The sequence below is a fragment of the Tachysurus vachellii genome, chromosome 7, assembly GCF_030014155.1.
Source record: "Tachysurus vachellii isolate PV-2020 chromosome 7, HZAU_Pvac_v1, whole genome shotgun sequence".
Classification (NCBI taxonomy): Eukaryota; Metazoa; Chordata; class Actinopteri; order Siluriformes; family Bagridae; genus Tachysurus; species Tachysurus vachellii.
This window is the reverse complement of record NC_083466.1, coordinates 17,919,840-18,172,556: the sequence shown is the minus strand read 5'-3', so window position 1 is coordinate 18,172,556 and position 252,717 is coordinate 17,919,840. Positions and strand designations below refer to the sequence as shown.

Genomic DNA, 252,717 nt, shown 5'->3' with positions numbered 1-252,717 from the left:
ACTGCTAAATTTTTTAGATATTCTGAAAGCCACACTGGCTAATACAAGATTCTTGTTCTTTGATCCGGGTCCTGCCCTCAGACTCGAAAAATCCTGTGCAGAATTGCTGCCAGGTCAGCGGGTGAAACAAGATTACACCCTACTCACACCGCTGACACAAGCTGTCGGCTGTATCAGTCTAGCTTCCTGTGATTTTGTGAGTTTGTATGTGTGCTTTATGGCCCTTGTTATGGGCATAGTGAGGAAGGAAATAGGAGAGTGAAAAAAAATGATACGGGGTAATACCCTTCTCTCACAACTGAAAAACAACACCCAGAGAAATGCAGCACACAGATGTACAGGAACCATGGAACACCCTCTCCGCCCCCTACAACCTCCACATCTCCTCAATGCTTCCTGTGAGCAACACACACACACTCCCATTGAGGCAGGCATGAAATGCCTGCACAGGACATCCGTCAATAAGGTTCAGCAGAGAATGAGAATGGACATATGGGGCCCACATAGGTCTCCAATAGGTTGAGAACAAATGGGAAGTTAACTCATCTTGAGTATACTACATAGTTCATGGGGAGGTTCTGGAACACAGACACCGCTGGCACAGTTTCAGTTACCCATAACATTATGAGACAGATATGGTCATATATCCTTTATTGCAGATCTTACGATTGATAGGACTGCATGTTTTATTCGATAATTTTCCCTAGATTAGTTCTGCACAAATACAAAATCGTTTTTGCTCAATTTGCAAAAACTATTGTAATAACCTCAGTATGGCTGATCAAACTCATTGAAATACACTACGCCACAGAATTTCTGTATATTCTTTGTCTTTATGTCCTTACCACTGAAACCCCAGTCATTTGCCTTGTGATCTCAATACCAAAATATATGTTCTTTATATGGCCAAATGGCAGAAATATGCTAAGATATGCTAAATATGCTAAGCACTTTATTAGGAACACTATAATAATACTTATATTATTAGGGAGTAGATTATCCCTTTGCTTTCAAAACAGCCTCAATTCTTCATAGCATGGATTCCCCAAGGTGCAAGTCTTCATTAAACAATTTCTATAGATTTGTTAATCCAAAAGGTGTGTGGATTTAGATCTGGTGACTGGGAAGGCAACTTTCATGTTCATGAAACCAGTTTGAGTTGACATTTGTGTTGTTACATGGTGCATTACCATACAGGTAATTACCTTTTGAAGATGATTTGTAACTTGGGGCCATGAAGGGATGCACATGGTTAACAACAATAATCTAATAGACTGTGGCTTTCAAATGATGATTGCAATGTGCCAAGAAAACATTCCCCTCACTATTACACCAGCCTGGACTGTTGACACAAGGTAGGTTGGGTCCATGGATTCATATTGCTGGTGCAGAATTGCGAACCTACTACCAGTTGAAATCGAGATTCATCAGACCAGACTACATTTGGTCTTTACATCACATTACATTTACAGAATTTGGCAGATGCCCTTATCCAGAGTGGATAATCCATTGTTCTTTTTTATCTCACTGAACAATTGATGGTTAAGGGCCTTCCTCAGAGGCCCCGCAGTGGCAGTTTGGTGGACCTGGGATTTGAATTCACAGCCTTCCAAGCTGTACTCCAAAACCTTACTAGACTACCACATCACATCTGTCTTGGTTGACAGAAGTGGAACCCGACATTGTATTCTGCTCTTGTATCTTACCTGCCTAAAGGTTTGACATGTTGAGCATTCTGATATTCTTTTCTGCTCACCGCAATATTACAAAGTGTTTATTTAAGTTACTATAGACTTTTTCGAATTTAAACCAGTCAGTCTATTCTTTGTTGACCCTTCCCATCAACATTTTTTCCTCTATTGTACAATTCTAAGCAAACTCCAGACTGATGCATTTAAAAAAAAATCCCAGATCAGCAATTATAGAAGTACTCAGATCAGCCCGTCTGAAACCAACAATCGTGTCACAGTCACTGAGGTAACATTTTTATCCATTCTCATGGTTAATGTTACCGTTACCTGAGGTGGTCATTGCAAAGTGTTCAGTAAGTGGAGGGGGTTTGTTCACTACTGTGGGCCTATTACTCACATTGTTGATGCTGAAGTATAAAATTATGTATGATCTTCTAGAGCAGAATCTGCTAATTTCTCTGAACTCTTAATCTGCATTATTTACAGCAGATCTTGTTTTATAACCCATAGAACTTACTTGAAATATGCATAACATAATTTCCTAAACAAAAAAATTAACAACATTAAAAATTAAAAACTTTAACAAAACAAATTTATGATTTTTAAACTTATGGTTTAACTAAACATACAGCCAGTACATTAACATGAATCAGAAGTATCTTTTGGACTGGGGTGTAAAGTGTATGTGTGTCTTTGTTTTCATGTTTGTTTTGATGGAGACCAGAATCAATTGTGTAGTTTGTGTGAGAGGGAGACTGAAAAATAGAGAAAAAGAAAACAACAGAAGAAGAAAAAAAATAAGGAGATGTGGGTCTAGGCTACTTCCAGGCATTGTGCGAATAACGGAAGAGAGGGGGTGGCCGAGGAAAAGTGAGAACATTACTGAAGGAGGTTCACCAATTAGCGGAAACCGCACCGTCTGTCTGACTGGCAGCAAGCAGCACTTTTATTCAGAGCTCTGTATCATACCTAGTGTCTCACAGCACTCTCTTAATGTCTGGATGGGGTAAATCTAAATCTAATGTCTGCAATTCTGCTGCAGATCTACAACTGTTTATGAACCTTAATCACAACAAAGGACTAGATGTCTTGGCCATTTAATCCAATATGATGTGCACTTTTAAATACAAAATTAATGCATATTTTGGCTGATTAATGAACCGCTGCAAAACTGATTATTAAATACATTTACAAATGTCTTGTCTAAAGCATCAATACCTGCACCAGTCCAATGAACCTAGCAACCTGATATGCAAATAATAAAGACATATAAAATACAAATTTGCATGAAATATTTAATTTATTTTATATCATAGCAAAATAACTCACTCTATTGCAGCTGTTAAAACAATAACTGCAACCACGGTAAACTGCTTCTTCCTGTTCAAGCTGTTGTGAACATATAAGGACATATACGAGGGCTATCCGGTGGGGCTGAAGTGGACGGGGGGGTTGTTTGTCCTCTTTAGGAAGGTGACAGAAGGCAGAAACATGAAAAAAAAACTTGAGCAGAAAAACAAAGAGAAAATACTGAAATGAGCTTCCTTTGAAGTGGAGATAAAGTGGAATGTAGGAAGTTTGAAGAAGTTCTGTGTGTGTATTTTATTTGGACCACGTGTCCACACAAGAAAAACTGCTTTTAACTGTAGCTTTTATTTTAAACATGAAAAAAGAAAGAAAGGAAATCTACAAGAAAGAAAGAAAACTACAAGAGCCAAAAAAAAATATTGTTTTGTTTTCTGAGGTAAACGTTATGGTTTATTATACTATTTATTATCTGTAGTAATAATTATTTCAATGGAAGACAAGTGTTTGTGTGTGACATACGTGTGAATAATGCACAATTCGTTGCTTTTCTAGTCTCTCAAAATGATGGAAAATGATGGAAAATTATTTGAAAAAGTGAAAAATGCATTGTGAAAGTCTGTAAATGGACCAAGACCCAGAAACCTTTCACTGATAGGGAAAAGAAAGGGGGTGTTGATGTGGTTATTATTCACTCACTCTCACTCATTTTCTACCGCTTATCCGAACTACCTCGGGTCACAGGGAGCCTGTGCCTATCTCAGGCGTCATCAGGCATCAAGGCAGGATACACCCTGGACGGAGTGCCAACCCATCGCAGGGCGCACACACACACACTCATATTCACTCACGCAATCACACGCTACAATTTTCCAGAGATGCCAATCAACCTACCATGCATGTCTTTGGACCGGGGGAGGAAACCGGATTACCCGGAGGAAACCCCCGAGGAACAGGGAGAACATGCAAACTCCACACACACAAGGCGGAGGTGGGAATCGAACCCCCAACCCTGGAGGTGTGAGGCGAATGTGCTAACCACTAAGCCACCGTGCCCCCTGTGGTTATTATTGAAAGCTGTAAACTCCAGAATAAACACACTAATCAGTATAAGATATAATTTGTTTTTCTTGCTAATAATGATATTTCATATATGATATGTATCATTCATTCATTCAGGATTGGCTCTGGATCCACCACAACTAAAATGAACATGTAACTGACATGTTCATATCAACTGTAAGTTGTGTACCTAATTAGAGAGATCCAAATATATCTCGATTTTTCTACCTTAATTAATATTTTAGTCTTTAAATACATTAAGAACTGCAATATATCCTATTAGCTAAATGCATTACTTTATAATCTTATAAAGTATTTATACTATATTCATATTTATATTATTCATGAATAAAAATGTATAGCCTTGAGACTCCACTATGGTCTAGGAATTATTCTAGGAATTACGGTATATCCATGCCATTTCCTCTTTATGTCAACAGGTTATCTTTTCTTCTACAAATCCTTGAAGAGCCTATTCTAAATGTAGTACAGCTGTTTGTGTGAAATTACCTGCTTTTCTCTACCTCTAAGCCTTTTACCATAATTAGAAGATTTAGTGAACAATCACTAGTAAGCTTGACCCACATCAATTCAATGAAATTTATTTGTTTGTGCTTTTACCATTGGACAATGTTTCAAAGCAGAATTTCAGAAATATAGAAACATATAATAAAAATTATAAAGTTTAAAATTAGATGTACATTTCTCCCTCTCTCTGTGTGTGTGTGTGTGTGTGTGTGTGTGTGTGTGTGTGTGTGTGTGTGTGTGTGTGTGTGTGTCATGTCATCCAGTTGCAAGCCATACTCTACAGAGATAATGTTTCATCCTAATCAACATCAGAATCTCTGCACTGCAGTGACTTGTGTTAACTGACATCTAACACTCCTTGGATGTGCAGTTTCTAAGCACAGGGATGCAGTTGGAGGGATATTTTTGGGTGTTGGACTATTTTCAAACCCCTTACAGAAGAAACACTGAGTTGAGGTGCAGCCAGTGATTTTATATGTGAACAATGCATGTCGCATGTCTGAGGTATATTTACCTGGAAAAAAAAAAACAAAAAACAAAAGGGCCTAGGCCTGGTGCTGTATATTCACTCTGATAAAATTATTCTAGGTAAATATTAAGTGTCTAGTGGACGAAAGCAGAAAAACAGATGCATCTGAACGCGATGCTTGAGATTAATTGCAGTATTAATTTATATAGATGTGTATAAATCAGACGACCCTTGTGCCAAGCAAGGATTTAGTTCGCATTCGGTGGCCCGTTAAAATTTCTGTGAGTGAGGATATGTGCCATCTGTCATTCCATTATGGGATCCTGACTGCACGGTGCAGCACGCGCGCCCCTCAGCGAACTGACGTCACGGGTTTAGAATGTCGACACGGGCCCCGAATTCACGGGAAAGCGTCTCACCGGGATGAAGTCGGTGCTAAAACCGAAAAACTCCTAAACTTTACGAACGCAACACGTCGAATGCATGGCGAAGTAACGTAGGCCATTTTCCTGTTGTTTCTGCCTGAATGAGGATGTTGAGTGTAATCAGTGTTCGGTGTGTATCATGGTGGGTTTAGGCTACAGTTAGCATGCTTTAAACTGTGTTCGTTTCCCAGATGAGAGTCGACTCAGTCCGGCTGTAGACGTGGTGGAATAGAGCCAGCACTTTGAGGAGGAGGTACGGACACTGATAATAACAATAATTCAGCACTGTTCCGGTTTTATACGCTATATACACACATGAAAGCCGGGATGCTGTGATGATTTTAGTCGCCGATTGAGAATTGTTTTATTCGACCCACTACCGGCGAGTGCAACATGTCGTTTCCGAGCGTGTTTACAGGTAATTCACCGTCTGTTTTTAAAGCATTATGCGAAAACCTCAGTGTGGGTGTTAGCTAGCAGTCCTCGGAATTTATTTAGCGCCTGAACGGCTATAGATACAAACTGAGTCGATACGGAGTCAGTACACAGCTCGGTTCTATGGTCGTTGGTTTGGACGCAGGCCTGTATAGCGAGAGTACAGGTTAACAGAGCAATCGTGTTGTGTAAAGACCCTCAAAATACTTTATAATCCCGTTGAGACAACACACACTGAATGAAGCTATCGCCTGTTGCATGTAGTCCTTTTATAAGCTGAAACGTGATACAGAGATGTTACAAGTTTAGGCCCTGTTTGCTCAGGAACCCTCACCAATCTCACTGCAGTCAGCTTTGTACATTAGGAAGCTACCAGTATTCCAGGTTTTGTTCACCATTGTGAAGTGGATGTTATTCTTCTAGTCCAGATGGATTGACAAAAAAAAAATGCACAAGATTTCCGATCTTATTTTGATGTAAAAGTTTGTACACAAAGTTTCACATCCAAAAGTCAAGACAATAGCTATTGTACCAATGGGGGACCAAGAGGAACTGTGCACCTGTGGGAGTTTTGTGTGTAGTTTGCTGGAGCACCCCTGGAATTCCCCTCTTGCTTGAGAATAGTTCCTTTTTCCTGCTTGGTTTGTTGTAGCAACTACAGTTTGCCAAACTGAGGCTGGTAACTGTTTATATGCATATACAAAACCTGTAACCTCATATGGTTTGCATTTGTGAGCATGTATAGTTTGACTGATTGATCTTTGGATTGTAGTTAATTGCTCATATATTCTGAAAGTGGCTGATCAATGGTAGTTGTTTGCTCAACCATAAATACATTGATGGCTGAGCAAACAACTATCCTTTTTCAGTCACTTTTTATGCACTGTACTGTTTGTTCAAATCTTTAACATGCGTACATACGCCGGATATGATTTTTTTTTATGCTGATGATTTAATATATCTTTATTTTTAATAAACATATATGCATGGTCATTCTCATGCTTCTTAAAAAAATAATAAATACTTTTGCTGTGCCAGTGGAAGCCTGTTATGTCCAGTCCTACCTGGCTGCCTCCGAGAACTCTGAGTAGCCCTGAGAGACCTACAGCACAGATGGCACACTCTGGACCTACTTTCTACAGACCACCCAAAAAAGGTCCACCTGACCAGAGAGCTAAATACGGTGTGTATGATCAAAATGGAGCAGCAGGAGGAAACGGTGTACCCTCGAGGTACATTGCCACTGGACCCTCAGGTGAGAGAGTCTCAATCTTTTGTCTTACACCAAGATGTTCAACCATTTTAGCTCTACAAGATAGACCAAAATGAAAATGTCTGGTATTAAATGGATTAGATCTCAGGATCGATGTCATACATTAAAAGGTTTAAATCTCAAAATAAGAAGAGAATATACTGCATCTGCCAACGTGATTGGGTCCCTGGCTAGTTCAGTGCTAATTGACCAGTCATAATGTATTTTACAGAATTAATGACTTGAAAATCTATAACCAATTCCATAACTCTGTGCAGTATTTTGATTTATGAATTTCTGTTTTACTAGACCCACATCGAAGTAGCTGTGTAAAGACTGTCAATCTGTTTTGTAAATCTCAGTCCCTTTGCTCTTAATATGGACCTGTTATCTCTCTGTGTGACTTTGGAAATCAAGGCCAGCTAAAAGACCTTTTTTCCAGTGAGGTATCTAATCAATCGGATTTCCTGGCGACCATAACACTTTTTAAATATATTCATACATAGAAAACAGAAGAACAGACATGTTCACTGGAAATGCTCTAGAACTGACACGGGCAAGTTCAAACTGACACTTGGTGGTGAAATAGTGATGAATAAAACCTGTTTGGCTTCCACACCTTGTTGGTTTCTCTGCCAAGAGCACAATTGGGATTGTTTAGCAATCAAGAGTATATTAATACAAACCCAGATATTAATATAGACAGAAAAATGCATAGTGTATTTATTCATTCATGGGCCAGAAGAGAAGGCTTTGGTTTTGATTTTGTGTTTTTTGACCTACTGGTGGATGTGTACATTCATTTGTCCTTTTTGCAATTGCATACATCTCTGAGGGTGACCGGATTGCTTGTTAAAGTCAATGTAGATAAGGCTAATGTTACTAGTTTTATTTTTAGTTTGCTGAAAGTTAAAACAATGATTTGGATAGAGGGAGTTTTCAATAAGTGATGAGGGGACAAAATGGATTTTATTGTCTTGTCTGAAAGAATTGTTTGCTCTCTTTTGTTTATAGTGTTGTGTTTGTGTGGTTATTTAGGTGGAAGCATGCATCATCAGCTCCAAGATGGTTATTCAGGGCCATCATCCTATCCAGAGCACTATTATCCTTCAGGGCATGGACCAAAAGACGACCATCTCTTCTGGAGCGCTCACATGACTAGCTATGATCACCATGTATGATCTCTATAATATAGTATTAAAGTCATGTTCTGAAAGCACACTCTGGAAATACATTTGAAAGTATTCATTGCTTGACACCTGAATTGTAGTAAATTGGCACATTATGAATAGATGTTTTGTCAATTCTTCTCATTTTCAGACACGTGGGCCTGATAAACACCTCACTAATATTGATGCAGAGATAGATTCTCTCACATGCATGCTGGCTGACATGGACAGCCATCCTCAGAACACAAGCACACAGGTGCGCTATCTTCTCGCTCTTATCTTTCCTAACATTGCTTTAGAAAAGAATGTTTTGCTGTAGTCATTTTTTTTAAATAAGCCGAACTGTCTCCAGACCATTAGTATTAGTGTTTAACAAAACAGAGTTTGAAACATTTCTTAAGATGTAGATATGATTCAGCAGTGTGGTAAGTCATATTCTGTACTGCTACTCTCGAAGTAATAGAATTACATCTCCATCTTAAGAATTATTTACAGTTTTTTTTTTGGTTGCAGTTGCATTGTATTTTGCAGAATAAATAAATAAAGTGTATGAATTTATACTCAAAAATACAGCATGTTCTATTTTAGAGTGCGTGAAAGATTAACACTTTTGATCCACACAGATATACGACAATGTGCCTTACAACAAGCATCTCCACAGCGAGCGCTACAAACCATCCAACCAGACAAGTGCTCTGTCCCAGACTAGACCATCCATAGGTTACCCCCCTCATCCCTCAAGCCAGCACCATCCTTCTCCACCTTATGCATCCACTCCAAAGCCTGAATACGCTTATCCGTCTCCATCATCCTCCACCCACAAACCATACCCCCAGCCAGTGCCAGCCTCCTACACCACTGCTTCTACGCCGAGTGGGCCTCGCTTTACCGTGCAGGTCAAAACTGCCCAGCCTGTCACTTATTCTCAAAGTGGGAGACAGGCAGAGCAGGCCTACACACCGCCGCCTCCTCGACAACACGCTACTTGCCCCACCCCACAGGATCGTCCACATTACTCAGAGGTCCCAGGGCAAGCACAGGGCTGGTACCCACCACCGCCTCCTCCAGCCCAGCAGGCCTATGGTGACCCGGCAGCATATAAGGCAGGCTCCAGTGGTGTTCAGCTGCCAAGCAGAGGACAAGGATCATCAGGAAAGAAGGGACAAGAGCAAAGCTATCAGGTTAGTAAGGTGAGAATTTTAGTAAATGTGAAAGTCTTTACAAGAGTTCTTAAATCTTTTAAGACCCATAAACTCAACTTTACACTTGTATGTACTTGTTATTCTAGATTATGCTCCCACCCTTCAATTAGTGAGGTCAGAAACTGATGTTGGGTGAAGAGGTCTGGGGTTCAGTTAGCTTAGCAATTCATTCCAGAAGATTCTGGTTTTCAAATGATGAACTAATGTACTATATGACATTTCCACTTTTGTATATAAAAATATCAAATATGGTTACAATTGAGTCTACCGTGCCACATAAGCCAATCACTGAGGAATCAGAGGAGTACGTCTAGAGAAAGTTCTACATTAATCCCTACTACAATTTAATAAATAGATAGATAAATTGAAGAACATTTTTGATGATACTTAAGCACATGATTACTGATTTTTGTGAATAAGATCCCAAATTAATTTTTCTTACATGTGAAAACTCAGCTGTCCATGTCCTACTACCAGGGAACTGCGCCAAGGCCAGAAGAGGAGTTGGATCGTCTGACTAAGAAGTTGGTGTATGACATGAATCATCCTCCCACAGAGGAATACTTCGGTATGCTAGTTCATACATGCCCTTATGAACAATATCACGCGTTCATTTGATCAATCTAGTGTGATCCAGTTTGAAATAGATGGTTTTTATGCCATTATTCCGCATTGTATCTCTCTCAGGCCGATGTGCCAGGTGTGGAGACAACGTGCTTGGTGATGGGAGTGGCTGTATTGCTATGGAGCAGGTGTTCCATGTGGAGTGTTTCACATGCATCACTTGCCATGCCCAACTCAGAGGCAAGCCTTTCTATGCACTGGACAAAAAGAGCTACTGTGAGAGCTGTTACATTGTGAGTTGTATCTTTTTAATCCGCACCTTTATTTGCTTTTTTGTTACTATTTTCCTTTTTCACATATTACCCCAAAAATTCTTGTTCTGTTATGTCTTCACATTTTATCTTGCGTTCTTGTACACCTCCCCTCCACCACTGCTCCTTCAATTATTCTCCTAGGCATCTTAATGCCTTGTTTGGTAGTGGAACTGGTGTTATTATTTCAACCTTATTTACTGTTCTTTTATTTTCAATCGCTTATTGCATTGGAATTTTCCCATGGCCTGTTGTCTCATTAACTGTCTCAATTTTGCGCTTGCTACTCCGGTTTTTCTCCGGTTTACAGAGCACATTGGAGCGCTGCTCGAAGTGTTCAAAACCGATCCTAGACCGGATCTTGCGAGCAATGGGGAAGGCGTATCACCCACGCTGCTTCACCTGCGTAGTCTGCGGCTGCTGCCTCGATGGCGTCCCCTTTACTGTGGACGCCACTTCACAGATTCACTGCATTGAAGACTTCCACCGGTAACCACAGATTTTAGAAATATTCTACATACTATACTTGATTCAGTCTTGAAAATGTGCTGGGGTTGCTGTGAAACGTATACATGTTGGGTCAGTTGTGTTTCTGTGTTTCTAACCTTTCACTTTAAACATCTTGTATAAGACAGAATCAGCCATAATCTAGATATAATTGAAAATGATGTTATATGTAGGTCTGTCTGAGTTATAGTGGACTTTTTTTCAACACTTCGTGTATTAATTGTGTAAACAGGAAGTTTGCCCCAAGATGCTCTGTGTGTGGGGAACCCATAATGCCTGAGCCGGGTCAGGAGGAGACGGTGAGAATTGTGGCTTTGGATCGCAGTTTCCATGTCAACTGCTACATTTGTGAGGTAAAAACTTTGTCTTGAAGTTAATGTGTTCACTTGCTTTCTAAATTGTGCAAATGAAGCGATTAAATAATTATGAGAAGGTGGTCAGTGGTTGAGTCTTTGACTGTGTTGCAGGAGTGTGGTTTGCTGCTCTCTTCTGAAGGAGAGGGTCGAGGGTGCTACCCTCTGGACGGTCACATTTTGTGCAAGAGCTGCAGTGCCAGAAGAATCCAGGATCTCTCTGCCAAAATCTCCACTGACTGCTAACAACAACCTTTTGTTCTCTTTCTCTGCTTTTGGCTTTATGCTTTTTTATTTTGGACCTTTTAAGGGATATTCAGAAAAATGCTCCTAGTGGGGCTAAACTATTTAGCCCCTTCTTTTTGTTTCCCCCATTATATTAGCAGGCAATTAGACAATGAAATACATTCACATACACTATAGCTCATTCTACATACTCAGGGTTTATAGTTAAACAGAGCCGTGAAATATGAATGAAGTCTTTTTTGCATAGGCCACTTTAAGAGGGCAAGAAATATTCTTCACTTTAATGAACACGATGTTGCGTTTTCCTGCAGTGATGACTATTAATTGTGAGTAGCCTCTGTGTGCATGTGTACAAGTTTGCTGATTTCTCTAAACAGGTGAAAGGGCATGATCAGGGTTTTTTTTCTTTCAACTTTACTTTATAGTTGTGGCACTGAGATTCTGTACTGTAGGCAACATAATTGTATTTGATTATGCTAACTAATCAAAATTAAAATAACCCACCAAAAATCATAAGGGTAATGAGTAGAACTTCACTAAAATTCACTTATTCACGTCCTCTAGTCCCTAGATCTCTTTTTGTTGATCATCTTTCCTACAAACAGGAAGATGCTTAACTTAACTACACATTTAAAATGAATTCCACACCTTCTGCTGGTCTCTGTAGGAAATGTTGGACATCACTAGTAGATCAACATAAATAGATCAATTAACATTAGAACTGTTTACTGTTATTGAAGAACATCAACATGCTGGTTTGTTCCTGAGAATGAAGACCAATGTGTGTTTAATGTAGATCTATACCACAATAGGCTCTTTGTCGAGAGACTTTTTTTTCCTCCCTCTGCCTACCCCTCTGCTCCTCCCTAACCACATCAGTTTAGCATGATGTCACAGTGTTTAAGCCTGAATAAATGAAGGATCTGTAATGGGATATTTTTGTAAGATTCAGATGTTGAGCTTTATGAATGGATAACCTTACTGTATGCAGTATCCCATGCAGTGTGATGTGAATATGAAATTGGTACATTAGTAGTAAAGTTGCTGTAAAGGGATTGAGATTTGTAGGTAAAGTGTGTAGTGAGACGAAAGATATAAAATGAAACAAATGAGATGTGGTCTGTAGCTTAGTGCCTCTTTAAAAAAGTTGCCACATGCAGCCCTTAGGGAAGATAGTGTTATCATTCTAGATCAAAATCATTTTGGATTTAAAGAAAACTTACTTCTAATGGGTGTGTTCATTTTTAGAAGCACCTAAATCAACAAAGAGCACCTTGCTACCTTCAGGTAAATGAGCTTTAGGCCTTTTTTTGTCTACTTTGAATGCTGCAGTTTTTTTTCTCTTTTTTTCTTTTTAATTTTGTTATTGACAAGCTTTTATCTTTTGCCAACAGTTGTTAGTAAAATGCCCACTTTATTGTTTGAGTTGTCATTTTTCCCTTTCTACTGGTTAAAATAAATTGATGGACTTTTGTATTCTTACAGTGAAACTGTGTAATGATTTGAATTTCTTGAATATTGAATATAGACACTTAGTATTTCTGGTCATGAACTTGCAATATAAGTAACGTGATTAGTCACCTTCTAAATATATCAGTTGATCTTTTCTTTATTTATTGGATTTCAAATTGCAAAATTATGGTATCCTGGACTGAATTCCATTGTAAAATTTTAAATCTGTTTTAAGCCATACAAGATATTCAATATTTGTAGTGGTTTTTTTTTCTTCTCATTTCTCTCTTTAAGTATTCTTGTACCTTTAACTTTGTGGTTCCGCTCATCCAGTAACGTGCCCATGTGAAGTGAACATTCTCATCCCTCTAAATATGTTATTCATTTTTCCTGCTGCACAATATAACAATATCAGTGACATCTAAATTTTACAATTTTAAATGTTTTATCAATACCAACTGTTCTTAATGTACAAGTGCTCTTCATGCAGTAGAATATCATGCAGTAGTTTGTAACTCAATGATTAAAAAACATCAGTTCATCAGCCATCCATCAGCACATTAAATGATATTTATCATTCTATAGAAGCCATGGGTGTAACTATCAATTTGTTGTGTTAGTAAATGCTAGTTTTGAATTTTGCAGATATATAAAACTGTTTCATTCACTTGTGTCAGAGTCTGAATAGAACTAATATTTGTTTATTAATTATTTTCTATCCATATTTAGGATTATGGTGTTGTTTTACATCATACCCTAAGCTAATCTTTTCACTACAATATAACTCTAATTACATAGAGCCACTCTATAGCCACTATTTGGCTATCAGTATTTTAATATTTTGAATAAAAAAAATCAAACTTATAACTACACACACCCTTCATAACTGGCTACTCCATGTCCAGCTCTACACAAATTGGATTTTGCCAAGTATGAAGGTTGAATTAACAACATAAGCTAAAGCATATACATCCTTTTAAAAATAAAATCACCAACGCAGCCATTTCATACAATGGTGTGCCTAACAGGAGGTGAACGTCTTCCAGAAGAAGTTCCTGCAGCCGGCTTTCCGTCCACGCTGGGTTAAGGGAAGATGGCGTAGGATGCGGTTCAGCTCCACATCATCATCAGAAACGCTGTCATTCTCATTTGGGATCTCCAGCTCGGAAAGGAGCTTCAGCAGAAGTATGTGAGAAAGATCCTAGGTATAGGACAACACAAATTTTCAGGATGAGTGCAAGTAAACAAATAGCAAAACTAGTAGAACATACTTGAAATTTGAGGAAAATACAGTTATTTGTAGAAATTGTTTACTCATTAATATTTGCATAGGACACAAAATGGTTCTAGATATATATGAAACAATTTCTGCATTACAAATAAAGATATAATGCTGCCTCCTAAAATAAATGAAAGTTAGTGAAATTCTGGTTTCAAGAAAATTACAATTTCTAATTACCTCCTTGTCGTCTGCATCATTTTGGAGATGATGAGCCAGTAAGTCAGTTCTGGGAGCTGTTCTGACCCTGCTCACTAATGCAAGAAGGGACACCGCTAACACCACTACCTGCATTTGAGAACACATCCTAGTGTTCATCCCAGGAAACCAGGCCGATTATCTCACCTTGTCCACTGAGAGCTGATCACAGTCCAACAGCAGTTTGATGTGGGTTATATACATGTCAGAGTGAAGTGGGTGTCTGGAATCTTGTTATTGGTCTAGAGAGCGAAAGGTGTAAAAGGACTGCGGTTATGCGGCTGTAGACTTGTGTGTATTATGGGGGTTGTAGGTTCTGTGTTTGTTTGTGGGAGGGGTTGGTGTAAGTGTGTGTGGTTGTCTGTCGGGATAAAAGTCAGGGCGTATGAGAGAGATCTCAGTAGGGAAAAACTGTGATAAGGTCACCGGGAGGTGTTACCTTACTGAGGTCTCCATAAAAGCCAAAGAACAGCTTTCAAAAACATCTACATTGGGCCAGTTTCTGAAGTGATCCTATAATGTTCCTGATAAAGAGAAGTATACTGACCCCCCTTCAAAAAGCCTGTGATAGTGGCTGCCAAGTAAACAAGTCGACTGACATAAAATTCTATTAAAGCCAGAAGTGTCATTTGTGATTAAGTGCAAAGCACATTCACGTGTCTTGGTCTCTGCATGAGGTCCTTTTTACAAAGACTTACTAATGACTAGAAGTGACTCAAATGTTAATTGGTCTGCATGCCCACTCCTCTCTCAATAAAAGGCATCCTGTGCGTTAGCTTATACAAGACACACACATGCTGACCTATCACGACCTGGTATTTAACGAAGCCCATAATGTTCACTGCAAAAAATTACATCTTAGCAAGTAAAAATATATTTAATATAGTCAAATGTTTCTAGTATTTTCTATTACTGTATAAGATAACTATAAATGTGATTGTTATACCTATGTCTAAATATTTTATTCATCTCAAGCTTGAATTACAGGAGCCTGATTTTACTGGTAAATATTGACTTTGAAATGAATAACATCATCTAAAACAGACTGGTAACACTGCATTTTATTCACAATATATTTATCATAACTTATATATATAAACACCAATTAGTCATAACATTAATACCATTGACAGATTATCTCAGTACACTGTCATGGGATGGAATATGTTAGGCAGCAATTGAACAGTCAGTTCTTAAAGTTGATGTGTTGGAAGCAGGAAAAATGGGCAAACGTAAAGGTTTGAGCAACTTTGACAAGGTTATGAACAAGGTGTGTGTGTGTGTGTGTGTGTGTGTGTGTGTGTGTGTGTGTGTGTGTGTGTGTGTGCGAGCTGGGGAAGAGATGACATCAGGATGCACTATGGGAAGAAAGCAAGCCAAAACAGGCAGTGTGATGCTGTGGACAAAATGTTCTACTTAAAAACCTTGAGTCCTACATTCATGTGGATGTAACTTTAACACGTATCTAAGCATTGCTGCATTACAGATACACCCCCTTCATGACATCGGAATTCCAAAATTATAGTCATCTATTTAGCAGTATAATTCTCCCTGCCAACCTTTAAAAATTGCCCACCACTGGTTTGAGGAACATGACAGTTCTAGGTGTTAGCTCCAGATCTCCATCTGATTGAGCACCTGTGGGATGTCACGTCAAGAAGCTTTTTATGTGCTAGACAAGCAAATCCATGGAGGCCCCACCTAAAAGCTTAAAGGAGATAAATGATCTGCTGCTAATGTATTGGTATCAGATACCAGGCTGTAACTGTCTTGATTAACCCGAAGGCCTCTCCTGTCTGTCCACCACCATTCACAAACATCGCCAGGTCAAACCATAATATACTGGGCTACCTGACTGTTCAATTCTGCTCACACTGGATACAGTGTTGGCTTTGATTAGTTAACTTTGCTGTTGGATCTAAACATGATTAATTTCAAATAAAAAATATAAAAGTACCCTTGGTATAATATTAATTAGCAGAATGGTTTCAATGGTGTCAAAGAATCCTGGGCTTCCATACCACCTCAGCAGTGCCACAGACTGATCACCTCCATGCCACGCCGAATTGAAGCAGTAATTAAAGCAAAAGGAGCCCCAACCAAGTATTGAGTACATATACAGTAAATGAACATACTTTACAGAAGGCCAACAATTCACTAAAACAATTTTTTTATTGGTATTACGAGGTATTCTAATTTTCTGAGATGGTGAATTGGTGGATTTTTGTTCAATGTGAGACAAAACCATCACAATTAGAAGAACCAAATACTTAAACTACTTCATTCTTTCAGTTGAATTACTGAAATAAATGAACTTTTCCACGACGTTCCAATTTATTGTGATGCACCTGTACTGAATCCTACCCATAACATTTAATTACCTTGTTGTAGATATATGGGAAACCTAGTGACACCAAACGTTATAACTGGTTTATTCTTAGAAGAGTAAAACTAGACTGAGTTCCTAGACTGTCTCTCTGGAGAAACCCTGTAACAGAATGTTCAGCCATGTGTTAAATAAACAAAACATGCAGTCAACCACTAGGTGGCACAACAGTTTCCTCGTAGAGCTCATCACCATTAACGACTATATACTGTATATTCAGTCACTGATAATCATGACCAGCTTCATAACCGTGCCGAATATCTAGCACATAAATATTGGTCTGCTTTTAACCCACCGTCCCCCACCTTCCTGGTTGTATTCAGTTTAAAAACTCAATATTTCTTTCATTTATTTGGTAAAACAAACAAACAAACAGACAAACAAACAAACAAACAAATAAATAAATAAATAAACAGACAGACAAGCAAGCAAACAAGCAAACAAACAAACAAAAAAACAAACAAACAAACAAATAAATAAATAAATGTTTTTAATCCCATTTTCCCACTCATACTACAGATGAGTAGTCTCCCACCAGCACTTTTATGCTAGCAGTGAAGACTTTTATGCTAGAGACCGCCGGCTTTCAGTTTCCGGTACATGGCGGAAGTTTAGTCCCTGTGTTTGAGGCAGGAGATTGTTAAGTGTTTGTTGGCGCCACAGAAGCGAGTATTTGCATTATTAGGTCATTAAATGTTCTTGAGTTTGTGTTTAAAATGTCAGATACATGGAGCGACATCCAGGCACATAAAAAGAAGCTGGATTCTCTGAGAGAGAGACTGCAGAGGAGGAGGAAAGACCCAACACAGCTGGGCATCGGTAGGGTCCTGTGTTAGCGACCCATCTTCCCATGAATTTAAATTAACTGCTTATTTATCCATGTTCATAGATCACTTAAGGGGGAAAACACACGTCTGAATGCATATATTAGCTGCACATGCTGTGTGATACAAATGGCAGCAGTGAACAGATGTACGACTGTAGAGCGAATATTTATGAGGCACCGAAAGTGTCCTGTGTTCTAGTCTCTAGTCTCTTCTAACTTTATAGTGCGTTATGGGATGTTTTGACCCTCTAAGAAAGCAGCATCCTAGCTCCAGGTCCTGAAGGTCCACAGCTTTACACAGATTTGTGTTGACCCTCTTCAAACACAACACATTTACTCAATGGAAGCTTTAGGGAGATGTGTTTAATAGCAGGGAAGTGCTAAAAATGTGCAGGACCAGGAAAAAGGGACCTGTGTAATCACAGCGTTATCGTTATTACACTGGATAGTCCCCAGAGCAACACAATGAGATGCAATCTTTGAAATAATAATTTGTACATTGAGTGTGGTGGTTTCAGCTATGTCTTTTTCCATTGAACTATACCGAGGATGATCGCCTTGATGATCTTTTCCCTTCATTATTTCTACACTCCTTTTTTATTCTTTTATTCTCAGAGGTTGGTGGTGGTGATGGCGCACCCACACGCAGTGACAGTCCAGGGCCAACTCTACAAACCCCCACAGAGGTTGTGGAGGAGCGTCCCCCAGACCCAGAATTAGAGAGAAGACTTCTGGAATACTTGTCTGAACTGAGCCTCACACTCCCCATTGACTCTCTGTCCATCACCAACCAGCTCAACTCTGTATGTAGAAACATGTGAGAATTGGTGTCAAGAGTAAATATTTGTCATTCTCGCTGTCTCACTTATCCTTTTGTCCAACTTTCTTAGTCTGAATTACCAGCATCACACACCTGCATCCAGAGCCTTCTACTTAAATTTTCAGCTCAGGAATTGATTGAAGTACGACAGCCAACTACCAGCACCTCGACTTCGACCTTAGTTATCTCTGTTGATCATACCAAACTGTGGGCAATGATTAGTAGTTCCACACCACAACCTCAGAAAGCTGGTGTGAAAAGAAAAGCAGATGAAATTATTCACCAAAAGAGGGCTCCTGGTTCCTCCCCTTTGCTTCAGTCATCTTCTTTGCCGGCCAAGACGTCGTCTATTTCTTCTGCTTCCAGCTCACAGATGGCTGGGTCTACTGATTGGAAGTCGGGATCTGGAGGAGCTGGGGCTGAGAAAAAAGGCCGGACCAATAAGGGAAAGACGTCTCACTTAGATATGGAGATAGAGAGCTTATTGAGCCAGCAGTCAACCAAGGAACAACAAAGCAAAAAGGTACAAAGCATACTTTATGCAATTTTTAAGCATTGTATTCTAAGAAATGCTTGTCATTATTGCTGCATGTGTATGTAGGTGAGCAGGGAAATCCTTGAGTTACTGAACACCAGCTCAGCCAGGGAGCAGTCCATTGTAGAGAAGTTTCGTTCACGTGGTCGAGCACAAGTGCAGGAATTCTGTGATCATGGGACTAAGGAGGAGTGCATGCGATATGGAGACACACCACAACCCTGCAACAAGCTGCACTTCAGGCTGGTCTAATTTTTGAATCTTTTGTATTCTCAGTTTGTCATTTTTTTGTAAAGATTTTTAATCCCAGCTAATAATTCTGACTTTATAATTAAACATATAATCTAATAAATAAACTTGTGACCTCACTAGGCGGATAATCAACAAGCACACAGACGAGAGCCTTGGAGATTGCTCCTTCCTGAACACCTGCTTCCACATGGACACCTGTAAATATGTACACTATGAGATTGACAGTCCACCTGAAGCTGAGTGCGGCTCTACGGGACCTCTGCCCGGGGCCACTGAGCTCACTCTGCATGCTAGAGATGGGGACAGCAATGTGGGGACACTGTTTCCATCACAGGTAACGAAGAAGAAGATGGCTGGTTTTAAATAGTGGCTACAGACATAATTTATCTGGGCATGAATAGAAGCACTGGATAATCTGCCTTCAGAGATTGCTGTGTTTGGTAAATTGTTGTCCTAACAGCTGAAACACTTTTTAACGGTCTCTTGTGGCTTTCTCAGTGGATCTGTTGTGATATCCGCTACCTGGATGTTTCCATTCTGGGGAAGTTTGCGGTGGTGATGGCGGACCCTCCATGGGACATTCACATGGAGCTTCCATATGGAACTCTGACAGATGATGAGATGAGGAAACTTAACATACCTATTCTGCAGGATGATGGCTTCCTCTTCCTCTGGGTGACTGGAAGGTACAAATGACAACTATTTCTGATTCTTGAAACCATCTCATGGTGTCAGAACGAGTGGTGATTGATAGAACTGATTAATCTTACCCTCTACTATTTTGGAATTTCAGTAGAATAGTGTAAGACATTTATTGAACTAAAAAGAATAAAACCCTACCTTACCTTATAAAATTTATAAATTTCCTTATATAAATCTACATCTGATCATTTTGATTCACATTTAAAAGTCAGCTCCATATCCTTACATACAGTATCTCACACAAGTGATTACACCCCTCACATTTTGGTTGATATTTTATATCTTTTCATGTGACAACACTGAAGAAATGACACTTTGCTACAATGTAAAGTAGCGAGTGTACAGCTTGTATAATAGTGTAAATTTGTACTGCTCGGTCGGCTATGCAGAAGAGATGGCGGAGGGGAAACGAAACATCATGGAGCTGGCGGATGTTAGAGACCTTGCACTCCTCCACCTTCTGTTTGAGGATGCCCTGCAGATGCTCGATAGGGTTTAGGTCTGGAGACATGCTTGGCCTTTACCCTCAGCTTCTTTAGCAAGTCAGTGTTCATCTTGGAGTTGTGTTTGAGTTCGTTATCGTGTTGGAATACTGCCCTGCGGCCCAGTTTCAGAAGGGAGGGGTTCCTGCTCTGCTTCAGTATGTCATAGTGCATTCCCTCAATAAACAGGGTTCCCGTGGGGTCTTAAAAAGTCTTAAAAGCATTGAATTTATTAATTTGGAAAAATGCCTTAAAAAGTCTTGGATTTTGATGTCTGGGTCTTAAAAATTGTGCTGTATGTAACTTCTCCCTATTGTAATTTTCCTCAAAAGTTTCATTTGTCAACCACGATTATTTTGATTAAATGACGTAGTATAAAAGAGTGGCGGAACCAATAATTGAGAACGCAAAGCAGCCCCGGGTCACCGTACAAAATACTGCGAACACGCGATGCCTTCAGTAAAGGAAGATCACGCGCTACGACACCACAGCCGTAGAATACAACACAACAACACAACAAGCAAAGGAGAAGCACGAGAAATCAATGAAAATCTCAGCATTCCACAGGAAAGGTTGACTGACGCACGTAGTTATATTTTTAAAGTTTGTTTTTACGTTAGCTAGCTACCAATTTCATTCTGAGGTTATGGGGAAATGTAAATTTAATGAAGCGTGGCTGGATAAAAACTCTTTTCGTCATTGGTTAAAACCAGTGGACAACAACGTTTTTGAGGCGTTTTGCACCATATGCAAAAAAAGGATTCAGCTAGGTACAATGGGAATGAAGGCAATAGAGTCTCATGCCAAGTCATCCAAGCACATAAACGCTCTCAATGGACAAAAACAAACTCCTTCCATCAGGGTCTGGCTAGGGATGCAGACAGGCTGGATGAGGAGGCTGAAAGGAAGGCAGGAAGCAAGATGGCTGACCTGATCTCCAGGTCCAACCTCTTGCAGAGAGGCCATAAGGAGAACTTTGACGGAACTGCCTGTCCTTGATAAAGACATTGCTGCCCTGAGTGAAGAGCTAAGGAGTTGACTGTTTCTTAATTTAATTTAATTTATTGTTGAGTTCTCATTTTCGATGTTTATTCTTCAGGGGTTTCTCAGTTCCCCATATTCCCAGTATGGAATAAGTAGCTAGCTCATGTTAAAAAACAACTTAACATTGTTCAGCAAACTTTCTTGTGGCCTACTGAAATGTTTTTATTTTTCACACTGCTTGGCTTATCTTTTACCCATTCCACATTTGAAAAATAAATGAACACAAGTTCAAGGATTTTCTTTTTCTTTGCTGGTAGGGACGTGAAATAGGTATTAATTTTTTTATAAATGGTCTGGGGGCATGGTGGCTTAGTGGTTAGCACGTTCGCCTCACACCTCCAGGGTCGGGGTTCGATTCCTGCCTCCACCTTGTGTGTGTGGAGTTTGCATGTTCTCCCCGTGCCTCGGGGGTTTCCTCTGGGTACTCCGGTTTCCTCCCCCGGTCCAAAGACATGCATGGTAGTTTGATTGGCATCTCTGGAAAATTGTCCCTAGTGTGTGATTGCGTGATTGCGTGAGTGAATGAGAGTGTGTGTGTGTGCCCTGCGATGGGCTGGCACTCCGTCCAGGGTGTATCCTGCCTTGATGCCCAATGACGCCTGAGATAGGCACAGGCTCCCCGTGAAGATGAATGAATGAATGAATGAATGAATGAATGAATGAATGGTCTTAAAAAGACTTGAATTTAACTTGAAGAAACCTGTAGGAACCCTGAATGAACTGTATCTCCCCAGTGCCAGCAGCGCTCATGCAGCCCCAGACAATGACACTCCCACTACCATGCTTGACTGTAGGCAAGACACACTTGTCTTTATACTCCTCCCCTGGTTGCTGCCACACAACGTTTTACACCATCTGAGGTCACACCATCTGTGTGTTGAATTATTTTAAGGGGACAGCAAATTTACTCTGCTACAATGTAATGTAGTGAGTGTACAGTTTGGAGAACAAAGTGTCATTTCTTCAGTGTTGTCACATGAAAATTTATAATAAAATTATTTAACTCCTAGTTTTAAAATGTATTTTTTGTTTTATTTGAGTATTATCCTCCAGTTTACATGTTCTACAGTGTATATATAGATATTCAAAAGCTTATATTGGTAAATAAACAATGTGTCAGGGGAATTTGCGTGAGCTTGTTTTACGATCAAATTTAACCGGACAACTTTATAAATGTATAAATTTAAGCTTTATAAATGACCTTTTTTATTCTCATTTAAACAGTTTATCTTGGTTTCTGACCACAGTGACCAATTCTAAAATTTAACAATAGCCTACTGTGTTTACAACGAAAACTTAGAATTCCGTAACCTACAGAGTTTCCTGTTTCAAATCAATATTTTCATCAAAAAATGAATATTTTTTGCAACTGTGCGTGTGCGTGCGTGTGTACTGTGTGTATCTACACCTAACCTTGCTTTGTAAATATTGACAGTTGCTGAAAGTGCAGCTCTTAGTTTTAATGGCCTGTAAGGATTGTGTTATAACAGTGTGTGAATGTGAAAGTCATTCCCAAGATGAAATATCCAACTGTTCATTTGTTTGTAGAATTGTTCTATGCTTCATGATGTAGCCATGTTTAAACTGTGCTGTCATTCACAGAGCAATGGAGCTCGGCAGAGAGTGTCTAAGCCTCTGGGGGTAGGAACATCTGTCTTTCAAAGGAAGTGTTATATCTATTCAAATACTAGAGAAGATTTGTTTTTTATTTTCCTTTAATTCCCTCAGGTATGAGCGTGTTGATGAGATCATTTGGGTGAAGACCAATCAGCTCCAGCGTATTATTCGAACAGGAAGGACTGGACACTGGCTGAACCATGGCAAAGAGCACTGCTTGGTGTGTTTGTGTGCTTATGCTTGAAGGTGTCTTTTTTTTTTATTTTTATCTTTTCCTTGTTCAAACACATCTCCGTCTCTTAATAGGTAGGGGTGAAAGGAAACCCACAAGGTTTCAACAGAGGTTTGGACTGTGATGTGATTGTTGCAGAGGTAATAACAAGAATTCTGTCATCAAAAAACCTCATGCTGATTTTATACTTTTTACATGAATACATTTGATATTTATTCTAAACATACTGTGTTTTAGGTGCGCTCTACCAGTCACAAACCAGATGAGATCTATGGAATGATCGAGCGTTTGTCTCCAGGCACTAGGAAGATTGAGCTGTTTGGGAGACCCCATAATGTCCAACCAAACTGGTAAATAGTTTAAATAGGACGTGTTCTTGTACAGTTTAGTTTCTTGTTTTTGCTTCTTCTTTTTTTTAGCTTACCCATTGTTTTTCTATCTCTCTTTGATTTTTTTAGGGTAACTTTGGGCAATCAGTTGGATGGAATTCACTTGTTAGACCCTGACGTTGTAGCCCGCTTTAAAAAGCGCTATCCCGATGGAGTCATTTCCAAACCCAAAAACATGTGATGCTACATGTGCAGCCTTCACAGAGACTTTCAGGGTTATATTTCATTAAAGGCAGGAAACCTTTTGTATTGTCAATACTTTTTTAATAAAAGAACGAGGTGAATTATTTCTTTTTTTTTTTTTTTTAGTCATTTCTTACAAATGTGTTGGTGTATATTTCTTAATGTTGAACACAGTTAATGCACAAAGAACATTTTCTCATCCTAACTGGAAGACATTATTTAGAATTTTTTTTATATTTTCACATTTGTTGAATAGATCACACAACTAAAAGAGAAAACATGTTTGCATTAGTGTTTTGTTCCATTTTATGAATGTAAATGTGCTTCATTTTGAAAAAATTACATGAAGAATTTTAATGGAATATTGAATCATATTTTAAAAAAGGTACAAACTCTGTCCAAACATTTTAATACAACAGAAAAACAGAGTATTTTTTTGATCATAAGACAAAGTAGTGTTATAATGATCGACTGTGTCAGTTTGCTCAGATATCATCATTAAAAGCAAAGAAAGTTCTACAGCATATAGAGTTTGAATTCTAAAAACACCTGTGTAGAGTTTAACATGTCTACCTGTTTTGTTTGTGTTAGTGGAGGAAAATGGATAGAAAAGGACACTTTTTCATTTAAAATCGGAATAAAAAGAAATAACCATTATTCTTAAAAACTTTTGCGGGTACAAATTTCAGATCTTTTCTCAGAAAGAAATAAGAAAAGATTAAGAAATGTGTAATATAAAGGTTATCTGTTATCAACAAACTGCTTTCACAGAATTACAGCAGTCATCTGTGGCCCTCTGAGTATCAGACAGTTGAGCCGTACCAGCAAATACGGGATATAAACCGAACATAGAAAGCACTTTTTGTATCTTGTAAACATTCTCCTCTTGCTTCTTCAGTGTAATATTTCCATTCATACGAGCATAAGATGACCACTGAACAGAATTCAGGACATCCTGAGTGGCATGAAGAAACCCTCTGCCAAGTCTAGTTTCTGCAATCTATATCACTTAGCTCTCTCTCAACAGAGTTTAGAGTTCATTTTCCATACCTCGTTGACTGACAGGAGTTAATATGTGGCATCTATTGCGTTGAAGTTGCTGTCCATTTGGTGCCTAAAGGACAGCCGAGCCTTCTGGGAAAAATATACCTGAGGACTACCCAGGTTGCTTCCACTTTCGCAATCACTGGCTGTTGATGCTGTTGAGGAGAGACGAGGCTTAGGTTCATCTTTCGGTACCGCAGGCTCTTTAAAAAAGAACAATGCAATGATTAGTACTGGGGTAGGAAAAAATACCACCATATCACCATATATTTAATATCAGCTTGAGGTTTACTTATGTTTTAAGGTGAAATCTGATTAATCTTAATGTTGAATATGTAACCAGTAAAAAATGGATTATGGATCATGTATTATGGTCACTAATTATTGTGCTTAAATTAGATTTTTAAAAAGGAATGTTATAGGAGCTAAGCTCCCTGAATGGGTTAAAGCTAGTTTTGCTTTTGCCAAATTTACTGTTAAATCTAACATTTTTGGAAACTTATGTTTAACTCATTGTTAATATATACATATCTATTCAAAGCAAACAGGGGGCACGGTGGCTTAGTGGTTAGCACGTTCGCCTCACACCTCCAGGGTTGGGGGTTTGATTCCCTCCTCCACCTTGTGTGTGTGGAGTTTGCATGTTCTCCCCGTGCCTCGGGGTTGCCTCCGGGTACTCCGGTTTCCTCCCCATGGTCCAAAGACATGCATGGTAGGTTGATTGGCATCTCTGGAAAATTGTCCGTAGTGTGTGAGTGCGTGAGTGAATGAGAGTGTGTGTGTGTGTGCCCTGAGATGGGTTGGCACTCCGTCCAGGGTGTATACTGCCTTGATGCCCGATGACGCCTGAGATAGGCACAGGCTCCCCGTGACCCGAGGTAGTTCGGATAAGCGGTAGAAAATGAGTGAGTGAGTGAGTGAGTGAGTGAGTGAGTGAGTGATTCATAGCAAATCCATGCTGAGGTAATAAAACCTTAGATAATAATCATACAACATGATTGGCATGATGGCAAAAGAAAATTACACATTCATCATGCTAAAACATGTCATAAAATTTAATTAGGATTATTATTTATAGTAAATTTAAGCCAGAGGCAAAACTCTAGTGCATTAGCTGTGCTAAATTAGACAGTAATAAAATACCCCTAATAAACTTTAAATTAATAAATTATTTCTTTTTATTCTATATTATATATGAGCTCAACATGGTTTACTTTTTTGTAACAAATAATTAGAATACATGGGCTGAGACTAAGAGGCAAATCAAATGAAATCATGGTTATATGATGTTTTTGGCTCTCCTACCTGTTTTAGGCAGACACTCTCTGTCCTTACATCGCTCTTTGCAGCGTCTGTAGAAGGGGAAGCACAGGAGTACCTTCACACCCATTGCTCCACGGGGCACTATGTGGGAAATAAGCAACTGGGTAAGAAATTTCAGAGAACAGTGTGAAAAGAGACTAATTCTGTGTGAGCTTTATAAAATTTAAATTAATTTCATTTATGGTCATTTAATTTTTGGTGAATAAAACAAACCGAACCACAACCCTTGGCTATTTAGTCAATCAGTCTGAAGTACAGCAGCAGTTTTTCACCATTTTGGAAGAGTGAGACAATATCAATAATTACATAACCTCAAACTAATTTAAGGCAAGAATATAGTCAATTAGACATTTTAGACAACATACAGTCACCCAACATTTGTGCTAGCAACTTGCATTAAGTAGTTATAGACATGTCATTCTAACCTTACATACTTTTTGTTTGTTTGCGTTATACAGCAATTTTGATTAGCAGGTAAACCTTTCAGCCAACCGAATCTCAAAAACCACATAAAACTGAAACTAACCCTTAAACTAAACTAAGTCTTCACCTTCACAAACTTTTTACACATACACTTTTCAAGCTACAATGTTTTAGATTAATATTCTGATTATATGCTATAAAAAAAGATCATCTTAGTGTCAGAATATTGTACATTTTTATTGTCAGAAAAAGAGTAAATATGGCAACAGTGGTATTAATCATCCTGCTCCTCCTAAGCTGAAAGTGTAAATAGAGTTTGTATAGGGCAGTTTGAGTCCTGCCACAATGGGTCTTTATTAGTGATTCTTGTAGATACCTTTTTTGACCCGTATGTGCAATAACAACTCTATGGATATCTGTCAATCAGTTTTTTTAAATCATTGCTCACTTAAAACATTTCATTAGTTTTTGAATGGAATTTAAAATGCATGATATACTACCAAATGGCTAATATTCTAGATGAGCTGCCACTGGGTAAGAGCGATAATCAAATCTAATCTTTCCTCTCCGTGACTACCAGGCAGCCTATACTTTGCTATGTAAGCCTGTGAATCGACGTCAACATTCTGCTAAACCTTTGATTGGCATTAGTCTACAGAGCATGTTTCCATAGTGGGCCTGCTAATCTTAGTATGATAGTCTTGCAATGCTGAGGGCCATAATGTCAAATAGCTTGTGATATACACTAATACAGTAAATGTGTTTAACCATGAACCACAAACCAGTATTACTGGCTTACACTAAATACATGCACTATTAGATTACATAAGTCATGCAAAATGAACTCAACCTATTTGTATCTTTATCAAATTTACAAAAATGACTGCAAACTTTGACAGCACCAATCATGCTACAAGAAAAGTCTCTTATTTTCTCTAAAGCTGGGTAAAGTTATCTTGAGTTATTTAAAAATATACTCTTTCTCCTTCCCCGCTCTACCCCATAGCTATTTGGTAAACACCCATATGCCTGGCGGTTTTCTCACACTGCTGATAATCTGGCACATTTTTAGCCCAAAAAAATCCATTTGGAGCAATGTCAATTTCTTTTAACGACAAAGTGGCAATTGTGAATTTACATTTGATGATGTTCTATGTAAAACTAAAGGGCAAAAAAACTTCTTTGAAGCATGTGAGATTACTGGGAAGTTCAGAAAGGTTTCTGAAGATTCAGCATTTATGGAAGGGACCAATATGCAAACAATAAAAGCATGGGCTTGTGACTTTACATGATTCTTGGAAACTGCTGAACAACGCCCATTTGCAGTATGCGCTTTCATGCTGACATGCATCTACCTCTTCCTTTAGTGTTTAAGTAGATACAGGATTGCATTGTTATCAAGATTTCTCTCACTGACTCTCCTCTATGTTTTGGAAATCATCAAGGGTTTTACTATGTGCAGCAATTAAATATTAAAGTATTATGTATGTATAGTATGTTTTGTTACAAGTACTATACATCATTAAAACAGCAATGTGTATATACAAGAATGTAACCTCTTGCACTGTCTGTGCTTAGTTAAGACTTTTACTGCAACCCTGGGGTTTGTCATGGGATCAAGCCTGGCTCATGGGGTCACTGGAAGTACAGAATATTTTTTCCAGCAGCTTCTTTTACTTCTACAGATACAAAACACAATGTATTTAATTTTAATTGAATGTTTATCAATCCTGCAGTGCCTTGCAAAAGTATTTACCCCAAATGTATTTGTGTACCATTTGATGTACTAATCATGCCTTAAAATTTAAAGGTACTTTATGACCAAGATTTTGATCAAGATTTATGACATTAATCCTTTACTTAAGCTCCTTCTAAAGTTTAAACTGAAAAGCTGCTATTCTCTTCCTATTAGCATAAATCTAACCAAGTGCACTTTTATGTTCTCTCTCTCTTTCTCTAATATCACACCCATTATTCAACATAGACATGTTGTGTACAGTGCCTGTTCAGTGGTGAGGAATTGTAAGGCTTTGTTCATTCCCTGGCTGTACACAAGTGGGATATAGTCCAGAACACTCAGAGGGAGGAAAATAAATCACAAGTAAGTACATAAAGGCCAGACTGAGCCAACTTTTAGTTAAAGTTCTGTAACTTGAGCCTCAGGATGACGTGGAAAAGCCATTTTCCTGGGTTAAGCTGTTTTGCTGCTCAAGTGGTCATTTACCTAAATCCAGCTACACATCCAAATCATTTACAAACAAAAGGTCTACTTGCCTAGACAACTCCCGTGTTATAAATGGTGGATTGCGCTACATATCTTGATCAACTCAGAACAACAGAACCTGACATTTTCCAAGCAGTGATCAAAAGTTTTTACTGTCAAAAAATCACCACGCCTACTCTCTAACCAGACAGTTTATACTACAAAGTTTCCTACTAACATTCTGCTTTCTGTTTTTGTTTAATAGATCATCATTTTAATTCTCACAAATTCAAAATTTATTTATCATACAATCAGAATTTTAAAATACAAAATGCTGTTTGGACCACTGGATGAAAATGAAATTAGAATGAACACTAAATTTGGAGCTATAATTACTGTGTGCATATTGATTCCATTTATGGCATTACAGTGAGTTACAGTAGAATTTTAAGAGCTACTCCAATCAGACCATGTGGATTTGTATCTCATTTTTCCTTTTGAAGTCTGGCCATGAGCCCAAAACAACAATGGTGCTGCTGCCATTTAAATTCTGTATACTTATTTGGTATGTTAGAAAGACTTGGTGGCAACGTTAGCTTTAGTGTGTAGCTTTGCTGCCTCACAGTTCCAGGATCCCTGGTTCAACCTTAGCTAAGGCTACTGTCTGTGTGGAGCTTCATATGTTTTCCCTGTGTCTACATGGGTTTCTACCAACTCTCAAAACCATGCTAGCTGCATGCAAGTGTTTGTTATTGTAATGTACGTACATCCCACCCAGCACCCATTATTGCCTCTTGCAGGGTATTCTAAGAAAAGGCTCTGAATCCACCACAACCATAATACAGTTGCTTAAGATAAATATATGAAAGAAGATAACATCTCTGGACCTCTAACTTACAAACCTAATCTAAAACTTTAGCATAAATACCTTTAAACTGTCAAAACTATGATCACCTAATCTCATAAACACTTACTATTCAAAAGACTTTTCACAAGGATGTGTAATAACTCTCCAAAAACTGTGGAGTGGATTGCTATGCATAACAAGTCAGAAGATGAACTGCGCTGTAAAATTGTCTGTACTTTTGTGTTCTTTACAGTCTACGCTTGAATATTTGAAAACTTAAGTGGAGCTAATAATAACAAGTGAGAGAAATTGTTAATTGGAGATACTCGAACCACTTGGGTATGTGCACAAACTGAATTGCACCACCTTTTGGTGCCAGCAAGACATGATGCTCAATATTACTTAATATCATTATTTATGCAAAAAGGACACTATGTCCAGTTTAAAATAAAGACAGTAAGACGATGCTCGTAGTAGAAGGGAAAACGTGCACGCGGGTCCCACTCCGTGCACGCCAGCACGCGCCCCGCTGCTCTCGTGCAGTACGTGACGCACAGCGAGCACAAGTAATGAATATATACATGGCGTTGACATGCACTTAATGACCAGGGGGTGCGTCTTGTTTTGCACTACCGACGTGACCAACGTCAGCAATTAAAAAACTGAAATAATCATTCACGGAATTTACAATCAAACCTATTAATATTTGCAGCAACACCTTTTTTGTTGCATGAACAAAACTAGAGTTTATATGAAAGTGTTTAGAAATAATCCAGAAATACCAGAATAATCAGCTTATCTCATGCATTTATAGACAGCAACAACAACAAAAAAGACGTCACACCGTCACCTAAGCAGCCTACTGAACCACAGCAGCCCAACAAACCATCTTCATTTGGCGTTGGCTTTGATTTCTAAGGTTCTAGAAGGTAGAAAACGTGGTTTAATTTTTTTTTTCCCCCTAAAGAAAAGTACAGTACAGTAAGGTAAAGTTGAGCTTTCTGGGCTGACAGACACTCCCAGCAGGACACACCTCCAACAACAGACAGGTAAAGGAATTCACAAAACACGCGTTTTGCTTGAGCACAAGGCATTTTATGAGCGATTTAGCAGATTGGGGATATGCACATAAAATTATTCACTTACCAATTTCTAAGAGCAATCACAGGGAAGAGAGATTTGAAGTTTAGAAATGTGCGTCACACCAACACTGGCTCCAGGTCTTCAGGCTGTCAACGTCGCGCAGATCTCTGAGACGCAGCTGTGTTTTATCTTTCAGATTACTGTCGTTAATCAGTACAACGAGTGAAGGATTGAGTGGTGTGTGTGTGGGTGTGTGGGTGTGTGTGTGATCACAGCACATTGAGCTCTGGCGCTTTTTAAAGGGATTTAGAGCGACCTCAGGCTCCAGCCCTCCTCCTCCTCCTCCTCCTCCTTCTCTCAATGGTGCTCCGAGACCTTGGCAAGCTTCCAAAGTTGAGTGATAAACATTCCTACTTCTGTGAATTTTCACCTGTAATTGTGTTGCTACTGTTTTTTCCGATCTATTATTTCTAGTTATATTGTTGCATGTTTTACCTGAAAAAAAAAAAAAAAAAAAATAATATATATATATATATATATATATATATATATATATATATATATATATATATATATATATATATAATATATATATTTTCTTTTCTCCAAGCAAATGAAACAACAGAGCAGTGAATGAAGTCCCTTGAATTGACTGGAAGTGCAGGCAAAGAAATTGAATGCTAGAATTACAGGCTTATCAAGTAAACACTGGCTTTTTTATTTATTTATTTATTTATTTATTATTTATTTATTTTTGCATTTTTAAAAAATCTATAGTGCACAAAATTTTTAGTGTTTACCTTCCACCCTATTTGCTATACATTTCATAATTTGATGCCAGTCTATCACAGAGCACCATGGACACACACACATAAACACAGAGAGAGAGAGAGAGAGAGAGAGAGAGAGATCTATGGTCAGTTTGCTTTCCTTATCCTTTAAGACGAAATCAAAGAACCCTGATGTGAAATCAAGAATGAGATGCAAAACTCCACACAGACAGCGAGCAAAGTTTAGAACCCTGAGATGTGAAGTGGCTACACTACCACGCTGCACCACCATGCCTCCTCGTTTAAGTCAGTTAACACCAATGTATTAATGATTCACAATGACTTTATAATAATCTGTTTAAAGAAGTGATTCTGAAATGGTACATTCAGCTTTATTATACCGAGCTAGTATAAACCTGAATTTCTGAACTGGTTTTGTAACTTTTGCACAGTTGAGCTAAATTTCATAATGTAAGTGACTGTTAAGCACCTCTTCTCCACCTTTCAGAAAAGCCATGGGGTACTTTGGAAAAAAAAAGCATGCATGTTTGCAGTAAATTTGCATGACCTTAATATAGGTTAAAGGGAATACTGTTAATCTGGAAGTGTCCACTTCAGTGTGAAGCATAAACAGAGCCAGGGAATTTCATCGAGTTCCTTAGTGTATGAGTAAGAGTTTATTTACAAACTTTGCTCATGCACATTAAAATTTTACTGATTATTTCAGCAATTTAATTAGCAAATTACATCATTCACTTATACAAACTGACCCTGTATTCTCATTGACATTGTTATCTTTCCCAGTCTGTCAGGAGCATTGCCAATGTATTTAGTCCAGTGGAAATTTTATGGAGTTGATTTCTAAAGGAGAAACAGATTAGAATGCAGACCAGCATGCCTTCTACACAATCTGGGGCCCAGTCCAGGTTCCCTTGTGATGACTTTCATGATACACTCATTTTCCTTATACTCAATATTTCTTATACTCTTATATGATCTCTCCTGTCTGTTTAATTTAAACCTCAATGTTGTGGTTTAGACAGTTCTGAAAACATGAAGTGGGACGCTATCTCCTAGTGATATGCAAGTGAGTTGTCAATCAGTAACAAAGAACTGTGGGCTCTTGATAAGGTGCAGGCGAGTCTAGTAGCTCCCCTTTAGGGGCTCAGTCCTGAAAAATAACTGGCCTCAGATCAGAGTAATTTATTTCCTTTCATAAATGTTTTTTAATGTCATGTTTGTTCAGAGCTCAACATGGCTGTTTGTTTGAATACTGAATAGGGATTATGTAACTATCATACAAATACTTGTTTGACACTATAAAGGCTGTGCTGTCTCAAGACAATTCATTATCAATGTATCATGACGAAATAATGACATTCAAATATGCAATAAACTGTGCTGTATGATTTATTGTCCTCTCCCAATAAAAACCTCAAGGCCACAATACAATTCTTATATAGAACAGAGGCTATTAATGACATATTATGATACATGCTTACATAATGTACATTACCTACAAGAGAAAATTGTTCCAAATCCCTGTTTTAAAAAGCTGTATCCATGCCTTTTAGAAGAAGGATTTTTATAATATGGTATAGTACTACAGAATATGTCATATGTAAGAGCCACCTTCACTGAGTGATGACAATGTCTGAATATGGAAACTGATTTCTGAATGTTTATTGGTTAGCTGTCACTGTAACATAATTCACAGTCCAAAAAGGACCAATCAGTCTGTCCATACTCACTCTGGGTGAATCTTTGGCCAGTCTGTTTTTCAGCGACTGGCAACCACTGGAGTCAGATAACAACAGATAAGAATAGTAACTGTATAAACATAAGCAGTAATTTCGGCAGTGAAAAGTGTTAGTGTAGTGGCAGTCATAATTAGAAAATGGTACAAAGTCATGTGGAAATTTACACATCCCCTACCTGTAGTTAATTTTAGAATAAGACACACACACATGCATGCACACACGTACGCACACATACAGTATATGTGTCAAGAAAGCACAGTACCGACGTCAGTAGAAAAACAATGATCTGACTGTCAACTGCGTCTGACAGAAAAAATGGCATGTTTGTTCCTGCACCTATTAGTGTTGTAAGAAGGGTTTATGCCACCATACATTCCTAACCCTTAAAGCTGTATTCATACTGAAGCTCAGAATCATACAGTTATTACTGGCATGCTCCAGCTCAAGTTGCCTCAGACCAGTTTTTCAGTCCTGTTACCCCATATTCCCCCTCCTCCCTGTGTCTTGCATTTCCACCCCACTTCCTCTATCCCACTTCCACTATCCTTCTTTATTCTTATAAACACATCTTTCTCCTGATTACAGGTTCTGGTTATATATTAGTTTACAACACACAGATAATTAATTTTTATTCAGAAGCTGCTTCATTGTTAAAATTGACATTTTAAGTGTCCATTGTTAAAAGTGCTATACAAATAAATTATAATTTATTATTTTTATTCTGGATTTTTATATTCCTGTAAAACTTCTTTGAGATAATGTCCACTGTTAAAAGTGCTATGCAAATGAAATTGAATTGAATATAGCTTCCCTCTTGGTCGTCTCAGCGAGTTTCTTATAGGACCGGTTCTGGCTTGTTTTGCATTTCACTTCCTGCAAGTCTGTGTCGAATTTTTACCCTGTCAGATCTTAGCTAACACCAATGATGTGATGTCTCCTCTGAGGTATTGAGTCACACCTCAAGAAGCTGTGGTTACTGTGTGGTTGGTTTATTTGTGCACTACCTGTCATGAATGGACAGTTTATGCCAGTGTGTACAAAAATGTATGATCCAAATATATGTCTATCAAAACAGAATTGTCTAAATAACAGTGTATTTTTTTGGATTTGATAAAAATTAAACACCACAGACGTTGCTGTACGCACAACATCAGGGATCATTGTTAGAAATTTCTATTTAGATTCATTCATGTGTTCTAACTGTTCTGCTCCAGTTCTGTTCTGTTCTTTTCTTTTCATTCCGTTCTTGGATTCCTTTCAGACGTTTGTGTATGTTTTGTGCTCACTGTGGGTTGAAAGACTTGTGTGTGTGAGTGTGTGTGTGTTATTGGCAGCATAGTGAGTTTGCATTAGTTCCTTTGAGTGAACACCACTGAATCTTTTTTCCCCTCAACCCGACCCAATGTTTCTAAGCTCCCATTCCCTCTGCCTGTCAACCTTTACATTCTCTGCATGGATGTGTGTGATCTGCATGGCAAAACACAAACGCCTTGATTCTCCTCCTGTTTTGCCCTTGTTTTTTTTCTAGCTATAAAAAGGAACCTCAGGAATAATTTGTGGGAATTTAAACCTAAGCCAGTGTGGTATCATTTTATATTAATGAAATTGTACAAAAACATACGTATGCAAAGCGAAAACCTAGCCCAAACCCTAAATCATTTTAATTTAAAATGTGACATATAGCCATATAGTCCACAACAGTCCAGCCTTCGGATTTAAAGCTCCATAAAGGCTCCTTGAGCCGATAATGCAGAACAAGTGCACTCACAGTCCTTCTTACCAGATATGGCTAAAAAATGCAGGGTATGTTTATGTTTATCAGTTGATGGAGCCTACTCATAGTAGATCGTAGCTATAGACTATTTCATGAGTCACCATTAGGATTCCTGTCTGTATTGAAACCTTTGAATAATAAAAAGCATTACTGATTCAGATATAGTCAGTTAGTACACTAAGTAGATGTTACTTCAAAGAAATAAATTCCAAACAAAACATAATATTTTTTTGGAAGATTCTATCCATAGCAATAATGAGGTGAATATCCATCAAAGCCTCTCTTCTGAGTTGTTCATACAGCTGTAGATGTCGCTTCTGCCACAAGGGTGCTCCTGATCCTGATTTCTAGCTCAAACATGTAAAACATGACCAAGCTGCAGAAGTGTCCCAATGAAGATAGAACAAGATGTTCTGATAGTGTTCTGAATATTTTCAGTGATAAATGTTTTTGCAAAAAACATATAAACATCACTGTTGTATTAAAAAGGATTCATTTTTAGAAGAACATCCACACATTGTATATGTTTACGGAACAGAGTCAAAGGTAAAAACCAATTTTATTGTCCAGTCTGAGAGCTTCACGCTCTATTTAAAGATGTTACTCAATTTTTAGTTGATAATTAATACATAACCATGTCATATCAAGGTTAATAATTGATTGGAATAACAATATAAATAGCACAGTGTACAAAGTTGATACCATGCACAGTAGATACACAAACAATGTTTGCTTTCAGAAGACTTACAATAAATGCACTAAAGAACATAGATCCTGTTTTAAAGACAAAAGAGTAAGACTCTTACTGTTAAAAATGTGTTCTTATCCAGGTTTCATACAACCTTGAAAGGGCATGTTAATAAATAGATATGATTGTGGCTGCTATCTATCAGTGAACAAAATATGTATTATGGAATTTGATCCGTTGATTATGTCTTGATAATATCTTGCATTCACAATCCTCCATCATCCTGCAAAAGAAAAATTAACATGTTCCATTTCATGTATAAAAGAAGATAATGTGGGCTCCTGTCATTTGACTGCTTTCTGTGTCCTAAATAAAAACTACTTGATTTTTTAACTTGAAGATTTAAAAATTAAATATTTCAAAGAATTTTTTTAAAATAAATGTATACATTTATAAATTTATACAGTTTAACCAAATGGCCTGTACACCTACATATTCATGCACCTATACAGTACAACAACCATCAGAATGGGGAAAAATCTCAATTTCTATAACTGCTGATCTTCTGGGAATTTCACACAGCACTTTCTAGAGTTTATTCTTATTGTGAAATAAAGAAAAAAGATCCAGTGAGTAACAGATCTGTGGTGGAAACACCTTGTTGAGAAAATCCAAGGAGAATGGCCAAACTAGTTTGAGCTGACAGAAAGTTTTCGGTAACTCAGATGATCAATCTGTACAACGGTGGTGAGCAATAAAGCATCTCAAAATGCAGAACACATCCATCATTGAGGTGGATTGGAAACAACAGAAAAAGATAATGTTGGGTTCCACTTTTGTTAGCCAAAGCCAAAGCTCAGGCTGCAGTGTGCACTGGCTCGCAAACCTGGAAAAACCTACTGTAGCCTGGACTGAAGAATCTGGATTTTTGCTAAGGTGTGAATTTTGCACACATGAGACTTCTCGCTTAAATGCCAGAGCCTATTTGAGAAATGTTGCTGACCCTGTGCTTCCAATGGCTACTTCTATTATGATCATGCACCATGTCACAAAACAAAAGAGTTTGTGAAAATGACAATGAGTTCAGTTTTCTTCAGTGGTCTTCCCAGTCTGAATCCAAATAAACATCTTTGGGATGTAGTAGAAAACGAAATTCACATAGTGAAAAGTGCATCTGAAAAATCTGCAGGAATTGTGTGATACAATGATGTCAACATGAAGCATAATCTCAAAGGAATGTTTCCAACATTTTGTGGAATCCATGCTATGAAGAATTGAAGTATATCAGTATTTAAATATTGTTTCTAATAAAGTGCTCAATGAGGGTGTTTGCCAAATTTAAATCTTTGACTGGTAACATATCCTCTCATAAAATGTTAGGTATAATTAACCTTGTCATGACTTAATAACAGCTTTTATTGTTTCATTTCTCCAAACTGACAATGTACTTAACTAGCTTTAGTCCTATGATTATATGCCCTGCCTGTCACTAAATATATATTAACTATTAAACATCTATTGATAACACATTTTTTTTAACGCACATATTAATTCCTGTTAAATATGTTACTTATAATTAAGCCAACTGATCCATCTACTTCACTCCAACTCCATGCCAAACCAATACAGAACTTTGAAACACTAAAACACTGCTGTAACATTTACTGTACCTCTGGGCTTTTTCGACAATCCCCGCATATACAACCAATGCAGCCATTAATGACCTGGATCCCAAGTAGCACAACCTGCAGGGCACCCAGACCTAGTATGATGGAGAAGAGCACAATGTGCCAAAGGACTACATTTTCTGGGTATAAGCAGAGAGACCACTCAGATTTATCCACCAAGTAGCTGGAATTACTGTAGATGGAAAGAGAAAGAGAAAAGGATCATATAAGTGGTGACTTTTTTGTGTTCAGAAACTTACAAAATATCAATCAGGATGATACAGACATAAAGTGTGTGTGTGTGTGTGTTTGTAATAAAACAAAAAAAATCTATATTTTTTATATGTATTTGGAATCAATACCACATTCAAACAATCTAACCATTCAATCATAAGCACTTAACCAAAAATATAAAATATATATATATATATATATATTTGTTTTATGTGACTAGGGATTAGTTACTCTTGGGGCTTGTTCTGAAAGGGATATTCCCATAACCCCGTGGCCAGAAGGCATTTTGGTCCAATAGCCAGTGCTGCAGATGCCACACTGGTGCTGTATATTGCCCCAATTAGACCAAATGCAGAAGAAAACACAGAGCTCAGCATCTACAGACACAAAGATAGTCAGTCACAAACACACATTTTGATTAATAATATTTTTGATTATAGAGGTGTTCTAAAAAAGGCCTATACATTAGTGTAATATATAGTAGTATAGTATATAATACATTAGTGTAATATATAGTAGTATAGTATAAATAAAGCTTTGAATAATACTACACCTAAGTAACTTATTTTGTCTGTATTAGTTCTAAAATATAGTTAATTACTGGTTAGTCTTTATAGGCTACTTACTATTCAAATATCAGTTCATTTTGTTTCTGCTTTTACAGCGTACAATTCTGACTTTTTTTTTTTTTTTACAGATCTACAAGAGTTAATCTTTAATCCTCAAATGGAGTATTTTACTCACACGGCAACGATTTCCACAGCAACCCTTCCCACAGCAGCCCTTTCCACCAGCTCTGATAGCCGAACAGCTTGGACACAGCATCTGATGGACAATGAATATCATTATAAAAAATGCTTTAAGGACTTCTACAATGACAGCTATTATATTTCTTGTAAAAAAAAAAACGCTCACATAGTGCCTATGTTCCATGAATAAATTTTACAATGTTTATATTAGATATTACTTATCAGTTCTCTTATGACTTTGTGATGATGGCATATTTAAAAACCTAAATTATAACCTTGATAATCCACAATGACTACATGCAAGAGAACAATCGTCTAACTCCATATTAAAAGAAATATAAAAAATAATTGTTTCTTTAAAGAATAGAAACTTGGGGATTATAAATGAGAGTAACACAACTCGTAGCAGAGTAGAATTTTTTTAACACTCAGTCATACAGTACAGTCACGACACTCATACAGTTAAAATACATGGCGGTAAATGAGCAGTGGTTTATATATCCATTTAAGATTGACAGCTTATTCATAGCATTTTCAAATACAATCAATGAAAAAAACTGCTCTGTACTTACAAACAAACCTCCACCCAAGAATCCTCCCATCAGCCAGACCTGTAAGGAGATCTGATCATTTTCCAAAACAGTGCCATTGGGGAAGAACAACAACAGGTTAGAGATCATACACAGAAACGCAGAGGGCAACAGAATCAAGCCCACTAAGCGTGCACACTTTCCTGTACAACACATCTTTTTAACATTTAATGTTTTTTGTTATCCTTGACTCTTAGCTCTCCTAATTTAAGACTATAAAGTCAGAAACAAGAAGGATTGCGTAAAAACTCCAGATAACAGCCGTGTTTCTGTGCCCAAATGGTGGACAAAGTCAAAGTAAGAAGAGCTGTGTAAAAAGAGCAAATGAAGATTGGTGCCCCAGCTAATGAAGGACACATGGTGGTGATCTAAATGTGCTGCACGACCTTTGATATTTGTTCATATTTAATGATCTACTATCAGTGCCATTTATGGTTTGAAAATATAAATGTGTGTAATAAAAATGATACAGTTGCAGGAAGTGATAGCACAATAGACAATATGATGTATTGATAACCTTAAGGTGTGTGGGAACATGGCTTTCCCCAGTGATTACTTAGGATATTTTCCTTTAAAAGCTGCACTGAAGTATTTTCTCCCATATGGAGACAAATTACAATCTACCATATATAAACAATGCAAATAATTCTCAATAATCTATGAGAATTTACTTATACACTGTATATTATAATACATTGATGTTAGTTACATCGATAGTAAAATTGCATTGCAAGTAAATAATTAATACATTTTATATCAGCTTCGGGGGTCACGGTGGCTTAGTGGTTAGCACGTTCGCCTCACACCTCCAGGATCGGGGTTCGATTCCCGCCTCCTCCTTGTGTGTGTGGAGTTTGCATGTTCTCCCCGTGCCTCGGGGGTTTCCTCCGGGTACTCCGGTTTCCTCCCCCGGTCCAAAGACATGCATGGTAGGTTGATTGGCATCTCTGGAAAATTGTCCCTAGTGTGTGATTGCGTGAGTGAATGAGAGTGTGTGTGTGCGCCCTGTGATGGGTTGGCACTCCGTCCAGGGTGTATCCTGCCTTGATGCCCGATGATGCCTGAGATAGGCACAGGCTCCCTGTGACCCGAGGTAGTTCGGATAAGCGGTAGAAAATGAATGAATGAATGAATTATATCAGCTTCTACATAGATTGTTGTTGAAAATGTTAAGGGTGGCTGAAATATTTTCCTAATTTTTTTATAGACTATTATATAACGTGTATATATATAATAAATAACATTTGACTCCATTAGCTTTTACATGTTTGTTTCCTGTGACACAAATGGTATATAGATTAGCATGATTATGTAAATATTAGTCTTTGCCAAATAATTAGCCAAATCATTGCCTTTTTATGCCTGGCATACAAAAAATCTAGTTAAGTTTTCTTGTTAATTTAATGAAAATAATGAGAAATTATTTAAACATGAGGACTCATAGTGAGCTTCATGGGTCTTTAACACAATCAAGCCTCCCTGTGGCTAAAGATATCAGAGTCCAAGCAACGGTCCAGAAAAAAAATGTAGATGGAATTGTTTATTTACTTAAACTTTGAACACGTCTCCCACTCCCTAAAACTCTTCCCGAATAATTTACAGCCAGAGAAGTTTGTGTATGTGTGTGTGTGTGTGTGTGTGTGTGTGTGTGTGTGTGTGTGTGTGTTGTTTTTTTAATGATTACTGCTGTTCAGGTAATTCATCTTGTTGAGGTAAGTGGTTTTCCTTTGTAAAATATTCACATTAAATGTGCTTCATTTGCACAGCATAATGTAAAACATCATTGGTCTGACTGTCCAGGGAAATATGCAAAATATCGTATTTTTGGTTTGTGCAATTTTAGTTTGATTTACTTGATGCATAAGCATAAACTAATTAGCAGATGATGGTGGAGTAAGCTTACTGGGCCCTATGCAGTTATTGCTCAAGTTGGGACCTCAAACAAGGTTAATGTAGACATAATAAACATGAAACCACTGTTTAACTAATATTTGAAAGAATTTCTATATTAAATGTTGGTGCAAAAATAGATGTTAAAAGTTGGCCCTGTCCACACAATGGCAATGGTTTGTGAGTTAATCTGGACTTGACTCATTATGTTCACTATGCAAGTATATATGCACATTTTTCTCACACAGACCTAGTCTGGAGAAATGGTGGTAGCATTAGTGGTACTGTAACTCAGTGGTTAAGACATTGAACTTGGAAGGTACTACTGAGTTGTATAAATGAGATAAATGTAGGTTGAATAAGGGCGTACTGTATTCCAAGTGCCAGAAATGAAGTCAACTGAGTGGCTTAATTAAAAAAAAAAAAAAAGTCACATTTATGCTATAGAATTATATTAGTTATTTGTCATAAGTTAGGGAACGTTTACTAGGTTTGTTTTACAGTGTTCACATAATGCAAATTAAAGAAAAAGTATAAATAATCTTGATGTTACAGGGCATAAAACGGTTGTACATTTTCAGTTGTCTGAAATCTAAAAGCATAAAAAGCACAGAGACTTTTCATATTAGAGAAGCTCTTCTGTATGTCTCAAGTTACTCGCTTATTGGGACTTTATTGTGATCAATTCTATTCAAAGGTTTTATGTATTGTGGGTTTATAGACCTGAAAATTGGAATGTGTATTTCTGACTGGTCATAATGTGAGTCCATTATTATTATTATTATTATTATTATTATTATTATTATTATCCTCATCATCGTTTATCGCAGTGACATCATTACAGATATCTGCAACATAATTTTGTCAAGTCAAAACTCTATTTTAAGATATCTGTAATTACATTTTGACTAAGAAGAATGAAAGATATCTATGGCAAGCAGTTTTAACATTTAATGGCTAGTCTGGATATGTATTATAGATATCCGTAACTCAGTTCTGCCTAGTCAAAATGAAAATTTCAGATATCCACAATGTCATTCCTCCTAGGACGAATGACGTCACTTTTCCCATTCATGTCTATGGAGTTTCCCTTTACAGATATATTTAATTCAGTTGTAGATATCCGCGATGTGTAATGTGGATATCTACAACTAAATTATGACTATCCATAATTCCGGTTAGAGATATCTACAATTTAATTCGGACTAGTCACAATTTCGTGTGTTTTACAGTGAAGGAAGGATTGACGCCGACCGGAAGTTTCGTCACAGGGATTCGTGGATAGTTTACGGATGACAGCGACACCTGCAGGACGGTCAAAGCTCGTTATTAATCATAGATATATACACTAGATGTCGCCTTGTATAGGGCAGTACATTGGAGCAAATGCGTCAACTGAGCCGCCATCTTGGTACAGGGGACCCCCTCATCTTAATGCATTAGCGTCAATGTAGGCAAAGAAATAAAATCACCATAAATCGTCATGAATGCGATTTCTAGTTTTTTTGGTTCGTTCCAAAGGTCAGACATGTATTTATCATTAAGTCCAGAGAAAATTTAAGGTTTTGATATTAAGATAATCTACTTTATCACAATATAATGCATAGTGCTAGTAGGTGTAAGTTTATTAGTTACATTCTTCCACTTGAGTAAACTTCAAATGAACAATCACATACTTACCTTATAGCCTACTGCATACAACACTGCTACAATGGTGTGACTATACATGTTCATTTAAACATTTAAATTACACAAAGCAATTTGCAGGTGGAAGCAAATCACAAATTTGAGAGGAACATTATGTGAAAGTTAGTTAGTTGAGATGCCAAAGACTGTTGAATCTTTTATTTATTCTTTTCCCGCAATACTTTTGCCACATTAAATAAGTATGTACTAAAGTCACATAAACCAAAAAAAACACAAAGTTTGACTTTGAGGCTGAACTGCCAAACTAACTGGTGACATCTTTCCAGGACTGTTAGCTGAATTAACCATTAAAAAAAAAAGTGTTTAGTGCTGCAACTGCAACTGTCTCTGTTTATCACTTGGGAATCTACAACTTAATTACAAAAACACAAATATCATATAAATGCAATAAAAACAAAACAAATATAAACAGCAAGTCATATTATACATTTTTTTTAATTTTAATTAACATACGATAAAAAATAATCCAAACCCTTTTCAGGCATAACGTCATTAAATATGTCTTTGAGTGAAGTAACTGTATAAAAGAGCATTCTGTTTGTGTTAAGTCCAGGACAATCTAATAAAATACGTTTGACAGATAAGGGAATCTTACAAAACATACATAAAGTTGGGTTTTCACCTTTAAGCAAAAAAGCATGGGTCAATTTTTAACTTCCTTATTAAGAGCTTCTGAATCTACAAACATTGTCTGTTTTCCTAACTGTCAAAAACTAATGAGTAACTAGCCTGGATTAGCTGTGGTCGTTAACCAAGGACTGAAACAAACTAACGGAACAAGAAATATAATTTCCTAACATTCAATATCATAAAACACATTTTCACTTGTGAAATGTAATCCCTTGCTGTCTGGTTTTTAGATTTCTTTCGTTTGAACAACCATATGCAGCACAGAAGTCCGGCATCGTCCATGCATTTGATGTAAAGGAGCACCGTACAAAGATGGCGGCGGTTTTGACGCATTTTTAGGACCCCAAGGCGACATCTAGGTTAAAGATATCTATGGTTATTAATTATGTCTCATTTGCTTAAGTCAGGGACGTCATATAAGCATCATAATGGGATTTATTGGGCGTGTACATTAACACGCTCAAGACATTTCAATATTCAAACTTTGCCATATTTTGCACTGTGATATTTGCCAGTTGTTTTCTCATATTTTGCATAAATCAATGAAGTGTATGGCTTTTATTCAGGATTTCTTCAATAAACCTAACATATAGTTATATGTTTGATGTATATAGTCTGATGTATTTTGCACTGTGACATTTTCAACACTGTAATTGCATGGAATTCTTAAAGTTTGTTTCATCAAAAGTATACTTGTGTGAGAATGCTTTGTCTTTTATTACATTTATTACATATCTTATGCCTAAACCTCAAAATTTCTGAGGTTGATGAAAAGCATCTTTTATATTTCTGCAGCTATAAATTCAACATTCTTTGCTATCATAGTTGTACTGTAGTCATTTCCTTATTGATAGTGATCTGACAGTTATTAATACCCACCTAAATGTGGCAAGAACTGAATGAGCATTATTGTGAAAGGCTAGTGTTCATGATAAATGATGTTCTGCCTTTTACTTGGCCGAGCAGAGGGGCATCAGGCATCACCTTCTGTCTATACAGTAGAGTTCACGTTATTTCCGAGATCACAATCAAGCCAATTGTATCCAAGATAACAAGATTTGCACAGATCTGGGTACATGAGAACGCAATAAAGATAATAACTTATGCATGCTGTGTATAATAATTTTATATGCTATAGCTGGGGTTAGAAGTATAACAAACTTTAACTCAAAAAGTCAATTTACAGGTAAATTAATAAAGATAATTAATAAATTTATTAGGGGGCACGGTGTCTTAGTGGTTAGCACGTTTGCCTCACACCTCCAGGATCGGGGTTCGATTCCCGCCTCCTCCTTGTGTGTGTGGAGTTTGCATGTTCTCCCCGTGCCTCGGGGGTTTCCTCCGGGTACTCCGGTTTCCTCCCCCGGTCCAAAGACATGCATGGTAGGTTGATTGGCATCTCTGGAAAATTGTCCCTAGTGTGTGATTGCGTGAGTGAATGAGAGTGTGTGTGTGTGCCCTGTGATGGGTTGGCACTCCGTCCAGGGTGTATCCTGCCTTGATGCCCGATGATGCCTGAGATAGGCACAGGCTCCCCGTGACCCGAGGTAGTTCGGATGAGCAGTAGAAAATGAATGAATGAATAAATTTATTAATAAATTAATAAAGATAAGCCAGTCATTGATTTTGTAAATAGTTACACTGCCCACAACAAGCTTACTTTTGAAATACAACCAACACAGAGCATGCATTAGACATATATAGTCAAATGTTGCAGACCTCAGAATCAGAATCAGAATCAGAAAGATCTTTATGGCCAAGTATGTTTTCACATACAAGGAATTTGTTCTAGTACAGAAGCTCCACAGTGTAAACAGAATGGCATTGACAAGACATGAACACATATATAATATAGACAGTTGTATGTACAGGGGAAAAATGTGCAAATTGAAATATAAATGTGCAAATTGAAATATAAATAAGTATGTGTTTTAAGTAAATAATGTAAGAATAGTGTTGTGTGTTCTGTGTATGTCAAGTGTTCATCAGATGGATTGCCTGAGGGAAGAAACTGGTCCTATGTCTGGTCGTTCTGTTGCTCTGTGGCAACAGTTCGAAGAGTGAGTGTGCTGGGTGTGAGGGGTCCAGAGTGATTGTCTTTGCCCTTTTGCTCACTCTGGAGAAATACAGATCTTGGAGAGTGGGGAGAGTTGTGCCAGATTATTTTATTTAATGCCATGTCAGCAATCAAAAGCTATTTTCATGGCAAAATTCAAATTACAAAAACACAAATATCATATAAATGCAATAAAAACAAAACAAATATAAACAGCAAGTCATATTATACAATTTTTTATTTTAATTAACATACGATAAAAAATAATCCAAACCCTTTTCAGGCATAACGTCATTAAATATGTCTTTAAGTGAATTAACTGTATAAAAGAGCATTCTGCTTGTGTTAAGTCCAGGACAATCTAATAAAATACGTTTGACAGATAAGGGAATCTTACAAAACATACATAAAGTTGGGTTTTCACCTTTAAGCAAAAAAGCATGAGTCAATTTTTAACTTCCTTATTAAGAGCTTCGGAATCTACAAACATTGTCTGTTTTCCTAACTGTCAAAAACTAATGAGTAACTAGCATGGATTAGCTGTGGTCGTTAACCAAGGACTGAAACAAACTAACGGAACAAGAAATATAATTTCCTAACATTCAATATCATAAAACACATTCTCACTTGTGAAATGTAATCCCTTGCCCCAATGATTCGCTCAGCAGTCCGGACTACCCTCTGTAGTCTTCTGAGGTCAGATTGGGTGGCTGAGCTGAACCAAACAGTCACTGAAGTGCAGAGGATGGATTTGATGATGGCAGTGTAGAACTGTTTCAGCAGATCCTGTGGCAGGTTGAACTTCCTCAGTTGGCAAAGGAAGTACAACCGCTGCTAAGCTTTTTCACAATGGAGTCAATGTGAATGTCCCACTTCAGGTCCTGGGAGATTGTGGTTCCCAGGAATCTGAATATCTCCACTGCTGTAACAATGCTGTCCATGATGTTGAGTGGGGGGAGAGCAGGGGGGTTTCTCCTGAAGTCCATGATCATCTCCACTGTCTTGAGCGTGTTCAGCTCCAGGTTGTTAAGACAGCCAGCTGTTCAACCTCCAGTCTGTATGCAGACTCGTCACCTTCCTGGATGAGGCCTATCAGTGTGGTGTTGTTTGCAAACTTGATTTGACTGATTTTTCTATGACAGAAAAGAATGCATTGAGCATAAAGAAGATGTTTGATTCTATATCAACTCAACACATACTCTCTCTCACTCTCATTTTCTACCGCTTATCCGAACTACCTCGGGTTACGGGGAGCCTGTGCCTATCTCAGGCGTCATGGGGCATCAAGGCAGGATACACCCTGGACGGAGTGCCAACCCATCGCAGGGCACACACACACACACACACACACTCTCATTCACTCACTCACGCACTCACACACTAGGGACAATTTTCCAGAGATGCCAATCAACCTACCATGCATGTCTTTGGACCGGGGGAGGAAACCGGAGTACCCTCAACACATACTGTGAATTATAAAATAACTGATCAATAATTTGAAACTTCATTTGTAAACTCTAAGAGTAAATTGAAAGATGTTCTGCTCGTAGTACTTCAAAATGATGCTGAAAGGACTACTATATACAATCACTGTCCACTTTAATAGGAACAACTATAGATCTGCTCATTTATGCAGTTGACTAAACAGCCAATCCTGTGGCAGAAGCACAATGCATGAAATCATGTGATCTCTGTAACGGTGTCAGGGACGTTGGTGTCAGATAGGGTTGGTTCAGGTATTTTAGAAAATCTAGGATTTCACACACAATGGTCTATAGATTTTATTGAGTTCTAATGCAATGAGAGTATATGCACCTGTCTTAACATCTACCGTCTAGTAGATCAAGTAATGTGGTGTCAAGGACAGAATTGGTTCTAAAGACCACACTGAGATGCTTGGAGATAAGAGCATGATTTCTTAACCGCACTTTGTTCTAGTGTCTCACATGTACCAATTTCACATTTCCATAGCCAGTTATATTTCTGCATTCAGACTGAGTTCTTTTCAGGAAGCTAACAAAGTGCAATAGCAGCCAGTAACTTCCATATGCACAACCACTAATATTATAATGCATTGTATGCATTACTGTTGGATATTTTAAAGCCTATGTTGGCGTGCATTTACACGCTACCCTCACCACTATTGACTCATGCTTCTGAGATAAGGCTAATAAATTTAGTCAACATTGACACCTGAGATGCAGCATTTTAAATTACCTCTGAGGTTGCTACTTACCAACATTTTTGAGATTTCAGATGAAGTAAATCTACATATGTCAGTGTGTGGCCACTTTTAGTTCCATGGCTGCATATATAATCAAGGCAAAAAGGCTTGCATAGCATGCGGGTCAAATTTCATGCAAAGAAACTGCACAGTCTGTGCCGAAGTCAAATGGTTCTTCTTGTAATTGACTTTCCTTGCATACAATAATTCTGTCTGCCGAGGTCAGTGTTTATCAAATTTGGATCTGTGATCGTTTTTTCTTTCAGTTTGAAGGTGTTGGAAATTGCAACCCACTCTTTTCAAGTTTTATATTTATTACTGAGTTTGTTATAGTTATTAAGCAGTTTGTATTGATGTAATATAGTGAAATCCAAAGATGAATAACTCAAAAGTAAGTATGACTTTAAACACTGTCAAATTTGATGTTTTCTGTCAGAAGCAATTTAAAAAATATAAATATCTATGGTTGGGGGGAAAAAAGGCAAATTATGATTGCACTAATTTAAATAGCGTGTTATGAGCCTAATATTTAAATGGTTGGTGTGTGATCAGGAAGGTTCTGTTAAACATGTATAACATGGAAGGGGATTCTGTAAGATGCAAAAGATAGACAAAGACGTCTTTAACCAAAAGTCCTCGAGCTCTCACGCCCCATGTGGTCTGACTGCCTTAGTTCTTCCCCATACACTTACACATACTCATACACACCATCTTTACCGTCTCTGTTTTAAGTTACAACAAATCTTCACCCTACTCGCTTATTAACAAGGCGGTTTACACACTGTTTTCACCTGCTCCTCTACACATTTCAACACACTCACAGTGATAGCTCAGACACCCCCCACCCACGTGACAGAACTCTACAGATATGCACGAGGCGGCTTCGCGATGGCAGTTCAGATGTGCTCCAGACTGACACCTGTGTGTTCATGAAGACAAAAGCACAGGTGTTTAATAATTAAAAAAAAAATGGTAATAACGGCTTTACAAGAATGACTGCGATGCTACACTGAATGTTGTCGGCTTTGTTGTGCTCTTATCTTAAGATTTCTACAATTTAATCGGGTGAGTAGTCGGAAGTCCGCTAATTTTGTTTTAATATGAAAGATTTAATCAGTTTTTTCAGGTGTTTAGTCTGCCAAAGTATAAGACAAGAATCTATTGTACAGATTTCGTGTAATAATAAGTAGCTACATGCTAGCCTTCCTCTAAATTTAGCGTCTTGTTTACTGTAACTGCTCAAATCCGGAACTTCTTGTTTCTTTTTGACTAGAACGCAGCAGCAGGTCAGAAACCACAACAGTCTGTTAAAACAGTTCTAAGATCCACTTAATGCCACAGTATAAAAGTCCAAATACCGGTGCTGTTGAATGTCACAGACCGGTTTAATTGTGTGCACATCCTCAGTGTCAAAATAAGAGTCCTCCTGTTGTGGACATGGTCGTTTTTGTGCTTTTTATTATCTAGCTAATAAATGTAAAATAATATGCCCGTGAACAAATTTTGCATTTTTATGCTGATTTTAAAGCCTATTGTCGTATTTGATGGTAAATTATTAGCCGAAAATGCTGTTACAATTCAATTATCATAAATTCTCAGTGTACAGTGAGCAAAACCATCACTTCAGTCTCTCACATTTTCTTCTATCTGTATCTGTATTTAGCCTAAACTACCGGTCATTGACTGTCTGAATACGGACTGAATAAAATAAACAAACCCTTTATAGTGAAATATCTTTTCCAACTTGGGCAAATACTGAGCACAAAGACAGTAAAAACTACCTGGCATTCAAGCAGTGAAATGTTGTATTAAAGGTGCAATAGCCCATATTGTTCGGTTCTTACTAGTAAAAACAATATGATATAATATACAATTTCAGAGCAGTTGTATAATGTAGATAGTGAAAACATTGTTTGTGTTTGGATTATTTTATGGACACAACCAATAACCTGTCACATCCTCAAGAATCACTTTGAGAAATTACATATTTAATAGAAATTAATATCCACTTGAACTGATGTAATGACCGTTCTAATGGTAACTTTATCTTGCCCCAGCATATGTTTTTATGGGGGGAAAAAAATAATTCAGCTCCACCTATTTAGCCATTAGAGAATTTTTGTTTTTCAAATTCACATTTAATTTATTCCTTTGTTCACTATGCCTTTGGGAATGTTGCGGATGAATTGAGGGGGTCAGTACGTAGCACTGGTTAGTTAATTCTACAATTGGGACTTTTTTCTTCTGAATTAAAAAGCTATTCACCACCTACAAGTGATTTGATCAGTTTTGCGCTTTTAGTGACAGACTGGTCAACCTGATGTTTGTGACTGACGTTTTTCAGGTAAGCCTCTGACAGAGATTGCTCACCATGATTTTTAAAACTGCAAGGTTTTTCAAAGTTTAAGCCTGATATTCACACGTGCTTGTTTAACAATTGTAAAATTTCCCATTAAACTTAAGACTGTGTTTGTCTTGAAATTAACTGCTTGGACTTAAGACTCAGGAGAGATTCATCCAAAATTTGTACCATATCTGATTTAGTCCGGTGAATTAACCTAATCTCATCGGCGCCGATGATTAATCGAAAAATCCTTGCTAGTTACTCAAAGTTACTTCCATCAGACTTTGACAGATTTTGGAAGTAACACATCACCCTGATAGCATATGATAGAAGCACATTTGCCACCTCATGTAGCCACTTAATGACAGTGACATTTATGAACATACCCAAATCCAGCTGCATAAAACAACCATGGATCACTTTTGACCACATAAGACAACACCTCAGGAATATTTAGAGCAGTCTGCTGGACTGGCCTGGCATTTCTGGCCTTGCACTCATTGAAAGGACTTGTCTCAGCCGTGTCTAACCAAAGGCATATACTGATTGATTATTTAAAGAGGTTATGAGTGAGGTTAGTGGAACAAAGATTATGTGAAGAACTTTGGTTAATTTGTTAAAGCTTCTTTCCCCATGTGCACAAAGAACACAAATATGCAAAAACAAAAGAATTTGCATGTAGCTTTTTTGAACATGATTTTACTATATGCTCATAAGCTGTGGAATTTCCCAGGCCTAGTGAGCAATAAACAATTAGACCTTTGCAGCTGGTGTTTTTTTATTTTGAGGAGTTTCAGGTATGATTTTTATGAAGTGGCCTTCTCTTAATCTGTAATTAGTTTTTTAACGATGACTTTTATATGGTTATAACACACTTTTCCATATGAAAGAATGAATAATATACAAATGTAAAGTATTTCAATCTAGATTTGTAATCATGTGAGTAAATACTTTAAGAATTTCCTTCTTCCTCTTTTTTTTCACCATTCCACAGAAGTGATGGCTATGCAGCAGGACAAAAAACACCAGCCAGATGGGCATGAGGAAGCCCCAGATGGAGGTTGGGGCTGGGTGGTGGTTTTTGTACTCTTCATGGTTTCAGCCTTAGTTTTTGGGCTCATTCGCAGTCTGGGGGTTTTCTTTGTGGAGTTTGTGCAGTACTTTGAGGAAAGCGCTCAGGCTGTTTCCTGGATAACTTCCATAGGAGTGGCCATGCAGCAGTTACTGAGTGAGTGAAACTACATGTATATGTAGATATGAATAGATTTATCTGTAAATAATTCATATATGTTTTTACACAGGATATGTGTCCTTCATGAGTATTGTGTCAAAGTTAGAACATGTTCATACCATGCTCATGCTCCTCGGTGTGTAGATTTATGTATAAGTAAATGAACTATCTAATTGCACTAACTAACTAAACCTTGACTTTAAACCATACTGAATTTAAATTATGTAGTATATAACTGATTATGCAGTTTTAGAGTATATAGAACATACTGTCAAGATTAAAAAGTTTATCTTTTATGTTTACAGCTTTGATCAAATGCCTTTATCCATAACAACTTATAGTATCTCAATCGAAAACATCCTCCTGCTAGTTCTCTAAGTCAGGGACTAAGAACACTAATTTTAGAAAATTTTTGAAAATGAGTCCTTGTATATTATTGGCATCAATTAAAGAGCCTGAAATCTAAATAAAGGGAGCCGACACAAACCCATACATTAAAAGAAATAAAACTAATCATTATAAATTGAGGATGGGTCTGTCTGTCTGTCTGTGCATAGCCAAGCCATAAACAAATTCCTCAGCTGATGGATTATTTTAGCATTCACTTATAATTATTAGTATTACACTATCTTATTAGATATTGAATTTGTTTATCAATGAGTTATTTTCACTCCTGCCTTTCAGCTTGTAGCTATGCTTTTCATTTTGAGTCAAAATAACGTCCACTTCTGCTTTTGAGTCTTTACAATCATTGTTTGTTTCAAGTCTAAAGAAAGTTCTCATTTGCATTTCAGTGTTTACACTCATTGTTTATTTGGTGCTTCAAACTGTCTGTTTATTTGAACTTTTATGAAAAAATGAGGCCTATTGTTTGTCAGGGAGAAAAGGATCAGTACAACTATAGAGTTATACAGTTAGTGATCTTTGGTAAATAAGCTTAATTAAACATGTGTTTGTATAGGTCCCGTAGGCACTGCTGCTTGTAATGCATATGGGGCTCGTCCTGTTGTTATGATGGGAGGCTTTCTTTCTGGACTAGGATTCATTCTGGCTTCTCAGGCTACAACGCTCACACACCTCTACCTGACCATGGGACTCATTTCAGGTAACCAGTTGCATGCATGCACGCATATATATATATATATATATATATATGTGTGTGTGTGTGTGTGTGTGTGTGTGTGTATATGTATATGTGTGTGTGTGTGTGTGTGTGTATATGTATATGTAATTATCTTCCTCATACTCTTGTCACCCTCTCTCTTTAGGGTCAGGCTGGGCTCTAGTCTTCACCCCTACAATAGCCTCTGTGATGCAGTATTTCAGCACACGCCGTTCTCTAGCTATGGGTCTTGGCTTCACAGGTGTTGGTTTATCCTCCTTTGCATTTTCTCCATTTTTTCAATACCTGGTACAGGTGTATGGGTGGCGTGGAGCACTCCTGATTCTCGGCGGTCTCAGCCTAAACATTGTGGCCAGCGGTGCCCTTATTCGACCACTCAGACCCAGTAAAGTTTTAGAAAAGGTAATTATTTTTTAATATAAATATTCATTGCTAAAATGATCACCAGGTGGAAGAGATTTTTTTTTAAAAGTTAAGGTGATTCGTTTTGGAATCTGGGACCCGGTTAGGGCTCTTAGCACAATTTATGTGACTCAAGACTCATTTTTTAATGGACACATGGAAATATGAATTAAATAGAGTCTTTTATCATGATACTTAATCCTGTACAAGCATAATCTGTTCAAATATAATCTCTGTATCTCTTTACATTAGATAACCTTACGCACCTGAGCTAGGCAGAGCATCTGTCCTATTTTAGCAACATAGTTGGCAGATGTTTAAATGAATAAAAATGTTGTAGGCTTTGCCATTCTGTTGTTGATGAACACCATCATTTCCTTCTTTTCTTCTAATTCCCAGAGTAAAAGTGACGGCTGTATGCCTTTCATTTCCCGTACCTCAGAGTATTTTGAGCTGTCGCTGCTCATGCACAGAGGCTTCCTCACCTACAGCTTGGCCGTCACATGCTTCAATGCTGGGTACTTTATTCCATATGTCCACCTTGTGGCACACAGCCGCCTTGTGGGCTTCAGCGAATTCCAGGCTGCATTTGTCATTTCCAGCACGGGTGTGACAGACATTTTGGGGCGTGTAGTGTCTGGCTGGGTCTCAGATTTGCCCTGTGTGCGCTCGCTCCACCTACTGACAATATGGACGGCCTTAGTGGGGCTGTTCCTCCTGCTGCTGCCCCTCTGCTCAATGCAAGGGAACTATGGTGGTCTGCTGGCAGTCAGCCTGGCATATGGCTTCTCTGCCGGTGCTATGACCCCACTGGTGTTTTCGGTGGTGCCAGAGATTGTGGGTATGGAACGCATGGTTGGTGCACTTGGACTCCTTCAGCTTATTGAGAGCATCGGAGGCCTCCTTGGAGCGCCACTGTCAGGTGAGCAGCCTTATTTTTAAAATCTAGAATGGTTACTGTACCAGCTAGTTATTGAAGAAAGTTTGTACTGCTTTAGTTCATGATATATGTCCCTTGCTATTACCATTAGCACTGGTGTAACCGTAGCATTTTAACTGAATTAAGGTTCAGGATGATTTACTCGAATGTTATGATATTTTTTGTAATTATTTCTCTCTGTGTCTCTCTGCTTCCATCTCAGGCTGGTTAAGGGACATCACAGGTTCTTACATATGGTCCTTTGTGCTAGCCAGTGGATTTCTCCTTGCAGGTACCATAATAACAGTGCTTCTTCCCAATTTCTGCTCCTGTACTGACCCCCCACCCCTATCACCAAAGAGGAAGACCAAAAATGAGTTCACAGAAGATGAGTTACTCAAGAAGGTTTTATCCTCAGACTCTACAGAGAATATTCAAAACACTGGCAGTATAGAAACACTCCCATCTCAGTACCACATAGAACCTGGTTTGGACGTGGAAGGCACACCTGTAAGAGTAGACTGGACAAAAGATGGGGCTACTTGCTGATTGGAGCAGCAGTATGAGCTTGCCACGGGAATTATATTGACCAAGGATACTGATTTTATGCTGCTTATTCTTTTGCTGTCAAAACAAAAACTAATTGTGACACATTTATAGTCAAAAACAGTCAGTAGCAGGTAAATGTGCACTAGTCAGCAAGAACGTCATCAAAAATGTATACCACCTTAGTTACATAGGAATAATAATCAAGCAAGAAAACTGCTCCAGTTTTAAGGGCAGACAGACTTGTCTTGGTGGAAACTTTATAATTCTTATTTTTTGAATTTATTAATTCTTATTTTTTTCACAATGATCATAGAATCCACAATAAACATGGACCAAATCACATTTCCCCCAAATTATTGATTTGCTGGCAGATTATTGGACATATCGCTGAACATTTCTCACTAAACTGATTTGTCCAGCCAGAGTCAGTCTGTAACACACATGCCATTGTTCTGTACAGCAAAAGAGTAGATCATGTGCCAACATTTGTTCTGCATTTGGAAATGTTCTGCATTTAATGCACAGTAGACTCTGTTACAAAGAGAAAGACTGAAATGCTACAGTACACCGGTGGTTCCACGAAGCAGGCCAGAGATCAGCTGCATGGGGCCTGTTCTTGTGTAGTAATTGTGGTCACTGAGCTCCATTATGCACTTCAGCCTTTGAAGTTATCTACTCACACAGATAGATGTGTTTTTTATGTTAGTATCTATTTTGAAGAAGAATTTGCAGCACTGCATGTTTCAGTAGCTTGCTACCAGAGTAGACTGGACCAGCATCAGGAAGACATATTTTTTCACAGCATAAAAGACAAATATTTTTACACAGTGTAATTGTTTAATTCTGAATGTCCTGTTCAGTACTCGCAGAAATCACATCTGAATGTATCAGCATACATTTGCACTATATTTTCAAACTGAAACCTTTTTATTTGCTGTCAACTTGAAAAAAGAAATGCTGCATTTTTGGTCAGAACTTGAGGCATGTAGACATGCTGTGAAGATGACCTTTACCCTGGCATTAGCAGAGGCACGTTCAGGGGAGAGTCTATAGCTGTGCAACTACAGAATTTATTTCTTCTTTCTAATAAGACTTTGCAAATTCCTATTCTATAATAACATGCATTTTATTACATACACATTATGCTGATTTACTTTAGGTTTTGTTTTGTAAAATGAAATATTTCTATCCTTTGGTCAGATGGTGGAGTATATTTACTTTGCCTAAGAAGTACATCATGGTGTGTTGGATTATTGTTTGAGCTTTTTTACATTACCCAGTTGGCTTGATAAGAAAGACATTTAACATAGAAGTTTCATGGCATGATGGTCTTTTAAGGACACTTAAATTGTGGCATTATAGAAATGTTCAAAGCTTTTTTTTCCAGTTAGGAGTATTCTACAAAAACAGGAAAAATACAAAATATATGCTGATGGTTTGGGTTATAAATAAGGTTTAAATGTGCATTTGGTTTAACCTGAACAATTACAATTACTTAATCATTAAACACTTCAAGAGTATTAATCATTTTGACCACCTTAACATCCCTTTGGACCACTGATATTGCTTAAAGATGAACAGATGAAGCTTTTTCTAGTTGGGCGTCTTATTCAACCTTATAAAAAACTTTGGTTAGATACATGAGTACACTTGTACATATTTAGCCAGACACACTTGTTACTGGTATTTTACGTTAGTGGATGAGAAAAGTCTGTAACTCATTGAACATTACTCCAGCTTCTCTGAAGTCACTGTGACAAATCTGCTCATCAAATTAATCATTAAGTGTGCTGAATGACCAAGCGAAGCTAAGCTGATTATATTTCAGCAGTTAGTCTCAGAGTCCATGCACATTATATTTTACTATCCTATGTCTTACTATTTATTGTCTTACTATTTATTGTCCATGATTTAAAAAAGACAAGGTTATTTATATAGTATAAAGGGACTGGATTCTATCAGATCAGAGTCCACTTCTGGTGTGCATCCTAAGAACATTTTAACGGTGTCATTTCTTTTGCTTTGAGTATTTAATAATGAACATATGAGCAATAATCCACTCCATTGATTAGCACATACTGCAAATCAGCACATATAGAAGCTGAGTAAAATAAACATGGCTGTATCACGAACACATACCGAAACCTCTGGCTTAAAAAAATAAATCATAAACTTCTTCGATGATCACTGTTGCAATGTGCATGCTTGCTGCTATTGTTATAGCAGGAGTATATTTAATTTGTTGTAAATCCTTACTTTTTAGTATTATTCAGTATATTATCATTTGGATTTGAAAGTTTTTCTGTGCATTACTAGCTAATGAATTAGGATTCATTTGTTGTCTTTTTTTTTTTAAGAGTTTCATTAAACAAACTTCAGAGAGCATGGAATTCAGTTGATGTTTAAAATAGCCGAGTGGTTTCATCCCTGGCTGATGATGATGTCATGTGCTGCTGCTTTGGATTAATTTGTGTTTATTTCTAAGATCATGACTACACTTGATTACTGTTTTAAAAGTTTCATAAAAGTTTCATAATTTAAATAAAATTGATCAAAAAAAAATCTTTTGTTAAATTTCATTCTAGTAAATTTTACACTAAAAAAAAGCTTGACTCATTAGGGAGGTTGTTGTCTGCAACAATATATCTGTATAATGACCACTTCTGGTACATCTCTGGCTAAAAGGAGGCACATGAGCAAAATTTTATTTTTGTTCCGTTTCTCTGGAAATATCATGTATAAATCTTTAGTTTCTCTTAAAAAGACATGCATACATATCACAATGTTCACATAAAGAATTTGGAAGATTTTTTTCAGTTCCTTATCATGACCGAAATTACAAAACACTTGCGGGGCATTACCAGTTTTTTTATATGACTAATGCATGGTTTGAAAAAGAAGCTGATTTCCCAGAATGTGGAATTAAAACAGAAACCATTCAAAAACTGAGGGATATCAGATATCTCTCAAAACATACAACACAAACATGCTGTATTGCTTTAATAAAAAAAAATCAGAATGATCAGAATAATTTGATGAGACAGTCAAGTGTTACTGTTACACAGTCCAGTGAACGCCGATGATCACAGCGCAAAGCTAGAACTACAGCAGTGCAGCTGAATAACTAAACTGAAACAAGCTGCACATTATGGCCTATTGACCTAATGGGGCTTAGGCTCAAAGATCAAGGATGATACAATCCCTTACTGATTTCTTTGTGTGTGTCACTGCCAGGTGATGACAAAGCAGAAAACTAAACACACTTATGAAATATGAAGGTTATGAAATACGAAAACCAGCCAAATGTCTGTATATTAAATATAGTGAGAGAAACAGGTACAGTCTTCCACCTGGGGGGTTATGGAATTTTAATGTCAGTACTGCGCCGTTTCAGCTTCTCAGGGTTGTTGGAAGCCATTTGGGAGAAATCCCTAAAGATATCATGATAGGTCTCATCACCTGGGGAGAGAGAGAGAGAGAGAGAGAAACAGAAAGGGTTGAATTAATGCTCATACTGATTCCTGCAATTTTATACATCATATTTGTCCTAAACATTTTTCTAACATCAGGTTATATGGCTGTTGAATACTCTACTCCAGTTCTACCAATACACTGATCTTCATGGATTTAATTTCCTCAACTTTCGCACAAAGTCAAAGTGCTTGGTTGATTAGATTGATGAGATTATTCAAGAATAATGGTTTCAAAATTTTAAGGCAGCATGTCCCCAGGACTGAAGTTAATTCTGTCTTTAGAAGAATACACTGGTGTACACTGCATCCAGTTCACTGTGCTATGCATATACTAGAGACTTGATACTCTCCACCTTCTTGTATAACTATCCCTTCTTTATAAAGTATTCCGTTACCGATGTAGTAAATATGTCAACGGCATGAAAAGGAACATGATTGTAAAAACATGCACAGAAAACGCAGACACGGATTGACACACACACACACACACACATTTAACGGCACCTTTAATACAAGAGATGTTGTATTAAATGTTAGTGTTAAAGAAAATCCAGGCATCACTGCAACATAAGCACCTTTGATTTCCTTTTCCTGCTCGCCTAAAATTGTGGAAAACTGGAAAGACGAAAGACTAAAAGCAGCATGCAACATTTAGTGAGTGGGGGAAAAGTTCTGCTTAGGGATGCACTGATCTGACATTAAATATTACTATTGGAACAATACTAAAATGTAAAATCCGACAGGTCGACAGTTGATCAAATTTGTCATTGCACTGACAGGTTTCTTAAAGCATGATTATGACTATGTCAGCATCAGGTATTAGCCAATATACAGAGGTCTCATATCAGTTATATTATAATATCAGTGTATTATTAGTTCAGATTTCAGAGATGAGCAGGAAAGGAGGAAAAGGAAGTAAAGGCACAACAGTCGATTACCTGTGACGCGCAGCGCAGACGACACACTGCAAGCAGTGGAAACTTGGACGTCCATCTCAGGACAAACATAAACACGCACAGAGACAGCGAGACACACGTTTACACAGAGAGACACCGACATACAGACAAGCTGGCATTATGAAGCTTCTCAGCAAAAAAAAAAAAAAAAAAAAAAAAAAAGGTCAGCAAAACTGAAGATATTTACCACAGTGAGTGCTTAACAAGCATCCGCTCAGAGGACAGCCCTAAACAGTTCAGCATTTTTTATTGCTTTCCACCAAAAGTGCATTAGAAGCATGAAACCACAAAGCTTATGGCTATGTGACATCCCTTTCCTGACAGTGTTCCACTGTTTCAAACATCATGTAAACATTTATATAAAATTTACTGAAATATACATAATGTACATAACTACAAACACTGGCTATGTACAATTATACAGGTTGCTAAATTATACATATACACTTTACATTATATTACAAAATAAATGGTTGCTGTAGCTTTCTATGCTGGTGGAAGGACAATAATCCACAATAAAATAATACTTTCCCGCACTCTCTTATGTCCTTTGTTATAAAGTTTCGGTTTGCCCATACAGTATTAGGAGATACGGCAACATTTTTACATTACTAAGATTTACTAAGACCCCAAAAAAGAAATGTGAAGGTTTCAACCATATATTAAAATGACTGCATCCTCGAACAAATTTCAGTAACCTCTAACGTCCCTTGCTGGCTGTAAAGGGAATGGCAATAAAGCCACCTTTAGGATGTTTCACTCAGCCCACCCTCACTGCACTATTCTGCTGAAATGAGGTATGGCTTTTTTGGGACACCAGGAAGAGCTTAGAAGCTCACGTTTGGGTGTGGGGCCCAAGAACTTAAAAGACAAAAGAATTCCATCACATGGAACAGTGGTGTCTAATCGTCTCCAGCAAGGACTGGTGTAGGTGCAGGTTTTCATTCCAACCAAGCAGTAAGTCTACTGAAAGCCAAGATCAGCTAATTAAAGAGGTGGAATCAGGGGTGGCTCCTGCCTGACTGAAATAGGAAACCTGTACCCACACTGGACCTTTGTGTTCTACAGCCTTGCTACAGAATCAACCAGGTAGATTAGGTCAGATTTCTAAACTTCCTGAAGACACCTTTTAGAAAAGTGTACTGTAACATAATTTATCACAGAGTTAACACACAACATTGTCATATCACACAACCCTTGGCACATTTCTGCTGAAAAACCACAGAACTTCATTCAGCAAGACACATTATTGTGATGACAAACTGTGCCATCTATTCATTCTGCCCTCCCAGACCCCACCCACTAAGATGGTTTTTAAAGGCCTGAAAGCCTTTCTTGGTTTGACCAATTAGATCCCCAGACCCGCCTCGCCCAGCACCACCCAGTCCCTCAGAGTGACCTGATTGGGCGAAGCCATCCATCTCCCGCATCTCCTTGTTCATCTTGGCTATTCGGAGGCTGTGAGGAAAAGGAAAGAGAAATTCAGGCATCGTTTATGTCTGTTAACTCTCCGAACTCAAGACCGTAATGTCATGTCTTGATTGTATTTATGTTCTAAAGATTTGCATGGTCATTATTAAGTGAGAGCTCTCATTAGCAAAAGTGTAAGACAGGAAATTCAACAGAAGCAGTGGGTTTTTAAAAGCCACAAGACGTTTTGACAAGTTGAATATTTAAACTTAGCTGAAATGTTTTTTGTCTCATAATCCTCTCAAACTTTGACTTACAGTGTAACAATATCAGCATTGGCACTCTCTACAGCTATGCTGATCGGGTCTTTTTGGCTGATGTCCTTTTTGTTGTAGTCGGCTCCTCTTTTTAGAAACAAACACACCAGCCTGGCACAACACGCGCACACGCGCACACACACACACACACACACACACACACACACACACACACACACACATCAAATACTAGGAACTGCATTTTGGCTCTTAAACTAAAATCTATTAAAGTAAGATAACCCATATGTTTTATAGTGTGTGTATGTGAGTGTGTACCCTGTATGTCCCAGTATAGTAGCGTGGTGTAAGGGTCCTCTTCCATTCGAGTCAGCCTGGTTTACATTAGCGCCATTCTGCAGCAAAAACTCACACGCTGCCAAAGAATTCTGCACAGACAAGGACACATCAGTGTCCCCTATACCTTATAAGCTAACGTGCACATACAAATGTGTGTATGTTAGATAATAACAAACAGTCGACACCACACCGTGCACTTTCACACTGGTCAAATGTCAGTGATATTTCCTGCTACACCACAGTCGCACAGCCCACACTGTGTTCTTTCTGCTCTGCTCATAATGCAGATACCACAAACTGCACAAATACATACATGCACATTTTTATAAACACTTGCTCCCACGTTCATGCACACTCACTCACCACGGTCGCGGCCTGGATAAGAGGCGTTTTGCTTTCCTCTGGCACGTTAACCCAGTTAACATCAGCTCCGTGAGCCAGAGCATCAGCCATAACGGGGAAATGCTGAAGTGCTGCTGAACGGTAGAGCAGAGCACCAGGGTGAAGACCACTCAAGTCCTCCACTTCTTCCTCATCTGTATACACACACACACACACACACACACACACACACACACACACACACACACACACACACACACACACGAGTTAAATACTTCTGCATGAACGTATTTTGAACATCATTATTTATTTAAATATTGTTAAATGTGTGAACAAATCAGTATACTGTATATAATGAAATGATCCATTTCTTGAAATGCTACTAGATTTTAAAACAGCGATGCATAAAGCAAACATCCCGGGAATCCATATTTCTAGATTGTTTTAAAAACTACCAAAACTCTTCCTGAAATACTCCATCATGCTCCAAATCAAATGATTTGATCACTCCACTGATGCTGCAACCCCAAACCATGATACTGGCTTGTACACTCATTACACGATGGATTATATTTATTGAATGTTGTCTCCAGTACAAATGGCTGAGAGACAAAATCTACCTTGTTTAATACTAACACCACATTTATCCCATCATCTGCCAGTGCAATGCAAATGTTTGAAGTCATTTAAATTAGTTGCAATTTTTCTGCTTGTGTGTTTAGTTCCATAGCAAAACATACTGTATATGAAAACACAAATAATATTAAGTCTTCTTAATCACCTGATTCAGCTAAAATCTACAGGAAAATTTGTGAAAATAAATAAATAAATACATAAAATAAAATAGACTTTTCTTTCTGTTGCATTTTGGTTGAAATTTGCACATTTTTCTTCAGTGAACTCTGATGATTCCATCCTACCTTGTCTGAAAAAATGGGATAATCCATTTTACCTCAGTCACGTGAGTATGAAATTTAAACGGTGAATATGTGAACAGTGTTTCTCATAGTACACACATTTTTCAGGAACTCACTATTCCTGTATATTTTCAAGCTTGCAAATAGTGAATAGTTTGCATGAAGCTGCATAAGCTCTTATGAGAGCCCAAAATAGAGAATTACTTGTTTTTAAAACGGGAAGATTCCCATAACCATAAATTCATTTACATTCAATTTCAATCCAGTTTATTTCTACAGCACTTTTCACAATTCCCATTGTCTCACAGAAGTATGGAGACAGAATAAAAGGTTTGAAGTATAAAATTAAGTTTCTATTTATATCTAACAATTTGCCCTAATGAGCAAGAGAGGTGATGGTGGCAAGGAAAAACTCCCTGACAGGAAGAAACCTTAAGAGAAACCAGACTCAGAAGCGAACCTCATCTTCATTTGAGTGACACTGGACAGTAAATAATATAAATTATTTCACTGTATTCCATTAGAATCAGACGACATATGAGATGTATTTGTACATCCTGCTTTTGTGTCTAATAAACGTTAAATGTTCAAATATTTTAATTCTTTAGAAATCTATTTATTAGAAAAAAGTCATCTTGGTCGTGACTTCAGCTTTTGGACTGTAATGGTCATGACATAAGCATGAAACATACAAAAGCAAATGATTCACTTTACATACAGAGCAATAAAAACAAAGCAGTTTGTGTGGGTGTGTGTGTGTGTGTGTGTGGTGAGAGTGAGTGTGAAAGACCTTTATGAGAGCCAGTACTGTTCATTATTTCAGTTGGACTCAGACCTGCAGAGAACATCAGATGAAATGTTAGTTTAGCTTGACTATTTGTCTCGAGGCAAAACAAGCAGATTTACAGATGACAAATTTTCCCTTCCAGCCCTCAGGAGGATTATATTTTAATTTAACCAGTTTTTGTTTGTGTTGGACACAAGCTGGGATGCAGACAACAAACAACCAACTGTAGTCTCTTTATCTCTCTTCATTATTTTACATAAAACACAGTGTATTTATATACACATTTTAAGTATATGTGTGTGTGTGTGTGTGTGTGTGTGTGTGTGTGTGTGTCTAACCTGTGTTCCGTGCCAGGGTGGCTCTGTTGGGTTTGGGTTTGAGAGGAGGACGTTGGATTACTTTGTCTTGTGTTGCTGCTCGATGACGGCGTGCACTGGAGCGGCGCAGTGGTGTCCCACGGCCTGTTTCTGGAAGCTTATGGATGAATTTTTTCTCCACATATTTCGAACGTATCCACGACTCTTTATCCTGCCTGAGGAAATGATAGAAAGCTCTGTTTTATATTCTGTATCACAACACACAATCAGTCCTTTTTCGGCATAACCGACATTCATTCTCGATGTCTTGACAATTTATGCTTATTTGCGTGGCTCACAACACAATTATAACACAAACTCACATTCATGCAACTGATTTATTCTTATGTGCGCCAGAAACAGCCTGCATCACTGTTACCTGTCATTCCTCTCTGATGTGCATGCAGGGAAGAAAAGCATAAAGACATTCAGGGTTTGATTTTTGTGTTGTTTTTTTTAGCAGCCTAATGTACATCTTGTAATGTGTGTGAGGAGACAGCAGAGGGCAGTGGAACAATTCATACAAAACATCTTATCCGAGTCTTAAATTTGTCTTAATTAAACTTGCTGATGCTTTTATCCACAGTGACTAATTACTTAGTTGAGCAGATAAAGGTTCAGGTCCTCACTCAGTGACAGCTTGGTAATGCTGGAATTAGTGAGGACCTCTCCTGGGCACTTAACACCACCCAAATGGTTAAGAAGCGACAACGGTAGTTCCTGAGGATAAGGAAGTTTGGCATGTCATCCAACTGTTTAGCTGCATTATCATGTGGTGTGGCACCACTACTGGTACGGTCTGCATGAAGACTGATGAGAAGATTATCAGAACTCCACTGCCTTTTTGCAGACTATTTACCATCACAATGTTCACAGGAGAGCTACATCCTACCCTCAGGACAGAGGTATAGCAGTGTGAAATGCAGGACTTCCAGATTAAGCAACTACTTCTTCCCCTCAGCTATTAGACTCTTAAATATGCAACCAGCACTGCGGTCACAGACAAGTCTCATCTATTTCATAGAATAGTTGGACAGAATTGTTTCATCTGCCTGCACATTTGTTAATATTATTGTTACTATTTATTCTCATTGCACTGTGTAAATGTTACTGCTGCTACTGTAATCATTGCTTATTTGTAATCATACTGTTGAAGATACTACTATTGTTATGTAGTTGCACTCAATTTGCATGTTACTGTACTACTATGCACATAAGTCAATATTCTATATTTGCGCACATAGATATATGCATCGTGCATATTTCTAGTAGTCTTTACCTCTATTCCTTCAGCTTAGTTTTATTTATGTCTGTGTGTGTGTATGTATGTGTTGCATGTGTCTTGGCATTCACTGTGGATAGCAAAGAAAGAATTTCATTGTACAGGGAAAATTGTTTTCCTCACTGGGCACATGACAATAAACGCTTTGAACTTTGAGTTACAACATTCTCTTTAGTAGCCCAAAGCTTTAACCACAGAGCCACAAGTATAGCTTGACCTGTGACCCAGTCCACAATTTGTTGTCAGTTCAAATGCCAAGTCACCCATGCCATAACCTGAATTTGGTTACAAAATGAGACACACAGCTTCTCAGCTGGTAAACTATGCAATATATCAGCATAATTCCTCACACGTGTGTCTTCTGATATATAAATGATCTACATTTCTAACACACTTTAAGGCGTAGGAGCAACCAGCAACATTCCCATGAGAGTTTTGTTTGAACTGCCTAATGTCTCTTCAAAGCAATGCTTACCCAAAACCAAAAAAAAAAAGTGTTACCTCTACAGTACATTGGAACTGATGTTCCCACCCCACTCTAAAGAACGGCCTGTGATTTTCACAGATACGATTCCATAATGAAATGGGAATATACCTTTTATTTAGCAAATGTTTGTGTGTGGCTGGTGATGTGGAGTGTAAAACAGGATGCGCTTCATACCTTGGACTGGAAGGGTGTGGTTTCTTTATTGTGATCTCATCAATGCGTGCCTCGTAGATCCGGTTAATGGCAGTGTTTCCCAATTCACACATTAGCTATGCAGGGAAAGAAAGAGAAATGAGACAAGGATGAGTGTGGGAAAGTGTGTGAAGGTGGAAATAATCATGCTCACACCTCATAAACTGACATGAAACTGTGAAAGACACAGTGGGGTGTGTGTGTGTGTGTGTTTTACTTTTATGAGTTCCGGTTCCCATGAGTCCAGAGTTAGAGAGCGTACTTTAGAGAAATGGACACCCAGACTCCTACAGAGCAAGAAAAGATAGGTGATGGGATTTGTATCAGTATAAAAAGATAAAGATTTTATTGCATTTTTATGTTTCTACTGTAGTTGAGCAAAACCACAAGTATAGCCGAAGTATTTGCTTTAAAACTTGTTTCTGGGTTGTGCAGGTGTTTAGCTGCATAAAGAATATAGACAGGGAGTGTAGTGAAGTCAATAAAGCTAGCTGTTTTGAAACCCATCAAAAACAGACACGCTATTCAATGTCTGACTAGAAATCTCAATGCTACTGCAAGATGCAGAGCTTTCTGGGCTGACAGACCTCTCGATTGACAGGCAAGTACAGAAACCTCCTTCTCCTGGATATCTGTGCTCCAAGAATCATCTTTAGCCCATTTATAGCATCTGGGGCATCAGGGAGGAATTGATTTTGTCCTCTAAACAGGTTATTGACAGCTGACAGCATAATCAAATGAACTATTCTTAAAAAAAAAAAAAAATTGTATCTTTAAAATAGTCTTGAATCTGTAGGATGGCTTATATGAAAAATACTACATCAGTGTTTCATTTCAGTTTAATAGAAACGTGTGTTCTGTTTGTCATATTTACTGCTATTCCTCTAGCTATTCTGTAAAAATCTGTCCTTCTATTTTTTTGTGGTGCTTATGCTACACAGGGTTGCTGGGAACCTGGAGTCTATCCCAGGGGACTTGGGGCTTCAAGGCATGGGACACCCTGGAAGGTGTTACTGAAAATTTTGAGATGCCAACACAGGTTTTTAGGCTGTGGGAGGAAACTGGAGTATGCAGAGAAAACCCATGAAGCATAAGGGAGAACAAGGAAACTGGGGGAGTCAAACCCCAGACCAATAAGCCACTGTTATTAATATTTGGCTATATATTTTCCACACATATAAGAGTAGTATCTTGCCCTTTAGATATGTATGATCTGTGTGTGTGTTACCTGTGTATTCCAGAGCATGTGATACAGAGTGTTATGCCCAGATTAATGGAGGCCCAGTCTGGTCCTGGTTCTCCACAATCACAGCACTGGTTGTTCCCTGGTATAGCCTGCACCTCCTCTAGGGCTTTACAGTCCTTCTGCTCTCCAAATCCCAAATTCACACTGCCTGCTGACACGGAGCTGCAGCGTTCCCTCTGTCACAAACACAAATATACTTGTACAAAGGCCCTTGTTCATCAATGTCACACAGAAACCAGAACAGATCTGACTACACATAACGATGAATCTTGTTACTAAAGATTGTTTGGCACAAATTACGAATCAGCTTCAGCTGCATTTACAAGGTATTTTCAAAGCATGCAACAAGCTATTCAGCTCAGGGGAAAATACATTTCAGTGAAGAGGAGTTAGAGGTGATTTTAGAGGTGACTTTGATTTTGTATAAAGCTGTTAATTGCCAAACTCAGCAAACAACTGCACCTAAGGAACATTAAGGAAACTGGACGTCTATTTACAAGTTTTTATTTATTTGTAAACAGGACAAATTTAACCACATTTATATTTAATTAACCCTTTATTTATAAACTCAGAGGTGAGCCAAAAATTCCATCTAAGAGAGATTGTAAACAAATAAACTGATCATGAGAGCATGAGCCCACTACTAAAAAATAAAACGTGGTTGATTTATTCAAGACATTACTTTTGTACACAACTGAGCCTATTTTTGTAATAATTAAAACATGTTGACCAAAAAAATACAAATCAGAAGTGAAAATAATGCTCACATATTGTTCATACTCTGACCAGAAGTAAGCCAGTTCATACATATAAGCCAGAGGTGAAAAAGAGGAATAAGGAAGCTATCATGGGATTTTGCAAAAGCTCACCATGTGATATGCTTTGACCATGCATATTAATAAGTATTAAGTATTAAACTTATTAAATTAATAAGTTTAATAAAATTAAAGCATAACACCTTTATCATCATCATCATCAGGAGTGTGTGTAGTTTCTTCTCTATAATTTAAGTGGCAGAAAACAACACACACACACAGACAGACAGACAGATAGATAGAGAGAGAGTGAGAGAGTTATTGAAGGAGAGAGAGAGAAGTTTGTAAATTTAATGAACCAGTAGGATACTATTTCATGTTCTATTTTCATTTTCTTCAACAGCAATACTGCATTTCATTTTATACTCCTCGCTGCTGGAACTTCATTTACAAGTTAAAGATTAAAAAATTATCTGTCACCATAAATCACCATGACAAATTGTATGCAAATACTAACTGAAATGATTATTTTGTTAAGAAGCCTAGTAACTGTAACCTAGTAAAATCACATATTTTAACATTCATATTTTCACAAAATTTAGCTGCTTGTTAGAAGTTTAGTATAACAAATGTTAATCCTCTATTAGTTTAATCAAGGTTGACTGTAACCAAGGTCACATATTGGGAAATGGTGCAACAGAAACGTGTTCACCCTATTGTCCAGAAATCACAAGCTGGAACCTGGATGATGCTACAGCTAGCCGTGGCTGAAAGTTAAGGGAAGGAAACTTTTCTGTGCTCTCTGGTTTAGTGATTAGAGTTTTCTCCCTGTCAATCAATGTGACCAATTGCATGTGGAATATGGCAGACAGAACTTTCATTTGAGTGTTACACGTCCCCAGTTAAAGTTGGAAAAAGGGCCAGAAATTGCCAGTTGGAAAGTGTGTGTGTGTGTGTCTTACAGGGCTACATGTGTCCTCTCTCCTCTCCTGAAATGCTGAAGCAATGCTGTTCTGCACAGCGCTCATCCAGCCTTGCTGCTGTCGCTCTGAATCTGCCTGCAATAGACAGCTCCTACTCACACGCACACACGAGACATAAATTTTGGCTCAGTAAATATACACAAACACTTAAGGGCGGCAACATGCAGTTACAGGCACTGTATACATGTACAGATACACATTTTACAAATTCAGCAACCCTTGAACATCTCATTATAATCCGACACCACTGAACACACACTTACTTGGTGGGTGAGACGACTTCAAAGCAGAACCTTCTCTCCTGTTCAGCACACGGTTTCACTGTGCACAGGCGCAAGTCTTCCACCACTACAGTGGGCTGCTCCTAAAAATAGAAACAGATAAAACCACATTTGTGGGTTTAGAAGACAAGTCAAATAGATCTTTGCTGTTCTTCCATACTTGTACATACAGACACAGGGTGTAGGAAGAATTTAAAAAGGGATTTTCTATATAAATGTTTTTGTGTGGTATGTTTTGTGAAAACATGTGCTACATACTTTGAATTTCTTTTGGTACACCAGTTGGTTTTTTTGAATGGAAAACCAGCGCCTACAAAAATCAGGAAGTGAGAAAGCAAGCAATGAAATATGTTCCAGTACGACCATATTTGGGAATATAATAAGAATTTGGTGCCAGCTTAAGACAGAAATATTGAGAATCACAGAACATTCATTACATCAAGTTACAGATTAGAAGTAATTAACACCATAACGAGTTTACATATGTTAATATGAGGCATGTAGGTGATAGCAAGCGAATGCAGGGGGATAGTGAGAAGCTTGAACTTGTGCTGCACCTGCTCCAGGTTTTAAAGGCATTGCTGGCTCTCTTGTACAGGTAGCCCTCCATGGCAATTCCACTGGACGCATCTGGACTGAAATCCAAGACTGACTCATCATAGGATTCATCCTGATAAAAAAAAATATATATATATATCACAAATATTTGTTAGTTTAATATTTGCTACACATTACTTGAATAAAGGACAGTTTGTTTGGTGTGTTTGTGTGACTACCTTTTTCTTAATGTCACCATGTCTCTGCTCCATGTCCCTCTTATCTCTTGCAGAGTTTAGAACTAGTTGTGTGTACTGAGAGAGAGAGAGAGAGAGACGCACACATGCACACACATGCATGAAAGAGAGAATAAAGTGTTATTGATTTAAAATCTGTTTTGCTTAAGATACATCAATGGTGCTACATTACAACAAATTATATTCAACTGAAATTTTGCATTCAATACTTCCAAAAACAGGAAGGAGGAAGTGTTGACATTTGACTTCCTGTCCGGGTCAACAGGTTTGAGAAGAATATATTTTCATTAACTCTCTATTAGCAGAAGGACCTTCTTTTAAAATTCTACAATTTCATAAAATCCAGCTCTCTGAAGAAACTCAGTGATAACTGAAATTCTGATTTTTTTTTAACTAATTCTTCCTTATTCCCAGTGAGCAAGAGAAATCATTTCTATTAAAACATGTAGTATCTCACTTGCTGTGTCTCAATTCGCCTTATTGTACTATGCACTAAAAGTATTTACTTTTCTTTGTGAAGGAAACAAACATACATTTGAGTGTGTAGCAAAAGAGTGTGCAGGTACTGAGACACACTAACATGTCATGTAATGGAAGAACACGTTGCCTAGTTACACACACAGTCACCGTAAAAACAAACTCCTCTTCACTGCATTTTATCTTCTCTTCAATTACTATTATCCTTATAATATATCAGTTAATTTCACCCTTGCAAAAGGAGTTGTGTAATATGTGTAATGTTAGCTGAAAATGTGTGCATGGATACAGACACTGAACGTCTCTCGGAAAAAATAGACTGGGTAACAGACAAGGGTAATGTTTTATAAAATTCACCACTTCCATTAGAAATTACAGCCTTATTCTCTACCTTTTATAGACTGTTAATGTTCTTTTTAAAGTCATCCATGTCTAAAAGTTGATGCACACACATACATATATATACATACACACACACACATATATATACATATATATATATATATGTGTGTGTGTGTGCGTGCGTGCATATATATGATGCATAATATAATCCTCACAGTCAGACTGTCACCATTTCCTGTGAAGGCAGGAAGTTTTGTAGCAGGTTTTTGTGGCTTTTATAGGCCAGTACAAGGTGACTGTGCTTCCTGTCTCAAACGGCTCACTTGTTAGATAACCAAGTCTTTAGAAAACACTTCAGTATAGAAGAATGTTGTGGAGTTGCGAGGGATCTAATGCTTTTGATTTAGAGCTTCAGAGTAATGGCTAATATGGACTTAACACATGGCCTGCTTAATATTACATTTCAAAATATTCTCTAAGATATTTATTTTAATAAAAAAATAGACAAACTTAAGCAACATCCATGAATGGGAGGCACATGACAATATAATGTAATTTACTGTAATGTAACAGTACAGTTTTATATGGGAGATACCCAAGTGGAATGAAGTTTGAAGTTTTCTGCTGTGCTGTGGCTTTAAGCCTTCTGTCATAACTGTTTCTAACCATCTTTATGCCAAATCAGATAAAGATCCTCTCTCAAAAAAATGTTTATACAATTATTAGAGTGATATATAATCTGTATTTAGGTTGAGCATCTTTTGGCGATCCCTGATCTCACCTCATTGCTGAGCTGCTTACGATACTCCTCCAGTTCTGTGAGGGACTGATGACCCTGCTGGAAAAACACAGCCTGGGTTTCCATTAGTGAGAGCATCTGTTTCATAAACACAAACACACACACACAAACACACACACACACACATACACACAGAGATAGATAAAGTTCTAATTAGGTTATTTTTCTAGGCGGATTTGGTTCCTTCTATAATTAGGAAACATTAAATAATTTCTAGATAAAGAAACATACCGCCATCAGTATATCAGTCTTCTTCTTGGACTCAATAACATTAATCTAATTTGGGGAGAGAGAGGAAGAGAAAGAGGGAGAGAGAGAGAGAATACAGAAGGAAAGAGGGACAGGAAAAAATAAGTGATACAGAGTCGATATACCAGGATTATTTTTTTACACATGTCAGCTGTGATTTTAGCATTTATCTATCATGTAGCAAGTGTGATTTCATCTCAGTTCTTTGACAGACATGTAATTTATCTAATATTTTCTTACTTAACTGCATACAGTTGGAAGTCTGCATAATTTTATTATTTGGAGATCCATACATGTTAATGTGTGGTTATTTACTTAGCTACTAGGAGAGGGGAAATGTGGCATCATCAAGGATCATTTTAATTTGCAGTTCAACATGGTTTTGTGTTTGTCAAAGAAAATACTACACACAGCGATATGTCAATATTGCAGCCTACTGCTGTAGTAGTGCATGCTGTCATGCATTGGTTACAATTTAAAGATGGTGAAAGTGCGATACATCAGAGTTTACAAGCCAACAACCACTCTGTGACAACAGGACTAAAAATAACACTGGATTAACAAACTGCATAGTTCCATGTTATTCTGTATTTACTAAATGAGTAAATGAAAACACAACATTCCATGCAGGTAATAAAAAGTGATGCTGAGCGGTTAAAACATGCAGCATGGAGAGCTGTGTCTAGTATAAAATGTTAATCTGCCAACACGAGGTACCTCATTTGTGTCAACTGTTATGTAAGTTGTACAGAATGTTATTGTAATAGTATCATTGAGCTGTATCTATATATTTATCTATATATCTATATATACTACCTCTTCAGGAAATACATGAACTAGCACTTTTTCCCTGTTTTTTATTAAATAAAAACAAACAAAAAAACACCCTGAACAGAGTTTTAGGTTGATGATATCCCAAGTCTGTAACCTATTGAACCAGTGTTAATGTATTCAGTTGAAAGAGACTTAAAAGCATTTTTTATGTCGCTCTGGATAATGAGGTCTGAAACTGAGGTTTAAACAAACAAAAAAAAATTTTTTGAAGATGTGTTGAAGATGGAACAATTTCATATGGCTCCTGTGCTGCTTGGGAAATCTAAAACATGGTGTTTTGAGTAAATAAATAATAAGCAACCTTAAACACTGAAGTGTAACAAAGAAATTATATTCCTTTTTAAAATCATCAAAAGGCAACACAATTTTTACCTTTCTTGTATTGTAAATATCTGGATAAGTGTGTACCTGCAGTACATAGTCCAGAGTCCCTGATCTGAAGGCTTTACGGGCATGAATTAAGGCCTGACTGGCCTCCTCAACCTCATGTGGCTTTCCCCGTGGGGCTTGAGCATTCTTCCCCAATGCCGTCTCCAGAGACTCGCTGCTCCGTTCAAACTCCTTACGTGTATCTTTAAAGCGTTTCACATCGCTGAAACAGACAGAAGTTTTCATGTACTCGTGTAATGTAGAGTTCAAGAGATAGTGTTATTTGCTGACAATAACCTGAGGTCACTGAGCATGACGGAATCAAATGAGAGCAGGAGATTAAAATGAGATCATATGAAAAGACTCATGCCTAGATATATGTGCATAGTGTTCAGTTTTCCATCGCATCATCATACACCATGTGGCTTCATTAAACAGGGCATGGTACAACAAACTTTATGAATACAGTTAAATTGAGACTGATGCATATGGTCATTCTGACATATTTGTTATTTGATTGAATCAAAATGATCGAGCATTTGAGCAAGATCAGCAGCGTGGTAATCGTCATAATCTCTCAGTGGGGGTTCTGCAAAATCAGCATGACTCTGGAACACCCTTCAGTAGGCAATATCTGTACATCACATGTACTATAATTGAACAAATTTTTGAACTACATTTTTCAGACCCACTCTACTGTCTACAATTCTGTATTAATGCCATTAAACTTCCAGACTGTTACTCACTCTTTCACAAAACTCTGCAGCTTCAGTTTCACTGACTTGTGTGTATTATCAATGAGTTCCTGGCAGGACAGAGAGGATGAGACAGAGAAACAGAAAAGGGTGATTATTGTGACACACTGGGACACATCCTGAGAAAGAGTGAACATATTTGTTCGTTACCATCAGCAACGGTGAAAAGGAATAATGAGTGTGTGTGTCTGGCTTTACCTCCTGAGACATAAGGATGGTGGACAGCGTCTTGGAGAACTTTTCCAAGCAGTTCTGCAGGGTTTACCACAAGCAGACAACAAGCCCATTAAAGAGACCTAAACATTCTTTACAACATTACAAAATACTCCATAAATAATCACATACAAAAAGGATAGAGAGCATCCCGTTTTCATAGTTATTTCCTCTGTAATACGTTTGTTGCAAGCTATGTGCAAAACCATACTGACCACACATTTGGTCATAGTCACATTGCTTAAGTTCCTTTTCTTCCTAATAACGATGAGTGATCATATCCTTATATGCTATAGTGGGCTAAACTATGTGGTTAAATTTAAACCAGAATTTCTATGATGTCCAGGTTGCTTTGGAATGCGTGAGGCCAAACACTAATTGGTTGCGTATGTTGTGAAAAAAAAATGCAGCAGTTCAGACTGATGTGATAGAGGGTAGTAAACACTAGCTAAAAGAAGGGCTCATTTTTCTGCCATGGTGTTTTTCTCTGCAGCAGCATTCTTACCCGCTTTCCAGAGTAAGCCTGGACATATCACTTACCCCCATGGTTGAGTCTTCAGCGAGATGATATCCAAGTTCCCTGAGTCCATGTACAAAGCTCTTACTGCTCTGACAATATGCTCGGCCTGCTTCCAGCATGGCGTTACACTGCTTCACCAACTGTACACACCCAAACACAAACCCGGTTATGTTTTCTGTTACATATCTGTTTTCAGTTAACCCACAGTGAAATCTAACTGTGGTATCTGTATTTAGAAAAATCCCCTCATGGTTACTTCTCTTTTTTTTTTTTTACTGTTCTGCAACATGAAATTAAAGCATATTGAAATCATATTTTTTATGTTATTATTTATTTTACTATATTATCCTCTATAGAAATAAAATTCATTAAAGTATTTAGACGTCATCAGATATTATTTGAAAAGTATTTGTTTTACTGTTTGCATTGTGTCTTGTCTTGTCTCTACATGAAATTCTAATAACCATTATTACACGTGTATTGGGTATGGCTTCTGGGAGAATTATTGTCAATGTCTGAACAAAAATAATCAAAATATTTGACCACATCAAGTCTTAAAACTCTTCAACAACTCGCCTGCAGGTGATTATAACTGTCTGTGTTCCTCCTGCTGAAAAGCAACCCTAGAGAATGAGGTCATCACCATATGATTCGTTTGAACTCAGGAATGGTTACCTGGCTGTTATTTATTTCTGCCAAACATTATCATTTTAGACCAAATGTCTCAACTTTACTCTCATCAGACCACAAAACTTGCAGCCTTTCCCAGCTCTTTAACCCCATTACTGTTGTAACTGGACCCTTGGACACTCATTTTGGCTTGCACTTGGTTGTGATGGATTTTGCTTCTTGCATCCTCAACTTCAACTTGAAGCTTCAAAGACAATTCCTTAGTCTTCATGACAGTAGGACTAATCTGATCTGCCATTTTAGCTGCGAGACCTTTATTGTGCAAGCATACACAAGATCACCCTGCTCAACATATTTTGTGAAGCTCTTGGAAAACTAGTCCTAATTTCATTAATCACTCATCTGATAAGCATCACATGATATCCCATTCTAATAGGCTTACATTTGATACTTCAACTAAGCAAAGAGTGAAACAATCACTTCAGAGGTTGGTTGAATACTATCTGGAGGCATTATATGTAAATTAATATAAAAGGAAATCTCATTAAACTCGCCTGCTAATTCCATGTGCTGTTCCACGTTATTAGTTGATCAAACATAAAACTGTTCTTAATTATTAATGTAATTATAGTATCCAGCTCAGCAGTCATGGACCATATCCATTAGGCTGTGATGTCTCAGGAGGGGTTTTCTTTGCTGAATGTGGTTTAAGGAGACAGATGACTTTACAGTTGCATTAAAATGGACTAAAACTGTAATTTAATCACCCCTTCCGAGGTTTAGAGCTCTTTGTCATCTATGTAAATAATCACCTTTCCTATATAATCTTGATATTAAAATGCTTGAAAACAATTAGTTTTAAACAGGGTCATTAAAACATAAGTTCAAATAGACACATACACAATATTAAACAAACACACACTTTTAGATTCCAAAAATTGAAGTCCACAAAGTCTGTGTATCCTTCCTGAGAACTTTCACTATAATCTTGATGAGGAATTGAATGAGTGTTGGTTAAAAGCCAATGAATTAGTAATTCCTCTTTCAGTTCATGTAAACATTGTTTGAATACTATCTCTCTTCACTAAACTCAGCCAATGGGAACTGTAGGAAAGGAACGAGGGGAAGAATGATAGTTCTCTTAAAAAGAGCTATTAGACAATAGGAACACTATAATTCATTAAATGACATAGGAATGGTAATGAAATGGAATAGGAATGATGCCAATCATTTCTATTTCATAGAGTCACTCAGACTTGCTCTGTGTCTCCACCTCACCTTTTCGAGACGTGTCTCCAGTTCATTCACATCCCCCTCCACAACCTCAATGGCTGCCCTGATGACAGAAAACCACAGTCAGCATATCGCTACAGTTCTTTATTCTCTCCCTCTCCCATGCACACCCAACACACGCACGCACAAATTGTTTGGGCAATTCAGCACCTTTCCAGAACACTTCCAAGCACAATGGTAAATCATGGATGACTGCTTTGTGTATGTGTGTGTGTGTGTGTGTGTGTAAGAGAAAGTCAGTATCTCCTGTCATCTAACTTGCACCTGAGTTTTTGAGCTAACAAGCAGTGTTCAGACCCTGTGGCTTCCGTTAGCACTTTCACTTAGACGCACAAGCCAAGAGCAGCACAAGCGAGAAGAATCAGCACGTTATTTTCTTTGCAATGTACAAACCCAGAGATTTTAGACAAAAAAACAGAAAAGAAAGTGAGACAAGATAATATCAAGCTAAAATAAATATTATACATTTGTGATGATGGGCCTGATTGCACAATACCAAAAGCATATTTACTATGCTGTGTTTAACTGCGTTTCATACACCAGTGAGCTCAAGAGGGACTTGATGTTTCCGCAGAGATCCACCCCTGAAAACACACTTCCTGTCTCATGTTTATCATGTTGGTATCGCTTCACTTCCTGTCTCTCCCATCCCCCACACTGGCATCACCTAGCAACGGGAAGCAGCACTTTATAGTGAAGTGGGCTTGGATTTGGTTTATGTCTGAGGCTTTTCTTAATCACTAGCCCAGTCATTTCATTTTTTTTTTTTTTTTTTTAAAGAGGCTATGACAGTTGTGCATGTACAGTGTGTTTGGTGTAAATCTCTAGTTGATTTTTTGGCACAGAACAAAAAATGCAAGACACTCATATCTGAAGAGATAACAATACAGTACAATGCAGAGAAAGATATGGAGAGAGCACGAGAGAGAGCGAGAGAGAGAGATCTGTATTTCTGCCTGGCTGTGGCCTAGTTCTCTAACCTACTCCACACCCTTCTCATTGCTACATGCATCCCGGGGACTGTACACTCACACTTTCCACTGTGTAAGTCCTCCAGCCAAAAAGGAAAAACTGAGGCGACGGTGGGGGGCAAGTGAAGAAAACAATTTGCTTAAACAAGGTCTTTTGTCCTGGATGTACTTCAGATAATGATCGATGCAAGCAAGACAGAATTAGATGGTGGTAGTAATGTCACCATCACTTGTGTGCAATACAGCCCAGCCCAGCACATCAACAACAACCTAATGTTAGATCTTTCCAGTTATTCTCTCTTTGGCTCAGATGACCCTATAATTTGACTAAGAAGGGTTGAGAAAGTTTAGCCTTAGTTTTGCTCCCTCCACTTAAGAGAATATGCTTTCAGAAGGCAATGCTTGGCCTAAACTAGTTAACAAAGTGCTTTGCATCCTTCTCCTAGAAATAGAAAAAGGGCATTTAAATGGTTTAGTAAGGAGCAGAGACAAGATACTCTCTTATCATCAGTGAAGACTCAATTCATGTCCATATAATCCTCTACATCCCATTCATTCCTCAAACCAAACCCACTGTTTCCAGCGCCGGGACGTCTGGACAACTTAATGTTTTAGTTTTACTCCACTGTAATATCAATTTAAGACTAACAGCCTGCAACTTTCCACAGTTAAAATGTTTTCACGGTAAGGCCTAACAAGTTTGTCTACATGCACTAAAGATTAACCAAGAACATGAAGCACAGGAAGTTTGGTAAACTAGATTAAACATGATTTAATGGCTTACCTGAACCTGGGGGAGTCCTTTAAGCACTCTTCAAAATCCATCTTGACAGTCATTTTGTCAGTTGAATCATGTAATTTACAAAACCTGATATTATTACTCCTTGTTTTGTCATGAGCCGTACAAGCCTGAGCTGTCCCGATTTGTTTGTCGTGAAGTGTCGCTCCAGCAGTCCTACTAAACTGTGTATAAAAATGTCGCTCTCATTATGAGCTCTCCGAATTAATCACACAGCGGCATTTCACCACGAAACACACCACAATCCACGACGACGCTGATGTGCAAAGTTCATATTTATAAAACAATACTTTCTGAAGTTGTCCTTGCTATCCATACATCCGAAATAAAAAAGCGCATAAACATATACATAAAATACCACTTAACATATATCTATATATACATGCACTTAATATATATACACATGCATATATAATATATATAGAGAGAGAGAAATAAATAAACGTTAACTCTGGAAACTTTTCCTATCCAGAGCGCGTGATCTTTCTCTCCATTTAACGCAAAAGTTCCGACTATTTAAATAGAGATTAATTACACTCAAACTCTTTAACGCTAATATTTTAAGAATCTCGAGTAGTTAAAACACGAAGTAAAAAAAAAACGGTTGATAGTGATGTCTCCTGAGGGAATAATTATAGTCTCCAGAGCAGACAGTGTTCTCTCGTTCCTATCTCTTTCTCTTGCGCCTTCGGTCGTCGGTCCGCCCACTACCACGCGCTCCTCTTCCGGGTTTGTGCTTCGTGCTCCCGCAGCCAGCTGACTGTGAAACGGACATCATGACATTAAACGTCAAACGCTGGAAGAAAACAACTCTCCAAAGCGACTGCGAGCTTTTTTAAATGTAAATAGCATCATTTAAACCTCTTGATGATTGCTACCTGAACCATACATCTTTTATAAATGATCATCTTGATAATTATTATTATTATTCCTATTGTGTTATGTCAGCTGTGACAAGAAGAAAAACCCAATAGCTGAATCTGATGCTCATAACAAATATGTGGTGCTGTGCTGGTTTCTGTCCCTGTATGGATGTAGGAGACTGGCCTGACTACTGCATATAGCAACAAATGGGCTACAGTAATTACAGTAATGACCAAATTTTTAAACAATTAAGTAAAGTTCACATATAAAGCTTTACCAAGTGAAAGATCCAGTGACTAAGGTGTACATAATATTCTGTTAAGCAGGATCTGTATACTGCCTGAAAGCATCCCTACACAGAAGCAAAAATCCATCCATTATAATTACTTTGGCATTGACTGTAGTTGGCTTTAATCTCTTGAACTGTTGGGACAGGTTGGCTATCTCTGTGTGCAGTGTGTAGGCCTACTGGTTAAACCTGTTGTGCTCCACCTGACACCAAACACACAATCCCTTGAGATTACAGAGAGTTGCAGTAACACAGAGAGTACACAGCTATTTGGTGCATGTAAAAACGTGTACATATGTGAAATACAGAATACACAAGAACACAAACAATTATCACATTCTATTTGATTCCTCTTTTATGATTTGATGTAAATTATATTTAGGCATGTGTCTCTAAAAGTGTATATATTAAATATATACATACAGTAGACACACACACACACACACACACACACACACACACACACACACACACATCTATACACCTGCACATCAGGTGGTAAAAATCTGCCAAGAGCTTCAGGTAATATTTACATCAAACATCAGAATGAAGGGAAAAAATATTTTACTGTGGAAGATTCATCTTCTAACGCTTATCCGAACTACCTCGGGTCACGGGGAGCCTGTGCCTATCTCAGGCGCCATTGGGCATCAAGGCAGGACACACCCTGGACGGAGCACCAACCCATCACAGGGCACACACACACTCTCATTCACTCACGCAATCACACACTAGGGACAATTTTCCAGAGATGCCAATCAACCTACCATGCATGTCTTTGGACCGGGGGAGGAAACCGGAGTACCCGGAGGAAACCCCCGAGGCACGGGGAGAACATGCAAACTCCACACACACAAGGTGGAGGCGGGAATCGAACCCCAACCCTGGAGGTGTGAGGCGAACGTGCTAACCACTAAGCCACCGTGCCCTCTACTGTGGAAGATTGGCAGTTTTTAATATTTTAGAAACTGCTGAGATCTTCTAAGGTTTTCACTTAGAACAGTCTCTGTAGATAACACAGCAAAGGGTCTTCAGGCCAAAACACAGGGTTGATGAGTGAGATCAGAGGAGAATGACCAAAGTGGCTTGAGTTGACAGAAAGTCTCATACAAGGAGCTCAAATAAGCACTTTTTACAAAGCAGAAAAACATCTCAGCCTGCACATCAAACCTGGAGGTGATACAACAACAGAAGACTACATCGAGTCCCACATCTATCATTCAAAAACAAGAAAATGAGGCTTGACCGAGATCACTTTTTTCTTCATTCATGAAGCATAACTGAAGCTCTTGACATATTTGATATATACATGAATGTACAGGTGCTCCTTAAAAGTATATGATGGGTACATCATTAGACTATAATATATACTGTATATAATCTGAAATCTTGTAATAATCAAATCGCGTCATCTGGTGGCCATTGGACGGTTGTACAGTTTCAGTAGCTACACGACAAGCAGGAAAGATTTATTATATTTATGCAAACATATTTATCATCGTGTCCGAGATGTAGTGATTAAACGTATTCGAATCTGTTTGTTTTTTTTACTGCGTACATTACGTTTATATATCTGCACCAACATTGTGAAAAGCAAGGGCTTTTATTTTCAAAACGATTTGGCCTTCCAAACAACAGCTCTGATAAACATCACGTTTATCTCTAAGCAGTAACACTGATTCTTTCTTTCTACATTTCTTGATAATACTAGATATATGCGCGTCAAAATAAACCAAATTATATTCACGCCCTGTTTTATTCTGTTGCTCAATTTTTTTGGGCAGCTATTGCATCCTGTTGCTGTTGGGTTTCTTTTCCTGAGAATCTGTGCGCTTCACACGTCGCTGGATTCTGTACTCAAAGCCCAGATTTCTGTCAGCGCTCCAGGAAAGCGACGTGTCTTCGTGGAAGGACGGGCGGGTTCTCATAAGCTTAAACCATGTAACACGGTGGTCATGACATGAATGAATGCCTGGCAAACGCAAGAAAACACGTCCCAGGGAAGGTTTTACAGTAAGTGCAAAGCGAACATGGGTTTTAAGGCGCGCTCTAGAAATTGAGTATGGGGTAGGAGTGGAGATAAATATGCAGTAGTTAAAAAAGAAGAAGGAAAACTCCAGCGGACAGCTCGTTGACTACGCATTTGAAATATGCATGTGAGAACCCTGAGATAAATCGCTTGAAGATTATGCAGTCGCGGAGTAGCTTTCACAAGGCGGACGTGAGAAACGCAGCGGAGTAAAACGCAGGAGGAACTGAGTGCAGTCTAACGGAGCGCCAGTTCACGTCTCCGTGTTGCAGACTCGACATCCCTGAAAGGCGGTGTGTATGTGTGTGTGAGAGTGTGTGTGCAACCGACGCACGAGCATGTCAAACCGAAAGCACCGGGACAACCAGGAGATTTGCGCCCGAAAGGTCCGGGAGCTCGCGCAAACAGGCCCCAACAAGCACTGCTTCGAGTGCGGGCAGCCTGGTGTAACTTACACCGATATCACGGTGGGCTGCTTCATTTGCACATCATGTTCCGGAATGCTGTAAGTACCCTAACACGCTTCTGGTGTTATGTCATGTACTAGATTAGTGTTATAGTCGCACGAAGTCTTGTAAGGGCATTATGCGTAATGCTGAGTTCAGTCCTGTAGGCAACAGATCTGCGCTTAAGCCTGATCGTGTAGAAGGCGACGTGCTGTAGAGACTATAGATAGATAGGGCAAGCCCCTTCTCACCCTGCCCTCAAGGATGATTTTCAGTGTTCACGTCTTCACTCAAGCGGTAATTAATACTTTGTCATTTTTTTTCAGGCGTGACTCTCCTGTGCAACGTTTCATTTCGTCACGGTTTCAGGTTTTGCATCATTAAGCTTTTTTCCCCTCTGCATGTCAGCCAGCTCGCTTAATGCAGCACAAGATTAGACACGCAGATTTCACGTTTCCCTTTCTTATGATGTCATGTAAGCTATTTCACCACCAATAATGGCATCACGGCCTATTTTTGTACCAGATTTTTATGCCAATATTTTTATTCCTTCATTTCCACGTCTGCATTTCAAAAATCATACACTATCCTACACGTCCCACACGTTCCCAAACTGTGGACGAATGCGACATCACTTCTTACGTGTCCAGCTAGACAACGATTCAATCCAATCCAGTTTTTATCTCTGATTTCTTTCAGGAGGGGGCTCAACCCGCCCCACAGGGTCAAGTCCATTTCCATGACAACCTTTTCCCAACAGGAAGTAGAGTTTTTGCAAAACCATGGCAACGAGGTGAGTGGACGGCACTCCAGTGCACAGATGATGCGTTGTAAATTGGGTGGGCGTGGCCATACAGCAGACACGCCCCCTATGCTTTAGTTAAGGCTGCTTAAGATATTATGCTAAATGTAAGGGCTGTATGAGAAAAGCTGCTGACTTAGGCCTACTTCAACCCAGTGTTGTTTCTAAATTAGGGCATGTGGTAGATTAGTGGTTAAGGTGTTGGGCTACCAATTGGAAGGTTGTGAGTTCGATCCCAGGTCCCCCAAGCTGCCACTGCTGGGCCCCTGAGCAAGGCCCTTAGCCCTCAATTGCTCAGTTTTATATAAAAATGAGATACCATAAGTCGCTCTGGATAAGGGCATCTGCCAAATGCTATAAATGTAATGGTTTAGAAGTGAGGTGACACCTCATATGTTCTTTGGTGCAAAAGTAAAATACCAGTAGACCACTCAAAAGCCAAGAATACTTTAATTTGGTGACTGTAATTAAATGTTGTATGATAAAAATATTTTGTCCAGGTTGTTTTAAATGCATTCATAATTTGAATATAGAGAATATTATTTATTTATTTATTTATTTATTTATTTATTTATTTATTAGGCTTCGCCTAACAGATGATATAACACTGATACAATTTTCATTCATTTATTTCTAGAAAAGAAATTGTTCTATGATATGGTGATGTTGGCAAATATAAAATGCTTTATACACAAAGCTACCATTATAATTATATGCCCCTTTAATAGGCATGCACTGTCCCACCCTTGTGGATAATTGATTCAGGAAGTGTTTACAGACAGTGAGTAGCGGTCAAAAACTATTTTCTGACGCAAGCAACAGCAACTTTCTGCAAAATTAGAGAGGTGTCTATCAGGATATGACTGTAATGGGACAGTATTTGTTTTGGCTAATAACAGTAAGTAATTTGAAATTGTTTTCAGGTGAAGATAGAGAAAAACCTTTGACATTGTTGATCTGGATGAAAATAAAAATCAAATCAAAATGAAAATAAAAATGCCTGAAAATTCTAGAAATTCTTTTTAGTAGTCTTGCAAATTTAATAAAAATAGGTCAAAATATGTTCTTGTGCACAATAAAAACAGTAGATTTAAATGAATAATTGCAGTGGTCTTTGATTTGATTCAATGTGCTTTGGTCCGTTGCATAAATTTGCACTTTGTGCTCTGCTCTAATGGTGCAAAGCATTCTCTGTTCTCACTATGAAACCTGCTGTTCATACATTATGCATGAGAAAGAATTGACACTAATCGAATATGTTGTGTAATTTACATGCATGGTGGACGTGGTTTGTGAGTAGTCTGTAGTGGTGAATATAAAAAGAGTTCCTTTCATCACAATGAGGAGTTAGACTGGACTAATCTGTGGAATGACATAAAGTGTGTATGAGGAATGTAGCAGTTACTTGTGTGTGGTCTGGTGGGTGTGAGCTCTAGGTCATGTGAAGTCATACCCATATGTACTGTATGTAAGTTGGTCTGTTTAGTCCAAAAATATTATGTAGGGATACAGGGTAGGGGCATGCAGTGTATTTATTGAAGGCCCTCATATTCTTCAGAACACTCACACTACATGCACTTGCTCTCATTTGCTGATACACACATATACACACACCGCACGTAACCACACTAAAAGCCTCTCACTTATTACTGCACTAGTCCCTTGTAAATATGGGAATGATTTATTAGTGGGAGCTCTTTTTGTTTTAATATTTCTGAAATGCAGGTTTCAAATCTCTGAGTCATTCCATCTCCTCCTTCTGCATAAGGAGCTGGTGATTGTAGCAGGTATATATACGGTAGACATGATTAAAAATGATTACAAATGACAAGATGATTGCACCGCTATGATGTTACTGATGGATAAATCATAGTGGTGTCATGTGTGCATGTATGAAACTTAATACTTACAAGGAACTGTATTATTTATTGTGCCTTTACTATACTTCCTGCTTATATGAGCTGCATGGCAATCTAAAGACACACTATTCTGGTTTGTGGGAATGCAGGTTGGGAAGAGGATGTGGCTCTGTACGTTCGATCCAAAGACTGATGGCTCTTTTGACACACGCGACTCGCAGAAGTTTAAAGAATTTCTTCAGGATAAATACGAGAGGAAGAAATGGTGAGTCAGATTATGTTGCATTTCAATGTATTATTTCTCTAATTCAACTATGATTCAAGTCCTTATGGATCATATCTTAATTTTCTAGGCATTTCTCCAAGAGTAAAGGCAGGAGGGATATAGAGCCTCCCTGGAATACAGGGGTTCAAGCTCCTGCTCAGAATCAGCCTCCTTCTGGACACCCGCTGAATCCAGCAGCCCGGCCATCACGTGCTTTGGTGAGAGAGGATGGAGATAAAACTAGAGAGGGGGGAAAAAAAAGACTGATATAAGAAAATAGGTTACCATGCAAAGTAATAGGAACATGTAAAGAAATTTGTCAAGACATTTAAAAATGACAAAATGAAACATGCTTCTATACCTAAAAGCAGCCATATACAATAAAGTAACTTAAACCATATCAATATTTAATGTGACCCACTTTTTCCTTTATTAAACACATGCAGTTTTAGAATAAATATACCTGGAAATGTTTTGCTGCAACTTTGAAAACTTGCCCCAGTTCTTCTGTTGCACTTTCTTTCTGTGTCTGGATCAAACAACCCCCTGTCATGTTTATATTTGAAAAGTGATCTGGTACTAAAATGGACGCTCTGCCCAAAATAAAAAAGGTAACAGGTTGATGTAGCTGGCTTTTTCTCTAAGTAGGGGTCGGTGCTCTATCCTGCAACAACCAGTCATATAGTATATGACAAAAGTTATGTGAACACCTGAACAATCACATCCATATTTAATTATTTAAATCCCATTTAGCTTTAATCCTCCTTTGCTGCTGTGATAATCTACTCTTCTCAGAAGGCCTGCCGCTAGATGTTGAAGCATGGCTGTATACCTCTAAAGTAGAAAAAAATTGTTTGTATGAAATTGAAGGTAGGCGCTCAAGTCTCTTGATGCTTACGGCGCTGTTATTTGTGGGCATTAATATTTGTGTTTCTTTTTAAAATTACATCAGGGACCGTGATAAGAAAAATCTTCTGTTGGCTTGGAAATATGTTCTGTAGTATGCACGACACAGTGTAGACAACAAATTCTTATGTTAAAATTAAATTCTTTGAATGTAAATTCTTTAATTTAAAAATCACTAAAATCTCACTATGTATACAGTACAGTGCTGCTGGGTTTTGGGTCAGCGTTAAGTATATTCAGACTGGTTGATCACTGTAAAGAATCTCAGTGCTTGAATTATTTTCTGTCTTATTGAATGTTGGATATTGTAGCGTTTGGATAAAACAGGAAAATGGAAAAAATATGGAATCCTGATACATTATGGATGATAAGTGTTACAGTTCTATGCAGCAGAAAACATCTTAGCGAATAAATGATACATTACGTTATAGTTGTAGGCAGAAATTTCATGTTAAATGTGTTACATTCTTAAAAAAAAATTCACTTATCATTTATGGAACAGTTGGAAATGTACTCTTTACAAAATGATGATAAAGCCAATAATATTTGATATAATTGTATGCGAGAGGTTAAGATCTTTGCGCAGTACTGTATCTATTTGATCTAAGATGGGGGAAAGTAAATAATATGTAAAATGGGCAAAGAATAATAAAATATATTTCTATTAATGTACAAATTTGAAAGTGAACTGTGTGTGTGTGTGTGTGTGTGTGCGCAGTCCCAGGCTCAGTTGCCGTCATGGGATAGAGTTCCATCTGTGTGTCCAGCTGATGTACGTACAGAGGTTTTCACAGCTCGACCCACTCGATCCCAGAGTTTCAGAGACCACACTATTAAAGGCACTGTTTTATGCACTCTCATCTCCTCTCCTTTCATCTCTTCTCATATGTTCTTCACTCCTATCTACTCCCCTTATCACATCTTCCCATGTCTTCTCACCTAGCAATCTTTTACTCCTCTTGTCTATTCTTCGCCCATTTTTTCCTCTTACCTCGCTTTCTTCTCATCCCACTTCTCCCTAACTCCTTCTGTCTTGTTTTTTCACAAACACTATTCTCTTTGGTGATTCATTTTATATCATTCACCAGCTGACATCTCCCCTTTCTCTCTCTCAGATTCTTTGTTAAGTGGGATGGAGAGGCAGAGACCAGGAACAATTTCACCAGGAATGGGACCCCAGAGTCGCCTTCCCTCGTTCCCTGCGCTTCCACGGCCTTCAGGTGCACACAGATACAAATATTCATATCCATGCACAAAAATCTCGAATTTTGTATATACTATTTCTAAGTTTGGTCTATTTCAACCTTTCAGCAAGTAGCACTTTCAAAAACAGCTTCACACTAGGTAAGCTACTGAGTGTTGCTAGCATGTGTGCATGTGCATGCACTACTATGTCAGTTATCTGTCTATTGACCACTAATGTGGAGCTAATAGGGCTGGTAGAGTAACAACAGGAAGAACTAAGTGTGTGCATATTATTTATATGTTGTGCTGCTTGCATGGTTTATTTTAAAAAGTTTTTACTAACCCTTAGTCAGAGGTTCTTCTAGACTGTCAGACTGAGTTATGCCCTGCTCTGTCGATCTGTATGTGTTGAAATGTACCACGTTGATCTCAGACAGATAGAAACGGTGTGTGAAGTGTTAGTGATATGTGAATCAAGATCTAAATGCCAACGGTGGCCTAGTCAGCTATGGAATGCTGTTGAGTCTGGCTTTACACAGCTTCCACCCTCACACTTCAAAGTACTGCCTCCCAGCTCCAACAGGTCAAGGACAGACACTCGGTTCTCTGAAAAAAAAGAAAAAAGAAAAAAACCCTTTAAAGCTTAGATATATTTAGGATGTTGCCCATACTGGCACATTCTGTAGGTCACGGATGCGTTCACGGCGCATCTGTTGAAGGAGGAAAACGATGCTGGTCTGAACTGTATAGATTTGAAGGAATTTTATGATTAATAACTATAACGCTGGCACACTGTTATAGTGCTATTACACACAAATGTGAGAACTGTGGCTGTAAAGATGCTACTACATTATATACAATAAGTCTGACTTTTATTAATAAGCTTTAGGGCACTATTTGTATGCAGGTGCAGGTGTAACCCATTGCTTTAATACTAATGTATGGCTTATTTAGTTGGCTGTCAGCCAATTTTTCTCCAGTTCTTGCAAAGATGCTATTTTTGTGGCCAGCAATGAATCACAGTTGACATTGTAATATGCATAAAAACTCATATAATTTAACAGAATCAATAGAACCTCTATCAGAATGAATAAATACCAGATTCACCAAATTTACTGCATAACCGAGAAGAGCAATTGTCAGATATAAATGTTATAACCTCGAGTGCTAGCACACACATTTATTTTGATATCACAGGAGTCTGCCTGACTATAATAATTCTAACTTGTAATTGTTTTTCCATTTAAAAAAATGGCTATACCATGAAAATATGTACCAGTGAGGCAATGTTATTTCCTGCTGCATTATTATGATGGAAGTAGGGTCTTTACAAAATAATCTGCTTAATTTAAATAAATAAGGAGTTAGCCTTAGTGTACTTAGTTCATTGGGACTTAATAGGAAATCCGCTGCTGTGATTATTATAGGTCGCACGGTATCCTCAGGAGCCGGAGCCCCATTTAGGACTGTCCCTAAATCTCTTAGTTTGGATTTTGGAGGTCTTGGATCTACCCCTAGTGCACTCAGCCCTCAGGCTCCACCTCTTGTCTCTCAGGACAAGTATGCTGCCGTGTCTCAACTAGACAAGGTCTTATCTGACATACCCACCACAGGTAAAGCTTTCTTGTGTGTATTCTTATGAGATAAATAAATTCTACGATAGTTTTTTTTCCATTGTAGACTTTGTTGCTTACAGATATAATGCTTAAGAAATAAGCCACGCTCTGCATTTTAGCACCCAGTTCACCATCAATTCTTTAAATGCTGTTGTTTATGCCATATTAATAAAGCAAGAGCGTAAGAAGGAAATGATTTGTAATACTATATTGATATGCTTAAATTACGTACATATTTAGGATCATATTACAGAAACCTTTTTTGAAATGTGTTGATGCTGATGGCTGGGAGGTGTTTTACGTTAGCTCTCTGTAAACGTTTTTGAGATGCAATTCAGTCTGCATGTTAAACTTTCAAGCAGAGGTGGAGGTGGTGAGGCAAAGAGAGGCAAAGCTTGTTAAAAGGATTTTTGTGTCAGGGCCAAATGATGACTCAACAGTTATGTGTGTTTGTAGTTGCATCTACATCTCCCTCTAGTGGCCCTCCTCAATACAGCACCCTGTTTGGCAACAGACTCTCTACTAGTTCTACACCTGCCAGGTACATAATTACAGGAATAATTTACATATTGCTCAATTATTTAAGCACCAAACAAAGCGGTTTTGTGTTTGTCTAATGGATTTTGGATTTGAATCTGATTTATTTTCAAGCTCGCCAGGTGTGCCAGAGGTCAATTCAGCCTCTCAGACATTTGCAAGTGAGTAAATTATTTATGCAATGTGTGCATTTATTCCTCTATTTTTCCATGTCTTGGCCTTGTGGTTGCTTCTCGGACTAAAGCTATGTTCACACATGCAGATTTTTACACCGCAAGTTGCCAGTCTCTGTATTATGAAGTCGTCAGTGGGTGTTCCTACTACTGGTTGCCATAGTAATCATGTTTATCAGTGGTTGGCGCATACTGCTTGACAGCAAACAGTTTTCAGATTTGCATCATATGCATCATATCATATGTGATGAAGGAGAAGCAGTGTGTGAGTTTTGTTGGACCATCTCCCCTAGGCTTGGTTGTGCCATTTATTAATTTTTTTAAATAATAGATATAACGGTGCTGTGTCAGGCTTTAGATCTTTTTATAACCAAACCCTGATTGATATTTTATTAGAGCTTTGCCCCAAACTTGTTTTGATAGATCCTCAGTCTCCATTATGCTGTTTATTTAGATATGTTGTTTAGTTAGGCTCTATTTTAGTGATACATTTCTCTGTAGATAAACATGTCTTAACAAATCTTAGAGATACACAACAATGAATAAAGTGTATTAACTACATAATTTAATTTTATCCTCCATTTTCTTTTCCCTTCCACAGATTTTCCAAACCCATTCTGTTCTACAGCCAGCAGTTCACAGCCTGTTTTATCCCCCAGTAACCCCTTCAACAGCACAGCCACAAGTGAGCGTCATCCCAGCTTTGTTCTGTGATTGTTACCAAATCTCTCTCTCTCTCTCTCTCAATCTCTCTCTCTCTCTCTCTCTCTCTCTCTCTCTCTCTCTCATTCGCTCTTTCTCACACACACACACACACACACACACACACACACACACACACACACTGAATGTTGGGCTGCAGAGGATTACTTCTTTAATCCCAGATTAAGAGACATTATTTACTGGTAGTAATCATTTTTAATCCAGAAATGATTTTTAGCACAAACTTGATGTTATATACATCCATGACATAAAAATATAAAACTGTATAACATTTTATCAACAACCAAACACAAAGTATATTCTGAACACCCGGCAAGATTTGGGTTTGGGTCAGGTTTGGGTATAGAGATTTCCTGTTCCTTCTTTTAAATCATATCAAACCATTTACTTCCTATTCTATTCACAACAAAGGCATAGTAATGCCACTTGTCTTTAATAATAATGGCTGGGAATGGTTTTGAAATAAACTTGGTCATGTATTTGATGAGATCACCTTTTGTACAGAGCCTGAGAGACACACTATGACTACAGATCCACTACTAATCAGAATACAGAAAGGAAATAAAAATAAATAAATAATTAGCATGCTATGAAACCTCTGATTTATATGCAACTGCCGTATGCAGGCAGTCAGTGGTCTGAGTCCCTGCACAGGAATGTAAAAATGATATGTGGCAGCGGTGTTATGGTCAAGCAATACTCAATTGTGAAATATGACAGCTGTTTTGCCTGATGACAGATCTGTTTTTCTTTTCTTTTACAATTGGAACTTGTTTTCAGCTCGTAGATTAACACATCAATGCTGGGAAACTTACTGTAAGTCAGAACAAATTACATTTTAGCCAGGTTTTGCTTCTTATTTGCGTATAATACAAAGCAGCAAAACAAAAGTAATCCTCAGAATAGAGAAAACTAATATTGTTTCTAATTTATGAGGCATTAGCAAATGAAAAATAAAGTATGTTAATAAAACATTCGCTACATGACATAGAGGTGCACATCTTTATTACATTGTAATTCCAAGTAAATTGGTATTAGTGCAACTTAAGCAAACAAAGAGAATCAGCTAGGAGCGTAAAAACACTATTTTCTTTAAATTCTTTGTTCCTCCTTTCGAACAGGTGACAGCAGTACACTCGTGTCACCCTCTTCAGCTGCCTTCCCCCACTCAGCCTCCTTTCCTGCTCCCACCTCCCAGAATGCTTTTCCTCATGAGCCATCTAATAATCAGGAGACAAATGGTGAGCTCAGATATTTCTTCTCCAGACTGTCAATCATGATCAGGTCTTAAATCAGTCTGGGTCTAATGCATTTCCTCAGGTCAATGTAGAGTAATGTATTTTCCAGTAATTCGATAATATGCTGTATACCATATCAGTGGAATCATGTATGTTTTATTATTATTGCAGTAACCTTATTATAAAATGTCTGCAAGTATTTCAACAATATGTGTGCAACTTCAGCAATAAAAGTAGTATGCCATCTTATTATTGTTTTTATAATCCATTTAAAAGAGCAGCAGAAATTGGAATATATATATAGTTACTTATAAAGTGTAAAGGTGTAAAAATATAAAGTCATTTTACTAGAGACTGAAGTATTTAATGTTCGGATCTTAAAGAAGTATAAAGACACTAAAGCTAGTATACCACTAGGTGTCTCTGAAGTGCCAATTTAGAGGCAATCTATAGAATGTAATAGAATATTTTACTTATATTTACACTACAAATAACTACTGCTTTAATGAACCTAAGTCAATGAGAGAATCAAAGATCTATTTAATCTAATCTGTTTCACTTTCAGTATAATTTTGCCAATAAACATTGATGTGCTGGATATGGATGTACATCTAGAAACATGTAGGTTAGCCACAGCATTATTTACCCTACACACATACCTCAGCTAAGGTGTGGAGATGAGCATGTGCAAAAAGAATGCACACTGTGTGATCTGTGCTTTATAAACAGCACTTGTCCTGTTCCAGGGACTGGAGATTTTATATAGCATATGCAATTTCCATCTTCATTATTAATTCAGGTCATTAGTTAATTATTAATGGCAAATAAATCTTCTGTTGTGTTTGGTGAAGGATGTGATTTGTAAATTGATCAACTGCAGGTTTCACGTCTTTCCAAGCACTGGAGTCCACCTCCAAAGCCCAGCGGCCGATGTCCGTCAACCCGTTTACTGTGAGTAACCATCCACTTTTCCATTCTGCTCCTTTCTGGTCCATTACTTTATTTAGATGCATTTAAAATGGATAGCGAACATTCATTACTTATTATAGACTTTGGTATGAATTGATGTAATATGTTGTTTTCAGTCGCTAACAAGCATCAGGATATACTGAAGTCAAAACTTTTCATACAGTCCTCATAACCAACACAGGTCTAGGACAAACAGTTAATCTCATGTTTAAAACTCAACCAAACCACTAAAACACTTCATACGTGTCTCAATATAAGCTCATTTGATCATTTCACTGGCATCATTTCACTTCTCATTTAGAAAACATACATTGTCACTCATAACACACTGACCTAAAGAACAACAAGGAAACATTATAGATTTTTTTCCACATAATTCAGCATTTCATTACAGAACACATTTCCACTTTATTGACTGTACAAAAGTATATGTACATGAAGTATAGATGACAAGAACAAATTAGAAATTCTGCACTTTGCTTGCTATGTCTTTATAGAAATATATCGTTCTCTCTCTCTCAGATACACTTCTTTCCTTTTTTTTTCCTTTTTTTTCTTCCTTCATTCATGTTTCCAAACAAAATCATTCAGATATCAGCTGAAATTGCAATTAGCTGTCTTGGGAAATATATAGTTTTTTTTGTTTTTTTTTGTAAGTACTAAGCTAAGAGTTTCTATATATTTCAGTATGATTACTGCTGAACTATAAAATGGTTTATTTAGATTTTTTAAATAGTTTTGAAAGCAGTGTGTAAGCATTTGAAAAAGAGCTGCTGATATACAGTGTTGTGCAGGTGGTGGAGTGTGGATGACCAAAGGGTTTGTGGATTTTGGAAAATGTGGTCATTGAATGCATTTTGTGTGAATGCAATGAAAAACGATCCACAGTTTGGTCAGCATACACTATTTTCTCATTGAATTGGTGAAGATTTTTGAGAATGTGACTTCAGTTTTAAATAAAGCATGTTAGTGTTTGAAATAAAACTCAAACATAATCCATAATGGTCATTAATAAGTGAATGTGTGTGGTGTGTGTCTGTGGCGTATGTGTGTTATGAGTATATATCTGCTTAGTTCACTACTGTTCTCTTCATGTGTTCTCTCAGGGAATGGTTTACCCCACCAGAGGAACGTCATTGAATCCTTTCATCTGATCCCACTGTTCCTTTGACAAGACCGGGGGAGGCAGGGGGGGAGACAGTGAAAGAGAGACAGAAATCTTGATGCCATTTCCATGCTTTGAGGAAACTCCCTCCATCAGATAAGGGAGGAAAACACACAAGGACTGCCCATTTTCTGATTTTAAGTTAATCTGTGTGTATTAAAGAGTGTATTCCTTTTGTTTATGTCTGTGTTCGTATTTGTATGTGTGAATGTGTTATGTGTGTGCACCATTTTGCACCACACACTACAAATTTTTGTAAGCATGTGTTTCTTGTGTTTTTTTTAATGTATGTTTGTGCGTGTGTTCATGTCATATGTGTTCAATCAAAAATGTCTAATGGTGCCAGATAGCAAGTGGCAATAGCAGAAACACACACACACACACAGTGCTGCTTTTACCTCCTGCCCTGTACTCTTGATAATTCATTGCTAGGCTTTAGCCTGCACCCAACTTGCTTGCATATTAGACACCTAAGTATCAGGTTGTAGTAATGAAACACTGAAAGGGGGCAGCAGGCAACACTAGCTTCAAATATTATGATGTTATTAATAGGAAGTGTGCAGTTTTATTTAGCTCTCATTTGGCAACCAACTCTCCAAATGCATGTTAATAGGAGAAACTGACGAAATCATGTGTTTGTGTATGTACGTGATGCATACATGTATGTACGTCATCAGCCTGCATGCGCTTCATGAGCAAGAAGCTGCCTGAATGTATTGCAATTTTGGAAACTTCACAGTGTTATTTTGTGTTATTCATGTATATGGACCAAATAATGTCAGGCTTCATGTACTTTTTTTTTTCTTTACCATTTTTTTTCTTCCATTTAGAATGTCTTTGTAACAGGAAGTACCCATATGCATAAAAAGGTATTCATTTGCTTGTGTCAATGTGTATCTAATATTACAAGTTAGATTATTGATATCAAGCCTCAGTTTTGAAATTTGCTGCTTCAGGATTTCATGCAATATATCTATTTTTAAGATTTGCATTTATATTTTTATCTGTGAAAAAACATCATTGCGTTATGAATGTAATTGCACTTCTTTAGAGCTTTAAAGTGGAAATTAAAAAAGAAAGCTATCACTTTCAACTTTGCATGTGGCCCAAATTATTATTATTATTATTATTATTATTATTATTATTATTATTATGACTGGAGTTCTCTCAAAATAGAAATTCCTGTAGTAATCTTAATTTCCAGCAGAGGTCGCAGTATAAATGGGAAAAGCGACTGAAGGAAACTTAGTAAAAGGGGTCTTAAGTGACACTTTTGTTACGCAGATAGTTCATTCTGAGACATGAGGCTTCAGAAACAACAGACGATTTACTTAAAGACGGTCATCTAAACGAGGTCGTTTTGACCTGTCGACGTGAACTTAGTAGCGCTGTAAATTCCAGGGTTTATGTACATTTATAACGGTAACTCAAAAACTCTTAAGTTTACTTAAAAGGCAACGTTTTCTGCCAATGAAATTTGATTCTGGTTGGCAATCTCGTCTTGTGAAGCTCGTCTTCCCTCCTCTTTGGTGCCCACACACGCTTACACATGCACACACTCTCTCTCTCTCTCTCTCACACACACACACACACACGCGTGCGCGCGCTCTTTAACTAGGGGGACGGGCGATGAGTGACAGGCCGCGCAGTAGCCGCAGAGGCGATGTAGTCTGTCCTACTGTACACTGATGCGATTAAGCCACTCTGCTTTGGCTAAAAAGCGAGACGGGGTTTCTCACAGCTTTACACACTTTGATGCGCCGTTTGGCTGATGACATTTCCACCCCTAAAACAAGAGGACACCTTGTGGAAGCAGCTGCATGAGCGAGTCTCTGCTGTCGCGTGCACGACGACCGACTTGTCCAAAGCGGTGCAGGAGAGAAAAACACTTCGCCGTGAGCTCTAGTTTGAATGAATGAAGACAGTGTGGGATTGAGAGAGCGCAATGGAGAGCGAGGTTCCGAGCTGCGAGGACGTGCGGAAGAGCGGCTACCTCCGCAAGCAGAAGTCCATGCACCGCCGTTACTTCGTGCTGCGCGCGGCCTCAGAGCGCGGTCCGGCCCGACTGGAGTACTACGAGAGCGAGAAGAAGTTCCGCGGAGGGAAAGCAGCTGCGCCCAAACGGGCCCTCGCGCTGGAGACGTGCTTCAACATCAACAAGCGCGCCGACGCCAAGCACAAGCACATGATCGTGCTGTACACGCGCGCTGAAAGCTTCGCCGTGGCCGCAGACAGTGAGGCGGACCAGGACGAGTGGTACCGCGCACTGCTCGAGCTTCACTGCAAGAGTGAGTCCACACACAGCCACACCATCATTAACACAAGTAACTGTGCTAAACACTACGTGAACACAGTACTATGAGAACACTACTATGCGGGCTGGGACACAACCCCAGAACTCGCACAATGTGCTCACACGACTGAGTAGCTGTAGGTGTTAACGTGTTAACGTGGCAGGGTTTAGGCGCCTGGTTGATCGCTCTTTACACTCTGCAGTGTGTTCAGTTTGCATTTTCCGAGTCAGACTTTACTAGTCTGCACTGTTGTTGTTTTATTGTTTGTTTGTTTTTTTGTGGGGTTCTTCTTCTTTGTACCTCTCAATGTGAAGCACGTGCTTTATAAACAAAGCTACCGGACCAGTGCTGTAAACACTTCACTTTACTACTTTACTGCTTCTGATTATTAGATACTTATTAACTCTCAGTGAGCAGAAAATGCTTTAAAATTAATTGGGCTTCTTTACTATCTATTGTATTTGTACATAACGTAATACAACTACAAAATTAGATGCATATTTACAGGTCACAGCATCGTGGGCCAGCACAATGACCAAGTGTATAACAATAACAGCGTCTTTTTAATGGGTTTCTAAAAGCCAGGCCAGTGTCACACTTTGTGTGTTCACGTAACCACGTGTTCAGTGTAAAAAATAGGAAAAACTACACACTTTCTTTGTTTTTAATAGAATCAGTTTTTAAATATTTGAGAACACAGGTACATTGTAGCTTTGGGATGGGACCCTTTTTACTTTGAAGGGCGAATGCAGGAAACGTATAAAACTTTTAAAGTGAAAATATTCTGAGGATCTTAATTGTAGCCTAAATTAGTTTTAAAGTTGCATTGCAATTTTTAAGTGTATCAGCTAAATCATCATGGGTCCTGTGTTTTTTTTTGTTTGTTTTTTTTTTGCTGCTGATACAAGTAAAAGTGCAGCATACTACTTTCAAGGAAAAAAGCACTGTGAATACAAACACATTTAAATGCTTTATGTGTATAGAGTTGAGGTGTAAAGCGCCATGCACTTGTGTAAGATTGTCAGTCATCAATAATTAGTCACTCCACCCTGAGTAGAAATTATAAAGCCTACTTCTTCAGGTTTTTGCTCCCCTACTCAGTATACTGTATAAAATATACAACAATGTACATGCTGACTGACTGAGGCACAGCTGTACTCAAACTTGTAAGATGCTGGACCTCCAGCTAGTTTAAAATGAAGTGTAAAGGTTGTTAGTCATTACATGTTCATAAGCAAGGCATTTCACCCGCCTGCCTGTCCCTTGGTCTTAAGAGATAACACGACACAAATGAACCACCTGATACAGTATTGGCAAATAAAAATCACAGGTCAAAGTGCTGCTATCTGGCATTGCATTATGTAAGGAAGAGGTGTTGTCCAGAGCTGGTCTGATCTGTTCTGTGAGCTCTAGGAGCTCTGCCAACAGATTTGCACTGTCTGTGGACCTTTTAGGTGTGAATGGATCTGCAGTGAATACATAATAGTATTTCATAAAGCAATAAAAAGAGAAACAGAGAAATAGACAAGGAACAGGAGACAGGTTGTGGGTTAGGGAGAAAGAGATCCTGGTGTTGTTGGTTATAAACAATTATGCACTGTATATGGGCAATCAAAAACTCCAGCAGTTCCCTGGTCTGTTTCTGAAGTTAAGCTGTCTTAAGCAGTTATTAGGTCTAACAACTCAAAGGAAATTTTGCTTTCATTTCTTTCCCAATTTCTTAGTTAGTTATATCGATGTCCTAATATGGTAATGACAAATGATTTTATTGATTCAGTTACTGGCAGATTTACCACATAACCAATTTATTTAAATCAGCTTGGTTTTAGAAATGGAAAACAAGTACTGGACTTTTTCCTTCGGTAACCACAGTTTATGAGGTAACCAGAGCCTTGGGTATGTAGTGTACTGGTACCAGAGAAAGTATATGCACCCCATGTCCCCAGAGAAGCAACAGTAAATGATGGGTAGGGGTGAAGCGATATTTGGGTCAAATATTTTCCCACTGACGAAGTTTCTTAAACCCAGGCACTTTGCGTATTACTTCAGTAACCACAGATTGAATATGCAAACCACACTGGGCAATTGGTGGGTTTAAACTCTGGAACAGTTTAGAGAAGAGAGGAATGGTCTGCACCAGCATGTTTGAACAATGCTGAGCAATATATTTCAGGTCACAGAACAAATGCTTTCACAAAAAAACTCACATGACTCACATACACAGAGTCATGAAGCAAGCAGAAGCCTCACCTGTACATAAGGAGGGCATACAGAGCAGGGTGGATGTTCCAGTGCTCTTTATTTGTTCAGCTGTGAAGAGATTTAATGCTCTTCCCACCACTTGATTTGTCCACACACACTTAGACAGCACAGAGACTGAGACAACATGTTCTGGGGTGCCGGTATTCTGCTTAATGACTAGGAATATTTAAAGGATATTCCGTATAGTGTAGTGTCAAGGCTCATAAATAAATGATGGAAGGTGATATTAGGTGGATCATGTATGTGCTGCCTTCTCTTATATCTGCAATTCAGTGCCAGAAAATTGCAAAATGACAACTAGGTGCCAGAGAGGTCAGCTTGTTTACATCACACATAACCACTACACGGCCACCACCATCGCATGGTATGTGTGTGGGAGAGACTTCAGTGAGATGCTGCTGTTTAATGGTTATACGCTTTTAGCTCTTGCCTTTGTCTTTAATCTGGTAATTAGCATCACTCTGAGTTTCTCTGGGCATGTGCACACACACACAAAATAAAGCAAACTGATTTTAAGCTGTGACAAACCTACTCTATTTTAACTACTCATTGAATCCGAAGCTTGCATCTGCTTCAAGGAATTTTCGATAGTTTGACCCTCCGCCACACATCATGTCCTCATTCACAGCTAAAACACAGCCAGTTCCCAATGGATGATCTTGTGCTGATTTTTTGTCTGAACCAAAGTCTAAAAGCATATTTTGGGTAAAGACTAGGTCTGCTGTTTAGTTTAGTACTACTATATACTTTGCAGTGTGTCTGTAAAATAAAATGCTATAATATGAATTAGACATCATACTTGAATTAACATGCCACGCTCATTGTTATGTTCATGCTCTCTCTCTCTCTCTCTCTCTCTCTCTCTCTCTCTCTCTCTCTCTCTCACACACACACACACACACACACACACACACATACACACACATCCTAAAATAAAGTCATTTCTTTTTTTTTTCAGAAGTAAAAGGGAGGTCAATCGGTTCATTTGATCATAAACCGTAAAATATTTCTTGCTCGCCAGCTCCATCCAGGAAGACCATTTTGAGGTTAAAAACAAATGAATAGCTACTGTTTTAAGGGAGGCAGTAGTCAGCCTTTCGTTGACTGGGCACTTAAGGGCAGTGCATTGCTGGGAAATGATGCCCATGCATAGCAGACAGAGCTCAGCGATTACTTTTGACATGTTTTATTACTTTAAAACAAACAGCCTTTTCTCAAGCGAACGCACAGCTCTGTTTTCTCTTTAGAATTCAAAATGTACAGTGTGTAAAACAGTGCAGATCATCCAGATTATCTGTTTGTAATAGAAAGTAATTTTGCAAATTAAGCTTAAGAGCCAACCACATGGATGGCAGTGTATACACACAGCCACAGACACATGAAAATTCAATTTCATAATAAGTGCGCTCAAAAAGGACAACCTAGGTTTTCAACCCACACTTGCTCCATGTGCATAGAGTTTTTAAAACTTCTACCTTATGTTACTAGCCTGAAGACAGACATGTTTATACAGGCTGTAATACAGTATGCTTTTGTCCAGTACTATATACAATTCATTCAACATTTCCTAATGACCAGAATGGTTCGTTCTTCGATGTGTGTGTTACTAAAGCCTCATTAAAGTCATAATATTACTATATTCAAAACTCACAAAGTGCAACCAGTATATTAGAGGATAAACCTTGTTTGAGAGTTTAACCTTTAAACACTGACTATTGAACGTCAAACCCTGAATGCCAGACACCAGTTCCATGTCAGCACTGTCACCGATTTTGACTTTAGTCCTAATAAAACACACAGTGTGTATTTTCTTTTGAGTGAGTAAATAAGTGAGATACAGAGACTGTCATAAGCCTATCATAAGCTTGGTGGAGCTTTATGTTTATTGTATTAAGCACTGACAGTTAGCATAGACAACACTTGCTCTTGCTCTCTGTTGGAACTGTTTGTCTTCAGCAGGACTCCAGTGCTGGTGCTTGTGGTGTGCCTCAGGGGAGCAAAGCCAGGGGGTATCAGGTCACATTACCTCATCAATTTGAACTAAATTTGTATAACTTTTTTTTATAAAATATGTATAAGTTCAAATTTATGTAATTAAGTTTTTGCAATTTAATGAGGCTCTTATTAATGCTCATTAATGTATAATAGGCTTTCGCATGCAAACAACAGCAAATCAAAATGAGCCTCTAAGTTAATAGCCGATAGAGTTTCATCGAACTTAAACCCGATCTTGGATATAACAGGAGCCAAGGAAGCAAAATTTTCCCATGCTCACTGGTTGTGAGGGATGGCATTTTCTCTGTTGTCACAGTGACTCTAAGAGGGTAGTTAACGCTTTTCTTCCTAGCGTGCTACATTGCACTGTGATGCAGTGTGATCAAATGTTCCAAAAGTTTTGGTTGACTGACTTGATCATGCATTTCGAAAAAAGCACTCCCTGGTTTAAAATATCAACTTGTTCTATATGTCCTTGTGCCAAAAGCTGCAGGTAGATTTGCATTTAGAAGAGGGTGTGGTAACACTGTATAATTTCCCAGATGAAGTGCCAATGGAGGGGCTTTGTGTGGGTGTCTGCGTGAGTGAATTGGCTTTACTGTGCCAGCTCTCACTGGTGAACAACCAACAACCAGTTCTCTCCTTCTTTCGCTGTCTATTTCTGACATCGCTTTTGACATGAACTGCTCCCTTGTTGTCTCATGACAAGAAGTTTATGTTTATTCTAACCAGCCAGCATTAGGTATGATCAAACACTGCCAGCTTCTGTGTGTGCGTGTCTGTGTGTGTTTGTGCTCGCAAAAATGTGTGAAATGAGCTTTAGAGGTTGTACGTGTGTGTCCATTTGGAAGAGGGGGGTGGGAGTGTGAGACAGACGGGGACACTTGGCAGCTAAAGAGAAGCTTAGAGCTCCCAGGGTTTAAAATGGAACACACACTCCTCCTTTCTCTCGCTCAGTTGCTTAGTCTCTCTTTCGCTCACTATATCTCTGGGTCACATACAGTACAGCTGTTTTTCTCTTTTTGCCACTGACTGACTTCTCATCCGCAAAAAGAAGTGGAATTGTTCTTCCATACATGTTTAAGACTGTGACGCTTCTTATCTGCACCGACTGATCTATAAAATTGCACACATTTCTATTCATTCTTTTAATCTGGGATCATTTAGTTTGTCTCTGATTTTTGAGCTTTGTTTGAATGTCTGTTGGCTCATGGTCTTCGCACTTTGAAAAGAACTCTTATGTAACTTTTACTCTGCTCCCACTCCTCTGCTCCCTGAGACTCTCTGCCTATCAATGGTGGTGTATGGTAACACACAGCTTTAAACACTTTAGCAGCCATCAGCCACCTCCTATAAAAAACCCCTGCTGTATCCAAAGATATTAAGTTTATCCTCGAGGTTCATGTCTATGATTATTTTTGATACCTCGAACATGCTTCAAAATCTATCTATAAAATTGCACACATTTCAAACAGACACATGAGAGGTGATTGAATGTCTGCACAGAAGATGTTGATGAGGTATGAATGGCATGGGGACTGAATTATAAAACATGATGATTGGTCATCACGATGATGAAAGATCTTTTTTGAAATCTGTAGACCTAAAAAATTGAACAGTGAATAAACAGAAATATAAAACCTGTTTTATGGTTCAAGCAAAATAACAAAAAAAGGCATCTTCATTAGTGCTAAACCTGGAGGTTTAGGTGGATTTGCAGTCATGTATTTTCTCCAGTTAGAACTCAGATCTCTGCAACAAGTTGCAATTTAAAGTAAGCCTGGCAGGTCAAGTAACTCTTGACTTATTTAGCAATATAAAAGATTGTAAATATGTTATATTTCATGGTGTGGATACAATCACAGAAACTTAAGGGCTCATTTATTTTGCTTAGAAAAAATAATTTTATTTTATGTTATTTAATGCTAGCTGAGGTTGGCCCAAAGCCACAGCACGTAAACACTTTTAGGGTGCAAACAAACTCCAAATGCATTATTCAGATTAAGTAGCAGTGCACCATAAACTAATACGAATGCCTGATTCAGATTAAACAGATAAAGCCTTCTATACAAATCTGAATACAGATGTGAACAACAGGCAGAATATTCAGGTTTCAGTAAAGGTCTGTACATCAGCATGCATGTACATATGCTTGCTGAAGCAGACACAGAATGGTTGATAGGGACATACTTGCAGTAGAGAAGTCTTCTTTTGCTGTTTGGTTGGGGGTTTGGGGTCCAAATCATTTGTTTTTTGACTTTATGTTTCAAGCAGATATTTTATTGACAGCTGCCAGAACAAGTAGATTTTTACCCAATACCCCAAAAATGTTCCACATTAAAAGACACTTTAGTTTTTAGACCAGATTTATAAAGTGTGTTTCTTGGTATGAGTACAAAAATATTATAGATTTTAAAGCATTACTGTTCCAAAAAATTAATTCTAAGCATAACGCAACCAGAAATAATGAATGAAGGGTGCATGGTCAACAGATACCATTATACCATTACAAGATGCTTCCTAGCTAATTTCCTCATAAAAAATGCATGAATTTTATCTAAGACTTTTTTCTTAAACATTATAGGGTTATCACACCAAATATTGAGTTTAATTGTGTTGTTTTTTATGTTTTTTTGCTTTGCAAATCTTGCCTGTATATGATAGTAAAATAGAAAACCAAACCATAGCGTACTGCTGGTTTAGTTTTTCTGTTTGTTTGTGTGTGTGTGTGTGTGTGTGAGAGAGAGAGAGAGAGAGAGAGAGAGAGAGAGAGAGCGAGAAGGAAAGAAAGAAAGAAAGAAAGAAAGAGAGAGAGAAAGAGAGAGAGAGAGAGAGAGAAAGAGAGAGAGAGAGAGAAAGAGATAGAGTACAGAATGGCAGCATGACATGGTGAGTCCAGCCTGAGAGATAATCAAATATTGAATCTGATCAGATTCAGTGAGTGGTACAGGTAGATTTGCCATGAATATCTCCAGACAAAGCAATGGTAGAATAATTGGATATAAAGAAGTCAGCATAAAACACAGCTGTGTTTGTGTGCATAGGCGAGCGTCTTTAACCTTTTTAAGCCTCAAGTGATGCCTTACAGCTCCACTAATTAAATATCTTTATACAAAACAGAGCAGATCTGTGTTATATTAAGGATGATGAAATGATATTGTTTATTATTGTTCAAGAGATACCCAATCAAAGCCACACATCATTATTGTTTTTATTACTATTATATGCATAATAATTTGCCCTTTCAGTTAGCCCAGTTTATGGAAAATAACTATTTATGTGTGAGCATACATATTAACCAGATTTATGGATGGTATTTAACTGAGACTTCATCATAGGTCTACTCTATGAAGTGAATCCAAAAATGAGTCACTGATCTTTTTGTATTGACTCCGAAGGAGGTTTTTAGATTTCCAAAACAACATTAAGGGCTCTGGTTAATTACTATTGTACAAATGCAAAAATAATACGAGTGCCTCCTTATGCATAGATTTTTCAACCATGTGTAACCTGCTGCTGACCAGCGTAATTGCAGTAAAGGGGCAGTGTTTTAATAATATGTTATCAGGATTACTCGTGCTACTGTGATGTCAACTCAAATCAGCTCCTTGCAAACTTTCTTTCCCAACTGAGTGTGTAGTGCCAGGAGCTTTCAAGATAACATATGATTTGATTTTTTTGTAGATTTTAATGGTAATAAGAACTGACAGACTGAGAGGAATAGAGTTTCATATGTCATTCACGTGGGACTTCTTCGTCTTTAGTATTGTAATAAAATGTTCTTTTTCATGATGACAAAAATTCACATCCCTTTTTTTGCTGAGCCTGTTAATTATGCAATTATACTGTAGTATTAAGGCAGTAATTCACAGTCTGATTCACATTTAGTATCCAAAACCGAGATTTTTTATTTCTATTAATTTTTTTTTCAATTAATGTGTAGTTAGTATAAATACAGAAATGAATAGTTATGCACTATTTCTTTTAATGCAGTATCTGGTTTATAGTAGAGGTGTGCTCCGGGTCAGAGATCCCACGGGACACAGCAAAAGAAACATTTGCGAGTGAGTGGTCATATATTAAGCTTAGGGGACAATCGACAACCACATTCATTAACATAATGTTGTGCTTATGTAATTTACAACATTCCTTCATTCATTCTTGGCAGAGATGGAGACATTTAGCATAGTGGTAGGGTTTATCTTAAAGGATAAACAAACAAATAAACAAGCAAAAATACTGGTTCACATCCACGTTGAGTTGCAATCTGTATACAGATAGCCGCATTTCCTTACACTCGTCATTCTAATTTGTCATATGGTTTTGCATTGTGCTGAGAGACAGCCAAAAGACTCTGTATTGGACTGAAGATTAAAAAAATAAATGTATTCTATGAATTTCTAATGTCACACCCCTGTTCTGCTGCTCCACCCACGTCAGCCCAGTTTGTTTCTGATCACCAAAAGTGAGCGAGCGGAAAAAAAATGGACAAACTCCCAAATGCCAGCATGAAATTAGAGCACTAGATTTGATGAATTATGTAGAACTGTGACATTTATAAAATGTTACATCTAGGCCAACTGTTCCTGAACTGTCCCTGTTAGTCTAACATGACTGTACCGTATGAACTTGTAGCACATAACGTTCTTAGATCAAAGTTGCTGAATGGGAGCATCGCCAGCTTCAAGTGGTATGCTTTTGCAGATGAATGTGAAGTAAGCACTCATTAAGTAAACACTGCACACTCTGTTAAAGAGCTCCTTCAGAATAACACAGAAGAATAGCGTGTTTGTGTGAGGTCCGTGCTTTCACTGCAATGCTTAAACTTGGACTTCTCCATTATTATATATAAAATTCACCATTTCCATCTCTTAGTTTTTTCTCTCACTTTATTTCACTTTATCCTCTTCACTATTTAGAACCTTGTTCAACACTCAGAGCAGTTCCAGCTTTCTTACTGTCACCTTCTGTCTTTTTAAAAGCTTTTAAATGAACATTTGGTCGGTTTTCATGGAAGAAAAGAGTTTTGCATGGGCTGCTATTAAACAGTCACATGAAGAGTTCTTTCTGTGACTCAACTAATGTTGGCAACAGGCATAATTTAAGTTCACCAAAACTACACACACACACACACACACACACACACACACTAAATATAACACATAAACCGCATAGGAAAAAGGAAGATGCTTGGGCACTTAATGTTTTTGGGAAAAAAGCAGGAAATAGAAAACACCTTGCAGGTTTGCTTTTTTGTTCGTGTAACTGAAATGTTCTGGCAACAGGAACGGAAGGGTGAGTCAGAGCAGAGAGAACGGTGTCCTTGCAAGTGCGTGCCTCGGTATATTTTTCTCCATATGGTTGTGATTGTCTTTCTCGTTGCTGCACTGAAGACAGTGCGATGTAAAAAACAAAAAAAGAACAAAAAAGCAATACAAATATATACAACAGTGTGTCCCTTTTATTCAAAATGTTTCATAGACATCCAGAATGCATCCAGAACAGTCAACACACACACGTGAGCACACACGCACGCTTTTTATGGTCTCTTTAATGTCTGGCATTTTCAGTCTATCGCTTACTATTTATCTTTCAATCAGAGACACAAAAATCCATTCCGATGTAAATTTAATAAAGAGAAAGTGAGACCACACCGAGACTGCAATCTGGTCCCATTTATATAATTTATACCATTTATACCACTTATTTGTACACAAACAGATTTTTTCACTAATGCACTGTAATGAAAATTCTTGACTTAAACTTAAACCAAAATTAATGTGCATACTAATATTTATATATATATATATTTATTTAAGTACATATTATATACATATTATATTTACGATTGTGTTTGGATGAGCACAGACTTAATAGACGCAGCAAAGTTATAATGAAACCTTGACTATGATAATTGGTTAAATAACTTGTTCTGTGCAATTTTTCTTCTACAGCATTATAGTATTTATTGCTGCCAGTCTTGAAACATACCCTGAGGTCTATCTTTTCCATGTGGGTTGTAATCAGGATGTTACTGGGGTGGAAGATGGTACACTAAACTGGTACATGCAGGCATCAGATTAATGGATATGGAAATGTACCCTTTGGTTAAACTAGTCAGTGTGTGTGTGTGTGTGTGTGTGTGTGTGTGAGGAACAGTTTGTTTTTTTATAAAGCAGGTTTATCAGTGTGCCTGGCTTGCATAACTTGTAAGTGAAATATGCAGCTACTGTTGGCTCTTTTCCCTTCAACACCAGTTTGCATGAGAGGTGAGCTAGAAGGCCTTGTTTGTTCTCATGAGGCAAGTTCTAAAGAGCTCCTTGTGGGCCAACATTGGAGTATGATTGCCTTCGACCAGCTGTAGAACTGTATCAAGTTCAAGTCTGTAGATGTGTTATCTATAGCTCACTTCTTCAGGTAACCTTCTTCTTTACTGACCTTTGTCCCTTTCTCTCTGTTACACAAATAGCTCTGAAACCTAAGGAACAATTTGAAAAATACTGGTTGAAAAATAATACTGGTATTAATCAATTTAGTGAGATGATTGATAGATTTATAGACAGATTTATGTCATAACATATATAGAAGTAAAGGTTTTTATTGTAATTTTTGGTATGTCCTGTTTGCATTAGCTGATTTGATCATTATTTAAACTAAATAGCCTGTCTTCCCTTACCATACATACTCACATATCATAATTCCTTCAGACGTTTAGACATACTAGCCTGAATGGAAATTTTTAATCTTTTGAAGAGATTTTGATAAAGTCTTATAGTTTTATTCTATTTCTGTAAACAATATAAATAATTATCCTAATGGCCATCAATACATTTATTTTTAAATCAACATGTAATTTTAATAATGCTTAGCCTAGGTGCGGAAAACCTTCTGGGTGAAGCTCCGTCATGAATCTCATTGAAAAGTTGTCAAAAGTGTGAAAGGTTGCTAAAAAATGTTAATGTGTTTTGTGACTGTTAATTTAAAAAATAAAGTTGTTTTGATTGCTGTAACGTTTTTGCCCACTGTTCAGTTCCGTGTGTTATTTCATATTGTGAATGTCTTCATTATTATTTGAAAGTGGTAGAAAACAGTCAAACGGAGAACATCCTTGTTTTGAACAAGTTTATGAACTGTTGTGTGTATTTATAACCTGTGATTTCTTCTGGCTTTTATAGGTAAAGCACTGTGGGATGGAAAGTCTGGAGATTATGGTGTGCCATCCCCCGGGCCTGCGTTTAAGGAGGTCTGGCAAGTTAAAGTTTGGCCGAAAGGTCTCGGGCAAGCTAAAAACCTAGTTGGTATATACAGACTCTGCCTAACAGAAAAGACAGTCAACTTTGTCAAGCTCAATTCAGACGCAGCAGCTGTAGTATTACAGCTGATGAATGTCAGACGTTGTGGCCACTCTGAAAATTTCTTCTTTGTGGAGGTTGGCAGATCAGCAGTAACTGGACCTGGAGAGTTTTGGATGCAGGTGGAAGATTCAGTTGTGGCACAAAACATGCATGAGACTTTACTTGAAGCCATGAAGGCCCTAAGTGAGGAGTTTCGGCAGCGCAGTAAGTCACAGTCAACTACAGCAGGTGGAGGGGGTGGTGCAACTGCATCTAATCCAATCAGTGTTCCATCTCGTCGCCACCACCCAAACCCTCCACCCAGTCAAGTGGGATTTATCAGACGACCTCGTACAGAGCCACCAGGAGCTACTGGAGGAGGTGGCACAAGCAACAATGCCTCCCCTACACCTCGGCATGGATTGTCAAGAGCTTGTAACTCCAGTGATGGAGCAAAAGTAGAGGAAGGCATGAATGCAGAGACAAAGGGTGTTAATTCCAGTTCAAGTCCCACCACAAATGGATCCTGTACTAGCACGCCCATTCTCAGGTCTACATCTGTCCGTGCTCCTACACCAGTCAAAGCACAGCATGCTCTGATGAGGTCCGTCTCGACTCCAGTCTCTTCGCCTGCTCAAAACCCCTCCTCATACTCAGGCAATGTGTCTGAATTTGTGGGCACAGGTACTGGAACCACTGCAGCTGGCGGAACTGGAAATGGAAGCACTTACAAACGAATGCCTCTCCGCCAGCCCTCAGTTTCTGGTTCACTCAGTGACTATGGTTCTTCAGATGAATATGGTTCCAGCCCAGGTGAGAATTCTTTGCTGACAACAAGTATTCAGGCAGGCTCTGTAGGTAGCTCAGGTGGAGATGAAGCTGCCAACTATATCATTATGGCACAGAAAGGGGCATCCAATTCATTGCCACGTGACAACTCTCTGCCTCAGACTAGAAGGGTGTTGCGCCGTTTTTCGGGTCGTGAATGTGACCCTGAACGTAGGATGGTCAGTAAAAGGGCGTCTCTGCCACCCATGGCTCTTGAGAGACTTGGAACTTATCGCAAAGGAGGAGATGTAGAGATTGAGAAAGACAACTATGCTGTAATGTCTCGCAGTACCAGCCGTGAGTCTTTCAGCTCACGCCAGGATTCAGAATCTCTAGGTGGCACCAGATATCTCGATCTAGCTGCAGAGCCCAAAGTTGAAGCAGGAAGCTGTGGTTCAGATGGATTGTCAATTACTGGTAATGGTAATGTAGGCGGTGACAATGGATACATGTCCATGTTGCCAGGAGTAACAGCTCCACCAGTGTCCCTCTCTCACTCGCTGTCTGTAGCAGTGTCAGACACTAAATCTGCAGATGACTATATGGCTATGACTCCCAACAATAGTGTCTCACTTCCTCAGCAGATCCACCTTCCTAATTCTACCACAGATGGCTATATGATGATGTCACCAAATAGCAGCTGCTCCCCTGACCAGCGTTTGGTATCAGGAGCCTCGCTTGGCAGGAACAGTGCAGACAGTAGGACTGGGAGCGATTATATGAACATGTCACCTATCAGTGTTCGTGCCAACAGCACTCCATCTCCTCAAGGGTCTCTTACAGCATCTGAAAAACATCCTCAGCAACCTCCTCCCAAAATGGTATATTCTTACTATTCCCTACCCCGTTCTTATAAACACAGCAGCACTAAATATTTTGAGGATGGTTTAGGGAGAGGAAAAAGCCTAGGTAGTGAACGTGGAAATGGTGGTGGTCAAGGTCTTGGCAGTTGTAGAGGCATGTCTTATTACCAAGAATCTGGAGTTGGAAGGCACTTGTCTTTTTCCTCTTCATCATATTCATCCAGCTCAGCTAGCAGTGAAAGTCTGGGGGAGGGTGAAGAAAAGCTCAGTCAGGTGAGAAAGACAGCTACAGGAGCTCAAGTAAAGGATAGTGGGGCTCTGCCACAAGGACTGGGGTTTGGGGCAGCTAAACAGGGTCAGAGGAATCGTCCTTTAAGTTTGTTTGTCGATGTCTCCAAAGCCAATACCTTACCCAGGGTCCGTGAGACACCAGTCCCATCAGAACCGAAAAGTCCTGGTGAATATGTCAGTATAGAGTTCAAGAGTGACAGAAGCAAAAAAGATCCTGTTAGAGGACCTAAGCAGGGTGGTTCCATTCCTGCCAGCTCATGGCACCCCTTGTCTAGGCCTACTTCTTGTGTTGCTGGGTTCCTACCACATTCCTGCAGCCCCTCATCTGCTGTCCCTTCATCTGTTGCTTCAGAATATGTCAACATGGAGCTGGGAGCCTCTCCTTCACCATCATCTTTCTCCCTCACGCCCCTCGATTTCCCTTCTTTTCCCACTCCTCCAACCCCACCTACATTAGCACCAAAATCTTGGGATGAACAGAGATCAACACCACAAAATGAAGAAGAGGCCGAGGTGGAAATGGCACATAGTGGGCATCAGCATCTGTCAGACTCTCAATCACTTGACTCTCCGGTACCATGTGCAGACTACACAGAAATGGTCTTTGGATTAAGCTCAGACACAACCACCAACTCCACGACACCTAAAGAATCACTGCTGGACAGACAAGAATCCATGGTTCCCACACTAAGCCTGGGCCTTAATTTAGATTTTCCAATTCCCAAAGCTCCAAATCCAGATCATGGTGCTAAGGTAATAAGGGCAGACCCTCAAGCCCGTCGGCGCCACTGTTCTGAAACTTTCTTGGCCCCTTCTTCATTGTCCTCATGCCCCGTAAGTTCCTCCTCTTCTATGTGCATGATCAGTGACCACACTCAAAATGTAGCACGCCGGCTTGCTTTAGACGGCATTTTGAGTGGCAGTGGAAACTTGCTAGAAATCACAAATCACCATGAAAACCACGCAATATCTAACATAAACTCTATCCAGACCTCATCTACAGAGCAGGGGCTCAACTACATAGACCTAGATTTGGCTACAAGAGACAGCTCACATCTTGTTGTTGATGTTCAGACTGCTGGCCAAACAGCAGCACGGCTCTTTTCATCTGTTTTGGGTAGTGGAGCATCTGGAGGTGCTGGAGGAACAGGAGGTCTGAGTAGCAATGCTTCAAATCTCAACACATATGCTAGCATAGACTTCTACAAGTCAGAGGAGCTACGTTCACACCAAGGCAGCAACAGCAGCAAAGACAGTACAGGTAGGAGCAGTTGTTACTATGTCATTAGTCTTCAATTTACTGTTCATTACTCTTAACAGACATAATGTGACAAGCGATGAACTTAAGATAAACAAAAGTTTTTTTTAAATGACAAAGGACCATAAAATAAATTAGACACATTTTGAAAGTCATGAGGGAGTATCTGAATTAAAAAAAAAGATTAAAGACAATAAATTTCCTCAGTTTGTGAAGTGTTTTTCAGGTTTAGAGGTACAACATATCCCACTACTACTGAGCTAAAATTAGCGTATAATGTTTTTTTAATACCGAATAAGATTGGGGCTGTGTTTAGAGAAAGTAGTTGTAGAGCATTGTAAATAGTGTAGCTTCTTCCCAGTGCTTTTGACCTGGGAGATGTAGTGTCCTACCTGTGAAAATAACAAAACCAATCTAGCATTGACACAGTGCCGTCCCAACCTCTAGTCCTGCCGTGGACAGCCCGCAGGACACCATATATATATATGCATACATAAGTATATATATATTATGACACTTCTTGCAGATATATTGCAGTGTGTGCATGTACAAATGTATGGATGTCTGTCAGTTTGTGTGTGTGGGTCGGTCCTGTGATCTGTATTTAAAATGCGTTTGTTAGGCTTCAATGAAAAACTGGAAGAGTGCCCTGCTCAATTTTGGACTGGAAGGTAGAGAGAAATAGAGACTATGATATAGAGAGGGTGAGAAAGAAAGATGGCATTAGAAGAAAGCTCAAGTGGGTGAGAGCTGAGTGTATGAAACATGCAGATGGTGAAGACAGGGGAGAGAATTTGGGTCAGATTTTGTGTGTTATTGGAGCTGTATTCATTTATGCCTTTACTCTTTAACATAATTATAATTCTCAGAGTTGTGGGGATTTTTCTAGCTGGGACTTCAGACTGGGTCTTTGTGGTGACATCTGATATGAGACAGAGGGGGAGGCAGAGAGAAAAACTAGAGGAGGAGTAGAAAATTGTAAAATGAGAACAAGAGGAACAGCAAAATAAAGTTAGTTAGAGAGGTTGGGAAGTATTTAAAGAGGAGTGCCAGCGAAATAACTCTGGGCTTTGGGAGGTTGATGTGCGTAGGTGTTAGCTTTCTTTCACTCTACGTGTCAGAGTGTGGGTGTGTAATACAGCTGTTACCAATGTCGTCTCTTGGCTTCTGTAATTATCTTTTGTCTTCACTTTGTCTCTCTCTCTCACCTGTACTTTCTCCCAAACATTCCTGATTTTCTATAAGTTGATGCAAGAAATGCACTTATTTATTGTCAGGAGATTTGAAGTTTGAATCCCACTGATGCCACAGCCACCCATGGTCAGGATTACAAGAGAGCGTACACACTTTCCTGACAATTACAGTGAAACTAGCCAATTGTTTTCATCCATGAGCACATGTTTGCAGAAGAGGTTGTTGCGTTACAGTGCTGTGACAGAGCATGAGCAGTGGGTAGGATTTGGTCAGGACTAACTTAGGGAGAGAAAAAGAAAAAAAACTATCAACAAGGGTGTTTTTTTGTGTTTACCAAATATAAATAGCTTCAGATTACTAGATAAAATTCTACTTTTGTTGTAAAATTAAAATGAATGGCTATATAAAATATGTTACACAAAGGGACTATGATTTTACTAAACATTACAAGTAAACATGGCATAAATAAGCTAATAAGCTAGCTAGCTCAGCACCTTGAGCTGTTCGTTGTCCTCAGAGGTTATATAGTAAGGATAACACTGAAGAGACAAATTTACTAAAGCAGGGTTGCTGCCTCTGTCATCTGTCCCTTAACTGCATACTCATATTTTATCAGACTGTAGTATATTTCTGTATAATATCCTGAGCCATTTACTCTTCTAGGTCATTAGCATGAATGGGTTTTGGTTTTGTGTCATTAGGAAGCAGATTCCGTACACTGTAAATATGAGCTCATAAAAATGTGTTGTCTTGAGACAATGTGCCAGTAATTCAATTATCGGTTTTTAATATGCAAACAAAATGTGCCTTTTTCCACTAGAATGTTATGTTCACTCTGCAAATGGATATGTTGGGAAATAAATCTGGTACACACACAGACACACACAGAGTTGGAGACTGTAAAGTTCTGGCTGGACTCCACCCTGCAGTAGCACACACACGTGGCATTAGCAGTGCTATGGTGCTGCCACGTGTGTCTCCTCAGTGTGTCCAGGACTGCTCTGGTTAGCTACTGGCACCAAGGGGGGCTGATGCCACCACAGGTAGGTGTAGAATAAGACAGACAGACAGATTGATGGATGTGCTGCAGATGTTGGAGTGTGGTCTAAATCCAATCCAGAACAGGATGGGCGAGGCAAGGTGGAGGTTAAACAGTACACAAACAGACACACACACACACACACACACACACACACATACACACACACGCACGCACAGTATATTTAGTTATTTTGGTATATTGGTTTTGAAGCAGTGAATAAAGCAGTGAGGTTAAAGTGACGAGTACCAGCTATAATTTGATGTTATTTGTATCTTTATTGAGTGAGTATTATAGGAATCTCTGCCAAACAATTGTCCACTTGGTTGTGGGTTGCACCTTATGTGAACACAGATGCACGCATGCATGCATACATACATATACATTTGCTTTTCAGAAGATGACCCTCAGACTGGTGTAGCTGTTTCTTTCTATTTTAACATCTCTCACAATTCAGAAATGTTTACATTTCCATCTCTGCAGCTCACACACACATGCTCAGAAACTCTGATTCTCTACACTTTTAGATACTTCTTTTAGGGTAGATTCAGTTCTTATACTAATTCTAAAAGGCATTTCAGACAAATTTGTCTAATTTGAAATTCACAACCATATTAGTAAAACTGGCACAATAGTACTTTTATTTTCTGATATGATTACTGCTGTTAAATTATTTAGGTTCCAAGATTTAAGATTTTGTGTGATACTGATTTTATGTGGCAGTGTGCCTAGGTTTTAAAAATATAAAAGTCTTTAATGAAATAATAAATATAAAATAATTATGTTTTCTTAAAACAAAAACTACTCTGGTGCTGTTGTTATGGTAACTTATGTAGCTTCTGTTATTAGATTATTAGCTAAAACTCCTGTAAAGCTGCTTTATGACTGACCATTGTTAAATGCTCTATACAAATTGAATGAATTGAATTATTACTGAGTTGCAAATAATTCTGTGATATTTTAGTCTAGGTATGTTACAGAGTCCAATCAGGTTCATAATATATTATTCTGTCTGATATCCAATCCAGAAATTCTTTCTGATATCAGTCCACCAAGAATACTGAATATCATATCAGTGCCATTTATATATGTAGGTGTCATGTTAACCTACTCCATTTGTACCATTTCTCTCCATGTTTACATACAATCTCCATTTCTCTCCAATTCTCAGCCAAATAACAGCATAACAGCAAGACTCGTAGCCTGATCAGTCACCTGTTACTGCTCTGATTCTACAGACTTTGACTCACATCTGTTCTTAGTCACTGGTTCACTAAAATTACACATAGCAAATGTCAAAGGAAAGCTCAGCAAAGCTTATTGTGAAGTATTGGTGCTAGCTAATCAATAGTGACATAGTTATTGAGTGCATGCTGTTCTGGTTTTGACCCTGTTTGTTCATATTCGTGAGTTTGCTTTGACTATTATGGCCTGTTTATTGTTTGCTTGAACCATTTCATTTTTATGACTTTGCCCTTTAGGTTTGTCCGCTTTGTTATTTACCAATCAATAACCATGCACTTATCCCGACCCATGTGCACAACTAATGCAGGATTATAAAATAAATAGTTGCGTTTTTCTGCCTTTCTCCGTTTTTCCTCTTATAGTTGTTCTGTCAGGGTCATTAGCTCCAACTGTGTTTGTTAGAGTCAAAACTGATTAAAAGTAATTGTAAAACTGTAAGTGTTAAATATTTCCAGTAACACTCAGTGCTTCTTAGAAACTTCCTGACGTCATTGAATTCATTATGATTAGCATAAAGACCATTAAAAATGGGAACGCAATACATATTTTGAACTTTAAATAATTTATCTACAACCACCATGACTATGAAATATAACATTATCCGTTTATAAAAATATAGATATGATTCTGGATCCAGAGTTGAATTATTTTGTATACCATATCACAGACAATCTCCAGTGAGTAAAATGTTAATTCAAGCCATAGTGAGTCATTTTCCAGTCGTACCCTGCCAGTCCTGAAGGACCTGAAAACCAGTCTGTTTTAGCTCCAAATTAGATGGTCTGACTGCAAGGAAGGGTGATGAGAGTAAGGGATGATGGAGATGGAGCGAGAGAGAGCGTGGAAGAGCGAGGGGATTACATTTGACTATTTATATGTGTCCCTGAGGCAGACTAATTTATGCATGGTCCTACGTCCTGTGGCCTTGTGGTAGAGAAGCTTTGGGTCATTCAGTACACCACCCTGCCTGCAGCACATTGAGTTCATTCACTGTGAGTTACAGATCACTGTGTTTAATATTTATTATGGTTAAATCTAGGAACTGATTCAGGATTTTAAAAACCTGCCATCTTTGCCAGAAATAAAAGCTTGCTGTGAGGAGCTTGAAAGGCACTTCTCGTTGTCAGCATCTACTCAAGTGTATGAAAGGCAGATATTTAGTGTTCATGTTTTTTTTTTAATGTGTGCTCTAAGTTGAAATATGTATTTCACTGAGGCCTGGCTGTCCAAAAGGTGTCTATGGATGTCCAGTTATTTTGCTAATTTAGTAATGCAAAAATGCATTTGTCCATTTTAACTCAGTCCTGCTGTGCTTTGATCTATCCCTTAAATATATGGCCATTTTTGGGACATATGACATGATCCTCAGGTGAGTGGGTGTGTGTGTGTCGGAGTTCGCCAAAAACTAATGTCTGGTGTTGTGTGAACCCACCAGCTAAGGGGCAGAAAATGAAAATTTAAAATAGAAGTGTCAGGTTTCACTGCAGAAAGAAGGTAGGAGAAACAGTGCAATGCTGGGAATTGCTCCTTACTTACTGCCCTTAGGTATTAACAATAAACAAATAGGGAGCTCAGATTTTAAAGTAAAATGTTAAATGAGAATATTTTATTTTAAACCTCTACTGAGCAGAGTCTCTGAAATTCAGTTTATCTCACTTCACATGTGGACCTTTTGGATATTCAGGCTTGTGGTGGTGCTCTATCAGCTGGATGGCATTAAGGTTTAGTACTGATAAAAATGAGGGGCATCGTTTTATTTACCCAAATAACAGCTAGTCAGTGTTCTTGATGCACGGCACCTTAATTAGCAGTATGCATGTCAGCTCGCCTGTGTGCACATGCATAATGCATAAACTACATAACCTGCATACATATATTAATTTCTTCTTACATTCACTAAGTTTTACATCGTGAATCACAGAGATCATGCTTTTGTCACAGTGAGTGACAGCTCCGGGGCCCATTCCTTTTTTACTGGGACTTACTGGGCCACACCTTTCTCAGTGAAAGTTACAGATACAACATCATCTTCAGTGGGAATGACAGAGAGGCTGTGCCTCCTGAACTGAGACTGACAGACAGAGAGCTCGTGACTGCTTCACTGAGACTGACAGACAAGGATCCCACGCTTCCTTCCGTGGAAGAGACCAATTACAAAGGCTACGCCTCCATCACTGGGACAGATGAGCATGGAAGAGGAAGAAAGTGCATGAGTTCATTTTCTTTTAAATATAACTGTACTAGTTATCTTTAACTGAAATATTTAACTCAACCAAGATCAATTTATATTCTAAAGGAATAATTTAGACAGATCCAGAATATTTATGTTTGTTTATTTATCTGTCTCTTTAAACTTATAACAACTATTATACAGCAGTTAGTATGCTGATATTTAGTATAACAAAACACTGAACTGGTAAATTTCACTGTAGTATCTCCAAATTTACGTTACGACTGCGGGCTGACAGTCAAGCTATGTTTTGTAGGATCCGGCTGTGGCTTGTTGGGGAACTATTGTCATGGATGGAGGAAAAAAATTAAACAGGAATATTTCACCATATTGTATCTGAATTGTCAGTTGCTTGATATGTATAAAAGCAGTATCACATTATGAAATGTAATAAAATTTCATTACACATAATGAAGAGAAACGTTTCAGAGAAGAATATTTCTACAATATACAGTATAGTAGAATACTGATAGGCTTGAAATATCAGCATACAGACATCCATTAAGAGGAAATTGTGACTGGGGAGAGAGAAAGTAAGTTAGATAGTTAGTTAGTAGGAACAGTGTAAGAATGCCTCAGAAAGAAATTCATTCATTCATTCATTCATCTTCTACCGCTTATCCAAACTATCTCGGGTCACGGGGAGCCTGTGCCTATCTCAGGCGTCATTGGGCAACAAGGCAGGATACACCCTGGATGGAGTGCCAACCCATCGCAGGGCACACACACACTCTCATTCACTCACACACTACAGAGAATTTTCCAGAGATGCCAATCAACCTACCATGCATGTCTTTGGACCGGGGGAGGAAACCAGAGTACCTGGAGGAAACCCCCGAGGCACGGGGAGAACATGCAAACTCCACACACACAAGGTGGAGGCGGGAATCGAACCCAGACCCTGGAGGTGTGAGGCGAACGTGCAAACCACTAAGCCACCGTGCCCCCCCAGAAAGAAATTATTATTATTATTATTATTATTATTATTATTCATTTTCCTCTCAGATACTCCCACAAATTGTTGCATTTTGGGAAACAAATGCAGATTGTTCTTCCAGTCTGCTGCACATGCCATTAATCCAGTTAGCCATATTTACTGTGGCCAAAATGATTCTTTTTGATCAACTTCCAGCAGCTAGTTGTTAAACAGAAGATCACACTCACACATTCACAAACTCACACACTTACAAACTCCCACACTGCCCATTGGTGTGAAGGTAGGAATAGATCAGCAAGAAGAGATGGTTCACTTCCCTGCAACTGAATAGGAATATTAGAGCAAATACTGAGAAATGTAAGTGATAAATGAAAAAGGAGAGCAAGAGAGAGAGAGAGCAATAGCAAGCACTTGTGGACTTTGATTTCTCCTTGCGTTTGCGTCAAAGGAAGTGGGATACGCATGGTTGCCGTAGCAATGCTTATGAGTACTAGCTTCCTCCTCCTCTCACTTGCTTTCATTTACTCTCTCTTCTTTCCCTTTCTTTCTTTGCAGTATTTTTCCCCAAGCAGCTTAGTCTGTTCACTTCTGATGTTTGGTTCATTTTACGTTTTTATCTCATCGCTGTTGACTGCTTTACAGACGTTTATCGCTTTACCTCATCTTCATGTTTTCAACAGATTGTTCCTCCCCTCACACACTCACTCTCTCTCAGGCAAAACAGTGTGTGACCTGCCACTCAGTGTGCTTCATGGTTCATGGAATGTCTAAGTAACTGTGCTGCTTTTGTTGTCGTTTTGTCACGGTCACTTCCACTGTGTGCTGAAGTTTCTGTGGGTTTAACACTGAAACTGTTTTGTAAGCAAGTGTGAGTGTGGATATGTGTGTGTTTGTACACCAGCTCTAACAGTCAACCTGATAGTCATCATTCCAGGGTTGGTGGGGGAAAGAAGTGCAAGGAGAGGTCAAGGGTTAAAGCAAGGGTTGAGCTCTTCTGAAAGCTTAGTGTGCTTGAAGCCATACATGTGTTTAATAATTAAATTATCTCCTTCATATTGTTGGAGGCAGATTTTGGTGTATACCAATCTACAGGTTACGCTCATTAAGAGTTTATCAAGTGTTCTCCAATGAAAAGACATCACTTCATCTTATATAAAGATGTTGATTTTTAATTCTTTTTATTCTGGTAATATCCAAAACACATAGATCTTGTAGAGAATGTGCAAAGATTTCTAGTCTACAGGGACATTATCGTCCGGGAGGACATGTTATTTGTGTCATGCAGCGTCTAGATCAGTGATATTTAACTAAAATTTGTTTACAACACAAAGTAGTTAACATGAGTGAATGAGTAACAACAGTGATATTTTAACATCTATCCATTATTGATTAGTTCATGACTATAGATCAGACACATCAGTTGGAAGAGGTTATATTTTCGATCACAGTGGAGATTCACAGTATCACTTTTGATTTGCATCATTCTCTGTATCAGTATCAGTATCTGCTAAAGTCATGATGTTTCATGATATACTATGCTGAGCTGTGGCCAGTTTTATTTTTCCATGTTACTCAGCTCAATCTGTAGAAATCTGCTGGGCTGTATATCAGAACTTTGGCTTTCTAGTCGATGGCCTCTGATCTAGTTTGTATCTCTTTTAACTGGAATGACTTTAGGCTTTTATAGGTCAAGTCTCATTGCTTCAGTGTAATGAAATGAGGCATAATATTGGGTCAATATTTAATGTGACTTTAGTGGAAATGTATGTGCAAAGGAATCACACACGGAAACTAAAACAAACCAGAAAACATCATGGTTGTTCATCAAGTTGTCTCGGGTGAATACTGCAGAAGACATGTTTAGTGTTTGGTGTATAAGCATAACAATTTGTATAACTTACTTTGAGGAAAGACCTCGCCAAATTAGTTTTGTGTGTGTGTGTGTGTGTGTGTGTGTGTGTCTGCGGTCCTGTCTCTTCTTTCTCTGTCAAATGGCTTGAAGCCCAACTGGCACTGTTTGCACTTGGTGAGTCAGCAGTCATACTTCAGCTGCAGAACATTCTGTGTGTGTCTGTGTGTGTCGGTGTGTGTCTGTGTGTCTGTGTGCGTATTGAGGCGGGGAGGGAGTCTGGGATCAGTGTGGCAAGCTTACTCTCTCTTACCGAGTATCTCATGCATTATCAGTCCAATGAAGCATCCAGTCAGCACACAGCATGCAAACAGACGCATTCTCCCACAGTTCTACATTGTAGCACTCAGTGACTTCTGGGAGGCAACCTCTGGGTGTTTTTTATGACTAAAGCTATGCATTGTTCTATATGTATTCGTATATATTTTAACTGCTACATTTAGCCTGTACCAGGATGACGCTTTTCATGACAGTCCTTGTGCCTCTTTATACCTCACACTCACTTTTGCAAGTCTTGCAAATGTTGCTTAAGTTCTCAGTTTCTGGCAAATTACTCAAGTGTAGCCCAGTCTCGCCAATATGCTCTCCAGAGATCTCTAATCTGGAGATCAAGTCACCCCTAAACAACCACCCTCTCACACACACACCCTATCTCTGTCACACACACACACACACACACACACACACACACACACACACACACACACACACACACACACACACACACCCTAATGATGTTAAGTTGTGCAGTCTCCACACAAACAGATGGCTATTTATAGCTTTGGGTAGTACACCAAGTTTTCAGGATACACTAGCTACATCCCCACTTCCACATGCTTTTACTCATCCATTCACTTTAAACTTCTTTTACTCACTCACATTATTCATTTCTTCTGTTCATTTGAGAAAATGCTAAGAATGACAAATAAAACCAAACATCAAACAAACTGCTAAGAGTTCAAAAGTGTGTTTGTTTTCTAAAGCTAACAAATCACTTGATCCACCCTAGTTATACATCACCGCTTAGCGCTTTCATGTGCTTATCAGAAGTTCCTTTTTTCTATGTAAAACTACAATACTTCCAGAATACTGTGTGTTCAGAGAAAGCAAGGGCAGTTTTTACAGCTGATGGGAGAAGTTTAATAATCAATCATGGCTCAACATTTTTCGGTGCTCTTTCAACTGTAAGTGAGACAGCATGAAGCACTATGCAGCATCGACGGTGTCTAAACTTGAGTCCCAGCCATCGTGCAAAAACATGATTTATGACAAAGTGCCCATCATCTCTTGATGGGGCACTAGACTCTAGACAACAAAACATTTAATTAAGGGACCACTGTCTCTTCATTATAGACACTCAGCTACAGTCTATTATATAGTGTCATTGATGCTTTCTGTCATTCATTCATCTTCAGAAACTACTGTACCCAGAGCAGGGCATCATGCACGCACGCACACACACACAATTCACACTTGGGTGCAATTTAGAGCAGGCAATCCAACTAACAGTTCATTTGGAGGAACCTGGAGAAGCCTGAGGAATCTCACACAGACATGGGGAGAACTTGCAGAAATCCACACAGACAGTTACCTGAGCTCATGTTCAAACCAGGGACCCTGGAGCTGTGAGGCAAGAACACACACTACCCTCTTCACCAAAGTGCAGCCCCGATGCTTACATTATAATCTGTTTCTGATAATGACATAATTTCACCCTCGACTAACGTCTGATAAAAATGAATAATTCATAAAGACAATTGCATTAAATGACTCAGGATGAGTTATAATCAGTAACTGTTGTAATTATATTGCTCTTATTTCACATGTTCATGCCAACTAGCATTATGGGATGGTTTAATTGATCACCCTATTGATTAGATTATAATTACAGTGAATGGCATGTGTTAACTGCATATTGTTAATTCGTTTTTGTTCATTTATTGGCACTTAATTAACAAATATGAGATGGGAAAACGTTCATATAAAACTGAGGTCTAAGACACTTTTTGAACATGAGAAAAAAGATCTTGAAAATATCAACCCAGCTATTAATCTTTATTTGTGATTATTGATACTTTATTGATTATTTATCCAACAGTAAAAGACTCAAAGCTGATTATATCCACTAATCAGCCTTTTCTCATGGTTTAGTGTTTTTTTACCGTGTGTATATGCATGTGTGCATACATGCCCACATGTAGATAGATAAGGTAAAGTAATTTGAGGAAAAAAAATTTGCACAGTCAAAGTGCAGCAACGAGAAACTCCAAACAGCCTGAAGCGCCCACGTGCACATCAATCATTTCTAACTTCACCAGGCAGCTTTGAGCTACTTTGAGAGTTCTGTTTATAGAGTACTCTGTATGTGAATTCATTGAAAACCCCTAGGCAGTACTGGTTATGTCTTGTTAGAGGTTGACACAAGGGCAACTGGGAACAGGGTGAATTGCATAACACACCTCTACATTTAATCAAGCACATAACTCATCACAATATTCACTGATGCCTTATAGTAACTTTTACTAAGAATTAGTTTGCATAAAAGGGAAGCGCTACCCATTGGGTGAACTGCTGGTCGGAAGATTGCTCAGTTGTATAAATGAGAGGCAAATGACACCAGCATGCTTTCCACAGATATGGTGCTCTGGTAATGTTTTGTTTTCCTTTAATGTTGCTATAACTTCAAGCTGCCATGTTTGGCTTCATTTTTCTTATATAAATACTGTGTTATTGATTTCTGGCTCGTCATCACTCATCAATTTTATGTATATGCCATCCCAGGAGAGGAGCTTCCACTAATTACACAGAAATAATCACACGGGTATTCTAGGTAGATGACTAAGCAATACTTGAAGAGAGCACAATATATTGAAACATTGGAGTTACAAGGGTCAGCGTGTTCACATGATTTTAAGATCATTCAGACATGTAGAACGCATTCATTTATATACTTTTCATCAGTATTTATTTCATAGTATATCATTTCACAAAGATATTTTGTGATATACATATACATGTATATCACATGTTCATACATCACATGTATAACATGATATACATGTTCAATAAATAATAAATTAAGTAATCAATCAAATATCTGTATAAATATGTGTGTAATTTAGTTACTTATAGTGGACACTACTGGTTTACTTGCCCTGCCCTGACAGTCCTATATTTTGGTTGAACTAGCAAAGAACTTTAAATAAAACAATATTTTCTTTCATATTATTTTGACGTATTAGAAACATCACAGATCTGGATAGCTCAGTTGAAGCTCTTGTCACAAACACTATGCATTTGTCTCACAGCTGACTTTGAGTTATTTATGTTTAGGTGCCATTGGCCTATCTTTCACGTGTGTGTGATTCTTAATAAATCACTTATTTTGTGTCCAGTTAAGCACTAAAGCTACCAATTTTGGTCTATGTAGCAATTCCAGGTGTTGAAAACCCTGGGGAAAAGGAACTGGTGATACTCTCTCCAATTTCAGAAAGGCTTACTGTAGATATAATATATCCTAAAAACATTAGCATTTCATCATATCAGTAACCTCTTTCTTTTATTATAACAGTATAATAGCAGTAGGTGAGCACAGTGTTCAAACCGACTGAAAAGTTTGGCAGTAAGTAATGCAGGAGGCAAATCAAGTACTGTACACTTGAATCACTAGCAAATCATCAGCAGTATGAGGTGTTAGGAGGAAAACACTGAACCCTTCAGATTTGTGACTCTCGTTTTTGTGCTTTCGTTCTGTGCCTATCGAAGCCTTAATGCATGAGCATTTCGTCAGCTGTTCGTACAGAAGTGTAGTACACATAAACTGCAAAATATTCGAAAAACATAATTTTGCAAATTTTAACAACAGGCCAAAAAAGATGAATAACTTTATATTATTACAATATATTCATTTTATTTCACCAAAAATACAAGGAAATATTTTTCTTTTTTTTTTTTATCTTTTCAGGGTTGTCTGCCTACAAAGATGGAAATGCGTAAAGGACCAATTTAATAAATATTCTGCATAAAGAAGTGTGAAAAAGAAGTGGAGGCTAAGTGTAACATTACAAAAGCGTAACATTTTAGTGCGTAATCAGATACTGACTCAAAATGTCTGCAGTGCTTCTGGGCCACAGTAGAGTCAAAATTCTTTAAATATGTTTTCCCCTTTATCATTTAAATTCCAAATGAAAAACATACTTAAAGAAAGTATATAATTTCAGACTATTGTAGTTAATGCAGAAAATGTCAAATATTTCACAATGTGAGACATATTTTGACAAGGACCATTAAGGCTATATCCAACCATAAACAATTTACAAATGACAGAATCTGCTGTTTTTCCTTTATGTACATTTATTTATTTCTAATGATTTATTGAGATGTAAGATATTGCAAATATTTTATATAATTATGGCAATTAAAAAACATGCCTAAGGAATTTTGCGTAAGGGAAATCCTAATTAAAGGAAGTAGGCTGGGTAGAACTGGAATTCAGGTCACTTGCTAGTGATCAGAGAAATGCATTTAAGCATTATACCAACTGTCTGATTTTCAACATCACCCATTAACCAGGCTTATGCATGCTGACCTCATTTAATGTCTTCAGCTACCCTGAGCCACCAGAACAGCTTCAGTGCACCTTTACATAAATCCTACGATCCTACAGTTTCTGGAACTGTACTAGAGATGAACGCCGTTCTTCCAAAGCTGTTTTTTCAGTAGGGGTTTTGATGATGGTAGAGGAGATCACACTGGAGGTCTGTTCATTCATTTCATTCTTGCCTTGTAGAATTTGTGGAGAAACCACTCCAATCAGAATAGAAAATGTTCATCGTAAAGGTGATTAGTTATAAATGTTTTACACTGACAGTCAGCTTTAATAGGAACACCTGTATACCTGCTATTGTATGCAGTTATCTAATCAGCCGATCATGTGACAGCAGCACAATACAGCAGATACAGGTCATTTAAAGTTCACTCCAAACACCAGTTTACTTTACTTTAACCAAGGCAAGGTTGTTGGCATGCTGGTTTGAGTATATCACAAGCTGCTATTCTCCTGGGATTTTCACACACAATAGTCTCTTGACATGATTTTGTGCATTGTGCTGCTGCTACATGATTGGTTGAATCTATGACTGCATAAACACATAAAGGGAACTAGTTTTTTGTTTGCAACAGTATTACAGAGCCACCAGCATTTGCTTTTATTTGACACCTGTCTCTATGTGTTTGTGTATGTACTGTACTGTATGTCATAAGCATGTCATGCTGAGTTCAAAACAGCAGCAACAAACTGACATTCTCTATGAGATGCCCGCCTCCTGATATTTTCTTCTCTTACATGCAGTTAATTTACTTTTTCTCGTAGGGCATTTGGCAGACGACTTTATCTAGAGAGATATATGCTTATTGTATGTTTGCTCGTCATACTGTTTAAACTTGACCCTATTCTTTTCTGTATTTTGTGTGTCAGTGTAGCCTCTGCTTTGAAATATAATTCATGAATACCAGTGTAAGCATTCATACACACGCCAACTCTCACACATGAGAAAATATACACTAAAAGATTATATATATTATATAAATACATATATATTGCCAACCTCCTGGGGAAGGGAGTGTTGCTGACATGCTATCAGCAGACAAGCAAAATCTCATGTCTCTAATTCTTCTCACTCACTCACTCACTCACTCACTCACACACACACACACACTAATAACATGTATTTGAATAAAAATGGTTGAATAAAAATTTTCTTTTAGAGACAAGCTGGAATAACTGTTTTGTCCTGCAGTAATAAATGTGTACAGTGCTCTGTTGGACATCCTCTGGCAATATACATGTCTTTGTCCAAAAGTGTCCTGCCTAATGGTCTTACTGCCATTCTGGAGACTAGAATGAGATACCAAAAGCTATGCAGGGGAAGGAAGACAGACAGAGCAGCAGAGATTTGATCATGTAATTCATATTTTATTATTATTTTAGAATAGTGTGTACACGTGCTTTTGTGTGGCTGTGTACGGGTGCATAGTGCGTACTAGTAATGGTAATTTCAGCTTTTGTCAGCGAGTCAGATTATTTGGCTCAGCTCCAGGATATTGGACAAAAATTTGACTAGTGATTGTTCTTTGCCTAAGTATGGCTGAAACTATTTCACAAAATCTTACCGTGCCTTCTAATTAGAAAAAAAAGTGACTCTCAAAGTGTCTTTGCATTTGATTTCATCAAATCTATTTGTTCAAGGCACTACAAATGTACCTTGACAAATGCAGTAAAATTGTATTGTGTAAAATGATACCCTGAAATAGTATTATGCCTGCTGTGTCTGAGCTTCCATAAATTGTTTAATTTCCATTCATCACAACTCAAGTGTGCTCATGGGGAACTCCAGGGATCTAATTAATCTGCTATATTTATTATTGACTATATGAATATTATTATTGAATATTAATGACTGTATTCTCATAGTTATTAACCTGTTAGACTTCAATGGATTTAATACAAGTTTAACTTTGCAACTCAAAAACTTTTGGACCTATAAATAATGTTCAGGAATAAAAAGCTGCATTGCTCCAACATGCAAGGAGGGTTGGAGGAGGGCTCAGAGCGTCAGGGACGAGGGGTGAAAACAGACCCAAATGCAGGATAGCGTAAAATAAAACAGGATTTATTAACTAAAAAACATGAAACAGGGACAGAGACAATACCAGACCGGACACGAGTAAATAGACAGGACAATGAACACATGAGGAACAGGTGTGCAGAGACTGGGAGGAGTCAACAAGGGCGGGGCAGACACGTGACAGGGAACATAAACAAGAGCACGTGGCCAAAGTCCGGGCTGAGTCCTGACACAGGGGCCCAACAGAAGCAGTTTAGCAGTGCTGGCATTTGAACCATGATCATTCAACCAACAACCCCAAGCCTCAACCATTGAGCTACCACTACCCTGTACACAGAGGTGCAGCAGATCCTCTCTGTCATACCTGTCTCATCTCCCCTAATATACACACTGAGATATACACAAACTCACACATCACCATTCACACTATCAAAGAGAAAAGAAGTTTCCATGGAAGCAGTTTGATTTTATTTTATTGCAGGAGTAACTGCAGTGGGTGGAGCTATACAGAGAGAAAAACTCTCAATATTCACGAAGAGTCAGCTAAAAGTGTTAACTCTCTTGCAAACGACACGCCACTAGTGTGTACACAGCCCCAAAAGCCCATATTCAGCAGTTATTTATCATGTAGTTGACCAATCATGGCTACTCTTTGGGCTCAGATCTTGCAAAATACTATCAGTACCATTGAGCAACAGTGTTCCCAAATCAAATGAGCTCCTGGCAGCACACATCTGACATCAGCACTGTGACACACATACACTGAGTGGCACAAAGCATCCTGGAGGCACATCACTGCCATCACAGCATTGAGACTTTATGTTGTTGAGCTGTGCACAATCTGCTCTCACACACAAGGCTTACTGTTGCCAAATTTGGATTTGGATTTTAGGTTTTTAAAAAATCCCCAGTTTAGAGCATTGATGTCTTTAGTAGTATCTACATGACTGGACATGAATATACTTTGCCACCACAGCCATTAAAACGCTAACATAACCACAGAATGGAGAATGCAGATGCTGAAAATGTATGCTCACTATGCAACAAAATTGCTTTATGCCCTAGATTATACTTCTGGGATGTTAGAAACAGATGAAAAATGTGTTTTTAAAAAAAATCCAGTTGAGGAATACTGAACGTTTAGTAGCATTTTCTTGTGTAAATAATCATCTCATCTCTACATCTCAGCAATACTATATACATAAACTCGAAGAAACCTCATGTTATCAACAGAAAGCTGGTGTTTTTTCTCTCATTTTAGTAAAGCAACAGACTTGATGAAATGGAAAAATCTTGCAAGTGCAAAATATCACAGATTTATTTCCAGTGGCTTTTCCAGTGAAGGAGGCTTTTATCCCAATCTGTTTAGGAGACTGTGAGTCTGGCGCAGAAATAAGTCAGTGAAGTGTTCTCTTCAGACCTGTCAGTATGCCTTGTGTGTGCATATATAAAACACAGTGACCATGACATGCAGCTCAATGAATCTAACACAAACTTTCTCCCATTGTATTCCTAATTTGGTCTTAGCTAATGCTATTGAGATTGCTACTCATGCTGCATCACACACATGGAGGAAAGGGCTGTGTGCCCCGTATCACATACATAAGCTCACAGACACCCACATTCGGCTAGTGATACTGTGATTGACAGTGAAGGTAGAGTATGCCATCCCTCCCACCAAGAGAGCAGGACTGCTGGACATAACTGTATCAGTATGTATGATTGATAATAAATGATGATGTGTGTGTGCATGTGTCTGTGTATCTGTGGGTTAAGGGTCTTCCAAGATAGACTTCACACCCACTTCCCTTTACTCTGGTTTGCTCTTTCTTCACCATTTAATTGACACCAAACTAGGACATTGCATATTAGTGAGGCGCGCTCACACTCACACACACACACACAAACACACATACAAACTGCATTTCATACATATAAATGTAGACAGCATATGTATGCTCATCATGCTGTTTAAACTTCACCCTATTTCTTTATATATTTTGTGTCAGTGTAGCTTCTGCTTTGAAATATAAGTCATGAATAAAAGTGTAAGCATTCATGCACACACTGACTCTCACACATGCCAGAATAAACACAAAAAGATCATATATCATACATATATTGACAACCTCCTGGGGAAGGGAGTGTCATTGACCTGCTATCAGCAGACCAGCAAAACCTCATGTCTCTAATTCTTTCTCTCTCACCCACCCACGCACTCACTCACTCACTCACTCACTCACTCACTCACACACACGTCTCTCTTTTGTTCATACAATTGTTCATATATTTGCCACCAGGCAGCCTGTACATTCCACTAATTCTCAAGGTATTGCAGTTATGCAGAGAATAAGTCATCACTGTGATTGGCTGTTTCTCTCTCACACACACAGAGAAAGAGAGAGAGTGAGTGAGAGAGAGAGAGAGAGAGAGAGAGAGAGAGAGAGAGTGAGAAACTCACTGTCAGGTTTATTAGGAACTTTAAACACCTGCACATTAATGCAGTTATCTAAGGATCTAAGGCAGATGCAGGTCGAGAGCTTTGAATGGGAAAAACGTGATCTCTGTGACTTGTGGCATGAATGACGGTACAAGAAGAGCTGGTTTGAGTATTTCAGAAACTGCTGATTTCCTGAAATATTCACACACAGCCGTCTCTAGAGTTTACAATGGTGTGAACTGAAACATTGACAGTTCTGTGGGTGGAAGTGCCTTGTTGATAAGTTACTATAGACCTCCTGTCAGCTCAGACCAGTCTGATTATTTTAATCTGATCTCTCTCATCAACATGGTGTTTCAGCCTGCAGACTCTTCTCTCAGAGGCTGTTGCTTTTTACTACAATTCTGTGTAAACTCTAGAGACTTGTGTGTGAAAATGGAGATCAGCAGTTTATAAAATACTCAAGCCAGCCCTTTTGGCACTAATCACCATGCCACAATCAAACTCACAAACATTTTCCAGTTTCTGATGTTTAGTAACTGTAGGTCTTGACCCTGTATTTGATTTTATGCATTGTGCTGTTGTCACCTGATTGGCTAATAAATTAACTGCATGAATTGGCAGTAAAATGGATCGTGAGTGTACACACACAAACACACACACATTAATTTTAGGTAATTGAAAGGCTGACACAGCCAGACAGATAAAACATGTCCCAGAGCAGTCAGACACTCTTAGAGGCATACACACATACACACAAACACCCACACTTACAGAAAGAGCAAGAGGTAGAAATTAATCATGGTACAGACAGAAAAAAAGGTGGATCTCAGAGGCATTGTTATATTGATCAGTGCTCAGCTGGAGGAACACATGAGGAAGCAGGAGAGATTGATGCAAGATGAATCAAGTGAAAGAAAGACTTCCAGCTCGATTCTGACTGCACTTAAGGAAGGAAGTCCATCCTCCTGTCAAATAATAACACACTCCAGCGGAACAAACACTACTACTCTGTAGATGTGTGTGAGCCCATAATAGACTCAGACTCCTGTTCTTGGATGATGGGATGGAAACTGAGCTGGTCTTCTGCTGTTGAAGCCAATCCATCTCAATCCTCAAGGAACGATTGTAATGCAATTCTGCTCACCACTATTATTCATTTCCTCTTATTTGAGTTATCTTATATCTCCTCTAAGATGAAATACTCAAACCAGACGGTCTCACACTGACCATGACAGTCATATTCATTAAGATTACATTGTTCTCCATTCTAACATGTGTACAAGCTTTTCCAATAAATTTCCAGTAAACTGGTAAAATCTTGATTGAAGATAAGTAATCATACTTAATATAGCAAATGAAAATGTCAACTATTTCTCTTCATCAGATTAGAAAAACACAAAGACCCAGTTTAGCTTATTTTTAAACAGTTTACACTTTTTAAGTTTGAAATATTAGCACTATATTAGCAGAAATCTCACTGTATTTGTTTATAATACAGCATTTATAGAGAAACGTTGGATACAATTGACTGAATTCCAGATGTTTTCACTTGATGGGAGTGTACATGTTGCAGTACATGTGTGTGTGTGTCAGTTTTCTCTGTTCTCTCATGATTGTGAGAGTCACTAAGTTAATGTGTTTTTGGATAGCACAGCTTGTTCTGGTCCAACTAAATATAGCATCGTAATAGAAGGACTGGGGTTGGGTGTGTGTGTGTGTGTGTGTGTTGCAGAAGAGGGGTCTTCTTTAACATTTAGACCAGAGGGCAAAGCAGACCAGAACATGAGTTTTCACTTCATCAGTAAAGTGCTATTTCCCCCGTTTATGTCTTAATTGATATGTTTTCCTTCTTGTAGAGGCACTTAGTGACAGGCTTTTTAAATTATGCCATATTTGTGGTCATGTATATTGGTAGTCAATACTTCTGTGCTCTAGAACTAGAGGATCAGCATGTTTCCAATAACCTACTTTCTTATGGTATGCTGTGGTAAAACTGCTGTCTCCCCAGATCATGGCTCTGTTTGTGGTGTCAGAATGAACTCAGAGAAGATGACTGATGTAGGTTTAGCCTGATGATGAAGTTCTAGGCAAATGTCCACAAAATTTCAAGGAAAAAGTATTGTTTATTGTCTCTCAGTATGTCATGTGCATGTGAACATCATGCGAACAAGTTGTTAATGTTCTGTCAGGAAGTAGACATCACTGTCAAGTTTGATGGTTTGTGTAGTGTGATAGTGTGACTGACCAAGTATTAGTAGAATTGTCTTCATTTTCATGCCTGAGATTGTAGGCCATTTAGGCTCTTTTATCCTATAATGTTTTTCAATCTTTTTAAACATGAGGCAAGGTCAAGGGTTAAACTGATAGCTGCCTACTGTTGAACTAGCATAGACAAATGCAACTGCTTTACGGGAGAACTGGTATATTCCCACCAACAACTCTGAGGATCAGTGAATACTGTGTTGCAAAACTTCTAACTGTATGTTTTCTTACTGGAGTTATTTTGAAGAGGGCTGTTTTAATATTTGGTGTAGTACCAAGGCAAATTAGGACTTGAATTACAAGAAGCATTTGAAAAAGAAGCCATTTTTAAAATACTGCATTTATCTGGACAGTGAGTGCACAACACCCTGGATGTTAGAATAGCTGTTTCACATTAGTAGCCCACTGGTGAAATCGCTCCGAGCTTATTGTTTATACATCTCTCTGCGATCATATTTAAGATGAAGTAAACATCATTATCAGCGTACTAATATTACAAAACCGACCTTAACTTTAAACAGAGAGACCTTTCCAACCTTATTTCAATATCACACAATGTTCTATACAAATTAGCCGAGTGTGTTCCCTGCAGTCTGGGTTTGTTTGTTCGTTTTGAAATCACTCAAACACAATAATGAAAGAAAATGGCAGGATATTAGTCACAGGAAAAAAATGGAGCAGTCGGGTGATAAAGCTCACACTGTTCTCTGTTTAACAAGCTCCAATAATCGTGAAATTGGGTTTGACCATGTTTTCAGTCATTGTTGATTTTTAATACTCCTAGAATGACGTCTGTGCGCTATATGTCCGTGATCATTAGCATGCACATGTACTCAAAGACATACATGGGCACATTTTGGGCACATTTTTCATGGGCACATTTTTTTCACTCGCCTTCAGGTACATGTGTCCTCAAATGTAATATTCCTCCTATTATGCCACTAGAACAGAACACAAACTCTTGCTTACAAGGTTAATGTGCATCAGCTTGGCCATTTGCTGTTAGCTTAATGTATACTTGACCCTCTTATGTTCAGGTTAAAGGAGCTACAAGGAAATCTTGATGTATTTTATTGATTTTTATAATACGGTTCTACTCTTAAAATGGCTTATAATGTTATGTAACGGAAAAAATGTCTCTTGTGCTTGACACAACATCTTTACTTGTGCGGATGTTTAATAAGACCAACTGCTCCTATAGCATTTTTGAGATACAATGTTAAGTTTAAAAGATCTTACAATACAATACTATCTTATATATTATCTTATATATCTTATATATCTTAGTTTCTGATGCTAAATCTAACCAAAGCCTTTCTTTTTCTCTTTTTCAGAATGTTGAAGTAATGCCCTGGTCCTCTGGAATACTGAGGAATGAAGTCTGAGAGTTTTCCTGAACACAAATTGTGTGACAGTTAGACTGTTAGAAAACAAATGGCGAGGCGTGTGTGTGTGTGTGTGTGTGCGCGTGTGTGCGCGTTTGCGTGTGTGTGTGTCGCACACAAGGTTCAGCCACCTCTTTGGCACTTTGAAAAAAGACTGATAAACCATTTTGTCTGTTTTTAGTTTAACATGTTGCAGCATCCAATAAGAGTGAATGCCAAAAGAACTCTCCATGCTGCCCAGATTGGTTTTGTAACAAAAAAAACCACAGCCAATCAAAAGACAGCATGAAAAACGCCTGCCGAGCAAGAGCCAATGAGGTCCAGCAGTCAGGCGCGTGAACAGTTTGCCAAAAGGATTCAGTCAAACAATGGAGGAACTTGAGGATCACAAATCTTGAATTATGAATAGCTTGAAAAAAGTGCCTATTGTTTTGCTTGTCATTATTTGAGAGAAGCCTTACAGCTTGATTTTGAAGAACTGCTGGGAAGGAAAAAGATGTGTGAATTGTTCTGATGATGGTGATGCTCTAAGACTCTGTGCTGTCATGTTTAGTTAATTAGTGTAGCGGCTTTATTATAAGTCTCAGTACTCTGGACTGTCACACCCCTAACTGTCTCTGTCCATTTCTTCTCCTTCTCTCACCTCTCACAGTTTCCTGTTTCGTCTCTATTTTTGCTTCGTTCTTTGACATAGTTTCATTTTTTTCAGTGTCTCTTTTTATCTCTTGTCTTTTTATGTGATTTAAATGTCCCAACTATGCAGTAGTACTTTAGTGCCTATCTGTAATTCTACACCTCTTTCACGTTCTCCTTACGGTAGCATGTATCCCAGTGTGCTATTTTTATCTGTCTCTTAAGGTGGATTGTTTCTCCATGAAGGTACCTGCTGTTACTTACCTCATGCCAAACATGCTAGCTAATCCAGTCCATGGTGGACGGTACAAATTTTGTTTCAAATAGGAATGTGAAAGACATTATCGATTTTAAGAGTTCTGTGAATGACACCCTTTTTCACAGAATTCAGACTCTCACCATTTTTCTCACGATGTTTAAATGAAAATAAGGATCAGTGACTTGCCATCAGTGTAAAAGGTAAAATTCATGTGTAGCAATTTAATACCAGCCTCTATGTTGGTTGATATGATCAAAGGCAAAAGGTGCCAAAGTTAGAGTTTAATGAACTCTGCTTATAGTTCTCAAATATCATGATTCATTTTCTAATGCTCTTCTATTTTCGTTCTCTGGCATTATTCTTACTTTAATTCAGCTTCTAATGATGGTTCACTGGCTTCTAAAGATCATTTTCAGTTTCACAATATTTATGTGTAGAGAGAAGGCTGTTGTTGAACAATGACCTGCCTCGAAAGACTTTTTAAAGAATACACCTAAAATGCCTAATAAACCATGCTGGTATGCAGATACAATACACAGAAGGATGCTGTTTTCTAAAATCTGTACCAGCATATTCCCATATTCCTGCCTGCTCCTTAAGATGTCTTACAGAGACAAACTGTGAATGCCAAAGCGTTAGAGATGTCCTGGCCTGATATCGAGTAGCAGTTCCCTGAAGAACACAGAAACCTTTTTTGTAGCCAAGGACCCTTTTAGCCTCAGCACCAGTTTATTATTATGAACTATTTAGATATAAGACTCATTTAAATGTGTACAATACTCCGTCTGTTTTTTTGCAGAGCTGTTTCTTATTATTGAACGTTCCAAGAAAACGTTCCACAAAACGCATAAGCTCCAATTGACTTTATTTATAGGTTGATGTGGTTTTGAATTAGAAAGGATTGATTTAAACTCATTCAGTTCTGCTCACCAGCCAATTATACTAATACCATAATAAAAACAATATACTCAGTAATGTGTCCCTGGTGGTCCAGAGGCAGGCCCCCGTGCTCTCACTACCATTGCCCAGGCTTGATTCCCGGGCAGAGCACCAACCCAGCCACTGAGGGGTTAACTCTCCGTGCTTGTCCCAAGCCTGGATAAAGGAGGGTTGCGTCAGGAAGGGCATCTGGTGCAAAACCTGTGCCAAAATCAAATATGCAGATCGGATGATGGCGCCTCGAACAGAGAGCAGCTAAAAGACAACTCATTTACTCAATAATAGTAAGACCACATTTTGAGAATGACTGCAGTGAAGCACACTGTTACCACTGGTACCTCTGATGTTTCTCATAACTTGTCAAAGTGAACTGGCCTGGATATTAAACAGGGAGCAATGTCAGATGAGGTTTAAACATAGTTTATGTAAACTAAGAGCTTTTATATTCAGTATTTGTATAGCAAATTTAAACATTGTGATTGGGACATCAAAAATAATTTTAATAAACTGAAGTCTTTTAATGAGGCCAGGTATGGGACAACAAACATTCTCTCTCTCTCTCTCTCTCTCTCTCTCTCTCTCTCTCTTTCTCACTCTGTCTTGCTCTCTCTCTCACTCGCTGATTATGCAGCAAAATCATAAGAGGATATACATTATTGTATACTGAGAGTGATACAGATGATAGTTTTGCTACATCATAATGTAAAATATTTTTTGTATATATTTTTCTGGAGCATTCCCACAGTTTGTTTTGCTGCTGGTTCTTCTAGCTTTTGTGGGCTTGAGAGTAGAACTTACCACCAGGGTAAATGTTGTTATCTTATGTGCTAGAATGAGTGGATTAGAGTCACTCATATCATATTGCAGTGTGAACTGCCTATTTGTGTTCTTGATTCTCTGTGCAAGAAATGATTAAAAAAAGTGTATACCATTGAAGTGTTGAGAATGGGGATTTATTGTGGTCCACACACTGGTGGTCTCAAACCATGCTGCAAAATATGACATCCAAGTGAGTGATGATATATTAAATGTAGTCAAATGTATCTAAGATGACAGTAAAGCTAATTTAAAAGTACTACATTGATTTCTGTGCAAATTTACTATTTTACTAAACTTTGTTCTATTGGGAGATTGTTTGATTCCTTCTATAAAATAATGCTTAAACATGAGCAAAATTCTTTGTCAATAAAATAAGAAAAATAAACCTAGGGATAGGCTTAATAATGTTATTATAACCTTCTAATAAGAAACAATAGATGACTATATCAATTATATTCAATAATGTTTTAACTTGCGTTCATTTTTTAATGAAATTGGAGTTGGGTTTAAGGCTGGTCAGTATGATGGTATCAATATCGATATCTTGTTTTTTTAAGCTTTGCTGTGTGACTGGTTTGCCTGTAGCTAAATATTCTGATTTATGTATTTACCGTGGGGGGCACGGTGGCTTAGTGGTTAGCACGTTCGCCTCACACCTCCAGGGTCGGGGTTCGATTCCCGCCTCCACCTTGTGTGTGTGGAGTTTGCATGTTCTCCCCGTGCCTCGGGGTTTCCCCCGGGTACTCCGGTTTCCTCCCCCGGTCCAAAGACATGCATGCTAGGTTGATTGGCATCTCTGGAAAATTGTCCCTAGTGTGTGATTGCGTGAGTGAATGAGTGTGTGTGTGTGCCCTGCGATGGGTTGGCACTCCGTCCAGGGTGTATCCTGCCTTGATGCCCGATGACGCCTGAGATAGGCACAGGCTCCCCGTGACCCGAGGTAGTTCGGATAAGCGGTAGAAGATAAATGAAATGAAATAAATGAAATGTATTTACCGTATCACTTACCTGCCCCGGGATAGAACTGAACTGAAATTAGCAAGTAAGGTAAAAATAAATAAATAAATACTCACAGCAACATTTATAGAAACACATAGTACATAGTTTAGAGTGTTTATACTGTAGATTGAATTCTGTCTATGTCCTGTTTGTGCTTGGAAAATAACCTAATCTGCTAGGTCTTTAAAACACAAAATGTAGTGGGATTATAATTTAAAGATTTTATCTTTTATCACATTTTTTTCTCCCTTTGTCTTCTACCTACTGCCCTATTTCATTTTCTCTCTGTATAAAATTGATGACAAGTGCATCTATATCTGTATAAACACAAAGTATTCATTATGTGCTTTGTGTGTGTGTGTGTGTGAGAGAGAGAGAGAGAAAGAGAGAGAGAGAGAGAGCGGAGTGTAATGTGCCAGATGGCATTCTATCAACAAATAAGTAAGTGTCTGTGGTGGTAACAGTATCTCAGGTGAGCTGCACACTGAATGACAAGCAATCATGCACTTGTCACCTGGACCTGTGTTTACACTGACCACCATCTTCCTCATACTGGGTTTCCAGTGCGGTTCACTCTTTTTTGCAGTCTGTTTCTAAGAATGTAAGGTTTAGACAACATCGTTAGGTCTAACCTCCCAACAACAAGAGTAAGTAGCTTTTGGGAAAATTAGAAGAACGTGTACATAAACCAGCATTTCCAAGTCAACCAGTCATTTCCTCAAAAACAGTACCTTGTAACACAACACACCAAATTGCAGCAGCAGCAAACAGACAATCAAACCAGCTGACCCAGGTGTATTTTTACTCATCTACACAGGAGAATATAAGCATGGATCTGAAGGGATTCTGTCTCTGACCTGATTACACATATACTGGCGTCTTTATTTCTGGTTTCTCTTCTTCAATGTGCCTTACAGGCTGAGGCTTCTGTATGGAAGACGGTGGTGAGTATGACACTGAGGGAGTGTGGTTAAGCTGTTAGCCTACTGCATAAAGGTCGTAAGTTCAAATCCCAGGACCATCAAAAGCTGCTGCAGCTGAACCCTTGAACAGGCCCTTAAACCTCACCTGTTCAGTTGTAAAAATGAGAAAAATGTAAGTTGCCCTGGGTAAGGCTCTGAATGTCAATATTGGTCTTACATCCAATGCACAGAAAGTAACTTGAGAGGATCATTTTGCAAAATATCAGGATGAAACAGTAATAATGTTTTTTCAAGATCCTGACTCACTGAAGAACACACTGAAGACACAAACACCAGCGTTGTCCTGTAGGTGATCAATTACACAATTCAACAAACACCCTTAAAATATTTGTTCAAGTATAGAAGTACATGGGTTAAATTTCCTTAAAGTATAAAAGTCAAAGTACATGAGAAGATCTCACCTCACTCACCAATGACAATTATTAATAATGAATTTTTTCTACAAAAAAAAACAAGGAACACAGGGAAAATATTAACTTCATTTTAATCTCCAGCTCCAGTGTTACTCAATATTAATTCTGATAAGTAGTTAATATGTAAACTAGCTTGTGTACTAATAATGAGCTGATATATACTGCTACATATAAAACAAGAACCAAGGATACATAAATATTTATTGCAATAGATATTAGATGTTACTTATTTTTGTGTTTTTATATATTTTATTCAAAATAAGACATGACAATGGAGTTGTTAGGATTGTGGCGTTTTTTTTTTTTTTTTTATATCAATACTATTTTTTCTGTTATTTTTCCCCTTCCTTCCTGAGACAAAAAAGTTTGCACAAAAAAGTAATGTAAATGAAATGTAAAGAAACCACTAGAGTGACAAAAGTCACTGTATGCCTTCCAGATGTTATGTAGATTAAATTTAAATGATAGATTAAGTGTTAGTGAATATAAAGTGTGTTTTTGAAAGTTAAATGCTCAGTGCTCATTTTTTTTAGCAAGTAAATGTATATTATTCTGCTGTCTCTATTTATAGCCATTTAATTTTCCACTTTTGGTAGTTTCTATATGAGTATCATACAAACAACAACGACAAAACCGATTCCAGTTTTCACAAGAGTCCAGTTTTCATCTGGAAACAGTAAAACTTTATTTTATTTTATTCTTGAGGGTTAGAGATTGTTTGAAACAGGAAAAAAACAGAATCTACACTTTGTTTATCGATTCCAGTGCTTGCAAATCCAATTTTTTTCCCAACAATTATTGGCTGTCTGTATACTCTTACTAAAGTTTCTGCATTTGAGCTTATCCACTGACATAAAGGGACAGGGTGAGCAAAAATGCTGCAGCCTAGCCTGAGACCCACTGCAGATGTACAAGTCCCATTAACATAAAGTTAAAGTTTAAAGTTTAATGCTGTTGTTATCCATCATAAAAACAAAAATCACAGCCCTCATTTCCAGCCATGCAACAGCACACTCTTAGGACTAACTGTACTTCAGGAAATCTTCCTGTTTTATTGCTTCCGTCTTGGCTTTGGCAGACAAGAAGGTTACTGTGTATTTGTCTGCCGGTTTATGTGTGTAGGCTGGAAAGAGCCCAGAACATAGATTTGTCTGTATTAAAGAGTAGTCTAAATCATCATCCTTTTTATAGCTCACTTGGTGGCTCGCTTTTCTACAGAGACTCTGTGTCTCTTTCTATGAAATCCTGCCTACATTTACACAAGTTACAAGCTGAAACAGATTCAGCAGCCACAGAAAGAGCACTGGCTGATTCACCATGACATTAGCCATAATCTTGTTCTAATGCATTTCACTACCTGGTTTAGTGCACTTAGCTAATTTCCCTGTTTACAGAAGAATATGTATAGAATGTTTTTTTCATGTGTGTTCCCTGCTGAAAAAAAAATCAGCTTTGTCCGATCAGCTACCAGCTGCCAAAACACAGGCCCAGCTGGTCAAACTCATAGACCATATATGTCACAGAGCTGCATAAAACAACACAGAACCAAGTACACTACACAGTACATATAGTGGATGTGTACACATATGGGCATACAGTACAAAAACAATACAATAGTTTTGAAAGTGCATCAGAAAGGATGTAGGTTGTCCATACAGCATTTTGTGTTAAGTTTCCACCTTTCCTTGTTGTTTAACGTTATTATTAATAAAGGTTTGCTTGTCTGATTTCCTTATTCGTTTATTATTGTCATCAACATAACAAAAATAGATAAGGGTTGGACTTTCAGCAATATTAAATCAAATCTTAAAGAGTCACAAAGATAGTGAATGTGGACAGAATCATTGAGAGAGAGAGAGAGAGAGAGAGAGAGAGAGAGAAGCATGGTGGTGGGAGGAGTAAACATAGTTTGCCTTGTCGCTTTGGGGCCTAAAAGAACTGCACATAGTACAGAATCCTCATGCAGTGATGTGTGTGTGTGTGTGTGTGTGTGTGTGTGTGTGTGTGTGTGTGTGTGTGTGTGAAAGAAAGAGAGAGAGAGCATGAATAGAAGGAGGGGTGGGAAAACGGCAGCATGGACATGTTCTTACACACATTCAAGCCAAATTCGCAAAGAACCTTATTTCAATCATCCAACGCATTTTTCCCCCTTCCTACTGCATAAAACATAAAAATCCCACCATTCAGTCTTTTCCCAAAGTGTCACGTCACCATTGTCAGACTGCAGATCTATGCACTTTTCATTGAGAGAACACAAAACTTCTTAAGTAGATGGAATGTTCCACTTTCCAGGCATTTACGGGGAGGGGGCAGTAATCCAGTGTACAATGTATGTAGTCATGATTGACAGAAACACCCCAAACACATTTTACCCCCTTCGCCTCGGCCTCACGCTGAGCCACAGCAACAGTTGAGGACTGGCTGTAGAAAGGGGGGATTTCTGAAGAGGCTTTCCTTTTGGAAACGAAAAGTTTAGGGGTCGCACAGATGAATAAGAGAAGGCCAGCTTTCATTTACTTTGTTCTTTGATCAACGGAAATACTTTTGATTGATTCACGAGCTTGTAAAAGACATTATATACAGCAGTATATCATGAATCAAAAATGTGTTCCCATGTTTAATAATCTGTAAAATGAAATGTTCAAAATGACACTATTTTACGCAACCATATTTTTGCGCATAACATTACGCATGTTTAAAATTTTTTACAAGATATAACAGATCCTTAATGCTGACGAAAAACAAAAGTGAACTCAAAGACCTCCGAGAGCATTAAATCCCTGAGCAGTACACACACTCCATCTAGTGGATAGGGTTTAAGGCAGTGCGTAAAGAACTGTTCCTTTTAAAATGTGAAACATAATATTTAATAGAACACAATACTCACTCATTTTCTACCGCTTATCCGAACTACCTCGGGTCACGGGGAGCCTGTGCCTATCTCAGGCGTCATCGGGCATCAAGGCAGGATACCCCCTGGACGGAGTGCCAACCCATCGCAGGGCACACACACTCTCATTCACTCACGCACTCCGGACAATTTTCCAGAGATGCCAATCAACCTACCATGCATGTCTTTGGACCGGGGGAGGAAACCGGAGTATCCGGAGTACACGGGGAGCACACACACACACACACACACACACACACACACACACACACACACACACACACACACACACACACACACACACACAATGCGGAGGCGGGAATCGAACCTCCAACCCTGGAGGTGTGAGGCGAACGTGCTAACCACTAAGCCACCGTGTCCCCCTAGAACACAATACATCATACAAAAAATACACACACAGGAATGTGATCATATGTGTGTGTGCGCTCTCTGGTTATCCACACAAACAAAATCCAGACAATCTATTTTCTTTTTCTTCTTTAAAAACTGGATAGGAACAAGATTTCAAAGACTTAAAGAAAAAAGAATCGGAAGCTTTGTTCTTTTAAAAACATTTATTTCAAGTATTTAATGTCATGTAAGTTTAAGAAATTAAAAAAAAAATACTGCAAAAGAAAAGCAAAATCTCTCTATAAAAATAGTGCACCATAGCTCTAAAAATCCTCAGACGTAGCTGAGAATCCTATTGCTATGAACACAATTATATAAATCTATTTATAATATTATATATATATATATATATATATATATATATATATATATATATATATATATATATATATATATATATATATATAGATGATTGGCAACACTGTTTGCTTGCATGTTTGCATAATTTTATATTTGTACATTAACGGTTTATGAATTACTGAATTTGACGTTCTGGCCTTCGGGACACTCAGGTAACCTACAACTGTTAAACAAGTGCCACATTATGTGCTATGTATTTATTAACATAGGATAAATTACTGCCAGACTAATGCGTACCTTTTTAGCAGGCTTTTAGGATTAATGATGACTTTGGTGACAGCATGCTTTCAGCATTGCTTGGTGCTGAAGTAATGGATCCATTAAAACATTAAAATCATTACTGCTGTTTAAGACATCTGTGCTAAATTATATCTGTATCATATAGTATCTGTGCTTTCTTGGGCCTTATCCACAAAGAGCTGGTGTGGCTGCAGATTTTACTTCAATCAAATTAAAGATAGCAGTTTGGAGACTAAGACAAACTGATTATACAAGTAAAAGCAGGTGTGGATCCTGCAATGTCAGAATGAAAACTTGTAGCCGTGTCGGCCCTTTTGGGAAAAGAGTCTAAGTTAGTGGTATATTCTGTCAAGGCCTTTTGAAAGTATTGACACAAGGATACTGGCCAAGGTAGAATTCAAGGTAGACGAATAATGTTAGTATTTGCTATTAATTTGTTTTAATCTTAAATGTTTGGAGATATGTGTCTTGTTAAACACAAATGTGTACAGACCCTTATTTGGATAGGCATAACCCATATAAAGTTTATAGACTTAAAATTTATTTTATTACATACTTAAAGTACAGAGTCTGTCCTGGATCCCTGTGGTTCTTTTATGGTCTGAACATTTGGCATGATACAGATAAATGGTCATTATTCTATATACTGAAAGATGTTGCTTGCTTTAAAGGCAGTGCTGAGACAAGGAGTCTTTTGAAACAGCTGTTAATATTCTCAGTATGTTTAAAGAGAACTGCTGACACAGGTGAGGTAAAAATTTGTAAAGGAGTTGATACTTGTTTCATTTATCATGTTATACTTTTAATGCTTTTGTTAAATCAGCCAGTTTGTGATCCAATGCAACATTATCATTAACATGGCCATTGTATTGGTCATGAAATGATGGTATTGAATCCTGTTTGTAGCTGACCTGCTGTGCATGCAGAGCCAAAAAAATCCTGAAGACATTACAGAATGATTTTATGCTGAAAAGCTTTTCATAGCAGAAATAAAGGAAAAACGAGTGCTATACAGATTTAGACACAGATTAAACACCAGCACTTTCTAAATATGTGACCTCAGTGCTGACAGGTTAGGAATGGTGCCAGCTGGATGAATCAATGTTACGGGAATTATGTTCCACTGTAGGATTTTTTTCTTTCCTTTTCTGCATCATGCTTCTATCTGATAATGCTGGGGGTAAATCTGATTTTTAAAAACTCTTTACATCACCTGGATTCATATACTTAAAATGTGCTGTTTTGAGGAATATACAGAAACATATACAGTTCTCATTCTTTGTAAGATTACTTTAAAAGCACATAATGCTGTGTTCGAGACCTAAGATCAGCAATAATTAAAAGCTCCTCTCCCACTGGCAACTGGATTTTTATTGAATATCTTGGACAAAGCTTATTGATTGATGTTCAGCAAAATATTTCCCCACAAAATGTCTCATAAATCACAGTCTGCCAGACAAACATAAAAAAAAGATCTTTGTTTCTGTACCTAACCTCAGTATCAATGATACACAAATATATTTGTTCACATTTTAATTTTGTTTGAAATTCACCAGCTGAGAAATCTTCTTGTTAAAACAATGTCCAAGTGCCATCCAATGGTAACAGAAACTCATATCACATAACAGGCTATATAACTGGCAAACAGAAGTGAAATGGAAAGGCCTCTTTTAACATGTGCATTATTGGCTTTGTCACATTCGTGACTGTTTCCTGTATAGGGTTATATTTGTTGTTTATTTTGGGGTAAAACATGTTCTTACAAGATGATGCTACCAGATGTTCTTTACTTAATAAAATTGTACATTTCATGGCAAGTGTATATAAACACATGCTACTTTTTAACTGCATGGTTTCTGTTAGCTGCTAATAAAATTATGGAAATCCAGGACACAGATTCTCATCATGGCACCTTTAGACTTTCAACTTACTTATTCAGATCAAACCATTTCATAGATGTGGATGAAACAATGAGACCGCTCCAATATCAGTGCGAATATCGTGACTATGTTTTTATTCATTCAAGCTTAACCTACATTTTAAATATATACACATACACCCTTTCTGCATGGAAATGTTACTCAGGCTATATTAAGAAAGTATTTTTCATATTACAATTTTTAAAAAATAAAAAATCTGCAATGTATCCTCAGTAAAAATATTTCCCAGAAAAATTTAAACAAGCAAGTTGTTTATGTGGTCAGGAGAAAAATCTTTAAAATTCAAGAAAACATCTTTATTGAAAATGAAACAATAGAAAATGGATTAAAATAGCATAATAAATACAGATGACTATTTACAAGAAGCCAAGTTTTAAGCTTAACACATTAGAATTTTAAAAAAATTGTCAGAGTCAGAGTGCAAGCGGCCGGCAATCTAGTATATAGCTATAACAGTGGTAGGTAGCTGCTTTTCACAGTATTGAAAAATGTAATAGGTAAAACATTCAACAGGAATATGATGCACCCTTGGTTCAACTCTTTTGTTTACTGAAGTCTTCTTATGGCTAATTCCCTTCTCTCCTGGCAGCATGCTGGGGAAAGAGTCCGAGATTTTCAGAAGGCTCTGAAATGAATGATCCATGCACCAACTCTTCATTGGACTACATCCAATAGGTCCAGTTCATCAGTCGAGGTTTTTTACATCATGTAGCAAGCCATCAGGGCCAGATCCCTCATTTCAGCATCGGTAATACAGCCTAAAGAAACAACACACATATACACACACACACACATGAGTGCTTGTTGATTCTGAAGTGCTTTGGAACTCATGAAATCAAATCTAAGTTATAATTAGCTAAGACACCAGTTCCGAACTCTGTACCTGGAACACTAGAAGTGGGGGGTGCAAGAGCAGGGGAAACATGTAAGCTGAGGAGCAGGGGGTCTAATATTATCTGGAAAGGACCAGTGAGGGTTCAGGTTTTTATTTGACCAAGCAGGAGCCACACCTGATTCTATCGAAAGCTAAGATGAAATGATTAATCAGGTGAATCCAGGTGTGGCTGCTGCATGATCACCTGCTCCCACAACTTGTCTTTCCGGATAGGTTTGAACAGCCCTGGTTTAGATGCAGGGTGATATGACAACGTCAAGCCTATGAAATAACTCCGTTGGGAAACACTTTCCTCACCTCGCTGATTTGGTCCTTTAAGTTTCTTGTAAAGACGCTTGATCGACCTCCACAATCGTCCTCTTGGAGTCGTAGGTGTGTGATCTTTAGACTGACTGGATGTCTCAGTCCTTGGTTCTTCGTCATCCTCAGGCGCGGTTTCCTCGGGGACACCATCCACCTCCAGACGAGCCCAAATGTCCTCGGAGACCTGGAGGTTGTCTCTCAGTCTCTCCTCGTTCAGAAGTGTGGTGTGTCGGCAGAAGGCGCAGATGATCCGAGACTGAGACGGTTCGCTTTGACACGCAGCGAGCGTCAGTAAGCAAGTTTCACAAAAGCAGTGTTTACAGTCCAGCTGGAGTGGACAGCGACGGCCAGTGTCGAAAAGCCGGTAACAGATCCCGCACTCGAGCTCGGACAGCATGTCGTCGTATGCTTAACTTCTGAATTAGATCTATTGGAAAAGCTTTGACGAATCTGATAGAGGAAAACCTTTCCTGGTGGAGGGAGGACCTGTTTTATAGGCTGCCCCAAACAAAAGCAGCGTGCGTATGTCGGCGGAAGTCTCAAAAAGGAAAAGAAGAACACACACAATCCAAACAAACGCTGTGACATCATAAGCTCTCGTTATCTGATGCCTCGTGGAGCACGTGTAAAATGGCCAGAAGCTTTGTCATAACTAAAGTTTTTTTCTGACTAGTGACTCATTTCGGCCGCCCAGACTTACAAATAAAAGAAATGTATGGCATATTCACGCTATTTTGGGTTCAAACACTGTGGATAACTTGGATTTTTACCTTCACCTGGACATTTGTAGTCTACGGCTTCAAATTTTAAAAATAATTTATTGCCTCAAAAATGGCTTTTGAACATGTGGTTGAATAGAGTTTCAGATGTTGGGCTACCAATCAGAAGGTTGAGTTCGATCCCAGGTCCAAGCTGCCACTGCTGGGCCCCTGAGCAAGGCCCTTAACCCTCAACGTAAATGTAAATGAACAATTTCGGGTACATGCAGCTATTCTAAAGTTATAAATTAACGTTTGAACTGTGACTCAATAAAATCAATGGTTCATTACGGACAGTACATGTTTGGCCTAGTGTTCAAAATTAAACTCAAATTATCTCTCTATTTGAGTTTTGTTAATCATACATAAAATTGCCACACAAGCACCATAAATATTTAGATGCTTCGGGTTAATCTGGCCAAGAAATACCAGATATCTACGAGGACATGGATATCTACAAGTTTCTTATTTGTAGGTGTATTAGATCATGCAATACTACTACTACTTTTTTCCTCTTTGAGTCTGGTTCCTCTCAAGGTTTCTTCCTTCCATTTTAGGGAGTTTTTCCTTGGCACTGTTGGCTGTGTCACCTCAGACTTGCTCAGTGAGGATAAATACATACACATTTAAATATATCTAATATTAATCTTGAATTTTGTATTCTTTAATCTTTATATTAACCTTTGTTCTATGTTTATGTTCTGTAAAGCTGCTTTGAGACAATGTCAATTGCAAATAAACTTGAATTGAATTGAATTGAATACTAGTTAAATCATATATGTGTATTAAAAAGTAATATCAATTAACTTCCTACAGCAGTGCTCTGTAAGGCCACGCTTGTAGTTTCACTACTTTTTAGATCAAGTTTCCTTTTGAAATTGACTTTCTAACTCACCACAATCATTTTTTTTGGGATGCCTGGAAGTTGTTCATAGAGGAAATATGATACTGTAGTTATTGTTTACTTACATTTACTGTAACCCTACGTCAAACTGATTTACAAACAAAGTTGCCTACACATGCCCTAACATTGCAACTAATAGCAATGTCTTTCTACCACACGCTGACTTCCCTAAATTTTCTTGTCCTCCCACGCTTGTTTGTTTGACTTTGACAGTAATTTCTGGATCTAACTGGCTGGGTTTTTACAATCCTTTTGGCCCTGCAGACGGCCTTTGTCTGAAATATGTATGACCTCATTCTTCAGGAAGTGAAAGTGAAAAAAAGCCTATTGATGTAAATTGTGTATTTCGGGCTCATTGACTACACAGAATTGCAGCTTAATTTATAGAAAAATTGAGAATATATTATAAAATAGTATTTCTTTTTTGTTCCAATAAACATATACTATTACATTTCAGATTCAGATTTCAATACTTGTTCAATACTGCAAGCCACAATCTGTTAATGTGTGATCATTTGTTGAACATGTTGCTACAGGTTCTTAGAAGTGGAAGCACTTGAGGTCTAAAGTGCCTGTTTTGACTTGGTCAACACGAGTGGAGGAGATGTCACGGTTTGCCACTCTCGCTCCTAAGAAAAAAGAGCGGGTGAAAAAATTAAAAAGATGTACTTGAGTCCTCATGACTTATGATCTCTTGGCAGCTGAAATGCTAACCAACCTAGTGGAAAACACATGAATCCGTTAGCTGTTCTTATAATGATTACCGAAACACAATAACCTTTTGTCTGTTGGTACAATGCTATTTATAGTTTTCTTGAATAAATAGTATATTTGACATATAGGAATAGATGCCATGTACAATAAAAATTTAAATCACAAGCCTGCCATATGATAATGAGAACTGTATGTTAACTTTAAAATCATCACTCCTTTCCCTCTCCTAGAAACCAAACAATCTCTAGGTAATGAATGTCATGGAAACCCACCCCCCTGGTAGGACACAAGGCAATGGACCAAGGGAATTAAAGACAGGGGAAGAGATTCAGCTTAAATATTTTCTAAAACGTACGTGTTCATAGAAGCTTGACAGAGGTGACATTGAAGGCTGTGTAAATCTTTTCTTTTAATGTGGCGTGTAAAAATGGACATCCTGTTCCAAAACAAGAAGAGACACAAGGCTTTGCTGGAAAAGCAGCACTAGTAATTCTTCAAACAGGTAAATGTACTCTCTTTCCCAAATTAATATGTGATCAGCTGGCTTTGGTTTGTGATATTGAGCAACGGACCCACTTAGATTGAATTTATTATCTATATCTCCACAAAGTATCCCTGCTGTCTCTTAGGATATCTCTATCCTAGCTTGCTCGGATAGTCTCGAATGACTATTCCTAAAACGTATCGTAGCAGAGGCTGTTCTTCTGTCATTTATATTTTTGTGTTCTAATTACAGGATGAAAAAGAAAGTTTTAGAAATTTTATACAATCTTGTTGACTGGAATAGAGTATAGATTCACCCATATGAAACTGCTGTTGAACACAACTGCAAGCTTTAGTTGCACTTACTCTATAGGGATCGATACCGCTAGGTAGCTCTTGGTCTGAGTGATGGTTGCTCTGGCAGTGCCAATGTGAATTGAGGTTTGGGATTGTGAGTCTAAAACAGAAACAGACTACATGCAACAACGAACATTACTCCAGAGAATATAATGTATGTTTGTGTAATGTGTTTAGTTGGAACCTGTGCTAATATATCTATATATCTCTCTACAGTGAGCAGTCATCTTCTCAACATACACACACATACACACAAGCATACTTCTGACTAGCAAATTTTTTTACACAATACCTTGCAGAATGCAGTGTCAGGTATTTTCAAAAGCAAACATTAAGAGAGGGTTTGTGGTTAGAGTTATGAAACCCACTGTAATCTTGTTTGGTCCAGTCAGCACACGCCATAGCCAATACTTATGAGGAAGTTGTTTCCAACTTGCTTATTTTGCACTATTGAAACACATTCAGACAGGAAACAGTGTAATAGTTTGAATTCGGTTGAATGATTGTTTCCTGTTTCTCAGCCACAGTGCTCCATGAGGATAATTATAAAGCCACACATTTTTTAGACCTTTCATGGCTGTGAAACTGTGAAACTATATGAGTGTATGGCAATACAAATATATGGCTTTTCACAGTACACTAACAATCCTCTTCTTTACAGCTCTATTTTTCAGACAGGATTCCTTTTAGGATCCCAAATCACACTATAGATCTCAATCTTAGAAGTCTACAACCTACCATTAACCTCCATGTCAGTGGCTCCAGTACAAGTTACAACATCTCCCAAAGAGGAAATCGCTGCCAGTGGGGACTCCCCAGAGTTGGAATGCCCCGTGTGCTACCAGGAATATGATCAGGATCGAAAACTCCCACGTATGCTGGAATGCCTACATGTTTTCTGCACAGAATGCCTTCATAATATTCAGCTGTCTCCTCTCCACCCACCCGATCCCAATAGCCCTGCATCCATCTCCTGTCCCTTGTGCCGCCACGCCACCCCACTAGAAAGTGGTGATACACACTCCCTCCCATGCAACTCCCGTATCCTTGCACAGCTACCTCCTGTAACTTTTCGCCTGCCTGTGTCAGTTTCCACCCGAATGGGTACTGTCACTCAAAGGGTGATCCTGTCTCTGGAGTCACGGGATGCCCGGTTTATTATTTTACCTACAGTGAGCTTACGGGTGGAGCAGATGGCCGAGGGCTCAGGCACCCCCGAGTCCTTAGCAGGTCCAGTGGAGGGGTTTAGGAGGAGAAAGAATCTGATGTGTGTCCAGATGTTGGTTGTAATATTTTGGATGCTTTTTGTCTTGGCCTGTGTGATGGGAGTGCTGTTTGGCCCTAATTTGTTCCACAACTAAAAGACAAAAAAAAGTATAAATTAATTAATTTACTATATATAATTTAATGCAAAATGATAAACCCATAAAACCTCAAAATCTACTCTATACCATGGTATTTTGTGTGTGTGTGTGTGTGTGTGTGTGTGTGTGTGTGTGTGTGTGTGTGTGCGTGTGTGTGTGTGTCTGTGTGTGTGTTTTAATAAATGTTACATATTTTAATTTAGATCATTTATCAACTTTATTTAGCTCATTTAACTAATTACTACCTTCAAGCTTTTACTCCATTGTCAAAATGAAACCATATCCATATATTATGACATGTCAATATATGTATTTCTTCACAAACTGCTGGAATTCACACATTTATTTCACATATTTAAATAAATTACAGTCTGTTTTTTATGTATGCATTAAAAAAACGAATTGTCATTTTGCCATGGAAATACCATACTAACTACGGTAGTAATGCGCAGGAGTTAAATAAGCGCTAAATTCTGCCCTCTAGTGGATATTTTATAAATAGCCATTTGGGACTCTTCAAAGCTCTTCATGTTTTTTGATGAATGATGGTGAAATTGTTGTAGTATATTACTTTAAATTTTTCTGGTGCTACACTTAACCCTTGTTTTTTCAGATTTCACTGAATGATTGTAGTTCTCAACTAGGGTGTAACAGCTGTAGCATATTTAGTATAGCCAAGATTTCATCTCAGTTTAATTTGTTAAGGGCTGGATAATGAACCATTTCATTTCCATGTTTTGGCTCTACCAGGACTGTTTGTTTCTAAAAGAATGTAATAGAACCAATGTGACCAACCAGTTTTCTACAATCAAAACATTTCTCAGCAAATAATGGGTATGGTATCTTAATTATAGGTGTAGTCTGTTGTTATCATATACGCATTAAATATGCATAATAGAATTTTGTAGTTGTCAATTCAGTCCAAAACTCTAAATCTTGATCAATTAGATTAATTGCACTGTCCTTATATCTGTGCGCTAAGGCAATAAATTGCCTGGGATGGGCAAAAGAGAATTCTGGGATGGCACTTATTATTATGGCAATTATGAACAGGACAATGTTTTATTAGCAGAATATGTGATTTAACCCTTGGTGTGAAATAACCTTGTACATACTGTATTTTCTTTATGTTCCTAATAAGTGATTTGGTTAAAACAGCTGGAATATAACAATAAAGCATGAATTATGCAGGAAGATCAGATCTCTCAGTGATGAGCTGGGGTGAGTTGGAGTCGGGGGGGGAGTACTCATGATTAAAATTAAATGATATTGTAATTAATGAACTAAAACACATCTAGATGACGTCATTTGAAACAACAAAATGTGAAATCAATTATTTTGAGAAAATGATTACTATATAAATATACTGGGCAGTGTATATGTTTGTGTTGTGTGTGTTTTTATACAGAAGTAGCCATTAAGCCACAGTCCACGGAGGGTGTATACGCTGTCAAAAACTGTATAAGCTGAAAGAATGTGTGCTTTTTAAGTGAATAACTTTCCAGATACTGGCAGTCTATACTGTACAAAAAAGTATTTGCAAATAGTCAGAGAAAGGCCGTGAAAAAAGAGTAATTGCTGGGAAAATCTTTATGGGGAAATTACATCTAATTTGTGGTATATGGAGGCCTGGTTTTCTGTCACCTGGAACATTCTAGGCTTTTAGGTAGATGAATAACAAAAGTATCCTTCTTGATGCAGAAAAGAATGCAAATAAAAGAAGGAGAAGAAGAAGAAGAAGAAGAAGAAGAAGAAGAAGAAGAAGAAGAAGAAGAAGAAGAAGAAAATTTCCATTCTGTTTTGAATTTTATACACTGAATACAAGCTTTTTTTTTAATCCTTAGTTTAAATTGAGAAACAGATGACTGATCACTAGCATAATGTGCGAATTGGTCAAAAGTATATGTTAACATATAAATATTGAAAAAAAAAATTAGATTTCTGAATGTGATGTATGTGTACATGTTTATTTCTTTTAACAGGTCTCCTGGTAATAATGAATACAGTACACATTATTCCCTTCTCCAAGTAGGTATTTTATGGTTAAGTTCATGTGAAGGCTGTTTTCTTGATCTGACTGAAAGCTTCACTGCTCTCAGCAAACTGTTTGAGAGTTTCAACCTGTTTTTCATGTCTTAAATAAGATTTACAATAGTAAATATATGTGCAACTTTTAAAGTAAATGGGCACATCAATAAGGCATGTTTAAACAAACCAATAGTAGATCAACTGGAGTGCAAATGAAGACAAATAAGACAGATATGCCGGGCCGGCTATAATGGATTTTCACTAGGATTTTTACACCAATTAATAAACATGAATCCAATGAAGATTCAAATGTCTACCCTCAGTCCCATGTATTTGGGTAAAATTTCAATACACTATTTTGCCCAAAGTATGTGGACACCAGTCACACTCTTTTGTGCTTGTTACACATCCCACTATAAATTTAACCCCCCTTAGCTTTTATGCCAGCATAAAATAATCTGGAAACGCAGTCTACCTGATTTTGTAGAATGGCTGTGGTGATTTGTGCTCACTCTCCCACAAGAGCAGGTCTGGGGTACAATCATTGTTCATCTCATGGCTGTTTAGTGAGGTTGAGCCCAGGGCACTGTGCAGGACAGGAGTTTTTCCCATAACAACTTGTCTAACCATGTCATCATGGACTTAGCGTCATACTGGATCAGATTTAGGCCTCTTAGACTAAAAAGGGTAAAAAACAAAATATAAATAATATGCAAAGGTGCAGTTCAGTTCTTTACAGATGTGCCTTGTACGTACTGTATATTACAGTTGTGTATACTGTACAGTTTTTTAACCATAGCAAATATAAATATGTACCATAAAGATATCACGACATTTGTGGCAACAGTTATGTGAATAACCACATATGGGTGTGAAGGTAAGGTGTCCACAAACAAGCTCATAAATCTGTGGCAAAGTTTTCCATAATGTTTGAGACATTCAGTATAAATCGCCTTAAAACTAAAGAGAATTTTATTTAGTTTACAAAAAAAAGGGTTGTATTCTCAGGGCGTGGAATATTCAGCAGTGTTTTACTGTTTTAGTGAGACACAGGGGTATTGGGAATGTCCGGGATAAGTTGGGAATGTCTGGGATAGGTTGGGAATGGGGAGCCGGTCGGGAGCGCGCGTGCATTTGGAGCTGTGTTACGTCACACGCCGCGTTGGCCTGCGCTGGAGAGGGGAAGCGGTGCAGCGCCAGTTCCCCCTCCACTGGTGTTGTTGGAGAAAAGTTGTTGCGGTGGGTAGCTGCCTGGGCCGCCCGAGTAAAAGTAGGCGTCTCGTCTTATTCTCTGTTCAAACAGACAATCTGTAGCGTTAACCAGAAACAGCGGGATGCGTGTTCGAGTTTAAAGACGCGAAGGACGCACGGATTTAGGATTTAAACTTTTCTTTTTTCTTTCTTAAAGCTTTGGCCGAAGAAGCTCGGTAGACTGCGACTCGGGTCGCCCCTTCCTCCTCCTCCTCCACCTCTTGTTAGCTAGCTAGCGTTAGCCGGTTAGCTTCCTCTGCCATACTCCTGAGGAACAAGAGGAGGAAAAAGTGGCTGGAGAAAATGGCAGAAACCAAAATAATCTATCACATTGACGAAGAGGAGACACCGTATTTGGTGAAGATTCCTATAGCGGCGGAAAAAATTACTTTGCTGGATTTCAAACAAGTGTTGAACAAACCGAACTACAAATTCTTCTTCAAGTCTATGGACCAGGACTTCGGGTGAGTGTGTGTTTGAGTGTGTGTGAGAGAGTGTGAGTGTGTGTGAGAGAGTGTAAGTGTAAGTGTGTGTGTGTGTGTGTGTGTGAGAGAGAGAGTGTAAGTGTGTGTGTGTGTGTGTGTGAGAGAGAGAGAGAGTGTGTGTGTGTGTGTGTGTGTGTGTGTGTGTGTGTGTGGAGGATGGACATGAGCCCAAGCCTAGCGCAACAAAGTGACCAGAGAAACTTTGCACTTTTCATCCTGTGATATAACAGTATCCAAGAAAGTGTTACTGTGATTAACAAACCCGGTTGTTTACCAGGCACCGAGGAGACCGAACTTTTTATAGTGTATTGTTTGAAGGTAGCAAAGGATCATTGCAGAAATATGTGCATCCGACTTGAGGGTCAAACTAATTATACATGTGACTTTAGAAAGAGCTTGGTGAAAACACGGTCTAATCACTTACATGTATGTTATTTCTTTGGTTTAAATGACATACGAATCTATACAACATAAACAACACACTGTGAGTATAAACCTGGAGAGAGAAAACACTGGATCATGGTCAGACTAGAGCACTTTAATTTCCTAGACTACATAAAGGGGAGAAAACTTTTTTTTTGGCAAGACTCCCCTAATTTCAATTCCTCTCTCGTGTGTCATATTGAGAATCCTCCTTTCTTTACTTTTTAGGGTGAATGCCAAGTCTCTTTGGGCTCTTTTCTTCCTCTCTTTATCCTGAATGTGGCCTTATTAAGCTCATGCAGTACTGTGGACCTGTCAGAAATGTCTCACATGGACCAAAACTCTTCTATCATTTGGTGGAAATACGTGTAGTATTCTTATTACTAAAGTTTAGCCTATTTATGAGTAAGTTTAGTAAGTAAATGATTTGTCAGAGACCATGTAAAAAAAATATATACATGTTTTAATGTTAAAACAATAAAATGCAAAAAAAAAATAAGTTAATTTCCATCTGTAGCTCCTAGGCAGGTAAACAGAGATAAACAATACATAATAATACATTAGATATGTATATTAGAGAAGCGTAATGATCTACATCGTATAGGCAGCATCAGTACAATTAGTACTTTTGGTTCAAATCACTTCAATCTTCAATCTTTGTTGACATCCAAAAAGCACAAAATTCTGATGCATATGATGTCCACAATCCTTAAAAATACATTTGGGGAATTTGATGTCACTAATCAGCTAGTGAGGTGGGATCACCAGTTCCAATTTTTATTGTCCATCCAGAAAGGATTGAAGTTCAGGGTCATTTCATCAGTCCTTTTTCCTTGTCAAAACCAGACATTGGAGACAATCTTCAACAAAAATTCTTTGACAAATCTACTTTAGGCTTTGCAGCCCTGATAACATAGACTGGAAATATACGCAGTACTGAGTACTTTTATTCTCCAACATAAAATAACACCTTAAAGCTGCTTAATGATTCTAATGCTAAGAGGCATTTTGTTGCTATGTACCTGTACAATACCTGTAAGTATCTATCTATCTATCCATCCATCCATCCATCCATTCAATGGCAAATAATATATTCAGTTTTGATGTAGCATCCACCATGTTGCTCCTAAATTCCTTCAACTCCATTTGGAATAATTGCTCTTCGTCACTGTTGCCAGGGATTTCAAATAAAAGATCACCCCTGTGTCTGTACCAGTAAGGACCTTTCCGTCAAGTACATTAAGGGGTACCTGTGAGCTTCCTTTGAACCTCAGGAAAAAACCCAGTACACACTGTGAACTTCATGGAGGACCTGAAATGTACCATTCTGGATATGACTCAGTAGTATGTATATATAATGAACCTTTAGTAAGGAGACTACTACTGTCACTGAAGGTAAAGCAGTGATTACAGCATTTAAATTTCAGGAATAGTTTTGTATTTCCTTGTAGTTGTTCTGTGGTTGCTTTGTGGTGTCGAGTAGCCTATGCTCTATGTGTGTGTATGTGCGTGATGTGTGTTATTGTTAAAGTGCAGAAATGCATAGATGGGCTGTAAGGTGATATGGTGGTGGAGGGGAACGTAGGGAAGTAGGATCACTCTGATGCTGCTGTTTTGATTTGCTGTGCGCAGAGCCAGCTGTCAGCCTGCCTGTGTGTGGTAGAGAAGGTTTGGAGCGTGGTGTGTGTGGTGTCGGGGGTGTAGTGGAGTTGGAGAGAGGCCATTTGCTGGGTGTCTGGGCAGAATCAACACAACGAGGGCAGAGTGAGCGAGCATGCGAGAGAGAGAGAGACAGAGAGAGACGGACGAAAGGATGGGGGATGGTTGTCGATGGTTGCCACTTTCATCTTGTCTCATTCTTAATGTATTTTCCGCAGCACTGTAGCCTTGGATTTGAGCAAGATCATTCCTCTCCCTCTCTCCGATGCATATCTCTGTTCCCACATTCTCTTGCGCTTCAGTCTATTTTTGAACCGCCATATCTCGTAACCTCGATTTAAGAAGTATGCTGGAGTGCATTGAGCTCAGGAAGTATGAGAAATCAGCACTTTTTGTGGCTAAGATTAGGGGAGAAATTGAATTAATTTTTAATCATTTATTTCATTTTAAACATTTCTTTCATTTGTTGAGGAATTGCTCTGTTTTTTTTGAACATTTGTGTCCCCTTTCTTTGAGAATAACAATGAGTAATACATAGATTTTCTCAAGTGTTTCAGTATGTCCAAGATTTTAGAGTATGTTCAACAGCACCAGATAAGGCTCATTAGTTTTTTTTTGCTCAGTCACGGTATTGTTGGATGGAAGAGTTCTAAAGTGTGATGTGAAATAAACTGTTGTAGATATAGTTTGGCTGCAGAGCATCAGGAGGAATGTGGCATAAGCCTATCCCCCTTTCTCACTGAAAAGTTGTTATACACACACGCACATATATACAGGTTTGTACACACTAAATATGACAGTCACGTTTGTTAAACTAACCTCATGTTTACATGAAGAAAACAGCCTTGTTTGCTTGTGGCTGTAATTTTATTGGCAACAGGCTGAGCACAATGTGACTGTGGTAATGTCTGTATTCAATGCACATGCTTTCAAACACTGATGCTTTTACTGAATAAAATCCCGCAGTGGCTTTCTTCAACAACACGATCCATAACTCCATGTAAGTGATAAGAAATGTAATGTCCCAGACTAAAATAAATAAATTGACCATGACCCATTCATCTTACCCAACAATAAAAAAGTAATATTTAATATGAATTAATTATTCTAAAGTAAAATATTAAATAATATAAGTATTCTGAATATAAACACAGATGAAAACAAGTGAATTACATAAGGGAAAGTGCATATTTTTTGTGAATTACTTTAGATAGCACTCAGTCTCATCAATAATCTGATCATCATCTGGTTTTAAAAGTAAACTGATTATTTGGGGGGGGCACGGTGGCTTAGTGATTAGCACGTTCGCCTCACACCTCCAGGGTTGGGGGTTCGATTCCCGCCTCCGCCTTGTGGGAGTGGAGTTTGCATGTTCTCCCCGTGCCTCGGGGGTTTCCTCCGGGTACTCCCGTTTTCTCCCCCGGTCCAAAGACATGCATGGTAGTTTGATTGGCATCTCTGGAAAATTGTCCGTAGTGTGTGATTGTGTGAGTGAATGAGAGTGTGTGTGTGCCCTGCGATGGGTTGGCACTCCGTCCAGGGTGTATCCTGCCTTGATGCCCAATGACGCCTGAGATAGGCACAGGCTCCCCGTGACCAGAGGTAGTTCGGATAAGCAGTAGAAAATGAGTGAGTGAGAGTGATTATTTGAGTGTTCATGTGAACAACATGCTGTGTGAACCTTAAGAAGGTTTAAAGCTGTTATCAGTTTATTTACGTTTGCATTCATTCATATGTTTATGTTCAGTAACTGCCTGGGTAGCAGTTTTACAGGATGTAGTCATGGCTTCAGGTGTCTCTGAGGAAGCACACACTAGCCCATATCCTCCTCTGTTGGTATCTGTTGTGGGATAGGATAGCGGAGCACTATGGCTGATGGGAACTGGCAAACATTGGTATTGGACTGGTGAGAGAATGCAGGATAATAAATAAGCATGGACATTCAGTTGTCTAAGTAATGTTGACATTCTAAGTCATAGATTAATTTTAGACATTTATTTTCTGCCATAATGAAGACTCCCTAATGCACACCGTGTTAAATTTTATTAACTGTACTACACACAGGTGACAAATTAGCGACAAAACCAGTAACACTCTTATTCTGTGCAGGGGCACAGTACTGATATTATTTTTTGCAATAGAGCATTTTAAAGACCGAATTCTTGTAGCGTGGTTGAGAACCTTTGCCTTAGTGGGAAGAGACGCTGCAAATTAATACAAAGCTCCTCTGACTAATCACCTTTATCCTATAATGAGGCATTTCTGTCGTGATGGGAGTGTCCCATTCCAGGATTACTGTGTGTTATTGAAATAACAAAGAAATAGTGTACGCAGAATAAAATGTATTTGGAGTGAGTTTTTTTATTTATTTTTTTAATTTATGGCATGAACAAAGTTATGTGCAAAATGGCAAAAAAAACAACTCTTACTGCTGAAGGTATTTGCTGAAATCCCCCAACCCGTCCCACCCATTTTCTCTCCCAATCACCTGCCAGTTCCCAACCACTGACCTGTTCTCATGTATCATACGACAGTCTCCATCAGAGGAGGGTGAAGGCTAATCTTCTTGAAAAGCTGCTTATGCTAGGCATCACAGCGCAGTGTAAAACACAGGAAGAGGAATGTTCTTTGCACTCTTCCACATACAAGAGTCCACAGCTGCCCGTGATCGGTTACTATCTGTTACTATGATTTAAACATGTGGATTCACCAGTCACCATTAATGAGTCATTACCAGCTCACCAGTCGTGAGGAATCAGTATTGCTTCAATTGATTTGCTAAGGTACCACATGTTTTGAATGCAGTTCATATTGACTCAAGATCAAAGATCACTGGAGGATAAAAACGTTCTTAAAAATGTCACCATTATGGAGCAGCAGAAGCTCATAGGATGCTTTATGTTGCTATGACGATGAGGGTAATGGATCAGAATCGGGTATTGACGTGAAGTTACTGCATTTAAACGTGAAACATGGGGTTAGCGATTAATCCTTTACTGATTCAATACTTCTCTTTCCAGAGTGGTCAAGGAAGAGATTTCTGATGACAACGCAAAGCTGCCTTGCTTTAATGGACGAGTGGTTTCCTGGGTATGTTCCTTCATTTCCTGCATTTTCTTGTATCTTTTGTATTCGCACTTCTTTCATTAAACGCTTACTACATCAGGTGATTGGGATTCTAAGGAAAACTTTTTTCTGAGTTGAGCTTGAAGCCTTTTTCTAGAAATTTGTAGTAAACTTGAATTGTTTAACTGAAACGCAGCAGCACTCTTATCCACCTTTTCAACTCCATTTGTTTAGTTTCTTAATCTAACCCTAAAGAGCTCCAAGTGTCTGGCTTTGCCATTCACACTGAAACCCATTCTGTGCTAGAAGTTTCCAGTGAAAAGCCTGCTCTCAAATCAAAAGGCTTGGATGAAACTAAACCCAGTGAGACAGAAACGTTATACCAGCATCAGGATATTTCATGTGCATTGGAGAGCGAGTGCACAATAGCACTGAATCCATTAACCCTATTAAAAAGGCTGGTGAATACATGTGATTTCCTCCCTTTAAAGGTCCTTAGCCTCTCATCAACTCTTAAATTGAATTATTTTATGCTTTTTAAAAGATTAAGGTGGTTGATAACATATACCAAGTTAAGTAATAATAATAATAATCATTTGAATAGCAAAGGTGTAGTTAATAAACTCAAGTAGTTTTAAATAGGACTAACTGCCTCAGGCAGAACAAAGTCATTTCTTGTACACTGACAGCTATTGAAGTGCTGATTTATTTGTTTTCTTTATTTTTCATTCTGAGACATTGGATATTTGTGACCTGCAGCCCTGTGTGTGCTATTTCTCACAAATATCTTTCCATGTACCCAATGTATTACACACACTATCTGAACTCATCATCCCAAGAAAGTCTTTTCATTAAACATAGAGTACAGAGTACACAGATCTCTGTGTATTAGAGAAAGAGAATTTGTTCTATCTTTTCTGTTTTAGTAAGTAATAGCTATAACAAATGTGCATAATGTACGTTTTTTGGATTCTGTGGTAAAGCATGGTGCTCATTTCTGTTTAAGGCTTTTGTTTGATGTTTGATTTCTCGACAGGTTTGGCCAGGTTAAAACCGCAACTGAATTTTCAGTTTTTATCCTACTGCAACTAAATGGAATGCTGCAGTGCTTTTAGCCTCATTTCTAGCCTTCTCTACTACATTAAAGACATTCAAGAATTTGCTTGGAGGAAGAAATAGAACAAAAAAAAACCCCTAGATTTTTATTACTCATTTTTTTCTAATTACTCAAAACCACTAACACTAACTGGGCTGTTGCTGAATCTTTTTAAAACTGTGATTAAACTGTGATTTCAAAAGTATACACACCTCACTTTAATGGTCTCATGGCCAGAAGAAGAGTGTTTACAAAGTAAAAGGAGGAGAAAAAAAGTAACATCCTGTCTGCCATTTTTACGGTCATCGTGCCCATATACTCAAATGCCACTGGTCTCTGTCTGACCTGAACTAATCACTGGTGAGAGAAACTGTCACATGGATCAGCATACAATTTTATTTATTTACGATTAAATACTACTTTACAGGTCTATGGTGTTTTGGTCATCTCAAAAATGTGGTGCCTCAGACAGAGCCTCATGGCAGTAGCAGGCTGTGTTTGTCTCGCATCCTTGTTTTCACTGAGCGTGAGTTTAAATGTGAGATGATTGAGCGCTGCACTTGAAGACTCAAAAGCTCACTAAAGCATTAGAACTGGCTCCACTCTAATAAATGCTCATTTGAAACCAGACCTGTGGACCATGACTTTACACACAATAACCTTATTTCACAGGGTTAAGAAAGTTCTTTGATTGCATGCAGTACAGTTTATCAGATATATTTATTTACTTTGAGTGAGAAAGCGCCTACATAGAGCCTCAGACTTCCGGGCATGAATCCCAGCCAGCAGGAGCTGGACAGCTTGACCCGCTCTTATAGATTACACTCCATTACTTTTATTTTTCACTTGATTATCTCTGAAATTTCGGTTGACGTTAAAAGCATTTGAAAGCGTCTACTCTGCGTTCAATACTGAAGTATACTGCTTTTTGCTTTCTGTGTGTCATGCTCAGGAAAAGAAGATAAAACTATGAAACAAACAGCACATGCAACAGCTATGTAAACTCTTATATGTATTTTGACAATCAGTTTTCTTTGTATATTTTTACTGTTATGGTACCATTCAGTATCACTTCTTACCTACAGACTAACTGCCACCTTTACCTGGACTTTAAAAGGATGCATTTATAAAGCCATATTTTTTTTTTTTAATTGTGGAGTGTGATTCTACTCGCAGTGTTTTTATCTAATAAACCACCACAAATGACTTTTGACAGTGTGACAATGAAATAAACTGTGTCACTGTCTTATCCAAGGTCAACCCCTGGTATTTTGGAAAATATGCTAGTATTTGAACATTAAATTAGCTTGTCTTGATTATCTTTTTTATTTTTTATTTTTAGCTTGTGTCGTCAGATGTTCCTGCAGCAGAACCTGCGCCACCTCCAGTGGAGGTCCGAGCTCAACCATCACCTCCTCCTCCCCCGCTTCCTCCTCCTCCAGCTGAGAGGACTGGGGGCATCGGAGACTCAAGACCTCCCTCATTCCAGTAGGCATTTTCAACATCTCCTAGACCCTTTTACTTTAATAGTGTTGACCCAGGGATTTGTCCCTGGCACAGCATCATGATCTCAGTCAACAGTGTTGTTTAAAGTTGGTGCAATGAAGGGACAATATTTACATGTATTTATTCCAACTATGCACCACTGTACTGGACTTCGCCCACACAACTCGCTGGCACAAATTGTTTCTTTGCCAAAGTTGCTGAACAAATTCATCTAAATACTGAGGTGTGTTGATGTATTATGTATGCATTTCAGTTTTTATAGCAAGCTTCACAGTGAACATGGACTAATGATAGAAAGAAAAAAAAGAGTAATAGATATGCACAAACTTATGGAAAAAATGCTGGCTTGGGCTGTACCTTGCTCAAGGAAACCACAGCAGCAGATTAGCTACACCATGAGCAAATGGTATAAAGAAATGATAATCTACTCGATGTTTTTCTTTCGTTTTGATTAGTGTGTGTGCTGTTAAGTCACATCTCTGATTTACTTTAAAATATACTGTTTAGCTATGCAAATGTGTCTTTAAAATGTCATAACTGTGGGATTTGTTCTGTCTTACTGATTTAAATTCATTTGCAAAGTTTTCTGGTATAAATCTGCATTCAAAAACTTATACAAATTGTGGTTAATCAAGGTGGATTCACTTCATACAATTCAATGTCAAGGTGAAGCTTTCTGTATTTTTATAGATCCTAGTATGTTATATTGTCCCCCAAATCACATTAGCTAGTGTCTGTGAATGCTAAATAACTGGATGCTGTTTAAAGCATATCAAAAAGGTTTTGAAAGGGATAGACATCTTCGCTACGTTTGTCTCATACTTTCAATACAAAACTAGGACTAGGGTTAGTGTTGGTGTTTAATTTGGGACAAATTTAAAATATGAATTACTTTGAATAAAAGCTTAATAACCGCTTTTCCTGTTGATTTTGCTAAAGCTCTGTGGATCTGCACATCCAACACTTCATACACTAACAACAGTGTTGCCATGTTTTGCTAAATATTGGCAGCTTTAGGATCATCTTTGATCATTATACAGTTTATACAAGTTATTTAAAGTCGCATACTCCATAGCATGAAATGAATGCGTGTGTGTGTTTACTTGGTGTTGCAGTCCGAACGCTGCAGGCAGTGTGGAGACCCTGGATGAACAGACAGAGACGGAGTCTGTCGTGTCCTTCAGGAGAGAGAGGCCTCGCCACAGAGAGAGCATGGAGCACGGTGAGATAGGACCTGTGTCCTGTCAGATATTAAACTGTTGATCTGAATATTTATAAGCAACATCTATATCAGTCTTCTATGTATCTCACTCTTACTCATTTTCCTCCTGCCTCTTTTTTTTTTTTCCTTTTTCATTTTTACTTTTACTAATATTTACTAGGTCCACGTATAAATGGGCAGTCACGTATGGAAAGGCACTTGGCAGGTTATGAAAGTGCTACCACAGTGATGAGCAGTGAACTGGAAACCACCAGCTTCTGTGATTCAGATGATGATGACACCATGAGCAGGTTAGGGGCAGATGGGAAACACAAGAAAGGAAGCACTGAAGCTTGGGCTGTTATGATTTTTTAAAAACTGAACATTATGAGTCATTGTTTAAATGATGTGGTGTTTCTGATTTATTTTCTCTGTGTGCCTGATGCTGAGGTTAATGTTGTGCACAGGTTTAGTAGTTCAACAGAACAGAGCACTGCCTCTAGACTGCTAAAGCGCCACCGCAGACGCAGGAAACAGCGTCCTCCAAGGCTGGAGAGGGTACTGTGCACTTTTATCATCAGACCTGAGTTTTTGCGATTCTGTTTTCTTACTATTTTTCTTACTTTTTTGCAGGCATCATCCTTTAGTAGTGTGACAGACTCAACTATGTCTCTGAATATCATCACAGTCACTCTTAATATGGGTTAGTACGTTTCAGTGCATTCAGATTCAAGGGAATTTCTCTTGGGGCAAACGCTTGTTTAGTTTTTTTAATCTGGTCTTATCTGTTTACTTTTACCAACACACTGTTTCAGAAAGTATTGAAAATGTTTCTATAACATCAGCAGCAACTATTTTTATAACTGCAGCTCCAGCTAGGTTCATGTTACTTCGCTTTACCTCAGGATGCATGACATTGCCTTTCCGATATTTCTTTTCCCTGTTAAAACATAACTTCTTGCATTTTATTCCTTATATATTGTCCTTGTGCATATTAAAGGTCTGATTGCTGATGTTCCTTAAAAGTCTTGACTGGTTACCCAACTGCTGTGTTTATTTTCATGTATGTGTTTAACAGAGAAGTATAATTTCCTGGGCATCAGTATTGTGGGACAGAGTAATGAGAGAGGTGACGGAGGCATCTATATTGGCTCTATAATGAAGGGAGGGGCAGTAGCTGCTGATGGGCGAATCGAGCCTGGGGACATGCTGCTTCAGGTGAGAGAGAAATTAGGTGTTGGTTTGAATGTGAGAGAGAAGCAGGGCAGAGAATTTTGGAAGAACAGGTGTAGGTGTGACTTAAAGTGTGAACTACCTGTTAATGAATCATTCGTCTGTTCATTGTTTTAAAAGATCATGGGGTTGTGTTACAATGTGTGGTTTGAATATCAGTTCATACCTACACACACGCACACTCACACACACGCACATAATCGGGGCAGGTTTCAGATAGCTGGGTGGGATGTCAATGTATGATCTACTCACTGAGCATTTAATTTGGAAAAACTGTTCACCAGCACATTCATGCAATGATCTAATCACCCAATCGTGTGCAGCCGTCTAATGCATAACAGGGATGTGGAACTTCATGGATGTGGTGTAATGGTGTGGGGAATTTTCTTGGCACACTTTGGGCCAATTAATACCCATGAATCACTGAATTCCACAGCTTACTTGAGTATTGTTACTGACTGTGTGCTTCCCTTCATGGCCACAATTGACCATTTAATAATATCTTACACGCTGATAATACACCATGATAGTTTCAAGACCATCCAGACACCAAATTCGAATCCAGTAGAACACTTTTTGGATGTGGTAGAACAGGAGATTCACAACATGAAATTGCCCTTGAAAAATCTGCAGCAATTATATGATGCAGTCATGTCAATATGGACCTTAGAATTTAGACCTTGGAAATTAGAAATTTCCCTACTGTGGACGAATAAAGGTACATCTTACCACCAGCTCAGAGGAATGTTTTCAACATCCTGTGGAATCCATGCTGTGAAGAATTCCAGTATTATTATAATACATAATTTATTGCTTAGTGAGTGTCTATTAGAAACAGGATTTACAGCCCTGTGACTATAGATGAACAGTGTGTCTGAATGGAAATAGAAATTCTTATATTTAATCTGATTGGCTATCTAATCGAATTTAAGAATTGTTTTATAGTTGATGAGCTTTGCATAGGAAGTGGTGTAATGTGGTATACTGTGAAATGTACTTTTTCTTCACAGGTAAATGATATTAATTTTGAGAACATGAGCAATGATGACGCAGTCAGGGTTCTACGGGAGATTGTGCACAAACCAGGGTGAGGCATCTACTGTTTTTTGTGCATGTGGAGGCAAACGAATATATATAGCATTAACATGACTTGCGTGTTCCTAAACGTGTTTCAGACCTATCACTCTGACAGTGGCTAAATGCTGGGACCCATCACCTCAAGGCTACTTTACACTTCCACGTAGTAAGTCACTTCAAATTCAATTTAAAATTGCACTATTATATTAAGTGATTTTATGAGGGTCAGATTACCTTGTATTGCATGTTGATTGCATTTGTTACTTAGCACATGAGCTTTACAGGAAGTACATAAAGAAAGATAGAAATAATATATGGTGTGAGCGGTTTCTTGTTTCCCTTATTTTGCCAGATGAGCCCATCCGACCTATAGACCCTGCAGCCTGGGTCACTCACTCAGTAGCCATGACGGGAGCGTACCCACCTTACCCAGGCAGTACAATCACATCCAGCTCATCTGTCACTGAGACTGAACGTATGAATATATCGTATTTAAACTCTTTTCCTTTTGGTCGTTAACTTGTCAACGTTTGTTGATTGCTTCTCATTCTCTGATTTTCGAAGTTATCTTCTACATATTCCCACCCCACGCTTTTTTCACTTCTTTAAGGCTTTCGCTTATCTCGTGTGCCTCATATTATTCTTGTTGTGATTTATCAATAGGTTTTGATGAGTTTAACCTGTCTCTCCACTCTGATATGGCATCTGTGGCAAAGGCTATGGCCTCTCCTGAGTCAGGTCTAGAAGTGAGAGACAGAATGTGGCTAAAGATTACTATCCCTAATGCCTTCTTGGGTAAGAATATGTTTTGAAGTAGTCTTTTTATTTAAGCAGGTATTCCTGGCTAATCCTTAGGAATGACTATTTACTGTATCATTAAAAAAAAACATTATTGGTTTACATGTGAATAAAAATAGAGATTACTACTAGTTTAAACTGGCTGAATAGATAACAGTGATTTGTTTTGTGCAGGCTCTGATGTGGTCGAGTGGCTTTACCATCACATAGAGGGCTTTCAGGACCGCAGAGAGGCTCGTAAATATGCCAGTAACCTCCTTAAGGCTGGTTTCATTAGACATACTGTCAATAAGATCACATTCTCTGAGCAGTGCTACTACATCTTTGGAGATTTCAGTGACTGTGAGAATTGTGAGTGTTATCCATTTGATGCTTAAGTCAAACGTATAGTAATTCTGAAACATAACCAACAAATCATTGATTTAGCTTTAATATAACCACCTCTGTTATATTAAATCTTTGAACACACTGGTGTTCTCACTCCTATTCTTTTCTTAAATTTCAGACATGGCTAACCTGTCCCTCAATGATAACGATGGTTCTAGTGGAGCTTCAGACCAAGACACACTGGCCCCTCTCCCATTACCGGGGGCAACACCGTGGCCTCTGCTCCACTCTTTTCCATACCAGTATCCACACCCGTACAACAGCCAGCCGCCTCCGTACCATGAGCTCTCCAGCTACAGTTACGCCCCTGGCAGCACGGGTAGCCAGCACAGTGAGGGTGAGAAACCACGTCTTTCCTGAATCTGTATTCCTATTCTTATGTGATCATCTGTTAGTGCATGGGATTCAGAAGTCAAGCCAAAATGTCACCTGAGGCCCTCTAGTGGCTGGCTGTAGTACAAGCATAAACCCCCCTCAGTCCCAAGTTAGACAATGGGAAAGGATATGGACTTATACATTTCCACGTATTATTTTTGGGAATCGTGTTTAGTTGACCCTCGATAGTGAAATTAATGCATTTTAAAAGAGTTATTCGATAAAAGCGTTTGGTGGATACAGTTTGACAATATGACAGTTATATATACTACCTATGAATGAGCACGTTTAAGTACTACAGCAAAGCCATGTCTTGTTCTTATGATTCTCATAATTTCATTATTTCAAAGCTAGCTGTCTTATACTAATAATACAACAAGCAAACCAACCTGAGGGTAGCAGTGATCGCATAAACAAAAATGATCGTATGACTGTGGCAAACCTCTTCAAGCTACTTAAAGTGTTAGTAATTCCTTTTGAATGAGTGGCACCTAAAAGAGTGCACTTCATTCAGGTTAACTTATTATAACTCATTCTACCTTTTATGAAAATCAGGAAGAGCAGCAAATGTATTATTATTTTTTTTCTTAATTAATCAATTTCTTTGACAATAAGCGAATAAGTTGTATTAAGGGCAAGTGCTGATTACTGTTTACTGGTATATTTTCAATTGGCAGTTTACCCAAGCTACTTATACTTTTGTTTTGTATTGATGGATTTATTTAACTAGCTAGCAAATGGTAGCTCAGTCAGTCATGACTCTAAGGTCACTTTCCATAGAACCGTAATATCAATATTTTAGAAAAAGTGATTTTATAGTACTTTTTTGTATTAATTAATAATGCAGTAATTGCCACTTTGAGATAGAATGTGTGTAAATTGCATTTCAGGTATGTCACAGTGTGTGTGCCCTAATGACTTGAATAAGGTCTGTGTCCATTACTTTGCAGGGGTGCTAGAAGTGGACCTTCTGTGCAAATGGTCGTTTCTGTGCAAATGGCTCCGGTTTTTGCAAGATGCCATCCCCAATTTTAAACAAAAAGTGTTTAAAATAGTACATGGAGAGTAATGGGATAATATCATATAATCATCCACTCATATATACGAACATTGATTTTTAATCAAAAGTTTTAGACCCTCTGTGACCCCCTTTGAATAGGAGTCAAACAAAAGTATAAAAACACTAACTTCACAAGCATTTTGGTGTATTGCAGCATTTGGATATATGGCATATTCTAAGGAAGTGTTTGCACTTCTTGAAGCTGTCTCCTGCCTGCCTGGCATGTGTGAAATTTATGCATTTTAATGACTTAAGGTTTCTTGCTCCTCTGTGTCTTCAGGGAGTCGGAGCAGTGGCTCTACAAGGAGTGAGGGTGAGAGGAGGAGGGGTAGTAAGAGTGGAAGCACTGTGGCTGGCAGCACCCGCGACGACAAATCTCCCAACGGGGGTGGAGCTGACTCGCGCTCAGGCAGCGGCAGTGAATCTGAATATTCCGTGCGTAGTAGCCTAAGGCGGGACCATGGCTCAGCCACACCAAGTGAGCACAGTCATGCTAGTCAGCGCTCACATCATCGGGCACCACCCCCTCATCTAGCCCCATACCCACCTGGCATTCCCATTCCATACAACCCCATGATGGTAATGATGGTACCACAGCATCCACATCCGCACCCAGCACTGGGAGCTCCTCATCCGCAGACAGCTGGCACACAGCTTCACCCGGGCCTGCCTCCACCTAGTAATCCTGGAGGACCACCTGGAGCTCCACCAACACGTGATCTGGCTTCTGTCCCACCTGAGCTCACAGCCTCCAGGCAGTCTTTCCACCTAGCCATGGGAAACCCCAGCGAGTTCTTTGTGGATGTCATGTAAGGAAAGTTAACATAGGATAGGCATGTCTGTGTGTGTGGGATGAGTGAGTGAACCAGTGAGTGCGTGAGTAAATGAATGAATTCTCTATGTGACTTTATCATATAATAACTGTGAGCCTCATTCAGTAAGCGACTGAGATGTAACACTTGGTATTGCTGCAGGATAGCTCTTCATAGTTGGCATCTATCCTTGCCGGCAGGAACAGGGTTTCTGTATAAAGCTGGACGTCTTGCACAACTCAGATTTAGCACATCAAGTCATTTTTAAGTTAGTTCACTCTCACAAACAGGGTCTAGCCTCCCCAACTGCGCTGTTTTTTGTAAACATTTCCTGACACTTTTTTTCCTGCAAATATTTATCAAATAATGCAGGGAGCACTATACTCTGATTAACATAGGAAAATCTCTGAGGCCTCTATATCCTATGAAAATATTTGCCTTGGCCAAATTCATCCTGCCCAAACGCTAGTTCTTTTGATCTTTAAATGCGTTTGGGTTTCTGCATAACCTACCTGCAGAAGTGTGTTTCCGTTTGTTTAAACAATGCAGATTATGAAAATCATGTTTCCCATTAGATACTATTTTCAACAAAGAGCCCATGTATCTAGGATTTTTTTTTTTTTACAGAAATAAAAAATCAAGTTTATAAAGGATTCTGGATGTTTTTGACAAGGCAGCTATGAAGTGGTGTTAGTGAGTTGTATTTTCTTAAATCCTTGCAACCATGAGCTTCCACAGCTAAAACATTTAAACATGAGGTGAAGCTTTTTAACATTATGGTAACTAGTAATGAAGGGCTGTTATTTACAGTACACCTTTGCAGTGTGTAAAACTCATTAATAAATGACGATAAACTAATGTGAAACAGGGTTTGACTTACAGGATTATAAACAGTTTTTTCATGATCATTTTCTCTGGTACTGTGGACTAAAGTTGACTGAGAAGCAATCATGGTCAGAAGCGTTTACCATCAAACACAGCTGCACATGTGGCCAGACTAGAGTTGTGGTACAGACATTGGTACTCTGAGAGGGAGAATTAATGCCAAAAACGGTACTTATGCTGGGTAGAACAGGCAGTTTTTATAATCCACATATTTCACATTTCTACTCATTTTTTTTTGTTTTTAGACTGACAAGCATAATCATTTTTGTATGAATGAATATATGAATATAATCAAAGCATACAGGTGCTAAATGAAGATTGAACAGAACAGTGGCACTTTTGGTGCCATGTTGTTTGTTGTCACTTTCGTGTTTCTTACTCAAAATAAATTTGTAATAGAAGAGAACATTTCTGGACTGACACTCCTTTTTTTCTCCCCAAATATACTGATTGTATTATATTGTTTTTTGACCTAGCCAATGTGTCACTTGCCTATTTGGGTTGTGACAAAACATACATGAAGTAAGTGCAGTCAAGTCTTGGACCCTTTATTAGGCATTGCATGACTTCCTGAAAACCCAAGAATTAAATATATTGCATAAAATTTAACAGAAATAATATCCCTTTTTTCCTTGTGTTGCTTTTTGTAGTGTTTATTAAATATATTAATATATGCATTTTAGAACATTCATTCATGTTCTACCGCTTATCCAAACTACCTCGGGTCACGGGGAGCCCACACACACACACACACACACACACCTTAGAACAATTTTCATCTTATTTGTGCTTTATTCTGTTAGCTGGTGTGGGTCTATACATTTTGACTGATTGTACTCAAGTGGGTTTCCTATGATTTCTTTAGTTTTCCATAAAACCTGATGGTACATGGATTAGCTACTATTAGACATTATTGAATATGTATGTACACTGTTCCCTGTTTGGACAAGCATCCCATCTAGTGTGTATTCCAATCACATGCCCAGTGTTCCCAAGAGAAGCTCTGAATGCTCCATTACCCTGATCAGCATAAACCAGTTACAGAAGATGAATCAGTCAACAAGAGGAAATCCGCTTTATGTCAAAACCTTTGTGCTACTCATGATGCTAAGTGGCCACTCATGATGTAGCTGATACCCTACACACTTCGGAACTGGGGGATGATCTCAGCAACAGTTAAAACAGCTGTCGATATCCTTATTATGCACAATGGAGAAAGGGGATCTATTAATACTGTGGTGGTCACTCAGTGATTTTTAGCAGCTGTCCTGTCTAAAAGTGTGTTGTGTAGTACCACGTGTACAGGTGTGTGTTTTTTATTTATTTATTTATATACACGTATATTACACACACACAGTGTAAGTGTATATACATGTATGTATGTGTGTATATATATACAGTGTATATAGACCCAAAGCATCAGACTTTCACACAGGTCCTAAAAGCAGACAAAGTGATCCCATTCAAACAAAGTAGACACATATAATACTTGGTCATTTTTATTATTCAGGAAAATGTTCCAATATTATATCTGTGAGAGGCAAAAGCATGTGAACATTAGTACTTACTTTCAAGGTCAAATTTTGATTTCAGTCAATGGGATGACAATCATGTTTCCATGAGTGCCCTATTTTATTTAAAGAACAGATATATCAAAGTCTGATGTTCTTGCTGCATGTTTGTGGAAGTAGATCATGGCAAAAACGATGGACATTTCTGAGGTCTTCAGAAAAAGATTTATTAATAAGTTAATTAATAGCTTTATTAATAAATTAATTAATAAATTAATTAATACATTAATTAATTAATTAATTAATAAATGTGCAAATACTAAGAAAGAGGGATTCAGAATTTTGTACATATAAATGTAGTTTTCTAGTGAAGGAACGCTCTTACTAATGTTAGGTATCACCAAGTATCTACTTGCACTGACCATTTTGTCAAGTATAAATAAAATATCATCTCTGTTATAAAGAAAAAAGCAGGATTACTTGATACGAGGTCCTGTTTCTAACAGCTCCATAGCTTTTAGCAATACATGAAAACGTAAAAAACACCCAATACACGTAAGCACGTGAAAAACACGTAATACAGCAGGATTTTTACTCATTGGCATTTCATATTCACCTTTTTTAAATAGCTATAGGTCAGATTATGCTACTTGTACTGCTTCATAGTAATTATCCTTAGTAAAATTTGTTTTAATTTGGTATATGATTTGTCCATACAGTACAGTGCACCACACACTCAAATAAGGCCATCCCATGTGGATTGTTGGCTGAATCCAAATAACCCCCTACTGCTTCAGTATGCTCTATGTAAGGAATTACGGCCAATTGAGACTTTTAAAAATTTCTGACAGTTTCCTAAAAAAAATTATCCCCCAATAACCCCACCCCCCGGGGTAACTCCTGATTCGCATATTATTTACACATACTTTTATTCCTTCTTACAATAACTGGTTATTTTAAAATAGTCTATATATTGAACATAAATAACTGTCTGGTTTGGCTCAGCTACAAAACCAGACATCAGAAGACTACAGAGAACGGTTCGGACTGCTGAAAGGATTATTGGTGTTCCCCTGCTCACATTTCGAGAACACTCATATCCAGAGTGAGGAAAAGGACTCAGAAAATCACTCTGGATCCCTCACATTCAAGTCATCCGCCTTTTGAACTTCTACCATCTGGCTGGAGCTACAGAGCCCCAAATAACCACACAACCAGGCACAAGAACAGTTCCTTCACGCAGGCAATCTACCTCATGAACAGTTAAATGTTTCCCCCAATGCAGTAACAATGTGCAAAAATCTTATTTATTTGTTACCGCCTCCATCCTAGTACATCAATGCATCTCATCCTTTACTTTTCTATTCTATTCTATTCCATTCCATTCTATCATCTATAGCACAACTGTACATACAATTTATTTATTTTTCAATGTATTTTTCTTTTTTTTTTGTCTATTTGTATTCACATATGTGTATTCATTTTATTCTTATCTTATTTTTATAGTTTGTGTGTTGTCTGTGTACTGGACACTAAAACAAATGCGCAAAAGCTGATTCTGATTCTAATTCTGATATCTATCCATCTATCTATCTATCTATCGATCGATCGATCTATCTATCAGATAGATAGATAGATCGATAGATAGATAGTCCAACAAACTGCGCTTTATAAAGCAAATAATAGATATAAATAATAGTTTTAGAAAAGAATGACTTCAGAGGTAAAGAGTTATTATTATAGCGCTACAGTCAGGCCCCGCCCACTGAGATAAATCAACTTCCGGTCCATAAACTCCTTCAGGACTAACCTGAGAGGAAAGGACACACTCTTGTCTTCATTTAATCGCGCTGTTTTTATTGTTACATATAATCAATCAAGTCAGCAAGCGAGCCGAATAGATTTGGTAACATCAATTGATCCGCTTTGTTGTTATTTATTAATTCACCAGTTAAAAGCTTTAATCACGTTCTTCACAGACGACAAAAAGACTACCGGGTTATTATTATTATTATTTCTTTATTTATTTATTTATTTTAATCTCAAACCGTTTCTTAGACCATTTAAAGTTCACATTGCCATTTGTTCGGCTTGTACCTTAAAAATAAATATCTAATTCTGACTAGCTACTGTTTTGTTTTCCAGGCTAACTAGCTAAAGTAAATCATGCTGGTACGTAACGTCGCTCAGAAGGCGCTGTGTAATGCTGTGCTTCGTGTGCCACAGTCCATGTCAGGGTGAGACAAATTCTGGCATTTCACAGCTTAAATGTTTTAATTTTCTGTTGTTGGCTATGCTATGCTATGCTATGCTATGCTATGCTATGCTATGCTATGCTATGCTATGCTATGCTATGCTATGCTATGCTATGCTATGCTATGCTATGCTATGCTATGCTATGCTATGCTATGCTATGCTATGCTATGCTATGCTATGCTATGCTATGCTATGCTATGCTATGCTATGCTATGCTATGCTCGCTTACTGTGACGTTGACCCTGATTTAGCTAAGCTATGTTGCGGCTCTGTACATTATCATTTATTATAATTATACATTGAATTGTTGGAGACGTTCAAACAAAAATACGTGAATAAAAAAATTGCTTTCCATTTTATTAGAGTTCAACGCCAGGCAGGGGCTGTGGTAGCTGTGAAAAATTTGCGTCCTTATGTTAGCCAAAGTGCAGAGGTAAGATTTCATGTTTTCTGTTAGATCACAGAATGCCTGTTAAAACGTTCAGCCAGTGTCATTTTACAGCTGAATTTGAATATGTAGTAATTTACAAGTAATGAGAAACATTTGTTGTAAAAGTGTCTCAATGGTCAAAATGCATTTGTGAATTCGTTTGAAGAATCTGGGGCAAAGTTCACTGCCAGTTTCCATGATCAGGGCCAATATCACACCACCAACACATCTACGTCAGCTTCATGAAGCAGATTAGATACTTTAAATGGAAACACGGATATAGAAACAATTCATAATGCGATGTAATAAAAACCCTTATCTCCTATTGAGTGGGGGTAATGGAGAGAGACAGAAGGGAAAGGGTTTGTTGCCCTTGTCAGTGCTCTCTGGTTCACTGGGCAGCCAAAAGTGTCACAATGCAGCACGTTTCTGTTTTTAGACTGGACCAGTGTATGAGTCAAGGGATTTGTAAACCTGTGTGTCCTTGGCACTAAGAACATCTAAACAAGCATAAATATTACAATGTGATGTAGTAATTAAACTTTATCAAAGGAGATGGAATCTTAGCATAAGTATATTTTGCATAAGTATATTTATATATTGACAAGAGGTAAGAGGTCATATTTTTTTCTGACATTATTTTTCTCCCCATTTTGTTCACCTGCCATTTACCACCAACTAGACAGCTATGTCCCATATCATCCTCTGAGGAAAGTGCAGATTGTTTTGCTCCACTGGCTCTGGCAAATCTAGGACAAATAATACATTTTTTTTCTACCTTTATTTTTGTATTGATTTCTGTCTCTTGATTCATAGGCGGTTTTGGGGAAATCAGCAATTGGCAGTGATGTTGTCACTAACGCTGAAAGAGTGGACAAGAAGGCTGCCAATGTAGTACGTGTCTTTCTCCACACTCATTTTTAGAACTTTAAAGTTCGTTTTTTTGAAAATTACAATTTATTTTCTTTTGTTAAGGAGTCAAAATCCTTTGCTGTGAACATGTTTAAAGGGCAGATCAGCACTTCACAGGTGTTCCCATTTCCCACAGGTAAAATATAATTTATGTTTGTTACATTTCCCTACGTGTAATTTTTAATGAGACATTTTTATTGTTATTATAGTAATGCCACTTATGTTGCTCATGTTATAGTGCTGAATGAGGAGCAGTCAGAGTTTCTCAGGGAGCTGGTGGGACCTTGTTCGAAGTTTTTTGAAGTGAGTTCCATTTCATGTTTCACAAATCAGCAAGAGTTCATAGTATTTTTGTGTTGATGAAGTATTTATTAAAATATCTGATGTACTTTACTTTTTGCCTGTTAATTGTCTTGTATATGATGCGTGTAGGAGGTAAATGACCCTGCTAAGAATGATCAGCTGGAGAAGGTAGAGGATCACACCATGGAGGGACTGAAGGAGATGGGAGCTTTTGGCCTGCAGGTGCCTGCTGATCTGGGTGGTGTAGGTCTCAGCAACACACAGGTGAGATGAAAACCGGTCAAGGAAGATAATGAATAAGCTGTATTACCGTGGATGCTGGACCGAATGTAGACATTTATTTATGCACAGTTTTTTTTTTTCACAATGAGAACATTGTGATTTCAGCAGCTACCAGATAAACAACATACTGCAATTAATAAATAATTTAAACATTTTTATCACCTTATGCAAAACTCAATCATGTATACTGTTTATATGATGCTGCTGATCTTACTGAACTGGAATCAGTATGATGCTTATGATGACCACATTAGTTTGATGTGCTACATAGAGGAAGAGGTTTTTTATATAGAAGTTTGTTAGAGGAAGCCTAAAAGGAGATCCTGTGTTTGTGACCTTAGTATGCCAGGCTGGTGGAGATCGTGGGCATGCATGACCTGGGCGTGGGCATCACTCTTGGCGCTCACCAGTCCATTGGCTTTAAGGGAATTCTCCTCTTTGGCAACAAGCAACAGAAAGAGAAGTACCTTCCCAAGTTAGCCTCAGGTAATAACAGTGTTTTGTTTTTGTTTTTAAAAAAAAAAAAAAAAAAAGCAGCTTTACGTCACTACTTGTGCTTGTTGCCAGTAACCTTATACCTATTGGGACTGTCTAAATATTTTTACCTCAAATATAGTTAGTAGAGATGTTTGGTGGATATATTTTGCAGTGTATTACAGTGTGATACAATACAGTATTTAGCAAAAACATCAGATTTCCCTGATATTTCTCTTGTATTGTTAAAATGCAATGTGTTAACAGTGATTTAACACACATGCTCGATTTTCTTTTTTTTTTCTTCTCCCCCTTCATCTCTGGAGAATACTTTCTATATTTGAATGACCTCAGTAATTTAGCTGTATTTAGTGTTGAATTTAAACCAGTGGTTCTTTTATGCAGTAGTGCAGCCACCAAATGTACACTGCTGTATAGTTAAATCTCATGCAGTGTATGCAGGTATTTTTAATTAGATGTAAATCAGGACAATTACACTTTTATCTCCAGGACTCGTCGCTAACTAGAACCTTTCGTAACTACAAATAATTACATAAATTGATAGAATTACACTTTATATTACTGTATCTATTTATGAAGTCTTTTACATCTAGGACATTTCTATTTTTAGTCTTCTATTTTTGCTGTAATACCTTGTGTGCTGTACACTGTGATCCGGAGACGTGGTATTTAGTCTGTGTTATTATTATCTGGATTGTTTTTTCTATGTAGGTGAAACAATTGCTGCATTTTGCCTGACTGAACCATCTAGTGGTTCAGATGCTGCTTCTATCAGGTCAGTTGCTGTTCCCTCACCCTGCGGAAAGTACTTCACCCTCAATGGAAGCAAAATTTGGATCAGGTGAGCATGTGTAGTGCATTCAGATACCTATTTAACAAAGACCACACACAGACACTGCCTTGTCTTCAGAAAATCCACCACCAGAGGGCAGCTTTGCTTTTTAGAATTTTATACATAACCTGTAGTTAATGTTGCACCATCATCCTGCTGGAAGTTTTCAAGTGTCTCTGATTATATTGTATATAGTTATAGATTTCTGCTTTTCTTTCTTTCACCTGTTACAGTAATGGAGGCCTGGCTGAGATCTTTACGGTGTTTGCTAAGACTCCGTTGAAGGATGAGAAAACCGGAGAAATGAAGGACAAGATCACTGCATTCGTTGTTGAAAGAAGCTTCGGAGGAGTCACACAGTAAGTCGAGCGTGATTTAGCATGACTTTTATTGACAAAGCAAGTCAATGCACTGAGATAGTGCTTAATAATAATGTCAAATTGGCAAAGGAGCCTTTTGGTCTGGGACAACAAGAAACAGGAAAGTTTTGACTTAAAAATTGCATTGTCAAGCTTATCCAAATGACTACTTCTTGAGAAAAATAGTACCAAAACACCAAAATTTGGTCCAGCTTTATGATAGACTATTTTTGCCTTTTGTATACTGCTGTTTCCTTGCTGTCCTGCTGATATACCCATCTCTCCAATATTTGCTTTCATCTCTCCCTTTTTTCCTGCTCCTTTTTTCTTAATGTAGTGGCCCTCCAGAGAAGAAGATGGGCATCAAGGCCTCAAACACAGCAGAAGTGTATTTTGAGAATGTGCGTGTTCCAGCCGAGTGTGTCCTGGGGGAAGTTGGAGGAGGATTTAAGGTGGCTATGAATATCCTTAACAATGGGCGCTTTGGCATGGCTGCAGCACTGTCAGGAACCATGAAGGGTGTCCTCGCTAAAGCAGTAAGTAACTATGTTTGCAAAAAAAAATTGCAAAAATTTTTTTTTGTATTTTGTAGCTAGTCTATTTATAGCTTGCTACTTGAAGCTAGCTAGCTAATAGCATTTATTTGTGTTCTGATTGACTGTCTGTGCAGATAAAAAGCTTCTAATCGTTGTTTTTTGAATGTTGCAGATAACAATTCTAAAGTTTCTGTAATGGTTTCTGTTTTAATTGTTGTAATTCGCTTTCATTTCATTTTTTAGTATCAGAATAGCATGTTATTTATTCGGCCCCAAGTGTTTTGCCACATCCCCTCTAAACCCCCGTCACTTACCATTACTTCCTCTGTTTAGTAAGACTTCTGTATGGGGAAATTCCCCAGCCTACATTTCACTTTATGCTACTTAACCTGCAGCAAAGTGACATTTTATACTTTTGTTTCTGTTACCCAGTGTTTAGTGACTGTCAGAATATGTTTTTGTTTCAGCCATTTACCATTTGTAGTGACCTTAAATATAGAAAAAGTCTTCTCTGTTGACTCTGGGCATATAAGCGTGCTTGTATAGGCCTCAATTTGTTGATGGACAATTCTATAATGTACATTCATGTGCTTTTTCATTTTAATGTCTTCAATGCTTTTATAAAACATGGGGGGTGCTGTCTGCCTGTCTGTCTTGAATAGACTCCAAGTTTAATCCAAGATTTTGGTCAGTAACTCAAAATAGCTCAGTTAACATGTCAAGATAAATACCAACATCTGTGTAAAAATACACTTAAACAGATTTAATCATTTAGCTCAACAGCCTTGTGCATTTATCTGAATAATGCATTTATAAAGTGCATTCTTTGGCTTAAACTTGATGTGAAACTGTTGTCAGTTATATACTTCCTAACTATAATCAAAGTTCAACTTTAACCTTACCTGTTAAAGCAGTATTCATGCTTGAAAAATGTGAAGCATCCTTTGTTTTTATAGGGTGCTAGATGCAAACAAGGGGAAAGTTTTAACACGTGCTCTAACCACACTGACAGACTGAGCAAAAAAAAGCGTGTGTTTGTGGAGTTTTTTTTTTTTGTGTGTGTCTTGAGCCTCTTAACATTTAGCACAATATCCATGGCCGCATATCCATTTGCATTTGTTTTTGTGAGAGTACAATGCATGTTCCAGGTTTTTCTGTATGAATACATACATTTAAATGATTCATCTAAAGCAGCTAGTTGTTTGGTATAATAACAATCTACACCTGAACTATTTTGAGGTGAAAACATGTGATCTAGTATTGTGTAATGCTTTTACTTACTACTTTTGACTGGTCGACATTTCAAACAAAAAAACAGCCACAGATCCTCCAGTTGAACTTGCATTTCTTTAAGATGGGAAAATCAATAATATGTGATTAAGCATTTGCACTGAGCTGTTTTACATTTGTGCATTTCTCTTTCTCAGGTGGACCATGCGGCTAACAGGACTCAGTTCGGTAACAAAATCCACAACTATGGAGTCATACAAGAGAAAATGGCCAGAATGGCCATGATGCAGTATGTTACAGAGGTGAACAAGACTGTTAGACTATTAATTATTAACATCGTTTCTTTCTTTCTTTCTTTCTTTCTTTCTTTCTTTCTTTCTTTCTTTCTTTTGGCAGCTAGTCAACTTAATCATATTCACAGCCTCAGGTCTGACTATACTGTTTCACATTTTCTGCTGTATCTTGTATTCAATGGTTTATTCATTAATGTTCATTACGGTGTCTAATGTTTTGGAAAACATCAAGGCAGGACTTTCTGGAAAACAATTTTAATGGTGAAATCTTTACTGTGCCATAAGTATAATAGGTTTATTGCCCTGTGCATAGTGATATCTAATGTATTATTTAAATAACAGACTATTAAAGAAAGCACATAGCGAATATTCCAATCTTTTGCTCTGATTAACATCCTCATGTCAGTTGAGACTGTCATATCAGTAGAGGAAGTTTACTTTAATAGCTCTTATCCCATGAGCAAGCAGTGCAAAAATACATCCTTTTTAGTTTCTCTGGGAAAACACTTTAACCTCCTGTTTCTCTTAAATGTTTAGTAACATTTTCGTCTCTACACCCCTCTCTTGTGCATACAGTCTATGGCCTACATGGTCAGTGGGAATATGGACAGTGGAGCAACAGATTTCCAGATCGAGGCTGCCATCAGTAAAATCTTTGCCTCTGTGAGTGTTTTACACCCATGTTGTGATCACAAGTTATACACATTGCAACCAAAACAAATATTCATTAGAGGCCCATTTTACTTTTGCTGTTAATAAAAAGCTGCAGAGAAAAATGTAGCTTTTTTATCCTTTAAGGAACATGTTGATGGTTGCATTATTTTGCGACACTTTCATAGCAAAAAAGAAATAAGCTCAATGTATATGTAAGAATTGCAGTTAATTGTACTAAAATGCTATTTCTTGCTTTCTTAGGAAGCAGCATGGACGGTGACTGATGAGTGCATTCAAATTTTGGGTGGAATGGGTTTTATGAAGGTAAGTTTATTTATATATTTTTATATAAACTCCGCCTCCTCAACATGCAGTTGAGATTGCAGTGAAAACAGTAATAGTAGTCATAGCCTTTTGGCATGACCACGTGGTGTGTGTGTATCAAATATAAATAAACCACCCTTTACTAGATGGCGTGAACACCAGGAAGTTTGTTCTGCCATAAAGAGTAAATGTTTATTAGGATAGCAGGATATTTAAAATGCAAAACAATGGCTGTTGCAGTCCATGTTGTGTGCCGAATGTTTGTTCATTGGCCTGTTACCCATTCGAGCTGTAGAATATAACTCACAGCAACATTGTTTTCATACAGGAAGTAAACAGTACCCATAACTTGAGGGTTGAAGGAATATCTTAGCCTTGAAATCCTCCCACATGACTGAAGTGGAACAGATAAATGTCTCAGGGTTTGTGGAAAAACATTGTAGGTGGTGAAATATAAAACCCCTCCAAATGAGCGTTGGGGTTTTAGAACGTCTGTAACCACTGAAGTTGTTTTTGCCATGTTACATGTGAGTACTTAGCAATATATAGGTCATGTGCACATGCTGATTTTAACCTTCACTGTCCGTTGCTAAAAAAAACAAAAACACTGTGATATATATTTTGGACTGAAAACTAGGCCCAGAAGGCCTGCAGAAAGAAAACCTAAATGTAGTGATCAGAGTTCACTTATGTGAATTGTAGAAGTGTGAAGAACTCAGGCAGAAGTGATCAAGCCATCTAGATGATTCAGCAAATGCATTTCTAAAACTGGGCATTTCTCTTCCTCTATCTTGCCACATCTCCTGTTGCTTTGATGGCGAGATAATGATCAGCTGGTGTTTACTGCAATAACGATAGTGACCCTGTTAGTGGATCTGTTTTTTTTAGAATCTCCTTTTTAAAAAATTACACTTAGCTCAGTCATGTATTTGATTAAACTAAATGTTCCTACATTATGAGTAGAGCTTATTATCCATGAACACTGACTGGTCGGGGTTTTATTATATTATGTTTTATTGTTGAGTTTAACAGCACTATGGTGGTCACTGAAAATATCAATGAATTGTCTATAACAGCAGCTCTGATAAAGTAAATCACAGGTTTATATTAATACATTTGTTCTGATGCTGTACATCGTTTGTAATAAGTATAATGCCAAACAGATGTAAGTGTTCACCTGAAATTATATTTATTATCTAATGTATATTAAAAAATAGTTATTTATTTTAAAAAATGAATGAAACAGTTGTTTCAATAAGGAAATGTCTGTAAACATTAATGTGTTTGAATTGGTTTCAGATATATAAAATATTTTGTGATGTGCTTTGATGCTTTTCAATAATAGCAGCCGATTGTGTTTTATTTATTTATTTACTGCATGCAACATTATATTTACTGCACTGTTTTTTTTCCCCTTCTTCCCTCCTTTGCTTGTGTCTATGCTTTACCCCCCGTTCCCTCTATTGGTGTTGACTATGTTTGTGCTTTTAGCTTTAACCTGAGATGTATGTAAAGGGTTTTTAACTTCCGAGGGCCTCATGTTATTTTCATTTCCCTATACCACAAGGAAATTTCTTGCCTGTATTTGGGAAGTTGGACTTCTGATGGCTCTTGATATAACTTATTCCATATAAAGCACTTGGAGAATAAATTTGGAAATTCACTTCAACTCTTAATCTCTATGCATGCTGCTCAATTTCAGTCTGTTGCATCCAAGCATTTGCTCAGTCATAATGTTGTTTTGACGCAGGACGCTGGTGTCGAGAGAGTCATGCGAGACCTGCGAATCTTCCGTATCTTTGAGGGCACCAACGACATTCTGCGACTCTTTGTGGCGCTCAACGGCTTCCAGGTAATTTGGGAACCGGCTTACTGACAAAGATGAGAAAGCACCTGGTAAACATTTCCTGTACAAACTGCGAAACTGTCAGCAACTGCTTGTCTGTAAACCTCAAACACACTGTGCATGCTCAAGTGTTTAGCCTACAATTGCCAGGCATTTGGCGGGAAAAAAGCATGCTGTGGCAGTTGCAAATTGTTAATGCAAAATACTGAGGTGGTTTTACCCAACAAACATGGGCCAGTTATAAATCTGAAATACAATTATGATATTTTACATGATTAGACATATAAGCCAATAAATATGTTCACACCTTTTGTTTCTTGGTTTCTAGAATGCAGGGAATCAGCTGAAGAACTTACAAAAAGCTCTGAAAAGTCCATTCAGCAACGCTGGTTTGTTGGCTGGGGAGATTACCAAGCGTGCCAAAAGGTGACTCGTGCTTTTAAAGCTGTCTGTCTCATTGTTTTAGGCAGTTTACAGTAAAGACGATAGAACATGAATGACCACAACTGCTCTCTTTCATGGTTATTCAGGAAGGCTGGCATGAGTACAGGCCTCACACTGCAGGGAAGCGTCCACCCGGAACTGGCTCACAGCGGCACTCTGGTGAGACATGACTGAAATGCTGCTTCTGATAAACTTCTGAAACTTATAACTTGTTCAATACTGACAAGTCTCTCTTTATCCAACAATATCCTACAAGATACAAGTGGCAAAATAAAATTGCTCTGTCCAGTGATGGATGCATTTAAATGGTAGTTCTTCCCACTCTCTCTTTTCCCAGGCAGTTCAAGCCATCGAGCAGTTTGGAGAGGTTATAGAAGAGCTGCTTCTTAAACATGGCAAGAGGATTGTTGGTGAGAAAAATATGCTTCCAGATCCAAAACTAGTTTCTTTAGTTCACTCAGTTGGTATATCGTTTAACAAATGTGCAACGGTTTCGTACGAAAAAAAAGCTTTGTTAAGGCGATTTAAATGATCACGGAGCCCCGTAAGTAGAGGAGAAAACAGTCTTCTGAGATTATGCCGATGACTTTCTTTAAATTTAATTGGAAGTGATGTTTGTCTATCTTTCAACATCAAAAAGCGGGTACTTTCTCTGCTGATTGTAGTTAATTAATATCCTGCTTGTTCAAAGCCAGTTCTTGCAATTTTGTGGTAATGTGCATGACTGGTTTCCTCTCTGCACTATGGCAAATATAGTAGTAGAAAAAACCTACTGTTTTCACTCACTCATCTCAGATATGCGTGTGTGTGATTATAGTTTTACATTTTGCAAAATCAGCATGTGCTTTCCCATTCGTTTTCAGAAGGCTTCTATGCTTCCTTTTCTCATACGCTTCAGTTCCTTGCACTAAAGTCTATTTCTGTGTTTTTACAGATGAGCAGTTTGTGCTAAAGCGAGTTGCAGACTGTGCTATTGATTTGTATGCTATGGTTGTGGTGCTTTCCAGGTAACTCTCAAAGTTAAAATTCTCACTCACTCATTCACACTCACTCACAGATGTGGCACAAAAGGTGTAAATTATTTGTGCTCTGCTCGTCCTCCAGGGCCTCCAGATCTTTGAGTCAAGGTCACTCATCTGCTCAGCATGAGAAGATGCTTTGTGAAACCTGGTGCACTGAGGTGAAATGTGCTCAATTTCATGTACCGTTTAAGCCTACTCCCCCATTTGTAACCTTATTTTTTTTTCTACCCCCTCCCCCAACCACTGCAGTGTATGTAGTACAAAAATAGTACTTCCTTAAATAATTAGTGTAACTAGTATATCATTATTTTGTAAGCATGGTTCTGAATTTTTAACTTGTTTACTTTGACCTTCCAGCTCCGTATATGGAATATACAATATATAATATATATATAATATACAATATATATATATATATAAGGTGCCTTTGCTAACACTGGCCATTTCCTTGTTTAGGCTCATGATAGAATCATGCAGGACATCAAGTTCCTGAGGTCTGGTACATCCAAGCAGATCTTCAAGAACCTGCGTGCCATTTCTGCAGCTGTGGTAGAGAACGGAGGGGTGGTTTCTCCTCATCCACTGGGCTTTTAAAAATCCTTTCTATTACTGCTATCAGCCAGTCAAAATTTCACCATCTCCTCGACATCGATAAGCATTTAGATTTCATATGACTTTCCGCATGTCTCAGTGGTGCCAAACTGGGCGAGTAGAAGGCTTTGTTATACCACTATGAGACAGTAGAACCATTCTGTGAAGTTAATCTCAAATCATCTGAATCTGTAAAGATGGTGGAAAATAATTTTCACACAGGAAATGTTTTGGGGTCTCTAACTGGTAGGTATAATGCATAATATATTCAAATAAAACACCTTTTTTTTTTTTTTGTTAACACAACTTTAGACCTACATCTGGCCTCTTTCCATTGTTGTTGTTAATTTGTCATTGTATCAAAGGGATTTACAGTTGTTAGTTTGCTGTGTCATTGTCTAGCTAATTTTGGCCTGGCACAACATCATCAGTTCACTGTACATAAGGCTTTATATATTTTTATATCAATTGTCAAACTTGTCAAACTGCCTTGGTGAAATGCACATTTAAGGCCTTTTATTTGGATGTTGAATTTCCCCAGAAGCAGTCAAATGGTTTGAAAAATCATTAGGAAGTCATTTGGGTGTTTTTTTTTTTTTTTTTAACTTATTCTATCACAAATATCCTCAGTTGCTATAGTTTGAGGTACATAAATGTAGCTTTGCAGAACTTTAACAGTATAATTTTTGTTTACTGTTTTGGGGTTTCATTCCCAAAGTTCTGTGCATGCAGGGTTTTCTGTTCCTGTTGCACACAATGGTTGTAGTTGTGCATATATATGAAATCAGTGGTGTAAACCCTAATTGTACTCCGTCTGGTTGTCTATATAACCATATAACACATTTGCAGAACTTGAAAAATATATTTATTACAAAACAATGTGGTACGGTTTAAAAACACATGCATACAATTGATCATTACCTGTTCACAGTGAAGTAAATTTTTAAAGCTTTATTTGACTAAAGTAATGTCAAGAGCTCTCAGTAGGATGTATTTATCCATGTATAAGAAACCTTTGGTTAAAAATAAGTAAACAACAACATTAAATTTTAACATGAAAATGCTGTGTCTGATTATTGCTAGTTTAACCCCTTTAAATTCTCACAGCTTTAGGAGTTCTGACCTGACGGCATTTTTCTGAGAGTCAAGTGTCCTTAGTGGTCTGCTACTCATCTTTCCTAACTGTATAATTGAACTTGGTGCAGTGATGAAATTTTAGCTACATCTATGACTGAGACAATCATGTTAGATAAACTGGTAAAAATAATTATAAAATAATTATAAAATAATTACTATAAGTAGTCATGGCTTATTTCCTCCCACAATAATTCTTAGTCTCAGTGATCTGTTTGCATTTCTTGAATGCTGTCAAGTTCAAATGGATATTGGAATTACTCGTATGATTATTTTTAGACACTGTTATGCAACTTAATAGGGAGGGTACATACTTACGTTTGTGAGGAATGAGTCTGGAAAAGCTGACCGGTAGTTTATTCTAAACGACTATCCGTGAAAACGACCTTAAATACTCTGATAATCCTGTAAAACAACCTTGTGCTTTATTGCATGACCTGTAATAAGCATAGAATCGGTACTCTAAAGAATGCAGTTTTAACACTCCAAAAGTATCCACACTGAACAAAACAAGGCTTTCAGGGACTTTTTGCTGCACATAGCTGCCACTTCATTGGCCAGGTCTATCAAGTCTTCATTGCCAAGTCTATTCTTGTTTCACAGTTGATTTCATGTGTAAAAATGTGTGCGTATCGTGTAAATCCAGTCTAGTAATATATTAATCTGTAGCCAGTCTCCCTGCGTACATGTCCCTGTTGGTCACACAGTCGTCTGTGATATCTCTCTTGATAAAAGAGTCTCTGATGTCATTCTCCTTTCCCTGAAACAAATGCAAAAATGTTTTATGCAGGCTACTTTGATGCTGATTGTCTTTTCAAGTGACAGTGTTATAACTAGTACTGATAACACAGTGTAATTCTTTGTTTCAGCTAATATAAAAATAATTATTTGGGTATCAGGTCTTTCTGTATAATTGAAACTCTCCTATTGCCAACCCTTGGTTTATTTGTTTTTCTTTTGGGAAAAAATTTTTATCAGATGTGGCTCTGTGGGCTTGTAATGGTGGTAGTGGGGTAGGAAAAAAAAGAATGTGGTGTAGACAACATGGCAGGAGTCTTCGTAACATGGCAGGCGTCTTAGTACAGTATGTGCGTGTGTGCGTGTGTGTGTGTGTATATATATATGAAATTTTGCTTTCTGTTTACATATTGTGGTGTGGCTTTTGTTTCTTCATTAGTCAGAAAGCCTACAGTAAATGGGTTAAGATCTAAGTGCAGAGCCACTTTACTTGACCTTAAAGTACCACATTTTCATGTCAAATTCAGCCATGTTTTTTTCGGCTCTGCATACTCCCAGTTCCTTACTTTTACAGTTTCAACCGGTCACCTACTTCATGGAATGCCAATCAAGCCTCACTTTTATAAAGGAAACCTGTCTGAATTTGCCCTAAAATACCTAAGGTTTAATAACGTTTTAATGATGTTCTTTAGCCTTTATCACATACAACTTGTATGTGTTTAATAATTATACAAAAAATACAACTTGTATGTATTTAATAAACCCCTAATTACTAAGATTATCTTTTCATTTTGAAATGCTGATCCAACCTTGCCCTTTTATTGTTATGTAAAATGTGACACATGTAACTTAGTGACATTTATTTATTAAAGTATGAGGATGGAAGGTGTGAACCATACCGTTGGCGTGGTTGACGTCCAGGGTGAGTGACAGCCACCGTCCTCACGAGCAAGCTCTTCAGTCTGCAGGCTAAATAAGGGAAGCGGAGCTTGAGCTGCTCCAGTAGCTCCTCTTTGCGCAGTCCGTAGACTATAGGCGCGATACACTGAGCCAGGCTGAAGAAAACAAACGTAATGACCGCAAAATGTTCCTTGGTGTTTAATGAAATCATCATCTTTTCCTTCAATACATGCAGCATGAAGTTAATAAAGTTTGGCAGTATGTACACTGCAAGCTGCACGCCGTGGAAGGCGATGGTCCTGCAGCCAGCCCTGTTCCTCATGTTCAGGACACCAAGGCGACGTCCCACGCACAAAATCCGCACGTAACTGTACAGAATGAGTACAGTGCAAATAGAAATGAGCAAAATCTTATGTAGTCCCCCTAGTTTAAGCTGGTCCCGGTCACAGTGCACATTCCCTTTGTCTGCCACTGTACGGAAAAGGCTCAGAGGAATGATGGACGCGAGCACCCATGTGACTGCCCCGATCAGCCAGGGCCAGTGCTTAAAGCGGATGCTGCTGTACTGGAGCGGGAAGCAGATGGCCACATAGCGGTCCAGAGCCATGACCGTGATGGTGAGAAGGATGTTGGACGCGGTCGTTGCCAGTACAGTGATGAGGGCTGCGCATGCGGACGCCGGCAGCATCGCTTTATGGTAGATTTGCAGGTAGAAGATGAAATATACGGCGAAGTAAGTAGTGGCCGAGAGTAGCAGGTGGAAGACGAGCACGAAGCGCGCATGACTGCGCAGGCGCTGCTCTCGCAATATAGTCCAGTTAATTAAGAAGTTAAAAAGGAACAAAATCACGAAGGCCGCCGCAGACGTACAGACGCGGACGTAGGTGTAAGTGATGTCTGTTCCGTTTGACGACTCGTTAGCCATCTGAATCAATCCGCCTGTAAAAGTTACCTACACATCCGTGCTGAAGTTATCATTGTGCCATAAGCGTGACTTCGCTCTGAGCCCCGTTTGCTTCTTCTTCTGAGTCCATTTGTTTCCTTTCGCTTTTACGCGTCTTTTCCCGTCTACACCAGCTTGTATTTTGTTCTTACATCTATTTGTTAATAAGGAGGCGCTCCGATATAAACAGCTCGTCTTCCTTTATCGACTGTGAGCGTGTGGGCACGAGCTCGTGTAAGTTTCTCTCTCTTGGTGGTGTGTGTGTGCGCGCGTGCGCCTGCGTGTGTGTATGTGTGTGTGCATGTGTGTGTGAAAGAGAGTGAGAGACACTTTTTTTTTATACTTTCACATTATTTAAAGTAAAAACAGAGTGACAGTAACTCAATAAATACATAGTAAAATATTACAATAAAATCATCATTTAATAGTTCAAATAATTAAAATGAATACTTTAATAATCAGTTGGTTTAGTTTAGCTCTATTTAGTTCAGGACTTTCCTTTCTGCTACAGAGCATTCTCATAAGACCACGTTATCTCAAATATTTTCAAAACATTCATACGCTTGATTTAATCAGCCTGGAGAGATTCGTTTTCACATCACGTTTTCACTTTTTTTCGGTTAAGGTGTACTGCCATTTTAGCCTGACCAAAGATTCATTTTAAACCACCATTTATCTTCAGTACACTATCAGCTTCACTGTACAACACCTTGATCATGGCTATAAAACCTGGGTTGAACACAAATCTGGGTTGGGTTACACCTGGGTTGGGTGTAACATAAATTACATATATATTATCAAAAATAGACCTGCCATCACACAGTATGTCTGGTCTTGGTGAATGAGCTGCTCTATTACACTTTTTAGTGTCGAGACTAATGCTTTTGAAAGCAGCTTACTGTCAGTGCATAGTAGTGACACAAGGTGCCAGTTTTTTCAGGTATGCCAGGTCTGCCTTTTTTGGCAGGAGGGTCAGGACAGCCCTTCTCATCATCGTTAACACTGTCCCATAGGATGTCCAGCACGTCATTCCCTATTACTTTCTAGAAAGTGTTGTAGAACTGAACAGGGAGACTATACGTGGGTCTATACGTGCCGCCTGTCCATTTTCCATCCCTTGGAGAGCCTCATGAAGATTTGTCAGCGTCGGCTTTGCCAATTTACTTGGCCTCTTGCTCAGGGAGTTTTGGCAAGTCCATAAGGAAACTCTCCTCCATCATCTGTGCCCCTGACCAATTATTGTTGTACAGCTTTGAGTAGAAGCTTACTGTCTGCCTGCAAATTTCAGTGGACTCCGTTAAGAGATCCCTTGATTCTGTTTGCACAGAATGTATGAATCTTTTCTGTCCATTCTTTTGCTTTAAACTGAAGAAGAACCTAGAAGCAGCATCCATCTCAGTCATGCTTTTAAGGCATGAGTGGACCAGCGCCCCCTGTACTGTAACCCCTGTACTGTAATGTCTAACAGATTGTTCATTTCGGCAATATGCCAAAGTATTCCCTGGATCTTTTGTGGCCTCCAAATGCTGGAGGTCCAATATTTCTATCTCCACAGCGTTCAGTGATATAACAATGTCTCTTGTGATGTTGAAAATGTTGACAAAGTTGACAAAAATATTTTTTTGGTAAAAAAAAAGTCAGTTGAGGTTGAAAATCATAAAACCGATTCAATCTTGCCAGGGAGAGTACAATATATCTGTTGTACAGATAAATATCTGCAGTGTTACAGACAGCATTCACATTATTCATCTTATCTAAAAAGCTCATTCTCTCCAATGCACTGGAGGCAGTGTACACACAGATAAAAACAAACACCTCATTCTCATAGAAAACGTTTCATTTTTTAAGGCTCCCATTAAATTTTTTTCTTTACTGAATAAGAACAAGGAGCAAAATTGCGTGCAAAGTGTTATGGCTTAAAATCAGCAACCCATTGCACTTCACTCCAATCAGCAGCTTTACTGATATCTCTGTGGGTTTCCTGCAACATTACAACATCTATGCACTTCTGCTTTGACTCGCAATATGAATTCCATTTATTAAAAAAATAACTATATAAATAATAAAAAACAAAACAAACCTCTCCAACATAAAACACCACACATTATACTAGTCATCATCAAAGTATTCATTTTATTAGTTATCGGCTATCAGCTACTTCAGACAAAAGATTTTCACATCAATAAAAGCTCCTTCTCTTCTAAAATGTTTCACATCATGTAGAAACTGTTTGTGGTCAGGCTAAGACTATTCTATTGCAATATTCTTTAGCCATTTAGCTATTCGGTTCTTAGAAACTCCTTATTGTTCAGCGCATATCTTTGCAGGATGGGTTTGTGGCTCATTTTACTTCAGTTCAGGTGCAGCAGGAGCCCCGGGGGACCTCAGCTGCTGGCTGAACTGTAGCTGCAGGGGAAACAAACCCAACAGGCTCAGCTGCGTTCTGCCCCAGTCACTCAGGAACACTGCGATCACCCTGCTTCCCAGGGCAGGCCCAAACATCTGCAACAGATGTCTGCATCAGAAGACACAAATTAAAAAATAAATACATTTTAAAACAGCATTTAGCTCTTCCACTCCTTCTTTTAAAACCATAAAAATTCTCCTAAAAGACACAAAGTGTTTGACCAGTGGAGACTTTACAACCGAGGGGGGATTTCTTAACCCTATAAATCCCACTGTTGCAGAATTACAACATCACTTTTAACAATTTAAAAAAAAAGGCCTGCGAATGTTTTTTTTCTTCTCAAGACCACGTTTACATAGTTAATGGGTTCTATTGTTTGTTCTCATAATGCTGTTGGATAGAAGAAGTGTTTATAGGTCCGGTCATCTGGCCATGAACTCACTCTACCTGCAAATTTCGCGTTGAGCTCATCTCCACTTTTTTGCATGACTGGATTAGTCAAGATTCAAGTAAGTAAAATTCCTCACATTTTTTTTGTGTTTATTACAATGTCTAGAACACATACATATTTATTTATTTTGGAAAACATAAATTTAAGTTAGATCTTGTTAAGTCTGTGTTGTAATTCTACAACGTCGGGCCAGAGTGGTAGTCAAAATAGCCTGTGCTCCTTACACATTATATAAGAACTCGGCACTTCTCACATGGTCACAAATTGAAATGTTAGATGTTACTATATGTGAAACTGTTAGATAATTCATTGTAACTTAGTTCTAAATGTGCTTTTCTGTTAAATTTGTACTTAGTTTAGATTAGACCATAATTAAACACAAGAATAAATTGTATGTGGTATTTGAAACTCCATCATCTAGAGCAGTATCTGAAACTCCCTGTATCTCTGTAGTTTTTTGTTTGTTATTTAACGTCTAAACGGTTCTGAGATTTTTTATGAGTGTTGCCCAAGTAGCAGTTTATAGCATTAGGAGATAGACAAGCAGGCTCTGAATGTTCTGGATTTTTTGGGGGATGCCTGTTGCATTGTTCAGGGACAGGTGTAAATGGTCTTGAATATGAACCTGTAAGTGCTCTGGGGGGATGCATGTGTTCCTTTTAGTATGATAAGTAGAGAGCATAATAGCCAGCCAGACAGTATTGTTTGAATGTAGTAGTGGAATTTGATTAGAATTTGCAATGGAATGATAATACTTTGATCTCTAAGACACATGGTCTACTACCACCCTGTCTATTCTTTCAGTTTATCTACTACAATATAAGACCCATATGTATTATTCATTTATTTATTTATTTTTCTAACAAAGGAGTGTAGATGGAATACGACAAGCCAAATCTGAACTTGGACTGCCAGGTTATGTTGTGATGAATCTCACCTCCACACTTCCAGAGGGTCAAAACTACATGATCTACGCAGACAACTACTTCACCGGTGTCCCATTGGTAGTCAAGCTCCCTGAGTGTGGAATCCATTATGTGGGAACAGCAGATACGCCTACCCAACTGCAACCCTGAAGATGAAAAGAGCTTGAAGAAAAGGGGGAGAGGAAGCTTTGATGTCCGAGTGGAGGGGAACCACAACATCTGCACTGAGCGGTCACACTTGTGTCACCCTTTGCTGGACCAGAACCTGTGCAGAAGATTCAGCGCTGGGACAATTCCACCAAAACCATCATTGATGTTGAGAGGCCTTAAATGGTTGGTACCTACAACAAACACATGGTAGGTGTGGATTTGTTGGACTCATTTGCTGCCAAGTACAAGTTCCCCATGAAATCCCACCGCTGGTACATTTACATCTTCTGGCACACCATCATCCTTGCTGTGATTAACGCCAGGATCCTTGACAAGCGGGACTGTAGAGCTCTGAAGATAACTAAGAAAGAGATACTGAACAGGAGACAGTTTCAGGCACAACTTGCAACCTCTCTTATCCTGGTGAACACACACAACACAACACCCAAGAGAGGGCGACCATGTTCAGGGAAGACAAACACATTCACACAGAAGATGACACCAGGGAGCACTTTGGATCCTCAGAAGAGACCATCCTCAACAGATGTGAGTCCCCCAGCCAAGAGGTCATCGGACCACCCCCCACTTGATGTACGCAAAGACATGATTGCACATATCCTAGACGAAGAGAGGACGTTGCAGACACTGCAATAATGGATACACAAACACACTGTGTAGCAAGTGCATTGTTCATCAGTGCTTCTCAGATGAAAAGAACTGTCTTAGGGACTGTCACTGCAAGTAAACACAGACTTCATACAAACCACACTGAAAGTTACAGAAGAAAAAGTTTTATAAATACAGGGTTTTTTCAATATTTTCATTAATAAATTCTTATTCATAATAAAATATGATTGTTGTGTGATTATTACTCATGATATATACTGTTATGGGGCTAAGTAAGCAATCAACCCTGCAAATGAATGCTTAAATGCTCTGTATATCTGTTCTGACAAAGTGAGTACAAATACAGAAACTCTGCTCCTAACTAGGACCAACGTTGCAATCAGAATTAGGTTTATTGGCCAAGTGTGTTGACACACACAAGGAATTTAGTTCCAGCTGTTTGTGACTCTTGAAAGTACAGACATAAATAACACTATACTATACAAGAAAAGATAATACAGACGATACAAGACCATGCAGACGATGTGATACAATATATACAGTATGAGTATTAAATATGTAGGCACGGTGGCTTAGTGGTTAGCACGTTCGCCTCACACCTCCAGGGTCGGGGTTTGATTCCCGCCTCCACCTTGTGTGTGTGGAGTTTGCATGTTCTCCCCGTGCCTCGGGGGTTTCCTCCGGGTACTCCGGTTTCCTCCCCAGGTCCAAAGACATGCATGGTAGGTTGATTGGCATCTCTGAAAAATTGTCCCTAATGTGTGATTGTGTGAGTGAATGAGAGTGTGTGTGTGCCCTGCGATGGGTTGGCACTCCGTCCAGGGGGTATCCTGCCTTGATGCCCGATGACGCCTGAGATAGGGACAGGCTCCCCGTGACCCGAGGTAGTTCGGATAAGCGGTAGAAGATGAATGAATGAATGAATGAATATATGACTGGTCAGTTATGTACATAAAGTGTGAGTGAGTGTATGGTAGTGCAAATAAAAATATTGTGTAATATTATGCTTTTGTGCAGCAGTATTGTGTGTAACATATACGGATAATGTGATGACTGACAGTCCTGATAATGCAGTACTTGTAGATATGAAGCAGGGAATATAATTATGGTGAGTTATTGATCAGGGTGATTGCCTGGGGAAAGAAACTGTTCCTGTTTCTGGCAGTTTTAGTAAGCAAAGTTCTGTAGCACCTGCCAGAAGGGAGGAGCTGAAAGAGGTTGTGTCCAGGGTGTGAAGGGTCAGTAGTGATTTTTCCTGCCCGGTTTCTGGTTCTTGTATCCTACAAGTCCTGGGGAGTGGGCAGGGGGGCACATATTATTTATTCTGCTGTTTTTACTGTGTTTTGCAGTCTGTTCCTGTCCTGTTTTGTTGCTGCACCAAACCAGATGGTGATGGATGTGCACAGGACAGATTCAATGACTGCAGTGTAGAACTGCATCAACAGCTCCTGTGGCAGACCGTACTTCCTTAATTGACGTAGAAAGTACATCCTCTGCTGGGCCTTTTTGATGATAGAGTTTATGTTGCAATCCCATTTCAGGTCTTGGGAAATGGTAGTTTCAAGAAACTTGAAGGCCTCCACAGATGACACCGGGCTGTTGGATATTGAGAGGGGGAGTAGTGTTGAGGGGTCTTTCCTAAAGTCCACTATCATCTCCACAGTTTTGAGGGTGTTTAGCTCTAGACTGTTGTGACTGCACAATAACACCAGCCACTTCACCTCCTGCTGGTATGCAGACTTATCACCATCTATTACAACATTTCCCTAAAAACTTACTAAAATGTAAAAAAAAATGGAAAAAAATATTTCATTTCTACATCAGAGACCTCCTAAAACAATATATGAGAGGTAAAAAAATGTTTTGCTATTTTTTTTTCTATATTTGGGTATTACAGGGTTAAGTAGACCATTCACTCCTACCAAGCCTTTTTTTTTTTTTTTTTTTTTACCAGATATTTCATCTGAAATGAAATGAGAGACATTTGACAGTATGCCTTTTGTGGATGGGGAACTGAGGGGAAAAATTAATTCAAGTTCACTATTTAATCTGAGTTAATTATTCCTTTCTCAGTCAGTTTTCTTACTTTGTCAATATCATTAAAAGAATCACAAATGCACTTTTAATTCGTGAGGCAGAGGCAATATTCTCTCACCACAACACAGACCACTAAAACACATTCTACACAGTTATTAACTCCAGAGCCGATCCTGACCCTCCCTGGGGCCCTAAGCAAAATTCTGCTAAGAATTAATTTTTTTCTGCCCTCCTACCTGACCCATGAGCCATGTAAACCATTTGCCACACATTCACACTTGCACTGGCAGCACTGCACAGCTAATTTAGAGACTAGAGACAGAATCACATCAGCTGCTCTTGCTGACATCAAACTTGAAGAGAACACAAATTTACCTGATTGCTGTTCTTGCATTTCACTCTCATTTTGTTTCTTTTTTCTCTTTTCATGGCCAGATGAATAGCTCTGCTTCATATTGTCATCTACACAGTAAACATTAACACGCCCTGTAAAATGAGGCAGGGGAGGCGGGGCCTTGCGTAATTTGCGGGGCCCAACGCAACTTGTGTAGTGAGCGTATAGGGCCGATCGGCTCTGATTATCTCTCTCTCTCTCACTCTCTCTTTCACACACACACATACACGCACACACACACACACACGCACACACACTCACACGCGCGCACACAAATACACGCACACACACACAAACACACACATACATGCACACACACACACACGCACACACACACACACACACATACATGCACACATACACACACATACATGCACACACACACACACACACACACGCGCGCACACACATACACACACACACACGCACACACACACACACACAGTGATGCAAAAAGAAAGTTTTAATAGGGGTGGCCAGAGGAGGCCACAGCAAATCTTGGGGTGGCACCAAAAAATCAGTGTAGTGTGTGTTATACTTGTTTAGTTTTGTTTCTGGTTAATGTAACAATATGACATTAAAGTTGTAGTCCATAACGTTTTTGGTTAAAATTGGTCCAAAATCAATTCTTTCTTTCATATGTCTATCTACGACCATTTCTATATTTCTAAGATTTCTAACAATCTTTTTTGGTGGCTGCAGCGTGTGCTTCATTTTCCACCACTGGCCACCCCTTGGGGGCGCCCCTGCACACACACACACACACACACACACACACACACACACACACACACACACAGCGAAGCGGTGTATATATGATGCAGCGCCCTGTACTGGCTTTGTGCAATGTGTTATTTGCTGCACTGTGCTCAATCTCCTATATGTTCGAAATGTCCTAATTGTTTTCTTTCTTGTTTTCGTCCTATCTCACTCACATTTGTTCACTAATGACGCAGAATCCAACTATAAAGTATAACATTTTAAGTAAGAAAAAGACACACATTTGGAGTCAATTCAGAACAATAGTGATATTTGTTGAAAAGAAAAAAAACCTGTCCTTTACCCCCTGTACTGTAACCCCTCTACTATAACCCCTGTACTGTAACCCCTCTACTGTAACCCCTCTACTATAACTCCCTGTACTGTAACCCCTCTACTGTAACCCCTCTACTGTAAAACCTCTACTGCAACCTCCTGTACTGTAACCCCTCTATTGTACCCCCTGTACTGTAACCCCTCTACTGTAACCTCCTGTACTGTAACCTCTATACTGTACCCCCTCTACTGTACCCCCTGTATTGTAACCCCTCTACTGTACCCCCTGTACTGTAACCCCTCTACTGTAAGCCCTGTACTGTAACCCCTGTACTGTAACCCATCTACTGTACCCCCTGTTCTGTAACCCCTGTACTGTAACCCCTGTACTGTAACCCCTCTACTGTACCCCCTGTACTGTAACCCCTGTACTGTAACCCCTCTATTGTACCCCCTGTACTGTAACCCCTCTACTTTACCCCCTGTACTGTAACCCCTCTACTGTACCCCCTGTACTGTACCCCCTGTACTGTAACCCCTCTACTGCACCCCCTGTACTGAAACCCCTGTACTGTAACCCCTCTACTGTACCCCCTGTACTGTAACCCCTCTACTTTACCCCCTCTACTGTAACCCCCTGTATTGTAACCCCTCTACTGTACCCCCTGTACTGTAACCCCCTGTCCTGTAACCCCTGTCCTGTAACCCCTGTACTGTAACCCCTGTACTGTAACCCCTCTACTTTACCCCCTCTACTGTAACCCCCTGTATTGTAACCCCTCTACTGTACCCCCTGTACTGTAACCCCCTGTCCTGTGTGTATTCTCTGGATCTTTTGTGGCCACCAAATGCTGGAGTTCCAATATTTCTATCTCCACAGCGTTCAGTGATATAACAATGTCTCTTGTGATGTTGAAAGTGTTTTTAGTAAAAAAAAAAAAAAAAAAATGTCATTTGAGGTTTAAAACCGATTCAATCTTGCCAGGGAGAGTGTGTTGTCTATAATGTGGGTCAATATGTACTATCTCTGTTTTTTAATTAAAATTTCTCCATATATTGCTTAACTCAAGGGCCTCCATCATCTTACACAGGCACACATGGGAAGCCACATGAGATACTGTGTGGGTCAAACACCTCATTTTCATGCTTCTAATTTTCAAGCTTTTAATTTTAAAAGGCTCCCATTAAATTATTTTCTTTACTGAATAAGAACAAGGAAATGCAAATTGCAAGGCAACTTCACCACTTAGTGTTGTGTTAATACTTAAAATCAGCAACCCATTTCACTCCACAGCAATCAGCAGTTTTACTGATATCTTTGTGGGTTTCCTGTACCATGACAACATCAATGCACTTCTGTTTCACATGTTAACATAACTTAGCTTCAATAAGATTGAGACTCGCAATCCTAATTCCATTTATTTAAAAAATATTTATATAAATAAAAAACAAAACAAACCTCTCCATCATAAAACATCACACATTATACTAGTCAACTAGTGTTACAGACAGCATTCACATTAATCATCTTATCTAAAAAGCTCATTCTCTCCAATGCACTGGTGTACACACAGATGTGTACACACAGATAAAAACAAACACCTCATTCTCATAGAAAACGTTTCATTTTTTTAAGGCTCCCATTAAATTTTTTTCTTTACTGAATAAGAACAAGGAGCAAAATTGCGTGCAAAGTGTTATGGCTTAAAATCAGCAACCCATTGCACTTCACTCCAATCAGCAGCTTTACTGATATCTCTGTGGGTTTCCTGCAACATTACAACATCTATGCACTTCTGCTTTTGACTCGCAATGTGAATTCCATTTATTAAAAAAATAACTATATAAATAATAAAAAACAAAACAAACCTCTCCAACATAAAACACCACACATTATACTAGTCATCATCAAAGCATTCATTTTATTAGTTATCGGCTATCAGCTACTTCAGACAAAAGATTTCCACATCGATAAAAGCTCCTTCTCTTCTAAAATGTTTCACATCATGTAGAAACTGTTTGTGGTCAGGCTAAGACTATTCTATTGCAATATTCTTTAGCCATTTAGCTATTCGGTTCTTAAAAACTCCTTATTGTTCAGTGCATATCTTGTTTCTTTCCTTGTCCCTTCTAACCATGTAACATGTCTCCCACCATCCCCTGCACTGGTTTAGTGGCCGGTGTTTGCAAGCAATGGCTGTTCCCCTCAGTGCCTGCACCTGCCAGAAACCAGGAACAGTTTTTTCCCAGTCCGGTTCAGCTGAGCATGGCTTCTCAACGGCTGGTTCAGCTGAGGCTGGGCTGCAGGATGGGTTTGTGGCTCATTTTACTTCAGTTCAGGTGCAGCAGGAGCCCCGGGGGACCTCAGCTGCTGGCTGAACTGTAGCTGCAGGGGAAACAAACCCAGCAGGCTCAGCTGCATTCTGCCCCAGTCACTCAGGAACACTGAGATCACCCTGCTTCCCAGGGCAGGCCCAAACATCTGCAACAGATGTCTGCATCTCCTACCAAGCCATTTTTTCTTTACCAGTTATTTCATCTGAAATGAAATGAAAGACATTTGACAGTATGCCTTTTGTGGATGGGGAACAGGGAAAAATTAAAAGTTCACTATTTATTATTCCTTTCTGAGTCAGTTTTCTTACTTTGTCAATATCATTAAAAGAATCACAAATGCACAATCAATTTGTGAGGCAGAGACAATATTCTCGTGCTCCACCACAACACAGACCGCTAAAACACATTCTACACTCGCCACGCACAAAACCTGCACACCATAGGGGCAAGTTCAACTTTCTCATCTTCATGTTCATCTGCCAAAATCCACTGCAAGGCATAATCGCACACACACACTGCAGTTTACATTTACAGCATTTAGCAGATGCCCTTATCCAGAGCGACTTACATTTTATCTCATTTTTACACAACTGAGCAATTGAGGGTTAAGGGCCTTTCTCAGGGCCCAGCAGTGGCAGCTTGGTGGACGTGGGAATCGAACTCACAACCTTCCGATTGGTAGCCCAACACCTTAAAAACTAGGCAATCACATCCCCCCGTTTAGAGATGTCAGTCATCCTGGAGACTGGGAAGAATATACTAACCACGCAAATGCGAGGCATATGAGCTAACTACTAATCCACTGTGTCCTACAACAACAACAGCAGCAGCCGCAACCCCAGTGGTTTAATGGTTACCACATTTGCCTTGTACCTCCAGGGCTCGGATTTTGATATCCGACTCCTCCCTGAATGTGTGGAGTATGCATTTTCTCACCGCGCTTCAGGAGTTGATAACAGTTGATAACAATAACAGCATACAGTACAAACATAACAGCATGCAAAGTCTCATCACATGTATTTTGCTTAATTTTAAGGCTGAATGTGGAACCTTTCTGTCTGGCTGTCATATTTTTTGAATAAGCTGCCATTACAGCATCGACTAATACTGTGAACAAAAAATCTTTATTAAAATGTTTTAGATATTTCTCTGTATTCAAACTGAAACTGTATGTAACTGTAAGGATGCTGATTTGCATGTGTTTAATTTGGAACTTGACCTGTTATGCACCAGTGCACTTCACCCCCCTTTCCTGTTTCAGCAGAAACGAAAGCTAACAGAAACGTAAACTGAAAACTTATCTGGGAAAAAAAAAATCCAACAAAAGAACCCACATTCTACACAAGCTACAAGTGAATAAATCTAATAAACCGTTGAAAAGGTGTTTTAAGTTTTGTGACTTGTGGTGTGATCATATTTAAAGCTCATCACCTCCTTGCACATAATATAGAAGTTTTGTCTCTGTTTACACTAAACATGTTTAATACCTAGAAGCTGCACAGTGCACAGAGACTCAGACTGTTCTGACGTCTTGGATGTGGGTGGATCACAAACTTTACAACCTCTACTGGCTCTGTGTGCTTTCGACATTCTTTCTTAGAAGTTTCATTTCTGAGATATACAGCACTGAAGCCCACAGACAAAAGAAAGGTAAGAGCTTTGAAACACTTTTCATTTATCTCTTACTTTTACTGCACTTGTAGATATTTATCTTTTGGTTGAAAGTTTTACATATTTTACTCAGTTTACAAATTTAAACTACAATTGTTTTTGCTAGTATAGTCTGTGTTTCAGAAAATACAGTTACATCATAAATGTTAACTGCCATTTTTATTCTCCTCTATTCTTTATCATAGCACATTTTCGTGCGGGATAAGACTTGATTTCGGTTCATACTGAACAAACAAAGACCTCAGTATTTGTTCAGACAGTCAAACGATTTTTTTTCTAGTTAAGCAGGAAAGGTAAGTACACCGTTAGGGTTTAACTGTAGATTATATGTAGATATTAGGATTGTACATATTACATATATAGGATTTTATGTAGCACATTTAAGGCCTATTGAGATTATCCTTCTTCCCCCATTTAATACAACCACTTAAATCACATAACCTACTTTTTTTCTCCCCAAAAAGTATAAGCATCCTTTGCCAAATCACATGTTTTGATGACTTTTGAAATAGAATCTGTTTTCAAAAGTAATATTTGAAAACCAAACTGTAGTCATGGCATGTACAAAAGTTTGGACAACATCCCACTTCCACTAAAGACTCAGATACTTAGTTACTCAGGTGAAGAAAGGTCTGCTCAAGGAAGCAGTGCTCTGCAAAATTTCCTCTTCATTATGTAAAATGGCAGTGCCTGAGGTGCGGCATCGCCTTGCTTTCATCCTTGAAACACTTTGTGTTTTTAATTGCTTTTTAAAATGAATTATTGTCTATCTATCGTGGTTGCAGTCTAGACTTAGAGGATAAAGTCCATGAGTGCATGCATACTGCTGTAGTGAACAGCGTGTAAAAAACTTATTAACAGTTGCCAATCCACTATCTCTATTTTACTATGGAAATATTCAGCTTCATACGCAGGAAGTTTCCTCATTGCTTTTCCATTACCTTGTAGGCTGCAATTAATGTTCTGAATTACATCTTAGATCATCTTTAATAGAGTTTTATTGTATATGTTAATTTTTGACTCGATTCTAGATAAGTTTCTGTTTAGGTTGTAGCCATAACTGATCTTAAATTTTCACTGTTTTTCTTATTAGTCATGGCAGTCCAACAGCAGGTTACCACAGTGGTGTCTCACACAGGATACAGTTCCGGGACCTGGACTACAGGCATCTGTGACTGCTGCTCTGATATGAGCACTTGTAAGTCATTTTACTGTTTAGCCATGCCTAAAATTCCCCATGCACAGACCATGCACATTCAGTAAATTGCTGTTTTGCACACCACATTTCAATACTGCTGCCATTACATTATGTGTAGATATGTTTAAAAAGAACCTTCTTGTTCAGATTTCTATATTTTTTGTCTCCCACTCTTTGCACAAGGTTGCACAGATGCCCTTTATGTGGTGTGCAGACTAACGTACTTTTGTTCTATGTAGCTCTGTTTTATGTTCTATGTAGCACCAGGGTCCTGGAGAAACGTTGTCTCGTTTCACTATGTACTGCATCAGATATATATGGTTGAAATGACAATAAAAGCTTCTTGACATGACTGTACTTGAGAGTAATTGGGGTTGACTTTATCTTCTTTTGCAAGAGACTCTTCTAATAGTTTATACCTCATACAATATAACGAAGCAAAAAGCACAAAGAGAAGGAACTCTCTAGCCAGGTCTGTTCAACTAATAAGAAGCTCAAAGGCTTTACTGAAGCTCTCAATACAGCTAGAATAGAGATTCTTTTTAAACACCTGTTAATGTTCTAGTTAGAGACTAAACTGAGATTTGATTTGCATGATACAGAGACCTTTACCATGCCAGTAACTGCTACAAGATTTGGTCTGATCACATACAGACAGGGGAAATCAGCTAACAAATTATTTTTTTTTTGCTCCCTTGGGGTCTCAGTCACACACGCATGGTTGTGGTATTTTCAGGTTTCAAGCTCTATTCAAATAATGAAGAACTGATTTCTATTCTTCACTTGGTAGCAGGTAAACCATGTCGGTATGTTTTCTAGAAAAAATTCCATATTTAACTTAACTTGCCCAGTTTTTATTGTAACCACTGACACATCAGATACTTTGTGCACAGTCTCGCCAGGGCACCTTCTGTGTCCTTTGCCTAAATACTTATGCTATGAGAATGCTACTGGCTACTATGTCACTTTTAGTGATTAATTCACTGGCACTGTATCTGTGTGTTTTGCAGGTTGCTGTGCTCTGTGGTGTTTCCCATGTATGCAGTGTCAGACTGCTTCTCAGTTTGGATGGTGTTTCTGCATGCCTCTTTTGGACTGCTGTCTGATTGTCTCCTGCTGCCTTCGTAGCAAGATAAGAGAGCGCTACGGCATTCATGTAAGACACAAACATAAATCTTGCATAGAAGTAATAGACATAATAGTAACATTCATAGTTACAGTCAGGGTACCTGTGGCTGTTTGTTGTTGTTCTGATGATTTATTTTTGAAATAAAGGATGCATCTGCATTTAACCACAATTACTTTCACCTCACAGAGAGGAAATAGTTTTGAGTGAACAACCCAATAGTACTAGTAATTAGAAAAACAGCCACTGCTAATTATTTAAAAATTGACTTTCATGTTAGTAATATGACATTGTTACACACAGATAAAGTAAAGCAGCAAATGATTTTAGCAGTTAAAGGAATCCTGAAATTCGGTGGTGCTGCAGAATAATATTGGGTGAATTATTAATGCTGATGTGCCATCTGAGCATTTAGCAGCTTATATCAATATTAAACAATTAACATTAAATTGTAGTGAATATGTCAAAGTGAAGATGTTAGGCTGAAATATGTTTTATTATGCTTTTCCAGGAGCATGCATCTTTGTTAACATGACCTAACTCATTACTTTATGGACACCTTTGTGTCAATACTAATTTCCTGTAGAACTACACTGGGCATTGTACCAAATGTGGAGTCATTTGTGAACATCAAACCATCACACCCATGTTTGTTTTATAATTTAGTCCACTCTTTGCTGTTATAATAACCTCCTGGAAGGCATTCCACTACTTCCTGGAGTTCGACTGTGGGCCTTTGTACTCATTCACAAGATCATTATTGAGGTCTATTGCAGATAAAGAGACCATTCCTTGAGGATGAGGTCAGGGCTTGGTGCAGGTCACTCAAGATCTTGAGGAACCATGTTTTCATGGACCTTGCTGTATGCATAGGGGCATTGTTATGCTGAGATAATACTTAGACCTCTTAATTCTGCTTCCACATTCTTGCTTAAAACATTAACAGAACATACTTTATATTATTGATAACCAAATAACCTATCAGCTGCCAGCTTCAGTAGGAGGTACAAATTTTTTTTTAGTGGGTCAGTACCATCTCAGGCTCCTCCAGAGACCACAGCGCTAACCTTAGTGGACATATGTATTTCTAAGGGTTTTTAAAACTCACTAAAATTAATTACATTAAAATTAATTACATAATAACTAAATAAGGAAGTATTGGAGGTGAGAATGATGATTAAATAGTGGGAAAGTATTAAATCACTAATCTCTCTCTCTCTCTCTCTCTCTCTCTCTTTCTCAGGGCTCATGTTGTGATGATTTCTGTACAGTGTGTTGCTGCTACACCTGTGCCTGGTGCCAAATGTCACGTGAAATTAAAACTCGCGCTCGAGCTGGCAGCGGTGCTACTGTAATCACTCAGCAGATTATGGCCTAACTTATCTTTTTTCTATTTCAGAGTTAAAATGCATTACTGTGAATTAATGCTTCTATTGTATACTATTCACCTTTATTTTGAATTTTTTAACTTCTGATCACAGAGTATAGAACGTATATACAAATAAATGTTTTCTGTTATAGTAACCAGTATAAATGATTTTTATATACTGCTTTAGCTTTACATATTCCCCTTGCAACATGTTTCTAATTTTATAAAAATGCATACAGCTAGTCTTAAAGCCCTTTTATTGGTTTTGTATGCAATTCTGAGTGTTGTTTATCATATATATATATATATATATATATACAGTGTTGCTTGAAAGTTTGTGAACCCTTTTATCAAGAATTATTGCAAATTCTAAACAATTACTGCATAATCTAAATATTACATTTTGCTTTCTGTGGCCACTGTCTTACTAAAATTATATAAGAGGAAGTTGTCTATTGTCCTTTTGTAAATGTCAGCAGTTTTCTTGAGCATAGCAGGGTAAGCTGATATCATATTTCAATGTTATCTAGAAGACTGCGATCTATAGTATCAAATCCTGCACTAAGCACAAGCAACACAACTCCATAGTAAGCCAATCATAGGTCATTTATCAATTTAATCAGTGCTGACTTGAATATAGTTCCTATGCAAGTATGAGCCCAACTGCTGAGCAACCATTTCTAGTATCAGGAAAGTGAGGGGCTAGGTCTGTGTGAGAATAATTGTATAAAATACTTTTCTGATAATGTTGACGTTCTGTACAAAGCACAATGTTCTTTTCTTACACACACTCACATACACACACACACACACACACAGCTTGACCTTAGCATACATAACCTCCTCTCCTTAGCACTGCTATCTGCTATGAAAGAAGTTATGAAAAACATGATACTGCAGCTGGGAGGTTTCCTGCTTCATGATAACAGTCAAGGTATCTTCTACAGATACTAGCATTAAGCTCCACACCCACATTATGTCCTTCCTTTTTTGTACTACTATATATTCATGTTTGACATAATAAAGTTTGACTTCTCTTTGAAAGACTGACTGGCGTGTTTCATTGAGACTTCCCCAAGGCCTTGTGGAGAAAAGAAACCGAAGCAGAGGGAGAGGGGCTCAGAAATCCCGTCCAAGCGGCAGATGATAGAGATCCTGCCCAAGCAGCAGATGAGAGAAATAATTCCTTACAGTCTGTTTATTAACCAATGGTTTGATCATGTTTAGTATGCTTATATTAATGTAGAATTTAGCATGAGTTCATCATAATGATTGGGACCTATTACTTTCTGATACTGAGTCTAGAATTAATTTCCAAAATGGATATGTACTGTATGTCTTCAATTATTGCAGCTATTTTCACAAAATCAAATGGGTTTGAGATTAAATCTGCAGGCTCTTATAGAAATTCTGAATGCAGCCCTGGTGATCTCTAAATATTAGTCACAGTGAGTGAGTAGAATTATTTTTCGTTGTCCTATATCTTATTTTAGTATAAAAAAAATAAAAATTAGTTTAATTCATATTCAGATATATTCATTTTTAGTACATACATATTCAGTCTGCCCTCATGTGTCAGTCTCAGGCTCTACTCTTAAGTATGAAGATCAGTGAGGGCAGTTTCTGTCTAAACAGTAAATTGAGAAAGATGCAATTGCAGTTCAGAACTTCAAAAAGTTCAGTTCAGAAAGTCAAAGTCAAAACTCAGTTGAGGATCATGCGATAAACTTAAACATGATACACTTGGCAAACAAAGACAGTCACACAATCGAAACTGGAATAACATACACTGGGAAAATTACTGGCTAAATGTTTGTGTAATTGTGAACAAATGTGAAAATTGTTCCCAAGAGACAAATTCGGCCTACTCAAAAAAGTTTAAAGTTTAAAATACTACACAATTAGTATATTAACTACAAAGTAAGCAAATGCTAAATATATAATTAGTGTATACTATAGATTTAGCCCAACATAATAGCTGCTTCGAATGTCAGTGTTTTTACCTTTGCCAGGTGTAAGAGCACAGATATGACAAGCTGCATGCATGACATGTCAAAATTTCACATACACAGAATAAACATATGTATAATAAAATGGATAAGTTTGGTTGTCAGATCTGACATGGTGCGAAAAGTTGGCTGAATTTGCTGTGAATCATCCATTCAGTCTCCATACTCTATGTTTTGTAATACCGGAAAAGAGAAAAACATTACATGGTTTTTGAATGTTGCCATAAATACAGCAGTTCCTATACAATTTTAGAACAGTTACTTGTGTGGTGTATATAGCTGTTTCTGAGAAGCCCAGTTTCATTTAATGCTAGATGTTCATTTGGTTGAATCCACATTTCTGTTTAATACAGTGGGACTACAGTGGAGCAGGTGCATCAAATGAAATCTCTGTAGGTCACATAGAGGCACAGCAGCATTTCTATCATTTGAATTGCCTCACAGCAATCTCATGCACTTTGTTTATTTAAAGCAGAATAAGAAGTATTCTGTTAGGTAACATTGTTATTATACAAACAGGACCAAACACTAGCACATTCAGCTGAATATACCATTGCATAAGCTTTCTCTGACGTGTAGGATATTTGCATGTATTGGCGTATAGATTAAGTGAGAAAAATTATCCATTCTGGTCAGCAAAGCGCTCTCAGAACCTGAGAGTAAGCACAAAGACACTCTGAGAAGTTCCTTCACAAAGGCATCATTAATTTAGAATAACTACTATTTAATGGACATTAACACACACTGCACATAAAGAGGAAATGTCATCATGTCATTTCACATCATCATCTTTTATTATTATACATCATCCACTGCATATATATATATATATATATATATATATATATATATATATATATATATATATATATATATAGCACATTAGCATGGGTGGACAATTCTTAAGTACTTTGTTATTATTATGTTTTATTTTGTATATTTAAATTTATTTGAGTATTACTGTAATTAAATAGTTACTTTCCAGGAAAAAAACATTTACTTATTTTTTATCGACACCAATATTTTCTTGCCTCTGTTGATCAATAAAAAAAAATAAAATAAATAAAAAACAATAAAATCAGCAAAACTGACCTTGAATTTCCCTAGAGATACATACCTAAACTTGTTTCGACAACAAAAAATAATCTTTAAAACTGCCTTGGTTCTGTGCCAATAGAGGATCTGCACAGGACAAATCCCACAGTGAGCAGTGAAAATGTAAAAGAAGACTAAAGTGTTTGGTTTAATTTAATAATTTCAAACCTTTTCTAACAATAACTGGTTGATTTCCTACATACTTAGGCTCTCCATTTGCTTAATCCTGCAGGATTTCTCACATATTCACATCCGTTCACGTTTGAGATTTTTTGTTGATTTACATACTTTTATGAGTTGGGCAGTTTATAGCTGTTTGATAGGTCAGAATTCTTGGTTTTACTTTTAAATTGAAGTTAATGTGAATGCAGAGTCTCTGGGAAAAAATATTATTAATATTAAAACATTTAATCACCATATGATGTGGTTTTTCTCATGTAACTATAGCTTAAGCCTAGCATATACAGTAGCATACTAATTACTATCACATGCTAGGACTTGTTCAGTTTCTGTGGTAAACTGGTTTCAGTGGAAAATGGTGAGCCATTATGATACATTATTATGTAATTTTAAGTGAACGCTGGAAAGAGAGAAGCAGTAAAGCAGGAAAGTGGGCGGTTTCCACAATGAAAAGTTCTCCTACATAAAGCAGAGTTTAAAATGTTGCATGATTAGCATTTTTAACCACAAATATATATATATGTACTCTATATATAAATATGTAAATTTAGGTGACATGCTTTGGCAGTAAGTGAAAAATCTGCTTTGTGAATGCAAAGTGAGTAGTTCATCTCCACTCATCCCTGCAGGTGCTCTAAAAATGGGAAACACAATCCCATAACTTTCAGGCCAAGGGACTTTAGAGTACATTTGTAACTGCTTTATACTGGTAAGAAGCACTGTGGATCCAGAGCCTATTAACATTGTGCATGATTTCGGCAGGAATGATATTTCATCTCAGGTCAGCATTTTACAGGCATGTTTTTTTAAAAAGTGGGAGGTAACTGGAAAACCATGGGGACATGCAAATCTCAACACATCCAGTAGTAACTAGAAATAATTTACCAGCCCCTCTTTTCAGTCTTGGCCGTCCAACAGAAGATTACCACAGTGACAACCAGGGCCAGTCCCAGCTAATTAAATTAGAGTGGGCTGGTACAGGTGGGCTATCAGTGGTAGTGGCCTCACTTTGGGTAATTAGTTAATGTTGCCTGGGATGGGTCATTATCGAAATCGCTAACCGCCTGCACTAGGACTGAAATAGTTGAGAGATGGGTCTGCTTTGGAGCACTTGTTGAGGACCATGGAGGAGCAGTGCTTTTGGGTTGAAACTGAAATTAACTGTACGGTATCCTCTGATGTGCTAGAAACAGAGACACAGGCAACTCTAGTATTGCTTTATAGGCTTGAAAATGATACATCACACAAAACATCAAGTTGTAACGATAATCGAAAAAACATAAAATTTTTTAATGTTGATCAAATTATGAGCATTCATAATGCAAGCAGTGGCACAGCAATCACAAATTGTAGGTAGAAAAAAAAAGTTGGTAGAACCTGTAAGCATGTCGAACTGAAAGTGACTTACCACTGTCATGTTTATCAGACTGAGAAAATGGAGCACCAAAGTGGCATCACCAAGAATAAAATGTCCCTCCAATGGGATAAGTAGGGAATATGACACCAATCTCTTCCATCTCTCCATGTTTCTGGGCTCTGAGCTAGTGGATAAAAAAATCATGTATTCAAGAAGATATGAATGTAGCTGTTTTGTCTAGTTGGGGTATTACTTCCACTGAAAATAATATCCTATGTGTAGTTTATACAGTATTCATGAACATAGTAACAAATAAAAGTAGCTTAAGACAATACCATGTAAACACAGAGTTAAACCAGAGTTAACCCACAGAGTTATCACCACACGGGAAAACTGAAAGCAGTGGATGACAGCAGAGGTTCATGAGCTGCTAAAGACCAGAGATGAAGCTTTCAGGTCGGGAGATAAAGCAGCTCTTAGAACAGCAAGAGCCAATCTGTCATGTGGCATCAAAAAAGCTAAACAGACATATGCAGACAAAATCAACAGTCACTTCACAGACAGTAAAGACACACAGAGTCTGTGGAAAGCCATTCAAACCATCACAGACTACAAGCCCCCACCACAGGCCTGTGAAAACAACACATCACTCCCTGACACACTGAACCTATTCTACTCGCGGTTTGACATGCAGATATAACACACCTGCACAAAAACTGCCCACATCGCCCAATGACCAGGTGCTCTATCTCTCTCCAGCTGATGTAAGGAAGACCCTATCCAGGATTAACCGATGCAGGTCCCGACGGCATACCAGGCCGGGTACTGAGAGACTGTGCGGCACAGTTGACTGACGTCCTTACGGATATCTTTAACACCTCACTGAGCCAGGCAGTCGTCCCCACACGTCTCAAGCCCACGACCATCATACCGGCTCCAAAGAAAGCACCTGTGTCCTGTTTGAATGACTACCGTCCCATAGCACTGACTCCAATCGTGATGAAGTGCTTTGAGAGGCTAGTCATGAAAAATATAACAACCAGTCTCCCCAACACCCTCGATCTGCTCCAGTTTGCATATTGCAATTGCCCTTAGCCTCCACCTAGCCCTCACATACCTTGAAAACAAAAATTCCCAAATCAGAATTTACATTTACATTTACATTTACAGCATTTGGCAGACGCCCTTATCCAGAGCGACATACATAAGTGCTTAAATCTCTAACACTGAATACATTAATGCTGGATCACTAAGTTACATACTTAAGATACCATGAGTTTAAAACATTTGTTCAGAGTTACAATGAAAAAGTGTCAAAGGTGTTTTTTTTTTGTTTTTTGTTTTTTTTAAAATGCAAAAGATAAGGAAAGAACTGCTAGTTGAAGTGTTTCCTGAATAAGTAGGTCTTCAACCGCCGTTTGAAAATACCCAGTGACTCAGCTGTCCGGACCTCTAGGGGAAGTTCATTCCACCACCTTGGTGCCAGAACAGAGAAGAGTCTTGTAGTATACTTGCCTCTTACCCTGAGAGATGGTGGAACCAGTTGAGCAGTGCTGGTAGATCGGAGAGTGCGGGGTGCAGTGCGCGGAGTGATGAGGGCTTTGAGGTAAGAGGGAGCTGGTCCATTTTTGGCTTTGTAGGCCAGCATCAGTGTTTTGAATCTGATGCGTGCAGCTACCGGAAGCCAGTAGAGGAATCGCGAGGTATGCGAGAATTTTGGCAGGTTGAAAACAAGCCGTGCAGCTGCATTTTGGATCATTTGCAGAGGACAGATTGCGTTCATACTGTAGGTAGACCTGCCAGCAGTGCATTGCAGTAATCCTGTCTAGAAATGACAAGAGACTGAACAAGTACCTGAGCAGCCTGTGTGGACAGAAATGGCTGAATCCTTCTAATGTTGTAGAGCAGAAACCAACATGAGCGAGTCACATTAGCAACATGAGAGGAAAAAGACAGTTGATTGTCAATGGTTACCCCAAGGTTGCGAGCTGTGGCTGAAGGGGAGATCAGATCGTTGTGCAAGGATATAGCAAGAACATGTCCTGGGGATGAATCACCTGGGATGTTCAGGAAGAGCAGTTCAGTTTTGCTAGGATTTAGCTTTAACTGATGAGCAGTCATCCATGATGAAATTTCTGCCAGACATGCTGAGATCCGATCAGAAGCTGTGGTATCTGAGGGTGGGAAAGAGAAGATAAGTTGTGTATCATCAGCATAGCAGTGGTAAGAGAACCCATGTGAGGAAATAACTTCACCAAGAGAGTGAGTATACAGGGAGAAAAGAATGCTGTTCATAGATTTCAGCTCATCATTCAACACAATCATCCCACAACAGCTCATTCATAAACTGCAACTGCTGGGCCTTAGCAACTACCTCTGTAATTGGATCCTGGACTTTCTAACTGGAAGACCTCAGTCAGTGCGTATCGGCCAAACAACATCGAGCACTACAACACTGAGCACAGGCGCACCACAAGGCTGTGTGCTCAGCCCACTGCTCTTCATGTTGCTGACACACGACTGCACTGCAAAGTTCAGCTCCAACCGCATTGTCAAGTTTGCTGATGACACAACTGTGATCAGTCTCATCAGCAACAACGACGAAACACGCTACAGAGAGGAAGTGGCTCAGCTGGCAAAATGGTGTGAAACAAATAACCTGCCCCTCAATGTAGAGAAGACAAAGGAGGCTGTGATGGACTTCAGAAGAAACTCCATTGAGCACCGTCCACTGACCATCAACAACACAACAGTTGAGAGGGTTTGCAGCACAAAATTCCTGGATGTGCACATCACGGAAGATCTCACCTGGTCCACCAACACACGGTCACTCTCCAAGAAGGCACATCAGCGGCTGCACTTTCTCTGCCGCCTGAAGAGAGTACTGTATGTCTCCCTCCACCCATCCTCACCACCTTCTACAGAGGAACCATTGAGAGTGTGTTGATGAACTGCATCACTGTCTGGCACGGGAACTGCAGTGCAACTGACCGCAAGACCCTTCAGCTGATAGTGAATGCAGCCGCAAAGATCATCGACGCCCCTCTCCCCTTGATCGAGGACATCTTCATGAAGCGATGCCTCAGCAGCTCCTACCATCAGGAAGAAGGTACAGAAGCATCAGAGCCTGCTCTGCTAGACTGCGGAACAGTTTCTACCCCCAAGCTGTGAGAGCCCTGAACTAAATCTCAAACCTCCACTGCCACCACTGAAAATATACGGCCTCCTGTGACGTAACCCACCTGACCTCCACCTGCCGCACTCACCTCAGCATTAGCACACTGGCACATCAAAAACTAAAACGGTGTTCTAAACCCACGAATAATACACATGTTTACATGCTCGTGTTGCACATTGCATCTTGCACTAGTCTGCTACCAGCTGCTTGACTTTGAATGCCTCCTGTTTCAAGTGTACAATATTAAGGGTAGCATTGTTGCATTGTATAGTCTACATATTTATATTTATTTCTTGAGTGTATTTTTGTACTGATGGCATAGACCGTATCTGTCCCCTGCTTCGTTGTTGTTTTATGTTTTATGTCTGTATGGATGTTGCCAGAGATGGGGGACTCGAGTCATATGACTTGACTCGAGTCGGACTTAAGTCGCACATTTGAGACTTGAGACTTGCTTGACAAATATTAAAAAAAGACTCGACTTGACTTTGACTTGACATTCATGACTTGAGACTTGACTTGAATTAAATGACTCGAAATAACTTGTTTTTTTGTTTGTTTGTTTTTTAATCTGTTTTTAAACGCACATAAGAGAGTAATCTAACCACGTGACGCAGCAGGCAAGCAGAGGGAGCGCGCGCACTAATAAACCTTAACAGTCGTGACGAAACTTGGAAGGCGCGACACCAAAAATAATTAAGTTCAGGTACCGGGATTTTGTGCAAGATGAGAAGAGAAGAACAGCAGTATGCGACCACATCGCTCACAATTGAATGACAAAGTTCTATCAAATTAAATTTTTTGCAAGCGCAATGTAGTGTAAATGGTTGGTCACTGTTTATGTGGAAATGTCAGCTTTTTTGCAATAGCACTTATAATTGGTCTTCAGTGTTAGGCTTTGAGTGAAAAGCCTATGGATCATTTATGGGGATGCATATATATAAAAAACATAAATATAAATATAAAAATAAAAAACCACTGAGTTGCAAGCACAGCCATATTCTTGTCTCGCATGCACACGCACACACACACACACACACACACACACATTCAATTTAAAGGGACAGTTCACCTAAAAATGAAAATTCTGTCATCATTTTCTCACCCTCATGATGTTACAAACCTGTATAAATTTCTTTGTTTAGATGAACACGGAGGAAGATATTTTAAGGAATGTTTGTAACCAAACCATTCATGAGCCCCATTCACTTCTATAGTATTCTTTTTCCCACTATGGAAGTGAATGTGGCTCATGAAGGGTTTGGTTATAAACAGTCCTCAAAATATCTACATGTGTGTTCATCAAAACAAAGAAATTTATACAGGTATGTAACATAATGAGGGTGAGAAAAAGATAACAGAATTTTAATTTTTAGGTGCACTATCCCTTTAATTAATAAATTACCCTCAAATAATCTCTCTCTCTCTTTCTCTCTCTCTCTCTCTCTCTCTCTCTCTCTCTCTCTCTCTCTCTCTCTCTCTCCATAATTCACTTCAAGGTTTGTGGGATTCAATAATTTCCATTTTTTGGTTGACGTGATTGATTGTTGTTGTTATTCTGTTGATAAAAAGGAAGGATCTAATGTAAGGATGTGTTCATGTCCCATTAAAAGGGAATGTCTGTTCAAAAAATGCCATTTGGTTGCATAGAAACCTTTTTTTTATATCTACTTTTCCATGGTCTTCTGCCATGTTTGAGGCATATTGAAACTTTTCATGCTTTTATGTTGGCCTTATTTCAGCTACATTTACATCTTATTCTTTGTAGTTTTGATTTTTATTCATTTTTAGATTTTTATTGTATTTACAACTCACCTGTATGTGGACACCTTTTAAAAATAAATGCATATAATCATTTTTTAGTGCAAATAAAACATAGTCCATAAATACTGTAGATTTAACTTTGTTTAATATATACTGTACATTTAGTTAAATCATCAAACATCTGTATGACTTGCCAGTGACTTGCTTGACTCAAGCTACGACTTGACTTGACTTGCTTGACATAAAGCAGTGACTTGACTTGACTTGACTCTCACAAAAAATGACTCGGACTTGCTTGAGACTTGAAGGTTAAGACTTGAGACTTACTTGTGACTTGCACATGTGTGACTTACTCCCACCTCTGGATGTTGCACCATTTGACCTGTGAGACATGACATCTCGTTCCACTGCATGCCCTAAATGTAGCAGAATGACAATAAAGAAACTTGAACTTGAACTTGAACATACAGTGGAGTCTCACATACAGATTTCAAAAGAGTGATTACTTCAAGAACGGTTTAATTTGGGTTACACAGAAAAATAAAGAAAAAAAAGAAAATTAAAAAAAGAAGTGAGTCCAGGGGCAGTTCGATTAAAAAGAAAAAGAACTGAGGCTAGCTGTGGGTGGACCATGCTAGACTGTAAATGAAAAGAAAAGGAAATAAAAGAACTGAGCCTAGCCAAGGGTGGATCAGGTTATACCATAACTGAAAAGAAAAGAATGAAAAGAACTGAAGCTAGCCAAGGGTGGATCAGGCTAGACTACAAATGAAAAGAAAAGAAACAAAAGAACTGAGGCTAGCCAGGGGTGGATCAGCCTAGACTGGTTTGCTTTTGGCAGTTAGTCCATTTATTTTGAATCAGCATTGGTTTAAGAAAAGTCCTGATACTTGGGAATGAATTATGATTTTTGTGTTGGTCCTACTGTGAATTTGTGATTTTTGTGAAGCCCACCTCTGTGAATCCTCATCCTTATCTCAGACTTGATTTTGCCATCTTGACAAGGATCTGTGATTTTATGACACAGACATCCGGGCCCCCACCGACTCTCTGCAAATTTGCATATATAAAATGTGTGTGTATCAGTTCATAGCCATATCTTCCATATCTACTTCATATCTAGCCATATCAATTCTTAGTCATTTCATATGATTCTACATTCCATTTCACCTGTGTCTGTATCTTTTGAGCATTGAACTAGTTACTATGCTTATTTCTTCTTCTTCTTTCGGCTTTTCCCTTCAGGGGTCGCCACAGTGAATCATCTCTCTCCACCTAACCCTATCTTCTGCATCCTCAACACTTGCACCCACTAGCTTCAAATCCTCATTAATTACATCCATATACCTCCTCTTTGGCCTTCCTCTTTGCCTCCTGCCTGGCAGCTCCATGTCCAACATTCTCCTACCAATATACTCACTCTCCCTCCTCTGAACATGTCCAAACCATCTTAATCTCGCCTCCCTAACTTTGTCCCCCAAACGTCCAACATGGGCTATCCCTCTGATGTACTCGTTCCTAATCCTGTCCAATCTTGTCACACCCAAAGAGAACCTCAACATCTTCAATTCGGCTACCTCAAGCTCTGACTCCTGTCTCTTCTTCAGTGACACTGTCTCTAAACCATACTATGCTTATTACTATGCTTATTTAATGATATGATTTACAGTTTTCTAACACCATACATACACATGATCAGTATTCTGCATGTAAATATACCCCCATCCTCAGGCACAAGATGGCATTGATAAATCATTGATAGGCTTCATGCACATGCACAATTTATACAAAAAATATGCTTATATCTGAGACCCCAGATGTGTTGAATTCAGGAGAGGTGTCACAGAACAGATATCTCTGAGAACCGGAGGCACTACCTACTAATCTGAAAGAGTGAGTACCTTCACATTTTAAGAGTGCAGATTAGTGAATGCATCACCATGCCAAGAAAAAATTCAGCACTTCCTCCCTTCCTAAACAGACAGGTAAGTCTGTCCCATGTGTCTGCATCCACCTTGGCCTCCATTTCATGACACATACGTGATATTTTTTACAACAAATATCAATACACCCATATTTTAGACAAGCATGTTGATTTCTTAGCAGTTGATCCGTTTTAAAAACAGGATGTACCAACATTTTTCTTTTCATTATTGTTGCTGTACAAAATCTTATTTATATGCACACGAAGTACTCTGTGGTCAAAGATAAGTGTAACTTCAAATACGTCAAATACGTCTTCTGAATGATTACGCTAGCCGACAGAAACAAGACAAAATTTGCTTCCTTTATTTTTGAATACAGTCATTATAGAGAATAAATTGTGTGTCTTTCTAATAAGAAATGTAGTTTAATACATGCATTAAACATTCATTCATCTTCTACCGCTTATCCGAACTACCTCGGCGTCTGTCTACTATCTCAGGCGTCATCGGGCATCAAGGCAGGATACACCCTGGACGGAGTGCCAACCCATCGCAGGGCACACACACACACACACACACACACACACACACACACACACACACTCTCATTCACTCACGCAATCACACACTAGGGACAATTTTCCAGAGATGCCAATCAACCTACCATGCATGTCTTTGGACCGGGGGAGGAAACCGGAGTACCCGGAGGAAACCCCCGAGGCACGGGGAGAACATGCAAACTCCACACACACAAGGTGGAGGCGGGAATCGAACCCCGACCCTGGAGGTGTGAGGCAAACGTGCTAACCACTAAGCCACCGTGCCCCCCCTGCATTAAACATGATGAATTATAAACAGCAATATAGACTGTTGTCTATTTTATTTTTTTTAAAGAATTTCACAGACTGGTCCCTTCTGAAATCACCCCATATAGGTTTGATTTTGAGAACATAATTTGCATGTAGATCTATAGGTGCTGTTCAGTTTGCATATAAAATACATGAAAAGAAATTGGACTGGTACATACAACAGCCTTGAATATGGAATATGAATATAAAGCCTTCAGTCAAGTAAGCAGCAAAACAGTAATATCTGAATGCAGAATGCAAAACTCAAAAAAGTCTAATCAGCACAACTATAGGGAAGTTAGAAAGAAAACAATACTGTATATTTGACTCATTTTAACCTTTGGGAGAAAAAGGTTCATTAACACATAAGTTAAGGGGCACTGGGAAATGCCCATAAAATTATTTAAATATTCTAGATTCCATTTTATTGTATTCATAAACTGTCATCAGTGAAGTGGAACAAATACAAAAAGTTTAATTTATTTGTTAAATATTTTGCATGGGGCTACATTCCCACACTTGCCCCACCTATAGCAAGAGACATTTGAGGAAAGCTCGAAGTATACAAGACAACACACAAATTTGTTCACCCACATGCCATCTAAGAATAATTGCCAAAAGAACTGGGTACAAACCACAATAAATTGTAACAAAAGCAGCATTTATTTTCCTTGTCTGGTTATTGATACTTCCTACATAAAATTTGTAAATATGACCAATTCCTAGTGCAACATGGCAGTGAGAGCTTGTCTTTCACCACATGGCCTTGTTCCTGATCTTTCTCTTGCACAATCTATCAGGAAATTAGTCTCAACTTTTTTAGAAGAAAACTATTATCTATTTTTTTGTCAATATTATCTTCTAACACTAGGTGGCAGCGTTGCACAATTTAAATACGGAACCGCTGTTGTGGTCTTACATAAAGGAGATTATAGTCTTATAGAGATAAGTGAAACAAATCTAATTAATTGCAATTAATAGCATATGGAATTCTTTTAAATTGGTCTCGAATAGCTCATTATTAGTATGACTAAACTAAATAAAGATCGAAGCTCAGTTCACAGATACAGATGTGTATGGTATTTTTATTTGTCAAAATCTGTATTAAATTAAATTAAATTAAAATACTCACAATCCCAAATTAACAGGTATTTTTTATATTAATAAAACCTATATATAAGTCACTGCTCTTTTGAATAACCTGAACCCATCCCATGCTCCTGAAATAGAAAAAAGGGCATTTAAATTCATGTGTTTTTTTCCCCCCACACTTATTTTTATATGCTTTCCTTCCCTGAGTTTTCAGAGCGCTTTTCTGAATCAATGGAACCAATGCTTCAATCCAAAAATGCACTGAACGGGTAAATGCACTTGTCCTCCACTTGTCCTCCAGTTGTCCTCCTAGATCAATCTGAATCAAACTGCAGACCCTTGACAGATGTTTGATTAGACAAAGCTCTTCACCACCAACACCATCATGTATCGTGTAGAATGTGTGCCAGGGTGCACTGGAGCTGCTCTGGTGGTTAGTGGTTGCCTTTACCTTACTTATACATTTTCTGCTTATTTTTTCTGCCATATCATATTAAAATGATGCCCCCTTATGGAAGAGATTAACTGAGTTTTCAGCAGTATTTTATGGAGTGGGCGGATCTAGATTAGAAAACCAATTCATCTGCCTAGACAGCTATACAGTACACACCATGACAATCGTGTAATAAAAGCACTGATTCCATCATCAATTCATTAATCAATTATTAATGATCATTTATTCACTGCTTAGTCAGGAGCAGGAACATCAATGTTGGCATGATGATACAAAGTTATATAAAACAAACATATAAACAAAGCAGTTAAACAAGCACAAAGGATTTCATGTAGTTACTTCTAAAACAATTCTACTGACGACAATTAAGTCTGGATCAAGTGTAGTAAAGATAATCAGAATTACAGACAAAATTAGTTTCTCTTCCGACTCTCTCTCTCTCTCTCTCTCTCTCTCTCTCTCTCTATCTCTCGCTCTCTCTCTCTCTGGTCATAGAAACAGGAAGAATGGTTTATATTCTCCTTCCTTGACAGGGATTGGTTTAGAGACAGACAGCTTTAGGTGGTTTTAGACCCACATTTTCTCTCATTTCCATGCCGGCTCTGGTCTCTGTATTGATTGCTGATGGAGCTTTATGAAGAGGCGCTGCAGTATCTCATATCCTCCGGTATACCGGGTGAGCTCTGGGTGTCTGGCTCATATCGTCATTGCATTTAAGCTTTCTGCGCTTAGAAAAACTTTGGTATTTCACTAACAATGCCTTCAATCTGCAATTCTGTGATATCTAATGTCTTAACTATCCTGAACTATGCTATTTGATAGGATAGTAATATGATATGATAGGAAATTCCATTTAATTTTTAACATTTGGCTGATAAAATGTTTTTTATTTAAACAGTTAAAAGTAGTACATGTTGAGTTATACATGTTAGTTCTTTTTGATGGATTAGCCATGGCTTCTCGTTTTTCTATTGTTCATTTCTGTGGTTATGTTTTTGCTGAGAGTTGAGGGTTAAAGGCTGTTGAGCTTTTCCGTGTTGAAGCTTCTTTATTTCTATCACTAAATAGTTTAAAGTAAAAAATGAACCACTGATGGTCATCTTGTTTTGACTGAATTGGTAGTGGAGGAAAATGGAGCTGTGGATTCAGAATTCTCTCAGGATGTGTTTGGGGATGAGACCGACTGGCTTCCTAGCATCACAGAGGCGGCAGAAGCATTTCCAGACACACCAGTGAGTCCATTATTTTTTCTCAGTGGTTCAAAGTTGGGCCTGTGATTTATTTTTATATTGTTAAAGTGGTGAAATCACTTATCAGTGTATTTATATGTATTATTGAGCTCTTTTAGCACTGGATTAAACCAAACCCTCAAATAGTCAAGTCCTCAATACCTCAAAACAGATTAGGCCTGATATGTCACCTATATCACCATCTACACCCGAGGCATATCACAACATCATGACATAAGAACGCATCTCTGTATAAATGTGCTCAGATTTAGTTTCAGCTCATGAGTTGACATCCATGACAAGATTTTGGCTAGACCTGCTGAAATCCATAAACTTCGGTTTGTCAGTTAAGAAAAAAAATGTAGTAAGAAGGACACTAAACTGTATTTCAGGAGCCAAGAAATCTTTAGCTTGAGGTATTTCTGGCCAAGTAGTTTAAGAGATTTGGATGTCTGTGTACCTTTACTTCTCAGTATTAGTATTAATCCCAGTAGATCTCATTCTGACTGTTATTGGTTCTCTGTTGAAACACGTCTCTAGAGTATAGAGTTTCTAAAGTGAGTCAATTGACTTGTTGAAGTTCATGATGACCTGTTGTTCCAGATCTGTAAAAGCCCAGAAGAGATGCTGGACAGGAGAGTACAGCTACTCAAAGAGATTTTAATAAGTGAAGAGACCTACCTGAATGAGTTGAAAATCCTGCTCATGGTAACAAACACAGCACAACATACAAACAAATATATTTGTAGACGCTGCTATTTCATTCATTCATTCATTCATAAATTAATTAATTACTTAATTAATTCCTAAATTAATTATTTCATTAATTAATTCATTCATTTTTTTCTGGTCAGGATGGATTTTAATACAATCCCATGAACATTGGGCATGCAGCAGTGATAGTGTACCCTGGATGGGATGTGCCATGTAGATACACATTCACACACACTTTAACACATCAGCCTATTCACCTACTGGCATATTTTTGGTGGATGGAAAGAAACCAGAGAAATCCATTCTGACTTGCTGTGTAGTGCTTAACTATAGCTATATAACCATAAAACAGCTTTACAGGAAACATAGATGTAGGTCAGAAATTCTCACTTAAGGCATGTGTTAATGTGTTAAAGTGTTATGATGTTATTTGATGAAGATAAATAATTGTGGTGATAGAGTGGCACAATAGTTAGAGTCAATGCCTCATAGCTCCTGTTCAGTCTTATAAAAGTATATGAGTGTGTGTTTGTGTGGTGCCCTGCAATGGGCTGGCATTCCAACCATGCTGTATTCCTGTCTCAAACAGACTCCCAGGATAGACATTATATTCTATATGACCCTGGTCAGGATTAGAGTGGTACAAAAAATGCAGTTTTGGAATCACAAGGCCAATTATTTTGTTTTTGATATACTCTGAGGACATTTGAGATTAAAGGATCAATATTGGAGAATAAAACATAATTTCTGTTTTCATTTCCTGATATTTATATCTAGATATTTAAAAAAAACTTAGAACATGGTATATGAAACATGGGAAATTTTAAACTGACCAATTAACCAAAATGTGTGTGCATTTCAAAAACTGAAGGAAGAAACTCCCCAAAATTTACAATGTCTCAAAATATCTGAAGTACATGCCTAGAAAAATATTAGCAATATCAGGATATGAAAGCTGAAATTCTGATCTATTATCTCATATTCATCTTTTGATCTTAAACTGAATTGCCTCCAGTGAAAAGCCAAAAAAAAAAAAAAAGCTGCTTCAATACATTTGGAGGACAATGAATATATAAATAAGTCCAGGAAGTCATTATATTTTAGTACTTGGATGGCCAATGCTTAACTCATATGTTATAAATTTTAAACAAAAATATACTTGATATATGGAAAAAATCTTCCCCTTTCTGTTTCTGTTTTCAAACTTCTTCTTATTCGTACCACTCATATGCAGAAAGTGAAGTGCTTGTTTTTCAAGTGATATTGAACATGTTGGCTTTAAGAGCAATAATTCTGACCTTGATACATTTATTTTAATGAACTTGTAAATTATGAGAGTAAGTGACACCATTGGATACTTATTAATACTTAATAGTATTAAATACTACTGTATGTTTTTTTCATTGCTTTTTTCACTTGTTTCAGTTATTTAACATGAGAGTAAGGAACTTCCTTAATCGTTTAAATAGAATGAACACTTCTTTATTTCCAGAATCAGTCAAACTGGGATTTGGGTTTTATTTGGGTCTTCGGATGCTTCACACACAGGCTATCTTATGTACACCCAATCACCTCATTATCTAGAAAGCTTATGCTATAGAAAAAATTTCAATTACAGGCATACAGTTACTGGCTGTCAGGTCCCAACTACAAGATACTGTACATGTATAGTCACAGGATACATTTACATTTACAAGTCTCTATCATTGGATACGTTAACTCTGGTTCACTAGGTTACATACTTAAGACACCATGAGTCTAAAACATTGTTCAAGTTTTTTTTTTAATTAATTAATTAATTAATTAATTAGTTTATTTATTTTTATAAACATATATGCAACAAACAAGGAAGGAAGTGCTAGTTGAAGTGTTTCCTGAATAAGTAGGTCTTCAACCGTCTTTTGAAAATAGCCAGTGACTCAGCTGTCCGGAACCCTAGGGGAAGTTCATTCCACCACCTTGGTGCCAGAACAGAAAAGAGTCTTGTTGGTTACTTGCCTTTTACCCTGAGAGATGGTGGAACCAGACGAGCAGTGCTGGTAGCTCTGAGGGTGCGGGGTGCAGTGCGAGTAGTGATGAGGGCTTTGAGGTGAGGCAGCTGGTCCTTTTCTGGCATTGTAGGCCAGCATCAGTGTTTTGAATCTGATGCGTGCAGCTACCAGAAGCCAGTGGAGGGATTGCAGCAGCAGGGTGGTATGCGAGAACTTAGGCAGGTTGAGAATAAGCCATGCAGCTGCATTTTGGATCATTTGCAGAGGACTACTTGTGTTCATAGGTAAACATGCTATGTGTCACCTGAATACAGTGTCACCTGAAAGTTTGTGAACCCTTTTGAAATTTCTATATTTTTGCATAAATAAATTTGCATCTGATTTCAGTCACTGAGATAACAATCAGGTCTCCACGAGTGTCATATTTTATTTAAAGAACAGAGATCTATCAAAGTCTATGTTCATGATGTGTGTTTGTGGAAGAGGATCATTGCAAAAACAACTGAGATTTCTGAGGACTTCAGAAAAAGAGTTATAACTAAGCAACTAAAGGCCTCTTGTACTTTGGCTTATGTTAATGTTCATGAGTCTGCCATCAGGTGAACATTGAACAACGTTGGTGTGCAAGGCAGAGTTGCAAGGAGAAAGCCACTACTCTCCAAAAAGAACATTGCTGCCCATGAAGTTTGCTAAAAATCATGTGGACAAACCAAAGGAAAAATTGTTTTTGGAGGAATGAGACCAAAATGAAACTTTTTTATTTTAAAATGAGAAGCATTATTTTTGGAGAAAGAAAAATACTGAATTCCAGCATAAGAACCATATACCATCTGAGAAACATGGTGTGGTAGTATCATGCTTTGGGCCTGTTTTGCTGTATCTGGGCCAGGACAGCATGTCATCATTGATGGAACAATGAATTCAGAATTATTCCAGTGATCTCTAAAGGAAAATGGCAAGACATCTGTCCATGAACTGAATCTCAAGAAAAAATGGTTCATACACCAAGACAACGATCCCAAGCATCCAAGTCTGTCTAGCAAAGCATGATTAAAGAGGACCAAACGTAATGTTTTAGAATGGCCAAGAAAATGTCCTGACTTTAATCCAAAAGAAAAATTGTGTAAGGACCTGAAGCAGTTCATGTGAGGACACTCACTACAATCCGAGTGTTGAAGCTCTTCTGTACTGAAGAATGGAATAAAATTCTTCTAAGCTGTTGTGCAGGATAGATCAACAATTACTGGAAACTTTACTTACAGTTATTGCTGCACAAGGGCAGATACTGAAAGCAAAGGTTCACATAGTTTAAAGTCACAGATATGTAATGCTGGATAATTTTTCTCAATAATTAAATAAAGAAGTATAATATTGTTGTCTCATTTGTTGGACCTTGTTCACTTTGTTTACTTTTAGGACTTGTTTGAAAATCTGATGATGTTTTGGGTCATATTTATGCAGAAATATAGGAATTTCTAAAGGGTTCACAAACTTTCAAGAGACACTGTATAAAAATTGCTCTTGCTTGGCTCTGCTACAAGTAGTCTCATAAACCACATTGTTTCCAAGTTGTTGCAGAGGGGTCTGTTTTTGTGGTAGTACAGTTTTTTCATGCCATACATCCTATTCCTATAAAAATCAGGTAGATCGTAGACAGAGTGACTGATAAATACATCAAAATTCTGACTTTTTTGGCTTTCTTTTGGTCTCATTCATATAAAAATAAACAATAAAATACAATGGTTACTATTTTGCAATCACTGCCTTAACATGAGTTACTTAACATGGGTTCTACAGTTCTCTCTCTTTCTCTTTTGCTTTCTTTTTTCCCAGCCTTTGAAAGCTCTCAAGGCCTCAGCTGGTACATCCCAGCCTGTGTTGTCCATTGAGCAGGTCCAAACAGTGTTCTACCAGCTGCCAGAGCTTTTAGATCTCCACACTGAGTTTCATAGCAGCCTCAGAGCTAAATTAAATTTATATTTAGATCTGGAAACAGGCCTTCCTCTGGAGCTAAAGAATGAGAACCTTGACCTGTCCGTTGGAGATCTCTTCATCAAATTTGTGAGTTTGTGTTTGTGTTTTTTTATTCCATGTTACGATTTGTATTTTGGTTCAGCCAGAGAACCCCTTAAAGAAAGGATGACCATGAATGGGAAATATGCATTGGGCCTTTAGCCTTTAGATTTGCCTTCAGCAAGTGAAATACATGCTCATTTGTACTGAGGTCAGATGATCGATTCCAGTTCTTTGCCTTAAAAATGCCTTTGTTGTTTTTAAAATATGTTTCAAGTCATTGTCCCTCTGTACTGTGAAACACAGCATTTGGCTGAATCTGAGCAGATAATGAAGAGCTATACACTTCATACTTCCTGATGAAGTGTATAGCTCTTCATTATCTGCTCAGATTCAGCCAAATGCTTTAGTAAATGCTTCAGTAAAAAGCAGTCACATTATCCATAAATACAAAGGAACTAATTCCGTCACACATGCAACACCCCAATATGAAATGATATTCTTTTCTCATCCCATCATTTTGGTAAAACTTTATGTTTTTGTTTTTGTTTTATTTGTTTAATGCGTTTGCCAATCTCTAATCTGGTTTTCCTGTTTTTGTGGTGTACCTTGTAGTAAACCCTCTGAATTTACTCTGCTGAATGCTGCTTGATTGTTGACTCTGACAATTTTGTCATTTAAATAAATTTGTTATTTAATATATTGTTATTTGATTTCAACTCCAGTATATAATAGTTGGCAGTTAAAATAATAATAACTATATATATAGTATATACACATTAACCTGACTGTAGACTCATGTTGTACACAAGTACACATATGATATTACTTATACAATCGCATGTGGAAAAACCTCTTTATTATGAGGTGATTCTTTATTATAACAGACCATTTTTTTGCTTTATGATGTTTAGGTGAGCCAGTTAGGAATGTACCGAGGATTTATTGATAATTATGAGAATGCTGTAAAGGTAGTGAAGAAATGCACCCAATCAGACCCACGATTCCGAACTATTGCACAGGTGTGTATGCTGCTGATCAGTTAAAATGTGTGTGTGTGTGTGTGTGTGTGTGTGTGTGTGTGTGTGTGTGTGTGTGTGTGTGTGTGTGTGTGTGTGTGTGTGTGTGTGTGCGTGTGTGTGTGTGTGTGTGTGTATGTGTATGTGTGTGTGTAAATCTGCATTAGATCAGTGTTGTACAGAAATATCATGAACTCACATTCTTGTTATTAACAATAACATTTCACTGTTATTTAGAGCATGAAGGCCACAAAAGGATCAGACAATTCAAGAGCTATGTACACCTTTGAAGGTAATGGAATAATGAAGGTTGTTTTTTTTTAGTTATCAGTTATTCTGTCATTTTATGTTGTCCATTTCAACCATGTCTTATATTATAGCTCTCCTGTACAAGCCTCTGGACAGAGTGACTAAAACTACTCTTGTGTTGCATGTAAGACATTTAGTTGTCAATTCTAATTGTCTTAGAATGTCATTTGATTCCATGCTTAAAATATGGTTTTATTTCTCTAGATCACTGCTCTTCCTTTTTACAGTTCTCACGTTTCTGTCCTTCCTGTATAGGACTTGCTAAAACAGACTCCAGCTGATCACCATGACAGTGCAGTGCTACAGGAAGCCCTACGTGTTTCAAGTAGCTTCCTGTCTGGGGTTAACGAGGGATCACAGTGCAAGACCTCTGTCACTCTCAGCAGAGGAGAGGTACACAAGCACAGGGCGTTCATGCACACACGCACGCACACAGACACACACTCACAATTTCTATTTCACATATTCAACTTAATCAAAATGACATCTAAATAAAACCATTGTCACAAAAAATAACAATGGTCAAAAATTGTCTTACAAACTACATACTGAATTAAAAAACATTAACACATATTTATATGATGCTAAGGAAATAGCATATACTTTCATGATCTTTACACTGGATTAATGCATCATTCATCCTTAGACTAACTCTGCTCACAATGTGGCAGCAGTTGTTCCTTTCATGAAAAGCACTCCAATCTAACTGAATTAAATTGAGTTTTATTTCTATTGTGCATGGCCACAACACAGTAATACAGATGCAGATTATATTAAGATGTCAATGACAACTGTAGACATGTACATTATAAAAATAGGCTAACCAAGTCTACTAAGTTTGCTGAAAAGAAGATCAGGAGCATATTGTGAATAAAAATCCTTAAGTGAGCACAAAACACTTATATATGATTACAAAAGCATTTCCTAGGTACAAGTCTGTCAATAAAGCAAAGTTGTGTGCTGGGCATAAATAATTGCATAGAGTGTCTTGGTGTTTATGATTATGAGGGATATCGTAGCTTAGTGGTTAAGGAGTTGGACCACTGTTTGGTAGGTCGTGAGTTCCACTAAGCATCCACCGCTGGGTTCTTGGGTAACCCCTTAACCATCAATTGCCCAGTTGATCACACACAAACAATTAGCACTTCATAAGCAAACTTAATACATAATTAAAAAATACAAAAATCATAAGACCTTATTTACTTTGTTTTGGGTATGTGTCTCATAGCGACGACAGCTTGTGCGAGATGGATTTGTGGTGGAGGTTTGTGATGGTGGGCGGAGCCTCAGACACCTTTTTCTCTACACAGATCTACTGCTGTGTGTCAAGCTTAAGTGTGGAAATATGGGGTGAGGAAAACCTATATAATTCATTTAGAAAAGCAGATCACCATTGTAAAATACTTGTTGCTTTCTTCTCTTTTGGCAAATGGTTTTTACTGGCCCTGTGTGTTTGTGTGTGTGTGTGTGTGTGTGTGTGTGTGTGTGTGTGTGTGTGTGTGTGTGTGTGTGTGTGTTTGTGTGTGTGTGTGTGTCAGGAGGCAGCCTCACTACAGGTTTTGTTGGTATATGCCAATAAGTGGACTCAGGATGAACTGGGCAGCAGAGCAGGAAGCATCAGCTGATCTTCAGCTTAAAATCAGCAACATGAGACTAAAAGTGTTCCACCTGAGGCGTGCATTCCGGGAGTACATGGTAATGTTGGTATTTGTGATTGTGTCAGCATGAAAACTGTGTGTTTCTATTTCATGTCGTTATCAATCTTCTTATCTTATATATTTAAGTACAATTTGATTAAATATCTTTCCTCAAGTCAGTAATTTAGGAAGCGTGAATGAAACGCTGCTCTGGGCCAAAAATTCAGGCAAACTGGATGGACATGCCATTACCTGAAGAAATAAGACACTGTACTGTTGAATACTTCTAGAGCTATCTGTATGCAGGTTAAATATAATAGATGCCCAAAATATGTGGTCATCTGAACATCCTTCTCCAAACTGTTGCAAAAATGTTGAAAGCACAGACTTGAAAATAGACTGTCTTTGCCAAGGTTGGTGTGGAAGAACTTTCCTCAACCAAACCAAAAGCCAATTCCTCAACCGCACTGAACACCTTTACATTGAGTTAGAACACCAAGGCTTTCATTTATGATATTTTGCTAACACCCTTACATTTAAATTTACATTTATCTTACAGTAGTTATACATCTGAGCACTGTATGCCAAGCTGCTGGTCAATAGCCCAATGTCTTAACCATTAAGCTACCATTGCCCCCACAAAAGCTAGTGCAATACCTTCTTAAAGAGTGGAGGCTGTTATAAGAATAAAGTAGGGACCAACTTTGGAAAATTATGTTCAACAAGTCATATGATAGTCAGGAGTCTGCATACTTTTGGCCATATTGTTTACCTGTGGTGGTATTCCATGTGATGCTAACCCAGCCAACAGCAACTGTAAACCACAGCGTCTACTTTTACAAAAAACAAATGAAACAGTCTATCTATCTAAGTTCTTGATTAATTCTTCTTAGTATATGTAAAGGAGAATGTATGTAAAAATGTGTCATTTTTTATGTTTCAGAAAGAGAAGAAAGGGTCAGTTTCTCGTGCTGCCGATCGCTGTGGAAAAAAGCTTGAAGCTTGTGAAATTTGGCTTCTCACCCACAAACCTTCTTTTATCTTAGAGCTACATAGCCCCAGCAGCAAAGTGTGATCTTGTTGCATATAAACACAACATAAATACATACAAATGCAAATATTTTTTGAGCAGTTCCATAAAGACAGCACTCTCCTACTTTTTCCCTTTAGAGTCACACCATTCACTTACATTCTCTGTATGAGCTAGAAGAGTGGAGAAAAGCAATTAACAACTGCAAAACAGAGGGTGGGTGGAACTTCCTTTAGTATTTCATACTAAATATGTAAGAGGTTTTACTTATAGAATATCATTTTAATGGTCATACACCGTTTGTGTGTCTCAGAGGTAGAGACAGTGCCACCGGACTTACTGTCCCTTACCAACTCTTGTGTCAAACTAAGAATGACTCAACAGCTGCCCCTTTGCTGCCTTAAGACTGGTCAGTACCTTTATTTTTACATTCGCACACTAACAAATTCTGCAACCTTAACTCAATTTTCCATTTTACTTTCTTTCTCTCATACAGACGATGAAGAAAACAGTATGTGTGGGAGTGTGTGCGTGATTGTGCATTCAGCCTGTGGGCTACAGCAGCCAGTTAGTAAGTTTTTCCCTCCACAGACACAATTGAGTATGTACCCAACAACACATGACATATACTAGTTCAGATGATATGCAATTGTCAACAATGGAGTAAAATCCAGAATCCCACAATCCACACAATGGAAGGGTGTCAGTTCTGGGCATACTTGTCCCAAGACAGGATCTGAGTCCAATAGCTTTGGATCTGTGCACAGAGAGTACTTGGAAAACATATAATCTTGTGATTGGCTCTCTCCATTTGCCTGTTGCTCTGTGGGTGGTAACCTGAGGCTAGGTTCAAAATCATCCCCAGTTTCTCCATTAAGCTAGAACAGACTCATGACATGAAAAGAGTGCCACCGTCACTGAGCATGTCCTCAGGGATCCAAAAATAATGGAAAACGTGGTTGAGTAGCAGTTCGGCTGTAGTAAATGCTGTGGGTAGGTGGGGCAGAGGGACAAGCTAAAGCGAGTTGGAGAAACGGTCAACAATGACTAGGATGATTGTGAGCCTGTGGGAGAGCCATAATGAAGTCCACTGCCAGGTGGGAGCAAGGCCACCGTGATGAGCACAGGGTCACAAGCTTACCAGTCAGCAAGGTTCAACAGACCATGACTTGTGCACAAGCACTAAAGGAGAAAATAAAATGCTGCACATCATGGACCATGTCATGCCCACAGTACTTATCTTGCAGTAAGTAATATTTTCAGTGGGCTACTGGGTGGCCTGTAGCTACAGCTGTGTATGCACACATGAGGAGTTTAAATTGTAGGGCTAAGGGCACAAACTGCTTGTTGGAGGGGCACATACTAAGAGCTTGCTGTGGGGAAGTACTGTATGTGCAATTCCTTGATCAATGTCCTAGGCACTGCCCTTAAAAAGTAACAAAGCAAAGCAAAAATTATCAATAAGGCAAAGTCCAGAATCACAATTGAGAAGCAACTGGGTAAGCCCAGAATAACAATATGAGAGACAACACAGCTTTGTAAGTTCAGGCAGGGACACACTGACGCTTACTTTTCAGTAATTAATTGTTTGCGAGGCTCTTACATCTGGTATGATGCTTCTGTAAATGTGTGTGATCAGTAAACAGGCAAATGTGCAACAAGGTCTGTGGTTGTTGGGGAGTTTTGTCTTGTGCAGCTATGTTTGTAGGTTATAGTGTGTTCTGGGAAACGTATTTGGTGGTGGATGTGAGACTTTGTTTAAGACATCTGACTTTCAAAACATATTTTACTCAAACTGATGTAAATTATGCAAATTCTTTTACACGTCAAATTCTTTTTCACGTGTTTACTGAAAGCCTTCTTGCATTCTAATGTTATAATAATAATATAATATAGATCAGACATGACTGCAAGCTATGTCTTGAAGATGTAAAATAGCATTTTTGCCTTCAAAAACTGATCAGTAATCGGTACTCATCACTATTTTCACATTTAAATGCAATAAAAATAAATACACCATATATTTATAAACAATTAAATATACTGTATGCTAACAATGCTAACTACTAACAATGAAATGAGAGCTGCTGCATTTCTTTATAAATCTTGTAACAGATAATCATTTCTAGCTTAGAATTTTGAAAGGAATATTATTATAATATCGCAGGTATATGTATTATGTTTTATTAAACAAATATTAATATTAGATTAATGTTTGAGGAGATGTGTTTATATTTCTGCTGTAGGCAAAAGCCTAACAAAAATGTTTTAAGGGTTTAATTTATAAACAAACTTATAATACTTTACAAACTTTGATTGTTTTTTTTGTTTCTTTTTTCTTTAAATAAATCTTAAAGAAATTATGTCAACTCCCAATATTTGCTTTTTCATTGTTGAATAATCAGCCCTGAGTCTATTTGTACTTCTTTTCAACTGCAGGTGTCTATGTCTGTGTAGAAGTTGATGGCTTTGAGATTTTTGAGAGAAGAGCTCAGACTTGTCTTTCATCATATAGTCTGATGCCACAGTGGGATCAGGTATAGACTTAACACGCACAAACACGACCAAATTCTTTTACATTGCCTTTCATCTCAGTTTGATTGACTTATTTATTGTGTAATTCATTGTGTATTGTGTAAGTCTGATTGAAATGAGTTTAAATAAGACATTGAAAAACACCTGAACCAGAAACCTCAAGGTTACGTTATTATAGTGATTATGACCTTAATAATAGTTAAGCTGAATTTAACACAATGAAGCCTTGGGTAAAATCTCTCTCTCTCTCTCTCTCTCTCTCTCTCTCTCTCTCTCTCTCTCTCTCTCTCTCTCTTTCTTTCTCTATCTATCTATCTATCTATCTATCATCTATCTATCTATCTATCTATCTATCTATCTGTGCCTGTCTGTCTGTCTGTCTGTCCATCTCTCTCTCTCTCTCTCTCTCTCTCTCTGTCTGTGTGTGTGTGTGTTTGTGTTGTGTTTGTGTGAAAGGAGCTGGTACTGAAGGTGGATGGAGCTCAGCAGCTCTATCTGCTGTGTGTCTCTCAGTCAGAGGAGAATATTTTGGGCAGAGCTATGATACAGGTAAAATACAGCTTCTTTTGGAATCAAGCAATATATTATTTTCCTTAACATAATTCCCAACCATATGCATAATATACTATATAATATATTCATATTATTCTGTGGGTGTTGGGTCACATATATAATCTGAGAATGAATTTGCATGTGTTTGTCACAGTTAAATCCTGCTGATATGCTAAAAAAGTGGAAGAGAATGAACGTGAATTTGGGCTCCATAGAGTTAACGCTGTCGATCAAATACTCACCCCATCAGCTTGAGCCACCCAGCTCAGCCCCTCTCCAGCACCAGCCTGTATTCTGTATGCTGATTGGAGATGTAGCAAGGTCAGAATTTCCTCTTGTTTTTTTTTTAAAGTCCAACTATTTTAATTTTCTTTACTGTGAAGTACAATGCTGTAGAAAAAAATAAATGGGTTAAAAATAGATGTAGTATCATTGGCTGACATTTTATTTATAGACAAATTCAGTACCTACAAAATCAAAGTAATTCTAGTCTGTTCCACTATACTATACTATACATCAATGAGTTTGAGCAACAATTCATTTATCCATTCTGACCAAACGCAACATGAGAGATGACTGATCAGTGGAAAATCTAAAAAGAAATATAGTTATGTAATACTGGAATGTTACAACATGGTAAAATCACAGGATGTTCTGCAAAAAGTAAGAATACACTTTCTGTCACGTTCAGGATATGTTTCCTGCATGATTTGTTAAGTGAATATCCTCTTTTGGGTTAGCTGTATTTGTCCACTGATGATACTAACTTATTTAAACTCACCTTCTTTGTGTGTGTCTTTATTTGCCTACTGAAGACAAGAGGGTGTGCTGGTTCCTCATATAGTACGTGCCTGTGTGGATGAGATTGAGAGAAGAGGACTAGAGGAAGAGGGCATTTACAGAATCTCAGGAGCTACCAATGAGATTCAGGCTTTAAAACAAGCATTTAACACCAGTAAGCGTGTGTCATGGTTATTTCTATTCAAAAAATTAATGTACTACTTCCATGACAGAACTTGTAAAGAACCTGCTTAAAACATTTTGTGCAGAAAAATCTAAATCTCTTCTGCATACTGAATTGGTAGCAAGAAACCAAATGTAAGTTCTGTGTGTATAACATTCGTAATTGCGAAAGAGTATAATATACTTAATTGTGAGAGAACACTGTAAGTTAAGCATGAATTATATCAAGCAATCTTTCATAGTTTAGATAAAAGCATTCTACCTCCAATGTGGCATTAACTGTCCAGTAGCTCTCTTGAATTACCTTCAGGATCAATAAAGTGTCTATCTATCTATCTATCTATCTATCTATCTATCTATCTATCTATCTATCTATCTATCTATCTATCTATCTATCTATCTATCTCAAAATGTCTCTCCATCCCTGATTTCTCTTCTCTTTCACGGTTCCTCTCTGTCCTCAGATTACTGGGAGGCTATGAGTAAGGTGAGAAATGTGGATGTGAATGTAGTGTCTAGCACTCTTAAGCTCTACTTAAGAGAACTGCCTGAGCCTCTAATTCCTGCTGCCTATTTTCAGAGACTTTCTAAAGCAATGGGTGAGTTTTGTGCACTTTGTTTTTCTCAATCACTCACTCACTCTACCACACACAAACTGACACTGTGTGTATCTCTAACAGATTTGACAGACCCCAATCTTAGAGCGAGCACCATGTTCTCTGAGCTGCACTCCTTCCCTGATGTCAATCGCAACACACTTCTCTTCCTCTTACATCATCTTAAACGGTAACTTCCTGTATTCTAGTTGTATTCACTCCTATAAAATGTGTATTTTATTACATATTATGATTAAAGCCAGGAACTTGCTAGGTTTAGTCAGCATACAGTATCTTAATTGATGATTTATTCTTCTTATAACATCGGTCCAACTCCATTCACCTCTCTGCCTCTCTGTAACCCGTCTCTCTTTCTTTCTTTTTTTTTTCTTTCTTTCTTTCTTTCTTTCTTTCTTTCTTTCTTTCTTTCTTTCTTTCTTTCACTGTGTCTTAGGATTGCGGAGAAGGAGGAACTGAATAAAATGTCTCTAAGTAATCTGGCCACAGTGTTTGGCCCAACTCTCATGCGCCCCCCAGCGACAAGTCTTGATCAGTGCGCTCCACCCGTCGACATCTCTCAAGAGGTTGAGGTTCAGGTCAGTTTAGTGTCTCAAAAGGTGAAATTTATTACATTAGTCTGCAACACAGGAACCATAGAAGAAGACAGTGTATTATAGATGCCCTGGAGTCTTTATGTATGTGTCTTTCCTCAGGTCCATGTGATTTACCTCTACCTCCAGCTTCCGAATCTGCCAGAAGCTCTCACTACAAAACCACTGGATACCGAGGAAGACCCATAAAGGTTAAATTAGTGCTGTGTGTTATACATATGTATACGAGTACACATTAAGCACAATATCTTGTCATCTTGTCAACATTCACAGGCAATTTCAATGAACTATATACCATGTATATTTATCTTATTTAATTTAAACAATGAATTGTAACACCTTCTGAATTGCGTATATAATTACAGAAAACGTTTTGTAATAAAAATGAGAATTGATGAATAGTGCTGTTAGAACACTTGGTGCATTTAAATGTTTAGAGCCAAAAGAAGGCAGAGCTACAGGTTTGCATTTAAAATGGTAAGCAGTATTATAATTTAACGGATAGATTCAGATTAAATTTGCAAATGCACTGATCAACTCCATTTTATAAGTAGCTCTGAGTGACAACTTTTATACATTTAACTACACTAAAACTCAGCAGTTCACAGTGCCCAATTATTCAATTCACTTTAATTCAATTTATTTGTATATCGCTTTTAATAATGAGCATTGTCTCAAAGCAGATTTTCAGAAGTATAGGAACAGAAAAAAAATGTAATGTTTAAAATTAAGTTATAAGTTATTATCACTGGAGTCCCTGAATATTTTGGGGTTCATTAATCTTTGCAGCTCTTTCAGATTTTACCTTGCGATAGAAGATATGTACTGATGCTTCAACCTTCAAGTAGGATAAATTATTGTTACTAGATGTTTTTAGGTTATTTTGTTTAGTATTTTAGTGTTTAGTATTAAAATGTGTTAATGATCAATAAAATACTAGTACTGATTTTGCTAGTTCAATGTACCATTTGCTGTATATTTGCCAGAATCTTTTTGATATTTTGATTATTTTTTGAAGCAAAAATTGAAGATATACAGAACAAATTCGGCAATGTCAAGTTGGTTGGCCAGAATCACCAGTTAAACCAATAATAAGACCAGCATTGCCCAGCTTAGACCAGCAACATTCAAGTATTTTTTCAACAAAAACTACCATCCATGTATGTTAATTGAAGATTGATAAATTAAATCTAAAAAGAGCTTTGTTTATAAAATATGTACATTTGCAGCATTTGTCAGATGTGCTTATGCAGGTTGATGTAATGAGGTTCTCTGTAATTTCAATCAAAAACCAAAACAAAATCTTCATGCTAGTAAAATAAGTCTCATATAATCAAGCCTTTTCGATCAAAAACCGAAAAAACACATATCAATATTTTTATACATAAAAGGTTTGAATTTAAAGTATTAACTAAATTCCACTTCTACAGTTGATCCACTAGGTGGGACAGTAAAGAAAGTAGATCTAGGGTTTATGGCAACTGTCCAACATATACACAACTGAGTCACCAATAATCTCTCCACCATCCCTACACAAATCTCCCCACACAATCCAAACAAATCAATCTGCTATGGTTTGACTTCAACAAGATCAAGCCGAGAATTGCATCTCAGCACACGCACATATACAGACACATGCATATGCACACACACCAGAATCTGTACTGATCCATCTCTGCTCATACAGCAGGGTGTAAACTTTCACCATGCACACACCACCTGCTTAAAGTAGGCTACCCGTTTTGTCTCTCTTCACTTGTGCCTTTGATCCATAATCCTAACTCTGGGGCAAAAAAACCTCTCCTGCTCTCAAAATTCCAAAAGCCCCAGACAGGGAAAAAAATATGCAAAGAAACAAGCTCCAAGCATGGACATGGTAACATGAATGTCAGACTTAAGTATGTGTCATAAATCAGCAGTTCTATGATTCTTATAACTAACTAAAGCACACAAGAGGGAATGGGAATGGAAAAAAAATGACTAAAGCTCCCTTAACTTGGCTTTATCATTTACAGGCTCTTGTAAACTCAGGAATAGAGATTAAATGTCAGTGGATAGATAATCCAGAGTGTAGCTTATAAAATCAATCCTGATTATTGTAGAAGAGAGGAAGAGTGATAGACAAAAATTGCCCCCAGACATGGTAATTATGTGCGAACTTTCAGTTCAGTATAACCTTCTAGCCATTTCCTAATACAATAAAATCCATATTTACTTAATAAAAATTCATTATGCAGAGACAAAGTGAAACTGGCAGACACACTGGTGTTGGTCTTTATGCTGAACATTCGTTTCTGTCAAGTTCCTGAGCAGCTACTGTGGTAAATATAGTATAAAAATTTTCCCACATATTTTTTTCCTAAACTTGATATTTCTGGGCCTATTAGTTGTTAACGTACTGGTTATTTTGAACACTGTGTTTGTGCTGTAAGACATGGGAAGCTACAGATGGCACTGCTTTTACTGGGGCCAGGTGGTGGTGGGGTCTCGTTGCTATGGATGCAGTACATTCATATGAAAGGTATTCATGCTTGGGATCAAGTGGATTGACCTCTTGCTCTCGGGTTAACAGAAGCCGCATGTGTATCTGGTTCCCCGAGCTAACGTGTGTGTCTGTGGATGAAGAAGAAGAGTGGTCGTCTGAGCATGAGTGTACGTGTTCAGAACATTGTGGGAAAGATTTAAGAGCATGTTGAAGTTTAACTTTTGGTCTCAGTGTTCAGTGAGTGAGTGAGTGAGTGAGTGAGTGAGTGAGTGAGTGAGAGAGAGAGAGAGAGAGAGAGAGAGAGAGAGAGAGAGAGAGAGAGAGAGAGAGAGAGAGAGAGAGTGAGTGAGTGAGTGAGTGAGTGAGTGAGTGAGAGAGAGAGAGAGAGAGAGAGAGAGAGAGAGAGAGGTCACATTGAACTTTGGCTCTAGAGGTTTTAAGTCCCATAAAAATTCATCTTGCTAGGCAGTAAACATGGAGCTCAGAACATGGTGTTTATCCCACACACACACCTCCCTATGTCTGTGGAAGTAGGTGTCAGTAATAAGGCATGCTCATCTGTCTGTAGCAACACACTCTTGCTTGTTCAAACACAGAAAACACACCATTGAAAGACCACACTTGATGATAGTCAAGTATATGTTTGGGGGCTCAGTTGGTGCAAAGTATGTGTTATTCGATACCCACAGTTGGCATATAGACAAAATAGTGAACATGGAGTAAAAGCATGCGTGTGTGTGAGTAATACTTGAGCAGACATTTTTCTGTAGTGTCAGGAGCAAAGAGCTTTAAGTTTATATTGCTAAGAAAACTTTATTATAAGCAGAATGAAGACAGGTGCTGCCTGAAGACAGATGGTCGTTCTTTTAAATGAAACACCCACCCTGATGTGAATCTTTATACTTAATACAAATGTATTCACTGGCATCCAAGATTTATATTGTAATGACACAAGTATTTTTTTTTTAGATTAAACATCATTCATTGGACATGTTGTTCTATTTTCACTCTGGTTAATAGTTTCCTACATTACTCAATACACAAAATCTGCTGACTGCTGAGAGTGAGCTAAGTGGGATTTAGCTCTCACTTAATGATGACAGAGTGATGCGGCAGTCTTGTAGTCTGTCCAGCATTCTCACCTCCATATATGTACACTCCCTTAAACAGGGTTCCAAGTTTCAAAAGATTCAACTTACAGTCTAAATTCGCCATCAACACTACTGTGCTTGTCATCTCGTAGCTTGCTAACAAGAAGAGCTGAGTCTCTGTAACTTTCAGTACAACATTTGCAGTCTCCACTACTCCTACAGTGGACGTCTCATTAATACAAAATACTGAATATCACTGGAAAACGCTGACTGAGGAAAGAAGATCCTGTTCTATTATTACTTTTTCAATATATTCACCTATTAAAAGCAAAGTAAAAGCTCGTGATTATTTTATCCATTTACATATGAATACATTTTCAATTCCACTTTATTTCCATGTTCTGTACAACCTTCCCTCATTATCCAAAGGAAACTCAGGAAACAAGGCCGATACGGTAATACGGTACTAACCCGTCACAGATTACAATCACACACACGATACAGATATAATCATGACAAATAGAAGAAATGTTCTGGGTGAAATGTTTCCTTTTTGTAACACCACATGTCAAATCATTCAGAACTGGTTTCATAAGTGAATTTTTTACCAAGAACAAACACGCTTTGTACGATTTTTCTCAAACTATGAAATAATCACTTGACATTGGGGTTTTGGGGGTTTTGTGAATTCTTTAATGAACCATTTTGAAATGTCCCTCATAGCTTCACATCGAAACGACAAGCCAGAAATTACTTTCAAGATTTTATAGATTATGATTTATTTATAATTTGTTTCTTGACACATTTCAGTTTATAATCTAAATTTATAATTGTTTGTGTGAGACCAAAGGAACTCCTTTTTTTAGAACTCCTTAATGCTTGGGTGTGCATCTACTTGTCTAAATAACAGCATTAATTTTGTCAGGTAAAGTCATCAAAGGTGTTTTAAGATAATTCCTTTATGTTTGGTGATTTTGCAGGCCAGACAAATCATCCCAGTTTTCCATCAGGCTTGTTGAACAAGTCATACACAGGCTTGGCCATACTGTATGTGCTGGAACAATGAGGTGTCAGTGTCAGTCTTCTTGGACATTAAGGACACAAGACAATCTCAGAGTCTTGGCAACTGATGAACAACAATCTGGTTGCTATTGACTGTGTATCTGACTAAGTTATTGTCTCTGGAGCTTGCTAAGATCAAAAGTATCAGTCGGCTACTCTTAGACACACAGCTTTTATTAGCATGCAAGTATAATAAGGACTAACAAACTGTTTCTATTAAGAGTTTACATTTATTTGGGGTCAGCTACAATAAATAATTTTAGTCTGGCACATTCAACCAGTATAGTGCATACCAGCTGAGTTATATAACTGGAAAGATTTCACAGTTAATAAGACATGAATTAGGTAGAAGTGTTTTAAAGTTGCTATTTATACTTTAGTAAATTTCTTTCACAGAACAGATATTTTAATCAAGCCCATACAACCACTTCTCCTATCTGAGTGTTCTTAACATCTAGCTAGTTTCGTTCCCCAAACTTCCTCTTACTATTTTTGACATGCTGCACACACATAAACTACTTTTGTCTATGTCAGAGTTGGTGCAATGTTCTGTCATTAATATTCATTTAAAAAAACAACTGGCCTGCCAGATGCAGCCACTCATTTTGGGTCTCTAGTAAGAAACAAGATATTTGGTGAGACATTGAACCAAAACACAAGAGCATTCTTGTGAATTTGAAGGGGTTGATTTGATTCCACATGGTGTGATGCTGTTACCACTCCAATGTTACATTGTGAATATCACAGAAATTTCCCAACAATAACAACTTTTTGTAATTAAAGATCAACACACACACACACACACACACACACACACACACACACACACACACATATATATATATATATATATATATATATATATATATATATATATATATGTATACAGTATATATAGAGGTGTTTTTTTTTTCAATTTAGTTACACTCTATTGAACGTTTGCAAAAGAAGTCAGTTCTTGTTTGCACTCATATTGTAGCATATCATTCTCTCACAAGCTTCCCTTTTTTCTCCCTCTCTTGAAGTTAATAAAAGCTTGTCGTGTTAGTGAGCACCCAGAAAGTACACAGTTCCCTTTGCTGACGATTGTCCCATGGCACAACAGCACAACACTGGAGACTCCTTCTATTAATGTTAAAGTATCCCTCCTTACTAACCCTCCTTTTTTTGTTAAATAACAGCTCTTTTTCAAAATTAGGTTTAGATTATGTGAAATGTCTGCAATACAAGTCTCTGTGCTGTGAAATGATAATGTTTCAGAATGAACACCTTAATATAAACCTGTTGTTTGAATTAAAGACGATACTTTATAATATACTTGTCAGAGCTGCTGTTATAGAAGATGAATGAACACCTTCTGATAAAACATGTTGAGTAATTCAATAGCACTTTGGTATAAAATTAAATATCATACCAAATCCTTTCCGTCTAACATATGCTTTAAAGCACAGGCAAATATCAACCCTGAATCTCTATGAACCGGCCGAATATCACTATATATTCATGCTAAACTAATCCTGTGTGTTAATGTGTCTTCCAGCTTTGGTGACTGGGGTAAGAGTGGTGTTTCTAGTAGAAAGCCGAACTAATGATTTCTTTGTGCAGTGTATAACTAACTCCATCATCTGTTTATTGTGCACCTTCGGTTTCTGGTGAGCTTTCTTCCTGCTGTCCATGTGTTATAGAACGCACTGGTAAAGTTGTAGGCAAACTGGTTGTGTGGAGATGCTGAGACTCATTAGACGGGCTAGTTTTTAATGTTGAATCAGATGGAGGATGATGTGCTTCCTGCAAAATATTCTGGGTCTTATCATTCTTGAATTTGTCTCTGTCATGATCAAACTGTCTTTGTCTGTCCTGTGTATGTGTGCTATCTTGATGTGTGTTGGGAGCAGTTTCTTCAGACTTTGTAGATATCTGATGGTATATATGCCGCCTCTCAGGCTGAAAGTTCTCAAGATGTGGTGGGATGTATTTCTCATGTGTGTGTAAAAGTGAGTGTGTCCGTGTTGTGGAGTTTGTGTGTTGATGGCACTTCCCCCTATTGTCCTGGCCACGAAATCCCCTTAGTTTGGGATTCCAGTGTTCTCGCCACTGTAGGGCCATGGTGGAGCGATCGGCAACCAGTCGTCTCTCTCCTGGGGCCCAGCCTCTCCTGTTTTCCTCTGCACCAATCAAGAGGAATGTCCTGCCCACTTGGAGGGTGGGGCAACCGCAGCTGACATCACGATCAGGAATCCAGAGGGTCTGGAGACCTCTTTTAACTTGAGACAATCCAAAACGGAAAACAGACTGCACCCACACTGAGAACTGCCACCATGGACCAGAGCGCTCCTTAGCCTTAACCTGAACCTTAAGCACTGAGAGAGAGAGAGAGAGAGAGAGAGAGATGATGATGATGATGATGATGATACTTGACGAAAAGTAGTTTTAGATTTATTTCATGTTTTATTTCCTGACTATGGACTCTTACCATAATCTTTGAGGCAGAATGTCTCTAAATTCATTTTTACTTTGGCTAGAGAAGGCTGGCAATAAGAGAGGCACTCCGCAGCTGATACAAGTGGATGAAAAACAGACAGAGAAAGATGGTGTGAAAGACTCATATATACTATACAAGACACACACACACACACACACACACACACACACACACACACACACACACACACACACACACAATCCACAAGGTGGCAGCAGTTAACAATGAATGAATCTTCAGCAACTAACGTCAACAGAACAAAAAAAAGGTTTCACAAAATGATATATTGGTATTATCCTTCAAATAGTTCAAACAATCCTTGGTTTTGCAAAGTGATTATGTAGCATTTCAAAAACAAACAGAATATAGCTCACCTATGCTATATTGGGGCTGGTAAACTGGGGTTGGTGGAACAGCTTCTGGGATGCCTGGTGACAGAGAGAGGCTCATTATAGCAAGCACTGACAAGTTTATTTGTGTGCCTTTGATTTAGTCTTTGAGCTTTTTTGCACCTCGCTGGTGTGTGTGAGCTCTCTAATCCCAGTGGTGGCTCATTAGTGCATACTGATCATGCATCTGCATGTGTCTGTGTCTTTACACAGATGCCAGAATTCGGATGTGTGCATGCTTTTTCTCTATATATTTCTCTCTATCTCTTGCTCTCCCACTCAATCTCAGACACACTAATACACTTTAGCCATGAAAGGCCTGCAGCTCTGGGCCAACCATATATTATCACTGGGTCTTGTCCGTTTGCCCATAGCTCTGACACAACTGGGACAGTGACATCTTATCCCTCACCTCGGCCCCTCGTACTATAACCTCCTCTAGTTGCTTGTACATCACCATGGGTTTTATACCCAACAGACTATGTACATGCAGTCAGTTAAGATATATAGCTACAGTACTATATACTTCATTTACTGATGACTCTTACACAAACAGCGGCTTTACACCAACGAGTCACAATAAGAGCCTTGCAAAAAAAACTGCACACATTGATTTATTATTCTTTGTGCCATAAATGTTCTGCACGCTTAAGGACAACTGCTGGAATGCAAGATAAAGACCCCCCACCATTTTGCCAGCGTCACGCTAATAATACAGCTCAGGTCAGTTTCCGAGTGTGGAACGATGAGGACATTTCCTGTTCTGTATTAAGTGGCAAATGTTTCATTGGTGCTGGCCTTAGCTAGGTTTTAAACTGTGGACTGAGAGAAGATCTCTGGTTATAAATAACCTAGCCAGACCCTGCCCAGTAAAACAACAAACAAGCTTGTCTTTCACTGAGCCCTTACTAGTGAAGAATTATGTGCCTGCCAGCCCAGGAGGGACACTGGCTGCTTGCCTGAGTGCTGTAACAGGTGCCTTCTGTATGTGTCACCTGAGTGGAGATTTAAAAGTGTCGCCGCATCCACTGCTTAGATTTACAGAGAGATGCATGCAGATTATCACTCTCTGAGCCAACATTAGCAAGAATAAAGGGTCTGTAAATCCAGCAAAGGCTCACTACCAGGTGAATAAGAGTTCAGGCATACTAACAAAAGCCAGAGAAGGTTTAGAGCCTTGTCTGGAATCACAGTTAATCACAGGAACAAGAGGAAACGTGTTGGGATTCCTTTTATATTCCACATCAGTAAATGAAAGGGTAAGACAGTATATTGATTGATTCTCTGCCCAATAAGCAAATTAAATAATTCATTTTAATTAGGCCAAGAGCAGTCAATGTCAACATATAAGTTACAAGTCATTTGAAAGAGGAGTGTATGGCGGGAACAATCATGCCAGCAATCAACTTGATAAAACTCTATTATGTCCCTTAAATGTGGTCTTTTCAGTCTATGATATAGATTCTCTTCTATTTGTTTGGCATAGTCTTGTGTTAAAATATAGCATATGGGTTTGATTTGTGGCACTTACGAATGCAGGGCCGGAGGGGTGAGTGGCCGTGTTTGTATCCTGGGGCACAGCGGTTACATCTTTGTCCTGTAACTCCCTCTCTGCAGAGACATTGGCCCGTGGACTGATTACACCATAGGCCCACTGCGCCTAGAGGATGGCACTGACACGCTGGAGTAATGAAGAGAAAAAGAGTAAAAGAGAGAGACAAGAAAAGAAAAGAGGTTAGAAAAAAACATCATAATATTGTGGGGAAAAATAAAAACATTCACAAGCATTTTTATTCCATTGGAGATATTATGTGAGTTTGTAAGTGTGACCTACATTTTACAATATGATGTTTTTCCACATTTTCTAAGAAACGAGTTCAGGAGGAAGTCATATGAATGTGGGAGATTGATAAAAAAGAAATAATGTAAAATAAACCCTCCTAAAGGCAGCAGAAATAAAAGTGGCTATAAAAACAGCAGACGTATACAAGCAGCTCCATCAGCCTGCACTCATTCAAACAAACTGCCTCGAAAAATGGAGTGTTTTCAATAATCAGGCCAGGCTCAAGAGTACAACAATGTAAATCAATCCAGTTTATCAGATCTGAAGATCTAAAAGATTTAGGTCAAATTACAAAAAAGAATATGTGACAGTGCTTTAGATGAAGCATACAACCCTTCGATTAATTTTTTATCCACTTGAGTGAACCAATCGGGGCATGATATACAGTATATGGGATGTTTACACACAAAGGCCGCCCACAGTGTGAAGTTATATTAGGACTGAAAGCTTCTATAAGCATGCCACGAACATGAGAGCAAAGGCCAAATGTCAGAGCACATTCCAACAGTCAAAGTGTAGTCATAACATAGACAAAAATCTCCCATTCATTCTTTCTCATATACACAAAAGTTTGAACTTCAGGTGATGCACTGCCACGATCTGTACTAGTTAACTGCTCCAAATATCAGTATCTGTAGCTGTATTCAAACTTAAACCCAAAGTGGGTATGGCCTAAACTGATTAGTGCTCCAAATATTTACATCTGTCTATACATTAAGCAGGTGAAAAATATAAAGAGCTCTCATTAGAATATTTATCCCGAACATGCAGGCAAAACAAAAAATAGCTTAATTCACACCACAGTGACTCTGACCAGGCAGTCTGTAAGATGACTAACTGTATAACTCTAAAATGCATCGTGGTGTTTTCATGACCTGGTGTTTTGGCCCTGTGAGCTTCTTCATATGTATTTGTATTCAGATACATACATCATTTATATGATGACAATCATTTAGTCTTAATATAGCTTTTTATGGGCATGTGTACACACACACACACACACACACACACACACACACACACACACACACACTGACGTTGACAGGCCTTGCGATGGTTGAGGGACTTGCTGTGGTCACGTGTGTATCCATTCTGACACAACTGACAGTGGCGTCCAGTTGTATGGTGTCTGCACTTCAAACACACTCCTCCGCTGACCCGGCCAGATTGCTGGAACAGCGTCATACTGAACCTACACTTATTGGAGTGGCCATTACACTGACATGCTGAGAGAAAGAGGGAAGGAGAGAGGAGGGTCATGGGTAAAGGAATTATTATGTAATATATTGCATATTTCAGAGTTTCTTAAATAGCTTATTAGTTATTGAGCAATAAACCAACATGAGATCATGGAAGACAAAAATATAGACACACACAGCAATCATAACTCACGGACGCACGGGTGTGGCTGGGAGGGTGTGGCGCGTTGCCATGGCCGATCATAATAAAACGGCTCACAGACATCGCAGTCTGGTCCAGCTGTGTGATGTTCACATTGACATACTGCATGACCTTTGTCATCACGACGACAACGAGATGCATGGCCATTACATTTGCACCTGCCGCCCACCTGGATATCAGAGAGAGCAAGAGGAAGTGTGGGCGGGGTTGAGAGAGCAGATGGTGTGCGGTGATTGAGAACTTTATTTCTTAATCTGGAGCGAGATCTTTCACGAGATCTTTTTCTTTCTCCTGCATTGTTTCGCCGTTTCCTCAACTCCTTCCTCTTAGAGCTTTGGCCCTGCTTTTCTATCATCCAATCACACACAGCATCCTGGCATGGCTTCCACTGAGGTGTCTCTTTCTTATGGCCTCGTCCTTTTGCTCTGCCTTCTTGAGTCTCAGTTTGTTTGCGGGTCACATTGTGTCCAGTTTCTTGGGAGGAATTCTTGTTGCGATTTCTTCTTGATATTTTTTCTAGCTTTTCCTCTTTCCTGTGTCTCCTTACTTCAGTACTTTTAATCCATTCATTCTCTGTTCTTTGTTTTTCATTTTGAGTCACTTCATCAAAAGATCTCACTGGCCATTTAAGAACCTCACCGACTTCATCTGGCTTCTTGTCTTGCTTGACTAATTTTCCCTGTAATTGATGAAATACTATCCTGATATCAGTGGCAGTCACCCAGTCCTGGAGGCCTGGACTGTATTCGAAATCAGAGGAGGAAGGACGTCCATCTAGAGTGGAAAAAGCCAGAACAACCCCACCACGGTGTTTCTGCAAGGGCCTTGGATCCGAGCACAGACTCTCAGTCTCCTGGTGTCTGCTATGAGCGATAGACTGAGCGGGAAGGCCGAATCTCCCCATGCAGTCGCTGGAGTAGTACTGCAGGGGACGCCAGCTACGACCGTAGTCCATTGACTTTAGAATAGAAATGGAGAAAGGATCAGTGGGCTCCACCTGCTGGCAGAATTGTAAGCTGATGTACGTGACCTCAAAACGTCTGCCTAACGGAACGGTAAAGGTCCAGTTCCTGGTGACTGAACCTTCTGAAGCTTTCCAGCAGGTCAGATTATGGGGATTATGGAGGTCAGTCAGTGTGCTGATGTTTCTCTCAGCTCCTTGATGCAGGTCTTCAGCCTGTACAGGCACACCGTAGGCAGCGTTAATAAAATCGGATAGGCAGTGGCGTGCACGCCCATCCAGATGGTAGCAGGGGTCATGTGGTGAGCTCCAGCGAAGGGGGGATTGAGAAAGAGAAGGGGAGAGAAATGAGTGAGGGAAGAAGCTGAGAAAGACGGAGAATAGAAAAGAAAGGGCTGGGGAGGGAGGGGAGTGATACTGGAGCATGATGTCATCAGGCCTACAACAGAGAAAGCAACAGGAGAAAGAAGGTATTTCTTTAATAACAAACAGGTCAGATCATAACAGGAAAGGATTATAAAGGATTTATTTGACACAAGTATAAAACCTCAAGTGTGAGCGCATAATGACACATTTCTCCACCTGCACCATCTGTGCCCCAATTGAAAACATCCCCATTCATGGCACAGAATAGATGTTGACGGTTTTACAGGAAACACTAACCAACCAATCAGAGGCCAGTGTCTCAGTGGGGGGGCATCTTGAATTTTCTTCTGCACTGTGGGTTCTAGCTTGATGCAGCCTTTTAAAACATATCAGACTTGACATCTCAGAAGAAAAATCCCATGAAAAACGAATGAGGGCGAGAGAATGTGTGAGGCATGAAGGCAGTTTCTGTGAGAAATGTCAAAAAGCACAGGGAACAGCTGTCTTACAAGCCCAAACCCTGCACCATTCATCAAATTTATTGTCTCTTTCCCATTCCTAATCCAAACCTGGGGGTACAGAGAGTAAAAGATTGACTAAAGAGTGAAAGCTTGAGTGGGGAAGTAAGGACTAGGCTGAGTTTTAATAGTTTAGAGAAATAGGAGCTGTAGAAAGATAGCAAGAAGGAAAGAGAGTGCAAAAGCAATAAATATAAGTGACACTTATGAATGCAGGATACAGAGGCAATGAAATGGTCTGGCATTTGTTTAACTTACTACAACCAGAACATGGAGTTCTAGTAATAGTTTAGTATTCTGATATCACAAATTACATCTTTCTCTGTATATGATGAATTTTGGAAAGCATGCAGTGGACATATTTTGGTGTCACGTTCTCAAGATATTGTGGTTATATCACCATGCCTTATTAAAATGTTTTGCAATGCCTGTCAAAAAGGAAATGTAAAAGGCAATGACCACACGAAACTTGGACAGCTGGCTTCGGGGAGCAAGGGAAGAAGAGGGGAAATGGAGATTAAATGAAAAAACTGAGTGGCAGATTTAGTGAGACTACAGTATGTGAAAAGGCACGCAAGACTTACTGCACCACGTCTTAAAGTAGAACATGGTGCAGCTCTCTTCTCCGTGGCTACGTGCAAACAAGTCTCTGTCTCCTGCTTAACACAGAATTCCTTGCTTTTCATTTATTTAGTACTTGTCACCTGCAGGCATGACATATAGTGAAGCCAATTTTCCCATAACAGTTTGATATAGTAGTTTAAGATATGCAGACATGCCAAAAGACAATCTCACATACCACAGTCATAACAAACCTCTACTTGTTTGGCTGCTTTACACTTAACCCTTCTACAACTGATCAATTTTATTCATTCGGATGAACACACACACATCCAAGAATAGTAAATAATTTCAAGTAAATAATGCATTGTGTAAGATCCTGCTCGCGCTAAACTTTACGATTGCCTGTAAAACAGAAAGCAGAGGAAATATATTTTAGAATTTAAAGAAATACTAATTTAGCTAATTTATAACATTATACATTTGTTTTGTTAACTTGTGTGTATTAAGAACATAAGTAATATGTAATTTAAAGGTGACACCAACATCTTTAGAATATAATTATATGTGTAGTAATTTCCATATACTAGGTAATGCCAATATAACTTTTTTATTCAAATAATAATTAATTATAGATATTTTATAATCATCTGCAGATCCATTCAGCATCCCGAACATATCCCAGCATTCCAAAAAGGGATTTTCTTTTATTAAAAATAATTTCAAATATATTTAATAAGGAAAGGAGCATGTACAGTATGCATGCCTCCCTTTTGATCAAAAAACCTGATACTGTAATACCTGCTTTTGTGAAAGTCCCAGGTTTGCTTTTGTCTTTGAACTACTGGCAAAGATTCTCAGAAAGTTTATATATGATCTTTGATTGGCTGTAAATGTCCAGATGCAGTTTTTATCAAGCAAAATTAGCTAAAATTATCTTGTAAAGTTGAAAATGAGATCTCGATTCAGTCATTCAGCTGTAAGTGTTTCCTTATTTTGGAGCATGTTTTGGAAGCACTTCCACAAAGTTATGCTAATTTCTCTCTTTTTTTTCTCGCTTTATCACCTGCTCCTATCGTTCTGGGACTATTCCTCAACTGCGTTAATGTCCTAACAAGCGTGTGACACTGACAACAGAGTCAGCAGGCCTGTGTAAATGGGCCCAGTTGGAGAGAGAGCGAGAGAGAGAGAGAGAGAGAGAGAGAGAGAGAGAGAGAGAGAGAGAGAGAGAGAGAGAGAGAGAGAGAGAGAATTTGTGTGCGTGTATGGTGTGTGAGAGTGAGAGAGACAGAATAGAGATTTTGTGTGTGTGTGTGTGTGTGTGTGTGTGTGTGTGTGTGTGTGTGTGTATCTGTGTGTGTGTGTGTATGTCTGTATGTGTGTGTGTGCATGCGTGTGTGCATGTGTGTGTGTGTGTTTGTGTGTGTGTATGTCTGTGTATGTCTGTGTGTGTGTGCGTGCGTGCGTGTGTGTGTGTGTGTGTGTGTGTGTGTCTGTGAGAGAGAGAGAGAGAGAGAGAGAGAGAGAGAGAGAGAGAGAGAGAGAATTTGTGTGTGTGTATGTATGTATAGTGTGTGTGAGAGTGAGAGAGACAGAATAGAGATTGTGTGTGTGTGTGTGTGTGTGTATGTCTGTATGTGTGTGTGCGTGCGTACGTGCATGTGTGTGTGTGTGTGAGAGAGAGAGAGAGAGAGAGAGAGAGAGAGTGAGAAAGAGAGAGAGAAAAGTTTTGTGCGTGTATGAATGTGTGAGTGTGTGTGTGAGAGAGAGAGAGAGAGAAAAATAGGGTTGCCTATTCTTGAACGCTGTCATCTTTACCCCAGTACTGTCAGCAATCAATGTCAGAATCAACATTACAATAAATGTAACCATAGGAAAAGCTCCAGAGTATTAGCTGTACCTTGTCAGTCATTAAATCTGATTTTTGGCAAGCAATACATTTGTAAAGCATTTGTAACTCAGACACCTTTAAAACAAAGGTCTTAAACTAAAACTGCTAACAACTCAAGGTAAGCAACTAACAAAGGGTAAGTAAAGGGTAAGTAAAATTATAAAAATGGAAGTCTAAACCATCCCTTTTCTAATGATTCTAGCCTTGTAGCTAGACTCTGGTCCTATCAGCTGCCTTTTAGCTAAACAATTTGCATTCATGTACGTTTTGAATAAACAGCAAGAGAGACTCCAACAGCTGAACTACTGTCATTTTTTTCAACACTATGTTAACATAAGTTGCAGAAATGTTGCTTGAAAAGGATAAACACGTCAGTCTGGCATCATTGCCCATCTGCATGTGTGGTGCAGCAACCCGGCCAAATGAAAACACACCACACCGCTGTCACAAACTCATCGGTCTTTAATTGACCGTCTGATTAATTAGCTCTCGGATATCTTAGTGGTGTCTTTAAATCAGCAGCCTGATGAGTAAATGGTAAGTTAGGAAAGAAAGTGAGAAGGGACATGTCAGCTATTCACGGCTTGGTGTACATGTCTGACATAATAAGAGGGTGAACGTGTACTTGGATCTATTCGATTGCTGATTGATTGATGAAATACTGTTTATTTGTCTCAGTGGACTATTTAGATTTGTTGTCATCTAGCAGTGTGAATTTGGACTTCCCAGCACTCCCTAAAGACCATATACACACTGTTTTAGTAGACCAGTCTTGCCTGATGGCCATTCCAGCAGTGCGGATGTGGTTTCAACAATTTATCCTTCACTTTCCATAAATTCACACTCTGTGCGACACAGGAGAAAGATACCCGAGACACTTCGACTGAAGCTGACTTTGAAGAGGAGAGGGGCTTTTTCTGTAGCCTGAGAGCTACGATGTGTTATCACGACGTCAAGGAGAAATTGGCCAAAATACTTTTGTTTATCTTAAGACATAAATAAAAGTCTCATGTCAGGCCACACAACTTAAGCCTAAAATGAACCCCATAAACGAAGGCATGTTTGTATACTATGGTGCCACAAACTATGTTTAGATTTTTAATAGCTTGTGGTGCTATTTCCTTAATTTTGAACTCGGTTCGATTTGCAGTTATTTATTGCAGTGCAATCTGTTTAATCTGCAACACTATATAATCTGGTTAATTTATTTGTCTAAACATACATCTTTTTTTTTTGTTTTCTAAGCTTAGTAGTCTATCCTGATAAAAAGGAGCACATTTTCGCCAGAGGCTTATAGGCATAACTTCAAGAGTTTAAAGACCACTTTATAGAATAGTTAAAGATGGTTACATAGTTACAGACCACTAACGAGCTCCATTCAAGCCCACATATGCTATTTTATTCATTTACAAGATTGAGGTCCCGCACAAGTCCCTCTCCTGCCCAATCTCCCTATAATCGATTTTACACACGGTTTGGCTGAACTCGAAGAGACCTGGATACCTGTCAATTTCCGTGCACTCTGCTGTTCTTTTAATGCTAAATGGGAGCTCTTGCTGCCTGACAGTTTGCTGAGCCCTGGATCTGTTGTACAGCTTTAACACAGCTCGTCATGGAGCCTCTCAGCTGATCCGCAGTGCTGGCAGAAGGGTGCAGGGACAGAGAGGGAATTACAACACACACATGGAAGCTTCAAATTGGATGATGGATTTGAAAACAATACCCTGGTATAAATATATTGCTGCAAGTTGTTTTCTTTTTAACAGAAAAATACAAGCACGAATGGAGAAAAGAGGTGAATTTAACCAGCAAGACATTTACTGAGTCAGGATTTTTTTTATGTATGTTTACATATAATGTTACATAATGTTAATATATTAATGTTTAATATATTTATTGTTTTAACTGAACTATTGGTCCAACTCTTTAAATATCTTCAGTATCATTTTTAAATGTATAATATTCTCTAATAAATTTGAATACCCTATATAATACTCTATATAATATTCCCATTTAGTGCTCCCTGGCGTCCCTGTTCCTAATTTGCCCATCTTTGCCCATTCTCTATATCTGTATATCTGTTAAAACTGTACCAGATGTCATAGAAAGTTTTCTTTAAATCATATTTGGAGATCTGGAGATTTGATTTAAAGATCTGAATTAAGATCAGATTTTTTTCCAAAAAGAAAACAAAATCTGTTTTCTATGTTTTATATTATTGTTTGGAATTAAAGGGTGCACCCACATTTCATTTTTAATTCTTTAAAGGTTTTATACACTGTAAGAATGTTATAAAATGTAAAATGAAGTTGCTTTTATTTTTTTAAATATCTTTTCACCCGCTCAGGGCGATGCATACGGTTGTACTTATTTGTAAATATCTTTGTGCCGCTAAGATCATTCACATACCATTTTTATGTGGCTGAGTGTGCAAGCCCAATGATCCAAATTAACATCTCATAAAACCTCTTTAAAGTTTTAATATGACGGGAAAAGATGTAATTATGTCACCTGTAGTAAACTAAGGAAGGTCACTAGACATTACAGTCTCTATATAGAAATATATTTAAAAGAGCCAACACCTTCTGTAATGAAACATAAACACACATTGCTGCCAGCACCTCTGATAGTTTTAGTTGTCTTTGGAAAGTGTAAACTCTAGAGGACCTTGGGGTCCAACCACAGCAGCCACTTTGTGCATCAGGTGCATTAATCTAATTTTAGAGAAGCAGTGACCTGACAGGCCTCAGAAAATGGATTATTGCCGCTCGTATCTTTAGCTGGAGCCTCCCGTCTATCATACAGACACACACTCCGCCTATGGCTTCAATGGGTCCTAATAAATAGTACAATGGTGTGCATTAAGGACGTTGATATACTGTTCAAATAGCACCGCAAATCCAAGTTTTTTGTTAAGTTTGAATGTGAAAAATGTCGATTGTAATTAAGCCCTCCTTTCACCACTTCTCATATGAGCCAAAACCTCATAGAGGATCCAGACTTGCTCCATGAAGTAATGTTCTTAATAGGCATGTCCAGACATGAGACTCATAAATCTATAACCTGCAAATAGATGCTCGTGCCTCCTTGCAAGTCCTAATTCAGACAAACCCTCAACCTTCATCTGCTGTAAGCAAATATTTTATTCTCAATCCGCATATGCCATCGATATACTGAGTTATACTGTTCATAAGTTTAACCAAACAAAGACCAGGTTCAAGTTTGAAGGAGAAACCATATGGAAGAGAGAGAGAGGATCATACACTCTCCCACGCTAGATTAGGCACCCTGGCATTGAAAGTTCCTTGGGAGTTTTCACTCCACTGTCAGTGTTGAAAAACTGAAAAACAGATGCACATGAAATCGCCCTAGAGCTTCCTTCACAAATGCCAAGGACAACATTTCCACAGTGAAATCAGCCCGAGCTGTCAGACCTGCACATCGGTTCCACCTCATTTAAGCTTAAAGGCACATGTGTTAGTTACGATCTTAAATGTTAATAACACTCAGAAGAGGGTTGTGTGGACATTTTTCCAAGAAGCATCATTAACTTTGAAATCACACCCATGAATGCTCATCCGCCTACTAGAACATAATCAATAAAATCCGTCCAAACCATGTCTTCAGACACTTACAGCAATTTCTTTCCATTTTTTAATCGTTGATATTGCTCTGGGATTTGAATTAGCTGTAACTCTGGTCAATCATTATAATGATGATTTAATGAAAAACTCGGCTTTATGGCTATATAATCACAACCAGTCGGATGTATCAGGTGACCCGACATGTGGAAAGCAAACGGAAATTGCGTTTTTAATAAGAAAATCAGCCCCTTGCAGCTGGCCACCTACACAGGCCACAGGTCGCCAAAGACTGCTTTTTGTCTTGTGTTTTTGTGTTTTGTCTCATAGTTTTAAAGTGAGGCACCATCACAGTTAATCAGTTTATATAAACAATCCCCACATGGTGTCCAAACCAAACATCATTAATCTGATGGAACAAGGAATTATTTGAGGTCAGTTTTTTTCCTGAAAAGAAATTCTAAATAGTTCCAAACAACTATTTGATAATTAGGGCAATAACTCAAACTGAGAATATAATTAGCTTTCTGATGAAGAAAGCATGTAAACAACCTTGATGTTATTTTACAGATCGGTATTTAATTAACTCGTGTGCTTCCTATTTAAAACCTATAAGGATTAAAATTACGGCTTCACTCTGTGTGTTACTGAGTGCTTTATTTAACCAAAATAATACAAGCCACATGCAACTAATTTGCTCGTTCAGCACAAATAAACGCGTTAATAAACGTTATAGCAAAAAGAAGCGAAATCATCACAACCTTCAGATCTGGGGACAAAACAATTAGGACTAATTCTCGTAACATAAATTATAATGAATCACATCTAACTTTATTAGCCATATCTCAAGCTCTTTTAATTACTGTATATTAAATTATACGTTTAATATTATACGTTATATAATATTATAATTATACGTTTACTGATTTAACAACGTGAACGTAATAAAAACAAGGCCTTGTTGCCTCGATTTTTTCATCATCATCATCATCAACATCATCATCAACAACAACAACATTATTATCAACAAAAACGGCAACAACAATAAAATAATACAAATAAAATAATAATAATAATAATAATAATAATAATAATAATAATAATAATAGTAATAAAAAGAAGAAGGAAAAGAAGAGGAAGAAGAAAAAGGTGAAAAAGAAGAAGAAGAAGAAGAAGCTGAATAATAAGAATAATAATAATAAGAAATAATAATAATAATAATAATAATAATTATTATTATTATTATTATTATTATTATTATTAGTGTTGCTGCTGTTGTTATTTTCGATTATATTAGGGTTGGCCTCGAAAAGCTCTCTGAACAATTCTTAGATCTATTGACAAATTCTCTTAATTATTAATACTTTAATCTCTTAAAAATGAAAGGAAATCGAGATAATAAAAAAAACAGAAATTAAGAAAATATTTATTTAAAGCTAAATTTGTTTAAATAGATCAATATGATTATATTAATATCCTAGATTTAAATAAAGGTTTATGTTTAATCCGATTATTCTTCAGTACTTCAGACCACCGGAATTATATATATATACACACACACAATTAAATCTGTTCTCAAAGTTAAATTCACTTCAGGAGGACACTTCTTCACCGTGTATCGGCTGGTCAATAGGCACTTATATATTTAAAGCCTCTACATAAATAAGATACAATGGTTTTTGATTAAGAGAAATAACAGAAACAGTCAAAATAGTGACTCCTACCATGTGCCGCGCTGCCGGTTTGCCTGCGTCTCATAGAGTCTTTGATCAATAATGCAACAGCAAGCAACGCGCGCGGCGAACCCATTACTGTCCACGTGACGTCACACACACACACACACACACACACACACACACACACACACACACACACACACACACACACACACACACAGCGCTTTGCTAACGCTGTATTTGCAGGCGCGCGTTTTAAACAGGTGGAAGCGAAACCCACAAAAAGGCGAAAAGACGTGCGCAATTTTACGCACCGTATTTCCCACATAGGATCATTTGCGCTTCGCCCAAAGCTATTTTGCGGGTTTAGGTTAAGGTTAAAGGCACACCAGCATGATATTGAAGAGACAGGCGCGTGGTCATTAATTCTGGTGTCAGTTAAACGCACACATGAACACTTGAGAAAACAGCACAATCCCTGGAGTAAGTTAGCTGACATGATTGAAGCTCATACAAGAAAGAGAGAGAGAGAGAGAGAGAGAGAGAGAGAGAGAGATGCGAAGGAAAAGAAACAAATGAACTGAGAGAGAAGAGATGAAGCCACTTTCCCAGAGCAGTCTCATAAAGCTGATTGATGACTTCCATTGAGGACTGTTTCCCAGGTGTGTGTGTGGGTCTAATGCACCAGAGCAGTACAGTTTAGTCTTTGATATCCTTGGACAAAAGACAAGTATAATATCTGTGCCGTATTTGCAGGATGATTGTGCATCACATGAATCTGTTACTAAGCTAGAGCTAGGTTCAACAAGGTAGAGCTTTAAGCCATAGTGTGCGAAATGCAGCATGTAGGAATATGGTGCACTGTGTGATGGAGAAGAGGAGCAGGAGGAGACCCAAACACTGAGTCTAACAGAGCATCTGGAAGACCATGAAAGTGCTAATGAAGTGAAGGTGAAAGCTACTGTGGTCACCGTGTCACTAAATCCCAGATGTTTAAGGCAAGTATGGCAACATTCTTGGATCATGTTTGTGATCTAGACAAAAAACTGTAGTAAAAGCTTTGCCGTCAGATATCAATGTGCTGAAACAGGTTCTCCTATGGGTACAATTTGTTGGTATGTCTCTAAAATAGCTTGTGCATATTTTTAACAGTGGGAGGAACGAACAGATCATAAAAATCCAAGGGTCTGGGTTTCAATTAATATCATAAGATCATTATAACACCACCTCCATACTAACCTACAAATCTTATTGCATCCCTTCGCCTTTTGTGATGTCCATTATTTAGCTATGTTTTGGTTTTAAAAATTATTCATGCCCTAACAAGATAAATATCTAATCAGATATGCGTGTTTCGAAACAAGCAATGTAGTGAGAGCCTAATTTTTCTTTTACGGCAAATGACAATGTGAAGCCATGTTAGGCAGCTGCTGATTGGAGTGGCACTGTGAAGCATGTTAGTATTAATTACATGGATACGTTCTCACAACATTTGAGACCATTCAGTGAAAGTATGCAACATGTGAAGGGAAATTCCACAGTATTGATATCAAAACAAATCCATGCCTAGACAAAGAAAACATTATCTAAGAGCAATTACCTTGGTATTCAGTCCTAACTCCAATTTAAAGTCATCCAAGAGACCATACAAACACATAGCATGCCCAAATGAGAGTCTATCAGTATAGACAGATTAATAGAATGAAGAAAAGCACAAACACTGGAAAACTAATGAGAGGCTTTTTTTTTTTTTTTTTTTTTTTTTAACAAGAGCTTGTAGCTTGCCCTCTAGTGTTATTTTTTTTGCAGAAGACAGACAAAACAATGTCCCAGTGTTTTGAATTGCATTTCACAGTACATTCTCTTCTGAAGACAAACTTGTGCAGAAAGGCAGTATTCATACTGACTCACAGAAGATCTCATCATTGCAGCATGTCATAGCCTACTCTAGATGGTATGGCTTTTCATCATCATACACAATCTGAGTGGGTGGCAGATATATGTAAAACATGCATATTCTTGTGGAATTGTGTGTTCTTGCAGGTTAATCAAGTCAGCTGTAGCACTTCTAAATAAAGATTCCTTGCAAATTAAAACCACACCTAATCTCATGTGGAAGTTAAGGTCTGTAATTAAGTGAGTAGTAAATCACTGAAGTGGACAGATGATCCAGTGTAATTTGTCAAAAAAGGGAAGCCTGACTTAATTGCTGATGAATGTCATATGCTTGGTGTGCAGTTACCCTGGAAATTGTAGTCATTTTAGGAAACTTTTAGTCTGGTCTCGTACACTGGGATACTCACCAGAAGACAGTTGCTGCAACAAAGGCATATATTTTATTTCATATATTTTTATCTGTTTGATGTAATGCTATTTTTCTCTGTCTACAATAAAGACCCAACAACTGTACCCTCTTGTTGGGTCTCTATTGGTCCACGATACTGTATTCAAGTTCTGTCCAAAGGCGCCAGTAATCATACAGAAGCAAATTCATTATAGTACCCTGACAGATGCCATAAGAAACTGAAATAATGACTTAATCTGTATCATTTTATTGGAAAACACATTGCATTCTGGCACAGTCTTAACTTTTATAAGTAAGACTCATTTATTCCTCAATAACCGCTTTATCCTGGCCAGGATTGTAGTGGATCCACAGTATATCCAATGATCACTGAGTATGAGGTGAGAATACATCCTTTTCAGTGTGTATGCAGTGTCAATTTGTAGTAGGCAATCCACCAAACAGCATGTTTTTTGGTGTTCAGGAAAACAGTGAGCCTGGATGAAATCCACACAGATTCAGGAAGAACATGTGAAATCCCACCCAGACTGTAACCTGGACTCAGCATCAAAGCAGGAAGCCT

General features: G+C 38.3%; 16 protein-coding genes and 2 long non-coding RNA genes across 33 annotated transcripts; 11 read left to right on the top strand and 7 right to left on the bottom strand.

Annotated features, from left to right (window-relative positions):
• Positions 1–5,395: 5,395 nt before the first annotated feature.
• Positions 5,396–13,009, top strand: trip6 (thyroid hormone receptor interactor 6). 7 transcript variants are annotated; one of them, XM_060874737.1, is made up of 11 exons: positions 5,396–5,546; positions 5,672–5,733; positions 6,954–7,170; positions 8,206–8,342; positions 8,488–8,592; positions 8,960–9,526; positions 9,995–10,106; positions 10,226–10,395; positions 10,724–10,902; positions 11,153–11,273; positions 11,388–13,009. In XM_060874737.1, the coding sequence occupies exons 3-11, from the start codon at positions 6,966–6,968 to the stop codon at positions 11,517–11,519; spliced, it is 1,728 nt and encodes a 575-aa protein (XP_060730720.1). In that variant the 5' UTR covers positions 5,396–5,546; positions 5,672–5,733; positions 6,954–6,965; the 3' UTR covers positions 11,520–13,009. The 7 variants fall into 7 exon arrangements, with proteins under 7 accessions (XP_060730720.1, XP_060730725.1, XP_060730723.1 ...); XM_060874742.1 differs by having other exon boundaries at positions 5,405–5,551; positions 8,960–9,517; positions 10,016–10,106; XM_060874740.1 differs by having other exon boundaries at positions 5,405–5,551; positions 8,960–9,517.
• Positions 13,010–13,899: 890 nt separating this feature from the next.
• Positions 13,900–14,556, bottom strand: sst5 (somatostatin 5). The gene is made up of 2 exons (XM_060873478.1): positions 14,431–14,556; positions 13,900–14,172 (listed from the first exon to the last, which is right to left on the bottom strand). Exons 1-2 carry the CDS (start codon positions 14,554–14,556, stop codon positions 13,993–13,995), a joined length of 306 nt encoding a protein of 101 aa, XP_060729461.1. The 3' UTR covers positions 13,900–13,992.
• Positions 14,557–17,412: 2,856 nt separating this feature from the next.
• mettl3 (methyltransferase like 3) lies at positions 17,413–24,020 on the top strand. Its single transcript, XM_060874733.1, has 11 exons — positions 17,413–17,653; positions 18,276–18,463; positions 18,551–19,003; positions 19,082–19,257; positions 19,388–19,601; positions 19,766–19,953; positions 23,098–23,136; positions 23,224–23,332; positions 23,419–23,484; positions 23,582–23,694; positions 23,803–24,020. The coding sequence occupies exons 1-11, from the start codon at positions 17,551–17,553 to the stop codon at positions 23,912–23,914; spliced, it is 1,761 nt and encodes a 586-aa protein (XP_060730716.1). The 5' UTR covers positions 17,413–17,550; the 3' UTR covers positions 23,915–24,020.
• A 6,424-nt stretch (positions 24,021–30,444) lies between these two features.
• Positions 30,445–38,691, top strand: LOC132848759 (uncharacterized). Its single transcript, XR_009648762.1, has 2 exons — positions 30,445–31,231; positions 38,430–38,691. It is a non-coding gene; the product is annotated as an uncharacterized LOC132848759 (long non-coding RNA).
• On the bottom strand, positions 35,684–39,421 carry tm4sf5 (transmembrane 4 L six family member 5). Its single transcript, XM_060874734.1, has 5 exons — positions 39,054–39,421; positions 38,477–38,557; positions 37,964–38,109; positions 37,502–37,691; positions 35,684–36,114 (listed from the first exon to the last, which is right to left on the bottom strand). The coding sequence occupies exons 1-5, from the start codon at positions 39,225–39,227 to the stop codon at positions 36,097–36,099; spliced, it is 609 nt and encodes a 202-aa protein (XP_060730717.1). The 5' UTR covers positions 39,228–39,421; the 3' UTR covers positions 35,684–36,096.
• Positions 39,422–48,437: 9,016 nt separating this feature from the next.
• On the top strand, positions 48,438–56,688 carry slc16a13 (solute carrier family 16 member 13). Of its 3 annotated transcripts, none has more exons than XM_060874726.1 (6): positions 48,438–48,643; positions 50,920–51,150; positions 52,115–52,258; positions 52,422–52,678; positions 53,078–53,600; positions 53,821–56,688. In XM_060874726.1, the coding sequence occupies exons 2-6, from the start codon at positions 50,922–50,924 to the stop codon at positions 54,144–54,146; spliced, it is 1,479 nt and encodes a 492-aa protein (XP_060730709.1). In that variant the 5' UTR covers positions 48,438–48,643; positions 50,920–50,921; the 3' UTR covers positions 54,147–56,688. The 3 variants fall into 3 exon arrangements, with proteins under 3 accessions (XP_060730709.1, XP_060730708.1, XP_060730710.1); XM_060874725.1 differs by having other exon boundaries at positions 50,917–51,150; XM_060874727.1 differs by lacking the exon at positions 48,438–48,643 and adding an exon at positions 49,604–49,922 and having other exon boundaries at positions 50,917–51,150.
• Positions 56,689–56,825: 137 nt separating this feature from the next.
• On the bottom strand, positions 56,826–77,949 carry acap1 (ArfGAP with coiled-coil, ankyrin repeat and PH domains 1). 2 transcript variants are annotated; one of them, XM_060874722.1, is made up of 23 exons: positions 77,258–77,949; positions 75,488–75,545; positions 73,600–73,719; positions 73,045–73,098; positions 72,838–72,896; positions 72,131–72,314; positions 70,871–70,915; positions 70,622–70,717; positions 69,004–69,078; positions 68,785–68,897; positions 68,486–68,537; positions 68,210–68,310; positions 67,926–68,037; positions 66,191–66,384; positions 65,180–65,249; positions 64,945–65,039; positions 62,984–63,177; positions 62,649–62,693; positions 60,963–61,135; positions 60,579–60,688; positions 60,303–60,413; positions 59,975–60,033; positions 56,826–57,605 (listed from the first exon to the last, which is right to left on the bottom strand). In XM_060874722.1, the coding sequence occupies exons 1-23, from the start codon at positions 77,308–77,310 to the stop codon at positions 57,505–57,507; spliced, it is 2,274 nt and encodes a 757-aa protein (XP_060730705.1). In that variant the 5' UTR covers positions 77,311–77,949; the 3' UTR covers positions 56,826–57,504. The 2 variants fall into 2 exon arrangements, with proteins under 2 accessions (XP_060730705.1, XP_060730707.1); XM_060874724.1 differs by lacking the exons at positions 75,488–75,545; positions 77,258–77,949 and having other exon boundaries at positions 73,045–73,151.
• A 2,264-nt stretch (positions 77,950–80,213) lies between these two features.
• agfg2 (ArfGAP with FG repeats 2) lies at positions 80,214–93,407 on the top strand. Of its 3 annotated transcripts, XM_060874719.1 has the most exons (14): positions 80,214–80,959; positions 81,600–81,693; positions 83,711–83,826; positions 83,915–84,044; positions 85,451–85,571; positions 85,848–85,952; positions 86,044–86,076; positions 87,345–87,530; positions 87,990–88,074; positions 88,185–88,231; positions 88,845–88,928; positions 90,088–90,207; positions 91,085–91,155; positions 92,280–93,407. In XM_060874719.1, exons 1-14 carry the CDS (start codon positions 80,793–80,795, stop codon positions 92,325–92,327), a joined length of 1,407 nt encoding a protein of 468 aa, XP_060730702.1. In that variant the 5' UTR covers positions 80,214–80,792; the 3' UTR covers positions 92,328–93,407. The 3 variants fall into 3 exon arrangements, with proteins under 3 accessions (XP_060730702.1, XP_060730703.1, XP_060730704.1); XM_060874720.1 differs by lacking the exon at positions 86,044–86,076; XM_060874721.1 differs by lacking the exon at positions 81,600–81,693 and having other exon boundaries at positions 80,794–80,959.
• LOC132848751 (uncharacterized) lies at positions 84,012–138,643 on the bottom strand. Its single transcript, XR_009648761.1, has 3 exons — positions 138,606–138,643; positions 86,470–86,523; positions 84,012–84,066 (listed from the first exon to the last, which is right to left on the bottom strand). It is a non-coding gene; the product is annotated as an uncharacterized LOC132848751 (long non-coding RNA).
• si:ch73-335l21.1 (insulin receptor substrate 1-B) lies at positions 93,913–133,435 on the top strand. Of its 2 annotated transcripts, XM_060874718.1 has the most exons (3): positions 93,914–94,626; positions 106,065–109,406; positions 130,623–133,435. In XM_060874718.1, exons 1-3 carry the CDS (start codon positions 94,284–94,286, stop codon positions 130,628–130,630), a joined length of 3,693 nt encoding a protein of 1,230 aa, XP_060730701.1. In that variant the 5' UTR covers positions 93,914–94,283; the 3' UTR covers positions 130,631–133,435. The 2 variants fall into 2 exon arrangements, with proteins under 2 accessions (XP_060730700.1, XP_060730701.1); XM_060874717.1 differs by lacking the exon at positions 130,623–133,435 and having other exon boundaries at positions 93,913–94,626; positions 106,065–109,462.
• Positions 138,644–141,606: 2,963 nt separating the features above from the next.
• Positions 141,607–143,235, bottom strand: si:ch73-335l21.4 (E3 ubiquitin-protein ligase-like). Its single transcript, XM_060874716.1, has 2 exons — positions 142,752–143,235; positions 141,607–142,317 (listed from the first exon to the last, which is right to left on the bottom strand). The coding sequence occupies exons 1-2, from the start codon at positions 143,152–143,154 to the stop codon at positions 142,259–142,261; spliced, it is 462 nt and encodes a 153-aa protein (XP_060730699.1). The 5' UTR covers positions 143,155–143,235; the 3' UTR covers positions 141,607–142,258.
• Positions 143,236–145,500: 2,265 nt separating this feature from the next.
• On the top strand, positions 145,501–148,531 carry si:ch73-335l21.2 (RING finger domain-containing protein). The gene is made up of 2 exons (XM_060873477.1): positions 145,501–145,635; positions 146,635–148,531. Exon 2 carries the CDS (start codon positions 146,723–146,725, stop codon positions 147,332–147,334), a length of 612 nt encoding a protein of 203 aa, XP_060729460.1. The 5' UTR covers positions 145,501–145,635; positions 146,635–146,722; the 3' UTR covers positions 147,335–148,531.
• A 1,956-nt stretch (positions 148,532–150,487) lies between these two features.
• Positions 150,488–167,085, top strand: dvl2 (dishevelled segment polarity protein 2). 2 transcript variants are annotated; one of them, XM_060874731.1, is made up of 16 exons: positions 150,489–150,635; positions 150,774–151,080; positions 156,204–156,273; positions 158,688–158,833; positions 159,967–160,073; positions 160,234–160,363; positions 160,520–160,610; positions 160,686–160,755; positions 161,131–161,270; positions 162,296–162,372; positions 162,461–162,528; positions 162,715–162,837; positions 163,026–163,157; positions 163,335–163,511; positions 163,666–163,884; positions 165,263–167,085. In XM_060874731.1, exons 2-16 carry the CDS (start codon positions 150,920–150,922, stop codon positions 165,793–165,795), a joined length of 2,244 nt encoding a protein of 747 aa, XP_060730714.1. In that variant the 5' UTR covers positions 150,489–150,635; positions 150,774–150,919; the 3' UTR covers positions 165,796–167,085. The 2 variants fall into 2 exon arrangements, with proteins under 2 accessions (XP_060730713.1, XP_060730714.1); XM_060874730.1 differs by having other exon boundaries at positions 150,488–151,080.
• Positions 157,552–230,507, top strand: si:dkey-33c9.6 (active breakpoint cluster region-related protein). Of its 2 annotated transcripts, XM_060874728.1 has the most exons (22): positions 214,869–215,020; positions 215,467–215,576; positions 216,177–216,281; positions 220,112–220,339; positions 221,206–221,313; positions 221,548–221,602; positions 221,691–221,743; positions 221,875–222,012; positions 222,848–222,969; positions 223,158–223,314; positions 224,200–224,325; positions 224,427–224,502; positions 224,600–224,695; positions 224,783–224,857; positions 226,726–226,823; positions 227,278–227,370; positions 227,528–227,694; positions 228,189–228,328; positions 228,801–228,935; positions 229,017–229,122; positions 229,387–229,528; positions 229,646–230,507. In XM_060874728.1, exons 1-22 carry the CDS (start codon positions 214,969–214,971, stop codon positions 229,730–229,732), a joined length of 2,469 nt encoding a protein of 822 aa, XP_060730711.1. In that variant the 5' UTR covers positions 214,869–214,968; the 3' UTR covers positions 229,733–230,507. The 2 variants fall into 2 exon arrangements, with proteins under 2 accessions (XP_060730712.1, XP_060730711.1); XM_060874729.1 differs by lacking the exons at positions 214,869–215,020; positions 215,467–215,576 and adding an exon at positions 157,552–157,558 and having other exon boundaries at positions 216,176–216,281.
• On the top strand, positions 169,984–182,060 carry acadvl (acyl-CoA dehydrogenase very long chain). 2 transcript variants are annotated; one of them, XM_060874712.1, is made up of 21 exons: positions 169,984–170,188; positions 170,336–170,427; positions 170,810–170,879; positions 171,693–171,770; positions 171,852–171,924; positions 172,027–172,091; positions 172,221–172,355; positions 172,715–172,859; positions 173,580–173,709; positions 173,934–174,059; positions 174,397–174,595; positions 176,023–176,127; positions 176,695–176,781; positions 177,034–177,096; positions 178,847–178,948; positions 179,271–179,368; positions 179,473–179,545; positions 179,724–179,796; positions 180,321–180,393; positions 180,491–180,566; positions 180,865–182,060. In XM_060874712.1, the coding sequence occupies exons 2-21, from the start codon at positions 170,357–170,359 to the stop codon at positions 181,000–181,002; spliced, it is 1,980 nt and encodes a 659-aa protein (XP_060730695.1). In that variant the 5' UTR covers positions 169,984–170,188; positions 170,336–170,356; the 3' UTR covers positions 181,003–182,060. The 2 variants fall into 2 exon arrangements, with proteins under 2 accessions (XP_060730695.1, XP_060730696.1); XM_060874713.1 differs by having other exon boundaries at positions 170,001–170,096.
• Positions 181,683–184,958, bottom strand: zgc:194312 (uncharacterized protein LOC794943 homolog). Its single transcript, XM_060874714.1, has 2 exons — positions 183,771–184,958; positions 181,683–182,893 (listed from the first exon to the last, which is right to left on the bottom strand). The coding sequence occupies exons 1-2, from the start codon at positions 184,694–184,696 to the stop codon at positions 182,833–182,835; spliced, it is 987 nt and encodes a 328-aa protein (XP_060730697.1). The 5' UTR covers positions 184,697–184,958; the 3' UTR covers positions 181,683–182,832.
• Positions 196,570–201,486, top strand: ponzr1 (plac8 onzin related protein 1). Its single transcript, XM_060874711.1, has 4 exons — positions 196,570–196,728; positions 197,843–197,947; positions 198,958–199,103; positions 200,317–201,486. The coding sequence occupies exons 1-4, from the start codon at positions 196,614–196,616 to the stop codon at positions 200,449–200,451; spliced, it is 501 nt and encodes a 166-aa protein (XP_060730694.1). The 5' UTR covers positions 196,570–196,613; the 3' UTR covers positions 200,452–201,486.
• A 3,073-nt stretch (positions 230,508–233,580) lies between the features above and the next one.
• ntn5 (netrin 5) lies at positions 233,581–249,992 on the bottom strand. Its single transcript, XM_060874710.1, has 7 exons — positions 249,899–249,992; positions 240,288–241,696; positions 239,933–240,121; positions 238,584–238,733; positions 237,038–237,091; positions 236,655–236,735; positions 233,581–236,541 (listed from the first exon to the last, which is right to left on the bottom strand). The coding sequence occupies exons 2-7, from the start codon at positions 241,681–241,683 to the stop codon at positions 235,811–235,813; spliced, it is 2,601 nt and encodes an 866-aa protein (XP_060730693.1). The 5' UTR covers positions 241,684–241,696; positions 249,899–249,992; the 3' UTR covers positions 233,581–235,810.
• Between the last annotated feature and the right edge of the window lie 2,725 nt (positions 249,993–252,717).

What these genes read in the sequence shown, in the direction of transcription:
- trip6 (XM_060874737.1), top strand. Translation starts at nt 6,966, where the DNA reads ATGTCCAGTCCTACCTGGCTGCCTCCGAGAACTCTGAGTAGCCCTGAG. An exon ending in TGACTAGCTATGATCACCAT is followed by an intron (nt 8,343 to 8,487) that starts GTATGATCTCTA and finishes TCTCATTTTCAG; the next exon opens with ACACGTGGGCCTGATAAACA. An exon ending in TCAACTGCTACATTTGTGAG is followed by an intron (nt 11,274 to 11,387) that starts GTAAAAACTTTG and finishes ACTGTGTTGCAG; the next exon opens with GAGTGTGGTTTGCTGCTCTC.
- sst5 (XM_060873478.1), bottom strand. Translation starts at nt 14,556, where the DNA reads ATGTGTTCTCAAATGCAGGTAGTGGTGTTAGCGGTGTCCCTTCTTGCA. An exon ending in ATGATGCAGACGACAAGGAG is followed by an intron (nt 14,173 to 14,430) that starts GTAATTAGAAAT and finishes TCCTATACCTAG; the next exon opens with GATCTTTCTCACATACTTCT.
- mettl3 (XM_060874733.1), top strand. Translation starts at nt 17,551, where the DNA reads ATGTCAGATACATGGAGCGACATCCAGGCACATAAAAAGAAGCTGGAT. An exon ending in TCACCAACCAGCTCAACTCT is followed by an intron (nt 18,464 to 18,550) that starts GTATGTAGAAAC and finishes CAACTTTCTTAG; the next exon opens with TCTGAATTACCAGCATCACA. An exon ending in ATGGCAAAGAGCACTGCTTG is followed by an intron (nt 23,333 to 23,418) that starts GTGTGTTTGTGT and finishes GTCTCTTAATAG; the next exon opens with GTAGGGGTGAAAGGAAACCC.
- tm4sf5 (XM_060874734.1), bottom strand. Translation starts at nt 39,227, where the DNA reads ATGTGTTGTACAGGAAAGTGTGCACGCTTAGTGGGCTTGATTCTGTTG. An exon ending in TCTTGGGTGGAGGTTTGTTT is followed by an intron (nt 38,558 to 39,053) that starts GTAAGTACAGAG and finishes ATTGTCCATCAG; the next exon opens with ATGCTGTGTCCAAGCTGTTC. An exon ending in GCTGTGGAAATCGTTGCCGT is followed by an intron (nt 38,110 to 38,476) that starts GTGAGTAAAATA and finishes TTGTGTCTGTAG; the next exon opens with ATGCTGAGCTCTGTGTTTTC.
- slc16a13 (XM_060874726.1), top strand. Translation starts at nt 50,922, where the DNA reads ATGGCTATGCAGCAGGACAAAAAACACCAGCCAGATGGGCATGAGGAA. An exon ending in GACCATGGGACTCATTTCAG is followed by an intron (nt 52,259 to 52,421) that starts GTAACCAGTTGC and finishes CTCTCTCTTTAG; the next exon opens with GGTCAGGCTGGGCTCTAGTC. An exon ending in CCTTGGAGCGCCACTGTCAG is followed by an intron (nt 53,601 to 53,820) that starts GTGAGCAGCCTT and finishes CTTCCATCTCAG; the next exon opens with GCTGGTTAAGGGACATCACA.
- acap1 (XM_060874722.1), bottom strand. Translation starts at nt 77,310, where the DNA reads ATGACTGTCAAGATGGATTTTGAAGAGTGCTTAAAGGACTCCCCCAGG. An exon ending in CTGCAGAGTTTTGTGAAAGA is followed by an intron (nt 72,315 to 72,837) that starts GTGAGTAACAGT and finishes TGTCTGTTTCAG; the next exon opens with CGATGTGAAACGCTTTAAAG. An exon ending in GGGAACCGGAACTCATAAAA is followed by an intron (nt 65,040 to 65,179) that starts GTAAAACACACA and finishes TTCCCTGCATAG; the next exon opens with CTAATGTGTGAATTGGGAAA.
- agfg2 (XM_060874719.1), top strand. Translation starts at nt 80,793, where the DNA reads ATGTCAAACCGAAAGCACCGGGACAACCAGGAGATTTGCGCCCGAAAG. An exon ending in CCCGGCCATCACGTGCTTTG is followed by an intron (nt 84,045 to 85,450) that starts GTGAGAGAGGAT and finishes GTGTGTGCGCAG; the next exon opens with TCCCAGGCTCAGTTGCCGTC. An exon ending in AGCCTCTCAGACATTTGCAA is followed by an intron (nt 88,232 to 88,844) that starts GTGAGTAAATTA and finishes TCCCTTCCACAG; the next exon opens with ATTTTCCAAACCCATTCTGT.
- si:ch73-335l21.1 (XM_060874717.1), top strand. Translation starts at nt 94,284, where the DNA reads ATGGAGAGCGAGGTTCCGAGCTGCGAGGACGTGCGGAAGAGCGGCTAC. An exon ending in GCTCGAGCTTCACTGCAAGA is followed by an intron (nt 94,627 to 106,064) that starts GTGAGTCCACAC and finishes TGGCTTTTATAG; the next exon opens with GTAAAGCACTGTGGGATGGA.
- si:ch73-335l21.4 (XM_060874716.1), bottom strand. Translation starts at nt 143,154, where the DNA reads ATGCTGTCCGAGCTCGAGTGCGGGATCTGTTACCGGCTTTTCGACACT. An exon ending in TAAAGGACCAAATCAGCGAG is followed by an intron (nt 142,318 to 142,751) that starts GTGAGGAAAGTG and finishes TTGTTTCTTTAG; the next exon opens with GCTGTATTACCGATGCTGAA.
- si:ch73-335l21.2 (XM_060873477.1), top strand. Translation starts at nt 146,723, where the DNA reads ATGTCAGTGGCTCCAGTACAAGTTACAACATCTCCCAAAGAGGAAATC.
- dvl2 (XM_060874730.1), top strand. Translation starts at nt 150,920, where the DNA reads ATGGCAGAAACCAAAATAATCTATCACATTGACGAAGAGGAGACACCG. An exon ending in CAGAGAGAGCATGGAGCACG is followed by an intron (nt 160,074 to 160,233) that starts GTGAGATAGGAC and finishes AATATTTACTAG; the next exon opens with GTCCACGTATAAATGGGCAG. An exon ending in GTCCTCCAAGGCTGGAGAGG is followed by an intron (nt 160,611 to 160,685) that starts GTACTGTGCACT and finishes ACTTTTTTGCAG; the next exon opens with GCATCATCCTTTAGTAGTGT.
- acadvl (XM_060874712.1), top strand. Translation starts at nt 170,357, where the DNA reads ATGCTGGTACGTAACGTCGCTCAGAAGGCGCTGTGTAATGCTGTGCTT. An exon ending in CCTTCCCAAGTTAGCCTCAG is followed by an intron (nt 172,860 to 173,579) that starts GTAATAACAGTG and finishes TTTTCTATGTAG; the next exon opens with GTGAAACAATTGCTGCATTT. An exon ending in GTGGAATGGGTTTTATGAAG is followed by an intron (nt 177,097 to 178,846) that starts GTAAGTTTATTT and finishes GTTTTGACGCAG; the next exon opens with GACGCTGGTGTCGAGAGAGT.
- zgc:194312 (XM_060874714.1), bottom strand. Translation starts at nt 184,696, where the DNA reads ATGGCTAACGAGTCGTCAAACGGAACAGACATCACTTACACCTACGTC. An exon ending in GGACGTCAACCACGCCAACG is followed by an intron (nt 182,894 to 183,770) that starts GTATGGTTCACA and finishes CATTTGTTTCAG; the next exon opens with GGAAAGGAGAATGACATCAG.
- ponzr1 (XM_060874711.1), top strand. Translation starts at nt 196,614, where the DNA reads ATGTGGGTGGATCACAAACTTTACAACCTCTACTGGCTCTGTGTGCTT. An exon ending in CTGCTCTGATATGAGCACTT is followed by an intron (nt 197,948 to 198,957) that starts GTAAGTCATTTT and finishes TGTGTTTTGCAG; the next exon opens with GTTGCTGTGCTCTGTGGTGT. An exon ending in GAGAGCGCTACGGCATTCAT is followed by an intron (nt 199,104 to 200,316) that starts GTAAGACACAAA and finishes TCTCTTTCTCAG; the next exon opens with GGCTCATGTTGTGATGATTT.
- si:dkey-33c9.6 (XM_060874728.1), top strand. Translation starts at nt 214,969, where the DNA reads ATGGAGCTTTATGAAGAGGCGCTGCAGTATCTCATATCCTCCGGTATA. An exon ending in TGGGCTACAGCAGCCAGTTA is followed by an intron (nt 224,858 to 226,725) that starts GTAAGTTTTTCC and finishes TTTCAACTGCAG; the next exon opens with GTGTCTATGTCTGTGTAGAA. An exon ending in AAAACAAGCATTTAACACCA is followed by an intron (nt 228,329 to 228,800) that starts GTAAGCGTGTGT and finishes CTCTGTCCTCAG; the next exon opens with ATTACTGGGAGGCTATGAGT.
- ntn5 (XM_060874710.1), bottom strand. Translation starts at nt 241,683, where the DNA reads ATGCTCCAGTATCACTCCCCTCCCTCCCCAGCCCTTTCTTTTCTATTC. An exon ending in CCAGCCCCAATATAGCATAG is followed by an intron (nt 236,736 to 237,037) that starts GTGAGCTATATT and finishes CACTTGTATCAG; the next exon opens with CTGCGGAGTGCCTCTCTTAT. An exon ending in ATTCTGCCTCAAAGATTATG is followed by an intron (nt 236,542 to 236,654) that starts GTAAGAGTCCAT and finishes TCTCTCTCTCAG; the next exon opens with TGCTTAAGGTTCAGGTTAAG.